General features: G+C 41.0%; 4 protein-coding genes and 1 long non-coding RNA gene across 9 annotated transcripts in view; 2 read left to right on the forward strand and 3 right to left on the reverse strand.

The window, feature by feature from the left end:
• Window positions 1-2,974, reverse strand: part of efna1b (ephrin-A1b) — a 12,414-nt gene extending 9,440 nt beyond the window's left edge. The window contains exon 1 of the mRNA XM_042489772.2: window positions 2,687-2,974. Within this exon, the coding sequence (XP_042345706.2) occupies window positions 2,687-2,784 (98 nt within the window). The 5' untranslated portion in view covers window positions 2,785-2,974. The remainder of the gene's footprint in view (window positions 1-2,686) is intronic.
• A 54,323-nt stretch (window positions 2,975-57,297) lies between these two features.
• efna3b (ephrin-A3b) lies at window positions 57,298-134,820 on the reverse strand. The gene is made up of 6 exons (XM_042490685.2): window positions 134,411-134,820; window positions 133,962-134,181; window positions 75,690-75,982; window positions 72,243-72,308; window positions 71,125-71,202; window positions 57,298-62,156 (listed from the first exon to the last, which is right to left on the reverse strand). Exons 2-6 carry the CDS (start codon window positions 134,069-134,071, stop codon window positions 62,038-62,040), a joined length of 666 nt encoding a protein of 221 aa, XP_042346619.1. The 5' UTR covers window positions 134,072-134,181; window positions 134,411-134,820; the 3' UTR covers window positions 57,298-62,037.
• A 4,368-nt stretch (window positions 134,821-139,188) lies between these two features.
• efna4 (ephrin A4) lies at window positions 139,189-213,475 on the forward strand. Of its 4 annotated transcripts, XM_088084500.1 has the most exons (6): window positions 139,189-139,549; window positions 170,076-170,472; window positions 196,882-197,180; window positions 203,015-203,083; window positions 209,513-209,539; window positions 211,492-213,475. In XM_088084500.1, exons 2-6 carry the CDS (start codon window positions 170,360-170,362, stop codon window positions 211,578-211,580), a joined length of 597 nt encoding a protein of 198 aa, XP_087940626.1. In that variant the 5' UTR covers window positions 139,189-139,549; window positions 170,076-170,359; the 3' UTR covers window positions 211,581-213,475. The 4 variants fall into 4 exon arrangements, with proteins under 4 accessions (XP_087940626.1, XP_087940627.1, XP_042346632.1 ...); XM_042490697.2 differs by lacking the exon at window positions 139,189-139,549 and having other exon boundaries at window positions 169,951-170,472; XM_042490698.2 differs by lacking the exons at window positions 139,189-139,549; window positions 209,513-209,539 and having other exon boundaries at window positions 169,944-170,472.
• A 4,536-nt stretch (window positions 213,476-218,011) lies between these two features.
• On the forward strand, window positions 218,012-223,754 carry LOC148188291 (uncharacterized). The gene is made up of 5 exons (XR_015778061.1): window positions 218,012-218,167; window positions 220,087-220,179; window positions 222,439-222,677; window positions 222,807-222,872; window positions 223,267-223,754. It is a non-coding gene; the product is annotated as an uncharacterized LOC148188291 (long non-coding RNA).
• Window positions 223,755-227,371: 3,617 nt separating this feature from the next.
• flad1 (flavin adenine dinucleotide synthetase 1) lies at window positions 227,372-239,125 on the reverse strand. 2 transcript variants are annotated; one of them, XM_042489676.2, is made up of 11 exons: window positions 238,780-239,125; window positions 236,990-237,083; window positions 236,555-236,723; window positions 235,134-235,511; window positions 232,646-232,759; window positions 232,296-232,563; window positions 231,803-231,950; window positions 231,405-231,503; window positions 229,720-229,909; window positions 227,856-227,929; window positions 227,372-227,769 (listed from the first exon to the last, which is right to left on the reverse strand). In XM_042489676.2, exons 2-11 carry the CDS (start codon window positions 236,995-236,997, stop codon window positions 227,634-227,636), a joined length of 1,584 nt encoding a protein of 527 aa, XP_042345610.1. In that variant the 5' UTR covers window positions 236,998-237,083; window positions 238,780-239,125; the 3' UTR covers window positions 227,372-227,633. The 2 variants fall into 2 exon arrangements, with proteins under 2 accessions (XP_042345610.1, XP_042345611.1); XM_042489677.2 differs by having other exon boundaries at window positions 238,656-238,796.
• Between the last annotated feature and the right edge of the window lie 4,668 nt (window positions 239,126-243,793).

A 243,793-nucleotide genomic window follows, 5' to 3' on the forward strand; every position in this document is an offset into this window, starting at 1 on the left:
CGGTAAGAGCCACTCCTTTTTTCACTCTGACGTTGGGGCAAACACACTCTAACAATCACGTACTTGCACTCCACAACAAAAACAAAATCACTTCCCGTTAAATGCTGGTAAAGGGCAGCAAAAGTTCAAACTCTTATCTCTCGCACAAACACACACTCATATGGTCGACGCAGGCAGAGACTCGTTGCCTAAAAACAAGACCGGACCAGAGTAGGGAAAACTCTCCACCTGTCATGTACACACACAAACACACACACAGTATCAAATCCCTACACTTACACATTTGCACGGACAAGCTGGTGATAATCACTCCTTCAAACATCGTGTTCAGAGAAAAACACACCTAAACTGCTGCCAGTGTGCTCCACTTCCTCTACACTCCTCACCATGAATGGGCAGACTGCTGCCATCTGGTCAGTGTCCTCCACCTATGACAAATCACTGCTGCTCAAAATCAGACCAAGAATCAATTAGCATCGATTATCCACGGCCCCGCTGCCGTCGAAGCTGATGGATCAACGTGATCCTCCGAAACAGGTGACTGATTGATCATTGGGGAATCGGGGGAAGGCGCATGAAAGCAGAAGACAAGAGAGATGATGGAAAAGTGCAGGAGAAGAGAAGAGCGAGAGGGTTTGAAATGAAGGATTATAGAGGAATAATGGAGATTAGGCTGTGAAATGTGGCAAAAAAAAGAATACTGGTGGCGTGTGGGGGTCAGACGATAATGGTGTCATTTTGGCTTTTAGCCACCATTATCCTCCTGACAAATTCCTGTCACTGTGAAAGTATTTCCAAGTACTTCGAGTGAACGAGAATGGTTTTGCTTCAACAGAAGACAGAAATGAGAGCAGAATAGCCGCATGTTTGTGTTGTGTGAAGTTTCTGTCTGTCTGTGTCTATGTTTAGACATCCAGCAAAAGGGATTAGAGTTATATTATGATTTTTCTTCTGGTTACACAACTTCCATTTGACAGCAAAAAATAGTCCGGATTAGAGACAGCAGTCCACCCCCGTTCTTCATTTTTCTGGTCTTATTTAACCCCTTTATATCCAGATTGACATCAGTTTTCTTGTGCTGCATTCAGACGCATTTTCCTAGCATCTAAACGTCCGAAACCTGGGGAAATTGGTTTGATTTCTTTCAAAAACATGGGGAAAAAAACATAATGAATGACTTGGCAATAAATGTCCAGAAATCTGAAAAAAAAGTTAAATGTGACAAGGAATTATCTGGAAATTAGCTGAGGGAGGGGGATATTAGAGTATGATCAATTTTTTGGTCATTTTCTTTTTTCTTTCTTTTTTTCCCCCCTTCTAACTTTTTACTAATTTCTTGCAAATTTTTGGGCCATCTTTTGTTTAGTTGCTCATCACCCTCTTCCCATGTTTTTGAAAGAAATTAAGCCAAATTGCTCAAGTTTTAAAGGGTTAAACTAAAAATTCTCCAGCTTTCACCCCGACCCCCCAAAACCTCTCAAATTCCCTCTCTTACCTTTCCTTTCACCTAAACCACCCCTCCTCTGTGTGTGGTGACTCAGGTGAAACACTCAGGTGGGTCAAACCCAGTCAAGTGAGTCATGCATGGACTAACCCATGACACAAGCACTTGCTCATGACGACAGGACTTTCCATTAGACTCCTTATCCAATTATCAGGACAATTGTTTTCCTTGTTTCGGGGGCTCTTTTTTAGCCTCCCGTCTATTGTCATCCTTAAAGGGCAATTAGAGAGCCAGTAATGTAATCAAGACAAGACTCAGAAGGCCATAATGGCTTTTGCCCTTGTTTAGTCTCGGTGGCGGGGTTTTAATCGACCTCTCTTGGGCGGCAGAGCAGCTGAGGGGACCGTCCTTCTGTTTCAGCTCGGTTATAAGATAATACTGTCTTTCAAGCGTGGAGAGGGATCACTCGCTCCACGCTAAAAGCTCAATAAATCGCGCTGCGATATTGTGCGTCTGTCAAGCTCCATCGATCCCACTGAGTGGTCGGATAGCGTTACAATTCTGACCTCAGAACAAAATAATCAGCAATATATGCCTCACACACACACACACAAACACACACGGCAACACTATCTTCCCAAATGAAAAAAAACACTTATCTATTAACCTGATTGTGCAATTACCCCACTGGATTTCATTTATAGACTTTCCATGACACACACACAGGTGCAGACCCCAACAGACAAGCGTCACTGGCCAAGTTCATACTCGTCAGTCTATTTTCTACTATTAGACTATGTCTGTTGCGGTTAAATATAGTGGTGAATCTGTCCATCTGTCTGGGCATCCGCTCACAATCCTCTGCTTTTACGCCCCGCTGCTGCTGTATAGTCTAATACCCTGATCGCAATCCTGTTAGGCGGGTTAAAAAGGTAGAACACACACCTTAAACCTCACACGAACCTTTAATTGCAACATGAATGAAAACAACAACATGGTTAAGTTGTAGCCGTTAAGGAGCGTGCACAGCCTGGGGGCCCTTTAGTAATGACACAGGGGACAATGAGCAGACTTTATGTATGAAATCATAACAAAGTCCAAAAATGACATTCACTTGTCTCTGGAGACTTCATGCACTCAGACAGAGCAGTGACACCTCACTACTGGTCATGCATTAACTTCAGGCACACAAACTCACACACGCAACATTTTTGCGCACAAAAATGAAACATCAGCACTTACAGTGGGTTCGAGCTGTTCCAGTAGACGCTGTGTCTCTCCGCACACGCGAACCAGGCACCGATGCTCAGCGCTAAACACACCAGATACACCAAATCCATATCTCCTCTTCTCCAAAGGAACCTCACCAACTTCAACAAGTCAGTAATTAAAAGAAATGCTTCTGTTGTTGGAGATTTCGATGCGTAAAAGCGCACGGAACCCAACAGAGGACTTTACGCACCTAGAGCAGTAATCAAAGCAGCTCAAACTAACGTGTCTCGCCAATCACTGTTGCAACTCTTGTCTGGTTCGCAGTAGCGCCACTTGTCTGTTTTGTGGAGCAGTGGCTCCACCTTTCTACGCGGTGCCAGCCAATAGCAGTGAGATGAAATGAAACCCCGCCCACCACAGCCACGAGAAACGCTCCCTCCAGCTGCTCACACTTCACACCACAAAACACAAAAACAACTCTACTAGAGCCACAATAACAGCGTAGGAGCTCAATAAACGAATATAAGTCAGAGTATAACATTGGGCTGATAAGATAAGAAATTGTAAACAACAAAAAATGAAATGTGAGTAAATTAAACATTTGGATCACCTTTCTACAGAACATTATTACTATGTCTTACAGTAACAGTGACTTAATTAAAAATGTGTCAAGTTAGCTGTCAACAGCTTTTAAATAAAATCAATTTAGAGGAAAAAATGAGAATAAAAATAGATTTTTTTTCTTTTTTTAAATGTCAGAGGATCATTTAGGTAACTAATATCACACAATTTAAAAAAAGGAAAAGGAAAATAATAAATACTTTATTATAAGCAAAGGCCCTGCAATAAAAAATAAGAAATAAAAAATCCTATTGACCTGCACTTTAGTATCATTACTACTATTAATCAGAGTCATTATTCAGAATGCCAGTACCATCAAGTGTTATTATCCAATCATAATTACTGATGCATTATCTAGTCAGCAGATCTTCAGTGTTAATGCTAATTTGAACTGCTTTATATACTTCAGGGTAGTTTAATCTTTAATAATGCATCATATCATACACTGATCATGTTTTTTATTGTAAAATCTTAACCTGACAGGTTAAAATACCTTTTAAATAAATGCAATGAAGTAAAGGTGCATTATTACTCCCTGAAATTTAGTGTAGAAGTACATGTTAACATAAAACAGAAATACCAAAATAATGTAGACTACTGAAAATGAGAACTAAAAAAAAACCCAAATTGTTCAAGTTTCTGCAGTCATTGTGTGTATGCTGATTTCTGTTGTTGTTGGAGTGGTGTTTGTTATGTTGTAACACTGTCACATGTTGCACTTCAGCCGTGTTGCAATTATGTTCTGATGTTTTGTATGTTGAAATTGTATCACTTGACTTGTTGGGTTGTTATAACATTGTTATACAAGTTTGTCAACTTGTATTTTTTGTGTGGTGCAAAATTTCCTGGTTTTTCACTGTTTGTTGTTGTGAACTTTGAGCTGTAAGTATGTTGCTGCACTACAGCTGCAGACAGATTACTTTTATACATCATACACTGACAAGATTTTGGCTCTGGTTGTGGTTATTCGAGAACCCTCTGCAGAGAGGTGTTCATGCAGGCTGTTGTTGTCTAGGCACGCTGCTGTACTGATTACGTTTTGTCAGATAGTAAAGAATTATTACCGTCTTATCAGCCAGCCTAATCTTGTGGTCTCCGCTTAGCTTACGTCCCCAGACAGGTAACTTTAGAAAACAACCTCACAGATGGAGTGGATAAAATCCAGACCGTAGGGTGTCAGCGGGATTGTGGCCCCAGCAGGAGAGGGCTTCCCTCGGGCAGGGATGGAGCTCAGCCTGGGTTAGCTGGTTCAGAGCTCCAGAGCTGCAGGGGAAGTGTGTGCGTGCATGTGTGTGTGTGTGTGTGTGAGAGAGAGTGTGTGTGTATTTCTATGTGCAGACAAGCTGAGTGTCTGACTGTCCCAAGGCTTGGCTGGGCAAGCAGGCACACGTCCTGGCACTGAAAGGATCAAACACACACACACAAACACACACACACACACACACACACACACACACACACACACACACATGTGCGCGCGCACACACACACACGCACGTGCACACATCAGATGTCTCACATTTGTATTACAGTCTTTCAGATAATTTCACATTAAAAGTGAACAGTTTTCTCTCAGATTTTTTCAAATCTTTCTTTCTTGAATATTTTCAGCACATGGGGGATGTACATCCCAGATTTGAAAAGTTGAAGAAAATATATTTCATAACGTAACAAAATAATTTCAATTGCAAATCAAACAACAAAATCCTTCAGGGTCTATTAAACAGTTGGAATAAAACAGAAATGTCTCTAATCTCATAGTTTTTGCCAATTTATAATGTTTGTGTTTTAAATTTTTAACAGTGATCAAGTACGTTTTAAAATCAGCATCTTTAAAATTATGAAAGGAGGGTAGATTTTTAAACCAAATCCTTTATATGGAAGCATAGAACTGTCAGAAAAAAAAACAAACTCACAAAAAAGTATGAGATATAAATATGAAAAGTGTATTTTGGGGTTATTTCTTGTTTTGTTGCTCATCGCCCTCCTCCGATGTTTTTGAAATAAACCAAGCTAATTTTGCTCAGGTTTTAAAGAGTTAATAACATACAGGAGGCAGAGTCCAGGCACTGAAAGGATCAAACACACACAGACGCGCACACACACACACTGACTGCAGATCCCATAGGCAGTGGGGGGTTAATCATGGCTGAGGGTGCTTTTCCATTCTACAATGTCTCCCAAAAAATGAGGGGAAAAGGAGGAGGGCTGAGGAAGTGAACTCATATGAAGAAGAATAATGGATGCAAGTCCAGTTCATGATGAATTCTTATGCAAAACCTCTGGATGATTTCATACATGCAAGCAGCTATTCCTGTAATGCCCTTCTCTTGGCTCTACTGACGCTACAAGCTACTATATGTATTGATTTCCTCAAAGGAATGACTGAAATGCAAATACTGTTCCGAAACCAGCCAATGATTCACGGGCCCAGTTCTCACTCTCACACAACACCACTGTAGGAGTGACTCTCATAGTGCTCGGCGCTGCCAGCAAGACTTCCACTGCTCAAACATGGGATCTTCTCATGATACATTCATGTAACACATGAAGAAACCAACTGTGTAGCAAGACAGAAACTTAAATTTAGAAATCCACAACCCACAAACACACCTCCTCTCTGCTGCTGCGGCCAAGAGTCAGAAGTACGGGATACATGTGCACAAAAACACAGAGAGAAACACGCGTGCAAACAAACATTTAAGTCTTCTCTGCAGCCTTTTGTGATATGTGTTGTAGCTAGTGGAAACGACTGATGATTCTCAGAGACAGACTTAATCCTCCCACAGCCCGTACAGGCACACACAGATACACACACACAGGGAGGACCAGGGCTTCTGAGAATGACAGAGAAAACTTGATGCCTCAAAAAAGAAACTCACAAGGAGTAAAAAACGTGTTTGAGATGATGGAAAGCTCGACAGCTCTAAAAGTGGATTAAAGGAAGTCTGGGGGAAGACCTGACAGGCATACAAACCTCTCAGCAAGCGGAAACCGCCTTGTTTATCTCCAAGGGACTTGTCTCCAGGCGTCGCAGTATCTGCTACAAGTTGTTTAACATGCTATGGAAATCCCACAATTACATAACTTACGTAATTAAGTAGGTGAAACACAGAGAGCGTGTGCTGCTACCTGTACCTGCCAATGCCTGATTTCCTCTCTCTCAGCCTTAGATTATCAGAGGGGAACGTGTAGAGGAGTTTTGGGGAGTGAAGAGATACATATAACACAAACATGATGGTGTCAGAGGAAGATTAAAAGTATCAGCCCAGATAGAATAAATGTTTTGATAAGAGGGGTTAAGGATATGTGGGAGACAGCTATTTGGAAAAGAAGACAGAGTCCCCCTCAATCTATTAAATTTTCAGTCTTGCCTCTCTCTTCCACTTCTTCCTCTCCGCTCATCCTGTCGGCCTCAGGCGGGGATCAGAGTTGGTCAGGGATCTCTGTCTCGAGATTTGAAGAGGTTTCCTGAGACACACAGAAATATGAAGCAGGGGTGTTAAATAGGGACGAGAGAATAAATCAAAATGAGGCGGAGTGAAACTTTGAAAAGTTGCACGTTATGGATAAAAGGCAAACAGTGGGCGTCAGCCACACCGAAACATAGAAAGGAGCCAAACAGAGAAACTGTTTGGTAACTCTTCTGGCGTGTGTATGAATACATGCATGTGCTTGCACAGTTTTTATTGGAGTTTAAAGCTGTGTAGGAGTGCTCTCTGATCCCTGCTCTGTCTCTATTGTTCTGTATAGAAGGAGCAAGATGTTATTCTCAAGGCCATAGCTTTCGTTTAAACACTGGTGTGGACACATTAAGCCAGAAAATCTGAGCAGCAAACACTTTCCTGCATTCTGATGAATTTTTAGGCATCAGTTTGTGCCTTTTCTGTATCAATTTATACTGTAAATTGTCAAAGTATAAGTCCTCTGCTATTTTCCTGTTTTTTATTAGAGTGGACAAATACACATTTCCTAAATATTGAGGGGGAAGTGTGCTATTCTACAGCAGGCAACCACAAACTGCTGTCCAAAATTAGCAAATGTACACATAAGTAAATGTAACACATTCTGATTACTATTACTATCGGTTCTAGTATTACACATTGCAAGCATTTCAATGTTGGCAGTGAGGTTTTTGCAAATCGATGAACGCAGGTGGAGCTCTCCATGATTTCTTTTCAAGTTTATGACTTGCATTCTGCTGCTCCATCTGTGCCCAGAGTATACTCTGTGCTCTGAGAGGTGCAAAGCAGAATTGAACGGTATGTACATTTCAACAGTGCTCCTAATGAACGTTTCAGCTCCAAAAATAGATCTATTAGTGGTGGTAGGTGTTTTAATTGTGGCCGGCTGCCACAAAGAAATGAATGTGTGATGAAATGAATCCTGTGATTTGTCCACGCAGTGTTGCCGAACACCAGCAGAACATGACTCACAGGGGTATTCAAGTAATGGTAAATCTTTATAATGTTATATTTGTGAAATAGCACACAAATAGCCTACAGTCACTTGTGGAAGTCTGAGTAAAGTGTAAATCATTGATTTTGGCCTGCATGTGTAAGTTATGTAGAGAGTAGTAGCTTTCATTTATAATGTATAATGTTTTATAAAATAATATGATGTTGTAGGAAATGAGTTTTCAGATTTTGTCTTGACTTCATCAGGTCGTCACTTGGCGTGCCCTCGAGCCTCAGCTGCTGATATTTCTCTCCCACTGAGAATAACCTTCGCTGTTATTGGACAAAAGGGTCATAGGGAACAACAACATTATGATACAATAAAAAGGGTATAAAGGGGCTTAAAGGGGCTAAATCACTGTAATATGCTGCTTATTGACTCTAGTTGATCACAGATTGCATTTCAAATAGTTGCCTTTTGTTCACCCAACCTCTGTCATTACCGCTAGCTTAGGCTTGTTAACACTTGGCATTGTTTCATCTACACATGGACAGCTTGTCACCCTGCTGCCCTCTGTCCCTTTATCCCCGGCCTCCTGTGGGCCCTTGGCCCTCTGGCTCATAGCAGCACACTCCGACAAGCTGCTCCTTCTCCTGCACCACAAAGGCATGTCTCCCGGCCACTATTCACACCCATTCATCTGCATACAGGTGGTCGCCCCCATTCAAACACAGGCAGGCACACTTCTGCTTAATAGCGCTCCATGTGGCTAGATTCAGTCGGCTGGGGGGAGAATAGTGATTCTTGCAATGACAAACACGTAATGAGGTGGTGTTTCTGCTCAGAGCATCTTCTGGAAAGTCGCCACAGAGGCTGGGCTGCGTCCAAACGTGCAACACATAAACTAACAGGGTATCAAAACAAGCCAAGGACGTGCATACAAACAAACTAAAACAATGTTGCATGTGTGTGTCAGTAGGGGGTAAATGAGCCTCCTCCCTCCCTCCTGGACTAACACTGTCTCACTATTCAGACTGCAGGAATCATTAACTCGCCCAGTCAACAGGCACACTCCACTCGTTTGCTCCCTCCCAGCCGCTCTGTCCTCCTTTCTGTCTCCCAGGGACTCTCACTCCCATGCCCATGCACACACATGCACACACACACACACACACACACTGGCACACAAAAGCACAAACAAACCCCGGTGAAATATTTAACCACGCTTCTCATCGTGCATCGCCCCTGCCATCATTTGTCATACTGTATCTCCTTGTCTGTCTCCCTGCCTGTTCTCGCAGCTCATCTGTTGTCTCTGCTGTCTTTCCTTCCTTCCCTTTCTTCTGTTCATCTGTTCAGTTATTTCCACAGAGCTCTCATCAGCCCCTGGCCAGAACGCACTGGGTACATCTCTTACCGATTACTTTACTTTCTCGTTTTCTTTGTCACATTGACTAACGTCTCCCTGTTACCCTCTTTTATGCTATGTTGCTCCCTTTCAGTTCCTTTTTTCCCCTGTCTTGGTGTAGTCCAGTTTTTTTCTTGCTACTCCCCCCCCGCTCCCCTCACTTTCCATCTTTTCTTATCCCTGTTTTTTCTCCCCTACAAGTACCTCAGGCAGTGCATTTGTTAGGAGAGAATCCATTATCCTCCTCCATCCTCCCACCTTCTGTCGTCTTTTATCTCTCTCTCCCTCCATCTCTCTCTGTATCTCTCTCTCTCTCCTCTCCTCACATGCTCCTGGCCCCAGCCCTATATTCATTAACATAGTGTTAATGATCCCAGATGGACTGACATGTACTCTATGGGGGCGAAGTGTGAGTGGCTTCTTCCAAGGGTGTGCGTGGGTGGCTGTGTGTGTGTTTGTGTGTGTGTGTGTGTGTGTGTGTGCACACGCACTGTTTTTGGCTACATGTGTGCATAATTGTGTGTACATACGTGTCTACATGTGTGCACACGTGTGGGTACATGTGTTCATATCAGCATTTGAGTAAGAAAGACATTGCTTGCTTCTCTCGCGGCACTCTGTTGCTCTGCTATGATGATATGCATCTTTTTTGCCCTTTTTTCAGGAAGCCAACAATAGAATTGATCAGACTGCAGCCGAGGAGGGATGTAAGTTCACGAGGAAAATGCTCTGCCTGTGAATATAAAGTGAGTGAGTTGCGAGGCTCCTGTACTTTAATTTAACATGAGTCATTGTGACAAGCTGAACTCAAAATAAGCAGCTCGGAAAGAAACGACTTAATGTTTCATCACTTTAGTAGAGGACAATGGTTTTAGCTTGCATATTGCTTATTGAGATTTCACCACCTTTCATACCAGTGTTTCCTTATTTTTGTTATACGGGGACACCTGAGGAATTCCTAATTTAGGAAGAGCTGCTGCAGGATTTTAGAAACATAAACCAAAACAACACCACTCAGTAAGTTGTATCAAAAACACTAAAGAGCCATGTTGTTTGTTGACAGACGATCCTGTCATAGATTATATTACTGACTTTTGTAACCTCAAAAAAATTCATTGTTTAGTTCTACAAGTCCAATCTAACTTAAGCCCAGTATACACTGCATCATGAAATGTGACAATATTTTAAGTCCAAAACGGTGGTCCTACGTCGCACAGTGAGAGAGGTTCAAGGATGGCCATTGTTAAGGTCCTGTGATCAAAGACAGCCTGGGATAAGATTCTGACAGTGTCAGAAATTTGGGATAATCTCACCGTGTGACTGCTGTTACTTCCTCTAACCAACCAAAAGAAATGCAGCATAAAATGACTCAATGAAAGGCGCAAAACCGCTAAATGCTATTTGATGCTAATACTTACTTCTAGCCCTCACTGCAAAATTGGCGTACCATGTTGGCTCCTTTTCCCTCACCACGACAGCAGAGTGTAGCTCCCACTAAACCGATCAGATTGCAAAAATCTCACAGTCTGCAGGAGGCTTTACATCCCAATATGAGCGACATCACTGGCCAGAAGCAAAGGGAAAGATGTCTTTTCTATTCTGAGGCTGCTTTTATAAGAATACTTTGACATTTTGCAAAATAAAATATGAAGTTTCTGCAGGTTGCCTGACAGCCTCATGCTGAAAACAGGACTCCATGAAGCAAATTGGCAAATCCTAGGATAGCAAAGGAATCACCCACTCTACTTTGCCTATGAGTGGAGAGCACTTGTTGCCTTTGTTGGTTGGCTTGGTTAGGTTTAGGCAAGAGGAGTAGGATAAGTTTAGGGTAAGAATGTTAGGACAAGCCAATTAGAGGCATTGCAAGGCAAAGAAAGGCAGATTACATTCCTTTTCCATCCTAGGATTCACAAATTCACTTCCAAGAACTCACTATGCCAATAATCTCTTTAGACTCACATCTGGATAGGCAATAAAACAACATTTTAGAATCAGAAGTGTTCTGGTTTCTGTTAGTCCAATTACAGTCCCAGAAGTACTGAACAATCATGTTAAAGAGGCAGGCGAACCGTTCGTGTGGAGAGGTGGAGCACATTTACCCAAATGCAATATCGGAACCCATTGGCGAAGCTATCTTTATGTTAGCTTTTACCTGCATTCATATAAAGATATCTTTATAGAGATTAGCCGAAATGAGCTGTGTGTAAAAAAAAGCCTTGGCCCACATATCCACTTGCTACACCAGATCACCCCGAAATGGTGGCCATCGCCCCAGAGGCTTTATTATTGTGAGGCACTAGCCAATGGGTTGTGACACTGCTCCATTCATAATTGCTGTAAAATTTCTGTAAAATCACCAATTATAATTTTTGTACCCTCTTTATTACACATCAAACAAACGAGCAATAACTTGATAATTAGGGAGCTTTAGAGGATAGAAGCCGTATTTTGCTACCCTGTGGGTTGTTTCCCCTTATTTCCAATTTCAAACAATTTGTTTTTATGCTAAACTATGTTAGCAAGATGCTGGCTCCAGCTTCATATTTACAGCACAAACTTAAAGGTGCCCTGTGGCGTTTTCTTATAACAACCAAAAACAATGTTTATAGTACATTTAGCGTTACTCACCAAAGCACACTGTGCGTGTCCTTGAGCTCTAACAAGCCTGTTGAATGCATTTCCTTTCTTGTAAAACATGCAAAGCTGATTTTTAAAGCACACTAAATCGAGAATTGTTTACATCCATGTTTACTAGCTAGCAGGTGGTAGTAACCACCTGCTAGCTAGTAAACATGGATGGAATAGTATGACACCATTTGAGGGACTGAGTATTGTGTCAACCATGGGTACATGCACAAGATAAATTAAGCAGGGACCCTCGCATAGAGCTTCATAATGCTACTAGAGGACAAGAACTCCACAGAGAACCCTTCAGAGTGGATTCACTTTTCCCTTGTATTCTGAAAACGGAGGCTAAAAAAAAATGTGATAAAACGGTAAAACTAAGCAGTGCTGGTCAAATATAAACCAAGATTCTGTAACTGCATTGCCTATTTTCTGCCTAAAAAATTACAGAAACACATTTTAGATTACTGTTTAACTTAAATACAAGATCATTTGTTACCTGCTGGCCAACATATTGTTTTCTGACTAGCTTACATTACCCACGTAGGGAGAGTTTATTCATCCGGTGCATTGCATTGCATTCTGGTAGTTGTACGTTTTCTACTGCTTGAGGAAAAGCAAATGCCACAGCCCCCTTTCTCTGTTTTCTTTTTGGTCATATAGCAATTTTGAAAGTATTCGTGCCTTTTTTTTCTGCATATACAGCTCAGTTATATAAAAAGACCATCTTTCCGGCAGTGAAATACTTGTTTAACTATCCACAAGAAAGCATATTTCTCAAAATGTCGAACTAATCCTTCAATGGTTTGTCCTTGGCCAGTATAGTTCCTATTAAGGGAAATCTAAATGCTACAGCATGCAATGATATTTTAGACAGCAGTGTGTTTCCAACTTTGTGGCAAGATTTTCAACATGACAATGCCTCCATGCAGAAAGCAAAGGCCATACAGCAATGGTGTGTAAGACCTTGACTGGCTTGACCTCAACCTTGCCCAACTGGACTGGAACGTCACATCCACATACTTTTGGCAATATAGCTTGTGTAGCAAATGTTAGAATCAATATCGATATATGAGTGATTTAAAAATATGATCGCCTTTGGCAAATTGACCCTAAGGCTCATGACATGTACGCTATGCTGAATGTGTCTGTGGCCAAGCTCAAAGGATCAACAAGTTAGAGAAGGCAAGAAGTTAATAGCCTGCAGCTAACCAAGTTAAGGTCCGATGGTGCACACTGACACACACATAAACACTCACCGTCTGCTAAGGTTACAATGTTACAGGTGCAAGGGCAAAGTGCATGTATGTGTGTCATGGATACGTTAGCATTCTCTGAATGCATACACACATTGCTTGAACCCCTCCAAATATAGTTTACTGCATACTCACTAGTAGCATAAATCCTAACTTACACTCCATAAAAGTTTCCAACCAACAAAAAAAACGAACTTTATCTCTTAATCCTTTGAAATAAGTCTTTTTTTTTCTCTCAGTGGTAGCTCTTTTCTTTTCTCATGAATCCATCCAACCCAGTCACGTCTTTCTCTCTCTCTGCCTCCTGTTCTGTCTCTCTGTTCTTTCTTTGTCTCTCATTGGCACGGTCACGCTCATTGCATAATCGCACAGTCGCTTAATTATCAAGAACACTCAGTCTGGCACTCGCCATGTCAGGGGGGCTGCCCCTGTTCCCTTCTGCACGTAAACACACTCAACCCAGGAGCTCACACACACACACACACACACGAAATCAATCACTGTCTTTATCTAACCCATCATCTCTGCATCTCCTGTTTTTCTCCTGTTGAGCAGAAGCCTGACACAATGCTAATGTGCCAGTAGAAAAAAAAAAAAAAACACCTGTAGATGTAATTGCAAAAAGCGACTTCCAATATAACACCAGCAGATCCACCCACACTCATCCACTCAGCCGCACATCCAGACTTAATATGCCCTTCTGTGTGCTAGATTTTTGTTTCCAAGCTTTTGTGCTTCACACATTCTGTAAAAGATCCCTGAGATCACATTGTGCAAATACTGCTGATGATAATGAGCACAAAGAGGAGTCACTCAGAACGGGAGCACAGATGTGATCCTTGAAGAGATTGCCTAATGAGAGACTGGAAATGAATTTAGTGAACACAGTCCATTAATAATAGATGCACTCTCTAGTCAAACAGGAGATGTGTGTTTGTTTGTGTGTTTTTGTGTGTGCACCTCTTGCCAAAGATTGGTCACCATGGTGATCTCCTAAACCAGGGTCTCCTAAATGACAGGAGTGGGTGGCAGCAGTGTCTAATCCAGATCACAAACAAAGGCAAACACACATGTACACAAACATCAGCTTTTCTATACATCTGAGAGCTTTGTGTTGAAAATGTATTACAGCAGAATGATTCACTGGAGTTCTTGAAGCCAAATTTAGTGTCTTATCTTTATAATCAGTCCTGTTGTTTATTATATTAGTTTACACACTGTTAGTTGAGTCAATGTGCAGATGTGGCAAAAACACTGCAACAGTCCAACAGGGCAAGAGACATGAGTGATCATACCTGGGCAAAAGTTACTAATGAGGACCGGTAGGTCATTTCTGTGGTAATAATTCTGGAAATTTGGGCTGTTTAATAAGAGAGTTTAAATCCTACTTTAACACAAATAACAGATTTGTTGGGTTTCTGATGCTTTTAAGATGAAATGTGTAATTTTCTGAGAAAAAAGAAAGATTTACATACCCCGTAGAGTAGGCTTTAATCAACATTTTGATAAAATTCAGAAAATAATATAATCTAACAGTTAAATGAATTCGTGAAATGTACTTTTTATTTCTTTTTTTTGGCAAAGCTCTAAAAAATAGAGTTTGATTGGTGGTTAATCAAAAAACAAACAAACAAAAAGAACACTAATTACCATGATATAGTTTTGCTGGGGGAAAATTTGCACTCATGACCTCAGTATTTCTACAATCCTGGCTGCAGCCCTAAGCAGAGGGTCAAGTTTAGCCATGTTACCTACACCAAGTATTTTCTGATGTGAGAGTTAAAAGAACAGATTATCCCCAAATTAAAAATACATATTACACTCTACATTGTTTTGGTGTGAGTTGCCGAATGTTGGAGATGCTGGCCGTAGTCCGCCTTCTCTTTAATATAATGGAAATAGATGGCATTCAGCTTGTGGTGCTCAAAGTGCCAAAAAATATATATAAAAAAACTCAACAGCAATGTGTCCTTTTAGAAATCCTAATCTGGTTACTCAAGATAATCCACAGACCTATTGTGACCAGTTTCATGTAAAAACTATTTTCTATTTACTAAACTACACCCACCAACCGTATCACCACACAGAAGAACGTGTGCATCTACTGCTAGTTCACCTAGCACTACTGAGTTAACTAATGTTACAGCCGAGGAGGATGTTTACATCTCTTTCTGTCACAAGCAAAATTCTCTTGTTCGTGAGAAAATGCACTCTTCTTTTTTTGCAGTGATACAGTTGGTGGGTTCAGTTTGAAAAAAAGAAAATAGTTCCTACATGAAACTGCTCATAAAGAAGGTCTGTGGATTATCTTGAGTAACTAGGTCATGAGACATTGCTGAGTTTTTCAAATGTATTTTTTGGTACTTTGAGCACCACAAGCACAGCAACGTCTAGTTCAATTACATTAGAGAGAAGGCAGACATCTCTACAGCCAATATCTCCAACACTTGATAACTCAAACCAAAACAATCTAGACTGACAAACAGCATAACAGGAAAGAGAAAAAATAAGCAATTTTTTTATTTTGAGTTGAAGTGTCCCTTTAACACTCCCAAAATCTTAGTTACAATGAATTTTTTTTTATGCACAGAAAAACAAATCCAAGCTTAAATTTTGTATAAAAAGGGAAGGTCAAATTTAGTACAAGAGCCCTGCAAAATCTAATCCCTGTTTGTAATGCACAGATGGGTGAAGATTTAAATGTTTGCCTTTGTTTTGTTTCTTTATTTTGTTTTGGTGAATTTTAAGCTTTTGTTTACAACTTGACCTCCCTTGCCCTGTGGACGCCTTCAAGTGATGTTTTTATGTCCTCAGATTTCAGGAATTAATTTGGTCAGTGAAATTTTAGCATAAAGTAAAGAGATTTTTGCCTTTAACCAAAACAGCTACATGCTGAATCCGGACACAGCTTTACTCAAGCCCTTATTTCAGATAATAAACCCAAAAGTCAGTATGGGGACTTACTAAAATGTCCTTATAAACCAAAATGTCCTTACATCAGTGAGCTGTCTAGTCAGTCCTCACAAGTGTGCAGGACAACATCCTATCACATTGCTGCCAAAACTGATCAGCACGAGGGTCTCACACACACACACACACACACACACACACACACACACACACACACACACACACACACACACACACACACACACAGGTAGGAATGTTTCGGTTGACTGATTTATGGACGCACAGGCACTGAAATCATCCAAGTTAGCTAAGTGTAGACAGGTTGTGCGTCCAGTTTTGTGTTGACAGCAGGTGATGGGTTGAAGGAAGGTCGGGTCACATTTTGGAGGTTACTGGGGGAGTTAAAACAGGCAGTGAATGAAAGTTCAGTTGGGGCGGTGGTCTCCTCCCAAGCTCTTAATAGCTAACAGATGGTGTCCTCTACCAGAACGAACTAATGGAATAAAATACCCCGATTCAGTAAGACGCACGCACATTGATCCTGCAAGGAAAGAGGCTCACGGGGACCTGATGGATGTTTTTAAGATCATTCAGTTGTAAGGAAAGGGAGGTTCTTTTGGAGAAGCCTTTTCATCTGGGACTCTGCTCATTCAAATAAAATGTTCTTTTCTGATGTGGGCTTTTATGGGACTGTCAGAGAGGGAATATGCTCACGACCAAGACGTCTTAGTCGCTGTGGCATGATGCACAACCAGTGCAGCCTCAAAAATGAATGTGATGCATCATAATAAATTTTGCAGATTACATGTCCCTTGATCAAACCGGGTTTTGACAAAGACAGTAAGACTGAAAGAGAACTACAAACAAAGTCAAAATTGGATGGGTGCAAGCATGCAAAATGAAAACTTTATGGTCAGATTTGGCTTTGATTACTGCCATCTGCGTAGCCTGGCTGGCCAAACCTGTCAAAACTTTTGCATAGTTTTCACACATGGAATCACAGAATCTGCCAGGTGCCAGATTTGGGTGTAACACTGACCTAAGACTTGAGATATTGAAAGATTATCTGCTGGTAGTAGTCCCATATCCTGTACTTTTTGACAGTAATACTGTGAACACTCCTTGCGTAGTGCATGATTTTTGACAGGGTAGTGTTGTCTCTTATCAAACATGGCTGTTGTGCACTGACAAGATTTTAAAAGCTTTTCTTCTGCTCAGTGAATTGCAACTGGTTGGAGCATTATTACCAACATTTGAAAAACAACTGTCACTCGCTAAAATATATGCTTGCTATATCTGCTAGTTTGCTCACTTGTCTTCTTAAGTATTCATTTATTTCTTGTATTAAAAATGAGTACACTTTGTCGGCACATTAGGAATGTTGGTGACTGATACTTGCTGATTCTATCTCCAGCTGATCTATTAAGTTTGTGATAGCTACCTCATTTTGCAAATATTTACTTTACCTTTTAAGCATCTGACCAAAAATCCGTGAAGACAACAGTTTAGTATGCACATCCCTCAAACTTAACTTGTGCTCCAAGATCGTATTGTTCAACTGTGTGTGTTTTGTGCTGTCGTCCCTTTTCCATCTGTAGATCTGCCTAAGTGTGCGGCATCATCTAACGAGATGCATTGCACCTGGCTGAGGAGGGAGGTGCTTTAAAAGTACAGCAGAAAGTAGAGGCTTCTGGTGCTGGGACTGCTGGTCTTACTGCCTGTCTGCCTGGGATTTTTTAGTCTTATTTGCATGTTTTTGTTTGTTTGTTTTAAAAGTGTTTTATGTGATCATTTTGAGTCAGTGTTGAGTGTTGTTTGCCTCAAAGGGCCCCGCAAAGGTGGGGCATAAAGTGTAAACCTGTGGCTTACGACACAACACTGTAACCAATGCCTGATGATAAAAAAGTGTTGTTGTTAGTTAGCTAGCAAGCTAGCTAGCGTTCATCATTCAAGTTACTCAAGAATCAACCCAAAAAAACAAACTGATGGCTTATATCCGTCAACAGTATAGTGGTAGTGAAAAATACACATGTAGACCTAATGAAATGATAAACATCCCATTTTTCACAGGGTTACGTAAGAAATCTAAGACTTTTCTTATGCACTCAACAGATATATTTCTGTCAAGTTTTGGTTGCAAATTTCTTAAAATCCATCTTGAATTAATATTCATGTCACTACCATAAGCCATCTCCAATACCATTTCTGTTAATCTGGCAGTACATCCAACTGGCCTCACAACCATGTGCCCACACCAGCACAGGACCACCGCGTTTTCCAAAATGGAAAAGGAGAAGTTCTCACTACAGATTTGAACAAATCTTTGACCAAATGTGACCGAAATATATCCATTGAGTACATGAAAAAAAGTCTTAGATCTTTCCCCAAACCTATGAAAAATGGGAGCAAGAAAAAGTGTTGCATTTAAATCTTTTGTTAAGTACATATTTGCACAATGCTTTTGTGTTAAGTGTGACATTTCACATGTATTTTGGGTTCAACCCTCTTGCACTATGTAGACAACGTGGTGACCACTGAGAGTGAAAAGTGTCCAACGTTCCACACTCAATTTTTTGACCATAATGAGTGCACCATCTGCGTAGTGCACTGCATTCTGCCATTGTTCTCGGCGTGAATGCACTCAAAATGGCAAGTATATGTACAGAAGAGTACGATTTGGGACACGGCAGAACATTTTGAACTTTAACTTGCATTTTGAGAAACTTTAAAAGGAAATGAAAGACTTTGTGAAGCCTCCAGTCCAGTTGGAGCCTACACCTACACTCTTCCTCCTGATAAACAACGTCTGCCCAGTGGAAGCATGTTATGTAATACAGCCCTGCAGCCGGAGGTCAGCTGGAATACTATTAGAGGACAGGTCAGGGGGTTACACAATGAACAGCCAAAGAACAGTACCGGACAGGATTACTCACCTCCTCAAAGTCTCAATTGTTACTCTTACACGATTAAAACCAATCGCATTACTGTGTCCACGTCTATGCAGGGAGATAAGGTATGAAGAGGAGGCGCGGTTAGTCTGGTTCTAACAGGCTTAAGGTTAAGGGGCTGTGAGCTTCAAAGCACTATGCATCATCTTTCTGATCTCTCAATATTTGTCATCTAATCTGTGCAGCACCTCACTTCTAAAAAATCTCACATCTGTTGCTGGTTTAACTTGAACTGGCGAGGATATAGAGAAGGAGAGATCGAGTAGTAGAATGAATTCTGTAGCGTTACAGAGGATTGATTTTATGGTCGTCTCAGTGCATGTGGGACCCTACTTTCTTTACTCTTCTCCGTCAATGGAATAAAGGCTCTAATCCCTTTATTGGATATTATACTTAAGTGGGTTAACGTCAGTAGCTATGCCTATGACAGGGATGTGTTCGTGTTTGTGAATATGTGTGTACATTCAGCAAACTCTGCAGTGTGTCGTAGTGTGAAAACACTATGGAGTATGTCGGTGCATTGGCCTGAATCAGTCAAAGACAGATGTCAAATTTGGAAATGATTACTGCAAACAAAAAAACAGCTTATGCCCTTATTAACATCGCATCAGACAGATTGTCTTGACGCTTGAGTATGTTTGCATTTGCATCATGTGTATGCGCATTTTATACACACACTGTTAGTCTTTCTTTTCTTTCTTAGATTTGGGGTCTTTCAGATTGTGTATATCAAGTTATTATGTAATGTTTTTTCTTATTAATGGCTCTCAGATTGTGTGAAGATGTCTCAACACTATTTTATCTTTGTGCCATTCTGCCTCTCTTTGTGTTAAAGAAAATTATGATTCTCCACAGCAAAATATTACTGTTTAATGTTACCCTTTTTGACTTCAGAGGATTTCAAAATCATTGGGAGCCACAGGTGCATTTAGCATTCATGTGATCCACCGAGCAACACTGATATGGATTTCAATAAAATGTCAACTTTTGAAATTGATTTGTACTGCCGGCCTCCACTCGGCGCGCATAAAAATGTAGCAAACTTGAAATTTCATTAAAATAAGCTCGGCGGATGATATGAATGCCAAATTAATCAGTGAACCTTGACGACTCGAAAAAGCTCTCAAGTCAAGCTCTCTCAAGGTTGTCATATTCTGTGAGGTGTGTAGCTCTGCTGATAAGCGAATCAACGGTAAACTGCCTTTGCAATTGCAGATTTCGCAGAGACATTTGAAGTGGCTTTTTTTTATATATCTAGAAAGACAGACTGAGTGTAGCTTGGGCATGTGCTGCACACAATGTGATGTGTGTTTGTTTAAGCTGTATGGTCAGTTTAGAAGTTGGCTGTTTTCTCGGCTGTTTTCTCACTATTCTCGGAAGAAGCTTAATTGTAGTCCTTCACTGCGGTTAGCTCGCTGTGGTTCAAGGCTGCACTCATGTGCTCACACTACTCTCCTCCTCTTACACACACACATGCACACATGGTCATGGGACCGATCCCTGTAGTTTTGCATCACCTCTTTGCTGGCCTCCACTCCATCATGACCACACTGGAAATTATTCCCTGATTACAAATGCATGCCAACAGGGTTGCCGGTTCAATTCCCTCTCCAGCTGTTTGTCTTGAATGTCTCTGTAGAGGCAGGGCAGAGAAATGGGAAAAGATACGCAATAGGTCAGCTCTGACATTTCTAATTACAGAACAGGACGCAGTGCAGAGAGGGCTTTTAAAGCAGCGTTGTCTCTTCAGACTGACTGCCATAATTACAATCAGACTGGATTCGGCCTGGCATAGCCGGGCTCTGTCTATAGGGCCGAGGTGTTAAACCACCCGTGGCTCTCATTAGAGGACATGGGCTAATGAGTGCACTCCACACACATACACTGGGAACACACACAGACACACACACGTGTCCAGAGTTCAGTGCTTTTACTGCGTTCTGGCGAGCTTAATTTCACACTTTTGCCTCCAGTGGCACACACACAGACGCAGGCACCCTGAGAGGGGTGTGATTTTAAATAGAGTTGTTATGAATGGAGCTGGGAAAGAGCCAATTAAGAGTGTGTGATTCTAATTATGCCATTCATTTTACTGCGCTGCAGTCCACAAGGGAACCGGAGAGTGCAGGAAATGAGCGTGAGGGTGAATTTTAAGGCAGAAATAAAACTGGTGAAAACAGGTAAGAGAGGAAATGTTTCCAGAGATACAAGGAAATTGGGAGATTTAAAAAAAGAGGGAGACAGAGAGAAAGAGCGTGGAGGGTAGGGAAAAAAAGGGGTAGGGTGAAGGGGGGGGGTAACCTGATCTCCTTCCTGATAAAGCCAAATTTATTTTTGAGGGTAACAGAAACAGCTCAGTGTCACTACGCAGATCTACAGCACTGGGGAGAAGAGGGGTCTGTTACCGTCTGAGAGAGTAAATGAGGTAGAAATATGTAGATTGGGTTCGGGAGATACAAGAGAAAAGAAATGGTGAGATTAGAAATAAATGACAAGATTAAACTTGGTGCTGAAAAGAGGAAAGAAGAGAGCCGTGAAAGAGGAGGGGACTGAATGAACAGAGGACTAAGATAGCCTGCTGGCTTGACGCTTGAAGAGGTTAGCTGAAGTCAAATACAGCACCAATTACTGCTCTGCCACATGAGCCCGAATGACTGACAGCGAGACAACAGAAAATGTACACGAGCAGCTGTTGTTCGGAAATCAACATGGCAGCTAACAAAAACAGAAATCACACTCACATGAAAAAAAAAAACGAGTGATGTCAATTCAAAAAGCCAAGTCGATGATATCACTTGGTATTTGCCGTGTCCACCCAAAGCAAACACAGTTCTGCGTGGGTCTCTGGGGACTGGGTGGGCTATTTCTGAGTGTTTGGGTGCGGCGCATGTGCTTTGGAGCTTGAGCAATGAGGTGTTTGACTCTTGTTGATCCACTGTTGGCGCTGTCAATGTTTTATTAGGATTGGTGTTGACTTTTCTGCAGAGAATGACTTAATGTGTGGACATACGGCAGTCTAAACAAGACCAGCATCACTCAGATTGTCTGATTGTGACCCTCTTAAGAAAACACAGGATGAAAAAGAAGGGTGTGTGCACATATACGGTATGTCCAACTCATCAGTGTCCATCTAGAGGGACTGCTCTGACCTATATCTTGCAGTCCATATAGTTTCAGACAGCTAACAGTAGGCTAATCCCTACTTATGAACAACATTACAGACACCTATTACAGCTTAAAGGATCCTGGTCCGCTGCCATTAGTACAGTGTTAATACAGCTGTCGGAGAAAATGAAGGCTGCGCATTTGCTAGTGTGAATTAAGCAGAAAAGATGGTCAGAGGACTAACTGTATTTAGGGCAGTTTTCCCAGACATTCAGCCCTGATCCCTGTGTCCTTAATGCATGCTGCAGTCCACTAGAGTCTCTGGACTTTATTACAGTCGAACCTGGATCGGCCTGCTTGGAGTCTGCGGGTCAGGAGGATCAGACGGATTCAGACAGACTGAATTTAAACGAGCAGACAGTAAGCACTCTGTCTCACACATCTATCAAAAAGCCACATTTCTCTTGTTTCTGTCGAGCCGGAGGAGCGCAGAGATGAAAGGATAGGAGAGGTTTGTGCAGGCAGAGTAGGACGGATGTAGTGATGGAAAAAGGGGGAGACAGTGGAGGGTGGCAGATTGTAATTAGGTCCTGCTTCCGAATGGTTGGTCCGGCTAGGTTACCTTGGCAACAACGGACACAGCTGGGTGGTATTATGGGATATATTGGAGGTAGAAGTGGCGATTTACTCACATAGTATAAGCTGCCAACACACACAACACTCATGAGGATACAACCGAAAGATGCCAATGAATATAACATTGCAGGATTAACAGGAGTAAGCACGTACGTGAACAGTCGCTCGCTGCATGATCACGTGAACATGATGTATTGCCATGCTGAGGGCCACGTGTCAGCGTACGTGCGTTAGGTCATGGCCAGCTCCGTGTTTGTGAGAACCATTACCCAGGTGTGTGTGCACCTTGCTCCAGGACAGATAAGAAAGCTATAGAGAAAGAGATATAAAACAAGAGAGGGAGAGCCTGTGTGGCCATGCTTGTTATCATAACTCAATAAAACTTTTATCTTATAAGTGTACGTGCAAAGTTCGCCCGTTTCTCAGGAACGGACTTTGAAAGTTGTGCTGTTTTGGCCAAGCAGACAATATAAACTGTAAACTCGGCTCTGAAAACCTTTCTTTCTGTGTGTCTGGCTGGAATCCACTTAACTCCCACAGAGACAGGCACAGCAATACTCACTAAGGCTCACACAGGCACTATTGTCCCTTCCTCAGACCACCATTGTCTCTGTGTGTGCATGCATGTGCATAGTTATTGCCTTGTGCACCAGTGTGTGGAAGGTATCTGCTAGTGTATATAAGCATGTGGGTTTATGTGTGCATGCATGATGGCATGCCAGAATGTTTTAGGAGAGCAAGCTCTTGGACTTTGGGATTGGTAGACTAAAAAATACGCATGCATTGATGTGAAAATGGAGACGGAGAGTGTGAAGCTAGAAAAAGAGTAACAATGGAAGAAAAAATTAAAGCAAATATTTTCCAATGAATTGCTGTTGATAGGGCCAGCAAAAAATGTTAAAAATCCATGTAAAAACAAGACAATCAGAACTTAAACAGTTCAGTCTGGCTAAATATTATTCCTATAATACCAAAGACGAGAGAACGTCAGAAACAAAGAAAAAAAAGAACGAACTAGGCAAGGATCCTTGTGACTCTTTGTCTTATCACAAATTAAACAAGGTGACATCATGCCTGCTGGTAAGGCGGTTCACTGATACTACACTGTTTACATCATCCAGAAACACTACTCCTGTTTACCTCACTACCTGCTCTGTGTTCCCTCATCTGTCCACTCCTACGTGATGCTATAATGTTGTCAGCATTATTCCAGGCACTGAAACTTAAAACCCTCTGCTGAGCACTTCAGCCTGTGATGATACCTGTTTAGTAATACCACTCGATTAGGGAAGACAGGATATGGTTGCAACAACGGGATGATTGTAACACCACTTTATCCAAGAGGGGATGACCTACGTATCATGTAATATTTTTATTGCATGACAACTTTATTCCCAACATTGCATGTGGAATTTCATAGCTGTGTGACGTGTGCAGATTTTACAACTAAAACACAGACTTTCATAATGTGAAAATGTTTTTTTTGGACCAAGTTTATATTTTGATAAATCCTTAAACTGTTTAAATCAGTACTTTGTAACTTGTTTTAGATTAGAGAGAAGACTCTTGGATAAATCACGAGGCATTTCATCTTTGCTTATTTCAAACAACCATGCTGGGGGTGGGTATTCCAGAAGAGTTTGTAAGAAAAACTAATAGCGGTGTTCTTGCACACATACTAAAGTCTGCTTTAGATTGGCCAAGGTAAGAAAAGAGAGTAAAATCCCCAAACACTATTCTATCTGCCAACTGGCACTGAGCGGATTCTGCAAGAAATTACAAAACCTCAGAGAAAAAGGATCAACACAGCTGCCTTGTGTGGGCTTTCACAGCAGTCAAAAAGTCTTCAATATGCAGCAAGAGGATGTCTTGACTAGTTACTTGACTGAGGCAACAGACTTGTAGTTTGGACTCTCTCCATCTGACAGGTACAGGTTAGCAAGTTAGACCTTAGTAGAAATTGACTGTGGTGTATGTATCAGTTTTTAATGACTGTATTAGAGCAATGGACATCTTGCATCTGACATTAAATGGTTAATTTTGTGATGTAGTTGGAAACATTGCTTTTTGTAGATAAATAGGGATACTCTGTGTCAAATTTGAGAGGTCTAACACACATTTTTAGTAACTTATAGATGCTGAGACAAAAAAGTGTTTTAACCATACCTGGTTTCTACTATACATGCAAATTGTAGCTTGTCTGTTCTTGTTAGCTTAGACTTTGTTAAGGAGGTTTGATTTGGTTTCAGGAGACAAGAAGACTGAGCTGAGTACACAGTGAAATGCAGTAAATCTATGAAGCATTTGGTGCTAGGAATCCTTCAGAGAAGTGAGAGTATCTTTTATCGTACTGTATCTTTTTGCCATAATACCCAAGGCCACAGAAAATGACTTGGTGCTTTTGCAGCACAGAAGAACTCTTCTCGTCCAAACATTTCAATTATGAAACTTTTTTTCTATATTTTGCATTGAAAGCACAGCCAAGGTTTCTCACTTGTAGTCTCATTTTATGACTCTGCCTTTTGTGAAGCACGATCCATTGCCAACCTGATTAAAGAAAAGGTTTGAAAGTTTGAAAATATGTTTACTGATTTTCTTGCCAATAGTTAAATGAGAGGATTGATAAAACTCTTGTGTTTAGTGTCAAAAATGATTAAATTGTAAATCAGTGTAATTGTAATTTGTTACAATTGGTGAAAAAAAGAAAGCAATTACTGTTGCAAATCATTATGTTGGAGATTACAAAGGGGTTACATCCATATATAAATTATATTGTTTTTGGTAAAAACTTGTATGTAGACTAACATTTTTTAAAAAAGCCAGCTAGTCAGCTAAAACACCTGAAAAGTGATACGGAATAAAGAAAGAAAGAAAACTGACTTGTGTAACACAAATTTAAAAAATGCATGAGAGAGACATGGATCAAGAGAGGATGGGGAGGCACAGAGACTACAAATACAAAGGTCTCAGATTTTGGTGCTCCGTCCCTGCTTATTACATTTTTAACGGGGTAACTTGTAATCTGTAACCTCCCAGCATGCTCATGACTGTATTCTAAAAATTCAGTAACCGCCAGCATCCATATTACCCCAGCATAAAGACTTAAAACTAACAACATCTGTCTGCTGGCAGCTTTAAAGTTCACTAATTAGCAGTCAGTCTGTTTCCCCTTGATTCCAGTCTTTAGCTAACCAGCAGCTGGCGGTAGCTTCCTGTTTAGTGTACAGACACGATTAAACAATCTTTAAATCTAACCCTCAGCAAAAAAGTGAACAAGAATATTTCCAAAATGTCAAACTTTTCCTTTGAATATATGATACATATGGTAAAAAACATTAAGTTTAATTTTGGGGTATAAATAAGGAATTGTACTACACCTATGTACTGTAAGTGTGACACCACGGGAACCAGTGTGGCCCAGCTCTTGATTCTAGGTCAGAGGAGATCAAAGGCTCTGCTTGTCTCTTCCCCGTCCTCCCCATCATTTCACGCTCGCATCAATCACACAATCTCTGTTTGGCTTCGCCGCCACTTCCTCGTATCACAGAGCTCTCTGTGTCTGTCAAAACTCTGTTTGTCTCTGCGCAGTGATGGATCTGAGCAGAACTCTGTTTGTGTCCAAAGGGAAACAATTAGTTCAGTGTGTGTGTGTGTGTGTGCGTGTGTGTTTTTCTGTGTGTTTGTGCACTTGGGTTGGCGGGTGTGTGCACCAATGTGAGAAAAGCAGGCGTTCAAGGCCGTCACTGAGCAAACTCATTAACCGACCATTTGTTAGGGCCGAGACAGGACCAAACAAGATATAAAGAAGAGAAGGCAGAATGGAGAAAGATCTGAGACAAATGTGGGAGAAACAAAACGAGGGAGGAATTCAAAACACAAAAAAGGCGAAAGTTTGTTTTGGGTTTAATGACAGATGATCAGCGGTCAGTTTGAAAATTGCTATCTTTTGAGTCAGTAATCACAGTGGCTGCAAGCACACACTCGGACTCACATGTGACAGCATGCCGCCTATTATGACAAATGACATGCATGTGATGTTACACACGATGGGAGTGATAGCACTAATTAAATCCTTTCACACCATGTCATTGTCAAATGAACTGTGACAACAGCAGGGGCGGGGAAGGGCAACCGAGGGAACTTCTTTCATGGGGCCTACGCCAGAGTCAGTGAATAATACAGTCTGGAATATTATTGTTCATAAACACAGTATTGTCATTGCCATAAGTAGGCCTACTGAAACCAGCAGTTCACAGCTTATCATTTTTAGGGGACAATTCACCCAAATCAAAAATACATATTTTTCCTCTCACCTGTAGTGCTATTTATCTGTCGAGATTGTTTTAGTGTGATTTGCAGTGTGTTTTGTTTTTTTTTGCCTTCTCTCTAATATAATGGAATTACGGCTACGGCACTCGGCTTGTGGTGCTAAAAAAGTGCCAAAAAAATAAATTTGAAAAACTCAACAGCAATGTCTCCAGAAATCATGACTACTACATTACTAAAGATAATCTACAGACCTTGTTGTGAGCAGTTTCATGCAGAAACTGTTTAATTTCAGCAAAACTACATCTACCAACCACATCACAGCACAGAAGGAAGCGTGCATACTCACTGATGGACGAGAGGGTCGTGCTCATGACGGCATGAGATGTAAACATTAATGGCGTCTTCCTCAGCTGAGCTAACATTAGCTAGCTCAGTGGTGCTAGGGAAGCTGACAGTAGATGCACGCTTCCCTCTGTACTACAATACGGCAGGTGTAGTTCAGTAGAGAGAAAATAGTTCCTACACAGAGACCAAAGAGACATTGCTGTTGAGGTTTTTTAATGTATTTTTTGGCGCTTTGAGCACCACAAACTGAGTGACATCTGGTTTCACAGTATAAGAGTGAAGGCAGACATCTCTACGGCTGATAACAGCCTGCAATTTACACCCAAACAATCTGAACTAACAAAAAGCACTACAAGTCAAATGAAAAATATGTATTTTTGATTTTGAACTGTCTCTTTACCTCAACAAGAATCTCAGTTACATTCAAATGTTGTTTTTTGTATGTTTGTCTTTTGTTCTGTTATATTGGAAAGAAGGCAGACATCTCTACGGCCGTTATCTCTTATACTCGGCAAATCACAGCAAAACAATTTAGATTGATAAATAGCACTACAGTTAAGTGGAAAAGATTTATTTTTGTTCAGGAGCATATCATAATCTAGAATGTAACTTCTAATACCATTTTAAAATATTCATATAAATAAATAATAGATAAATATCCATATTTGCTCTGTTGCATTTAAACCTCCCTTACTATATGGCATACCCAATATTATCTCAGTATTAATTATTGATTGTCATATAAAGATAGGCCTATACTTTCTTTTATGGCTACTCAACAGTGAGTTTTATGATATTTCCCTCATAAGATATCAGAATAACATGATATGATGGAGACTGTAAGTCTGTGCATCCTGTCCAGAGTCTCTCTAGATAATGGAGGAAGCGATTTGCCTGCCAGTCACAGGTGCTGCTGCAGCAGCCAAAGCTGAACAGAGTAGGCAGAATAATCATGAAACACCCACAACAGGTTAGCTCAGAGTGCAGAATTTGCTATTAGCTAATAGTCCTGGGCTCGGGATTTTACATACACCGGTGCAAAGTACTGGAAGGTGGGCGAGTTTTGCAAAGAGGAAGAAACACTTGTTTTAAGGTGAGACAACTCATAATGTTTATGATGTTATGGCTTTTAGATGAATTGATCGATGTTGTTTGATATTAGTTTGCAGCGGTGGATAAGAATTAAGTACTTTTACTCACATACTGTACATAAGTACAATTTTATGGTACTATAAATGCACCAGTGCCGTTTTGAGCGACACATTTCAGAGGAAAATATTGCACATTTACAGCAGTAGTCAGTAATTATTCAAATGTAAATGCGGAAAATGTGCATAATTTTCTACCCCTGTGCTGTGTACTGTTTGTAGATGGAAAACTCATCTATTGAGCAATGCGGTCTTTTTGTTAATAGTAACAACTGTGCTTTTCCTACTGTGCCAAGTCAAAAATATCACCTATGAAACAGGCCAGTATCTTGTAAAAGGCCTTTCTTACAGCAGATATTTTGACTTGTCATTTTAGGAAAAGCACAGTTACTAATCAAGATTTCCTCAAACAATAGTTGACATCTTATAAAAATGCACATACTATACAGCTGTTCACAAGATATCTAACGAATTAGTGGCAAATAAATAATTGCCCTTTAGTTAGTTAGTTAGTTAGTTAGTTAGGTTAGGTTTAGGAAAAGAATGTTATGTGGTGTGAAGCAGGCGGACCCAAATGCCTGAGCTGCTGGCGACAATAACTCATTTTTATTCCAAGTGTACGCAGGGAAACAGCAACTGAACGTGACATAACCAAATCAAGGATCCAACAAAGACTAAACTCAAAATCAGGTCTTAAATACAAACTGGTCTGACGAGGGGATAAAGTGCAGGAGAGGAAAAAGGGCAGAGAAGCTCTGGTGAGGAATAAACTGATCAGGCAGAAGAACAGGTAAGAAGCTGATTGGCTGTGTAAAACTGAGGAAGGACTAACAACGCTGATGCAGAACAGGTGTCTTGATGTGGAAAAATGAGGGAAAGGGCAGTACGAGAAACCCAAGAAAACACAATCTTCTTAAAATTTAACCGACCGAGTGGAAACAAAGGCAGACTTACTAGTAAAGGCAACTTAAATGAGTATTTTACAGACACTTCGTTCTGTCTTCCCAAAAGTCTGAAGAAGACAGACTCGTTCTGTCTTCCCAAAAGTCTGAAGGTATCGTAACGTTATGTAATTAACATAAAGCATCATATACAATGTAAAGTTACATAGTCTAGGTTTAGGAAAGTAAAGATAGGTGAGAAAAGAATCATGGTTACACACTCAGCGTAACATTGTGATGTGACGATGTACCTTAAATTTACTTATAATTACATTTGTCATGTTATTGCAGCCCTCACGATTACATGGATTGTTCATGAGTTACTGGTTTTACGTTACGTAGTATATATACCAATTCTGATCCATTGCTTTTTGTAGGAACACATGCAAACACTATACAACAGCAGCTCTTACTAACAGTGGCCCGATTATCCTTTCAAAATATGTCCTTTTTCGAATCACCTGTGCTTTTCCTATTGTGAAAAGCCAAAATGTCTCCTATAAAAAAGGTTTATAACCATCAAAAACACCACATGTGGATGGAGATTAATGTGCCAAACAAAGAAGACAAAAAAAAACCCCAGTAAGATCAGTTGTCGGTGTTCCCTTCTCAGAACTAAAGATTCAGATAACTTACCGTTTTGCACTGACTTTCAATGCTGTCAAACAGGAAGAAATCCTCTGTGGAGAAGAAGAAGAAGAAGAAGAAGATGCATAAATATCTACTTCTTTGCCAGCAGTAACCTCAGAAGACCATGATGCAATACAACCAAAACACATGTTGTGTTTTGATTAATGGACACAACAACTTTCATTTCTTCCCACCAGGGAACTCTTGCTGTTACTATCACTAACACCTCTGCTATCACCCATTGGTATACACCTACTTATAAACAATTGCTGGATATGTCTAGGCATGTTAGATGAGGGGTGGTGAAAGTGGTTCTGGGAAATGTAGGAAATCCCTTACTGGGGTTGAAGGACAAAGATTTAACACACAAAACAACAGTTAAGAACAATACCCAGTATAGTACTGCAAGAAGGAGAGCTAAAAACTTCCTTTGGGCTCATGTAGCCTGATAAAAATGATTTATTCTCTGTAGGAAGAAAAGGGATAGTGTGTTGTTGTGCACTGGATGAGTACACGATTGTGAGTGTAAGACACCACCTCTGTGCCGGCTTGTCCAGATGTTCCCAGATTGTTATTTTCCTCTCTCTATATCCCCCCATTCCTCTACCATCCATCATCCTTCGCCCTTCTGTCCCGCCCCACTGACTTACTGCTGTTGATTTGTGTAATCCCCACCTTTTATCTCCTTTCTCTCTCTCCCCCTCGGCCATGTCTTCATCATGCATTTGTCAATCCATCACTCTTACCATTTAATCTCATCTCCGATATGAGTGGTATTTCTGAACTTGTCATGTCATCTGCGGAGGGCGAGAGTGTATTTATAGCCTGTAAACTAGAATGGCATAACCCCCCAATAGACGTGTGTTAATATGCTGTTGATGCCAAAATGAATCAAGGACAGCCTGCAGGATGTGTGTTAATGAGGCGTTTGAATTCATTCTAATGTACTATGTGTGTCAGTGTACACACGAGTGTGTGTGTTGGCTCTGTGTTGTTTTATCTGGGTCTGTCTATGGGAGGCTGTTATACAAACTAATATGTTCGTCCTTAGTGAAGACCTGGGGGAGAACATGGGATCAAATCGCCCTTGGTGCATTAAATCACATCAAGATGTTCTGTATAATTAACCTGTTCTTTATTCACCGCCCAAAATAGATGTTTCCAAATGACTATCATGTGCTCCAGATAAAACTAAGTTTAAAGTTTAGGGACTAATTTCAATAACCAAATGATATGCAACATGAGGAGAAGGCACAATGTCTCTGTGTGAGTTATTTTGCTAATTTAATTACCAAAATTGTGGCAGTGGTTTACTTGACGGGGAGGAAATCATTAGCAAAAGATGCAATAAGGGCAGGCTTCAATAACAGAAAATCAAATCAGCTCCCTTAAAAAGCAGTATATTATCTGTTATGCAGCACAGTTACTGCAGTCCACATTCATTCGCAGTCAGGTGGGAGTATTCAGTTAACAGTTTATTAGATGGACATCTGTGCTCTAATATATTAAATTCTGCAATTGGGTAGCTTACAAAGTTTATTTTAACACTGTTGGAAAGATGTTGATTCTCTAGTAAATTTTGAGACTGCATTTTGTAGCAGTGTTCAGTTGAGAACATTTACATGCACAAAACAGTCCTGTTCTTACCCTTATTCCAAAAAATACTATATTCCTATTAAGCTATTTACATGGTTAATGAAAATGAATGTTCTACTAATATTTCTGTTTACATGCCTTCTCTGATTAATGCACCCTAACATGTTTATTATATCAACATGTGAAAAGTAGCCTAGAACAGCTGCAGCTGCATGTCATTTTTGCTTTTTTGCATTAAAATAGGATTTTTTTTTCTCAGTTTCCTCCCAGTGGTGGGCTTGCTGGCCTCTCTCTTTCCTTCCTTCACCTTCATGAAATGGTCTGTGATGCGATATTTGCACAAATTCAAAAACAAGTCGATATCCAAATCTTTCATAATGTTTAAAAGGAGATGTGCTTCGACTGGAAATGTGAGCTTTTCTGCATGCATTTCTACACCGACCTTACAAACTGTTGGCAGGTCGATTTGTGCTCAACGTATCCATGACGACACACGGAGCCGATCGTATATAGACAAGAGGCCACGTGTCACAAACTATGGTAAAAACCCCAGTTGAGACGCCTATTCCACATTGGCTCTATACATGTCCAAATAATGCTATAAAAACCTGAATAACACTGACACATTACACATCTTAAATGCTATCTGAAAAACAGCCTAATTCTAAAATTGTTAACATAATATGCTGCTTTTATGACCCACATCAGATTTAGAAAATCGTCTTACTTTATAAACACCATGGAAATATTAGTGTGTGAGTAACTGTGGCAGGAGTCAAAGTCTGATGTATACTGTTGCCTTCAGACTTTATTGGAGAGACTGGACTCACTATCTTTAATAGGCTCATTTAAGTTGCCTACATTAGTTAGTCTGCTTTGGTTTCACTCTGTCAGTTTGTTAAAGAGAGGATTGGGTCTTAAGTTTCTCTTTAGTGTGTTCTTTCCCTCCTGTGTTTCTGTGCTGCCTTTCTCTTATTTGCCCGTCTACACACCTGCCCTGCATCAGCCTCATTAGTCCCTGCTGCAGAGTTTTTCTTAGCCAATCAGCTTCCAGCCTGCTTCTCTGCCTAATCACCTTATTCCCCTCACCTGGGCTTCTTTGCCCTTTTCTCCACCTGCACTTCATCCCATCGTCAGACTAGTTTGAATTTCAGTTTTCACTTCAGTCTTTCTGGGATCCTTGAATAAAGAGTGATCTATTTAAGTTCCTGTTCCCTGCAGTTTCCTGCGCTTGGTTCCACCTGCTCCACACCACATGACACACTAAATATATTTGAATGTAATGAGATGGAGCTGCCGTGGCTCTCTCAGCCCTTGAAACTATGTATAAATAAGAATAAATGACAGACAACAATAATAAGAAATCCTACAACATTTTAAAAGAATTGAAGTGCTTGCTGTGTAACATTTAAGACATAAAACAGCTGCTAGGTGTGTGTTCTGTGTGTTCTATATCACTGTGAGAAGAAAGCTAGCAATTTATGCCAAAACTAATATAAGGGCGATAGAGGTTTATAGTCGGCGCCACCTGTTTGCATTGGACAGCATTATATTGTATGCGTTTCCAGCATTCTTACTGTTTCTAATGTACTGTTTTCACCCCCACTCACATGCACATGGACCAATCAATGCAGTCTGTGACGAGCCCTCCAGGAGACTCATTTTGGGTCTGTTACTACTTCTGTTCGCGGCTCAGATGCGAGAATGAAGGGTCGTGAGCTGGATGAGCTTCACCTTGGCCTGTTGTGCTCTGCCCATAATTACCTCCCCTCCTTTTGTAATCATTCTCTCTTCCCTCTTCTGCATAGCCGCTGTTTCTCTTTTCACACATGCATGACTGATGACTGACTTTCATATTTATTTTGTTATTCATGATTTATTTATAAATAAATATGCTTTTTCTCTATGCATACTCGTCTCCAATCTTTGTTACAACCTTTGAGCTGGGTTGTAATTGCAATCCATCTTATAGTTGGTGAGATATTTCAGTCTGGCCCGAAGTGAAGGACCAATATTGTCATCTGAAGAGCCACACCACTTGAGAGACTGGAAACAACAACAGTGAATCAACACCACTCTGACACAGCAACAATAAACCATTATATGCCTCATAATCACATTTTCTAATGCAGAGGCTCTCAAATGTTTACCTACATGGGTGTACCTAATAAAATGGCAGTTCAGTTATCACTTTCATTTAAAAATGAAACTACACATTTAAAAAATGTAAATATACAAAGTCCAAAACATAAATATACATGCTCTCAGACTATATCCTGAGGGAAGATCTCACCCTTCTGATATCAAATTCCTGGCAACGCTAAAATATTTATCATTATGTTTAAAATGATACACATCATTGGGATTTTAGTCAAAAGCAGTGTCAGAAACCAGATGTGTAGTGCCATGTGGCAGCACCACAAAATACAGTTCCATTATTTTGCAATTTATGATTTATGTAATGAACCTGATTAAAATGGCTGCATTTTGATTGATGTCTTTGTTTACATTAATATGCACAATTACATGACTACTGGCAAAACAAAGGTAATAAGCTGATTATGCACTTTAAATGATTGCATAAACTGGCAATTCAACATACAGTAATCCTCCTGCTTGCATGACTGAAGTAATTATTTTTGTTTTGTATAGAGAACAGAGGAAATTCTGGGCTACTGCAGCCTGCTGTTCATAGCAGCCATGGACCTTTGTGCAATGAGTTTGAGGGAGGCTGGTGTTTTGGAGTATGTTTAAAGGAGGAGATGGTTTGTTGAGCAGATGCACTTTCAGTGAGTCAGAATTTTTGCATCAGGAAGGCGTAAGAATGAATGGAAACATGCTGTCCAGTGCCCAGTGCATTGGCATAAATTTCAAGGGAGATTCAGGGGACATATCCCCCTTAATATTTACAACATTTGCATTTTTTCCTTGCAATTATAAAAATAATAGGAGCAAAGGAGTTCTGGTTTGACAAAACCTAAAGCCTCCTACAGACTGTGTAATTTCAGCAATCTTATAAATGTATTGCAAGCTAAACTGTGCAACATGGATCAAATAAGCTTGGGTATGATATAAGGTTTGATGTATGTAGACTGTATGATAACATCAACCACAGAATCGTAGGCTACGACGAACGTCTATCGACATCAGTACGCAATAACAAAACATCGTCAACATGGGTCATCCATCTACGCCACTGTAGAGGTCAGAGAAAAATACAAACAAACATGATCTAGGCCATGCTGTTGTTGCATTTATGTGTGTCGACTAAGTCTGAAGAAGAGGAGGAGGAGGATAATGTGGATGTGGTCGTGGCTGGGGAAAACGTGGCATGCAAAATTTAGAATATTTATTATCATCTACCAGCATTTAGCGGTGTCAAGCTGCATCATTATATGCTGCATTTCTACTGGTTGATTAGTTGACAAAGGTCATAACAGCAGTCACACGATGAGCTCCCCATTCCTAATATCTGACACTGTCAGAATTTTATCCCCGGCTGTCTTTGATCGCAAGACCATGACAACAGCCATCCGTGAACCTCTTCCACTGTGCGACGTAGGATCACTGTTTCAGAGCCATGACTTAAGATATCGCCACATTTCTTTAACGTTGGTCATCTTTCTTCTGAGACAGCCCAAATCACATTGTATGCAATACTTAAGACGTTTAGAAGCAGAAAGGGCATAAATAAGAGCATGAAAATTCACCAGTATGCAGGAAATGAAGTATTTGGTGCTCAAAATTTTCTAGCAAAGGACTCCCAACCTCTCCCCAATTTGTATGTATCCCCTCACACGTGGATACGAAACCTACACCTTTGGTCCAGTGTGACCCATGGATATCACCTTGTCAAAATTAAAAACTGCCAAAAGACCTTTTCTTTAGTGCATCTTTTTTTGTTTTATTTTTGCAAAAGCCTGGTGCTGTTTTTATAAGACAAACATTGGATGAGGCAAACATAACTGTGCATTACAAATCAAAGGTTGCAGATTAGAAGTGAATACCTGTCCTTCAGCTGCTGCCTTCTGGAAAGCTATGAAAGGCGACATCCTTACATGTCCTGTCAGCAGCTGTAGATAAGAAATATTAGTAAGAATTGCCTCATATTCGAACATGGTACATGTATCCGCTGGTGAAAGTATTTTGTGAAGGATTATGTGTTTTTGAAGAGTCTATATGTGTTATGAAAGCACACGCATTATTTATATTTGATTGTGAAATTGCAGTGGTTGAGCAATCATAACAACTCTAATAATACGGCATGTGTACAGGCAGAATAAATATCTGCTTTTGCAGACACAGTCCCCACTTCACTCGTGTATAAAGACTTCTATTTCATATGTGACCAGCATGCCAACAGCACCCTGAAGCCCAGAGCAAAAAGGAAGCATCAGCAGAAGTGCATCTTTTGATCCGCAGCAAACGAGACGACAGAAGAGCACGCTAAATTATAATTCCAGCAGAAAATGTGACAGCCATAATTACAGACAGGGAACTGAACGGATGCTATTGTGAGTGTTTAGTGCTTTTAGAAAACAGCTTGTAGGGAAATATTACACTTGATGTTGCTGTCAATATTTAGATTTACAATGATGTATAAGCACGGCCATACACTGAATTCTGGGACCCTATGTAAAAGCAGGCTCTATGGGTCTGCCAACCATCCTTTCTTGAGCCATGTCTCTAATGCACCTTTGAACTTTTTTTTACGAAGTCAAGTTTGCTTTCTCTCCCATTCCTTTCCTACTTTTTCTTTTCTGGAACCCCGATTTCGCCTTCTTTGGCAAAGCTGCTACTAGGTCCGCTGCCGGCTCAGAGGCGAAACAACTCTGTCGAAAAGATATCAGTGTATCAGTGTAGTCTAGTGTTCATCCATTTAGCTATGTCTATGGCATGTCTATTACTGTCTCGACTTTAGTTTGGAGACAAACCCCAGCCCAGGGGCAGACTAAACTATTTTGTACTATTTTCTATTTAAGGGGTGAGAGGGCTCTTAGAGAGCTATTATTTCAATATGAAGTTCAGTCTTTCTACAAGTGGATTCAGCCATTAATTTAGCAACGGCACTAACCTAACTAACTAAACCTTTTATTCTAGGCTTTTCAACGGACCCCCTCTGATTGTGGTAATCAGTCCACCTTGTCCCCTCACTATGACAGTCCTAGGTATCTGGAGAAACTTTGATTTAATAAGCAACCATTAGACTGAAGTGTGTAACAGGTTTGGCACTGACTGACCTCAGGCTTTGTCCCGATGACACAGATCAAAGCGGGGGTTATAGTTGACAGATTGTGAAGAACATTAGATAACAAATCCATACATTAGGTAATGCAGTTCATTACTAATGCAGTTTTGCAGGAAATAATGTCTCTAATACAGCTGACCTCTGGGTTAGAGGCACTGTATCACACCACATTGTTTTAATGAGACAGTACTGACAAGATAAGAATTTGATCTATATTACGAAATACCCTCTGTGACTATAGAGGTCACATGTACTGCACAGACGTCGATTTACCACAATAATAACGATAATTGTGTTATACAATGGTCATAATACCCCGCTTCTCATTGTCATGATCAAAACAGTTGGTGTATTTCTGGCATCTGGTTGATGTGAAGGTTGAAGGTCGCAGCAGAACGGGGCGAAGCTGAGAAACAAAAGCCCACCGCTTTGGAATATAATGAGCTGTACACTTCATAGAAATCCTTTTATGAAGAAGCAACTTTCATAAACATGTCAGATCATTATTTAGATATCTGTAACTTGTAGAAATAACTCAGTCCTAGAAAATCATTAAATCTCCATTTTGTAAATGTTAGGTTTCTCACATCTGTCGTTTATCCTCACATGCCAAAAAAGTTGACCCTGGTAACTTTATTTCAGAATGTATCTACACGGCGGGCACAGATTGTGTGCAATACAGCTCAAGATAAACCCTAAGGAGATTTGAAATGTCGGACTTGAGGGTTGATTTGAGGTAACTTACCCCCGTAAAATGAAAAGGGCGGTCTGGGACACAAGAAGAACAGCTTTGAGAAACTCAACATGGAGCTCCTGCGCCATTAAGCCACTGCTGATTTGTAATTACATGAGATAAGAAGATGAGTGGGGGTTTAGTGCATGTCTTGACTAAATGAGAGAGGTTATTTGTGTTCCAGGGGGCACGGGATGATACACTCATTTTACAAGCTTAGGCCGCTGCGCTGTCTGTCTGTTCGGAGCAGTGGGGATGAGGGAGGACGTTTCCCTTTGGCCTCTCAATGCTTCTATGTGCGAACAAATACACAGGTAATTTAAGCATACACACATGTACGCGCACAAGTGTAACGAGACATTGACAGAATGTTATTTTTGCTCATCAGTTTCTCTTTGCTGCATGAAAAGCACAATAACCTTCATTGTCACAATGCAGGCTGCAGCCTCGGAGATGTTTAGTAATCAGTGTCTGCGTGTGTGTTTGTGTGTGACACAGTTACTGAGTCAACTACAAGGCTTTGAGTTTAGATCTGATTGTCCAGTACAACTGCAGCTGAGACATTTGGAACAAGAAATGACGCAGTGAAATATAGATTTCAAGAGACGATAAGAGACAGAAAAAGAAAAGTAAAACAGACAAAGAGGAGAGCTGAGGGGAAGATGACAAATGACAGGCAAAATGACAGTACTGTCAGCATTGTCTCCTCAAAATTTAACTGACAAACAAGCATCGCCCTGAATGTTAAACTCACAGGATTGAGATTTAATAAAAAGGTGCGATGGTGAAACCACTTTGAAAGAAGCCGAGCTGAGTGCACTGAAATCACTCCTTGCTGCAGAAACTGATAAGGTTTTTTAATTAACTCATAAGACCTGGGGTTCATTTAAAAGCATATTACAGTTTTGACAGCATAACATTATCTCAGGAAAATTAGAAATGTTAAATGATTGATTTTCAGTTCAGCCTCATATTTAGCATGCATGTATTTTCCAACTAGACATACAGTGTGATGTCACTCCATGACAAGTACGCATCCAACTACAATATGAACTCAAAGGTCAAAGTTTCAGGTGACTTTATCAGTTAAGAATAAGGTCAATGTAAGACACTTGAGCAAAAGTGTAAGGAATAGGGATGGGAATTGATAAGATTTGATTGTTACTAATGCTATAATCAGTTCTACCTATTGTTTGATTCTTTATCGATTCTCTCATTGGTTCCTGGTCAGTTTTCTGTGTGGGGGAATAAAATAGGCCCACAGCTTTTCAGCATCAACGCACCAGTTTTATTATCTCTGAGTATAAACAAAGCGTAAACACGGTGTAGAAAAAAAGGCATTCATATGATGCAGTGTGGGGCTAATGCTATTATACCATACAATATTCTAGCCCGGTCTCATGCCGAAGTCGTCAAATACAACCGCTTGTTCACTGATTCCAGCATGAGACACTGATGCAGAGAGCCACCTTTCTGGCAGTATAACAGTTTCAGTTTATAACACAGCAAGGCCGAATCTTTCGAGGTGATATGATACACTTCTAGTCTGGATGGATGGCACCTGTCATGGTGGTATGATATGCTGAGGGCTGCGTCAGTTTATAACATGATCGGAAGGAACCTGTTGCAGCGGTAAAATACGTCGCTATATGACGTCAGTTTGAAACGCTGCCAGTAACGTTAAATAAGGATCTGTCCCTAAAGGGCTGGCAGGAGGGGCAGAGGATGGGTCCAACAAACCCGACACTTTCGACGGGGAGCGTGCCTCTCGCTTCCTTTTTGTTTGATGAGTCAAACCATGATGTTTTTTTTCCTAACAATGTGCTTGGGTTGCATAAGGATATAAGAGGTGTTTAACAGGCATGTATTTATTTTGAAAAACACTGACTGCCTCTAATGAGCAGAAACTGTAGATCCTGGAATTCAAGCCCATGAGCACAGAGAGATGTTTCAGCATATTGCTTGTGTTTCTGCACTTACATGAAATTATCATTTTACAGACAGTACAGGCAGCACTGTTGTCATTTATGCATATAATGAAGAGAAACTTTTTTTCCCCTGCTCTGTCAATACTCCTTCTTGTTGCAAGTTTCCAACAGTGTAGACGCACAAGTTTTACATCACTGTTTTGCGATGTTTCGAGAAAACATGCCGGCATCAATCAAAGGAATTAATAAGTTTGGAGGCTTAAGATTTCAATGAATCACACAATTTAGACCAGGTTCTCAGTGGAAACCTGTTTTCGATTCCCATCCCTTGCCAAGAACTTGAACAGTTGCAGCAAATCAAAACCAATATTTAATAATAATAAAAAAAAACATCAGATAAAAAGTTTAATGCAGCAGAAAATTCTCTGGAGTCTCAGAGATGTATTATATGTCAGGCAACACAACACACATTGTCACAGTGTCCCACTAGGACAGCCTGTTATTCTTTTCCTCATTAATTCCTCTATTTGGCCAAAGCAGCACTCAGCAAGTTGCAACGTGCTCACAGATTCAGTTGTGCTCATCAAGCTCTTGTGCGTGTGTGTGTGTGTGTGTGTGTTGGCCAGACGGCTCAGCTGTTTGTTTCAAAGTCGCTGGGCATTTGAGGGACTTGTGGATATAAGTAGAAATGGGACTCTTAGAGTAAGTAAAAAAGAAAAAGCAGGACAGAAAAGGAGACAGAGTCAAAATGAGACACATGAGAGATTAAGAGGAAATCTAGGGACAAAACGGCAGACGACACCATATGCCCCATGGCCCATTATCCACCGCTTCAGTGGAGCTTGCACTGATGTGCACCCCCCCGGGTTTTTAAAGCTCAACTTTGCCAAACAACCAGTAAAGCAGAGCATTAGGCCCTTTACTTTGTTCCTAAATTCCAGATAAACTAATGGTACGTCAATGTTTTTATTCTTTCAGATGCACACGTGGACTCACAGATATTCATTGAGAAAAAAAATGTAGGCCTACTACATGGATTTAACTGACACTCCACCCAAATGTGACTTTTAAGCATTAAACACTGACCCCAAGGCTTGAAAGGTCGATGCCTCAAAGAAACAGTTCAACATTTTGAAAAAATTACACTAAAGCTAGAGACAATTGGCTTAGCAATTAAAATAAAGACTGGCAGGAGCAAATACGCCTACCACCACTTTAGAAAAACTCACTAATGAACAGGTTATATCTTGTTTGTTAAATCCACACACACTAGAATGTAATAATGATACGTTGTGGATTAATCAACACACAATGTAGAGGATGCTGCAGGTTGGCACCAAACTTTGGACTGCCCTGCTAGTCTTTGTGCTAAGCTAATGACTCCCAACCATACTGTAAACATTCAGAGAGTCAGGGGATGAATTCCCTCTGGGAGTTTTTTACCAACATTTATGGCAGCTATCTGCACTTTTTAGAGCCATCTGAGATAAAGGAATGTAACACATTCTCACTCCCATCCTGCCAAATACCATTGCTTGGTCAGTGGCCCTTTTTACACTCACATGCACTGTCTTTTTAAAATAAACTTCCATTTTCACAGGAAACGTACAGTTTCTGCTCATTAAATGCATGTACTCTCTTACAAAAAAGAAACAAGGTGTGGCTTAATATTACTGATATAATGTAACATCATGTTACATATGTCAGTAACCTTATATGCTTCACATACTAGCACACTAAGTTGTTATGAAAATAACTGGAAAGACTTCACATGGGACACAAACAGGCAGGCTTGCAGGTGAAAGTCCGGAGTTTGTGTGATCCAGTGTTGACTTTGTTGACGCTGCTGTCTGCTGCATCTCATACCGGCCATAAAGGATGCCTCTGTGCTTCAGTACAAGAAGCTGAGGGCCACTGACCAAGTGTAGGTATTTAACAACTTGGAAGTGAGACTGAGTTGTGCAATGCCTAAAATCTGTACACCATTTGGGAAAAATATAACAGTTGCAAAGGAAAAAAAAGTCACCCTGTAGAGTCTACATCCTTTTTTGTTATGTAATTGCTTTCCAACTGTCTTCATCATTCTGAAACCAACACAACAAATGTTAAAGATGACTAATATTCAATCCTGCCACCTAAAAAGAGGCAAAAATTGTCTGATGTTACTATTTAAGTTACATAACATGGTTAAGGTAGATATTTGACATACACAGCATTACCAATGGTGAAAGCTGTTTTTGTTATACTGAATTGGAGTTGAGTTCACAAGATGAATGTTTAGCTGTAAAATCTGTGACATTTAAAATGAATGCCATAATAATCTGGGCTGCTCTAATTGCAAAACAAGTATGGCAAAAATGCCAAGTAAATGTGGTCTTCAATATTCTGAATTGAATATTAGGCCAACTCATCTGTGCAATTATACTGGATTTCTATAGGGAATAGCATAAATTCAGAGTTTTTAAGAAAAACATTTGGGGCTGGACGCCCTCCACCCCTGGACTCCCAGTGACAGCTCCATTAATGCACAGACATCAAAGTGGTAATGATTTGTCATCTAACTCTTGGTAAGGAAGTGAATAAGCATTTCCCAAAATGTCCTACTATTCATTTTTGTTTGTCCTTCTTACCTTCCTATGGTGGCACATTTTCATAGAGGTATAAAAGGATGTCTGTAGAAACTTCTCACATCCAGTTTTCTGGCTAAATAAACAGCTTCTGTGTTGTTCTGTGCCCTGCCAAGAGTAGCCAAAGAAGCGAAAACCTGCCAATTTTGAGTACAATGTGCTACAGGGGTTTGAAATAGGTATCCATGGAAATTTTGGATACTTTTTTCACCATGATATCTTGCCACAGTGAAATCTGTATTAACTCACTCCAAGCTGACCACAGCTGCTCTTCTCTGCAAATAAGATAATTAAAATTGTATCACAGCCCCCTTTCAAGGCTACGGTGGTGGAGTATTTTACACTTAAAGATTAATTTTGGGTGTGGAATCATCTTATATATTCATTTGTGACTGCAGTGGAACAAAATTTAAATTTGAACAACATGTTAATTTAACGTTATAAAAAAGTCTGCATGAAAATTGCCACTTTTAACCAAACAAGCTAAAATTTGTCATATTACCATACTGATGAGCATCTGCACCTGTCAATGTATCAGAAACATTTCTGTCATCTGGGCCTGACATTTAAGTTAACAAGAAATAACATATTTGTTTTCCATGTGTCATGAATAAATGAATATATGTATGAATTATGGAACTGGGTGCTGCAGGTGGTTGTTCTGTATGTCTGCACGTGTGCTGCATGTGTGGAAAAAATAGTCAGAGAATAAATAACACAATATGTCCAACCTGATGGCATCCCTGTTTGTTTGTGCATGTCCGTGTCACTGTTTGTGTGTGAACTTACAGTATGAGGTTGTGTGAGGGTGTGAATGTACATGTGCACACATGCGTGTCATGTTTTTGACGACAGAGATGATTCAGAGAAGCTTGTCACATGTCTCACTCACCACACATATCATGTCATATGTGCAATATTGGGTTATTATATTACTTTGAAAAGTTCACTGTACGCTACTCAGAAATAATTGTTTTTTCTTTTACAGACCATGTGTATCTTATATTTCTATTATTTAGAGGTCTGATCTGAGTTAATTTTGCATATTTGATTGAAAATTAACACGCAAATAGTTGCTTGACAACCAGTTCATGAGTTATGGAAAGGAATGTGGAAAAAATTATGTGTGTATGACTGTCTATCTGTGTGTCCTTCTAAAATACTTGGTCATGTTACGTGAATCATGGATTTATTATTAGACCCAAGATGGTGCCTATTCAGTCCAATGAGAATGGCTCGTCTGGTGTTTGTGTCAAAGAATTGTCTAACTTCCAGATTTTCTGTCCGGGTATGCAGCCCGCTGAGTATGGGCAGTAGTGTATCTCCCAGAGGACACGTCCGCAAGTTTCTGTTCAACTCATAGACTTTGCATTGTGATGATGTCAGATTTTTTAAATCGCTTTTCTTGGCTCAATGAAAATTTAAATATAATGCCTACATGGAGTAAAAAATCATAATACAAAGACTTATAATAGACTTTGCTTGCAGTTTGAGGTGTGCTCTCAACAGTTTTACAGCAATCTTTTGATAACGGTGGTCTGTTGGGAAACTGCTTTTGGGAAGAGAGGCTGAGGGGCACTAGGGGCCTGACATGCAGGTGCACTGCCAGGGATTTTCAGCCCCCTGAACAGATATCAGCTTGGGCCCCGCCACGACAGGCCAAGCGAATTCTCGTCTGTGTTGGTTTAAAGTTTAGTTTGAACTCCACCCACTGATAAAAGACATACATTATGGCTTAAAGCTAAAAAAAAAAAAAACAGTAAGGGGACCTTGAGTGATGCACCAGAATTTGAATATGATCCATGTAATTGGAAAAGCGAATACATGACCAATACGCTGATAGGAGTAAAAAAGACGTATAAAGGGTGAAAATCAGCTTAATGAGGCAGGTTAGGGTGGTGGATTTTTCAAACAAACACAGGACTTTCCCCCCAGGAGACTTATATTTGTGTCCCATGTGAGACCAAGTGACGTTAAGTCATTTTAAGGTATACTGTCACCATGTTTCTTTTCCTAAATGTGACCTATGTAACTTAACATTGTTTAGTAATGTGAATTAGCCACCCAGCCTGTCTTTTCTTATTACATTTTACTTGTTTTCTGTTTACTTATTATTTTGCTGTTTTTTACTACTTATTATGCACTTATTACACTGATTTGTGTTTTTTTTTACCAATATGTTCTTACTATTACATTGCCATGTGTGTTATTTTACTGATGCTTCCAGTTTGCACTATCCCCTTGCTGCAGTAACGCTGTAAATTTCCCCGCTGTGGGATGAATCAAGAATTATCTTATCTTATGTTTGGGTGAAGTATGTAACGTGAAGACGCCATTTGTGTGGCACTATTTTGTTAGACATCATATGAACCATTGTATATACATTTTTGTGAGATATGGTATGAACTGCTGTGTGAGAATATACTGCAGAATGTGGCTTTAAATAGATGAGTAATGTTTTAAATTCTTTGGAAACAGAACCAACTGTCAGTCTCAGGAAAAGCATGTGAGAAGAGCTTTAAATGTCACAGTATGTCACAGATAAAGCAGTATTGTGTGGGCTAACCTCAACAAGCAGAACAAGTTGTTGTGGATGTTGTTGTTTTTGTTGTTGTTGTCGTCAGAGGTACAAAAATTCCAGAATGAAGATCATCTCCAGAAATCCTGAAGCAGATAATCTGGTGATTATAGGATAAGAAAAGAGGGCACAGCTGATTAGAGGTACAGTTAAACCATAAAACTCAAACGCTCTGATTAATCAATTAGATCTAAATCCATTAAGTCTATCTGATACCTTCTCTGAACTTATCTGAACTCTGAGCAATTCCAAGATATGGTAAACACACACACAAACACTTTTTTAAAAGAGCATGTGAAAACAGTGTCTCGTGTGTTGATGCATTATATATGAACTATTTGTCTAATGTCTTGACCTGACAAACCACAGAGGGATGACGTGAGTGATCAAAATGCATTTTCAATTAACATATTTACCCTCCAGTCTCAGGAGTTTTATTAATGAGCCTTTCATCCCAAGTGTGTATTTAAATGTTTGTGCGACGTTGAAGTATATGTGTATTGTATGGATTTGAGTGTGTGTCAGACAGAGAGACAGAGTAAATATAACCCTCCCATCTGTTGGGGCTGTACAGATGCTGTCTCAGAAATAGAGGATTAGTGCTAAACTTAGAGAAGAGGGGACATGTGATGAGAGGACGAAGGGGAAAGCCAGGCAGTGACTAACACCAAAAGCATAAATCTGGGGGCGAATGACAGCGTCAGAGCAGCCGTTCAGAGGGAGGATGAGAAAATGGAGAGACGGCAAAGCAGGCAGTGCAAAGTTGTGAGGGGCCAGGCACGTTGCATCCATGTGAGGGATGAGGAATTGGGGAAAAGGAAAATGTACTAAAAAGGAAGACGGGGCGAGACAGACAGAAGATGTAAAGAGAGAAATTTGTAGCGTTCAAGACTGTCACAACATCTCATCAAAGCCTTAGATATAGCTGGTTAAAAATATCCACTGTGTAATAAAGTCAAGATGATGTGGTTGTTGGTCTGTTGGGAGCAAATGTACTCTTATCTGCCTGTGTGTATGCAAACAAAATTACTTTTATCATATGTGTTCTTGTCTCCAGAGACAGGATCAGTCATAACTTCATGATTCACGCCAGAACTGTTGGGAATTACGGAGGGAAAAAATTAATATTGCTTCATGAGAGAATGATGGGAATGTTGTCATGTCAGCACAGAAGTGAATCCACAAGGTACGAACTTTATTCATTTATTTAGCGTGATGCTCTTTATGCATTGCTGAATTTCCTCGGGCCTTTAAATCAAAGATGTAGAGAACTGTGTGGCTTTGAGGAGCTGTAATCAAAATCTCATCTGTTTTCCGCTTGTCAGGCGAAGACACGACATCGCATTGGTCGAAATGCAAGGAAGTCTGATTGCCTTTTCATGGCTGATGGCGATGAAAAGTTCAGCTGTGTCCAAAGCCTGACAAACTTGTGGGGCTGCTCACATGATGTCTGAGCTCTCCACTGATGTTCTGCTCGCAGTGTGAATGTGAAAGACGTCTGCAGATTTTAAATGTAGGGCTATGTTAAACAAATATTACAAAATCACAATCAAATCTTAAATCAAGTAACAGCAAAAAGTCAAGTGGCATTTGGAGGTTCAAAAACTCTAATCTCTTTCTTTTTCTTAAATGTTTTTCTGTTGCAGCTTGAGTTGTTTTAAGTGGCCTGCTCATCAGTGTCTGCTCAGCTGTGGTGGCTTTCAACACTCACGATCAAGCTCGTTCTCATTCTAAACTCGTAAAATACAGCCACTTTGACAGTGCTTTTGCCGCAAGACTGCAATGCCAAAAGCAACTTTTCGCGTCTGCATGAAACGCCGGACGACATCAAGTGAGAACATGACCGGATGGAGCCTGTTAAGTCCACATGAAACACGCCAGGATGTCATCAGGTTGAACAGACACACACACACACACACACACACACACACACACACACACACACACACACACACACACACACACACACACACACATATACAAAACCTGACAGAAAGACAGACAGACTCGTGTGGTGAGTTCACTGGCAGTGGGTATGCAGTATTTAGCAGGTTTACCTGTGTTTGAAAAACCCAAGTGCACGCCCTAATTTTGGAGGGAAAGCAGTAAAAAAACCACCACCTTTTTTGACAATAATTAGCTACAGCTGTGGAGGAGTGAGGGGTGGATCTGAGTGAGAAGGCGAGGACACTGTTGGCAGACAGCCTGTCACTCAAAGCTGCCTGCCCTTAAATATGCGTAAATTTAGGGCTTAATAAAATGTAAACGGCTTATTTCTGCTGTAAAGTTGGGCATTTTAACATGGGTGTCTATGGAGATTGACCTGCTTCTGGAGACAGGTCATTTGATGAATTGCAGTTTTTGGCACTTCTGTGTTGGCTTCAGATTTCAGCTCTGGTGGTTGCCGCTTGTTTACGATAAGTCAGTTGCTCTTAGCATGAAGTATTGCTGCAGATGGGTTTACTATTGAGTATGTAAAAAAAGTACGTCTCATAAAGGCGCTAAAAGATGCCATTGGCGTCAATATCACATGCCCAGGGGTGTACTGATAAAGCAGCAGTATTTGATGCCCTGGGAATGATAACAGGCTTAAGTTTTCCTCTATTTACTCCTAAAAACTTGCTGGTGCTATCCATACACGAAAACAAATCACTTCCTGTTCTTGAGAAGATTTTCCCAGGAAAGTTACAAGGTTAAATAAAATGTGAAATGTCCTCCAGAAAGGTTATAAGTTGATTTAATAAGGCACAGAAAAGCAGAAATGTATTTATATGAAAATGACACAGATTATTACTTCAACCTTAAGACTTCTGCGATGAGGTTTGAGAAATGGAATGATCGGCATCAGTGAGTAGTGATGAAATTGCATCGTTCAAACCCGTCGGGATCCCTCTGCAGCACGAGTGAGGGCTGTTTTGGCGTCAGCCAGGCAGAGCTGTAACTGGAATTATAGGCCCCGTGTACGAGTGGAGATTCTTCTAAGACTTAAAAACACGTGTTAGTTTTTTGTTTAGAACAGAAAAAGGTTTTTCGAAGTTTGCCTTTGATTCAAACCCAAATAAAAACATGGAAAAGCTCCAAAATACTTGATAAATGTCAACTTTTCTTTAGAAGGCTGTTGGAAAAGTGTTAGAAGAATCCCTGATGTTCTTCAGGGGAGGCTTTATCTCCATTAAGTGCTTGATGAATCACACCTGAGTTTAATCAGGCTTGAAATTTCAGCAGGTGGGTGAGAGGAATTTCTGAATCTGGCCCCAGGTGCCACAACGTGACATTAGTGACTCACTTTCTCCCTCTGTGGCCCTGGAAAAATGCTGCGTCACTCGACAGACAAACACACCAATACCCACATCACATTCACACATACACGAGCACCAAATGTGTGCATATCCTTGGACCGAACAGCATATGACTCAAGGCTTTTTGAATAACATGTCGACAGAAAGGCGTGTTCGCGTGCCGAGGAGCAGGTTTTTCAAGCAGGAGCCATAAGGCAGAGTAGGAGGGCTTCCCTTGCCTCGTTGCTGCGGCCGTCACTGAGCTCCTCACCACACAGACCTGACTAAGGGCGCAGAGGGAGCAGGGCGTGTGTCAACGGGGGGATCATCTGTTTCATTTGTGGTCTTTCTGTTTATGCGTCATTGGGTGTTATAGATGGATGGGTGTGTGGACGCTGATGTTTTCTAAATCATCGAAACCATATGTTTAATTTTGGTACGCCATTGGTTCTACCAGCCTATCACATCAGGGTACGGTCACATATGAGCTACTGCAGGCAAGTGGCCGTCGCCCACTGAGGCGATGTTCGTGTTCAATGTGGGCAGTGCCCTACGTGACGCACATGGAAACCTAGCTAACTGGCAAATGTTAGCTTGGCTGCTAATAAATACAGTAAAATATATTTTGATACGTTCTCCATTTTTTTTACACTCCATGCCCGTCTACTGCCTCACTGCAGCCACGCAGCGTCTCTCATGTGGGAAACTGTTTATTTTTCATGGTCAATATCATACAATCAATGCTGGACTATAACTAAGTACATTATACACTGTATTTAAGTACAAATTTAAGGGAATTGTACTTTACTTGAGTCCTTTCTTTGTTTCCATCTTTATACATTTACTCCACTACATGTCAGAGGGAAATACTTTACTATTTACTTCATTACATTAATCTACAAGGCTTTAGTTACTAGTTACTTTACAAATTAAGAATACTATTTTCATGAAAATAATAATAATAAGAGTACATAAAATAACATTTTGTTACAAATACAACTACCCAGTGCAAATCTGAAATGATTCGCACTGGGTGTTTTTTTTTATATTTCTGAATTGGATACTTTTTTAAAATTTTTTTAAATGACACTTCAGTCATTTTTCTTATTTATCATTATTATTTGTTTAAATAGTTTTTATTTTCGATTTTTTTCTGAATTGGGTACTTTTACTTCTCGTACTTAAAGTACATTTTCCTATTTATGCTTACTTACTTCACTGACTGCTTACTTCACCAAATTCACAAAATGGCAACGCAACGAAAGACGATGAACAAAAATGTAAACAACACTTATGTTTTTGACCCCATTTTCACAGGCTGAAATTAAAGATCTAAGACTTTATCTAATGCACACAAAAACAAAATGATTGTTTCTCTCAACCTCTGGTCACAAATGTGTTAAAATTGATATTGAGCACTGACCTTTTCCAAGATAATACATCCACCAGACATGTCACCCACTGAGCATGTTTGGGATGCTCTGGATCGACATGTACAACAGCATGTTGCAATTCCTGCCAATATCCTCCAACTTCACAGAGCCACGAGACGAGTGGGCCGACGTTCCACAGGCCACAATCAACAGCCAGATCGACTCTACGTGAAGATGAAGATGGAGATTAAAAGATGGATTTCTGCAGCTACGGTCATGTAAAATCAAAATAAATGCCTCTTTTTCAAGATAAAACTGCACATTTTAGAGTCTCCTGCTTTAGGGACCAGCCTAAGGTACACCTGTGTAGTAATCAAGCTGTTTCATCAGCACCTTAATATGCCACACCTGTCAGGTAGATGAATTTTCTTGGAAAAGGAGAAGTGCTCAGCGCAAAAAATGTGAGCAAAAACAAAATGTTGATTTTAAATTCTTGTTCAGTGTATGTCCAAAAGCGCAATAAGCATGAGCGGTCAGATACAGGTTCTAAAACAAACCTGTGAACGAAGGTGAAGCAAAAAAAGAACGGCGGCTCATGTCCATTTAAATTATTTTAAAAAACTTACAGCCCAACTTAAGGGTTCAGCTTTGACCAGACATACTCGCTGTAACATACACTAACACTGTGTTGTACGCTTAGATATTACGTACAGATTACCTTTTTTGTCGATAGCTGAAAAAATACTTCCTGCCCATGAATATAATACATATGTGTTTCATTTTCAGTTCCCCCTCTTTCATTCCCAACCAAGCTAGAGACCTCCATGCCATTTACCCCTGTGAAATTTCACTAAGTTTGCTCGATGTGTTCACAGCATGTGACAGTGGAGAACCGGGAGACTCCAGTCCTGACCGCAGCTTGAGGGGCGAGATGACAAGAGCAGCGAAAGCGTACATTTCAACTCAATTAACGCTTCTGTACTCTTTTTAAATTACCAAAGTTGATAAAAACATTATTATTTGTCAAATAAATGCCTAAAATGGAAATTTTCAGTGGTGTGCGATGACAACTTGGCAGCACTCTCAGACTGCAACTGCAAGTTTCTTGGCTTTTTTTTTTCAGGGGTGGGGTAATCAACTTTATTGAGACAATTATACAACAAGTTTGCAAACTGCAGCTGCAAGTCTGTCCAAGCAGATGCTGTTAGTGCACGTCATCTTGTGAGCAATCATCATAGGATTTCGCAGATTTTACACAAAATTGATTATGCGTCATTTAAGATAAATAACCAAATAATACTTCACGCATTTTGTGACATTTTCGCCGTTGAAATCATTTTACGTGTGCTCTGTACAGCACACTGTCGAATGTTAGGAAGCAAAGGTGGGGGTGTTACTTTTCCCCACTTTTCTCAAAAACCATTGCTCTTTTTATTTATGCATCTATTGTTTTATCCAATGGATTTCTGTAGATTTGAATATATTATTGATTTTTTTTTCTTGTATTTATTTATAATAGTCATTTAATTGTATCTGAGGCTTTGGCAATATTGTTTTATAAGCACCACCATGAGACTACATTGGTCATTTCTCTACAAACCTATGTGGTAATAAACGACAGTTTCTTTTTAAATCCTTGAATGTGAAGATGTTTGAGGAGACTGTAACCCTTAAACAAACAGCTATAAATTAGGCTTTAAGTGTTCCTCACATCTTTGAGACTAGGTTCAGACATGCAGTGGAGACAGTTAGCTGTAATGTCAGACGTTTTGTGCATGTGAGTGGTTCAGATATTTGTAGAACAATCGTTAAGAGCTTCTTATTTGCAAGTCTTCCCATGCGTAACATTGTTTTCTCTGTTAAACAAACACAATCAGAGAAGACAGAACATTTTCTCCTGAGCCTGACTCATTGTGATAAATGAATGCAGACGGAAACATCGCCTTGACATTCATGAATGGAGGACGAGTTTGAACAGCCGTTTGCCGAAGCCTCCGATTGCATAATTTTTCAATGGTTGCTATGCAAGAGTGCACGTCTATGGCCTTCACAGCCTCATTCTCACCTTTGGCGAGCCACAGCAAACTCTCTCCATGAAGTCATCTACTTTAACATACTGCAAATACACTACTCAGAACCACAAAATTAGGATTCTGTTTTAGGAACGGATCCTACTTCTTGTTTAATGCCAAGAAACAGCTTGTTGCTGCCACTTTATTTCCTCTTGTGGACAATGCTGACGTGAGCTGAGATTCATCACTGGCTGTAAACCCCTCACACACCATCATATTCTTTAGACAACTGATTATCTTTAATTATGCACAGATCCATGGGCAGATCATGAGGGAACGGGCCCCTGGGCACACATATGCAAAAGGCTCCCACCTCTCCTACACAGGAGCAAGACACAGGCTTTGTGGCAGTGGTGCCTCTTTTTTTTGTTGTACTGCGTCTCCTCGTATTGTATCTCTTTGTGGTTTTGTGTCTCTTCGAGATTGTTTTAGCCTGGGTACTTTGTGGTTTTTTTCAGTTCCTTTCCATCTCCTTTTGGTCTTTGTGTGTCTCTCTGTGGTCATTTTAAGTCTATTCACAACCATTATGTGCTAACTTTAGTGATTTGTGGTCATTCTGTATCACTATGAGATGCATCTTGTGTCTCTTTTGGTCATTTTGTGTCTCTGTGAGATTGTTTTACTCCTTTTTTGTAGGTTTTGTGTCTCTTCCCAATTCTTTGGTATCTCCTTTTGGTATTTTTTTTGTCTTTTTGGTCATTTTAAGTCTCTTCATGACCAGTGTGTGCTAACTTCGGTGCTTTTTGGGCATTCTGTATCACTTTGAGGTAATTTTGTGGCTCTATGAGGTTGCTTTGGTCTTTTTGTGGATATTTTGTGTCTCTTTTCAGTTCCTCTGCATCTCCGTTTGGTCTTTTTATGTGTCTTTGTAGTCATTTTAAGTCTCTTGTGGGCATTCTGTATCACTTTGGGGTAATTTTGTGTCTCTTTGAGATTATTTTGCCCTTTATATGGGTATTGTGTGGCCCTTTGCAGTTCCTTTGCATCTCTTTCTGATTATTTGTGGTCATTTCAGGTCTCTTCCTCACCAGTATTTGTTAATTTGAGTGACATATTGCAGGTGAAGTGTGGGGACCTGAGATGGGTACCTGACACTTGGGGCCCCTGGGCCTGTGCCTGTTAGACAAATTAAATAATCCATCCCTGCAGAGAGTTTTGCAGTGGTATAACTTCATCTAAAGCCATGCTGTCCACTTATTCATCCATTTACCAGTCATGAAAACTGTGCTGTCATAGTCTGTGCTCCAAGAGCTTAATTACTCACATCCCCTCAGTCTGTACAGAAATTGGTAAAAAGGCCATCTCTGCCCCCTCAATCTGGAATAAGCTACAGAAGGAAAAAAAGCTGTCCAGTATCATTTTGTGTGTCTGTAACTTTGTGTTGTGTGCTGTTAACCTGGTCTATTTTGAGAATGAGACCATGTGTCTGAATGACATCACCTGTTTAAATAAAGGTTAAATAACAAATAAAATAACCCAGTAAAATAAATCTGCACGTTTAATCCCAATGACACCAGTTACACAACGTCCATTGTGGCTTTAATGGATTTATGTATTCAGATAAAGGATTACAAGGCAGGGGCATTCAAGAGCAGCACCTCTATTCAAAGAAAGCTGTGACTGAACAGCGGCACCAAGTGGTCAGTGCTGGTTACTACAGCACAGGCTGGCAAACAGATCAGTGAGACACAGAGGGGTCGTGGTAGATGAGCAACAGTGCACTGAAATGAAGTAATAGTACTTTGTCATAGTACTTAACGATTAGTGTCTGTACTTTATTTGAGTTTTTATATTTCTGTCAACTTTTACTTTTAATCCACTACATTTCATACATAAAATGTAAAATTCTGCTTCACTACATTTCCCCCCTGCATATTTTAGTCACATACTACAAAATAGGGACTGAGGAAAGGAGGAAGGGAACTAACGGACGAATGAATGAATGGGAGTGTAAGACAAACTGGATTTTGTTCTTTAAAGCCTTTAAAATTATAAGAATTAATGAATATTTAATATTTATAAAATTAAAACCCTGCCAGAGGGTTAAGCCAATTTCCTCAGGTTCAAAGGCTTAAGTTGTAAAAAAAAGTTCTCATTTTTCTTAAAGTGTACGCCCCATTTTTAAGGTGGTGTATGTAAGGGAGAAGTAAATGTTATATTTCTCAAAATTAAGACTGCTAGTTTTCTTACTAACAGAATGTACTTGTACTTTTACTTTCAACACTTAATTACATTCATGTTAATTAAAATTACTGTTGATACTCAAGTATGGTAAATACCATAGATTTTAAGACTTTTACTCAAGAAGTAATATTCGAATAGGCGACTTTAACTTCAACCAGTCATTCATTCACTTACTTTCTGGTAAGACTTTTGGCTTAAAGGTACTTCATCAACTATTGTTGGTGAGACCCACAAAAAAAGCTAAATAAAAAAATTAATAAAAATAAATAAATAAATAAATAAAGCTAAGTTATTCAGTCCGGTTAATTCTGTTAGGTAGTTCCCTGTTGGATTTTAACCCAATGACAACAGTGAGCATGATGCAGAATACTGGCCTCAGATTAATAAGGGAGGGAGTGTTTTGACTTTTTTTTAAAAAAATCAACTAATGTCTAGAAGCCTAATGTCAGCCTGAAGTGAGTCAGGGTGATTCTCAGAAATGCAGACTTAATGTTGGCAGAATATGGTTTGTTAGGTCGTGCCAGTCATCGCATTCATCCATCAGGTTCACGTCTCAAACGCCGCTAATGTCTGATTCACTGCCGGGATGCTCCTCCACTTATGATGTGTCTGTTTCCAAATGGAAATTATGATGGGGGTTTTTTAAGGGTTAGATCAGCAGGATCATCATTGCAGTGTTCATAGCCTAAAGCAAAACTTCATATTGTCATGATCCTGGGTTTCCCCATTATCTTGTGGACCTTGTTTTTGGGGTTTTCAGTTTTTGTTTTTCCTTGTTTTATATACTTTCATGTTTAGCCTGTTTTTTGTTTTATTTTTTTAGGTTCACTCCTCATGTCTGTTTTTACTTTCTGTCTTTGTGTTTTCGCACCTTTTTGATTGTCTGCCCTGCTCTGGTTAGTTTCACCTGTCCTTCATCAGTTCTGCTGTCTGCTCACCTGTTCTCACTTTCTCAATTAGTGTCTTCTACTCTTACCTGCACTTTGTTCTTTACCAGATCATCTACTCACGTTCCCTTCAAGTTTCCCTGCGTCCTGATTGTCCCTGCCTGTTAGCCTGCCCACCTGACATTTACCTCATCGGCCTGTAGCCTGTGCTCGTCAGTTAAAGTATTTTTATCCACCTACCTCTTGTCCTGAATCTGGGTCCTTCTGCTTGAGCTTCTTCACTCAGCCAAAACACATATATCTGTACCTGGTAGAGAGGAAAGTTGGGCTCAAATAGTTGTACTTTTTCTAAATGTAATAAAGAAAAAAAGGAAGCATTTTACAGTACAGCTTTCGCACACGTTAGCAAATGTGTTTTGCACACATAACTAGAGCACTTTTTTCAACATATCAGTTGGAGCCAAAACTAAGACTCTGTTATTGTATCTCATTAAAGTGACACTTCAGCCAAAAATATCTGCAGAGTAGGAAACACTCCCTGCAGACCAACCAATTTATTAAATATAAACCAGTGAAAAATCGCTACTTTATTCACAGTCAGAATTTTCTGACAGCCTTGATTTTCCAAGCCGACAGTCAGCTGTTGGTCAGTGGCCTCCGGTCAGTGTCTGTCACCATAGTTTTTGCAGTGTGTCCCAAACTGTTGGCACTAGTCAGCCCTTTTTTCCTGTTTTTTGGCGGATTCAACAGGTTTGATTGACATCAGAGCCAGTAGAGTCTGTCGGTGAGAGAATTACTCTGACGGGCAGTTCAGCTCAGTGCACAAGAAGAGAAACAAAAGCGAGGAGAGCAAACAAATGGCTGAAGTCAAGAGGGAGTGGGATGTTATATTAGGGGTGTAAATCACCAGTTTTATCACAATGCAATATTATTGATTTCTTTGGACAATGATACACTATTTTCCACTATCACAAATCTGCCACGATATGATTTTGATTTGATTTAGGAGCCTGCGATCGATATGTAACTATATCATGCCCATTTAACACAATCTGTTACAGAAGCTGCAGCCCCTTAATTTTTTTTGTTTGTTTGTTTATGGCCATAAAATAAAAACATCACATAGATAATTGTAAATAATGGTTACCTGAAAAGTGCAGTTAAATTTACTTAAAACTGACACCAGTATCTCACATCAAAAGCTCGTGGGATAAGTTAACTTTTAGGGCTTTCTGCCAGGAAGCAGGAAGAAATGTCTTAATTTGAACCCAAACCATTATGTTTTTAATAAAATTTCAGAACTAAATGACTCAAAGCCCTAAAGGCAAACTTCTCCCAACAACCCAAAAAACAAGACCATTTAACAACAGCGTAAAATTCGGCTAAATAATAACTGTCAAGGCTCACAGACAAAACAACAGTTGTTTATGCTCGTCACACAGTATTAGCTTCAGCTCTTAACGTTGCATAAATTAGCCTAGCCGCTAATGAAGTTTAGCTTAACAATTTACATGTTGTTATTTTATTTTTCTCACTCACCGCTGGTTAAAGTCACCGCATCTCCCGACAGCAGCGTTGAATTTTAATCTGCATGTATGTTGTTTTTAGCCTAAATTTGTTGAAACAGAGCAGCTAATGTTGCTGCGAAAAGCTAACGAGCGAGACGCTTTCAAGGAACGTGCGTCGTAGTAAATCCCATGACGTCATTACGTACCGCACCTGCTTCGCCTGTTGACTCATACTTAGATAGATAGATATACTTTATTGATCTCAAAACTGAGAAATTGAGAAATCTGGCTGAAAAACTGAGAAATTGAGAAATTTAGCTTTCTCCCGAAGCCAAAATATTCCCATGCTGTTTATTTATTCCAGTCCAACTTTATGCATTATCCTCATTGTATTTCTCTTGTGCTCGCCATTATCTGCCTGGTAACACAGAATTTTAAAATCAAGGCGCATCCTAAAAATGATGATATGATTGATCAAATTGCATCGTTGATCATCGAATCAATATATCGATCCAGATCGAGGGATCGTTATCTCTCGATCTGGATCTTACAAAACAAAGTTTTTAATAGATTAACAAAAAAAGTTTCTGGTTAACTTTATGACAATCATAAGTTTGATTCATTAATAGTTTCAGATCTAGGCTGGAACCATTTGTACAGTCATCAGAGAAGTGGCCTATGTTGCAGGAATGGTTCAATGTGAAAATTAAGTTCAGCCTTTTAAAAGCCACCTTTCAAGCCTACACAGGTTGAGTATTACATATTCAAAAACTGGACTGTGTGTCGAGAATCACTTTGTTCCCACACTTCAGATTATTGTGTGTGAACACTCATCTTTCATCAACAAACTTCTGTCTTTCACATCTTCTCACTACCACACCTACCCGGGTGCTGACCTCTATCTGTCCATCTTCTTCCTCGTGATCTCCTGTCACTCAGTCGAGAATATCTCCCATATGACAAAGACCTGTTGCATAAGATCACAGACAGAGAGCCCGGCTGTGCTCTGACATCAGTGGCAGCTTTATCCCTCCATCAGCTGGTCCAGACATACAGGTACACACTGCTGGCCTCTCCCATTGTCATTCAAATGTTGGGCTGCTGATTGAAGCGCTTATCTCTCCTAATCGGAGCGTGTAAAGGTATTACTGCTGAGGGAGAGCGTCGCCACACCAACTTTGATATGGAAAATCACATCTGTGAGCTCCCAAACAACATTATCTACAGAGAAATGAATATACCAGGTAAAACCTTTCCTGCAACCCCCTCCATCTGTTGTCTTGGATTAGCTCCACGCTTGTTCCCTGTTTTTTCAGATCCTCAAAGACAGAGAGAGCAGGGAGGGCGGGGGGGATTAGAAAAGGGAAAATAAAGAGCCGAACACACATCTTGTTAAAAGTAAGATTTGTAAGCTTATTATTTTGTTATCATGATCATTGTTATAACCTCTGTTATGGTTTGTTCAGTTTACAGTTTATTTTCAAGTTCATTTAAAGTCATTCCAGTCGAAGGTAAACATGATTGTAATTGTTGTTTCCAACACTATTAAATGCTTTTTTTTGTTTTGCCAGACAACAATCGGTCACACATTCGCTCGCTCATACGCACATGGGAAGAGCAGAAACAAAGAGACTGTTGCTCACTCGCTCACCCGCACACACACACACACACACACACACACACACACACAGACAGCATCTCACCCTAAAGCTCCTGCACACAGACATGAAGTGATTAACAGAAATGAGCTCTGATTCTTACTTTCCCTGACACACACACACATTCAGACACACACACACGCTTTCTTGCTCTCGTGTCTAAGTTCTTAAGTGCAACTTCTTGAAGAGTGATTTACCCTCTCGCACAGCTCTTCAACCCTCCCGCTCCACACTAGGACCCCAAACCCCTCCTACATCGCCCTCCCACCAAGAGCCATATATACACCTGGGTTGATTCACACACTGGTAAAATGTTTCAACCGACAAGATCCTTGTTTGGGTGACAAGAGCATTTATGAATTCAAAAATGTGCGCTTTCACTGTCAGAAGATTATCTGGCAAACTGACACACTCTGGGGAAAAACACCCACATTATTCCCAAACTACGAGCACAATGATGTATAAAAATAACTGCATTTGAATGAAATCCTATATATATCTGTGGTTCCCAACCTGGTGGACTAGACCCCCCCACCAAGGGGTTGCAACAAAAATCTGGGGATATTTTGTTCACGAGTTCTCCTGACTTTCATGCTACTCTTTGCAGTTGCGGACATGCTGCAGCGGCACAGAGGGGGACAGAAACCGCACTGTAAGGTGAAGAAGTGACCTCACTGCGAGTTAATACGATAGTCTTTGGCTTTTGTTGACATCTAGTGTCAGCAAAAAAAGTTGCACATTCCTGATCTGTAGTTATCGCCATAAGCTGTTTTACTATATGACCTAATTGCCACTGTCACACTGAACGCCCTGCGAGGCCTGTTAAACTTGAAAACTTTGTACGGAGAATAAGATGAATCTGTGAATATTCATATTGAGCAGCCAAATCCGATCCAACTTACATGTTTGACAGTATGTCAGTGTTTACCACTGTCGCCCAGCCACCTACTTTTCCGTTAACATTTTCCTGACAACAGAATTAGTGTCTATTTGAGTTTTGCCGATTGCCGACGATCTGCTGCTGCTGCTGCAGTTTGATTAAGCGCAGAGTGGTTGTCTCTGTTAGCTGCTCTCCTCCAGCTCTCCCTGCCAGGTTAGCACAAGCGTTTGCATCAATTGCTGCAATCGCGACGTCACAAAATACTGGTGGGACTGATAAACTACACCAGGCCTGCACCATGGCTTCTTCTGCTAGTATAAACAAATTTTGAGGATAATCACCCCATGATTGTACTGGTCACTGACCCCAAACCAAACTAACCCTCATGACATCATAAAAAAGCTGCCTCCAAAGCCACAAGAGATATTTTACAATTATCTGAATAATAATTCCTGCTATGAGTAAACTCATCCTACTGTGTAGAATTTGGTGAAGTGTCCTTTAAAAGAGTCACAAGCCAAATGGTACAGGAACCACAGCGACTATATATATATATATTTAATTTGACTATATAGATCTCTATGGATATTGTACTAACTTAACCTTTGAGTAAGAGACCCACAGAGTGCAGCCCAAGTTTACATATGGCTCAACCCACCCAATTCTCCAACTTTTAAACCCCTGTCGTCCCCCTCAAGAAAACCAAAAATACACCAATAATAATTAAAAAAAAAAGTAAAAAAAAAAAACTAAAAAAAAAAACTACCACAAGGAAACTGAGCTTCAAGTTTGTAAAAATGCTTATGTCACATTTCACCTTGGCAAATTTCAAGACATTGTTATTCCATTCTTTTGTCCGTTTTGACATTTACACGAGTACTTGAACGCCTCACGCGCCGGTGGGTGAGCCGCTGCGTGACCCTGGCAGACAGCTGTCGGCTCCATCACCATCATCGTCATTATCATTATAATCATTTTCACCTTCATCATTGTTATCAGCTACTATAAGCCATGCCCTACTAGAGTCCATCGTTGGCAGGGTGGGGGTAACCATGGTGAATAAGGTGCTAGTTGCTATGGAAACGCTATTCTGAAGCAACCGACTGGTACAGTTGTTTGAGTTTTGAATTGCCGTACCTCCCCACCAAAGCACTTGGTTTGTATGTATTACTTGTTGCTTTAGTTTGTATTTTGATTTTTTTTTTATTATTTTGCATTTTCATACTTATAAGATGTACAGTATGTGGATGTATTTTCAGGCTGTTAGTACCATTTAAAGGGACAGTTCAGGTTTTTTGGAGGTGGGGTTGTATGAGATATTTATCCATTGACAGTATATTACATACATGTCGGATGTCGGTCAACACGCAGCCAGTTTGGAAAAGCAGTCTGGAGTCTGACATGGAAGCTAAGAAATGAACTGCTGAACTGCAACAAAACACATTTTAGCCACCTAAAAAAAATAAATCAATACTAGTTTAAGTGTACACTAAATTGAGAGTATTTCCTCTGCTTTTGTTTGTGTCAGGCAGTGATTTCCAATTGGAAAATGAGGTTGTGTAATTGCTCGCTTCAAAGCCAGACTCCACTGAGAAAAACAGCGATTTAAAATTGCTAAACACAAGCTCTGCTGGTCTGACGCTGCCTTGATCAGTTAGTTTGTTTGAGTTATTGTGTGACTTTGGCATTTAAAAGGGTTAATTCGGATTCAGCAAAGTCACAGAAAAACACAGGCTAACTTTTTGAAGCAGTGGTAGACCAGCAGCATCTATGTGCAGTGTGCTAAAATGATGTTTTGTCAGTGGAGTCTGGTGCTTTTGACAGAGCATAGATGAAAACTGAAGCTGTTAACTGCTTTCCTGTAGGAACGGGCTGTCTGACCAAAAGGTAAAGCTTAGAAAATACTCTCTGATTTCTTTTAAAGGTGGCTTAAATATGTTTTGCCGCTGCCCCAGTCCACAGCAGTACATTGTATAGCTTCTGTGTCGGACTCCAGCTTGCTTCTCCAAACTGGGCCATCCCAGACCTTTATCTACAATAAGTCATACACTAACAATGGACAAGTACCCCAAACAACCCCACTTAAAAAAATATGACATATCCCTTTAAAATAGTCTCTTTCACTCTCAAACACACACACACGTGGCACACTCACACATATGTTTTTCTGTCATACAAACACTCGTACATTAACAGAAAAACCGTTTACATGTGGCATCTGACGAATGGGTTTACAGAGATGAGATTGGTGGAGCAGGCTGCTACACCGACACCGATCTTCTTATCTTCTTATTATCCGAGACTGGACCTGGTCGAAGATGCTTGTGTGAGTGACTGTCCTTGGTGCCTCCTCCTCTTCATGCTCTCCTCCAAACGGCCTGCAGTCGGCTGGGAGGAGGGCAGTATTGCTGAGTGTATCCATGGCTGCTCCGTAGCCATCGTGTGCTTCTAAACCTCAGAGATGACGGAGGACTAACTGAGTACCTCAAAGACGGGACAGAAAAGTAACACAGCAACTTAGAACATCAACAAATCCTTGCGGTTTCTGTGGCACATCTACAGTAAATCCCCCTTTTTTTCGTTAAGTGATTCAGTGTTTAAATGCTCTGTATTTCCCCCCCGACCCCGTCCAGCCCTGTTGCCTTCATTAGACGTGCTGATGGTGAACGCAGGATGACACAGCAGACAGAGTGGAGATGACAACTAAAACGTCTTGAGTCCCAGGGTGTGTTTATGAACTATCAGCTACTTTGACTAGTCTCCTACACAGGACCAGTTTGTCAGCTGGATCCCTCCTTGGACTGGGACAAGTTCCCAGAATCAAGATCATCAACAACAATAACAACAACAACCAAAACAAAAAAAAAGGCAATTTCAGTTCAGTTCTGATGAGATCTATCTGATTCAGTTCATTTGAGTTCAGTTTAATTCTTGTTGCAAGAAACTATGGCAACTAGCCCTAAGGAAGTGTTTCAGCCAATCAGATCCAGGGGAAAGTCTCCAAATGGTTTTCAATTGGGTGGATGGATTTGATGCTTTTTCTTCTTTTGTTTTGTTTTTTTTACTTGGATTTCAGCCCCGCCTCTCCTGTTGTATAAATGCTTTGTGTGGTGTGCATGATTCAACAAGCTCAACCTGTGGCCTGTTCAGACAGACACACACACACACACACACACACACACACACACACACACACACACACACACACACACACACACACACACACACACACACACACACACACATACACACACACACACAGTCTACCACACCTGCATCTGTATGCACAGGCTGACTTTAATGGAACATACGGTTCAGTCTGTGTCACCGAGAGCCTGAAGGTCTTTCAACTCCACTAAAACCACACTCAGACAGACAGCTGTACAAACACACACACACACACACACACACACACACACACTGTGATGCTTGAAAACTCTCATTTCTTACTCCTCTTTGCCTTCTGCTCTATTTGTGGTGTTGTAACTCTCCTCTCCTCCTGACTCCCCCTTTCCTCAACTCTCCCACCCGCTGATACTGTACACCCTCCCAAGGCTAGTTGGCATGGTGACGCTGATGGGATGGCCGTTGCTAGGAGATGAAGAGAGCGGCCAGAAGGAGCATCGTCACGGTGAGAAGAAGGCGATCCCTGGATGGGCTGCTTCCGCTGACGCTCTTCTCCAGCTTGGGAACAAAGGGGTTAAATTCATCTGGAAAGAGAGAGAAAGAGCAGAGAATGAGGGAGAGTGATGTCTTTATATCATCTCATTACAACGCCAGCAGAGGCTTTTTCTGCACTTGATAAACTTGAAAGGGAAACAAGGGGAAAAAAGATAAGTTTATCTGTGCTTCTAATTGAGCTATAATCTGCTTACACAGCACAGCTTTGACTGAAACACTTTTTTTATGACTAAAAAAAGGCAGCTTAGAGCAGAGTGGCACTCCCACTAAATGTTAAAAGTCTGCAAAATAGACAACACAGCAGCGCTTGCATGGCAGACTGCTGCAGCTGTTATCAGAGAGCTTTTATTGTTCTAATAAAATGACACATTCCCAGTCACACACTCTCAGACTTGCACACAGACACACTGTATATACTGTAATTCATTCAATACTGCAGCAGTCCATTGTTTAAGCCCCGCGATGCATAGTCACATTTTTGCACTGTGAAGTATTGTTCTAAGTCCTACACTTTAACATCCCTAATGAGCATGAAGGCGAGAATGAAACAAAAGAAAAGGAAGCATTTGCAAGTAGCAGATATAAACCTGAAAAAAACAGTGGTTTAAAGCATCGATGGAGCTGAAGTTGATTGCATGTTGTTGAGAGCATCGAGTGCTGCTGTAAAAAAACGACCTCCGAGTCAGAAAAGTGCAATGAAATGGCCATTCAAGTCAGGATTCCAAATCGGAAACTCCTTCCAAATCGTGTCAATTTTTACTTTTTATAATGTTTGTGCTGTGAAATATGCTATAACTTTGTTATGGCATTTCCATTTCAATTCAGTTTCATTTGTGTTTAATAGAACTCTTAATGAGCATGTAGTAGCCTACTAACCTACTAGCCTACTCCTCCTGTCTCTGTTAGCCACCTATATCAGTGAATCTGCATGTAGTCTACTGATCCTAAAAATGTCTTTTTATGGGAGATGGGGTGTCTGTGATTAGTATTGTCAACGGACTTATAGTGCATGTCTGCCTGCTTTGCCACTTAAACACCTCTTGTAGAATGCACATTGTCACCTCGCACGGCATTCATGATCATACAAACTTGCAATGATGCGTGTTCAGTTGTTTACATGCTTCTGATGTTCAGAGGCTAACAAAACAAACATGAGTTTGCTGCAGGCATCCATGTTTTCCCAAGCAGATGCACTGGAACACATTTAGATTGGAGTCGGAAAAACCCACATGGATTTATTGACTTTTGAATTGCAATAAAACGCAGCATAAATCTCTGACTTAGTGGCACAATTTTTTTGTGCACGGTGATGCAGGTGGCAAGTAGTTTCTACTTAAAACTGCTTACTATTATCTTGAGTAACCGGGTGAAAAATGTATTATTTTGGCACTTTGAGCACGACAAGCAGAGTGCCATCTAGTTCCATTATAATAAGAGAAGGCAGACATCTCTACGGCAGATATCTCCAACACTCTGCAACCCACACCAAAACAATCTAGACTGATAAATAGCACATCAGGTAAGAAAACAAATATGCATGTTTTTGATTTAGAGTGAACTATCCCTTTAAATACCAGTAAATCCACTTGATTATAACTGAGCTGCAGCTGCTTTCAGACAGCTCTTATTGTTCTAATAATTCCCAGTTGCACACTTGCATTCTTTCACACCAGTACGCAGTGTATATACTGTAACCCCCCCTCCAATCCCCCTGCAAGTACACCTGGTGATGTCCAAAAATAGTTTGCAGTCTTTTGTTGCAGGCTACACGCTGAGTGTTGATGTCTCATCAATGTACAAAAACACCAGACAGTTGGCTGCGCGCCTACACTTATGAGACACACGTGCGGCCAGACACACCCTCTGTAGTCATTTGATTAATGAGACTGGAGACCAGACAGAAGCACAATTTTCTGTCTGTACAGGGGACGGCTGATGCTGATTAGGAGCTATTGTGTTAATGCTCCAATGGCATTGAAAGTGAAGTGGGGATATTCTCAGTGTTTCCACGCGGCGCCATATCTAGCTCCAGAATGTTTCCAGCTGCTCTGTGGGTCAGACAGCAGAGTAATGACTAACTGACACCTGGTTTTAGAGATGGCCTCTTCTGGTATGCTCTGCTGGCCGATCTAATGAGGTCTATGCAGCAGTGGAGCTCAGGTTAAATGCTTTGACCGCTCTGTAACCGAGCATGGAGCCGAGGGGTCGGGACGCTGTTACTTCGGGCGCTGACTGACAGAGCAGTGTGGTTTTGAAGACGCAAACAGCAGACTGTGGAGCATCTCGCAAAACTGGTTCTAAAGTGTGGCTCTACTAATCGCCTCATTACACATCTACACACACACAAACACACACGCACTGTCTCTCACTAACTGTCTGTCACAGATAAACACGTAATTATTGGCGCGTGTTTTTGGCGCGATGTTCGTGCAGAGGGCATGTGACGTGCCTTATGACCTTCTGACATGTTGCCGTGCTAAACATCAGCTCGCACAAGGAAGCTGTGTGTTATTACCATGTGTGTGATTACTGTGTGTGTGTGTGTGTGTGTGTGTCATTTGAAGCAGAGAAGTAGGCAACATCCGCCTGATAATTAGGAAGCTCAGACACCTAGAGGCATCTATGAATTTGAGTGTCATGTTGACAAGAACAAGGAGATATCTTAGTCTCTGATTGTGTGTGTGTGTGTGTGAGAGTGTGTGTGTGTGTGTGATTTGTCTGTCATAAAATATTCTAGAATTTTAATTTGGTGTACAAGATAATGATACATTTTATTAAACATTATATGAAATATGCACATTTTGTACTCCAAACACAATATTTCATGTATTTTTTGAAAAGCAGCCCCCCCCCCCCATATATTGGCACATAATTCATGAGTCTTGTAATGTATGCTTTATGAAAATAATTATCTTTAATTGTAGTTGTCAGAGATGTGTTGACTCATCTATGCGGTAATCGTAGAAGTTATAATTTGTGGCGTGCCCGGATCAGAACGTCCTCATTAAAGGGTCTTTGCAGTCGTCTGAAACTCCACAGACACAACTGATAGAAAAGCATCTTTTATTAGATCCTCCCTGACTGGTTAATACCCACTTCATTCAACTCAAAACTTAACAAAGGTTTTGCAGAGCCATAGAAGACAATACACAACTATTTTTAGACACTGAGAAGTACTCTTTGTGACTGATAAATTGACCATAAAATGAGCGGAGTGCCAGTGTAAGAAAAACAGCAAATAACTAAACTTGTTTGGAAGAACAATGATTGCCTGTTTGTAATAGAAAAAAAAGGTTTCAGACCAATCAAATACTTTTTTTTAAAGAAAATGTAACCATTTTCTCACCTCTGGCAGTTCACAGTGCTCATATATGTAATTTAACTGCACCCTCTGGCGTTAGGCTGTGTGTAAATAACAAGACTGAGCACCATTTGAGAAGTGTCTTTGTTGAGTTGATTGTGCAATCCAATAGATTTCAGCCTCATGATGCATATTGTGACATTTTTGCATTGTAAAAATATTTGCCAAGTCATGTCCCACATAAACATAAAGTCGAGGATAGAAGAAGAAGCATTTGCAAGTAGCAGATGTAAATATTCCTTAAACAGTGGTTTAAATGCCTCTAAGGAACTGAAATTGATTGCATGTTGTTGAGAGCATTGAGTGTTGATTTTTAATCCCAGAAGCAATTAAGGGCTGTGACACCATCAGTCTAATTGATGCACCTGAGCAATCAGCAGGCACACCTGGTATCAATTAGCTGCTGATACCTCTACCTGGTGGTTAAAAGCTAAAAAGGAAGCTTGAAACTGCGACTACGGGTGCATTTCATCATACTAATGTATCTCCTCACTCCCCTCACTCGCTTTCCGTCCTTGCATCTCAGTCCCGCCCATGGGAGATGCAAGCAGAGGAGGCGAGGGAGGGAGGGACAGAGGAACCAAAGCTGCCAAATGACAAACCCTCCGTTCCATAGCATCAGCCTAAAGCGACGTCAGTTACTTAAAACTTCTGGTAAACCTGAACATTATTTAAGAAAACTTGGACTTGGTCTGTTCAAGAGGTCACACTAAATACTGACTTCAGTCTGAAGAAGCCGTTTGGTTTGGACTTATAGGGTGTTTGTACATGTTCTCTGTATGCTCTATTTGTATCATGATAAATAAATATACATATATAGGAATACATAAATATTTCCTTATTACAACTTTGCTAAAACAATAAATCAGAGGTGGCCTAAGACTTTTGCACCTTACTGTACATAAATGATTGCCTGACCGTTATAGGGGATATTTTTCATACAAACTCAAGTGCGTAATACAACTGTTTGTACAGATGTTATCGAAACGTCGGCGACATGCAGTTTTTTGCTGTGTTCTACCTGCTGATGCTCAACCTGATGATGCTGGCAGAGTAACCCGAGCACACTGTCGCTTAAAGGAGTGCTAATTGCTACAATAAACCCCATTAAAGAAAGAGCTTCTGATTTTCTCCACTAATGGCCAGAGCTGATCGTCAGATGCAGTAACCTGAGCCAACAGGGTTGGTAAATGAGTATCCTCCCACTGAAAGCCATCAGTAATCACATGGCTGCACGGGGAGCTGCTAGCACCATTCCATCTGTGTTGTAAATGAGATCTAAATGAAATCTAATACTAGAGGCCGTATTCAGGAGGGAACCACTGTTGGGCTGTAGACACTGATTGAAAGGGGCAGCGCCCAGGAAATAAACTGTGAGCAGTGAAGGGGAGAGACGGGTGGTTTACAACTAGAGCTTGCAACATTCAGCTTAGTTAAACATTTTCAGACGCCGTAATCAGGCAGATTTGAGCCGAGCAGTTTTTTTGCGTGTTTGTGCGAATGTGCTGACGTGAACTTTGAATAACAGTAATTAAAACTATGATGTGATGAGTCTAATCGGCAGTCGGGAGGAGCGAGAACGAGGGAGGGGAATAGGAAACTCTACTGCTTCTTTGTTTTCAGTTCATTTCACAGCTCCCTGCTGATTTCCACACTTCCTCTTGCACCACTTGAGTTATCCTATTAATTTAATTGGCAGCACAGCACTACAGGTGAAAATGACCCACAGGAGCCGGGGTAATTTGTGCGCGGCTATTGTGTCAGCCGTTCGCTTAATATTAACACTATTTTCATGTGGCTCACAGCCCTCATCTGTTCAAGTGCATTGTTATGTGGAAATAACCTTTTCTTTTCCGTATTTTCTTTTGTGTAACTTGTAATTAACCCTTTGCAACCTGGATCAACATCAGTTTATTTGCACAGCATTCAAATGCCTTTCACAAGCTATTTAACCCTTTGAAATGGAGGCAAATTTGATTTGATTTCTTTAACGAATATGGGCGGGTTGGGGGGGTGGGGCAATGACCAAGAAATGTCCCATAAATTTTGAGAAATTAGTAAAAGGTGATAAGAAAAAAAATTTTAAAAATCTTTTTACATAGTAAAAAAAAAAATACAAAATACATATAGTCAGGAAAACAAAGACTGTTACAGAACATAAACATAATAGAACATAAATTTTAAGTCTAAATTCTTGCTTGTGTTGCACGTCGCTTTGGATAAAAGCGTCTGCTAAATGAAATTGTAGAATTGTAGAATTGTAGATAAATGTATTCATGTATTTTTTTATTTTCATCAGATTTCAGTTAATTTTCTTGTAATTCTTTACAAATGTCTTGCTGATTTTTTAGCCATGCCTTGTTAGGTTGCATTGTCTTTTCCTCATACTTTTGAGAGGATTTCCATTGACTCAAATGAGCACCTTTTGCATTTGTGTTTACAAATATTCGCAGGAAAGGAAGGAAGGTGCACAAGTCGGAATACGTGATGAGAATGTGTGAATTGTGATGTAATGGTGAACAAAAGTATGGGTGAACTATCTCCAATCTGCAGTTACTAAAAGGTAAGCAAACAATATCATTTTCAAATAAAATCATTGCTCTTTTTTAGTATAGCTTACATCACTGTGATAGCATGAATGCAAACTATAACCCTAAGATTAATATCGCACTGGGAAAAAAAATATGTTAAAAGAGGGAAAACTCAATTTCACACATCAAAAGGTGAATAAACTGAGTTTTGGTGGCTTTCCCCTCCACTGCATTCCTACTTGTGCTCTGGGAGGAAAAATGGAGGATGGGAATTAAAGAGCGGGAGGATGAGGAGGGCCTGGAGGAAGGAGATGGAGTGAGGGAGAAAAAGGAGATGAAAGGATGACAGAGGGAGGAAAAAGAGGTGAGGGAGAGGCATCTCCACAAACTCTGTGACATGCAGCCATTCGACGCAGCCGGTGATGAGCTTCCTTATGACTGTTATGCGAGCAGACTGATTTATGACGCAAAGGCACGCACGCGGGCTCAGATTAACAACACAGCACCATATTTTACAGGCTACCTTGGAGAAGAGTGTGAAAGCGAGACAGGATGTTGATTGATACCCACATGTCTGGTTGTGTAATGTGTGGCAGTAAGCTAGGCCAAGCTAGCTGTACACGTTGTTATTGTGCTGCAACCACATGATCATCTGAGAGATTATCCTAAAGTCTGTCACTTATTGATTTACTGCTCGGCTGCTTTCTTTAGTCGCTGCCAGATTTCATACAGTTCCAGCGCGAACAGATTTAGCATGATTCCCATGATTTCAGCTGTTGTGTAATCCTGTCGAGAGCAACATAAGGGCAACGTGGGAGCACTTAGTTAACTACAGGAAATCTGAATTTTTTTTTTTAAAGAACTAACCATGAAACTCTGTGTTCTTTGCATATCCGGGTGAAGACGACAAGTGTGAAATGAATATGCATGTAGTTGTTTAGCAGGATCAGCAGCTTGCCAAGCCAGCTGGTGCTGTGAAGTTAGCTGCGCTGAAGGTCTCCTCTGAAAACGGCACATTTCACTCTAACTGGCCGCTTCTGATGCTGCACGGTCAGTGAACTTCTGGCCATCAAATATTAACGATTAATATGCTGCCGGATCATAAAGATAGTGATATTTACATTTCTGTTATTGTCAACAAATCACATGAAATGACAAGTGTGTTGACGGATGTTTTTCTATTTTCTTGATCCTTTTTAAAAGCTTAAATGTAGAAGTGATTCACAATCTCACCAATCAGTCTGCTGTTATTGTCCAGCTGTCATCATACAAATCTCTCTACAAATGACAGAAGCTTTGAGTCAATACAAAATGTTTATATGTCGATTCATTTCAACTACTTGATATGTGCTTGCAAAAGGTTTGCTTTGCCCTGGGTTTTGTCTGTCAGACTAGATACACGCTGTCCTGCCTATCTGATTGGTGGAGCTAGTCTTGGCTGAATGCAACCTGACAATGCGGCCCAAGCATTTGGAGAAAAAAAGTTCTGATTTATAGCTGGCAATGTGAAGACACAATATTTTCCTAAAAAGAAGCGCCAAGTGATCATTATTCAAGGATAGGGCAGTGAAGGACAGGTATAGGTGTTGGTGAAGATGCAAATATTTAGTCTTTTTTACGTCTGTATCCAAGAATCTAAACATAATGTTCAAGTTTGAATAAAACAAAAAAAAAAATTCAAATTAATTTTTTAACCTGCCATTATTGACACAAACGAGGGAAAACCAGGCATAGTATTTTTTTTATTCTTTCTTTTTTCAACAATAATTCTGAGTATTGCCTGAACAGACGAGACCTACACAGGCATCTGTGTCACAGACCATCTTTGTTGTTCAAGACTTATTAAACTAGAATGAGATAGATGAGGTCAAACTGACCTTGGTTTTGACTTAGGATTACTAAAATCTTATTTCTTTATTGCTGAGTCCAAGTGGACGTTTGAGCCAAATTTGAAGAAATTCCCTAAAAGCATTCCTGAGATATCACTGAGAATTGGACTTTTGTACAGACAGACAGATGGACAACCTGAACACAGAATGCCTCCAGGACACAGCTATTGCCGGTGAGAGCGCATAAAAACACAAATGAGCCCCAGAAGTTGTGAGTCACATGTTCCTTCATTACAATAAACACAGGAGGTGTTGTTTATTTTAAGTCCCGCATACATCATGTAGCCATATGAAGTCACTGCAGAGACCCAAATGTGTCTTTATCCATTGCTAGTCCTGTCACAATAACTATTTTTGATATATTGTCTCGGAAATAATTGTAAACATTATGATCATTTTTAGAATAATGCATGTACCTTCTCTCAAAGAGCAATGAACTTTTAATTTGTCCAGAAATTACAGTATTACAGCAAAATATTTTTTTCTGTTTATTCAGCTGAGGTGCTGTGACCAACTCTTATAATTGTCAGAAAACCTCTGCTGCCTATTCTGGCACCATAATGACGACAATTTTTGTGGCATTCTTATGTCAACCAACACACATGTACACACAAGTGCGATATCATACGATATATGGACATGACCTTGATCATTTTTGCTGACCTTGATAAGTCGATGACGTAATTATCATGACAGGTCTATCTGGTGCTTAAAGTAGTGGCCAACAAATGCTCCATTCATTCCCATCTAAGTAACTTTTCCTCAAACTACAGCGCCCAGCTGTTTAAAAGTGCTGAGCCTCTTTTTAAAATAAATGAAGAAATCTGTTTTAACAGATTTATGTCTTTAGCAAAATAATAATAATAATAATACTACTACTACTACTACTACTACTACTACTACTACTACTAATAATAATAATAATAATAATAATCATAATAATCATAATAATCATAATAATAAAGAACATATATATAACTTTTAGTGCGTTTGTGTGGGATTTGTTGAAAATAAGAAAAAACAGGGTAATCATCCTTTAATGTCAATATGTCAGCTTGAATCGTGTGAATCACATGATTTCCATGATGTGAGGCTGATGAGATCGGACTGACAAACATGACTCTATGTCTGTTTTTATGAACCCAGACAGACCGAGTGATTGCCCGCCACACTTACTCACTTCATGTGAGTTTAAGTGATTGCTTTCATGACTCACCAATATCGTCAAGTTTTAGGCCTGGTCTAAGCGTGTAGTCTGGTTCTGTAGGCTCTGGCTCATCATCCACGTCAGAGGCTGGAAGAGAGAGAGAGAGAGAGAGAGAGAGAGAGAGGGGTGAGGAAATTGAGTGAGACAGAGACAGAGGGAGGGCGAGGCAGCATGAGTTAAACCACTGCCCCAACCTAGAAGATTTTAATTAGATTCAACTTGACATGTTGAGAGAAACATGCGAGAGAGCAGCAAGGCAAGGGTGTAGGGGTTAAAAAAAAAAATCCCCCGGAGCAGACTGACAAGCCATAACTTCACCAGCAGCCCTGAGAGAGAGAGAGAGAGAGAGAGGGAGAGAGGGAAGAGGGAAGGTGAGGGGAGGCAGATCAAACTGAAGAGAGGCAGTGTGTGAAAAGGGAAGGAAAGCGAAGGAGAGGGGGGGGTGAAAGGGAGGAGAGGTTAACACTACAGGGCTGTGGAAGTTAAAAGGACCGGACAGGCCAGGGATCAAAGTCTGCGTGTGTATGTGTGAGTGTGTGTGTGTGCGACTGAGTGGGAGAGGGTCGAGAGATTGAGGGAAGGCAAGCAAGCGAGCGAGAGAGGTTAACACTACATATACATAGCCACCCACTGACCGCACACAGCAATAAATGGATTCTGACAGGGAGCGAGGGAGGAGGGGTGAAAGAGGAGGAAAGAGGGAGAGGAGAAGGGGAGGGGGGGGGTGAGGGCCTTCAAAGCTTGAGCTGCTCCTCTCTGCTGCTGTGGAGGGAGAGAAAAAAGACAGAGAAAGAGATAGAGAGAGAGGAGGAAAGAAAACGAGGAGCAAGGGGGGTGCTGCAAGTGAAAATGCTGCAGGGGAAACTCAGCAGGAGTATTAATAGCTCTGCCTGTTTTAGACTGTATTTAGATTGTGTATGCAGCATCTGTATGCAGCCGGTATGTGTGTGAGTAATAAGTGTGTGTGTGTGTGTGTGTGTGTGTGTGTGTGTGTGTGCAGGAGAATTCGTGGGGAGCCCTTTGCCTGCCAGATGGGTAGAGTGGCCAGATGGGTGCAGGTACAGTCTGCAAACAGGTCCAAGCGTTGCATTACAGGTCACACACCACACACACAGCGAGAGACTCACCCGTGGAGCAGCAGACGTACACTCGTAGTCTCAGGCAGCTGCGGCCGTGATGATGGGTGGGCGTGGCTGTGGAAATACAAAATGCACCACAGGTTACTTTGTGTATTCGCATGTATTACAAAATAATTAGGAAATAAAAATGCACAAGTTTTCTGCTTCAAAGGTGAATAACATATCAAAAAGTTACGCCCCAAAGCTCTGGAACACACTGCCTACAAATATCAGAGAAGTCACCTAAATACTTTTAAAAGAAAACTAAAAACTTATCTCTTCACTTTAGCCTTTAACTAGCTCTGACTTAACAGCTTCACACTGCTGCACCTCTTTAAAATGTTGTGTTTTCCTGAATTTTAAGCATTTTTCACACTATTTTTAGCTTTATTTTTAGTAATATTATCTCAATGGGTTTTATTTTCCATTTTATGTTATGCATTCTCTGCATTCTATTTTTATTCATATTTTTATCTTACTTTCACTAGTATAATCAAGTGGGTTTTATTCATGTGAAGATGTATTTTATGTATTTTTTTTCTGATCTTATGTTATTTTTACATGCTGGTTTTATTATGTCTTTATGTCTTCTGTGTCTTTTCATGTGAAGCACTTGGTGCATGTCATTTCTTTGTTGTAAAGCATGTTTGGCTGCATTTCTTGTATGAAAAGTGCTATATGAATAAAGTTATTATTATTATTATTATTGCAGGAAAGCAACTGGATCAGTATCAGCTCATACTGACACTGTGAAACAGATTACATGTGAGCCAAACGAGACTGTTCCAGTTTAAGCCCACTTAAAGTACAATCTTACACATAACATAAAACACTATGTGCATCACTGTCAGTTATTTTGGGTATCCCAGGATGCACTAGAGCACACAGGCTGCCATTATACAGTCATGGTTTGAGACTTACAAGTGTATTTTCTAAAAATAGTCAGTCCCGCACTGTATTCTACATATTACTGCAGAATCAAATAAGCACTCTCACTCTATATATATTCAGTTCTAGTGACTCCTACCTAAAACAGTAACTATGGTAGACTGTCAAAGTGTTTCTATTGCATGTTACCAAATTTGGTGCATCACTTTTATCTCCTGCTTTTTGCCTATGAGACCCCCTACAGGAAAAACAGTGCAAAAAAATTGTGTTCAGCGGTGTGGCCAAAAACATGCTGTCTACAGGGGTTGTTGCTCACACAGCATGGATCAGCCAAATTATTAATTATCAAATTTGATAGTGACTGAAATTTAGAGGCAGGGCAAATGTATTAATATTGCACATTTCATATCCAAACGCAATCCAAAGTGCTTTACAGATTAGTCGAGTCAAAGTTCAGTCATAAAGCATGTAGGAATAATCATTTTTATTCAATTTCAATTTGATCTATAAAGTCCATTATCATAAATCACAATTTGCCTCAGAGGGCTTTACGAAATACGAAATCCCCCTGTCCTTGGAGCTTCACAATAAGACCCCCCAAAAAAAAAACATTTAACGGAGGGTGAAAAAAAAATGCTAGAAACCTCAGGAAGAGCAGCTGAGGAGGGATCCCTCTTCCAGGACGGACAGACATTTCAGTAGGCGACTTCTGATATGGAAGACTTTCAGTACATAATGCTGAATTTCCACTGTACAATACGGCACTGCTCTTATCAGCCTGGCTTGCTCTATTTTCGGTTTTCCATTAGCAAAAATTGGGGATAGTGGTATCGCTTTTGGTGCCACCATGGTTGAGGCTTAAAGCGAGCTGACCCGACACTATAAGGTGGAGTTCAAACAGTGATTTGTCAGAAAGAATTGCACTGATGTGACACGGGACTTCCTGCACAAACTTGCCATTTTTAAATAGGCAAGCTGCTAAAGTTGCAGTTTATATCCATGTCTGTCATGTGGAGCCACAACAACAGACAATGTTGCTGCAATGGAGCTACAAACTCTAAAACCTGAATGCTCCCCCCTCCCCCGGAGCACACATGACCTATACAATCAGCACAGTTTCAGATTAGCACCACCAATTCAGTATTACACCAAATGTGTCCCCTTCTGTTCTGGCATTATGGTGTTGAATGACGTCCAGAAAAAATGTTTTGCAGAACATTATGATGTCGAAATGAAGCTGACCTTTGACCTTTTGGATTTAAAATCACTTCAATACTCAATTCAGTTTGACACTGGTGTGAATTCTTTTCATAATTAGCGTATGAATGTGTGTTTTGGGGGGTCAAAATGACCTTTGACCACCAAAATCTAATCAGTTAATTGTGGAGTCCATGTGGAAGTTTGTGCTAATTTGAGGAAATTCCCTCCAGCGTTCTTGACATATAGCATTAGGAACGTCTGGACGACCCAAAAACATAATGCCTTCAGCCAAGGCTGTCACCTGCGCAGAGACATAAAAATTACAGCGCTCACAACTATACATACACAGCACTGCAAGACACACGATAAAGATAAAAAAAAAACACCAGGTGCATGACCTTGTTGCTCAGAGGCAACATCTGGTGGCATATGTGAAAATGTCCCACTGATCCTCATTAATTTAAGTCTAAATTTGACTTAGTTTGGCTAAGTAACGTACAGGTCCTGACATTGTAAATAATGGATTAATGTCAAACTGTCACATCTTACTGGGACACGAGTGGACAGACAGATGAGGACAGCGCTATCATCAATGTCATTAGTCACGCATGTGATCCTCCTACCGTGACGTGTCAAAATGTCTGCTATAAAAAACAAAACATACGTCCAATTTGTTAAAACTTTTCAAGTTCAAATGGCTTCATTTGAGATAATGTAAGCTATTGCACCAATATATGTTTTATATTGATATTATGTCTTCGTTTAATGATTAAAAGACATTTTTGAGGTTTTGTAGACATCAGCTTACAGAAAAAAACAAAAAACAAGGAGGCACGGAGCTGCTTTCTGATTATAGTGTTGCAGAAAAAATTCCTACAGACGTTTCCCATCAACTAATGTAGGTTAAATGAGTGCTGCGCTCATTATATAGCCATTTAATGCATGAGACATTCATCCTTGGCCTGACATATTTGTTTTTAAATAGTTTCATGACAAGCCAAGAGTTCATTATTTATACAGTGTCATATTTGTGCAAGGTGTTGTGAGTTAATTTGATTAGCAATCAACAAAATGGATGAGCCTGCTTGACTGCAGGGTGATTTGATTAGATGGGAAACAGCAATTTGTTATCCCGAAATTACCTGAGGATGGATTTGGACTAATCTGAACTGAGTTAATCATCAAGATCCACATAACATTAAAAGAATAACACGTTAAATCTTACAGGGAGTGTTTGCCACATTACTGTTTTGGTCTTAATGACCTCCTGCAAGAACAGAAAGCTTTTACTATGATTTGTGTTGTCATTTATATTTCAACGACACACACAAGCACTTAGTGATGTGATGTCCGTTTGAATCCACTCACAGATGTAGTAGTACTCCTGTCCGACGTGGAACTCGTAGCCCAGCGAGAAGGCGCTGTAGCGCTGGAACTTCTCTGAGAACTTGATGGGCGCGTGGGGGGCGTGGGGCCGGTTACACTCCCACCTCTTGAAGCCCAGCTGGGGGTCGCAGTTCCTGTAACCGCGGTAACTGACCATGTAGAGGACGTACTGCTCTCCGGTGCCCACCATACGCTGGCTGTCGTTGTAATGAGGGCAGTAGATGTCCAGGTAGTCGTTGACGTTCACCTGCATTGTGTAGCCCTCCCTACGCAGACTGGACACAGAGAGAAAGAGCAAACAGTGAGAATGAGTATAGCACCTATAATTACACATAAACTTATAAGGCTTTACACTGAAGGACAACAGAGGAAAATATAAAAACACAAGTAGCTTAAATATGTAGGAACACAACATAAGTGTGACCAATGGAGTACACACACAAACACACACCAATTAACCATAAGCCTGAGAAAATAAGAGCGTTTTAAATTGCTATTAAATGTGGACAAAGTTGAGCTGGACCTTAAGCTCGCAGGCAGCTTGTTGACCTCATTTACTGAGAGAACCCTCACCAGAACTGGATTTATTCCCGGGTACAGCTTAAAAAAACCCAACAAAGCCTGCTGACCGGAGAGGGCTATAATCGAATATAATCATAAAATTAAAATACACAAATAACATTATTTAAATTTTCACCTTTTAAATTGATTTAAGCTGTTTTATTCTTTAAATAAACAATGCATTTATCATGAATCTGTCATCTTTCACAGGCAAACTAATTAGAGTAAACACACCATAATTGGTTTTATGATTTTTTTTTTTTTGATTGTTTGCAAGCCACTGGAAAAACAAAACATTTGCAGAATTTCAAGGGAGGAAATGTTTTTGCCTGCCAGTCAGTCTTTTATTTTTTGTTACATCTAAACTACCTCTGGAAATAATTAAAAAAAAAAAAAAAATTAATCTTGTGCTTCATGAATGAATAAAAATATATTCTCTTTATCCTTTTGAAACTAACAAATTGGGCTGATTTCCTCAAAAACATGGGAAGAGGGCAAAGATCAACTTTACAAGAAATTACCCAAAAATTAGATCAAACTGATGAAAAGTTACACATACAAGAAAATTACCTGAAAAAATGGCACCAAAAAGATCATTTAAAGAATAAATAACTTGAAAAAGTGCTAAAATAAAGCAATGTAAATAATAATAAACATATTTATGCAATATAACTTCAAAGATAAACTTTTAATAATTAAGAATACAAATAACAAATAGATTATTTGTAAAGACATATTTTAATTTCTTGGAAATTTGTGGAAACCTTTTTTTTTTACTATGTCTTTGACAAAAATCAAGCTCAGGTTTCAAATTGTTAAAATGCCTATAACTAGAAACTAATGTCGATCTTGGTTTCAATGGGTTAAATAATGCAATTCATGCAATGAATGCAGCTCACGGTGCTCAGTAAACACACAACATAAATAGATTATTAAAATGTACCACATAGGATGCTTTTGGGCGTGACATGCCAAAAAAATCATCCTGTGATTATTTTGAGAGATACTGCAATACAAGTCACGATTTTAGTGGGAATGGTAATTTCTGAATTTCATTTTCACGGGCAAAATAATAACGATGATGTGATTTTTGGTGGTGTCTGTACTGTAGCACAAGCATGTTTTCTTACATCTGTAGTATGATTTGTAAGCTGAGGCATCTTTGTGGCACCACAGTGATATAATTACCTTCATCAAAAACTTACAGCTCATGCGATCTGGATATTTCACTTGGCAACGTTGTAAATTTGATGATATTTTAATCAATTGTGCAGCTCTATTACTTTTATGTGCAAAATGTTTCATAATGTATTAAAGGGCTCGTCATTTCAAAAGTTAAATTGGCACTAATATTCAAATATGCACAGAAACGCACATGCACCACAGCTCTTATTCTCAATTATGCGTTTTTATATGCACACAGTTTTCGGGCCTCTGCACAGAATTTCCTGTCTCTGCAAAGACAACATAACTCTTCACATCGTTGTCTGGTAAGTGTGTGTTGTTTCGTACACACGCATTTCAGCCTGAATGTTCAGCCAGGGTCAAACAAATCTTTGTTAGAGAGTTATTGAGTTATTAATAACACAAAGCAGGTGTGTGTGTGTAAGTGTGTGTGTATTTGTAGCTGCAGGGCTGCTGCATGCAGAGAATGCGGAGCTGGCTCTTCAGTATGGACTGAAGGCCCCAGGGCCACAGCTCCTTCTCCTGGTGTCAGCGTAGCGTTGTCCCCTAACCCCAGTGCTCGTACATCAACCTGAGCGCAACGTTGCGCTCACGTCAGCCGTCAACGTCCCGGCTACGTTTCTCCCCCACCCCAAAGCTCATATATCAGCGTCAACCCCAAAAAAGACTCGGCTTGACAGGAAGATAAGGTCTGAATCTGTGTCTGGGAGTGTATGTGTGTGTGTGTGTAGCTTGTGTGACAAAGTGAAATAGATTCTTTCCTGACATCCAAAAGCCCTCTTTTTCTCCCCATCACAGACACGGACCCATATCTGTGTGACAGAGACAGGTTGCAGTTGTAAATCATACACACGCCAATGAGCATGTGTGAGCGCACACACACACACACACACACACACACACACACACACACACACACACACACACACACACACACACACACTCAGATGTTATAGTGGTGACATCATAAAATCACAAGGGGGCAGCAGTGTGTCATCCTCAGCCTGACGCTGCCTCTCTCTTTGCCAGTTCTAGGTCATGTCTCAAGGGGGATTATTATTCAATTATTAAATGAAGATCGAAACACTGTTCCCAATGTCTCCCTCTCTCCATCACTCCTTACCGCTCTCTTCAAATCCTTCCTGAATTTGTCTTTCTCCCCCTGCTCTCCATTCCTCTCATCCCTTTCTCTCAGACTAACATGAGCAGAAGATTAATTGTTCAACATCCATCCTTTGCTCTCCTCCTCCACTCCTCTCCTCTCATCACTTTTTCTCATTACATCATTTACTAGCCTACAGAGGGTATTAGTGGTAGAAAAAAAAGCCTAAAATGCTTCAAGGGAACTATATTTATAGTGAATGCAAAAAAAGAGAGAGAGGGAGAACGAACATGAGTGAGGGATGAGTTTGGTTGCACCAGGGAGGCGTGAATGCAAATTGAGTAAAAGAAGAGAGAGAGGCAGAACAGAGCAGACAGAAAACAACAAAAAAAGGCGGTTGGAGAGTTTTACGCCACCAAAGAAAAGCAAGTTCTCAGAGATGAAGGGATAAATGGTGGAAAAGAAAGAGAGAAAAATGAGGGGGAGGGCAACTCAGAGCATCTTGAGTAATCTGAAAGTAAATCACTTCTCTGAGATAAAAGCTGGCTTTAGGATTCCCACTCTGTGTGTGTGCGTGCGCGCGTGTACGCACACACGCTTTGGTTTGTGTGTGCCAAAAAACATTTCTATGTACAATAACGCAGCAACTCACCTGCCAGCCTTCAATATTTGATGTAGTGGCATCTTAAGGGGTGTGTCTCTGACATACACATATAAAATACACAAAAAGGGACGATTTTCCACAAGTGTGTCTTAACAGCAAATCTAATATCATGTTAAATGAGCATGAAAATGCTTGAATGTTACAATAATCTGTTTGAGAACACTTAATGCTTTAGTTTCAGGCTGTGGATAATCAGAAAATAGACAATTAAAGCGTGAATTTGTGTTTATGAGTGAGCATGTTTCGAAGGATTAACAGTATTGAAAGCTGTTTTTTATACCTCTGTTGTCTCATTTGTATACAGTGCTATCTTGTATGTACATTGAGGATATTAAAAACCCTGTAAAACATAATGCAAGTCCAGGACTTGACTTTCTGAACTTTTCTGACACACTGGATCAGCACGGCTGCTGATACTGACCTTTCAGTAAATCAAGTATCGGCTGGCTGTGATCAATCCAGACTAAATACAGTTGAGGAATGAGGAGTTTAAAATGTTGGCGTTTGAATGCTTTCACTTTAATTATGTGTTTTTAAATTAACATTTCACCCCTAATTAAAAAGTACAATCTTACCTGTAGAGCTTTTTACAAATGAGACTGTTTTGGTGTGAGTTGCCGAGTGTTGGAGTTTACAGCTGTAGAGACGTCTGCCTTCACTCAACGATAATGGAACTAGATAGCACTCGCCTTGTAGTGCTCAAAATGCCAAAAAAAAAAAAAACAAATGAAAAACTCAACAGCAATGTCTCTTTCCGGAAAACATGACCCAGGTACTTAAGATAATCCACAGACCTTGTTGTGAGCAGTTTCATGTAGGAACTGTTTCTTCTCTACCAAACTACACCTGCTAACTGTATCACCATGCAGAAGGAAGTGTGCATCTACGCATGGACTAGAGACCTCTGACAGCCCGAGATGTAAAACATTAATGGCATCCTCCTCGGCTGAGCTGTAACTTTATCTACAAGCAGATGCACGCTTCCTTTTGTTTGGTGATACGGTTGGTGGGTGTGGTGTGGCATGAAGAAAATAGTTCCTACATGAAATTGCTCACAACAAGGTCTGTGGATTATCTTGAGTAAACAGGTCTTGATTCCTGGAGAGACAATTCTGTTGAGTTTTTCAAATGTAATTTTATCTAATTATTTTTTTGACGCTTTGAGCACCAAAAACCGAGTGCCATCTAGTTCCAATATGGTAGAGAGAAGGCAGACACCTCTACAGCCAAAAATCCAACACTCACACCAACTCAAAACAACTTACACTGATAAAAAAGTACTACGAGTAAGAAGAGTAAACTGTCCCTTTAAACATTCATATTAGATAGATTAATAATTCTGTTCAGCTACACACAGTGTGATATACAGACTTTGAACTGACAAATAAAGCCTGGTATTGGTCGATAACCGTAATCCATGTGTTAATGTGGCGGTGTGTTTTTGGGGTCACACGGTTTACATACGTGTTGTTTTCAATCACAATGTTACATGCTCTGATGTGTACAAAGGGGTTTTAATTTTTTGATTCCATTTATAAAATAGGCTTTTTCACAATGATGAAAAAAAAAGTCTGAATCTTTTCAGACAGCAAAATGAAAGCTTCTAAGAGCTAAACACGCTGTTACTTATTAAAGTTGGCTATAAACTGTCTGCTGGGAATGTGCCCTTTGCTTTGTTCAAATTCACCAGCAACGATCATAGTCTTCCTTCAGTCTGCTTCAAGACAAAAGGCAATAAATATTTAAATTTTAAAACCTGGTTTCTCTAAGATTCATGAGAGGAAAATCCACTCAGACTCAGAAAATCATGATTCTCATTTTATCCCGAAATGTGCAGCCCTATTTCAGAGGATTTTTTTTTTAGTCCCCTTTATTATACTGGAGTTTATTGGATATTAATGCTCACTGAAAATTCCAAATCAAGAGAGATGGAGATACACAGCGATACAGAAAGTAAGAGGTGGAGTGTCTTATGAAATGTCATGATGTGTTGCTTTCCTCGGCTCTCTCCCGACGCCTCCCTTTCATTTTGTGTTGGATCTCTACTAATTTCCTCCCTGGTACGTGTCAACTGCTTAGTTGAAGCTGATAGTGGGGAGAGCCGAGAGATGCGGTGGGACGTTTTATCGACAACATAACTCTGACGAGCTGAGGCTTCAGCGAGCAAAAGAACACTTATATCTACAGATCCACTACAGGGATGGAGCGATGGAAGAACGGGGAGCACGATGGGAGGGTTTATAGGATGAGACGAGGGGTAGTTGGGGTTAAAAGCTGCAGAGTCTGGCCACCAGGGAGCGGAGGGTGATAGCGGGAGGGAGCGAGAGAGAGCAACAGCTAAGAGCAAGATCAAAGTGGGCCTGGATCAATGTCACTACTGTAAAATCACATCAGAGAGCGCGAGAGAGAGGGAGAGAGAGAGTATGTTGCCTATATAAATCAGTCGTGGGCAACATAATGCCACAGAGTTACCCCCTGCCTGCCTATTATCTGGCTGGCCTGTTGGAGCACCGTACATCAATAAAACACTTTGACAGTAAGAGCAATCATTCCTTTTTGTAACAACAGCTTGGAGGACCAGCTTATGCTGCTGTTCTCTGTTGTTAAGATGGCAGACTTTGTTGAGAAACAGGGGCGCTGAGGCCGACTGAAGAGCTCAAAAAATTTAAGCCAGTAAGTGTTGTTTTCTCCTTTAACCATGACAGAATCACAGCACGGTATTATGCATACATACTGTGCTTTTGCAAACAATAGCACATTGTTCAATATACCACATCCATGTTTTCCCTGTAGATTATCCACTCTGCTCTTTGCACGTGGTGGTAGTTGACCTCTGATTCCGTGGAAACAATATTTTGAGTGAAGTGTCTGAACCAATCAAATACCAAGGCTGGTGTGAAAACTCAGAAGTGCTTTTGTTAAATACTCTTGTCAGGTGGGAAAGGTTAATCACTTATGCACATTTTGCACATGGTGTCTTGTTAAACCCTAGTGTGATGACAGGTGAGCAAAAATGGGACGTAAGAAAAAAAACTCATGAGTTGCCGCAGAACGCAGAGGAAAATGCATTAACGAAACACAATGCAACAATCAGCCGTGAAAGGAAGTTTGAAATTTTGGTAAACTATATAAACTGTTATGTATCATATTATGTGGATTCACATATTTACAATAATATGGTTGTTTTACAAAGGAAAACAGCACAGCTATAAATACCATGAATGATGGCTGAACTCCGGATCCTGGTATTGAGCATAATGACTCACAGGTGATCTGATCACAAGTGGACAGCGCTAAATACAAGTGTTAAGACCACTAAGACATAGTGAGTCGATCACTCATATCACCTGCCGAGGTAGTCTGGCAGGCTTTTGTCCACATATCTTTTATTGGGCTGAGCCTTCAAAGTCAGAGGCTGGACGTTGGTGACTCTGAGTTGATTGGGGTCGGGCAGTTGTTTTTTCTGTGCAGTCTACTTCTGGGGATGTTTTGGTCCCCAGATTTTGCTGCGAGGTAAGTGCTCTTGACATTCACGCTACTCTTTGCAGCTACAGCATGCAGGCATTGGCACAAAGGGAGAGAAGAGGGGAATTTATAGCTCACAAAAAGTAAACAGGATATAGTCTCTGACTTTTGTTGATATCTGGTGTCGGCAAAAAAAGTTGTTGCGCATTTGCAATCCGTCATTAGCACCGTCAGCTTGATTACTATATACTACATGAATGCCATGGAGCCCCATTCAAACTTTAAAACTCTGTAAGGAAAACAAAACGCATCATCTATCATTCGTATTGAACAACCTAATCAGACCTGACTGGCATAATTCTGAGTCAGACACAGCCCCTAATCTTTTATAGTGTAAATACTGTTGCATCCTGATGCGTCTCTGTCAGGGACTAAGTCATCTATGCAGGACATGGCAGTAATTTTCAGGACAATGCGCTAATTCTGTATTACTTGCCCAAATAACAATGAGTTGGATGAAGTGTTGTATGACCATTCATCGTTTTGCCCTATGGAAGAAGACCTATCTGCTGACAGGGATATTTGGTAACTACCAAGCAGCTAGTGAGAGTGTAGATGTAATTACTGGTCAGGAACTTGTAGAACAAGTGACGTGGGCAGTAACAAAATTTGAACACAGGTGTTCAGCTGGAGAACCATACGGACACAGGCGTAAATGACAATGTATGTCGGCTGTCCACTAGTGTTTGAATCACCAAAACGCAAGTAAATACCAAGTATAAACAAGCTCTCTGTCATGGATGAAACAGAGCATTCATTAATGTAATTAGTAAAACCTATGCTTTTTCCTACTGAGACGAGTTTAAAAAAATAATGAAAAAGATCTATTTATTGATTTTTCATTATGAAGAAACAACTTTTTAGAGCAATTCTAAGTTCCAATTCCTCAAAACAATTACAAAAGACAGAGCAACATCTTCACTGCAGGCAGCTCTCCTAGTTAGGTTTCCTTTGGTGTTTTGTGTTTAGGAGGTTTTTACCAGGAGCCGAATCATCCACAGAATTCTCTTCCTCTCCAAAACAAACACATCAGGTGATTAAAACCAAAAGGCATTGAATAAAGCAGTTTCACGATAAAAATCGATGTTTCTACAATGTTGTTTGGCACAGCAGGAGCTGGAGCCGAACGTTTGTTTCTCCAATAACTTAAGATCCAGACATTCGATGACTGTAGTCCTTCGTGCAGTTAAAAGATATAATTGAAATCGATCAAGATCTACAAAACGTATTAAATAAAATAAGGCTTAAAACTGGCTGCCAAGTCAATTTATGACAGCTTCAGGCAGACAACCACAACCCTGACTGATATGCATCACCGCTAACAGGTGATGGTGACCAAATGACTCGAACCACGTGTGATAAAAATGACAGATTTCTCTGGATTTGAACATTGTTGGAAATGACTGGTATAATGTCAGTACACAAATTAATATATAACACTGGTCTCTTCTTTCCGAAAAGTTGCATATTTAATATTTTAAAAAATACAAAAAAAGAAATGCTCGAGCTTCTAAATTACTTTCTCACAAAAGGTGACGCTAGCTGCCAACAGTCACTTAGCACAGGGTACGCTAACATGTTAGCATGGCACATCTGAGGACTTGACCTACAGGGCACACATGGACACAAGTTTGATTCTCCCCAACTACTAAGAGCTCAACGATGAACCACGGGTGGCTGATTGGGGTTGCGAGGGTGCAACTGCCAAAAAGGAAATGCATGCCAAGGTAAATCAAGGTTAAAGTAAATCAAAGGAGACACTGCTGATGGGTACAAGGTTGGGCTGGATTAAAACTCGTCCGGCAGTGTTACAAATGATTGCCAATCAGGACTTAAAAGCCATTCTGCCTCCCGAGGCCAGAATTCTTAATCCCATCTCGGTTTCGGTACAGAGATGCTAACATTGTTGCGGGAGGACTCCAATCAGCCGGCAGAGCGGTAGGTATAATTGAACGGCTCCCCCGCTGAATGGAGACTCCCAGAGATCTGTAGCATCAATGAGGCCCTCATCAAACACAGGCAGGAGTCCTTCCTACTGTATCCTCTTCCCACTCCCTCTGCTCTCCCTCTCTCTTTTGTCTCCTCACCTCCATTTGTTCTCACTTTTCTGTCTTAGTTTGACTTTTGCCTGAGAGGAAAGCATGCAGACAAGAGTGTTTCCAAAACAAACGCGTGTGTGCGTGTGTGTGTGTGTGTGTGTGTGTGTGTGTGTGTGTGTGTACATGCCCCTCAGTGATGCCATCTAATTCAATATCGGTTGACATTAAAGATATCGACATGTGTGACTGCTGGGGAATAAGATCTGCCTCTTTTTCGTCTTTCCTCTCCATCGTATCACCCTGAACCACTGGAGGAACATGCATGTGTGTTTATGTCTATGCCCGCAGGTGTGTATGTGTGTGTTTGGGCGTCTGAGGGTGTGTGTCTGATAGGGTGTAGTGGTTGAGTAGGTTCTAAATTCTCCCCATTGAAATCAATACCTGTCTAGAGTGTGTCCAACAGACTGGAATATGCTGCCTTCTCTCAAGGCCGCTCCACGCACACACTCACATACACAGTCCTGCCCTGCAGAGCGATGGTTCATCATTGGTAATTGATCAAAGTATTACAGCTAACAGGGTTTCTTGCCAAGCGGCCTCACACGTAGCGCTGACATGATCCCATAACACGGGCAGCATTCTCCGAGCCGCACTCTCTCTATTTCCACCCTTTTCTTACATCTTCTACCTCGTTTGCTCCGTTTTTCTGCTCTTGTCTCGCTTCTCTCGAGCTCTTAAGCACTCTTTCTCTTACCTCCCCTCCTCTCCTTCCTCCATCCATCATCCCTCTGCCTCTCTCTCGTCCCCCCCCTCTCTGCCTGTGGATATTGACTGTGTGGTGTGAGAGAGAGTGCTCCGGCAGCACGAAACCCTAATGGCAGGCGTTATTAGCCCTTTGAACTGAGCTGTCTCGCTTTCACACACAGCCACGTTCAACAGACACACTCCTAACCCATTATATGTAGCATGTTCTCAAACACATGCATGTTTTTTTTTTTTTTGCAATCAATCACGCGCGCTTCATTTTGTGGGTTTTGTCCGAACAGGCATGACACAGATGGATGGATGCGGGGAAATTAAAATGAACAACTGCATGAAACAACAGATGGCAGAAACGAGAGCAGAATACGGAGACAAAGGGGGAAAAAATAGGAGATCAGAGACGTGGGCAGATGAAAGGATGAACGACAAGGACAGGGAAGAGGGAAGACAGTGCACTTTGATAAAAAAAATGTTGTTAAACCTGCGAGTGAGTCTGGGACTTGTGGTCTTTACCTTAATTTGCGTGTTTATTGATTTTGTTTTCAACTTTAATTTATCGTCCATTTCACAACCGTCCCCTCCCAGCCTATTTTACGCTCCAAAGGGTTTCTCCACTTTAAGGCTTCTTCCACCGCTCAAGTGTCATTCACCAAGTGGTTGCCAATACCAACCAATCTCTCCCTCTTATTCTATCACTTTGCTCCAATCAATCCTATCTCTCTGTTTCCCCACATCTCCCGCTGTCTCTGTTCCCAAAACCCTTACATGAGCCATAGTGATCCCATCAGACGGCAGGCCAGCAGAGGCAAAAAGGCACACAGAGAAGAGAAAGAGAGTGTATGTTTCCTAAGCTCTCCCATGATTGATAGTGATCCTGTCTGATGGCTGTGTATAGACTCAGCACTCAGTGAGACATTACCCTCTGACCCAGCTATTGATTCTCTGCCCCAAACACACAACACTTGTCCTGACCCCGCCCGTGCAAAAACCACACAAAAACACACACACACACTGTGCGTACAGTCCTGCAGATTGATAGTTTGGGCCGTGTCCTGTGAAACCTGATCAATCTGCTGCATAACAATCATTCTCCCCGCCCTGCCTCAGCCCACTTCCTGGCCGAGTCACACGGCACCCCGTGTCCCGCTGACTGATGTGTTTGGGTCGGGGTCTGGAGGCTTGAATATCAGGGCTGCGGGGAAAAGAGCTCCAGCGCTGGGATAAACCGTTCTCAACAACAACAACAACATTACTCAGATCCCTCTCCTGAGCCACATTTAATAAGGGATGCGGGGCAAGGAACAGTGCTCGCCAGACAGAGGGACATCGTAGAATGAGAAGTAGCGCCATCCATCAAGCGGACCTGGGTCAGATAGGATTTGCAAATAATTCCTTATCTGCTTGCACTTGTTTTAACCTACTTGATCTGCGAAGTGGGTGGAGTCCATATAAAAGATATCAGCGACTAAGGCAAACTATTTAAAACTCACTTTGCTTTTTTGTCTGTGCCGGAGCCAACTGTGCATGTGTGGCCAACTTGGCTGATGTAAGAGAAAAAAACCCCTCTATCAAGCACTTCAAACGGACTAAAACAAAAGCTCAGAATGATTTGCAACCGTTGTTTGACCCATGTCCGATATCACAGACAAGTTAAAAACGCAGAGGATATTTTCGCCTTTGTGAGTCTGAGGGGGTGAAGCCAGAAAGAAAAGCGAGACAGAGAGGAGTGCCAACTGAGCTCCAGCCTAATGGGCTTCCAAGACAAAACCACAGCTGGCTTTCAACATTAGTCTCCATGGCGACAGAAGAAGCCCTAGCTATGGGACTATTGTAGAAAAAAAAACAGGGGGCTACAGGGGTTCATTGCTTTGTGCGAAAACCCATCTATCCCCTCTTTATCCACCATCTCCCCTCTGTCTCTCTAATGGCTAATTAAGTACCACTTATTACTATTCCACATTATCACAAATCATCGGCTATTACTGTGGCAAATTCACAGTTTTCAGGAGGAAGGTTTTTTGTGTTGCATCTCAGTTTGGCTGCAAAAGGAACAAAGAATTAAGGTTAAAAGCAGAGAGGGGGGAGCGGGGGTGTGTTACTAAGGGCTACAGGCAACATTTGGGTTGGTCATGTACTGTGTGACCAGTTAGCTGTGCAGGGTGATTTCATGTGGATACTAGAAGGGACATCCAAAGGTGAAATAAGGACTGACGTGACTGTGTTATTATAGTTTAGACCCAGTTTTATGACTTTTCGTCACCTCAGAGTGAGCCGTTTATGTCTACAAAGGCTGTGGGTGATCATTTACAGTGATCACAATATTGCACTGCCATGTCTGTACAGTAGCCCATGATGGACAGATCAAACAGGGGTCCCAGATAGGGCCGTTTGTTTTTTTGCTTCTTGGCAACTGTAGCTCGCAGCCCCTCAGCAGCAAGTTTGCTGGAAAAACAGGTTTTTTTTAAAACATGAAAATACTTTATTCAGTGTTTTGTACTGATTTTAATCACCAGGTTTGTTTTGGAGAGGGAAATCTCCTCGGATAACTCAGCTTCCAACCATCTGAACATCTGGATCTTCAGTTATCACAGGAAAAAAGTGAGCGCAGGTGCTGCGCTAGTGGCCGGTCTCTGACGTGCCAAACAGCATCAGAGAAAAACTGATTTGTAACGTGAAACTGCTTCATTCAGGGCTTTTACTAGTTTTAATCACCAGATCTGTTTGTTTTGGAAAGGAGGAGATCTCTCAACTTCGTCTGGATCAGAAATAAGGTGAGCACAGATTAAGTTATCAGAGAAAATTAGTGAGCACACATTAGCAGGTGCTGGGCCAGCGGCGAGTCTGTGATGTGCCGAATAAGGTGGGAGAATCACTGATTTATTATTATGTGAAACTGCTTTTAGGTTCAGCTGGGTGAAATCTGCAATCCTTAGTGATATATGCCACCTAATCTCCCTAAATCTTACACACTGTTCCTCTCTCCAACCATTTAATTTGTTCAAAAAGAGATGAAACACACTGGAACAAGAGCAGAAACAGAGCTCGCACATGAGTTTTAGGGGCAAATGGAAGCTCTGTTGCTCTCAGGGTACAACAGATGGATAACACACACACACACACACACACACACACACACACACACACACACACACACACACACACAAAAAGGCAGCCAGATAAATAGCAGACTTGGTAGGACAAGCAAGCATCAGCATGAAGCCTTTAAGTGTTTAAATGCGTCTGGGTATTCTTGTCAGATAGAAGATGACATTGAGCTTGCGAGCATTATGGATGTTCTATTAATGCACTGTGACGTGGGGAATTAATTAAATGCATTCACATATACTCGGTCACAAAGGCCTGAAATTAAAGCATGCAGATTGAGACACAATGCTAATCTAAGCGATAAGTGCTCAATTACCCATTTAGGAAAATAATTTCTGCTGCGTGGAATCAATGGAGTCAAACAATGAAAGAATAAAAAAAAAGCCTGCACTCCAAAAAAAACAGTGTTCAGCCTCACTTCATCTCGAGAGTTTTCTATTTTTATTCTTTATCAAAGCAGAACATAAAAGACAAGCACAGAAGAGATGTTTCAGTGCTGAGACCTTCCACAGCGCACGGGCCAAAGTGATAACAGAAACAAAAAGATTTTGTTGGGTGATGAATGAGCCAAAAAATCTATCAATGCCAGATTTTTAACTCTGCACACAATAGGCTTACAAGTGACTAGTGGTGATGCACTCACAGTGAAAACAGAAACTTTTGGTTTGTGCGGTGTGTTTCTGAAGTGTGTGTGGAGGGGATGCTTACTGTTTTACAGATGCCACTGCATAAAGCTTTGCCTTGCTATTAGACTTCCAGATTAGATTTCCAGTTTTACTCCTCTGGCTCAGTTTTAGAGCTCGATTTTATGCAGAATTTGTCACTACAACTTGTATTGCATAAGTAATAAGCAATGAGTAATATGACAGTATGATTAACACGATATTATGCTTGTTAAACAGACTAATGGAGCAACTAGTGTCTGACAGGCCATGAGCCGAGCACTGGCAACATGAAAGAGATCAAATTTCAGTAGAGATGGTGTGATTAGCACATGCTGTGTTTGTTTACTAGAAAGTCACGCGTTTTTTTGGGGTGACGAGAGGCAACACAGCAGAGTTTGCCCCTTAAGAAATCTAAAAATGCATCAATATGACAACATCTTGGATTTGAAGCTGACAAAAGAGCAATGCAAGAAGAGCAAGCTGAACTTTTGTCGGTCACCCTGTTTCGATTTATTTCTCGTTTTGAAAGCGTCGCACTAGACAAATGATGAATTGTCTGCATGACACCTTGTTCTTTAACTACAAAAGAAGGCGGCAGCTGGCTGGAGATCCCCAGGGAGCTGAAAGTTTTTGGGAAATGAGCATCGCTAATAACCTACGGGCTATATTGTATGTCATTTCTTGTAAATATCACGATATAGAACGTGTCTTTTCTGTTTAGAAGGTAACATTACGGGGCGCCCAGTAGCTCAGTGGTTAGAGCGGGCGCCCCACGTACAACAGCAATGTCCTTGCCGCAGCGGCTGCGGGTTTCCCTCCAGCTCGTGGCCCTTTGCTGCATGTCGTCATTTCTCTCGTTCCCTTTCATGCTTCCATTCTGTCCTATCAAATAAAGGCAAAAAGCCAAAAAAAACCCAAAACATAACGCTCCAAGCATAGCATAGAAGATAGCAAGTAGGTTACTACCCCATGTTTTAAAGGGTTACGTCTCCAGTCTGATCTCAAGTGCACAGTGTTTTTTTTAAGTGGTTTGTTTACGACGTAATAGAAGTGTGTATTTAGGGTGTCACTTTGGACAGAGAGTTCAGACATTACACAATGCAAACAATGCAATGCAATGCAATAGTTGCTGTTAGTCATGTCACCTGGTAAAATTTGGCATACCGGTCCTATACAATGTTTAGCTTAAAATCAGACCAGTTTGAAAATGTTTACACCGGCAAACCTTCAATTATTCCTCTTAACAAGGCCTGATACCACAGTGTCCGTCCTGCTGTGTGATATCTTCCTCACACTCCAGTAAATTACCTGTCAGGAAACTCTGCAAGGCCTGTGAAAGTCGATACAAACAATAAAACATGAAATTGGAGCAGGACGCTGATGAAAATGGAATAATTTGCAAAGCTTGAGGACAGGCGAGTAGCTGGAGTCTCACACGGCAATTAAAATGTAAGTAAACGGAGGTGCAGTTTAAAGAACCCTGTTAGCGTACGATTACGTGCATTAAGCTTTAAATCCTGTTGATTCTACAAGCTTGTGTGTGTGTGTGTTTGTGGGTGTCAGTATTTCATGATGTGGCTGACTCTCTCCACTGAACATGAGCAGACCCTGTCAGACTCGACAGTCTATCAGTGGAACATCCTCTCCCGTTTCCCCCCTCCCCTCTCTCTCTCTCTTTCTCCCCCACTATCACTCGCTCTGCCCTACTCTCCTCCTCTGTCTCTCCATCCTTATCAGTGTCCTTCCATCCGTCTCTCGTTCAATTTTTCATTTCAGGTTCAATCTTTTTGACGTCCTCTCACTCCTCCTCCGACGACACCTCTCCCTCCTTTTCTGTCTCATTTTACTGGCCTGTCAATCTGTCGTCCCCGTTGTCCCCGCCCTCTCTCTCCCCCTCTCTCCCCCTCTCTCTCTCATGAAGTCAATATGCCTCTCCATGTGGTGGCGACCTGTCAATCATCTTCAAACAGTCAGCAAAATGTGCATTCATGTGCTTGTGTGCTTGTGTGCTGGGCTTTTCCAAGTGCATCTGAGAACACATAAATAAAAACACCATCCTCGTGCTGCATTCAATCATTATTCAAAGGGAAAGGACACGTCCCTATAAGATGCTCAGAGATAATATATCTCATTTCATTATGTTTACAAGCACAAGCCACTCACAAAAACGTAAACTTGACGTCCGCATCCTAAGCACCTCCTTGACTTTGTGCATGTGAAATGAGTCCGTGGGAGGCGACATCTCTAAGAAAGTGTATCATGGACTTGACAAAGCAATACCACCATGCCCAAAAAAAAAGATTTTCTTTTCCATCCTTGTTTGTGTGTGGGTGTACTGCATGTGTCTGCGCTCACGCTGCAGCTTCACTGTGACTTACTGCTTTAATTTAGGTGGTAATCCACAGTGGGCTTCTTTATTTTTTTTTATTATTTCGGCAACATCTTCTGCGCTAACTGATCATTGCTTACCTTAGGTGCTTTTGCCCTGAACTTCCCTCAAAAAAATAAATAAACAAACATTATCTGAAATATTGCAGCATAATGTGAAATGCCTTTTTTTCAATGCACTTTGCTTTGATGAGGTTTGACTTTCTGTAGGTTTCGCGCTTTTATTTCAACTATTGAGCTCTTCATCTGTTTATTCCAAAACAAACTGCTGCTGCTGCTGGAAGCATAAAAGACATCGCTTTTCTGTGCGCCTCGGGGTATTTCTCAAGAAAGAACAGGAAATGAAAAAGGTATCAGCTCAATCACTATTGTGTTTTGTAAAGAGGAATGGCAAGTTGGTGTTTATTCATATAAAGATTATTACTTTAACTGTCCTTTGCACTAGTGACATGCACTGGTGACAACAGCAGTGAATCATGCAGCAGGCGGCCACATGGGTCTATTTAAGATCTGACATCCCATGTCGACATTAAGGTTTATGGATTTTTTTTAGGCGTCTTTTCCGGAAAGTGTTATGAAATGCGTTGTATTTATTTGGGAGTTTATTCAAAGGGGACAAAGCGGTGGGATGTGTATATGAGCTCTCATAAAGTCAGCCCACGTCCCAGTGCAACATCCTGGCCATATAAGCAATGCCTGCTCTGCTCTGCTCTGCTTTTGCTGCTGGAATATGAAATATGCATGGACAATAAAGAGCATATGGACCATCCATCTCAATATCCGCTACACCAGACCATCAAAAAAGATCATTAAACCCAACACACACAGGCGGGCTTGCACACACACGTACACACAAAATGGCACATAAACATGCACTCCCACGTCGTGCATAATGGTTTATCAGTTTCTGTGCCAACTTTCTGCTGACGGAGCACGGGCAATAACGGGCAAAGGCGCACTCAGACGGGCACACGCGCAAATGCACATTTAGGTAGGAGATTTTAACATTTGTGTACATTTGCTGCACATTTCTAGTCTTAATCTAAAGACATTACAAACAGCTGTCACGTAATAACAGCAGAAAAAAAGTCGACACAAAGAGAAACATGAACATATGTTTTGTTCCTCTTTCAATCTCACTCTCACACACACACACACACACACACACACACACAGGCACGTGCTGCACCTCTAAGCCATCACTCTATCTACATTTTCTTTACCATGCCTCTGTCAGGCTCTGTCACTATCGGGCTCTCTGGCCCTCCCCGGCAGGGAATTAAAATTTAATATGGGACTCAAGAGGAGAGAGAGAGACAGAAAGAGAGAGTCAAAGTCACAATGACAGTAAATCAGAAAAAGCTCTACTCATGGCCAGTTCGTTTTGCAGAGAGCGACAACAAATGCACAGATTCAGAGAAAAGTCGAGAAAACTGAAGAGAGCAGCAGAACAAAGGAGGAAGGGACGCTCAAAAAGTGAAGGTGAGAGATGAAGAAGAGGAGGGTGGAGATGAGGAAGAATGAGTCGAGAGTAAATTCTCATTCACTCACATTTTACAGAAATGACAACTTAAAACACAGACTTCCACTGGGCAAGGCATCTGTCCTCTTTTATCTCTTTCTCTCCATCCTTCACCCTTTCGCCGTCTCCCCTCCTTCCTCTCACATCTCTCTAATCTCTTTCTAACTACAGTATGTGTCAGCAAAGAGTCTGACACTAAGTCAGCGTCATATTCTATCATCCATGCAGACAGAGACGGGAGCACACGCAAACAGGACAGCTACAAGACGGGCTTCATCTTTATCTAATCTCTTTCCTCCTTCAGCCCTTCCTTTCCTCATCCCTCCATCACGCTTCCACCAAAAAACTTGTCAGTGCAGATGCGGCCGACATCAGTCTGCTAATGGGCGCTGCTCTCTTCACACTGTGGCCGAAAAAGACCATTCATGTTGGTGAAAAGCTCTCATTTTATTCGAGGAATGAGGGTTGGTAAGAATGTGCGGTATGTTGGTGTGTACTTTTCCCAACTGCTACCTTGTTTTCACCTTCACAGTCGAGGGCAGAAGTTGGAGGAATTCAATCTTTGTTGCCAAACTCTACCTGCAGGAGTAATAATTTACTTCTTTTTGTGGAGAGGTGCAAAGTTGGAGGAACTGCAGGTTGGGGAAGTATTTTTCTCCACTGCCAATTCCAGTTTGAAGAGTCCTGGATAATAATTGTGTATGTTTATGTCATTACAGCCAACAGCAGAGAAATCATGTTTCTTTTTTTTCCATCAATTTGGTAAGACCACGGGGTGAAATTCTGATTTCAAAGGTGCGAGTTACAGGCATAAATCCTCATAGCCCTTTAGCTTTTCATATATCTCTACCCACAGTAGAACAAAGCACGTTTAAAAAAAATAAATTAAAAAAAATAGATAAAATTAAAATTAGATACGTGCCCTTCATGAAATGGATGATTATAACAAAAATATTAAATGTGGGGAAAAAAAGCAATCAAATTGAATTTACCGACTCAACCATAGGTGAAAAGTTGTAGAATAAAACCACCACGAACATTGTGTATTTTTTCACCTATTGCTTGAATTTAGTTCAAAATAGTGTCCAGATATCTGCCCTACATCTTAATGCAATATGAATATCAAAATATGTATATATTATAAAACTAGTCCAAGAGACTAATTACAAAGTTGCCATAAACAGATATTTGACACCTTTTTAAAATAAAGTTACTTTAACTTAAGGTAGGATGGTATGCTGGCACAGGTCAGACTGTCACACTGATTAAGAAACTGCAGAAAAACTATGAAGGTTGTGCAGTAATAGAAAATGTGTGAAGTTTTGTTTTTCATTTATCTCTTTTATATTTTTGGAGAAAAAACGAAATTTGAACTCCATTATGGAGTTCACAATTTCAAAATGTATCTCATCTCCCTCTTACAATGCTTAAACTAGAGCTCCACTATAGCAGATAATGTTACCACTTTAAAGATTTCATACAGATTTTTGAGTTATTTTTACTTCCATTCTCTCCATTCACTCGTTATGCAATTTCCAACAACTTATAAGACACAAACCTCATTCCAACTTCCAAACTGTTAAACATTTTCAGACCGTAAAATGTGAATTATGAATTACAATGTTTCCCTCTCAAAAAGTGATGCCTCCCCCGGATAAATTATGCTCCTGTGTATGACTCTCCAACCAATAACAAGTCAGCTGAAGGCATGTAGTCAGATCATAGACAGAACCACACCTCAGTAGTCAAATTCATCCAAAACTGATCAAGAATCTAAAAGTAAGCTGCTCAGTGTAAAGGTTTGTTAGACACCAAGGAAAGCAAATTCTTGTCTCCTGTAATGGACGTTTTGTGTTAATTTGCCCCAAACAACCGAAGAGCCAATTGTAAAATTTACATTGTGTGGCCTCCGCAGGAGCAACGCTGCCCGCTAAATTTTCACCTCTATTACCGGATAAAGTCATTGTTCACTTTCTCTCCTGATGACTGTTGACACAAAAGCTTGTACATTTAGCTATTTTCTAACTTAGTTAGTCATCCTTTACACTTATGATTCAACCAGGAGAGTTTTAAGCCCACCAAAGCTGCTTGTCACTTAACATTTTCTAGGCAAAAAAATGAACACTTTTACCTCCAGAAAACCTGGATGCCCAAAATACCTCCTCCCACTACACAACTCTATTTCTCAGAGTTTACCACCTTCCTCCTGTGGGACACAATGCACCTCCAGTGCACGCTCTACTGTACTGGATACTGTCTGAAATGTGAATGCAGGAATACTCGGGGACCGTCGTTGGTATATCGCTGCCTTCTGGTGTGAGATTTAAAAATATCTCTTTTGAAACCAGATGTGCCACCTGCTCACCTCAGCTGCTGTGGAGCTCTTTTGACAGGCCGACTCCCTGCCTTATTAACAGCACTTTGATTCAGCCAATTTCAGGAATATGAAAAGATGCTGTCATGTCTTGGGAGGCCATTGTTGTGCCTTTATGAATGGCAGCGTCTGAGTTTGTGTGTGTGTGTGTGTGTGTGTGTGTAGCTGGCATAGAATTGATGCTGTACAAGTTGTTGAGCGCGTGCGTGTGCACAGATGTGTGTAAGTGTGACGAGAACACAAACGGGCACAGCTGACATAAAAAAAAAAACACATGAGAGAAATGAATCAACAGTGTTTGCTGTTTGACGTTTTCGTCCCCTCTGGCAAGGACTTTCTCCCTCGCTCGCTGTCCTCACTCCCCTTCAAACACACTTTCTTTTTCTGTCTTTTCTGCCTCTGTTTGGCATCACCTGTTCCCCCCATCTCCTGAACCTCTCCGTCCTCCCTCGCTCTCCGTCTGGCACTGCCAATCTTTCCACCGTGGTGTAAAGTCGTAATCCCTTTCCCTCTTTCTCTCCTGTCGTTTACTTCCCTCTCTATCTTAGTAATTATCTCTCCGCCCTGTCCCCTCGTCGCACCCCCTGTCATCCATCTATCTGCCTCTATGTAAAATATCTCCATCTGCTTTCACTTTCATTCTCCATTTTCCATTCCCTGCCCTCCCTTATCTCACCAGGCTGACCCCTTCATCTCTCCCCCCTCTTTCCCTCCATCCTTCTATCTCTCCTCCTCTCATCGGCGCCCTCCTTCCGCCTGCCTTCCTCCATCTTTCCATCCCTCCTCCCGCTCATGGGCTGATTGAAATTCAAACCCGAGCTTTATTGTCGGTCGGTGTGGTCGGCGATTTGCTTAGCACACGTTCCTGTCCGGGGCCGTGGAGGTTGGGAGCGATATGGTGTTGGGTGTTCAGAGAGAAGATAAAGCAACATCAGAGGCAGCGGCCGCCGTCTCGACCATCCATTAGTTTGCTGTAATGTTTATCATTGTCACTGAGCTAACAGCGGCCGCAGCTCTGAACTTAGTTTGTCTCTCAGAGGCAGAGTTAACTCACTCTAAATGCTTCCCTCTGCCACCTCCATCTATTCTCCTCTATTTCTCCCTGTCAGCCAGTCTGTCTCACCTTTCCTGCTTCTACGCGCCATCATTTCCTCTTCCTGGTCAGAGGAACAGCAAAGAGGATCAGACACAGTGAGAAGACGAAATGACGATGGTTGTATAGGATTCAATATTACCTGCAAATTGGTTGTCATCAACATTTTTCTGTTCTTTAAGGCTGCATTTATGTAATGAAATGATTTTCTGAGATATTTATTCTAAAATATGATCATTTTGAGTTATCACTGCCAATCACCATCACTTTTTTCAAATCCACATAGAGATTCTTAATTAAATTTACAGAAAATGTGACATATACTGTATATTGGAAACAAGTATTGCTTTTCTGATATAAAATTCATATTCTGGTTTATCATGGGGCACAATGATTGCTTATCTATCAGTAAGATGATCAAACTGTACTGCTGACCCTTCACTAGAAGACATTTTAAAGACTGTCGTCTTCTCACATCTAAAGACATTGTGATTTTTTATTCACAGTACATTTTTCTACTGATTTTGACTACTTTGACTATTGATCTTGCAGGGTCACTTTGTGCATGACTACAACTAGATTCTTTTTTCACTTATTTCTCGTCCTGCTTCTGGCAGAAAAATCTTCATCTAACTCCCCTTAAGAAATATGACATATTAACAAATCCCTACATGTCCAAAAAGTACATTACTCTAGAAGGACAAGACAAAAGGCGTAATATGTAGACAGTATTCATGTTCATTTTTCATCAATATGATCCGTAAAGATAAATTGTATTTATGTACAAACTTTACAGTTTGGATTTTGTCGCCTCAACTCGCGACCAGCCTCCGTTGGTTAGATGCACTATTTTAGTTGGAAAGTAACTTGAGATGAACAGTTTCAAATATTAAAGATTTCTCACTGAAATAAATGCTGGTAGGTGGATCAGATGCACATCGAATTTCGCAGTGATCCTTGTTTGCTCCACAACATGTTCTGGCACTTCTCTGGAGCCCCGTTAAATGTCTGCATGGTTTGCTACTTCCTGTTAAGAGCTGGAGACAGTGATCTGTCGAGACGTCAGGAGAAGAAAAAGACTGATTTCAAAAGATTGGACTGAGTTTTCTGACAACCTTACACCAAACGATCAACATCATGGGAGCCCGCAGCAGCTGAGGTTGAAATCTAATGATTTTATTCCAGCATTTGAAATATGTCTGTGACAAAAAAAGGCCTGTCGACAGAACCAAACAAGACATTTGCTTGTTGCTCTGAAGACCCTCTAAAATTGGAGCAAATGAAGATAAAGCTTTAGTACCCAAAACATTAGCTGTTTACAAAGGGATGATAAGCAGATGGTCTGTGTGTGTGTGTGTGTGTGTGTGTGTGTGTGTGTGTGTGTGTGTGTGTGTGTGTATATGAGTCTGTGTGCACTGGGCAGGTAAAAGAACAGGACGTTAGTTTACTAATATGTGTGAGAAGCAGACTGATTACATACACATTTTGCAGGTGTCACAGCTGCTCCTGCAGGCTGACTCATATGTCCTTGTATGTGTATACCCACAAGCGTGTGTGTGCATGTGTGTGTGTGTCTGTGTGCGTGTGTGAGTGTGTGTGTGTGTGTGTGTGTGTGTGTGTGTGTGTCAGTGTATCCACAAGGATTTGTCTGGCACGTGTGTGCGTGTTGTCTGTGTGCACGAGACTGTCATGCGCAGGACAGCTGCTTCAAAGATGGCAGTGTGAGCTTTTGTTCTGTCTCTTCAATCAAAGTGCTTCCCTACAGCTTGGCCTGCCAGACAAAACCAAAGTCAGCCAACACCGGGCTCTGAGCTCGGCTCAGTCGGACTGAGAGGCACAGAGAGAAAGAGAGAGAGACAGACAGAAAGGGAAAGAGAGGGACCTGTGGGTGAGAGGCCATGAGGTCTGTTTCTGTCTCTGGTGCAATGTGATGAAACCGGCAGGCAGCCAATCAGACATGACGATGAGCCAACCAGGGAATAACCTGCAGGTCAGTACACACACACACACACACACACACACACACACACACACACACACACACACACACACACACACATATGCACGCATGCACACACAATCATCGGCATGTGCTTGTTTGAATCGCAGCATTGTTCGCGAAGGTCTAAGCAGACCTTTTCTTGATATCAAGTGTTGCATGTAGAAGGTAATTGGATTGGTTGTAATTGGTTGTGGTCGGCTGGTTTGAATAGCAAATGCTGGCTTTGCATAAATACACAAATTAAAATCCTTGTTTATGTTGTGTGTGTGTTTGCGTGTGCCCATGCCACTGCATCGCTGCTGTTATTGTTGTATCTGTTTGTGTGCTGATTGCAAAAGCAGACCCTACGCTAAATTTTCCTGCAGGGAGACAAAAGGACAGCAAAGAAGATACTGGTGGAGAAACTGACGACAAAAGAGGAGGAAGACTGAGTGACGGGTGAAATGAAGGAGCGAGAGATGGAGGGAGGAAGTGAGGGTGGTCAGGGGAGGGAGGAAGAAACAGAGCGAGAGGGCAGCAGGGTCAGGGAGAAAATGAAAGGGAGGGGGGAGAAGACTGCTGGTGTTTCCAGCGACATATACCTTCAAGCTTGGCTAATGCGCCCTGTGTGTGTGTGTGTGTGTGTGTGTGTGTGTGTGTGTGTGTGTGTGTGTGTGTGTGTGTGTGTGTGTGTGTGTGTGTGTGTGTGTGTGTGTGTCTGACCCTTTGTCTGATGCAGTGCTCCGTTACAGTGAGTCACACTAGCTGTAACATGGAGCAGATTGCTGTTCATTTATATGTAGCAGGCATTTGTGTGTGAGTGTGTGTGTGTATGTGTGTGTGTTATGCCACCCTGGTGACTCAAAAGGTCTTCTACACGCAGTTAGAGCAGCAGCAGACAGTACCACACACACACACACACACACACACACACACACACACACACACACACACACACACACACACACACACACACACACACACCCATCAGTGTTGTGTTATGAGAGGCAAAATGAGACAAAGAAACTTCAGAGGTGTAAGAAACACACAACACTTTGGACCTCCCACTGAGTACGAATGTGCAGTGTCAGCCTTCATGTCTCTGCCTTCCCTTTATTACCCCCTTGTCTCTCGCCTCTCTCTTTCTCAACTTGTTTATTTTCCTCTTTCGCTACCTCACTCTCTCCCCCACTCGCTCCTCCCTCTCCGTGCGACCATTATGGCGAGAGAGGGAGCCGTGATTTCACGTCATCATGTCTTCCCCTAGCGCAACTGTGCCTGTATGATATCGTTTCTGCATCTCGCTGCTCCTTAAGAGACCTTAATGCACCATTTAACACTGACGTGACAGTGCTACTATATATATATATAGTATTTTACATGTGTGCAAGTGTTAGTGAGAGTCCAATCTTTACATAACCACTCTGCGAGGAGCAAAGTGGGGCAGCTAGAGAGACAGCAAAACATCACAGTGTGTGTGTGTGTTTCTGCTCTTGCATACCCTTATTTTGTGTGTGTGTATGTGTGTGTGTGTGTGTGTGTGTGTGTGTGTGTGTGTGTGTCAAGGGTCAGACCGACGGGGAGATGTTTTAAAGAAGAGGTTCACTGCAGAAATGGAGAGAGACAGGCAGGCAGTCTGGACTGCGAGAGAAGATGGAGCAAAGAGAGATTTGGTTTTTGCCTCCGCCACACTACGGCTTGTGTGCTGAAAATCGATCTAGACCCTCAGTTATCAAGGACATTTCAACAGGTCCTCAGAGGGCGAAGCTTTCCAGACGAGCCCGATGAGAGAGACACACTGCATCCGGTGCCCAAGTCTTTAATTGGAATGTGTGTCATATACGATGATGCATGGCTGATCAAATACATCCTACAAAGAAATATGTGTTGCACTGACTCGTCTGTCCTCGCTTTGTAGCCTTACATCTCTTCCTAGCCTTGAAAGAGGGATGAACTAAGGCAAAGGGATGCAAGTGAAGGACACAAAGATGCATAAACTAAGAATTAAAAAGAACAAATGAAAGAAAATTAAATGATTTTTGGGTAATGGCGGAAAGATGGAAATAATGAGGTAAAAGAGAAAAAGGAGGCGGTGGCGTAGAGTGTAATTGGTTGCTGTTTATGAGAATTGTCCCTTTCTTTGGACCATGTGCAGTTTTACATTTAGCATATCAAACTTTTTGTGAACTAATGATGAGAATAAAAGCATCTATTTGATGTACTGCTTAATCTACTGTGGAGATTTTAATTAAATTTTTTGGAATCTTTAATTCATTAGTGAGAGTCTGCTGTTGGTAACAGAGCAGCTCTGTGGGATTGGCACAAGTTTAAAGGACAATTCCACCTTGTTTGCACATTTCTGCTCATTTTCTGCAGTTTCCTGCAACATTATCTTTCTAATACTTTTGTAACATGGGTGATTGTAGCTTTGTTGATGGTGACAGTTGATATTAAGGTCCAGACGCACGAAACACAAAACTAGTGGAGACAAAGGCCGACTGTTGTGTCGCCTCACGTTGCCAAAAAGTTGCACTTGAACAAATCGCAAAGACTACAGACAACAGCCAACTAGCATGTATGTTCTTTGCCTGCATGAGTACAAATAACTCTAGATAGCTGCAGGCAGCAATAGTCTGTATTCATCATTACAGAAATAACAAACAAACAACAACAGAAGACCGACGGAACGGATTTAAGACAGAAGTTAGTCAGTTCGAACATTAAATACACAACCCAACAAACAACAACTTTGATATGATCACTTTCATTTCTCTTCGCGTGCAATGACCTACACTGCCAATCAGAGAGATTTAATTCACAGACGGGCTGAGCTAGCCTGGTAAGACCATCCTGATGACGTCAGCTCAACCTTCTGTTTCACTGTCTGAATCCACTGCAGTCCAGTCGGGCCAATCAGGGATCCCCACTGCAACTGCAAAGCAGTCAATCAGGGACTGCGATATCGTGGATGACGTAGCATGCAGGCTGCTGCTCACGCAGCAACGTGCTAACTTTAGCATTAGCAGATTAAACATGCAATAAGTGAAGTTAATTCAATAGAGTCAACAACGACAATTAAACAAGGACACAGAATTTCTGGGAGGAAAAGAAGTTTTCGCCATTCTCCTGACTGGATTTGGCAAAAACTTGATTTTTTGACTGGCTCTGTTGGTGATGAAAATGTTATCCGGTGCAAATACAATGTTTATTTTTGTTTCATCACTGATTGCATTAATGGAGGACCAGATACAGAGGCTTCAAAGCTGAGGATCACGGCCATGCAGATCATATTTTCACAATGCTTAGGACATGCAACAAGGAGGTTGCCAGCTGGTATTTGGCGGAGCAGAGGCAGCTGGTTGCTGAATAAGAAATACCAAAATATGCTGGTATCACAAAAACCTTGTGGGGATTGTTGTCGACGAAGTACACGTCACACACAAAGGTAAATACATATATTGTTTTTCTTTTTGCCCTCACTGTCAGCAGACACTAGTGCTAATGTCAGGATTAGTTGAAGACATTTTTCTGTCAAAACAAGTACTCCTACCCACGTAACGTTTCTGGGGCAGCAGCGAGTCCAGACTGATAGAGAAACAGAATGTTGAGCTCCCGTTATCAGGATGGTTGTACCAGGTTAGGGCTCCGCCATCTCTGACTCAACATGCTAAATAAGCTGGGAGAAAAGGGTCGACTGTGCCAACAGAATAGGACAAACCGCCAAAACAAGGAACGCAGATGCTCACATCCGGCCCGACATTGACCAACAGACAACAGGTTGGTGTGTCAGGGCCTTTAGGCTTCTTATGTCTTCATGCAAAAGTTTTTGGGCCACATGTTGACTCCCAAATTGCTTCCCATTTGTGTGTAATGTAAGTTGTAATGCAACTTATCTTCTCTTCCCTTCAGTGGAACTTGGAGCTTTAATACTCTCAAACAAACACTGTATAAATTATACAGCACAGAGATGCCTATTTTAGATTTAATTAACTGCCAGAAGCGTCTTGCTTTGGTTTGTCTATAGATTTGAGCTGTCTGTCTGTTGAGTCATGCTTTTCCAGAATTTTAACACATCTATAGAGACAAAGAATAGATTGCTGTCTTTTCTTAATTCACAATTTATGCATCCCTGCTTTCTCTGTCTTCCTTCCTCCTGCCTGTGACCCAGAAATCAATTGAGGTCCACCGTCTTTTCAAGAGAGGAAGTCAGACTAATAATGAAACACAAACTTCAGGTCTAGTTTTCACAGTGTCGTGTTTATTCCCTCTTCACGTAATGTGTATGTTTTTATGAAGAGCCGACCTAAACCTGTTGTTTGCAAAGCTGCGTTGCCTGGTGCCGCTGTGCTGATGCAACACTTTAAAAAACAATTATTGGCTTCTCATTCACACTGACTGATTACCTTCACTGACTGAATTAGACGTCTCTGGGGATTTCTGTGCTGTTTGTAATTGAATGGGAATTAATGAGCCTGAGAGGTATGGCGAGAAGTACTTAAAAATGTCTTTAACTATGCGTATTAACACAGAATTACAATGAAGGTAGGAAAAACGAAAAAAAAAGTATAAAAAAGCTGTGGTCACATTGGAATCACTGTTTAAGGGCATAAAAACAGTGTTTGCTTCATGACAGAGAAGCATTAGGCTCTGTTTAGAGCCACATAAGCACTGGGGGCAAAAAAAACAAGCCCCTCATTTCAGAATGCAGGGTACGGATGCAGAGGGCTTTGGCAAAATAACACAGTCATCTGCCAAAAAGTTGTGTTTTGTGTGTTTTACCAGGATTATACCCGTTTCATGGTAAGAAAAATAACAGTTATCATGGCATATACATTTGCTTATCTATGATATTTAAGAAAAAATGCAACCAGACAGAGAATGTCACCCCCTCATTTGCATCCCCTTTTATCCCTGAAATTCGTCAACTTGCGCAACAAACACATGCAGCGGCAAAAAAATGCCAAAGAGCGTCGAGACGGATATCACAGATCTCCATCGACAAAATTTAAAAAAAAACATTAAATCAGGAGCATGGCACTACTTGCATTTCCAATAAACTTTCAAGAACATTATCCATCTATGCAGATCAAGGTATGTGTCCAGTTCATCACTTTAATCCCTTATAAAAATTTTAACATTGAAACCTTGCTCATAAAATGCAGCATGCATTGCGCTTATGTTGTCTGTTTTAGCCCTTGCACTGTTTTAGTCCGTCATAAAAAAAGAAAGAAAAAAAGAAAAATAACACATTATGCACAAAAACCCTGCACACTAACTCTGGTGAATTTTATTGCTTAATTTGTTGCAAAAATTCATAATACAAGACAAAACGAAAAGACACATTTCCTCCCTTGCCTCTCTCCCCTGGGGTTACCTCCCTGCCAGTCACCACTCTCTCCCTGGGTCTTTGTTTGGCATCCCGGCTAAACGAAGGGGCTAAACTGTCCTCCCTCTCTGTCGCCACATTTTCGTCTCTCCGTCTGTGTGCAATCCTCATCCTCCTCCTCGCCATCATCCACATAAATATCACTAGCTGCTGAAAGTGATCCGAGTTATGAAAGGATGCTCATCTGCGGAAGTGTTCAGCGGCCACATTTTGTTCACTGCTTCTTGTGCAAACACCTGTCTAAAGGCTTTTGACAGATGCGAAACACGCAAAAATTGAACCTGTTCAAAAAACTTTGATGATACAATATTTTTTGGTATTAATGCCCAACCATGATTGACACGACTTGTAGTCGTATTTATTTCAAAATGTGCAAAAATTTCTGACAAAATAAAAGTGGAATTGGTGTACAAAGGCCACATACTTCTGCGTTGAATCAAAGCTGTACCTACAGGCTCTGCATACGAGTGCACTCTACGCTGTAGCCAAAGCTATTGCCTGGCGTGCACCTCACCAGAAATGTAACCTAACGGCACGTCAACGGCACCTTTAGATTTGAGCGCAAAACCATCTCCCTGGCTGTAGTTTCATATTTAACAAATATGAGTCACTTAAATGTTCTCATATAACTCTGCAAGAAAATCCCTAAATGTCAAAGTTTTCCTTTCACACTGAGCTGTTTTGGGTCAGTTTGGCTCTCTCCCCTCCTACATATTTTTCTGCCAGTCAAACCAGCAACCTTCCAGCCTTTATCCTCAGTCTTCTCACTGGGCCAAAGCTGCAGAAGCGCCTATGTCATTTTGAAAATGATTATCACTCAGCAAGTCACTCTGTTCTCCTCCATATTTAAAGACTTTATCAGGATCATTATTCAGGAAGCAAAAGTTAAAAACTGATGAATAAGGATTATGCTCTCTGCCATTCTGTGACAGGGAGTGGCAGTCATTAGCAGCAGATATTAATAGACAGGCTATTAGCTTAGGTCGGAGCTTTGTGTCAGACTCTGTTACAGTTACACTGACTTTCTGTCTCTCTCCTCTGCTTCTCTATCCCTCCGTTGCCTCACCCAACTCGCCAACACATCTCCTTCGTCCTCCTTCGCCTGGCTCCAGCTTATCCACTCTGATTTCCTACCTTGACTCATTTATGCCTCTCCTCTCTCCCCTCTCACACTCTCTCTCTCTCACGTTCATACACTGGCCATCTCTGTCACTTTACTCGCTCGCACAGTTTTCCTCACTACAGGCCCAAACCACTTCCCCACGGCGTTGTCTATCTAATCCTGTTTTCCATCATTCCGGGCTCGCCCCTCTTTTCTCGTATCATGCTATTTCTCACCATAAATCCTCCACCACCACCCCTACGGTCGCCACGCATCATTTAATAACACACTCTCACCCCCCTCCTACCCATCTTTTCCAATCTCTCTCCCTCTCATTCACTTCAGCCATGACCGCACATATGCAGATATTTTTTCATACACATTTGTGCCAAACAGACTTTCCAGCCACACTTTCTGGTCTCTTTCTAAAACTTTTCTTTTAAAGCCAAAAAGAGAAAAATCCCATCTTCATCTTTCTCTTTCAGTTGGCAAACACAAAATTGTTGTTGCCCTCTATCATTTAGTTTTCAAGGTAATATTGAGCAGTGACTGAAGGTCATAAATGTCACCAGTTGTAGCAAGAAGTAATGCAAGGAAGTTTAAGGGAGGCAGGCCATTAAAGAACAAACAGCTTTCTGAGTAAGTTAATAACTTATTGTACAATAGTCCACCTTTCACCTTTCTCTTAACACTTGTAAACAACCTCTCTACCTATCAGCTGTGTGCTCATGTAAACAAACCGCACAAGTTAAACAGAAAGGAAATCCAGGCACACCAAAAGTGTAAAAAAGGTGAAAAAAACATGGAGGAATTACATTAACGAGGCTTTATTATAGTGGCTTAGTCATTAAAAAGCCAACATGTTTCGACCACTATGGTTCTTTGTCAGGGCTTTAAAAAAATAAACCCTGACAAGACCAGTACTGGTCGAGACATGTTGGCTTTTTTAATGATTTAGCCACTATAATAAAGGCTTTTTAATTGTCTGGATTTCCTTCCTATTTTATCCTGATGGTTCCTATTTTCCACGAGCACCCGATACGTTAAGTTTTTGGACTACATTTGAGTATAGTCTACAAAGCAACCAGTCATCTCTTTCTCTTTCTTAAACCACACAAATTATTGGCTGTGCGCTCAAGATCATACTTAGGTGAAATAAGTGAGTACTTGCGCTTGTACCTTTTAAACAGAAATCACAGATATATTATGGTATTTGCTGGAAATTACATACAATACAGCCAACACCAAGAAAGTCGTTATTAACAATGGTCATTACCAGAAACTTTCAGCTTTGGTTTGCCGGTTGGGTTCAGCTGATTAATTAACAACAACTGGATTGGGTTTCATAACAGGCTGCTTTGGTCTGGGTTTTAAAAACCCCTGACCCACAAATCACTACCACCGAGACATGGCTTAGGGAATGACGATTCCTGTGCAGCCAAATCACATTCTGACAACATGAATATAAATATGTGAATAACACAGTAGTCTAGGCATCCTCATCTACATTTGCTTACAAACTAAACGATCACACGGACTCAGAAGAAACGGACAGTTGGCTGCTTAATGTTGCTGTCTGGCTGATATGGATCAAATTAATATTGCGATGACTACAACACCATTAGCTCAACTTAATTGTGTTGGGAGTCCACGTAGGGTGATTTACTTAAACAACATCTTGGGTTGTGTCTGAAATATCTGTCTTGTTTATCAAGTCATTAGTCTCTGTAATAATCACTCAGTGGTTTACTTTACAGAGTAGTGCGATGTTGGATAATTACGAATCATCATTTTGTGTTAACAATGACAGGTTGTGGCGCATCTTGTTTTAACATCCAAAATATGTAATGCATTGTGTTGTGGAACTGATAACAGAAAGTAACGTAATGTCACAGAGTCTACATTTTTTTTAATTTTAGGAACTTTTTAGGAAGCTATATGGGCCGCATATTTCAAACTCAGACACTCGAACACAAGGGCAGACAGTAAAAATATTGCACTATATATTAAACAGGGAGTTATTACGGACATAACTCAAAAATTTCCAATAAGTATCCCAGACTAACAAATTTAATAAAAAGTTATCATGCTGACATTAGAACTGCAATATCTCACCATGAGAATTTTACTGCATTATCGGCCAGCCCTTGACTGTGTCTGTGTGAGGTGATGTTTTTTAGGACAAATTTACGTTTTTTTAATGTTTCCACTTTTAGAAAAAGCGTCATTTTTAAGTTGTAAAATAATCTGTTTTGTGAGGAGCAACAAATAAAACAAAACGTACGCCTTTATGTGGCTTTGCTCTTCACCCTTCATCAAATGTGGCTTCACCCCAACACTCTGTCTCCTCTTTATTCCTCACTAACAACCTCTCTGTCCATCCCTCTATCTTTAACAAATTCCCTCATTTCTTCCCAATCATCTTATCTCTCCTCTTATCGCTCCTCCATTGTGGAGTTGTGACCCTCGGAGAGAGAGAGGTTGCGGGAGAGACAGTTTGAGAGAGGGGAAAAAGAGCGGGAGAAAGGCAGAAAGCGGCAGAGGGTACGGTTTCGATTTCACTGCAGACAAATAGGCTGACTTAACGTAGGTAACCTCTGTAAATGGGTTTTCGATCTCTAATTCTCAACAGATCTCTACGAACGATTACATAAAGACACACATGTGAGAAAGGACAAAGAAAGAAGAAATAGAAGAAGAGAGGGAGACTCTTAGACGAACGCCTACATAAAAACAGACGAATTGCCTCAGAGTTTCCCAGTGGTGGTTTCACAGTCTGGTCAGTGAGTCAGAAAATTTACAATCACACTAACTCCTACACTTACCAACATATAAACAAATCAGTATCTAAACTCAGATATACACATATGGCGGTCGCCCACACTGAATATGGTTGGAGGTCTGACCTTAATTGCTCTGCTTCTGTTTGTTAGTTTGCCCGATGCCAGCCAGATTTTAACAGCGCTTTGGGAAAAGATCTCGACGCTCATTTATGACTTTTTTTTTTAAGTTAACTTCAGACACCACTGTGTGACCTTGGACATGATGTGTCTCATTAGTGTGTTGTAGCATTTTCAAACTACACAGATATGCAAAAGGCAACTGTTTGCTACAGGCTGGCTGTGAGAGAGTTGCACTGCTAACTGCTCACTCACAAAAAAAAAACTTAATGTCAGTGTAACTTTTTGTTGTGCAACTTTTCACTTAGTTACTTGTCGGAATTTGTAACTAGTTATGTTATTAAGTTACTCCTTTAAAGTACAACACATTACAATACAAGACACAGATATATAAGGTGCATGAGGGAGCAAAACCACCACAAATTACAGTATGTTTTATGAATATATTTGGTTTAACATCTCTACATTTAGTTGACTGTTTTTGCTCTTTATAACTTTCAACGTGAGAATATCACAGACACCAATATAGATACATATCTAAAACACTGCATGCCTCTCGAGACCTCTGGTACTCAGAGGCTTGAGGCCCGGGACGATGACCTCGGCAAGCTTGTCTTTTTAAGATGCCTATGACAGTCAAACACAACAGCAGACAGTAAAAATATTTGTTATATTACAAAATTACCCTCTTACTCTTACTTAAATAAACAAGCTTGCTGAGGTTATAATCCCTGACCCCAAGCCTCTAAATGAGTAGCAGAGGTCTCAAGATCGATATCGACTGATCTTATTGTGTTGCCTCACTCTGCCTTGACTTATTGTTAACGTATTTTCTTATATTGATGAGTTTTATATGCTGTTTACTGACAATAAGTGCACTCCAGTGGTAACTGTTCATTGACAGGGGTTCTGTATTAATGTGGCCATGGCATACTGTGAAGTGCACCTATGGAGAATATTGTTCATTTCCTGAAAAATTGAAGAAAAGATCACAGCAGTGGTGTTTAATTATCCTTTGCTTTATGTAGAATAAGTAAAATAACTTGCAATTCTGAATTAAGATTTGTACAGAAGCCTCGACAATGATCGATAAAAAATTGAATAAAAAATAACTATCCAAGAGCAACTATTTTTACAAACATTTTTACATTTATTCAGTGCAGGGTGGCGGAGGCTGAATATCGCAGTGTGAACTAACCATGTGTTTTTAGTTTACTCAACACGCTTTATTTTGGAGTGCTGGAGGAAACCAGAGCACCCAAGGGAGCCCCATGCAGACACTGGGAGAACTTGTGAGCTCCACACAGAAAGACCCAAACATAAAAACAGGGTTTGTAAACAAGTATACAAAAAAGTGCTTTTAATTTTTTAACTCATGATTTTATGCAACACTGCTGAACAACTGACTATGAATTTTTACCACCCAAAAAAAATTCTTGATACTGCTGTAAGGTTTGGTCAATTGATCAATAATTAAGTGAAAGAAAACTGTCTACAAGATAGATCATAATTCATAATTTTTCGAGCGAAGATGCCACACGTTTGGTGCCTCCAGCTTCTTAATACAAAGATTAGCTTTCTCGACTTCATATCATTACGAATTGAATATCTTCCATCAGAAAAAAAAAAAATCAATTTAAAGACATCACCTTGGGCTATGAGAAATTGTCACGGCCATTTCTCACAATTTTCAGACACTTTATAGACTTAACAATTAATCTAAAAAAAAATAATCGACAGACTGATCAATAATGGAAATAGCCCTCGATCTGAAAACTGTAATGTGCTCTCGAGCAACGCATTACCTGCCATTAAAACACACTCACGTACACGTGCACATAATCACTCAGAAATCACTTTTCTCTAATTCCAATGAGAATTTTTCTTTGGTTCGTCAGCCTGTGAATCAGCAAATATAAAGTCATACTGACAAGAGATTTGGCATCCAATGAAGAGAGCGAGGTAGAGAGAGAAGCAGAGCTTTAATAAGCCTGATCTGTACTTTCTGTTTATTCCGTCTCAGCCCAAATTGCTTCGAGGTGCGGCTTGTTCACAAAGTAATTCTCCCCCACCATATTTAATTGTTTTATTGTGTCATTACTTCATGTTGCCAGAGCATTAACGCGCCGTGCATTCCACTACGCCTATTAAACTGTAATGGCTCTACAAAGCAATATACGTCGTGATCAGACGTACACACACACACACAAACACACACACACACACACAAAACATATGCACGCAGACACCATCAAACGCACACACACTATTAAGCGCCAATGGTGCCAGAGAGTGATATGAGGCAATATTGCGGGCGAGCAATCTGATGAAGTGTGCAGAAACAGTCATTAGCCAAGTCCTCGTCCCTGTTCAGTTTACCACACACTTAACGTCCTAACGAAGGAGCCGCATTGCTTTCACACTGCATCGGCTTATAATCACTCGCAGAACCCCTATCAGATTTTATTATATTATTAGAACATGTGCTCGCTTTGTCACTCATTTATACGCTGTGAAGCGCACAAACAAGTTTTTTTGTCCCGGCCTATGGGACAAACTGTGTAGAGAGTTTGAGAATATGTGCATACATTACGGCACGTGTGAGTGTGAGCAAGCGAGAGAAAGTCTTAAATGTTTCTGAGAGTGTGAGGGGAAGTAATAAGATGAGTGCAGTGTGTTCGTCTGCTGAGAGAGGGATGATGGATCGTCGAGGAGAGGCAGGTGAAGCTGAATATCTCCCTACAGCACCGGTCATAAAGCAAGAGAGCAGCCTCCTCTCCAACAACACAATGAGATCAAATAACCTCCAGTGCCTCTAAGCGCACACACACCTACACACACACACACATATTCGGAGGGTGAAAGCAACATCAGTGGCTGGCACTGATATTCAGGCTTCGCTCTGTTTTGAAACATCCATCATATTTCTGAGCAGAAAGAGAGGCAATGAAAGTATAAAGGCGAGCACTCTTTGACACACTCCTCCCCCCTCCCCTATCGCTCGCAAAAACACATATACGCTCACACGCACGGGAAGGTGGCGCGCACACAGATAAATACACAGTGAAGTATGCGGGTGAGAGGAGGTGAAGTAAGATGAACAAGCAGGAGAGGAGGTTGAAGTAGAAGAACAAATCTGAGCAGGAAGGGGAGGGAGAGAAACAAACCAAAGTGCTCAAGTGGAAGGAGGGTCACTGATGGGAGAGAATCTCCAGGGCTCAGAGGGGGGATTAGGACCCACGGAGTGTGTGTGTGTGTCTGAGTGTGTGTGAAAAACGCAGAAAGAAAGAAGGAATGGCATCAATCTTGCTGAATCTGATCGCTACTTTTTTTTCATGACAATAAACCTGTGAGCAAGGCATTTTACAACCAGCATCTGTCACAAAGCCTTGACACCAACACAGTCCCGCTGCCTTTCTGTCCCCGACAGTCATTAACAGCCCTCTCTGACTTCTCGCTTTGGTGTGTTATTGTGTGTGAGCGCTTGTTTGTGTGTGCCTGTCCACATGTGAGACTCCCCATTGCTATACAATGTGTGTGGAATTTCACGCTGTAATCGGTTGGGGACCGGAACACACGGCAAACAAAGCGATACGCACAACGGCCCGGCCTTCTCTTCGTATGCACACAGTTTGTAGGGCTAACGTGCATCACGCTGCACACACACACACACACACACACACACATGCATTTTTGTGCCCCTATCATTGTGAGGCCCGAGTTGACATAATGTATTCCCTAACCCCTTACCCTAAGTTTAACCGTCACAAGGAAATGCCTAACCCCAACCCTGGCATGAACCTTTTTCTATCCTGAACTTTTAAACAAAGTCTTCACCCTCAAATAGGCCTTAGAAGAAGAGGTGACCAGCGAAAATGTCCTAACTTTCCAAAAATATCCTCCCTTACTTAATTAAAAACATGTTTTGGTAATCACTAGTTGCTTTAACACTGCCTGTTCAAGGTCGCAATGTTATGCCACTTCGCTGCTCTGTATGAAAGGTACGACAGCGGGATGGAAAGACAGAAGTTTCGCCTTTAAGCCCCAAACGGAGGGTTGTAAGAGCACTGACTTTACACTGTTGGTTCAAGGTGGAAAGGTCACGCCATTATGCTGCCTGCATTTGGCCTATAAGGTACGATCGCGGAATAGGGGGGGCAGAGTTGCCTCGCCTCTGAGCCAGGATCGGAGGTAGCAACAGCGCCGATATGAGGTCTGTGTAAAATGTGATGCTGGAAAGATGTGGCCATGGGTGCAGAGTCGTGACATTTTGATTACCTATTAAATTGGTGGCCACATTTTGGGGGATTTAAAGCAGCTGTTAACAATTAGCAGCTAATTAAAAGAAGAACATTGGTCGTAAATGTCCGTGAACTGGGGGAACTGTGAGATTTGGGGGCTCCTTACCCTCCGAGCAGAGGACAGGATCAGCTGCCCTCAACAGAGACAGTAAATGATGGTGACTGACATATTATGCCTTTGTTAGTGTTAAGAAAGCCCTGTCGACGCATATATTATATGTCGCACTAGAGGCTGACGCTGTGTTACATGTCACGTCGTCATGCCTCTTGATTGCGGGTTGCCAGGATGCAGTGTATAATCACAAACTGGAACAAAATGATGCTGCAGTCATTTGGTTCAATGTGAAAAATGCAAAGGAGACATAAAGAAGGGACTTTGTAGTGACTCTATAGTGCTGTGTAAAAAGGGTTTGTGTTTTTCATAAACAGGACAGCCGATAAGCTGGGACCATTTGCAGGACCAACGTGACATTTTGATGTCTGATGTCCTGTCATGTTGGTGGCCCACCGCAGTAGATTTTAAAAGCATCTAACTCAAAGAAGAAGAACAGTGCCCGTAAATGGCCGCAACCTGGGAAAAGAGTGAGGTCCGGGGATTCCTTATACTCTGACCGTAGGACGAGATCGGCCGCCATATGACAGAGAATGCAAATGATTGTAATTGCTGTGTTATGTGATTGTTACTGTTTAGAAAGGGCTGACAATGTGTATGTTTTATGTCACCTGTCAGACCTCTTTTAGTTTGGCAATACCAGACGCAATTTAAAATCGCATACTGTAACGGAGGGAAGCCGCTGCCATTTGGTTCTGCGTACACAGGCAAAGGAGGCACAAAAAAGGGACTTGCTCTTGGACACAAAAATACCTCAGTAAATACCCCACTCGTGAACTTTGAAGCTTTTATGTGTTTTAAGAAAAGTAGTTGCTTACAAGTGTCTAAATGAGACTATAGAACGTCATCAAGCTGAACGCGGCTTTACGCGACTGTAGTGTAGTTCATTTATTGCCTAACATCAGCTTTTTCCTTCTGGCTATTGCATCTAGGCTTCAAAATTCCTGACAGGAGTGTTCATTTGTGAAGATTAACTTGCTGAACAAAATGCGTAAGTATCATAAACCTTTATAAATTTAAATTTATAAGCTTCTGGGTTGGCCTACAGAAAAACTTCAACCCTGGGGCACTCTATAGCGCATTCTCTGTGTAAAAAGGGCTACTATGTAGCAAGTACACACACACACACACACACACACACACACACAGAGACATATCTCCCGAACAGGCTGGTGAAATGTAGTCATCTTTGAGATTCTGCACTCTGCCCTCTTCTGCAGATGGCCAATTACGTGATCAGATGTGGTCCGATGCATCGCGGCCACACACGAGACGCTGCATGCTCGAGCTCCTTCCACACAGAATCATAGGATGCCTGATCATAAAAACATCCAGCAACATAGTCCTAGGGGGTAATTTAGGATTAGGGTGCACTGTGCTCTAAACAGTCTAAAACATTCTCACATTGATATGGAAATGAGACCAATCTACCAGTGGCGCAAATGGCTAAAAAACAGTTACTTAAATGGCAAAAAAAACACCAGTGTGTACATGCACACACACATACACACACACACACACACACAGATATGCATATGAATGGCATGCGAGGGATCTGTCCCAGAGCTCGGTTGTGCCTATCAAAGGCTCGTCTCTCCCAGAGACCAGTCGAGGCCCAGCCTTACACACTTAGCATTAGAATACATCAATGGCACAGGAATGGAGGCACGCAGGCTTTCATACTCGGAAAAACCCACCTTCAGCCTCTATCTTCCCCTTTTCACTCCCTCTTTTGGTCCATCCCGGCCCTCCAACCCCCACTGTTAGCCCTCTCCTATTATCTCCTGCTCCTCTTATTCCCTCCCACCCTCCTCCACATCTCCTTCTCCCGTCTTAAGACTCAACTCCCCCCTCCTCTCCAGAAGGAAGCCTTTTTAACCGTGACCAGAACTCGGAGCCGCATGGACCGTGACCACATAGCCATACAACACCAGATAGGCTGTGTGTGTGTGTGTGTGTGTGTGTGTGTGTGTGTGTGTGTGTGTGTGTGTGTGTATGTGACTGACATAAAATAATCATAGTTAGGCCTGCCACTGCTCAGTCACCCTCGGTGTTGTGAGTGTCTTGAACAGGCTGCTTCAGATCCTGTTTAGCTCCGTGGGATTCGCTGTCTGGCAATCAGCATTCGCCCCAACACTTCACCGACTAACTGACAAACTCCACTTAATGGAATCAAACTTGGCTCATCAAACGTGTGTCAGTGCATGTATTTGTGTGTGTGTGTGTGTGTGTGTGTGTCCCATCACTTGTCTGTCGATACCCAGAGACAGCCTTCAGCCAGAGAATAGGAGAGCGAGGTGAGAAAAAACAAGCCAGCTCTCCGTTACTCTCTAATTACAAATGACAAACCTGCTACCAAGAGTCAGTCTGGCACCTGACGACGCATGATAACCTCTCAGCTCTCTGCCGATACTCAGTGGCAGACTGGAGGCTATCCATCTGTGTGTGTGTGTGTGTGTGTGTGTGTGTGTGTGTGTGTGTGTGTGTGTGTGAGTGTGTGTGTGCTTTGACTGACAGATTAAAACAAGAACAACAAAATCAAACTGCGTCCTGCCCTACGGCTCTGATTTCCAATGACAAAGCAAGAAGTCTACGGCCAATATCTCACCTGTCTTCCTCTCTTCACTGCCCTTTTAGTTTCCCATCCTTTACTTTTAGCCATCGATTTTCTCCCTTCTTCCTTCCTTCCGCTCTCTCACTCATCCTCCGTCCCTTCTGCATCATTTAAAAACCAACCCTTCTTCTCCAGATCATCCATTTCCTCCCCATCGCGTAATAATGAGGTTAACACTGCATTGTGGCTTGTACTCTTACCTGCTAATACCTCTAATTGCACCGTAATGATATCAAAGGCCATCTACTGCGAGTGGCACGTGATATACAGATATCACAGGGAGGCTGTAAGCTCTTCTCACACCATACTCTCTTCTCTTACACACCGTCAGCGCTGCTGTTTTACTAGTTTTGCGAGGGGAGCTGTACCAGGTTGTAGAGAATAGATATAAGAGGAGATACATGGATACTAATACCAAAACATCTCATCACAAGGTCCATGAAGTAGCTGCTTAGTAGCTTTCAAAATCATGTCATCATGATCAGCAGGTTACATCTGCCAGGATTAATTAAATATCTGACACAGCTGGTAAGAGTATAACGCTTTTAGATAAAAGTTATTGGCATATGGTCAATGTGTCTGACAAAACACTTGATTAAAATGTGGTTTTATATTGATAATAGGAAGATTTTAAATAACAGTTCCCCAAAAATACATACTTGATAACTTCCTGTTCATTTCAAACTCTATAAGTGTTACCAACACATATATATCCACATGTATGCATATATTAATAAAGTTACCATTTATAAAGGACTGGCAGCAAAGTTAAATAGTGTATTTTGTAAATAATGTTACAGCTCACGATGTTGCAGTTACCTCCTGTTTTGTGCTACAGAGTTTGGCCATACATTTAAGTTGTCTGCATATGGAGGTGGCTGAGCTAGCAGCTAGCAGCTAACAGTGCTAACTGTGTAAACAGCACTAAACAACAGTGACAGTGCTGACAGAGTCAGCGGTGTTAACCAGGAGGGAACCGGAGGGTTGTTGCTACGCTTGCGTGATGAAACTGTACAAATATTAACGGTAGGTGCCCTATGATTGCAGTGCAAAGAACTCACCAGCGCACCAGTGGGGAGCCGAACTGGCTAACCAAAACCAACCACAGAGAAGCTCAGATTATAACACATACAGAGGTAGCATGACATCATTCTCTGCTCAGGACGCCTTTGATTCACTGTATCTTTTCATAGCAAAATAGCAGTTTGCTGCTTTATTAATGCTCTGAAAGTCACATAAAGAACCTTTAAGTGGGTACAACACTGCTTTACAAATGTAATAAATCACTAGCTTCAAACTAACTAGGCATTAATAAAAACATCTTAAAGACTCAACACAAAAACCCAGTCATGGATTTAGGGGAAGTTGGTACAACCCAGTCCAGGCGGAGTTTGCCCATTTGTCATGGAACTGTAGATCTTCCATTTTTGGAGCACTTTAAGCACTTTTCTTCCCTGTTGGGTTTCAATTCTGGACATTGCAGTTGAGAAAATAATCTTACAACAAGGTCAATTTAACAGCTCCTCTGGAGTTTTCAGGCACGTACCATGATTTCTTATCAGTTACTGTTTGCCCAGTTTTATTGGGCGACTGGGGAATGTTGTTTTTCGATTAAATAAAAAAAAAAGAGAAAAACTGTTTCATGCATTTAATAACAGAGGCCAAGTGCTTAAAAAGAATTCAAATATTACATGTTGTCAAGCAGCTGAAGAGGAATGTAGCCAAAATACAATACTAAAAATTATCATTCGAAAGTTAAGAATAGCAAATCAATGCCAACTTTTGGCAGAAATGTAATACTTTATGCTACGGACACAGTTTTATTAGCATCAACAGCGTACAGAGGTACAGATATACATGAGAACATCTTAAAATGTGAAAAATAAAGTGGGTCACAGAGATAAAGAGTGAAAACGACACAGAGACACTCATAAATACACACAAACACCGCCATGAATGGACCGCCAGACATGGGTTCACGCTAAAGGAGTGAGCTTACACTTCTTCCCATTCACACTTAGCATTGAGTTAGCATTGACTCCCCGCTGAATAGCCCTGTGAAGGCACAGGGCGATGCTAACCGGGAGGCACTATCGCTAGCCGCCCTGCTCCTTGGCGGAATAGCCGGGGCGGCATTGATATGGTAATGTCAGGGACATTTCAGGGCCAAAGCTTGGGACCGTGGGCACTCTGTGATCCTCCAAGCCCAAAAAGGACAGATCTCCAGGGCATTGTGATTTCCCCAGTCAAGGCCCTGAGTGATCAGGATAAGCCCGTCCATGCCGCTTTAGTGCTGTCACTCAGCCGCTATTGTGGTCATGTGAACGGCCATTTTCATCACAATTGACCTCAGTTTTGGCAGTACTGTTCTGCAGGGCCCTCCTTTCTCTATTCTTCGGTGCCCTCCCCTCTTTCCCCTTCACCCTCCATCAATGATTTTCTTTTTCTCTGTCTGGTCTTTCTTGTTGTGTGCTCTCTCTGTCTTTTTTTTCTTCCTCTCCAGCAACAACAGAGGCCCACCGATATGGCTGATGCCGAGTTTTAACTGGTCTGCCCATCGCCTCCTATCTCTGCAGACCTCTCCGCTCTAAGAGGAGAGTGTCATGGAGCCTTTGATTATCTGAACTGATACTGTAGAAAATTGCACCCCGTGATGCAATACATATGCTTGGATTTACTTTTCACCTCAAGGGGGTAAAACACTCAGCATGTGTGGTGTGAGCGACAACACACAAAACAAGTGGGCGGATGGGTGTCATCATTCTGTGTTTTATTCAATCACGGGTTAGCAAACATAGGAGTATACGGTGTGTGTTATCCTATATGTTCGTGCGCGGAGGAGTGTGTGTGTGTTCTCTCTTTGCTCCACTTTATTTGATCAGGGCTGGAAGAAAATAACAATGTACTCCCTTGAGGAAGCTGTGGGAGGTAATGACAGAGATGGTCCCTGTGAAACGAGTTTTCCCTGCACGTGTGTGTGCGTTAGTGAGAGATTGTGTGTGTGCACGTATGGAAGGGGGGTAAAAACAGAAGGGAAAAATGGAAAGAGAAGAAGAGAGCGAAAAGTATGCATATGTATGGGTCTAATACATGTGGGTAATGTGTGTGGGTGGTATGCTTGTAGGCTGTGGGGCATTCACATGCCGTCTTCCGCGCTTTCTTTCGGCACCCCACACACACTCATACACACACACACATATACGCACATACTAGGATGGGAGGAGAGTTTGCCTGGCTGCGAAGAACTCTGCTCCATCAACACAACACATCCTATTTCTCAGCATCTCCTCCCACATCTCCCTCTCCCCCCTCCACCACCTTTATTTCTCTCTCTCCCGGGAAGTGACACAGAATTCTTTTTAACTGCAGAACATTCATTACAACAACCCTGCAACCCCCACATCCTCCACCACCCCCCTGCTATCCTCTACACACATTCGCCCTCCCTACAATACAAGTGAAATAAAGACAGCGTACGTACCCACCTCTAGCAGCCGCCCTGCACTTTCATTAAAAAATGATTGTCCAACTGGAGAGAGAAGTTGGCTGAAAGAGGTAGTAAACACTCATTCATATGTGTGGCCTTACTACAGCAGTGCTAGCACATTGCCGTGCCTCAGAGCGTAGGAAGGGAAAGCAAGAGCCTACAGACAGCGTGGGTGTGAGCACTGAGGCCAGCCAGCATCTCTCGCTCTCAGCCATCCTCTTTCTATCTGCCTTCATTGAGAACCATTGTGTCTGTTCGGCGTGCACACATGTCTGCACAAAGACACAGCTGTCCTTCATGTTAATGCATGTGCACATAAAAAAATAAATAAATTGCACACCAATGGTCAAAAACACATGCACTACACCTCGCAAATAATGTACTGTACTGTGCAGTACAGTATAATAATATATACCTCCAGTCAATAGGAATGTGTCAATTGCCATTGCAGGCAAGGTTGCAAATCAATGACTAGGGCTGCTTTATGGAAGTATTGGATTTTTGCAGAGCACTGATGAACTATCTGGATTTGTCAGGTATTTAATTCAGTGGCTGAGACAAAAACAGACTTTCCCATTTGGCTGTTTCATTTATAAATGATTTCTCAGATGACTTTTCAGTGGGTAACAATTACTGCAAAGTTCTTGCAAGCCAGAAAATTGTATCGACAAATGCATCCCCTGTTGATCCCTTGAACTCGCTTCATTAGCAATGCTCACAGACTTGAATTGTGCCTGATGAGGGTCTGGTGACTGAAACTGAAATGTCTTTATTAAAGCAAGTACAGGATCTTTGATTTTGATTTTTAAATTTTTTAAAAATTATTATTATTTGAGTGTCCTCGTCCACACAGAGCCCAGCCCATATGAGCTGAGAGTAGACAACAACAACCAACATGGTCACATGACCAGTCATGATATATAGTTCCACAAATGTGTCAAAGCATAACATTTTTAAAACAAAATGGTGTTATTATGATGGAAAAATTATGGCTGGGCAATTTATTGGTATTATATCAATATCATGATATTAAACTAAATATCATCTTACATTTTGGATATCGTTTTAAAGGCTGTGTTACGGTGAAGTGATGTCATTTTCTAAACTCACCAGACTGTTCTAACTGCTCTATTATTTGCCTTTACTCACTTAGTCATTATATCAACATTACTGATTATTATTCATCAAAAATCTCACTGTTTAAGTATTTTGTGAATGCCCATTAGTCATACCGACAATATTGTCACAATCGATAAGAGGTATTTGGTCAAAAATATTGCAACATTTGATTTTCTCAAGATAATCCATCTCTAGATAAAATGTTTTCTGTCTTAGTTTTCATACATTTTTGGTCTCAACTTAATTTTTTCAAACCAATGATTCCTCAAGTCAGTGCACATGGAGTAATTAAACACAAAGTGAAATCTATCTTCCACAACACCAAGATCACAAAAAACACATAAAAGCTGCTTCTCGGGAATACCTTTATATCCGCCAATGGTAAGGTACAAGTGATTGACTGTGTGTGGGATTTTTTGGTTCTTTCAGCAGAATTTCATTTAAAATTAGCATTTAAAGGCTGCAAGACAGGATTATTTTTATTGTCAATAAATCTCTCAATAATTCATGTGTGTCCTGTCTGGCCATCAAAAATTCATCCATTTTGATTGAGACATTAACAGATCTCACATTTAAGAACCCTCTGTTTGGCATTTCAGCCCAATAACTGACTTACACAATATATCATGCAATCAAAAAAAGTTGTTGCTGATTTACTAATCCATTAATTAACTCATTGTTTCAACTAGTATACCATGATAGAACATTTTGTCCTTATCACCGACTTGTGCTCACAGTAAAGCTGCAAATGATGAATATCGTCATTATCTACTAATCTCTTTTCAATCAGCTGATTAAGTGTTTGGTGGAAAAAAGCCCATCTCAATTTCCAACAGCCAAAGATGATGTCTTAAAATAGCTCGTTTTGTCCAAAATCCCAACTCATTGGACATTTTTAACAATATCAAACTAAAGAAAGCAACTAATCTTCACATCGGAGAAGCTTGGATCAATGAATATGGCATTTTCCTTGAAAGGGTTTATTGATTCTTGATCAAAATCATTGGAAATTAGGTTTCTATACACTGACTTATACATTTATCGGCTAATTGTTTCAGACACTGCGCTCACACACAGGCTTCACAAAGACGTACAAATAACTAAAAAAATGATTTTAGCTGCAGCATTTTATTGGCATTCAGCACGCCAACACAAACTGGCCAAAATGTGAAGCCAAGAACAGGAATCCCTCATAAAGAAGCTGCAAGAATTTTTCTGAAAATACACACACACACACACACACACACACACACACACACACACACACACAAACTCACACTGAGGGCTCATTGTCTGATCTGAAGAGAGACTCGAGAGTAGTACGGTGATGCAGAGGAGGACAATGACGAGGAGAGGAAGAAGTGATGCCGAGAAGCCGAGCCAACAGGAGAGGCAGCGGGAGAGACGGAGAGGCAGAGGGAGGAAGGGGAGGGCAGAGCAGCAGAGAGAGAAAGAGAGAGAGAGAGAGGAGGAACAGGCTGAAACATCCAGGAGAGGAGTGCAGTGTCTGTAGGACGCCATCGATCCAACGCTGACAGAAATAGACAGCCAGACCAGAACCAACAGAGGCACTCAGAGACACACTGACACACAGCACTGCTGCTGACCATACACACATCTGCACAGCGGGAGCTATTCATACATGAACAAGCGAACACACTCGCCATCTACACATTAGCAGTCATGTGCACCCACACACATGAACATTGATGGCTGAAAAGTGCTACAACAAAATTAAAATGAGCATGTTTTCACAGGCAACACAGCCAGTTTGAGACCAAAATGACATGTTGCACTGACATCGATCACAAGTGTGTGTGCGCTGGGCCAAAGCATTTCAAATTCTGCTTTGCTTCGTGCAACACCACCTGCAAGCGGTCGACAAAATTACACGATGAGCTGCTACTTTCATGTGTCCAGTGGGCTGCTTTTTGTTTTCAACTCACTCATGCTCCTCTTTTCTTTGCACATTTAAGATTGATCAACTGCAAGACAATTTGTTCCCTTACAATGAAGTAAGTGCATGCGCTTGTCTAAATGTACAATTAGCGTACATAATGAAACCCCCAGAAAAGACTATCAAGACAAAAGTACCTTCATATATTTTATACCTGATCTGATGATTTGCAACACATCTTTCGAGCGACCTTGAAGCTTCCTGCAGTAAACAGACCACATGTAGGTAAATGTGTACCAGGCCACAAAGTTTTAAAGTTTTATTTTGTTTTGCACTTTAGGAGTAGGACAAAATCTGCAGACAACTGTCGGCAGATCCAGAAACACTGAATAACTCGTGCTAGAGCTGCAACAATTAGTCGACTAATCTACTAGTAGTGGAAAGGACAACTGCCAACCATTCTGACCATTTGCAATTTTTTAAAAAGATTTTAACCCATATTTAACCAGATAAGCCCCATTAAGATCATCAATCTCTTTTTCAAGGGAGACCTGACCAAGACAGCAGCATGAGAAATTTATAGACACACAATGATCACAATAAAAATATAGGAACATATACATATGACTGCATGATTTTAAATCATTGTACACTGAATATTTAGGGGTTTTGAGTTGTTGGTTAGACAAAGAAATGTGAAGATGTAACCTTGGGCTATGAGAAGTTGGCAACTGTCCATTTTTTCAAATTTTTTCTGAGATTTTATATAACGTATTAATCAATGAATGGAGAAAATAACCTTTAGATTCATTGATGATATAAATAATTGTTGATTGCAGTCTAACAATCTTTTTTCTACAATATAATTACACTGAAAGTCAGTTAACTGTATAATGATTTTGGATTATTGCCAAACCCCACACACACAACCCCACATGTAGGCAGAACACACACTGGAAGACCAAAACAATAACAAGTTTAACTCTGAGACCATTTTAGCCTCCATGAGCATACATGAATTTTCTGCCAATAGTTTTCTGAATATGCCCGTCACCGTATAAATTATTGGTTGACCGTCTGGTTTCCACTGACACGTGAAACTGGTTGACAGCTTTACTGACTGGTTTGCTGTTGCCATCAGGAGCAGGAGTGCTTGTGTAGCGAACATTTCTGCCTCCCTCCCTGGCCTGGCTGGGACTGATTAAAGCCTTCTGCTGAAACAAGGTCATAATTCACTTAGCCATTTCCCAATTTCCGCATAATTACCCTCCTGCTTCACGAACGCCGACACGCGCCGGCGCACGCGCACCCGCACACATCCGTACCGCCGCTCAGACACAAACACATTTCCTCTCTGATTTGTGTCATTACTGAGAGGAGAGTGGTTAAAAGGTTTCAGAGTTGGCCTCTTAGTGACAGCTTAAATGGATAAAACCTCAATTAAAGACACTCTCCCTCTCCGCCGCGCTCTCTCTGTGGATGGAATAAGCATAATTCTGTGTCCTCTGCAGTTTGTTGAAGTGAGGACCCTGCCTTGCCTTTTTCCCCTCTCCTCTGGCTGCTATATCAAACCTCCTCAATCAGGACTTTCTCATATCTCGGCGTAATTGTTTCTTATGAAAACCTGTAACAGAGAAGCTGCCTTCAAAGTAAACCACTGAAGTTGTTTACGACTCGATGAGCCGATAACAACATTCATAATCAAAGCTCAACAATAAGCATCATTTCTGCCCAGCGAACAGCAACAATAGACGCCGCTGCTGTAAATGCAGCGGCTCTCCTCCCTGCTGCTCCTCCGTCCCGTCCTCACCGCCGACAGTTGCTTCCCCAGTGGGTTTGATGAAAACAGCTGCATTTTCACATGCGACCGTATTGTCTTTATGTGGCGGATTCCTAATTGTCATGTCGGTAGAGTTTATTAACGCTAGACCACTCTGCTCTGTTGTGATCAGGCTCAGCATATGGCTTCACACTGCCACTACGCTGCTACCATTAGCCACATCACAAACACACCATATGAGCATCTGGTGTGTGTGCGTGTGTGTGTGTGTGTGTGTGTGTGCAAGAGCTGACAGTCTACATTATTAGTACACCCCCCTCTCCACAAAGCCCCAAGAGCGCTGGCGAGGAATAGAGTAGACATCACATAGAGTATACTCACACACACACACACACACACACACACACACACACAGAGATACATAAAGCGCTTTGAAACAGCTTGTAAACATCACAGCCTTGTTATTAGCACCTGATTACACTGCTGGAGCTTAGGCGTCGGCTCAGAAAATAATGTTAATATCAACAACATCGAGTGTGTGTGTGTGTGTGTGTGTGTGTGTGTGTGTGTGTGTGTGTGTGTGTGTGTGCGTGCGTGTGCATGTGTGTGTGTGTGTCATGTATTGCCTCCAGCCCATTGCTGTGGGATTTTGTTCTCTGTGGACAATTTGTTCAAATTTAACACATGGGTGGGAAAGATAAATTCTTGTTTCGGCTTGCGTTTTGCCTAAAACAGATACAGATAACGAGGGAAGACGGTCATTCAATAATTTGGCTGTCAAGGAAAAGAAAGCAATTCATCCGCCTCAGACGGCAGCGTTGTAACTTAAATCAGCACAAACACTGCGGGACTCTGACACAGCTCCTCTAGTTATTGCTGTGTGATTTTTGAGAATTCAGCATCCTAAAAAGATCCGTTTAGTCACTTTACTGTCACTATTCAGTCTCATTTGTGCGCTCTGCATTTCTTTTCTATACCCTTACACTCCTCATACAGACGGTGTCCCTGGATTACCTCCACGTTATTCAGAGCAGTGAACACAGGCCACCAAACATCCTGAAATCTCCGATGGAGAAGTCAGTATTGATGTGTTTGAGTTTGTGTGAGCTCCTGCGTGCTCAGTGCGATCAAAAGTCACTTAACCGCAATACAAAATGGATCTCTGTTCTTTAACTGTTAAGTCCAAACATTCCAGACAACATTTAAGTTGAAGCAACTTCCCATGTCCTGGTCTGCAATTTTGTAAACACCTGCCAGTTTACACTATAGAGCTTTGATCCTCTGTCTGATCCAGACTGGGCCAGACCCGACCCCCCAATATATAATTTGTCAACATTTCCCTGGGCTTGAATTTGGTTGGGTTCTTGGTGTTAAAGTGTTCTGTATCTCACTGTCACTATGCCTGTCGTTCAGCTGCTCCGAGAGTGTGTTGCTCTGACCCAAACGCAATTTTACAACAGTGACTGAAATTTACAAATGGTCCGGTTTGTGCCAGAGGGCGCTCTGGTGCTCAGAGTGGCTATTCACAAACGCAGCCCTCGTCACAAATGTCATTACTGCACGGAAAAGACTTTAGTTAACTTATGATTGGAATAGATGTTTTAATGTGAAAAAATTACGGTGGAAGTACGGGCTTTTAATTGGGGTCAGGCCTAAAATGCTGCTGTGCTTCGTGCATGGGTTCTACATGGGTTCATGTCAGGTCAGGTCTGATTTTTTTGGGCCCGATCGAAACTCTAGTTTACACCGATGACACTAAACGAGACAGTGTATCGCCTCCACAGCAACGACTGTCTGTACTTCAAATCTAACTTCCAGCTTTTCAGGTGAGCTACAAGTAGACTGTAAGAATACTTTTCGGGTCAGCGGGTCGGCAGTTCGGTGGAGACGTTGGTCTGTTGCCTGAAAATGTTACAGCAAGCAAACACGCCGTCCACTGACTGTTTGTAACTGACTTGACCAGCTGACTTCACTAAAAACTGATTGGCTGTTGAAATATATAATTAGTCTAACGTTCCGAATTCAGCCACGGGCGTCTTGATAAGCTGAGCTGCAGGAAACACCGTCAGGCAGTGTTTTGTAGATTTATGATGCCCTGTTGAAAAACGCGTCCATGTTGTGCAAATCAAAAATCTTGTTGCCCGATTGAAAAATGATTACAAATAGGAGGAAGTGTAATGTAAGAATATGGAAAGCATATTTTGATACTCCATTATAATATCTTTATTTGAGATTTCAGGGGTAGAACAATTCGACTGACCATTTTCCCCCATTTAAAAATATTACCACTACAGAGTAATTTTATATTACACCACTACTCATTTCATGTATACTATTAGAATGAGCAGAATTGCTAAGTCGTACATCTCAATAGGAAGTATACATCAGCAGGGCTGAGCTGAGAGAGGCCAGTTCACACCGCTGCAACCTTTCCCTGCAACCTTCTGAAACGATTTCATCTCCTCGCAAATCTTTGGTTCCAGTCCTCCTGACCTTCCTCCAAAAGCACACAGCCTCTCTGCTGCTGCAAACATGGAATCGATCGCGGCAGAATTTGCACCACATTTGGAGCTCAACCCCATTTTCACACCTGTGCACACCTGGCCGGGACGCAGGTGTAGCAGCCAGCTTGTTGGTTTTGGAAACTTACAATAATTGGGTGACTTGGGTACACATTATCTGAACACCTGAAAGGAGCTTTTCATCATTTTCAGACTGTCCAGACAGCACTTCTGAAACGTATACAGTGGCCTCTACACAACAAACAGCAAGAAGAGCAATCAGTCACAGTACCAGTCACACCTTTGGGTAATTTAGTCTGTCCGGTCTAACTGATGACATGTTGTTGGAAGCAGGTGGAAACCCACGCACACAAGGACCAAAATGAAACCATATCTATCAAGCATCTCTGATTAAGAAACTGGTCCTAACTGGCTCAAGGGAGCGATGCACATTTAGCTATCCTTTTAGGACATAACGATAAAGCCATTTTATCAGCTTTTTAAGTGAGAAAAGTCACCCTGTCTGCTCCGGGATTTAGCTGAGCTGCAGAGCTGCTCAGAGCTATTAGGGGTTCCCAGCAGGTGGCAAATGATATGATAAACATGCATGTTTCAGCAGATGTGGAAAACAGAAAATTTGATTCAAGCAACAAACGTCATTCTCAAAGATATTCAAAGATAGCGACTCTATTCAACATTTTGATTTTGTCTGGGGAAATATTGCTCCATCCAAACATGTCATTCAAACTTTATTGAAAGCAAATAAATATAGCAATTACAAGGGACATAACAACTGTGAATGCACTGTCTGAATCTCAAAGCTCTGATAACATACACTTTCCTCAAAATTGCGTAAATTTGTGGCTTTCTCTGATTTGATAGTGTCATGAATCACATAAATCACTGGTCCCGAGCATTGATAAGGACACATTCCAAGTGAATCCATATCACATTATCAACACATATTGGTTCTGCATGCATTATCCTTGATGTTTTACCCAAATGACACACAGACGTGCTTAGACCACAAAAACAGGCTGACAGCAAAGTCAAACACATTATTTTAACCGATGCACAAATTAAAAAAAAAAAAAAAAGACTTCTTACAAAAAGAAAAAAAAAGGCATGCGGTGTTAAATGGTGCAAGCAATTATAATTTGTGTGTCATGTTTATCAAGCATGTTTTAGCCTTTATTGACTTTAACAGTCAACATTTCCCATGCATAAAATTTACTTGGGTGGCCCACTCACACAGATTTTTTTCATTTTTCTGTATTTATTATTCCTTCCTGTTCAAATCTGTGTGGAAATTTGAACGAATCGAGCACTGACTGAAAAGTCTGCCAGAACACAGCATTCATGTGCAGCTCTTGTGAATTCACTGCAGCCCACCACGCTACACCTCCACCTCCCTCGAGGTTGACTACCAAAAATAAATTCTCAACCTGTGGGAAACTCTAGCAGTAATGCTATTTTCTGTATTTTATTTTTCCTGCATCAACTGTACCAGCATCATCTGGCCACTGTTCTGAATGTGTTAAGCTTGGGGCTGAAGCGCATGCCTTGCGGATTCAACTGTTTTTTTTAACATCCATATCAGCGTCCAAATATATATATATGAACACATTTTATTAGTTCTTTTCAAACAAGGACATTTAAACTTAGAGATAGTTTTGTGACTCCAATTCGCTGTCATCTTCTGTCAGTGAGTCAGATAAAGATCGAAAACTGCCATAGCGCGAATCTAGAACAAGCTTGGCAAATCACCTGTGAACGGTTGGTATCAGTTTTGCCGTCTTGAGCTCCTTTTACACTGCCTGTTCAAGGCAAGAACATTGTGCTGTTGTGCCGCCTCACCATACTAAATAAGAGCTACAAATGTGGAATCGAAATGTAAAAGGGTCAGCCAACAGGGTGGTACTGTGGGCAGGGATTGACGTTATGCCTGCAACACACAACACAGGGCTAGCAGCAGTTACCAGCTAACTCTAAGAAGAATAACAGCCCTCATAAATCTCAGCAAATTGGGAAAACATTGAGTTTTGAAAGCTCCAACAAGCTGATATTTGATGTTGGATAAAATGCAAAGGTAGTGTGAAGAGTGGACTTTCTAGCGGGCGATATAGTGCAATCTCTATGTAAAAAAGGAAATGGAAAGTATTCTTTTCAATAACTATTATGGTTGATGATACTGTCAGACTTACGGTCTCATGTTATACTCTGTCAAAGATTCAATTAATTGCGCATATTTCTTTTTGAATTTTTGACGCCGAAAAGCTGGTGACTGGGACATCACTAGTTAATTATATATTAACTTTATAATTACCATTAATTTACCTTTATGATTATGATGGCTGTTAATCATTACATCTTTTCCTCGCTCTGTTTGTGTTGAAAACTTCACTGACAAAACAACTCTGAGGTAGGTGTGTTTTGAGTTCTGGACACCCATTCAGTGCAATTTCTTTACACAACTGTGAAAGTCTAGATAAATACAGCCTGCAAAGCATCTTTGCTAACTGCTGAGCCACCAGCATGGAATCAACAGTCAGTTAAATCAATACCAATCCTGGACCAAGCATTTACAACTATAAGACCCTTACTTTGTGGCAGGCTGGGTCAGAATTGCTCAGCTTGGTCCGACTCACACATAAGCTTGGTTTTAGCAGAATTACATCCCTAAAATCCCTAAGAACCCACTTCCTTTGAATCCATACCATTACAGTGACCGGTTTGCGTTTGATCCGAGACGGAGCAAGCGCTGACGCCGAACATCAATACTCCATTTTCACAGCAATGCTTCCGATTAGTCGATCATGTAAGCGGGACAGTGTTTGAGGAAATGAAAGAGCCAATCAAGAGATGTAGAAAAACTGGGGTGGGCTGAATATTTCAGGCTTGTCTTTTTCTCAAGATCAATGCGAGCGTTTTATGTGTGTGTGTAAATTTATAGGATCTGCAAGGAGGTGTGTTTGAGGGTGGCTTTGGTCAAAATCTCAAAGTGTGTAAGAAGAGAGGAGACGAGAAGGGGGGAAAATGAAAGTGTGGTTGAGGTGAAGGAAAAGCAGACAACAAAGAAAGGCGACACATTTCCTCGCACTGGAAAGATTTAGTCCAAGTTAATTTGACAGAGCTCTCACAACATTCACATTAAACCACACAGTTCCCAAAATACCACCACCCCAAGAGTGCTTTCCCATCAGGCAACTGGAGGATGAGAGAAGAACAGAGAGGTGGGAGCACACTCCTGAAATCTAGCTCATCCCCAAAGAGGTAAAAAAAGAAAAAACAGATAGAGGACGAGAAAATAATTCATTTCTTTCCCTTCCTTTTGTGTACATGTCCCTTATTGCTTGGCTCACCTACCAGACAATCCCCGTCCAATCAGAAAAATGTATTTACTCCTACGCACACACATAGAGAGCAACAGCACGAGTGAGAGAGAGAAAGGACCACTGGATCTTATTATGCGAACAGTAGTCATCCATCACACAGGTGTTCCCTATTGCTTTTAATTAATGACGTCTCTATGCCGGTGTCTGCACGCCACACACACACTTTAACACCCACACGTCGCCAAACCAGAATCCATTCACCCGTACACAACGTGGCCTTAATATTCCTTCCTAATGAACAGCCTAATCACTGTGTCTATATATTAGATATTATGATGATCACTGAGCCTGTGTGTGCGGTTTTATTTTTGCATGTGCACAAACACACATCACAGTGGTAGCTGACATAGCGGCGCAAATGACGAATGGGCTGTACACACACATGGCACACACACACAGACGGGCCGTGCGCCTTGTGATAGTGAGTGAGTAATGCTCTCCTTTGTGCAGATATTCATAAATGTAAATGTTGTTGTCCTAAGTGGGGCTGGGAGACAGATAGTTTTGTGCTGCTGTCAAGGGGATGGTTGATTGGCCTGCCTAATCCTCTCGTCTGTTTCTCTCTCTCTCACACACACACACACACACACACACACACACACACACACACACACACACACACACACACACACACACAAACTGGGCCTGTGTTATGATGTCTAATGTGTAGATCAGGGCACTGGCCGAGCATTATTACCATTATTATGATGACCCTCCTCCCCCTGCTCTATTACAATTCAACACCAAATCTGTCTGTATTACTCCTGACTTCTCCTCTCCTCTAACCAGTCCTATAGCATCTCTCTCTCTCTCTCTCTCTCTCTCTCTCTCTCTCTCACTGTCTCCCTCTTCTCATATTCTTGCATTATTTCTCTCCTGCCCTGCGTGACGTGTCTCTGCACACTCTGACGAGCTGGATGAATATAAAACAAGTTCCACCTCGGCATCGATTACCACACGTACGCATGTGCATTCATATGAGAGGCAAATTCTGCTTGCGATAGCTGGCTTCATTCCAGTGGCATGCGTTGAGGTGACAATGTCATTGATACACATGTGCAAACACACACACACACACACAGCTACTGTCTAGAAATGCTTATGCGTTTGTTCAACCTAATCGCTTCTGAAATACACAACTGATAAATTAAGAGATATCACCAGATATCTATTATGCAAACCAGTTAACTCCTGTGTTATTAGATTACACACATATATGTGTGCACGCGCACGCACACACACTCACACTCACAGCGGTGGTTAATTGCCAGGTGGTGGAAGATAATGTGTGATTTAACGGACTGATGGATTTGTTTTTGTTTCGGTCACCCATCGACGAACAGAGACATCTGTAACGGGGTAAACACACACATACACGAGTTCTCGCACACACTAAAACGCACACCATCGCACACACACTCATGCCCAGGGATATCAGTGACAAGTGACTGATAGGTGGTGGCAACAGCCATTGTGCAATACACGAATGCAGGAAATGATCCATCTTCTGGAAGTTAAAAAAGTACACAGCAGAGACGTGCGTATATGTTGTTTGTGTGGACTCGCGCAATCATAGTTAAATGTAAAAATGTACAAGCGTGCACATGTGTGTGTGCGAAGCAGTTAATCCTTGGTAACAGTCTCAGCCTGTCTCTCGTGGTTGATGAGTGGCTCGGGGTCAGAAGCTGGTTGAGAAACTGCGGGGTCCTGAGGCTTTACAATGTGTTTACCACTCAAACTGACAGCTATACTACAGCTTATTATTGGCCTTCTAAACCTCCACACTGCACTGTGAGTTAGAGAAACTCCAGAGAGGCCGATTGCCAACGGCTAGAGACACGCCAGCCAACCCTACAAAATGTGGGATGTTGTGGTGTTGAGTGCAGAGATTAGAATAAATGCCGAGGAATGGGATCTGCGCCGTTGAAAAATGGCTAGGAAGTGTATGAAAGGCTGGATTAGACAGGTTATCCTGCAGTTTATCTGTCTTTTGTGTGTCACTGTCCGTGGCCCCCTTTGTCTCCTAATTCAATAAGTAGGCTGAATTGAAAAAAGTTATCCCCACTCGCTGCTTACACATTGTCATTGTGTATGTGTGCACTGAGGAAGAGAGAAGAGAGAGAGGCAGAGATGGGAAGATCAGGGATGAGGCAGGTCCACTGAGATGCAGTGTTCTTTAATTAACCACAGTCTTTTATAAAAGACACACACTCTAAGACTCACACTGCAGGGGCTAAGAATATTCTGCCGCTGGGATGAAAAGCGTATTGGCAGTGAATGTGTGGAGGGAGAGAGAGACTGCAGGGCTCTGCAGTACTCAGGTCCTGGACAGTCAGGTTAAAGGTTAGGCTGCTCCAGACTGCTGTAGTACTCCCACTGCTTTGTCAGAAAAATCAGATACTGCTTTTTTTCCCTTTACAAACAGTCTTGTATATACAAAAGGCAGCTGACAAATTACTTAATTAAATATACATTTCACCAAGGTCAAAGCTGCTCATGTTACGTCGAGCTGATTGCACCGAGGTGCCGGGTTCACTTCTTTCCCTTTCCTTCATGCCTTGAAGCGTTTTTCCCCCTCACATTTTATCTAAATCAACTTCTGTCTCTTACATAGAAACTGAAGGTGGAATTTCATTACCATTTATTATCAAATTGTAAAAAAAAAAAAAAAAAGTATCGAAATTGGAGATGAGCGTCCTCCAGATTGAGAGAAATACATCAGCTAAAATGCATTAGCAGCAACTGTGCACGCAATATTAGTTTCTCCAAAATATGCGGGTAAAATTATTTTCTCGCATTCAGGAAAACTAATATTGTTTACAGCATCAAACCACAGCCAATATCATAATGTTTTCCGCTCCTATTACTTTACGCAGTACTTCATGTATAGTAATTCTGTTGTCGAGGCATAAATTCGCTTGCCCCTCGTACTTTTATTCCACGCTGTAAACTAAAATCATTGGCCTAGAGTTATTGTCGGCCGACAGAATCATTGATCCCCCTCCTGCAAAAACAACAGCGTATTTTCTGAGATTTCATTTTGTTTACACCTTTAATAAGCGCCCTTGTAAAAATGTGAGCCGCTGTATATCTGGCTGCTCATCTTTGGGGTCCACTAAATTCTGCTGAAGATGTAAATACAACAACCTGAGATGTTTTAAGGGCCGCCCGACAGCGGAAACAGTGCTCACACATAGACAGGATTCACTGCAAGATGGAGAGCGAAAAAGGAAGGTGTGTGTTAGTGTGTGACATGCGCTCTTGGGCACCTCTGAGACCTGAAATTGAGGTTGATTGTTGCATCATTTTTGCGACATTATCGAGAAAATCTAAATAAATTAGATCACACAGCTTGCCAAATTAGCTTCCTAAAATGACATCTTGGAAATATTTCATGTTAATTTGGCACTCAGTCGCAAATAAAAAACATTTGATGTGCATATTTTGGACTGAAGAGAAGGAGCATACAGATTAGGACGTGGAAACGCAGCCAATACGACACAAATATACAAGATTTTACTGTGAATCTTGGGAAGAGAGATAAGCCAACAGTGTGTTGCAGCAGACTGACGCTACATTCTTAAGGATCCAGCAGCAGAGCCATGGACTCACGAGGACAGTATTAAAAAGGCAGCTTTCAAGAAAAAAGAGAGTGTAAAAAAAAAAAAAAAGGGTTTCACTTGAATTGAGATAGGGGCGAGGAGCGAGGGATTAGGAGGATAACAAAAAGGCCAACGGTCTGAGTGTAAACAAGAAAGGGGGTTAGAGAGGGATAGAAGGAGAGAGCAAGTTGGAGAGTGAGCGAGAGGGAGAGATTGAATAGTGACACTGCTACAACACAATGGGGTCAGGATGAAGAAGTGCTCCTAATTGAACCAGATAGAGGAGAAGACAGAGAAAGAGCCCTGAAAGACTGAGAGGGGAGAGCCACATGACGGAGACAGAGGAGGGAGAATAACATGTGATTCTCCTTTTTCTTCCTGCAAGGCTGAAGGTAGAGAAGAAGGGGGGGGGGCTGACTCTCCCGCTCTCTCTCTTTCCTATGTAACATTTTGTCATATATTACTGTAATTTTAGTATGTTGATCTTTCCTGTAAACACTACATCTATTGCAATTTTGTCCGTCCTGGAAGAGGGATACCTCCTCAGCTGCTCTTCCTGAGGTTTCTACCATTTTTAACCGTTAAAGAGGTATTTTGGGGCGAGTTTTTCCTTGTCCGCTGTGAGGGTCCAAGGACAGAGGAATGCTGTAATGCCCTCTAATGCAAATTGTGATTTGTAATAATGGACTTTATAAATAAAATTGAATTGGTTAAACAGAAAAATTGACAGGAACTAAATATGTACGACTATTTGTGCAAAAGGTGCTGAAAAGATGGTTTGGAGCCACCTTGACTTCACAGTAGGGGTCTGACAGAGACTCAAAAATAGCTTCACCATACAGAGAAACATGAGAGGCCTGTTTGAGTAGCTTTTGTGGATCTAAATTCTTATAAAGGACAGGGAGACACTGGAGGAACTGCTGCAACCCTGATAAAGCATTAGAAGGACACATTTAAGCTCAAAACAGCACTTAGGTGTCATGGGCAGCCCTAAGAGAGCAAATCAGGAGGTGTTTTTCTTGAACAGGTGGAGAATAGAGAGATCAATAGCATACACACTCACACACTGATAGAGAAATGAAGGCGTCTTACTGTATGTTGGAGCTGTTCCAGTAAACGGAGTGCCTGTTGGCTGACACCGGGACCACGTCCGCCCAGGTGAGACTCGTTAGCACCCAGAGAGACAGCGCTACCAGAGCCATGCTCTCGGCTCCTCTCTCGGCCTCCTCCGTCCCCCTTTTCGGTCTCTCCGGCCACTCTCTCGGTCCCTTCACCCCACCAAACAACGCGACTCAAACATCCCAGCAAATGCCTAACAGACGGGGAGAGGGGGGAAACAAAAGCTTCATGCATGCATACAAACGGATATAAAGACTTGCTGTGGTTAATAACTGTTGTAAAAGTCTATTGTGGTGTGGCTAAAACCTCCCCCCCTCCCCCAGTAAACCAGACTGCGAAACAACCCTCCCACCCTCTCCAACAAATCCTTTTGGAGGTTTGTGGAAGTCCTTATGAGTCCCCTTTTGGTCCTCTCTTCTCACCGGGAAGTGCTGCTTCGGAGCCCGTCAGAGGAGTGAGGGAGGCCGGCGTCGGGTCCAAGCGGGAGGTCGGTCTTCTTCCGGGCATGAAACGGTCCAGTCCGCTGGGAAAGTGTTGCTGCTGACGTGAAAAGGGAGATTAACAGTGGAGAAAAAATGCACCTAGATATTATTAAAGTCCTCCTCTTTTTTTTGTAAACTGTTCTTCCTCCGCTGCAGCTTTTTCTCCCCTCCAAGGATCCGCGAGATGCAAAGCACGCCTGAGCTCTATAATCGCCTGCAAACAATTCAAGCAGTCAGTTTCATGAGGTCTTCCAAGACTCTATCCGACAACCATCGTTTACGGTGAGCAGCCTGCCCACCCGTCTCTCTCCTTTCTCTCTCTCTCCTCCTTCTCCTCCTCTCTCTGTTTGGTAGGCAGCACTCGTTCACTTTCTAACTCCACCCCCTGCGAGCGACAAAAGCGCATTCCTCCAATATTGTGGCCGAGTCGCCGCACATCAGGCATCACTGCTGCTGCGACTTAAAGTTTTTTCTTTTTTTTGTGACAACTATTCGACCTCCAGTGCCGGTGTAAAAGTAGAAAGCTTTGAATCCCCCCCTCTATGCCACAAACGTCTGCAGCCACCATCTGCAGCCCATTTTTCAAACCTCCTAGTGCTCTCCAGCCACACACACACACACACACACACACTTTGTGCATTTTTATTACAGAAGCTTAAAAAACACCCATAAACTCACGCGAGCACATATTCTCCACCACCGACACCCCTCCTTGTTTAGATCCACCGCCAGACACTGTAAATCAGTCTAATACAGTACTATTATCATGCACAATCCTCTTATAGCTGCAGCATGCTCACGCGCACACATATACACGCGCATGTCCTCTCACGTAATCCATCCACCATAAAGAAAATATACGAGCTGTTATACTGAAGGTTCACAGTGATATTATACTGACTTTTAAGGTCCAGTGTGCAGGATTTAGGGAATATATTGGCTGAAATGGAATATAATATCATAAGTGTGTTTTCTTTAGTGTATAATTTCCTGACAATAAGAATTGTTTTGTTTTTGTTATCTTAGAATATGCTGTTTACATCTACCCACTGAGCAACAGACATCAGCATTGTCCAAAACATTAGCCCTGTTATAGATCGCGATCAGCTACATCGCTCCACGGCCTGAATATGGACCATATTTTAAAATAATTATTAAATAGGTTAGATAAAAATACATAAAAACAAATATATTTCACAAAAGTACTGCATACCCTCGCGTTAACATTTATTAAACATATTTTTAACGTTAAATTGCCCAGTGGGACAGGGAGCGGGTCCTTGTTTATGGAGATTGCCATTTTGCACCTCCATGTTTCCACAGTATACAGAACGACCGAACCAAAAACAATTGTGTTTTTAGGATTGCTGCATTTTGCATTAGCCACTGTGGTCAGATCCATCTGCAGTGAGCAGCACCAGAGTTACATTGATTTGTAATGTGAAACTGCTTTATTCAGTGTTTTTACTGGTTTTAATCACTGGGTCCCTTTGTTTTAGGGTGGCCGAGACCTCTACGGATAATTCAGCTTCCAGCAAAAACCTCCTGAACCTATAGATCTTAAGTTAAAAGGCGAGCACGCATTAGCATGTGGTGGACGAGCCACCTGCAGCAACATGCCAAAGAGCATCGGTGAAACACTGATATGTAATATGGAACTGCTTAATTCAGTATTTTTGCCAGTTTACATCAACAGGTCCATTTGTTTTGAATAAGAGGAGTACTCTGCGGATAATTCGTCTTACGGTAAAAATCTCCTGAACATCTGGATCAGAAATAGTGAGAACACAATAGCATGTGGCAGGCAAGCAGCACAAGAGATAAACTGATTTGTAACGTCAAACTGCTTTATTCAGTGTTTCTACCACTTTTAATCACCTGGTCTGTTTGTTTTGGAGAGGAAGAGACCTCTGCAGATAATTCGTTTCACGGTAAAAACCATCAACACACTGAAGGAATTCTTACCAGGAGAAGTTTTAGCTGATTGAAACCTGCAGTTCACCGCTAGACGCCACCAAACCCTCCTAAATCTTTCACACTTCACCTTTAAGTTTTGATAAGGCAGAAATGACTTGCTGTTTTATTTTGCAAATTGCCCCATAAATTAAATTTCCCGTTAAAAATTTACTTAAGCAATTATCGTATCATAGAATTAGAGCTATTTTCCTGCGAGTGTGATGTGGCTGCAATTATATATTATATCAGACCTGTTCTGCAGCGACAGGGTAAAAATGTTCAGTAATTTGCCCCCCTCTGTCACCTGCACTGCCACAAACTGTGCATCTGAGGTGTGTGTGTGTGTCTGTGTGTGTGTGTGTTTGCGTGTGCGTGTAGGAACAGGCCAGACAGGCAAAGAGACAGGAGGAGGGAGTGAGAAAAAGAGAGAGATAGCAGATAGGAGAAAGATTGTTACAGTTTTCTTGCCGCCTGCTGGGAATGAGTTGGTTAAGGAGAAGTCAGAATGATTTATTGGGAGAAAAAAGGAGGGAAATAGGGGAGAAGGAGAGCAAGAAAGAGAGTGAGATGAGATGCCATCGGGGAATCCCTCTGTCTTCTCCAGTCCTTCCACTTCTCTCATGAGCTGTCCATTTAATCCCCTCTCTGTCTCTATCGCTCTCTCTTCTTCCTCTTCTCTTCGCCTTATCCTCCCATTTCCAATGCAAACTTTCTCTGTTCTGCGATCGGTGCTACCTGGCTCTGCTATTTTGCCTCTCTGTCTCTAGTGGGCTACCTGTCTCCTCTGCCTCTGCCTCTCTCTCCATCTCTCTCTGTTACAGCGGGCATGCAACTTTTTTAATGAGCACTCCTCCTTTGCCTCCTGTCCTCCCTGCTATCATTTCTCCTTAGTCTCCCTGTGTTGTATCTCTGTTTATCGCCACACTGAATTGTGTAGTATCACAGCAGCACAGTAAAACACCTGCTACAATCAAATATACATGCCCTGCACATATAAACATAGATACATACATATTTTATGATTAAGCTCTCATGGTATCTCTGCAGACAATTTTAGGGCTCTCTAAAATTTCTGCTGACATCCCTGTACAGTGCTGAAGCTACATTAAGCTACATTTCTCTTAAGGTGGTCACAACATTATAAAGATAAAACATACTGTCGAACATTTTGGGAGTCACTTTTATTGTCTTGCGTGGTAAGAACATTGATTTCTCTCAAAAGTCTGTCCATAAAGTATGAAGCTATAGCAAGAAGGCAGTTAGCTTAGCTTAACATAAAGACCATACACCATATAAAATAGGCTAATGGTCATAGCCACCATAGCATTACCCATTAGTTTGTTGTTTCCCATTTTGAAGCATCAAGTTTGGCATTTTGGATGTTGCCATCTTGGATTTTTGTTGCCAGAAGTGACAATATTTGGACAAGAGTGTGGCGCTAACCCTAATTCTAGCTGCTAGCTTGGTTAGCACAGTGCATTTACAGCTGTGGTTAACTGTAATAATACTAATGCTAGCAAAAAAAAACCAAAAAAAAAAACAAGCTTAAAACCATTAAAACAAAATTTACTTACCGGAAACTGAGCCTCTGACTCCTTGGGATCATTTTTTACAACCACAGACTGTATATAAAGATGTGACAGCTCCCCAAAAATGAGGTTATTCGATCTCGACTGACTGCATTACAGGTCCTAAGACCCGCCCCTTCATGTTACTGAATAGACATAGGACAAACTAAAAACTCAAAGTACACACCAAATAACTTTTTCCCAAAGAAGGTTTCTGGCTCTGAAGGTAGTTCTCATCCCCCTGATGTTTGTTCAAGTGTTTATTTTCATGATTTGTTCGGTTTAAATGAGATATTAAATCTTACAAAAGATTGATTGCCATGATTGACAGCCGTTTGTACAATCAAATGCTGAACAAGACTTTTATTAGGCGACCAATATGTTTATTAACCTTCATTAACTGAAAACACACCAAAACAGCGCAGAGATAACCACAGTTACGCCTATACTCTGTGAATCTGGGGTTACGCCATGGTTTTGTTACCTAACCAGCATTGTTGCCATGATGGCAGCTTGTCCACAGATTGAACCCACCTGTCACTCAAATATTCAAGTATTCAAGCACAAATGAGGTTGGTTTAAACAAGTGAGCTCTAAAAACTCAACCCCTGAACAATTTTCATGAATGGGGAAATTCATTCAAACACAAATATTTCTGCTGTTAAGTCAGGCATTTTAACTCTAAGTTCCAACTTTAATATTACCCTTTTTAAAAAAAAATGTAAATAAAATAAAATGATAGATATGATACATTAACATTATTTTCTACTTTCATTAAGTTAATTTTTCAAACCAACTTCAGTCCTAACCAAAAATATCAAATATTCATTAATTTTCAGAATTATAACCCTTTAAATGCCAGCTTTTATGTCATGATTCCACTATGTTTTTAGATGAAAAAAATAAAATTAACCATTCTAGTGCAATATTTTTAAGATACATGTTAAGTATTACTTTTAAATGATCACAGTCTAGCATATGTCAGTGATTACTAACAACACTGGTTTTTTTACATCGTTATTTTTGTGCATTGTCAAATAATCACACTCATACCAAATATTGGCATATGGAGAAAATACTGATAAGGAGTTACACTGCCCCAAATATGTAAATACTCTACCTACGTAAAGCAGATGCAGTGGTACTGGCCGTACCTCCCCCCACAGCTTCAGGTGGATCGGTCCATCACATAATGTCAAAAGTCAAGCAGGAAAGAAGTGAATAACGCAGAAAGAGTGGCCTAATAATTAAAAGAAAAACACAAATGAAATGGAAAAAGGAACCCAAACCGAAAAGATGGAGCACAAAAAGGCTCGAGAAAAAAGAAAAAAATACACTTATTTAAAAATACCGATAGCGTCGAAACTCTTCGTTAGCAGAAGACCTCCTGGCAGGTCATGGATATTGCTAACGGAGCCGGCAAAGCTAACTTCAAACGGAGACAAGGACAGAGTTTGGACGGTTTGGACAGAATGGACAGGACCAGGATGATACCAGCGGAGTAACGTTACAGGCCAGGGACAAGAGGAGGAGGACGAGCGTCACTTCTTGACAGGTGAGACCGCCATTGCTAAGTAAGCTGAGGTACTGGCAGTTAATGGAGCTAGCTAGTTAGCTGCAGTAAGACCTGATATTTCCGAGCAGTAGACAGTTGCTATGAAGAGCGGGCCGTTGCTATGTCTTCAGTTCTGATTAGACATTTATCGAGAGCTATAAATCATTTCGTTTTTTTCCACAGCTTTAGTTAACCAAAAAAAAAAAAAAGTTCAATATATGTCAGGCAAACAAGAACACCAACATACATGTCAGCATAGAGAAATGACATTGTACTGAGAACGTTATAATAATAATAAATAATCCTAATATCAATACATAAACCAATAAAGAGCTTTTAAAAAATGGACATTGGCAGAAACAAAAGAAAGCAAACAAAAATAATGCATATTCATATCAAATCAGGGGGTTTTGCCATATAAGTTTCTGTAATAGTCTAAGAATCTGTTGTTGTTGTTTTTTTGTTATTTGTAAGAGTAAGGGGAAAGCATAGAGTTTAAATCAATCAAAAAAAAAAAGATAGTGTGATCTTAAACAAAAATATGTTTATGGATATAGAGTTTCCCCATTAACATAAAAAACATAGATCAAATATTTGTTAATTGTATCATCATAATAACAAATTATATCTTTAAGGGTAAGGTCATGAGTGGTGTTACTGTTATTAAAAATATGAGAACTTAAATTAAATTCCCTGTTATTTTACACTGAAAAAATAAGTGGATTAAAGTTCAGTAAGAAATCATTCTTAAATCAATGTGGAATCCCAGGGTGATGCAAGACCTCTCCACAAATCATCCTCTCAGGGTTCATTTTGCAATACATCATCCCTTGGTCATTATGCTGGTAGTTTTGAGTGTTTCTGTAAATCCTGTTGAGATGCAGGTGAATATAATGTCTGTGCTGTGTTGGCATTAATTTAGTGTACATGGGTCCTGTGTTGTAAACCCTGCGTTGATGAGATACAGGTGAGATATAGGTGATTTTTGTCAGCTTATTGTGCTGTTGGCTTGCAGATGAATTCATGTGTTTGTGCTGTATTAGCATTAATTTGGTGTACCTGGGCCCTGTGTTTTAATAATTACATTGATGAGATGCAGGTGAATTAAACTACTGTGCTGTAGGCTTTGAGTCATGTCAATCCAATTTAGTTGGTGGTGAATGTATGACGGGGGGCTGAATTTTGTTCCCAGTCTGACCTTTAGTGAGGAATTGCATTTTGCCAAGTTTTGGAAAATTTTGTCTCATGAGCTAACCTCTTGAACGCTTATGTATATTATGACATAACCTTTTGAACTCTCTTGTTTTAACCAAAGCCCTCTCAGATGCAGGGTTGGAAATTAACATTTTTGTCCACCTGCTACCCCAACTAGTGAATTTAAAAATCTACCAGCCACTTGTGATTTTGGCTGATGAGTAAAGCAAATCTAGCAGAAACTTACATGTTTTACCAGCATTTGGCTGGTGCTAATTTTCATCCCTGGAGATATGTTCTGCGATTAGGAATTTGAAAATGTCAAAATGTAAAGTGGTCATCAGGGTGGAAACTGTCTGATAGACGGGGCACACCCTTTGTTTTACCCTCCCTAACTCTTTGTTTGACATTTCCACAACCACATGTTGTACAAAAAAACTATAAATACTTGGTGCATTTGTTCTCTCTTTGTCTCATGATCAGACCCCAGGCTGTGACGACACCTCCTCCTTTTTTTTCTTTTTTACTTTTAAGAAAAGCTGCTTTAATAATACTCACAAAGACATTTTGTGCTTTCTTACTTTATTGGTCTGTCTTTGATTATGAGATTTCCACGTCATGCCATTTAGGTGAGCTTACCCTTTAAACTGCAGCCTATAACAGGATGATTGACTGTACAGCGGTTGCAGGGGGCTGGTTGTAAATATTCCATGTGGCTACATTTGAAAGGAAACTGTAAATCAGGTGCAGGAAGACAAAGTCAGACACCAACAGAGGCAGAGATTTGGCACTTTTTTGAATAACAAAAATCCCACTTCTCGCTTTTCTGTTCATTTTCTTTGAAACAGACGCTGACATGTTCTGTTTCAGCAAACGCCCCTGTCAATTCTAATCATCCAGGTTGGATTTTCCAGGCGTGGGTTGCAGTGCTATTGGATTACTTTTGTATTGGGGTTATTATGAGAAACGACCTCGGGGCTGACTGCATGTGGTGACACCGAAGCTCTTATGACATTTCCAACTCAGAGCCAGCCAACAACACATCTGTCAAGTGCTCCTTTCTGCAACCTCGAAATCTAATCGGAGCTTTCTCATAGCACTGATGATTGGATATTAGGCCCTTATAGGAGTAACATCCCTCTCTGGGGCCCCGGGAAGTGAACAGTGCACATATGAATTCAGCGGAAGCCTTACACGTACATGAACATCATGTAAATGTACACTAAACACTTTATATTTTTGTACACTTGTATGTGTGCTGCATTTCAATGGAATTCTTGAACTGGGAGTCTCTTTCTCACTCCGCCTCCTGCTCGCTCTGTGTCTTGGCCTGCTTCGCTGTTCACTGTTGTGTTAGTAAATTGTACTGACACTCCCCCCGCCTCCTCTCGCTCCCTCACCACCTCTTCTGCTCCCCCTCCCTCCCTGTCCCTCTCTCACCCGACTGACTGACACGAATTTTCAATCTCTCTGTTTACCTTTCACTGCTGTGCCTAAAACAACACTGGTACAGGCTAAGAGCGAGGAGGAGACCGAGGAGGGGGGAGTGGAGATGGAGCTGAGTAGAGCTTCGGAGGAGGGAAAAAAATGGAGGATGAGGTGCCACTAAGATTGCATGGGAGAAGGAGAACAGTGCGTGGAGGGGGAGGGAGGGGGATGCAAGGAACGAAAGAGGTGCAAAAAGAGAGAACAGGGCTTTCTCTGTGTTTTGGTTGGAGGGGAATCCAAGGGGGAGAGAGGAGAGAGAACGAGTGAGGGGTTAAGGGAAGGAGAAGAGGAGCTGATACTTTTGAACAGTCACGCAAAGTGAGCCAGCAGAGGGGACGGAGGAGAGGGTGGAGGAAAAAGGAAATGAAAGGGTGGAAGAGAATGTAAGTCAGAGTTGGGAGAAAGAGTTAGATGGGGCACAGAACATTAGGAGTGCAATGAGATATAGAGAGTGAGGGGGAGAGAGAGATTTATAGAGGTGCAGAAGGAGGGAGAGGACAGCAAGAGTGATGTGTAGAGAGAGGTTTTTTTTTAAGAAGACGGGAGGGATGGAGGGAGGAGAGGGCGTGTGTAGAGAGAGAGAGAAAGAGAGAGAGCTCAGAATAGATACGCTCTCAACAGCATGAAATATTGAACGAAGGAGGCCGAACACAAGGAGGGGTGAAGAAAATGGAGGGACTGATAAAGACAAATACAATCGTTTTGTGTGTTTGTGTGTGTGTTGTTTTGGAGACAGAGGAAGATGAGAGAGAGGAAGAGTAGGTGACAGGAATATGAAGAATAGTTGCTTCTGGCTGGAGAGACACACACACACACACACACGCGCGCTCAGACACACTGACGTTGCTTTGAGTTTAGATTACTCCCATGTGTGGAGGAGATGGAGCGGAATTTGGTGGTGTTGAAAATATCACACTGCAGAGTACGTTTCATCACTACTTGCACCATCCCAACACACACTCGCGCACACACTCGCACACTCACACACACCCCCTCCTTTGATCTCACTTCTCACTGATCTTCTCTCCTTCCATGTCAAATATTTAGGCTGCATTTGGCAGGTTTGACGAAAATTACCATGGAGAAATGATTTTATTTATTTAACTTCCACATCAGAAGTCGGTGTCAGTAGCTGCGAGAGGATGATCCCCAATTTCAACGAGAGGAGACCGGCGCTGATCCAAAAGAAAAAAAAAAAATCTGCTGAGTTTCCCATTTCAGACATTATTTTTAATGCAGGGAACCTCTGTTGATTGATTTCTTAGGAAGGTGCATGAGCGATTTGTTTGGGGGAAAAAAAAGTGCAGGAAAGTTTAGGTGGTTTAAAAAGACACACACACACACACAAATCTACACTGAAGGTGATGAGTCAACACTCTCTGCTGCCGTCATTTGCTATTAAAGCATCAAGATTATGTTTTATGTTTCTTTTTGGATAAATAAATGCGTTTTTTAATTAATTCAGGCTGTGTGGCCCTGCAGGGAACAGTCTAATCTCTTGCTTAGTATCATCTCAACGTAAAATTGATAGAAATATCTGACTAGCTTCACACACAGAAAGTGATGCACAATTGCAAATCTCTTCTTTTTTTTCTACCCCTCTCTCTTTCTATCGCACTCAGACACAAAGGCCTGTATTCACTTATTTTGCATTTTTTTTAACCAAAGATCTTGACATAAATCAGACAGAGCGCATCAGTGAAAGAAGAGAAGAGTTTACAGTGGCCAAAAAGAAAGAAAATAGGAAGAAGAAGGAGGGCCACAATAATAAGTGGGGATATATTTTGCTTTTAAGTAACTTAACCCTCTTGACATACATTCCTTATGGCAAATATGAGCTTACGCATCCTTTTAAAAATAATACACAATAATACATAATGCATAAATACAAAATATTGGGCAGATGAAAGTGACATGATGGCATTTTCTAAAAGAAATGAATGACAAACATAGCACACTGAGGTGATTATTCACCTTCTAAATAAGGCATGATTTCATAGTTCATAGTTCCTACTTTTCATTTACCACTACAATTGCAGTGAAACCATTTTTTTACAGAAGGAAAGAGTCTTCTCTATCATGTTATTTGTACTCTTGCAAAAGAGAAACTGTGATAGATCACACCATATGCAACACATATATACACATGGGCGACAAGTTAAAGGGAAAAAAACTCAACATTAAGTGTTTTAGGTGTGAGTCTCCAGAGCTGCAAAAATGCTTGAAAAAGAAATGCTGAATTAAGATGACCAAAACGAATGACACACAGGGGGCACTGGTAAAAACAATAACTAAAATAGATACAAATAACTAATTAGACGGACAGTCATATTATTAACAATGAAAACAGCATGCAGTTAGCTCTACAGTTGCACTATCTAGAGCCAGAGTTTGATTTGTCCATTCGGGGCTACTATAGACACAATATGGCAGACTCTGTGGAAGAGAACCCACTCCGCATATAAACAGCTCATTCTAAGGTAACAAAAACACAACAATTCTTATTTAAGGGTCATTATAAACTACCGAAAACACACAAGCATAGATTGTGTGGGGATGTAGGGGACATGTCCCCCTTAATACTTATAATATGTGCATGAACATAGAAACATGAACGTACCAGATGACTTTTATTTTGATCAAATTAGACATATCTCCACCACGAAGCATAAAATACAAAAAAAAAAGAAAGAAAAGAAAAAAGATGCATAAAAATTAATTGGAGCGCATGATATTAAGTGCAAAAAAAACAAACCAGAGTTATATGTATCCCCCTCAATGTTGAAACAAAACCCACAGTCTTGTGAAAACACAATTATAGATATTGCGTACTATTTTTGTCAATAGATTTCCCCAAATCCAACACACTGGACTTTTAAAGACAAACAGGCCTGAGTGTTAAAATTAGCAAATTGTCTAAATGTGTACCTTATTCCTAGAAAATGAAATTCTAATCAACTTAATCTTAAATGTTGTGTACACAGTGACTGTAACATAACAAGAAACACAATCCATGAACGGATTCAGAAACATAAGGCTTCTTTGCACAGACATGCCACACCACCTCTCCTACATAGGTTGCCTCTTTATTGATGCAAAATCAAGGTCAACTGAACTTGCTAATTTTTTACAGCTTGATAGTGTTTTAATTGCTTCATTAACTCATGCAGGACACCTGTTATGATGTTATGTTACATAGTTATGACGGTTTACTTTTACAGACCTGGCAAGTCTGTAAAAAGTTTAGGCCACTTAAGAAGATAGTTAGAGTGTGTGTGTGTTTGTGTGTCTTACAAGCAAGTGTTTGTGTGTGCACTGCTGCAAGTTTATGTATAAGAGTGGTTGGGCTTTGGGGCTCTTTAGACAAATGTTCCTGACGTCTCATATATCACAAGTCTCTGTACTGTATTAGCCCCCGCGAGTGTACTTCTGCAGACAGCACAGAAACACTGAAGACAGCAGGTATGCACACACGCATACACAAGAAGAACACCCCCTCCCCTTCAGATCTGCAGACAGACACACATGCACACACATGGAAAAGGAACAGGTGCAGGTTGAAAAAGCCAGCTGCCACGCGTTCTTTGTAACATCTACATTTCATCAGCCACAGCAGCAGCAGCACAGGTGACGCCGAGCCCAGTGGGCACCGAGATTAGGAGAGTGGGAAAAGGTTTAACTTACACTGTCATCTAAGGTCAGATTTGCATTTTCCTTTTATTGTTAAAGGTTAGGTATTCCAGTGGCTAAGCTGATCTGAGATCAATGCCTAAAGGCACCTTCCACCCTCAAGGATGGCTCCTCGGAGCTTCTGATGGTGACATCATATCTGTGAGGGAAGTTGAAAGAGCGGCCGGGAGATTTTTGCCCATTTTGAGCATGATTGGTAGCCAGTCGGCATCCTCTGCGCCTGTATCTGTGTTGCTCTGTCTTCTTTCTCCATTTCTTTCTCTCTTGCCTGTAGCTTCCTCTTTGTCATTCTATCTCAATCCCCTTATTTCTGTCCCCACTGCTATCTCTGTCGCACTATTGCTCCTGGCTTCCTCCTCCCTCGCTCTATCTCTATTGGCCCGTTGCTCCCAGCATCCCTCTCTTACCTCTGCTTGGCCGCTGCGAGGAAGTGCTGTCAGGTGAAACCCTGGTAGATTAACCTCTGACCCTCAGCAGGAGAGGGGACCGATTGACTTGTAATTGCCATCAATGTAGTGTGTGTGTGTAGGATGAGCATTCATGTGTCTTTTCCCCATATGAGGAATATGATGGCTATCTGGGCTGGTACAGGCATCCCACAAATTTGAAGGGTGAAATGCATTCTGGGTTGTGATGGTGCATTATGGGTGTAAGTGGGTCTTTGGGTGTCCATACCAAAGAGGATGAAAAACCATTTGTGCTGCTCTCAGCAAACTGGAGCTTACTACTGTGTCCAGAGCATCAGCGCGTATACACAAACATGTTAACACACACACACACACACACACACATATATAGAACACATAAATACAAATGTTTTTTTCTCTTGCACCGACTTTGAGTGGCACCTGATTTGTGCGACGGCGAGCACTGAGGGCCCTCCTCCGCAGCTCGTCTGATTGGGTTTGTGTGCATGGGTGCCCATGTGTGCCGAATATTTACGACTGCGCACGCATTTGTGTGTGTGTTCGTGCAGAGATGGGGTGCTGTGAAACACAGGCTCTGACTCCCAGCAGTCCTTTGTCACACTGACTGACTGCTGAAAGCCTGAAAGCAGGAAAGCCATTTCAGACTGTGGGGCTAAATGATGGCAGGTACTCCGATCCATCTGCAGCTTGCTACAATAACACAATACAGACAAGTCATCAACAGCCCTGTCATCTCCATCTGTAAATGCACTTCACACAGCTCCCTCTATCTCTCCTCCTCCTCCGACTGCCATTCAAACACTTGTGTAACTGTCCCCTAAACCCAATTGGCCCTCAAATAGCTGAAGTAGAGCCAGATTTAGCGAAATCATTTGGCTCCTTTTTTCCCCTGTTTCCTTGTTTTGTTTGCCTCGTGTCGTCCTCAATTTGTTTTAGAGTTACTGCTGAATTTATCGGCTTGCTGTTTTGGTAGGAGGGGGGATGTCACTTGGCTTTAATGTATGACTAAGTCGGAGTAGCCGCGTATTTCTAGTGGTGTCGCTGCTACTTCTTGAGCCTATTGATGAAATTAATGACCAGAATGACTAAATGAGCCGTCACAATACACGGCTCTGGAGACTCACAGGGGTGGGCAGGCTTTTACGCCGGCCAAGCACTAACATAGTCAGCTGCAAGAGAGTTTTTTCAAGGTGAAGCAGGAAGAAAAGAGACATCAGATGCATGCAGTGGAGAGAAAAGAGGGGGGGAGAAAAAAGCGAGTGGCAGCAAGGAGAGGGAGCGAAAGAGAGATAGTGAGTAAGTAAAAGCAGGTCTGGTCCAGGTGGGGTTCAGACAGTCAGTATGTTATTTTAGGAGGGCAGAGGGAGGGAGAGAAAGGGATGGATGGAGGGAGGGGAAGATGAATGTAGTTAATTAAGATGAGCAGGCGGAGGAGACAGTGTGGAATTACACAAACACTAATTAGAGTCTTCGTTAGGGGGCACGAAACGAGAGCAGCGCATCCATCATCGCAACCCACCATCCCTCTTTTTGCTCTCTCTCTCCTTCTTTACCTCTGCTGCTCTTGCTTTTTGCAACATTTCCTCTTGCGACTCTTCCACCACCACCACTGCCACTTTCCCCTCACTTTCGTCCCTCCATCTTCCCCTCTCCCTTCTCAATTTCCCCCCATCGATCCCATCAGCAGTTAACTAAATAGGTGCAATTTAACATCTGGGATGGTAATCGAAGCAACCTGTGCTCTCCCCTTTCCTTCACTTTGATTTCTCTCCTTTGTTGTCACATCATTCCTTCTGTTTTTATCACTGCTCCGGGAAGGATTTCAGCCCCACTCTGCCTCTCCCACTTCCCCGTATACGTGCTGACAAACACACACACACATTAACTGTACCATGTCAGCACTATTTTTATTGTTTCGCCAAGCCAGTCAATGCCTCTTCTCCTGCTCCACTCCTCCTCCTACATACAGTATACACAGCACTGTAAACCACTTACCTCTTCTTATCTTGCTCTCTCTTTTTTTGTACACACACAATCAGGCTCTGAGCACTACTCTTGTCCTCTTTATCGTCTCACTGTCCTCCTCTGGCTCACCCCTCATTCCCTGCTCTTACTGAGGAGCGGATCAGCCTGTCACTGTTGTCGTCTGCATCCCTTTTCCCCTCATGAGACCTCAGGGATGGAGGGAATAATGAGGGATGAGTTTGGAAGGAGCCAACGGTGGTCCATGCCAGCTCTTGATTCTGGCATACATACATACACAGCATGAAGCTAAAATAATACCATACGCACTGTGTGGTCACAATGCAAGTGATGGCAATAATGTGCTTAAATGACTCAAGAATTTCCTGGGTTTATCAGTTCAGCCCATTATCTAAACATTTACTCATACTGTGTGCATGTTTACATTGATTTGCTGCCCTCGAGGCAATCATGGGCTTTAGTAGTCACTTCATAATTTCAGGTGGCTATGGTACCAAAAAAAACATGCTTGACAGTCACAGTGAGTGTTCAGTTACCTTGTTTACTTGTGTTACTAAAGACCGGTAAAGCAATTGCAGGTCTTACTTGTTGATGTCTTTAAGTCCTTTTCAAAACTGGAATGAATCATAAATGATAGAGTCAACTGTTTTCAAACCTTTTGGTTTTTTCAGCTAAATGTTTTTATCACCTAAAATTAAGTGAGGTATCAGTTAATTAATGTTTTTTGGTAGATATTTTGGGGGATAGTGTACCTCTCTTAGGGCCCTGACACACCAAGCTGATGTACAGGCAGTCCACCCTAGTTTTTGCAGTGTGTCCCGCACCGTTGGCAAAAGTCAGACCTTGTCGGACCTTGTCGGCCCTTGTCGTCTGTTCTTTGGACGATTCAGCATACCAAGTCGGCTGTTGACCCAGCAGAACCTGTCAGTGAGTAAAATCACTCTGACTGGCTGTTTCCCCAGAAGTGAGAAAGGCAAGAGGGTGTGAGATTAAAAATCTTAGGTAATATTATTTTTTTGGCCATTGAGCTCTTCCATTTTTAATGACGAATACTGTACAGACTACTGCCACCTACTGGTATGGAAAGTTAATTCCTCTCATACAGTAGCAAAACTTATGAGTTGGCCGTTGGATTGTTGAAGCACAACTTTTAGGCCAGGACACAGGCGAGTTGAGGCAATACAACAGTTCATCGCCACTAGTTCTTTTATGTCAGGTTGGTGTGGCCTTTAAAGAAAGAAGACAGAATTTTAGGGGATGAGAGAGACTACATGGGGAACAAAGTATAACAAAATGCTCTGGTCGAGCTCAAACTGAGGCAGTTGCAGTTTATGATTGGCGCCCCAACCAGGGCACAAAATCACAATGTATTTCTTTGTTGAAAATGTGTCTTTTTCCCAGGTTTCCGTGTTTTTGGTAAAAAAATGACACTATTTTTATGGTCAGGCGTACGATCCCCTCCATACATGTTCTAAGACACACAAAAATACTCGAGATTGATATGTTTTTCCCCACACAGAGTTCACGAATCTATTAAAAAAGTCCATCTGCTCCTTATCCCTCATTAAACATTTCACAATCCATCTATGAATATGCAAATATGTGTTAGTTCAAAAGTTAAACTACTGGACACAAGCCATCTCCTACTTCACTGAAAAGTTCACTCAGTGTATGTGCGAAGGAGGCTTCACGTTTCCACATCACACTCATGTTACGCTGACTTTGAAATTATGCCACAAACCCCTTGTATGCACACGTGTTAAAATCAGATTTAAGGTGAGCACAGAGAAGCTTTCAACAGATGAACATGAAAACAGCCTCCTAGTGTCAAACTCGGCACGTTATTGTGCTCAAGGAAAGTAAAAATGAGTAAAACACATTTTTGAGTGAAGGGGAAGTTTCGCAGCACTGTCTCACCTCTGGATTTAAAAATGTCACATGCTGAAAATCTTCTAAGTTTTATTTTTATCTTGAAACTATAGAAAGATGAAAAAAGTTTAATTTCTTTTATGCAGCACAAGACAGAAAAGGGAGTGTCTTGGGCTCTCAATGCGGAAAGCAAAGACCAGAATAACAAGCTCAGCAGTGTCGGACCTAGCACTTTCAGCACCTTGGGCACGCTTCCTCACATTCCCCTCCCTTAAAAAATATAGTTATTATCTATGTCTGACAAATAAGAACAAAAGCTATTGAGAAATCAACACAAATAAACAACCTATCCAACAAACAATGATAATAAATAACAAAAAGTAAATTATGGTATGTGCAGATTTGCAGATGTTGTTATCTTTTCTTTCATAATTTTGTATTGCCGCCTGGATGGCTTTTTCCTTTTCATTTTCTGTTACTCTGATGCTTTCCACAAAGCACACTGATGGACACATTAAGGTGAACATTACCAAGACTAAAGATGGTACCCCTACTACAGACCGATCTTTTGATCATCTTTTTTAAGCCGCCTATGTCGCCTTTCTGAAAAAAGATCCACCAGTGAAGCTGAAAGTGGTGCTTTGCAGTAAATGGCATGCAGAGGCACTAACACACATACGAGCACACGCCATGTTCAGTGTCATGCAGGACCTAATAACAGCTGCCACACTTCATGACTGTGACTCAACAAGAGATCTGTAGTTTAATACGTGAGGTGGGTAGAATTACAGTGGAAGATACAGTTTTGTGTGTGAATAAGGCGCTCCTGTTATCTGCTAGCAGTGCTTTGCTAATGGCAGTCAGCAAAACATGACCAAGCATACATATTGTAAAATGTTAAGCAATCTCATTAATTCTGGCTCCCTGACCTTTGACATTTGAGGCTGGAACTTTGTGTGAGCTGTTTGCTGCAGTCGCAGACAGATGCAGCAGACAGAGCAAAGGACTCCCAACATTTAGCAGTCCAGACTCAGGTCAAAGGTCACAGCGTGCTCACAGCCAAAGCCTACTAACAAGCTACCATCTACCTTCCTGTCATGTCTTGGTGACCCCAGAGCACCTACTGTATGGTTGGCTGCATGGTAATGCACCAACTACACTTTCAATTCTGAAAAAAAGCAAAAAAACAAAACAGGAGCTTCCATCACTTATGCTGGAGAGAGAGTAAGTGATGTCTGATTCGAATGTTACACAGAGGAAAAGCGGAAGAAGTTCAGAAACAGTCATTTGAAAAATTCGTCCTAGATGTTAAAGATTTGCCTTCAGCCATGTTAGCAGCAAGGCTCAAGGGATGCCAATGTCAGTCTGCAGGTCAAGTTCAATAAAAGCAGCCACTGGCAATGAAAAACTTTGGCATTAGGCTCCCTCCAAAAATGCCCATTAAATATTAGTTTTTAAAAAAAGAGAATACACAATGAACGCAAAATCTGAATTTAAGGCATAAAAAATTGCAGGTAAAAAGATAAATAGAATATAAATAACGCATTTTAAATTTGTATAGACAGGATTGCAACTGAATAAAGTGAATGTGAACAGGAATTTAGCAAATCTCTATATACAGTGAGAAGTAATACATATTAAGGTGTGAACAGTTTGTAAAACAATAGGTTAAGTGTGTAAAGGTATGTGACAGTATAAAGTTGAGGAGGAGCACGAGTCTTGGCAGCCGACTTTGGTGTCATACCCAATAATGAGAAGAAATGCTGGCATTGTATGTTTCTGCAAACTACAGACAAGTTAAATTTGTACCTTATTTTGTAGCGGTCACGTTGAAACTTTACATTTAAAGAAGCAGTGATTAACTCATGATAAGGTTTAAGGTTCATAAACCACTTAGTTACAGTTAGGGTAAGAACGAGTTTTAGCTTAAATGACCCAGCAGGCATTATCTCTGCAGGAAATGCAACAATTTCAATAAAAAAACAACCACTTTTTTGGCACTTTGCTGTCTGAAAATGCAAAATGTCTTGACAAAAAACAAATGCTTTTTGTCGTACTGTCTTAGCAGAAAATGGAGCAATATCTTGGTGAAAAAAAACCCAATCACTTTCCAGTGCACCATTCCGGCAAGAAAAGCGGCGATGTCTTTGAAAAAAAAAAGTCATTTTTCGTGGCACAATCCCATCGTGAAAAATAGCCATCTAAATGCAGTGATGTTTTGGAATTTTATTTAATTTTTTTGTGTTACTTTTTATATTCTATTCTTATTTTTATATTTAATTTATTATTGTGTCCTCAGAGTATCACTGTACTATCTTGTTGATACATTTTGTTTAAGCTGATTGAAGCTGCTTGAGCGAAATTTCCCCTTGGGGACAGTAAAGTATATCGTATCTTATCTTATTTAGATAAGATGAGCTCCGCTGTACTTAAGTGCTTACAGAGCTTACCGATGGCTTAAAAACATATTTGGATCAGTGTAAAGTAGATGCGTTTGAGTGGCACATATATGAGGATTTTCCATCTTCAGATCCAGTTGTAAAACCAAAACCACATTGTTGATGCTAAATCTTATTTCATCGGCTAACAAAGCTGGCATTATTGCTCAGTCCTTCCTTGACAGCTTGTAATGCCCTTCACGGGTTGGTTTTTTATTATTTATGCAACCCCTCCTAGGCCATGGAGGTTGAAATTCTGTCAGTTAAACACAGTCAGCTGGGACTCCGTTGCAACAGCAGATCACCCAGTAAGACCAGTAGCATGAGCATTTCCCACCTTCTATCAGTAACCATTGTGGCACATTCCTCCTGGCCAGCACAACAGCAGCATGCTAATTCACTGTGAAACCAACATAGTGTGTCCCATCACCGCACCTCCTGTAATCCCTGCAGGTGAGAAAGAGGCAGAGATGGATACCTGAGTATCTGATTGAGCAGCACACAAGATGAATAATTGATATGTAGGTTCTCCATCCCGATGAATACACAGTATACACACAGATGCACAAACACCAACTGTCTTACAGTGCGTGCAGTCATTGCCGTTCTCTCAGGCTAAACTAATCCTGCAGGAAATGTAGTACGTGATTCAATTAGTAGCAGCATATAGGGTCAGCTACCTTGTGTGTATGACATCGTAGTGTGTGTGTGTGTGTGTCTGTCTGTGTGTCTGTGAGTGTGTGTGCAAGCGCTTAGAGCTGAGCAAAGTCCATTCATTAATGTAAAACCATTTACTGATATACAGCACTCTTTCACGTGTGTCTCCTTGTGCATTAAGTGGCAAAAATGTCAGAGAAAAGCTCAGAAATATATAAGATAAAATGCTACCAAGTAAATTAATATTCTGATGGGAAAAAATACTGAATCAAAATATGTGATTCCTTGCAACAACCCCAGAAATTGATAGAACAGCAAACAATAGCCTAACCGTAGTCTCTCTGTTTGCTTTTCCATTATTCATCATCTTGTTTTCATTGGCTCACAGTTGTTTTTCATGCTCACAGCAGCAGGATGATGCCCCTGTCTTTCAAGTCCGTTTTCTTATTCACTTGGGTCAACTCTTGCCTCAGACCCTGAAGTCTAAACATACAAACAGGAGAGGAGAAAAAGGCTCTCACAATCTAAACGAAAGGGTCCAAACGGTGAAAGTTTTCACTGGTTTTAATTGCTCAGGATTTTAAAAAGAGTGTTGACTACTCAGGGATTTAGTTTAAAGTCCAGGGTATAGTTTGGATTTTTTAAAGTGTCCATATCCATAGTCAGTCAGTATATTAAACATAGTAGATGGTGGTCGGCACGGCCACAGTTTGGAGAAGCAGGCTGGAGTCCGACACAGAAGTTAAGCAATGCTGTGGAAGGAGGTCAGCAACAAAACGTATTTCTGCCACCTAAAATAAACCCCAAAAAACAATATCAGTTCCAGTGTGTGCTATATTGAGAGTATTTTAACAACTTAAATACCTTTCCGGCACACAACCCGTTTCAATGGGATAGACGTTAATGTCTTCAGTTCCCCATCTATGCTCTTGTCAAAGCCACCAGACTCCATCGATAAAAACAGTAATTTTAGCTCGCTGAAACCAGGAGTTGCTGGTCTACTGCTGCTTTGATTCAGTTAGTTACTTTGTGTTATTGTGTGACGCTGGTGAATCTGAAGCGACCCTTTTAAACACCAAAGTCACTCAATAACACCAACAAACTAACTGGTCGAGGCAGTGCAGACCAGCAGCTGCTGTGTTCAGCGATGTTAAATCAATGATTTTTTTTTAATGGAGTTTGGCTTTGAAGAGAGAGCTTCATTTTCCCATTGAAAATCACTCTCTGGCATTAAATAAAGCAGCGAAATACTCTTAATATAGTATACACTTAAACCGATATTGATATTTGTAGGTGGGACTTTTTAAGGTAGCTAAAAGATGTTTTGTTGCTGACCCTTCCACAGCTGTACAATGTTTAGCTTCCCCATTGGACTCCAGCCTGCTTCTCCAAACTGAGGGAGGGCCAGCTGACATCTACTGTTGGTAATATACTGTTTATGGCTGAGTAGCCCATACAACCCTGCTTAAAAAAACTCAAATATCCCTTTAAAAATGAGTAGTAATTTAATATTATTTCATTAAGTCAGTTTCTCAGAGATGGTGTTACACCTTGGATTAGTCATTGAGTAGATAGTATTCCTTGTTTGATGTCTAACATAAGACTTTTTCTTAGAATTAAATCATCCCAATAATCAGAAATCAGACACAAATTGTGGGCAGGAAGATATTTGTTAAGTTATTAAAGGAGACAAGTTGTCAGATCTGTCTTTTGACAGTCTTCAGACATGTTTCCAGCTCTACCAAGGTCTTGATTAACTGGTTTCTCTTCTTTGTTTTATTTTTACAGCAGTACCTTAAATTACTTCTCAGCAGGGAAAAATCCTAAATTCTATTTTCATACATTATATAGTCAAACACTTTCAAAAATACAAAATACTGCCCGTAGAGGAAGCTTGTTAAAAATTACATAATTATGCTCAGACTTGGCAAATAATAATTGCTTTCTTTTTAAAAATGCATGTAGTGAAATACAGCCCATCTCATGGTCCAGTGGGGGAAAGAGATGGAGGAGAGAGAAGAAGAGTGTTACTCTTTATTGCTCCATCTCTCTTTCACGCTCCCTGAATCTCTCTATTACCCTGGAAGTCTCCCGAATCTCCAAAAAAAAAAAAAGAGAAACACACACACATGCAAGAAAGCACAGAGTCCATCTATAAACACTAATGCAGCATGTGGATGTGGATGTGTGTGTGTGTGTGTGTGTGTGTGTGTGTGTGTGTGTGTGTGTGTGTGTGTGTGTGTGTGTGTGTGTGCGCGCACGCTTCTCGGTGTGTCTGAGTTATGATTGATGTCTCTTTTCTCAAATTAGTCATTTAAAGACAAATGGGGTAGAGAGAGGGAGCACAGGACGGAGGTGGGGAGGGGGACAGCAGCCACTTCAGAGGGCCTAAACCATTTAACCACTTAACCTCGGCGCCCTCTCAATGTCATGCTCAAACTGCCCCCTCTGCCCCGTGTCTCCTCTATACGGCCTCTGTCTCTAATTTAAAGCTGCTTTAGTACCACGATCATGTTGCACAAGTCAAGGTTAACTACAGTAAGTAGCCTACAATGATTCAGAATGTAATTAATAAAGACATCTGGTTTATACATACATATTTGTACTCTACGCCAGGGGTCGGCAACCTTTACTGGCCAAACATTACTAATTAGTCTAAAGAAGCATCTATATTTTACCACAAGGTGATTGTTTGGTACTTAAACCCTTTAAAACCTGAAGAGACATCAGTTTTCTTTTGCTGCATTCGGACACCTTTCACAAGCTGAGCAAAATGGTTTGATTTCTTTCGAAAACAGGAAAAAGGCAGTGGCTAGCTTGGCAAGAAATGCTCCATGAATTGCAAGAAATTGGCAGAAGGTGACAAGGAAATTACCTAAAAACTTTTTAAAAAGAGGAGGATAAGAATAGTATCCCAAAAAAAGGAAAATGTCCAAATCCTATGTTTATAATTAAAATAATTTTATTTTAAAAATTATGTTCCATAAAAATATAATAAAATATATAAAGTAAATACAGTTTTTATTTTTCAGCAATTTGTTTTTTCATTTTTTTAACCTTTTTTTTCTTATTTTCAGGTAATTTTCTTGTAACCTTTGCACTATTTTTTGCTTATTTTTTGGGCCATGTCTTGTTAAGTTGCTCATTTTGCTCATATTTTTGAAAGAAATCAAACCAGGTGCTTAGCTCTCAAAAGGTTACCTTTGCAGTGTTGGCAGTGAAAGGTAACAAATCTGTCTATTTTCTATTTTCCTTTGAGAAGTTTTCTTTTTTTGGATTTGGAACCAATAGCTTTACTGCCTTAGAATCAAGACTAACCACTGCCACTGAGGTTCAGCAAAATTTAGAGGAAAAGGTGCTGGGCTGCAAACATGTGAGGTACATTTTTATTGACGAAATGAAATGAATCACTTTTGGCTTACATCAGAGAAAAATAAGATTTAAAACGTAGAAACAAAGACAAAAATCACCTTTAGACATTTCCATATACATTTTTTGTCAATACGACAAGGAGCCACTGGAGAGGGGTTAAAGAGTCATTCAAGAGAGTAAGTATTTGCACATCAAGGAAATCAAAAAATAGTGTACATGACGAAACACCTGCACACTTACTCCATGCCACACAACATTTGAATCCAATTTTGATCCCAGAAGGACTTTTTTTTTTTAAAAAAAGAGACTGTTTCCTATTTCAATTCATTTCATAGTGATATGACACACGGGAGAGCCAAAAGTCTTCACTTTTTAGAAGCTGGAAGTGGAGAATAATTAATTGACTGATTAATTTATCTTTATTTAGCGTAACAAAATCTTTCGATCTCAACTCTTAAGCCAAAATCTTCAAGAAGTTCTTCTTAGCTGCTGTAAATGAGACAAATCTCCCTGGGAGAGCATGCCCTAGGTTTTGGCTGAGCCCTGAATGTTTACATCTGGCTCCGCCCCTGCATACCATTAGTGTATGGATTTTAGCATCTGTCTTTGGGTTGCAAGATCTGTTTGTATCCACCGGCCAGCGTTTTCTTGGTTTAATTTGAGTTTATGGAGTAGATGTCGAGGGGTTCATGTACTTTAACTTTTCTTTGGCTATAATTCTCCTGGTCCAGATGGTGTTCGGGTTATACTGAGGCTTCACATCCAACTCCTCTCATCATCTGTACATCATCATCACAGCTGTAAAGGCCTGACATCCATCCATCAGCTCTTTTGTCTCCATTACTCCATGTTTTTTCTGGTTGAAGTCACATTTGCCACAAACTGCGGAAAACATTTACAGTCGCTCACTGACCGACTGATTTGCAGTGATGGGGAATTAACCCTGATTGGCCGGCCTGTCTGTCTGTAATCAAAGTGGATGAGGCGAGGGGAGGCATCAGACCGGCCGGATGAGACTCTCATTATTTTCCTCGCTACTTTCTTCTCCTCTCATCCTCTACATCAATTTATAATACCGCTCTCTCATTGCGTCTCCTCTCCCACTTTCCCAAGCCTTCTGCTCATCAAATCCCCCTCCTAGACTTATCCATTCCCTATTTTTCATTTCCACGTTCTCTCTCTCTCCTCCTCTGTCTCTCTCCTCTTTCTCTCTCCCCTGGATATTTAGTTTGATTTATTGCCTCTTGTTGGAAAGGTTGGCGTTTTAATAACTCAGCTCCTCCTCACCCCAACGAAGAGAGAGAATGTGCGAGAAGAAGAACTTTAGTAAGCACAAAATAAACGTGCGGACAGACAGCGAGGTTTTTCTAGTGCTTTTCTTTTATCTCCCCAGCACTCTCCCACTCTTTCATGTCTTCCGGTTCCTCTCACCATTCACTCCGGCTGAGGATATAAAAGCTAAACGTGCAGCCGAAATGGATGTCAATTTGAGCTCCTCTCTGATCTGTGGAGAGAGAGAGAGAAAATACACATACGCGCACACACACCCAACAGCTGTAATGGACTGGGGATGTGCAAACTGACAAGCACATAAAAGATGGACCATCTGGTTTGAGGTAGAGGAAAAGGATGGGACCAGAGAGAAAAAAAAAACTTTAAACAGAAGATCAATGATGAAAGAGGGACAGCACTCTGGCCATGAGATAGGGTGAAGTCAGGTAATTTGGGACATCAGGTAAAATGGGACAAATAAGGTTTTACATCTTGGGCTCTTTAAATATTAGAAGCCAGGCACCGAACATGCATTGCAATGTTAATACAAACGTGCTTTACATTCATCTTTTTTTTATTGGTCTGAGATAAGTACAATGGGTTCAACTAAGATTAAAAAGTGCACTGGTCGCCAAACATGCAAGAAAAGCCATGGCATGTTGATTTAGTAATTTTGATAAAAAATAATACTGCAAGTAAAATAATGAGGACATAACAACAAAAGTGGTTGTAAGATGTTGCATTTAATTAAATGTTTGAGTTAGAATTAAGATATTTTCACAGCACTAGGAATGCCTGATTATATCAAAGCCATAACAAGTCAACTTGTTCAGGTTTCATAGGGATAAAGTAGTATTCAGAGTTTAAGTGGTGGTTTCTCAGTAATCTGCCCAAAAGTGTTCCACATTACCTGACTTCACCCTAACACAGTGAAAAAAGTAGAGTTTAGAGGTGTGAAATTGACAGAGGGAGACAAGACTGGAGAAGTATGTTCATCAGCTAATGGGCCAGAGGATGATAGTGAGAGACAGACTGGGAGAGCACCAAACAGAGCCTTTATTTAGATGGCGATTATTCACACTGGTCATTAGAGAACCATATCACTTTCCCTCATTTACTGAAAGACGGCGAAGGAGAGGGGGGCGAGGGGGAGACTGAGAGGGCAATCATTAGAAGATATCACTTTCCCCCATCTTCTGCGGAGGGGAAAAACGCCACAGTCTGAGAGTCCACATCCTCGAGCAATAAGACAATGACTAGCAATTAATAATTCAAATGACAAACCAGCAGCCGCTGCATCGACACGTGGGAGTTGCAAGAACCTGTTAACAGAAACTTTGAGCTCTTGTTCATTTAGTTTTCTCTGTGTCGGCATTGGAGGTAAATCTATCCGATCAGGGTAATTATGTCTTAGCTATATGCCGAGCATATTGTTTGTTCCTTTACAGCACGTCTCCTCCCAGAGCAATTAAATTATAGTGTGTGTAGAGTTAATTACAGAGCATGAAGTGGGATTATTGGAAAACATGCACGCCTTTTCCAGTTTAATTAAATGTTTGCAGGTATTCATTGTAAACCTGTCAAATGCGCACTGTAAGAACAGCAGAGAAGGAGTTTTTATGACACGCAAACACACAGAGAAGTCTCCCTCTCTCGAATACACACACACACACACACACACACACACACACACACACACACACACACACACACACACACACACACACACACACACACACACACACGCACACACACACACACTGCCAGTGTCTGATTCCGCAGTAATAACTCACAGGAAAAATCGTTGATGGGGAAAAAAGTCATTGACAGGGTAAAAAAAAAAAAAAAATCTGCATTTTTATCTTCAGCCCATAATTCTAAGTGGTCCGGCCTGTTTGAACATTTCCTAGGGGAACAATTAACGTGCTTTTAGTTCCTACCACATAAGCATGTCTGCCAAATCCCCATCAGATCGCTGCCCACAAAAACACACACTGACAGTCAGGAGATTACAGACACAAAGACACACACTAGAAAACACTCGTTTGTGTGTGTGTGTGTGTGTGTGTGTGTGTGTGTGTGTGTGTGTGTGTGTGTGTGTGTTTGTACACTTAATGAAGAAAGCAGCAAGGAGTGAATGAATATATAGAGGTCACAAAGACGAGACAAAACTAAATGGAGTTTTGTTTGTACGACACTTGTATCTGCCAGCTTTGATCCACTTAAATATAGGATATTGTGACTTTACATCAAAGGTGTCAACATTTCCTCTTTTCTATATTGGTGTCTAAAGTGAGTGTTTATAGAAACACACAAAATGACAATCGAGTTCTGGTATGTGTTGGCCTCTCGTCACACAGCACACAGCTACTAAAAAAAGACTCATTTATTCTCTTATCTCTTTCAGGGCCACATGACTGAGCAGGTAAGGGATTTGTGTCCTCCTCAAAGGCACTTTGATGGGGTTCAAAGCTTGATGTGTTGTACTGGGACAGTCACTTCAACCACCACACTGCCCCGCTGCCTGCTGTTTGGCTGTATTTAAATTGGAAGTCTCTTTTTTGGCACAGAGCGGAATTGATTCTTTTTAGACAGCAGAGCGTAATTGGAAGAAGTCACAAAAGTGGAGTGTCTTGGCAGTAAATAGATCAAGACATAACCTTCACTGCATTTTGGCAGAGTGTCAAACTGCGTGCGCAAACAGCCATCGCCTCATTCATCTCAAAGTTAATTTTACTACAGAGGGTTCGCTCGGTCTATCTGGGATGGAGAAGGGGAGCGAAGGGAGACACTGTACAGTAGGGGACAGAAGGGGAGGAGAGGATAAATTGTGGGGGTGTTTGGGGGGGAAGAGGATGACTGCTGGCACGCAGGGAGGACGGAGAGAAAAGTGGACAGAGAGCAGAGAGAGTCCGCAGCGAGGGGGCAGAGTGAATAGAAGGAACAGAAGGACAGATGAATATGCAGAGCGGGCCGCGTGTCCTCTTCTTGCTTCCATCTGACTCAACTAATCATCCACAAATGCTGCGAGAGGGGAGGAGGGAGGACAGGGGAGACAGAAAGTAGGTGACAAGAAAGGCAAAGCAACACTGTGGAAAGAGTGAGGATGAGAGCGGGATGTGTCCAGCACTCGGACTGGGGGCTTTTTGAATACTAGTAATGTCAAGATTATACTTTTTTTGATACCACACATGGTGGAATATAAAAAATGTTCTTTTACAAAACTGCTTTTCTATTTATCAAAATCCAGAGTTCATAATCGTCAGTGTCTAGACACATTAACCATGTGAGCACCCTGTGATACTACACATACATTATAATATAAAATAGGTATCTTAGCATAAAAGAATCATTGTGAAACAGCAGGTGCATACAGTAAATGGTGGAATGTAACCAAGTACACCTACTCAAGTACTGCACTGTGAAAATTTGTGGTACTTTCACTTCATTTGAGTCTGTTCTTTTCATGCGACGCTATACTTTTACTCCACTACATAACAGAGAGAAATATTGTTATTTTTACATCTGAAAGCTTTAGTTACTAGCTACTTGACAAATTAAGATTTTTGCATAAAAAGCAAGAAACTTTTTTTTTTATCAAACAACCCAACAGTTAATACAAGTACAGCTGAAACAAAAGTCAATTCATAAATAAGCTGATTGACAAAAAAAAAAAAATTGTCAAATATTTTTGATAAACAGGGTAGCAGTATATAAAGTAGTCTTCTGGTTTATTTTTTTTTCTTTTTTTGTTTTATTTATTTATTTATTCAGTAAATGTTCCTTACTTACTTCTACTTAAATACCATTTTAAATACAGAACTTTAACTTGTAACAGTATTTTTACAGTGTGATATTAATACTTCCACTTAAGTAAAGGATCTGAATACTTTCTACAGTAATATCCTTGTCAACTGTCAACACAGCTTTTTTTTATTTTTTATTAGAAAACATTTTGACATGTCACAGTGTGGAAAGCACCAGTGTGAATAAACATTTTCCACAATTTTAAGTTTAAAGACATTTTTCATGCACTCAGTAGATATATTCCTTTTAACTTTTGGTCACAAATTTATTAAAATCTGTGTTAGCAAGCACTTTTCCTTTGCTAAGATAATCCATCCACCTGACAGGTGTGGCACATCAAGATGCTGATTAAACAGCATCGGTACTACACAGGTGTGTCTTGGGATCGTCACAATAAAAGGCCACTCCAAAATGTGCAGTTTGATCACAAAGCACAATACCACAGGTGTCCCAAGTTTTTAGGAAGTGTGCCATTTGCATGCTGACTGCAGGAATGTCCACCAGAGCTGTTTCCTGTGAACTGAATGTTTGTTTCACCACCATAAACCATCTCATCTCATGTTGTTTGGCAGTACAAACCTATATCTGTGGTTCCTGCAGCATTAATGCTTATCTCCACTTCATCACCAGCTCAGGTTCTAACTCAAAATCCACTTATTAGCCTTTTGTAGTCCTCAGAACCACATCTAATGTTCTCTATCAGTGGACCAAGTTTAAATATTGGTTAGCCGTCATCATGTCACATAATAGCTTTACCAGTTTTTTATTGTTGTTGTTGTTAAACTTAATGTCTTAATGCAGTTGCATGTCTGTTTATGTATTACAATTTATGTAGGCTGCTGTATATAGTGAGCTTCTCACAAAAAGAGTCAAATTATTTTTACGTGTGAACATACTGTAATAGATTATCATTCTGGATGTTGATATTTCATCCAAACTGAAAAAAAATCTTATTTAAAATGAGATTTTCAACATTTAAATGCTAAAATAACACATTCTTTCTTTTAAAAATGAAATACTGAAAGTTCAAGAAATCAATCACACCCTTGCTACAGTTTTTTTCTACAACAGCCTCAATTTGGTCCAGTATGACCAGTAACTTATTCTCTTGCAAAATATCCCAGTGTACCTGATGCAGCTGTCAATCATGTCAATCACTGCTCATGAACTGTGGCCAAAATGTCAAACTTGGCAGCACTTTTCAGAATCAGAATCAGAATCCGGTTTTATTGCCAAGTACATTAACATATACAAGGAGTTGGACCTGGTGTTTTGGTGCAAAACAGTTAACATAAAGGAAGAATAAAAATATTGAATTTAAATAGTGTAAGAGATAAAAAATATAGAAGCAATTTAAAAAATGTACAAAATTGATCAGATATAAATCAAGATTCTGTCACTGCATTGCCTGTTTCTCCCCCCAGATGCTTTCAGTAACATATTTTAGTGTTCACTGTAAGCAGTTGCTGTTAATCTACAGCCAGTCTTCAACGGTAAAATACTGTATGTGTGAAAAACGGTTTGGTAGTGTAGTTAGCAATGCATTGTTGATTGGTCCACTTGAAGCAACAGGATGGGGGCCCTTAACAGTGTGCTGCTATTTTAAATTACAGGGCATAATTCTTACATTAGACCAGTGCTTTTTGTTTCTCAGTCAGTCTTCTTTTAAAAAAAAATAACGTGAAATAATTTGTTATATACTCCTACGGACTCAAGAAACTGTCATTTGGAGAGCAGTTTTTCCCGAATAGGACGCACAGTTCGGGGGACATGTAGTGGACATGAGCAAGTCCTGCTTTATCAGCATCAATAAGTCTTGCTCATTTTGTGAAGAATGTTTGAACAGCTGTCTAAGTAGTTTTAATGTTATTTCTCAGTGAGGAGATCTGAATAGCTCAAACAGTTAGCCTATTTACAGGCGTTTTTTGTCGATTTATTTTGATCTGCCTAATTTGACAGTACACAAGTATGTTCAGCTGTGACTGGTTGTCTTCGTTCACCTGTGCTGGATTCTAGCGAATGGCATTAGGGCAAGTACAAGGAGGAAGAGGAGCATGATTTTCATTCAGAGATATCTATCTCATGGACAGCTGTCTCAGTTTTCATAAACATGACAAAAAGCTGATTTCATAAAAGTAACCAACTACAGCTTTAAGTAGGTATGTATCTGATCAAAGAGGAGGCTCAAGAAAAAAATTGTGCAAGCATGCGAATCCAGCTTTGTGCACATAATGCTAAAGATACATTTCCATCAGTACAAAAAAGAGTTTTGAAGTTTGATTTCCACCTTCATCAAAGATGGGCGACACAAGAAGAAAGGGCTCAGCAGCTTTGAAAGAAGGATGAACAAACAGAGACAGAGAAAAGCCAATAGAGAAAGACAGAAAAGCAGATTCGGCACTGTGTCTGTGATGATGAGAACAAAGAAGAGGCACAATCGGATTGCTCACATCTCAGAGTGTTGTATTCAGGGAGGGCCACTTACACAGTCAATAGTAATGGATAGCACATGCTGCAGAAGAGACCTTGCTTTCTTTATCTGCTTACATGTAGTACACAGAGACAACAATAGCCCCGACTACTGCATTGAAAATCTATCCGACATACTCAATTCTCATCTTTTCTTTACAAATGTCCACTATTAGTCCCCAAAGAAGTTGAGGTGGCTCCTCAGACAACAAAAGAGAGAACTGAAATGAAGAAAAAGACACACAGATGACCGTCAGTATACAGGTGTGTGAGAAAAAGTAAACACAAGACAGGTGGAGCTGCAGGGGGAAAAAAGAGAGGAGAAAAGGCGAAGGGGCTAAGGGGGGAACTAAGAAAGTGCGGCAAAAAGCATTCAATAAACACGTCTCTATAGTAACCAAGATGTAATTTGCTTGGTGAGAAAAAGAGAAAGATGGAGATTGAGGGGGAGTGATGGAGAGAGGGGAATAGAAAAGCATTTACCATCACTGCTTGAGTCCAGAGCTGTAATTACGGAACTGAGACGCAGCGAGGGAAGGGGAGGAAAAGAGCGGAGGTACACGCAAGAAAAGAGCCGCACACAATGTACTTTTACAGAAAGAAAAAGGTGAGAATGAAAAATACACACAAATAAAGTGATGACCCCTTAAAATTGGCACTGTTGCAAATAAGTGAAGTAGGCGTGCAGAGGAAAGGCAGGGGGAAAAAGCAGCTCCAGAAAGAACATAATGACAAAAATAAAAGAAAAAGAGAGAGCCTAGGAAAAAGGCTTCTTTTGTAAGTTAGTGTAGGGTGAGAGTGAGTTAACAAACTTGTAATAATCCTGGCTGATCATTAAGCCAAATAAAAGAAATTAGAGTACTCTCTGATGAAGTGGAGATGAGTATTAATGTTGCAGGCACCACAGAAAGAAATGGAAAGAGAGGAGGACATGGAGTGGTGTAAAAGTGAGGTGGAAAGGGAGGAGTGACAGGCGAAGACAAGATATCTTATGGGAAGCAGTAGTTCTCAAGTGATGAGTGATAGACAAGCCAAGATGTGCATGAAACATGCAGGCATATGGCCGATCAAAATAGTAAGAGACCAAAAATAGCGGGATTACAGAGTAGATGGAGAATGGGGCCAGGCCCGCTTTGAGTGTGTGAGAGACAGAGTGATAAAGAGAGAGGAGTGTGTTCATGCTGTGTGTGTGTGTGTGTGTGTGTGTGTGTGTGTGTGTGTGTGTAGGGTAGTTGATTACAGCTCTGGCTAGTGGCTTGGTGTCAGCCTGTATATGTGGAGATAACAGGATTAAGAGGCTACTGACACTACTGTACAAAAGAGAGAGAGAAGAGCGAGTGATGGTGAGGAGAGCGAAAGAGGAGGAACGGCAGGAAAAGGAAAAAGGAAAAGAGACTTAAAGGAATATTCCCCCTATTCCATATGATAGTAAAAAAAATGAATGCAATGTGTCTAAATATTTAGAAATAATAATAGAATAACAACACGGATGTGTGACAAATCGAAGTAAATACAGTGCAGAATGCCAATTCCATTTAGGGCACTTAAACCGTTTGAAAACTCAGCAAATTAGCTTCAGTTTTTGCAATGAGAAACTTGAGAAATTACCCAAAAATTAGCATAAAGGAAATTTTTTTGATAAATTACAAGAAATTATGGGCAAATTAGAAAAAAAAAGTTGACAAAACAAACAAATAGAAAAACAAAAAACAAATAAGGAAATGGCCCAGGAAAAAATGCTTGAGAACTTAATCCTGTAGGGTAATTTTAAGTATATAAATATGATAATTATAATTATAGAAGTATATAATAAGCTTTTTTTGGCATTTTTGCCTTTATTGGATAGGACGAGGGACAGCATGAAAGGGGGAGAGAGCGGGGACAACATGCAGCAAAAGGCCATGAGCCAGAGTCAAACCCACGGCTGCTGCTGCTGCAAGGACATTGCCTTCATACATGGGGTGTCTGCTCTATCCACTGAGGCACCAGACATGCCTATAATAAGCTTTTTTAAAAATAATTTTCCAAATCAACTAATTTCCTGCAATTTGCGTAACATTTCTTGCCAAGCTGCTCGTTTGCTCAGAGTTCAAAGATTGAAATCGTGAACAAATCTGAACACAGGAAAAGTTATGTCCATGCAGGTTTTAAAGGGTTAAGGGGTCATTGACTGGTTTGCACTGACTGGTTTGATAAATATAAAATGATATGAATCATATGCTATGCCCTTTGCACTCACCAGATCTTAACCCAGTAGAGCACTTATGGGAGATTTGTAAGACAGCGTTCTGTTAGACTCTATCATTGTCAAACATCTTTTGGAGGAATGGTGTTCATTCCTCAAATAGATCCCCAGAGATGCACAGAATCTATAACAAGGACCGCTGAAGCTGTTCTGGAAGTCTGTGGGAGCCCGGCACTTCACCAAGACACTTTCCAATCAATTGTCAGAAAAAAATGTTACAATTGTGCATTTCTGCAAAAACCACTGTATATGTTACATTTGTACGTTATAATGTTGCAGATACTGCAGCAATGTCTTTGTAAAAATAACTGTTTGTTGTAGTACTATTCCCACTCAAAATTCAGCAACAGGTTGTAAAAAAAAAACCCCACCCAACTTTGGATGCAAAAAGCTGCTGGAAACACAGCTATCACTCACTTAAAAACAGATGCTTTAGTTGTTTAAAGGTCTCAAATGATGGTCTGCGACGTCGCACTTAGATGTCACACCATCCTCCATCCCCTCTTTCTTTGCCCGATTACAAATCATCTATATATTTTGTCACTGTAAAATGTTTACATGAAATATACAAATGTATTTGTGGTTTGCAGAAACTTACAATGCCAATAAGTTCTTCTAACGACATGGCTTTTTTTTTGTCTTTTCTTTAGTTTATCATTTTCTATATCTGTGCATGCTTTTTGGTAAAAAAAACAGCTGACCGCTTCTTGAACTTCTTACCCCAGATTTCCACATGTTACAGAAATTGGAGAAAATCAATACAGGCTGGAACTTCATGTTGACATATTCATGAATCATTTTTAGCTTTTTTTCCCCACAAATTTCCTGCAGATTTTTTGGGCCCTGTTTTCATTGCCTTCTCCCCATGTTTTTGGAAAAAAAAACAAACCAATTTAAACTTAAATCGTTGCACATTTAGTTGAAGATAATCACTCCACGTGAGAAATACTTTTTAAGATTTATATGATTCATACATGACGAGTAGAGTAAAGGACAAACTCTGTGGGATAACAGAAAAATGTTTGCCGAGATAAACTGTGCCAGGAGATGTGGGGGGAAAACATATTTGACCAGTAATGAGAAGATCAATGAGAGGGAAGATTAGGACGGATGATGGATAGAGATTGAGGAAAAAAGAGAGAAAAGATTTTGGAAAGAGTGCTGATAATGATGAATAGCAGACACACAGGAGTTGGAGAAAATATTAAAGAGAACAGGAGAAAGAGAAAGAAAAGGTTTGTGAGAGGGGAAGCTGTAAAGTTCGTGCGAAGATTTCCATTTCTGGCTGTTAAGTTAACACGGCCATTAGTACGTGCAAAATCCATCAGCTTTGCAATCAACACGGCTCTTAATTTAGTGCATCATAACTGTAGATTTCAATTGGTGCTCCCATGAGGTAAATGAGACCACTTTTCTCTGCAATCTAATCTGAGTCAAGGAGGGAAAACTGGTCAATTTATAGTCTGAGACAGAAGAATTAGCTGCAGGGCCACTGCGTACTTAAACTGTTATGTTCTGAAGACAATTCCAAATTGAAAGTTAGAAAGTTTTTCAGAGAAAAGGAGAGAGAATTAAATGAATTTTCACAAAGTATTATTAACCTCTGGCACTCTTACCAAATTTGTTAGGCTCTGTCTGTTTCTACAGATCAATCATAACGAGAGAGGGAGAGAGAGAGAGACCCCTGCAGAGTGAGTTACTCCTCTGTGGTCCGCTCCACGTTTGCTGAGGGAGCGCGAGCTCACTAGGGACAAATTAGCCACACAGGAGCACTGAGGCATCATGGGAAATTAATGATCAGGACCTCCAGGAAGTGAGCTAATGAGTCCTAGTGCCACGCGCAAATGTACACGATGAACCACACACACGCAGGATAAAAGATAGAGAGAGCGGGAGAAGGAAGGGGGGAGTCCTGCAGAAAGGAAATAGCCAAACGTGCAGTTTCAGCCCCTAATAACACAAAGCTATCAATGTAACTTTGTCTGGGTGACTGATAGTGCTGAAACAATAGTAATCACACATACACACACACACACACACACACACACACACACACACACACACACACACACACACACACACTTAAGAGAATCAGATAATTAGAGAGGACCACCAGTGGCTTTCGCCCATGGAGGCGTAGTGATTACTGTCACTACACCCTCCCCTGGGGCGGCTGACAACAACCAGTGAATTAATACTTCTCAACACACACACACACACACACACACACACACACACACACACAAACAGCTCATGCAGCCAACTGTAGCTGAACTAAATTGGGATCTTGTAGCCAACAGTCAAAGGGGTGGTGTGGCTCCCCACTGATTGATTACTTTGAGTCTATCCTACCTGGTATGTTGTGTTTCTGTGAGAATTTTATGTTTCTTTGTCATCATTTTGTGTCACTTTTTGTCACTTTGTGTCTGTAGCACATTTTTGGTGCTTTTTTTTGTCTCTTTGTATTTTTTGTTTGTCATTTTTTGCATTCTTTGGTCTATTTGCAGGTCCTCTGTATCTCAATTTGATATGTTGTGTTTCTGGGGGAAAATTTTTTGCATCTTTGTTGTTTTTTGTGAGTTTGTTTGTTTTAGCCCATTTTTAGCACTTTTATGTCTCTTTGTGTTTGCTTTGCCCCTTTTTGTAGTTATTATGAGTCTCTTTACAGTTCCTTTGCATCTCTTTGTGGTATTTTTGTGTCTCTTTGTTGATATTTTACCTCTTCTTTCTGGTTGGCACGTATTGATAATTTGACATTTTGCGGGTGCTGGCCAGGGGGGCCATGTGACACTTTTGGCCCCTGTGCTCAGTAGGCCTGTTCTTTAATTTATCCATGGTCCCAAAGGACTTTTATTTTGACATCATAATAATAATAATAATAATAATAATAATAATAATGATAATAACAATAAGACATTTCCACCATGAATTGAAACAGAAAAGGCACAAATTGGTGCTATAAAAAAATCTGTGCAATGCTTGAAAGTGAGTGTTTGATGCTCATAATTTTCTGAAGGAGGACCCCTGAAACCCCCCCTCCCATCTCATTTTTGTAACCCCCAAATATAGCCTTCTGTTGCCCAACTCAGATACCTGGAGTTACACTGTAACTACACGCTGGGGGGGTTAGGAGGGAATGCAGGAGGAACTTATCTTGTTGAAATCAGTGAACCACCTCCTCAAAGACACTTGAACACCTATGGGTCCTGCAGAGGAGCTGCTCAGTGACTCTAATTTATGTTTTGGAGCCTATTGTAAGACTTAAGTTCAAATAAGTGTAAGTATTCAGCCCCAGATGTCGCGGGGGGTGGGGGGTACAGAGGGTCCCAGGCCTCCCTGAAAAACTGGAACCGTGACAGCCTGCCTCCTCACACCAGTCGGCGCACCTCTCAAGGATTTAACCCTGCACTACAGGATCATACATCACCACACCCTTGTCCACTGATTGGCCCAAAGTTTCCCGGCACCGCCCTCAGCTCAGTGGATCCGCCCTTCCAGCGCTGCGCAGCCTGTTGCTGCCAAACCAGCTGGCACTTACAATTGATATCCTCATGACTGTATGCGTAAAGCTCTGACCTTTAAACTCAGGTTTATTGTGTTTTATTACATCACAGGCAGAAGATCAAGAGTTCAACATCACCATGCGGACAACGAAGAAACTCTCAGGAACTTTTCACCGTGGGGGTTCACACCTTCAGCTCTGCAGCCTGTGATTTCACCTTTTTTTGAGCGACTTTAATCAGCTGACCTGTATGCATGATGCAAAACTGTGACGTCGAAGTTTTGTGAAGCCGCTGGGGAAAGTTTTTCACCGACCTCCTTCCTCTTGTCTGTCGGGGTCTCCTCACCTGGTTTGCAGCCACTCCCAGCCGGCGCAGAGCCTCTCGCGGCTCTGAGGATGGGGACACCTGGAGCTCTGCCTGTTTGGAAAGCCACGATTTTCCTCTTTAACTTCATCTCAGCTGCTGTGGCCAAAAGACACGTCGTGTATTGGAATTCTACAAACACAAGGTGAGAAAACACTCAACGATGCGCCTTTCTCCAAGGACTGAAGTTGTTCTTTTCTCTGCTGTTAGGGACAAAGTTTGGTTAATATCACTTTGCGCAGAGCAAATAGCTGGTCTGAACTTGCACTGCCATGTTATTGCACAACGGCTACAACGATTCCTACTAAATGAGTCACACTTCTGTTTTAAAGAATCTCTGCTATGCACATCACGTCCTTGTTTGCTTAATTGAAGAGGGGTGCAGAGCAGGTACGATCACCTAGGACCTGCACCAGCCCAAAAGCTATCAGACCGGTATTTTTAGTTAAATTAAGAACCCTGAAACATAAAGCCAGTGTGGCCTAATCTCACATTCTCAGCTACACTGTCGAACCTGAAGTTTATTTTAATATTAAAAATCAAGGAAACTGACTGCCTTGAAAAATTTAAGCAAATGTAACTGTTAATTTATGTTAACTTTATATCTAATTGTTAAATTTCTTAAATTTTATTTATATTTGCTCTTACTTTTTTGAAGTAGTTGCAACTTAAAAACTACATATTTAATTGAATCAATCTTCAAGTTTTAGCAACTTCACTAAACCATGTATACTGTGCTATATATCTGTATTCTGCTGGTTGCAAACTACTTAGTTGTATTTCTATATTCTCAAAAATATTAACAAAACAGAACTTGCAGGTCTCATTACTTCATCCTAACAAATCCTCAAGTTAAGTTCAGTTTACTGAACTTGCTAACACTTGAAAACTAATTTCACCTGTCATTTTTAAGTTGCAACAACTTCATAAAAATTAAGCAAATATAGCTAACTTAACAATTAGATAAAAAGTAAACATAAATTAAGATTTGTTCTATGTCTACTATATTTTTGCAAGGTAATCGGTTTCCAAAATTATTGCAAGTAAGATTTTACAGCTAACTTTATCCCAATGACTACACTCTAACCCTGGCTTTCACCTGTCCACTGCCTGCGTGCAGGTAGTTATTATTCTACTTATAGAAAGCCAGAAGTAAGGGGTTCTTCCTAAGTGTTTGCTCTAAATAGTGTCCTAGATAGCATTCTGAGGACACAGGTGTATATTAAAGTCTAAAGTGCTGCTGCGCATAAGCGAATATGCAGTTGGATAATGGGACGGTGTGTGTTTGTGAGTGTGATTGGGGCCATTAGCAGAGCAGAGTGAGGCTCACCTGCTGATCCAGGTGTTCCAGTCTGGCTAATTGAAGGGTTGATGTGGGAGACCTGCAGGGCCAGTAGGACTACTGCCCAAAATTCCACGCTCTCTCGTGCTTATTTACAGTCTCTTGCTCTCTGTAAGACCCAATTCCCCCAAACACTCTTCAGATGAATGACCTTTTTAGTTAATAGCTGTTGGCCACAGAGACCACTTTATCAGTCGCTGTTTGTCTTGTATTTTACATTTGTGGATGCAGAAATGTTCAGAAATATGACTCCCGGGATTAATGATTTCCCCAAGGGCTCCTTTGTCAGGTCTGCAGGACTCATCCTGTACCAGAGTCAGCTGAGGTTGTATGCAGTGTGTCCAGGCGGGTAAAACCCAGTCCTGTAATTGGGATCCAGTAGAAATGTGATGGGGAGGAACACTGTGAGGATTAGGAAGCACCTTCTTGTTCCCTGGAGATTCAGGGATGAATGGTCACAGTCTGTGGCAGGGGCCACACAGTTGGTCGCAACACCACACAATCACAATGCCATCAGCATCACGGCGGAGGGTGACCCACTGTGGCAGAGAATCACTCTCATCAGCAACACCACCCAATCACAAAGCTATCAGCAGAGCCGTGATGTTGCACCCGGTCCAGAGTCCCCGGGGTTTACTGCTCTCCTCTCCTCTCCTCTCCTCTCCTCTCCTCTCCTCTCCTCTCCTCTCCTCACTCTTCATTACCTCCCTTGTTACATCCCCTCTCCTTTTCATTTTTTGTCTCCACTCCCCCTCCTCCTTCTCCTCCTCCTTCGCCCCCTTTATCTCTCACGACTCCCTCCTGCCCAGTGATGGATATTGGCGGTGTGATTAGTTGAGCTTCAGTCATTTTCCCATACCATATTTTCTATTAGCTGCCAGCCAGCCGGCCAGGTTGTCCTGAGGCCTGTAAATGTAGCCTGGCAAGGGAAAAGGAGCACAGGGACAGGAGAGAGATGCTTTTGCTGGCGTGACGCTGCACTGCAGGCTCCAGGATTCCACTCATGCTCATAGTACAGAAGGCAGTCTAGGTCACAAAATAACCACATTTGGCTTTTTGTTTATTTGTCCACAATGTGTAACTGTTCTGAATATGCTAAAAAGCTCCAGGCCCATTTTTAAAGCTGCTCCAATCAGTATTTTTATACTAAAATGGTTCAGATGGCTATGTGAAAGGAGTCACTTGTAGTGATGAACCCACAGAAAATCATTATCAGACTCTACAGTTCCCCTCAGCTCCATGGAGCTTTTAGCATCTTGTAGGTAACTGTTGACTGTTGGTGCTCTTACAAAATATTTACACAATGAGATTTTTCATAAATGATCATTGATATTGTGCTTATAATAACTAAGTGGATAAAGGCAAATAAAAACCAGCTGAAGTCTGGTAAGTTCAGAAAATTACATCATGTTAATGTAATGGGGCCTTTAAAACCAGGAAAAGACAACACTTATGATATTACAATATCCAAAATCTAAGACGCTATCTTGTCTTATATCACAATATTCATAGAAAATCAATATATTAATAAATTAGATATAAAAATTAGTTCCCCACAAGAACATTCACATGAACATCCACTCAAGTTGGAACAACAATTTGTTAAGTCCGCAAAAGTTTTGGTGCATGACTTGCTGAGTGGACGTTACTTAGAACCTTTATTGAATGAAAGTAAATTCATTTATTGCATATTAATTTTGCTCACATATAATATTACAGAAATATTATGTAATATCAGGCTGCAGCTGTTAGTTGTTGGCCACTTGGAGTGACTGAGATTAGTTAGGAAAGTTTTTTTGTAGCATAAATAAAGGTAAAGTAATATTTGAGTGGTTTTAGATAAGGTAGCCTACTGGTGCAGCAACAAGACAGGACAAAATGACTCTGTAATATAGAATATCAAACTGTTTGACCATAATTGGGTAACAACATGAATCCTGCCTTGCAGCGTCCATGTAGTTTCCACATTATGACTAAAAGCTCACAACACCAAAGTTGGAGGACAACTTCCCAACTCAGGAAATGGGACCATAAGAGCCAGCAACTTAATTGTTTTTATTGATTTTTAATTTATTGATTTTTTTTTTCATCACTATTGTTTAAAGCAAAATAGCTCTGATAAATCTACTGTAAACTACCTGTTCAATGCCAAATGGCAGGGAGACGAAGTTACCAAGTTATCGAGTATTTAACAGCTAAAGAGCCAAATATTTCTGTGTAGTTGGGTGGAGAATCAAACTGTACAAATACTGAACTTAGGAAAGGTTGAATTTTAGCTGACTTTTTTCACCAGGATGCTAGAAACATATCTTGAAATGCCAACATTGCTCAATGTCCGCTGGGTCTGTAAGCAACTGTTTGCAAACACCACAACTTTCAAAGTGAATTTGTCGAAGTTGTGCTTCTATACACCTATAAATGTAGGTCGAAATATTGTACCTTGAAGGTTCAGTGCGTAGGATTTAGGGGGATATATTGGCAGAAATGGAATGTAATATTTTGATAAATATGTTTTCTCTAGTGTATAATTACCTGAAAATAAGAATAGTGTTTTTGTTACCTTAGAATGAGCCGTTTGTATCGCTATAGAGTACGGATTCTTGTCTATGGAGATCAAACCAAACCAAACACTGGCTCTAAACAGGACGATTCACGTTTTCACTTCAGCCACAATAATTAACAGCCCCAACACAATGAGATAGTTGAAAAATACTGCTTTTTAATGTAAAACTTATTAATTCCTTTTTTTTCTGGTTTAAATTACCGTATCAGTTTTTGAGAGGAACAGACCTCTGTGGGTAAATTGGCTCCAAGTCAAAACCTCCTGAACTATATACACTGAAGGAATTTTAACCAGGAAAAGTTTCAGCTGGTTGCAATATCCAGTCATCACCACTAGAAGCCACTAAATCTCCTGAGATTTTTCACAGTGCTCCTTTAAGTTTATTGGAACATATTAGCATAACGTTGTCGATTTGACCTTTTGTGCTCATTTACGTTGGTTCAAACCTTCTTTGTAAATGTTGTCGATATAGAAAACTCATTGTTTCTGCCATCTCTGACATTGGACAGACAGCTCAAGAGGAGCTAGCTGCTGTTACAGAGCTCACATTAAAGGCTCAGCTCGTATATAACGTGACTGTAGCTGGTGAGAAAACAGGCCCCTCTTTAATACGGATGACAGAAGACATTCTCTGGCCATCACCTTTCCTTCGACATCTAGATTTATGGTTTTAATGAAGCAGGGGCAGTGAAGTGGAGACTGAAGGGCCCTGTTGCTCTGTTCTTCTCCGGCTAATACGGCTGTAACAAAGGCGCGGCGAAGCACTTTAACTGGCACACATTTAGCACCCTCCAGATTGAAAAATGGAGCTCTGAAATGGAAGTGATAGACTGACTGCAGGGTCAGCGTCGAACATGGCGGAATCAAGGCACCCTGGCCTCTTTCATTGTGAGGCTCAAGTGGTTCGCTTTGCCCTTTTATGATTTTATGAACAGAGTTTACGATCGTTCTTGGTTTTATAACAGTGTTTCTCTCAGAGCGATAGTTAGATTAGAGGAGAAATTATTTTTTTACTTCCTGGAGCAGTTAAAGGTTAGTAAAATATTATAACCGCCGCGCTCTAAGCTTCTGTGCGTGCTGACAGTATACCTCAGCTCTCCCCCGAGTAGACCAGTTTATTGGTATATCCAGCCCCCTCCTCTGTGCCACAGTGTGCTTTTAAAACCTGTTGGGCCAAATAAGTTGACCAGCCTATCTGCTGATACAACAGTGTCTGCTTCTTGTGCTGCATTCATCCTCATAAATTCACTCAGGAGCTGTCAGGAAGTTTACTCAGAGCACCAAAACTTTAAGGATTGAATTACCTTTTTCTCTTGCAAGAGATGACTTGAAAGAGGCTTTTGCCACCCATATATGGGCTGCTCATACATCTCTAACAAGAATAAATGTCACCCAAACCTGAACTTTAAAATCAGTTACTCCATTTCGCTGTCCTCTGACTTACCCTTGGTCTTGGCTTACACCCCTGCTATTGCTTTTCCTCTTATCCGACATGGCAGGAGGCAACCATGTTGCAACAGTTCCTCCAGATCACAGCATAAACTCTTGTTTCCTCTTATCTTTTCTTTGCTGCACTCAGTTAGAGATAAGTGTTTTACTATTAAAATAGAGAGATACGGCACAAAGGGGAATAAGATAACCAATTCCTGTTACCTGTATCCTCTCTTGCTCACTCTGGAACTCACTCTGCAAGTTTGGACACAGACCTCAAAGCTTTTACAACAACACCAGACCCCTCTGAACTCTCTCTCTCTCTCTCTCGTGCGCTTTCTTCCTGTCTCTCTCTCCCCTCTTTCGGCAAAAGCTCAGGGCGAGCTCCAAGCCAGTGAAGCATGTTTAAACGGTGCGTGAGGAGATGAATATTTGTATTGGTTTTCTGTATCTTTATTGAAAGCAGCCCTCATAAGTCTTCCGTGTAATCTCTGCTCTGTTTATGCATCATTTCCCTTTGTGTGCACTCATGAATGATCTCGTTTAAATACCAAAGTAAATCACATTCTGCACACCGTACCTTCACACACACATACTCACTCGTCTGTAGGCAGGCAGACACACACATGTACAGTAAAGTGAAAGCAGACAGTGTTTGTAATTGTGCCTTGTCAGAGGAGATGATTGCACATCCAGACTGATTTCTTTTTTTTATTTATTTTTTTATGATTTCCTCACCCGTCGGTGTGTATTTCTCGTCGGGTGTGTGTCTTTGTGTGCATGCAAATGTATTTCTCGTACTGCCTGCTATCTCCCCTCACTGTGTCTGTCTCCGCACTAATCTCTGTCTTCCCCTGGTAAATGATTAACATGGAGAACCTGGCTGAACTATAATCAACAAACCCACAGTGAGGTAATTACCACTTTATTCCCTGTCCTGCTAACAAAGCAATCTCTCCCTCCTCGTCCCTCTCTGCTCCTCTCTCTCTCCTCATCTGTCATCTAACTGTATCAGTGTCTCCCTCCTTTACTGTGTCTTTCTGTGTCAATGCCTATTGTCCCACTCAGTGCTGTGCTGTAGATCCCGAGATGCTTTTGTGTGAGTGCGATTGTGTGCCTTATCTGTCTCTGTAAATGTGCTTTGTCTGTTTGTTTGTGCTATTGAGTGCATTATCTGGAGGTAAACTGTGGATGAGTTAACTTTGTGTACACTTGAGCTTCTTCATCTCTGTCGGGAAAACAATGCAAGGCAGTGATTTTAGCGATTTGTGCGCCTTTTGAATTGACATTCGGTGCCATTGCTGTTGGTTGAGGTTCACCTCAGTGGAACAATAGCTCTGTTAGAGGTGTGCATGTGTGTGCGCTTTAGGAACTGACCGGCTGGTTTTCGTAAAGGGGAACTGTTTGTTTCCTGGAAAGGAGATGGAGTGTGATAAATTTCACCACAGGAAAAACAAATTCCAGTAATGCACCAGGATGCCCAGCCCCATTAAAACACACTCAAAGTTTTGATTGGTGATCTTGTGCATGATTCATGCCTTTTATAAGTTTTGTGAGATTTCTCTTCGGCTCACAGCAAGAAGTGAAAAGTAGCGACAGGAAAAATCCTCAGTTCCGGCCAGCGGCATGCGGCTGTGGGAACATTTACCAACCGCTGTGCCGGCCTCTCGTCTAAATAGGTCATTGTTTTGTTTCCACTCGTTAGTTGATTTTAGGTGTGACTGAAGTGTTCGAGGGAAAAGGCGTGTTATTGCCTTCGGATACTTTTTTTTTTTTTTTTAAAGGTGGGGAGTGCTGATAGAGTATTGTGCAACCATGTCTTTTGCATTAAAGTGTCACATGGCCTCATTTTGTGAAGTATTTCAAGCAGAAACAGGCAATGGTGCCCCCAGAAAATGTTCATACTGGGGTGGCACATCAACACCAAAAGTCATAACTGAATACATTTATGCTGTTGTACTGAGGCTAAAAAGTATGTCAATATGGAGAGTTAAGGATTGCTTACTGATATACTTTGGATCCTCATTTTACAGCAAATAATGAATCATTTGATTTCATAAACTAGCACCAGTACAGTGAATGATTTGGGCTCCATAACAGTCATGTTTTAATGACAGTTAACTTTTGTTTTTTGTTTGTTTTTGTTTTTTAAAGTTATGTATGTCCCTTTGTATAATTCTGTGTCGCCTCTCAAAATTTGGAGGTTATTCTGAGTCAGTGAACACAACGCAGCCAGAGCTCTCCATGAGTTATTTTTTTCCCCAGCAGCACTTTGTGACTGGTTAATAGATTTGTTGATTCATTCAGAGCTGATTAGATCATGTCAATAGATTAGAGGAGCAGCTGCTGCGAGTGAATGCAAACTTTTAGACGCAGTAGAATAAACGGAAAAGTTTTACTTATGCTCTGCGCTCCGACAGTGAGGTGTAATGAATAACTGCATGGAATTTTTATTTTAGTTTTTAAGATTATTTCTGGTGCTTTTGTATGCCTTTAATTGATAGGATAGACTAGACTAAGTGTGAAAGGGGGAGGGAGAGAGGGGGTGACATGTAGCAAGGTGCTGAATGGTCCGTCTCCAAAAATCAAAAATGTATTTGTGGTGTCAGATGTCTTCATCTTGGTGGGCCGCCACAAATAAAGGAATGTGTGGGAAAACCTGAAATAGATGCCTTAGATACCACTACCAGGGGGCCATGGCCCCTGTGGCCCCCCTTTGGGGCACCACTGGATGTAGGTGATAAAGTTACACTGCCTCCTTTTTGTGTTTAGTTGTGACATCAGTACTCTTCCCTTTTACTTTTTGGTATTATACCCAAGAATGAAACCAACATCGAAGTCGAAACATAATCTTTGCAACTGAATAGAAAGCAGAGATACAAGCGCAGGAACATTCAAGCACACTGTGTTGAAAATGAGGTTGAGGCAGAGGCCTCGCGGTGAGGACGTCTGTATTAAAATGGATCAGATAGTCACAGTGCAGCTTGGAGCCGTCGGAGCAGACATGGTGTACAAGCATGAAAGGGCTGCTGCTCTCTCCTCCTGGTCAGGATATTTAGTCAATCGATACCAATTTAACACCCAGATATTATCGCCGGCTCCTCGCATTATCACCAGGCTGCATATGGACCCATCTCTTTCCCAATTTCTCTCCCCATGCGGCCCCGTTTCTCTGTGTACACACATACATCAATATTAGGTGGCATTAAGCTGTAATAAGTTGCATTGTACAAATGTTTCCAAGTGGCGTGGAACAGCTGTGGAATGAAATGAGGTTCAGCGTTGTCTGCCGCTCGGGTTGGCACAGCCTGGCTTTGGCACAAAATGGCTGCTGTGCCGTATGTGTGTGAAGAGGGTGGTTAAGGGCTGTTGGTGAGCACCAAGCAGGGGCGCATTCATTCATTCATTCGTGGCACACAATGAGCTGGCATTGTTGTAGGTGTCGGGCCAACTGTGTATTTCTTTGACATACAAAACAGCAATTAAATTGTGGCGTGAGAATACGCGAGCTCAGATTGTGGGAAACACTGTCGACTTAAGCTTGACCAAATTAACACAATCTGCTGGTTGTTTAGCCAATACGTGCATTTTAGAAGACGCACACACACGTGCGCGCACAGACAGGCGCACACACACACTCTCAAGTACATATAACCTCGCACAATGCTCTTCCACTCAGCTCTGAAATCCTGCCAAGAGGCAACCTGGGAATTCCCTGAGACAGAAATTGAATTAGTATTGACCCAGGCAGAGCAAAAGGCTGTAGCAGGAACCTGGATTATTGTAGCATACAACGTCCTCGCTGCCAGGAGGACACTGAGACATGTTTACCATCATACCTCCAGTCTTCAAAGGTGCTTAAGGACTGTGTGCTGTCCGTAGATAATGTTTACCGGCACAACAGTTGACGCAGATGTCCTCTATCTCATAGAACAGAGATGTGAATGTCTATTTTGCTCAACATACCCAATGAAGCCAGTGAAGAAACACTTTGTTTGCACTTGTTGTTTACATGAACTTATGGAGAATATTGATACGGGTCTCCCAGAGTGCGCCAATTTACTTTTGTTTTGGTCGCTACATGAGTCCTGTTGTTGTCAGCCAGGGCTGAAAGAACATCAGTTTTCTGCATTCTTAAGCAAACTCTCAAGAATCTTGTCATGAATCTTTAAATCTGATTTGTGTCGTTCAAGCCACAGATCTGTAGACACAAAGTGAAATAAGTTGTCCATATGAGTGGCAAACTTGTGCAATTCTAGATTTGGTTTAATATGTACTAGGAAGTATGTTTTGAGACGTGAGGGGTACACATATTGGTTTGAGTCCTTTCCCAGGAAATTTTGAGCATCAAATACTTAATTTATGCATTATTTTTAGCGTTTTCTGCATCAGTTTATGTTGTAATTGTTATTAACATCAGCAAAATATGAGCTCTCCACTGCTTTTATGTTGTTATTGAGGGAGAGAATTGCATGTTTTACACATTGAAGGGCCTGTTTCTTCTCTATTTGTCAACCTTAAGTGTTTTAGTTGATTGAAAAAGGATGGTTAAAACTGCTACCATGTTCCTTGAACAACTCAAGGAACAACTCAATTGTTCCAATGTATAAACTACAGATAAGTAGTTGTTGGCATTTTGTCATGGAAAAGCATAATAAAGGGTAAAAAGTATTCTGCTTTTACTTGAAATCATCAGATTATCAACTGCTCACCATCTGTTACCTTGATTTTTTTAAGAAAACTGTTTTTCTAGCATGCCTCCAGAATGAGCGAAGAATCTAAAAATGGAGATAATTCTTCCTGAATTGAAGTTAACGAGGGCTGTGTTTCAAAAAAGCAGAACTTTATCAAAATATCTGTTTAAAAAAACTCTCACAAGTCGAGCACAGTAATCCTAGTCTCATTTATCCAGTCATATGCTCAGTACGACTGGATGCATTTTTACTAAAACTTCAGGCAGAAGTGTTTTATATAGTCAGGTACTGAGCACACTATAGGTTAAACAAGACTTGAATTATAGTGCACATTTTGATATAGTTTTGCTGTTGTTAAAAATGGACCCCATTTACCTCAATTCATCAAGAATGTTCCCCTTTTTTTGGATTCCTCATTCCCCGTGGAGGTATGCCAGAAGACAGTGTTTTGATTGAGAATTGGAGGTAACACTTGGTGATTAATTAATGTACAAATGGACAATTTGCTGGTGAAGTATTCCTTTAAATAGTAATAAACAGAGAAAACATTACAATAATTCTCACCCGATGCCTCTCTAAGTTACTCATCAGTCTTTATATATTGATTAATATTTACTTTTGTATGTCCTCTGATTGTCATTTTTAAATTCACTTATCTTGTGAGCTAGCACAGAGTGTGCCACGTCAAATGCTCATGGCGGTACACTGTGTCTTAAGTGAGATGGTGTGCATCCAGAAGCCGTAGCGATAGGAACGGCCGCTTTCACACCAGAACAAACTTTATGGACTCATAAACCTGCTAGAAAGCACAGCTCCGCTCCACTTTATCTAGACACAACAAAGAGACACTTAGATAAAAATACTTGAAGGGGTGTGAACGTGTGTGTGTGTGTGTGTGTATTTAGGGGGTGTATAACTTTTGTGTTATGGCACCTTTTGTAGAAATGATTCTGCTTATCAGAATTACCTTCTCATATGAAAAAAAAGGCTTCAAGTAACACTTTTTGTCAGCTATATTCCCAGTCCCTAAAAAACACCTTTCATCCCGTGCTTTGTGATTTCCAGAGGAGATGGATCACATGACAAATGTGAAGATATTTTGAATCTGCTGTATGATTTTGGGAGACTTTTTCCATGGTGGAACAAAAACTAATATTATTTTGCCATTGCCTCCCAGAAGTATGGCAGCACAGCCTACTTTCCAGCCCCCAGTGATGCGAAACACAAACATTCCTCTTCTCCATTTCTTTTTGGGCTGCCACACACACACACACACACACACACACGCCACATATGAATATACACACTCCCTCTCTGCTTCCTTTTTCTCGTCAGCCCCCAGAGATTGTAAAAACATTAGACCTGCAGTGGAGGGAGCGAGGGATGGAGAATGCGTTAAAGGAGAGGATGGTAGGGAAAGAGTCAACAGATTTCAACTCCCAAAACAGCTCGGGAAGGCCCCCAGGGGTGGAGGGATGAGGTGAGAGAGGAGAGAGAGAGAGAGAGAGGGAAGAAAGGATGTCAGCAGGTATTACTATCACTGTCACAAGCAGGCGTGAGGAGCACCCCCTCTTCTCCCCTCCCTCTGTACCAACACACACACACACACACAGTCAGGGACTCTCACACACACACACACACACACACACACACACACGCACACACTTGGTGACGCAGGCAGGTGTGGTACCAATAGTACCATCGCCCTGCCTGCACACACACGGCTTCTTGGGCTCAGGGGAGAACCCGAGTAGGAATCACACCCCATTTAGAACTGACACTGGTGTGTGTGTGTGTGTGTGTGTGTGTGTGTGTGTGTGTGTGTTGACTAAGCATATTGTGCATGGTATGCATGTTGTAAAATCACAGTAGAACCTCTTTACCTGGAAGAAAAAGACCAAATATGAACGGAATGTGGTATCATAATTCAAACATGCCTGCGCGCAGATTTTTCGAGGCTTACAGTAAGATGAGGAGATATGGTTTTTGTGTGCGTGTGTGCCAGCATATTTGGATGTTTTATTTTTGTAGCAGTAACCAGGACCACATGATCTCCGTGTGTGCAGTAATGCACAGCTTGATCCCTGTCTCCTGGTACTCTGACTGCTATTTTCTTCTCTCTGCTTCCTTGTTCTTTTTTTCCTGCCCTTCCTCTTCTTTTTTTTCTCAACATTTTGTTCCAATCAGATCTTTTATTTATGAGTTCAAGGAATGTGGACTTTTTTTTCCAGAATTAGTTCTTTGATCAACCTGCAGTTGTGCAGCTAGATGAGTGCAGTATGGTGCATATGTTCTTGCTTTTGTGGGATGCTAAAGTACCATCTTGTCTACTGACAGGCTGCTGACATGTTAGTATGCAGAGGAGGGAGTTGCATACTTTGCGTACTGTACGAACAGTAAGTCCTTGAGGCTAAGTTGATTAAATTGTGTTTATTTTTTTTTTTTTAACATATTTTCTAGGCAAAACTGTCATTTTTTGATGAATTGCTCCCTGTCACTGTCCTACATTGTGTTTTGTTATATTCATCAGAAATGATCAGATGGCTGTAATTCACAGTCCGAGAGCATCCAGACGAGTGGTGGTAATGTTGTGCTGAATGGAAGAGGGGGGAAATAGCCTTGTCCCAAATCTCCATAGCTGTGGCCTTGTAGCAGGAGAACTCATGAATCTCATTGCTCTCCCATTCAGCTGGAAATGGAGTTCTTGTACGCAGCGCGCTTCTCAAAACACTGGAGCGGACGCTGCGTGTTTATGATTGTGGAATTAATCTGTGTGTTCTTCCAAAAAATACACCCCGGTGACAAATGCCTAGTCATGAAAGTCAGAAAATCCCTTACTCACTACATTTTTTACATTTAAGGAGGTTCCCTGATGGATTTCCTTTCAGAACGGAAAATTGTTCGCAGCAGTGTTGTTCCTCATCAAAGGTAGATACTGAATGCCTAAACAGGTTGTTTTTTTCTGGTACTGGCGTACTTTGCAGCTGATTTACCATGAACTTTGTGTTACTATGAAGAAAAACAACCCTCACCTTGGCATGGGCGATATATTGATTATACTCGACATATCGTGGCTTTTTCCACGTTAGATGTGTGAAATGACTGAGTATAAATTGTCACCTCATTTTTTAAGCCATTGGTTTGAGACCTGCTTTGATGTTTGGTTCTCTTATTTTCTTAGTCTTTCCTTTGTTGTACTACTAATTTAACTTTATAACAGCGATTAAACTTTATTTTTTAGTACTTTATTATACCAGTACTTTACTTTATTATAATTAGTTTATCTCTAATATAACAATATATTATTGAACTTTGTTATAACAGCACGTCATTTAACTTTATTATTCTAGTACTTTATTTACTTAATGATAACAATTCATTATTGTAACGCTACGTGATTTAACTTTGTTTTAACAGTAGTTTATTTAGTTGTTTGATATTTTAGTCTACAGTAGGAGATTAAAAATAAAACAACAAGATAAATATCTTGTATCGCAGCACAGCCTAAAAAATATTACATTATTATTATTTATAGGGCATATCACCCAGACCTACCCTCACCCACACTGTACCTCAGGCATGTCAATCCTGTAATTTCGGGTCATTGTGGTTCATTACTTAAAGTTGCGACCAGTCATTTTTAATCCCACATTAATCAGTTAATCCCAGTCCAGCGTCAGGCTGCCGTCTGCACCTCTCCTCTTGACCCTCGCCACTTCCTTCCCCTCAGCTCCCTAAATCCAACCCCCCCCCCCTTTCCTTCTTATTGTGTCTAAACCCTTCATCAGCGTTGTGGAACTCAGCTGGCCTTTCTAAGAAATTCAGGGGCATCCGGCCTTGAGGCAGAGAATGGCATCCAGTTATATCAGCCCAAATGTTAAAAGCATGAATTTAATTTCACACACTGCAAAGCAATGGATAAGCTAATGTACTAGAGCTGAATATGCTGTATTAAGTTTATAAATAACACACATTCAGTGGCCTTGAAGCCAAGTGGATGAATTTTGTAGAAATGTCTCAATAATTTGATTTAGTCTGCTTTGAGCTGATTGGTATGAGACATCAGTGTAAGTGACCTCTGGTGTGTTCGTGTGTGTGAGGGCGGGGGGCGAGCGGGCGGGTGTCTGGCTGTGCGTGACTAGAACAGGACAAAGCTGGCTGCCTTGAGGGGGAATAAGGGGGACCTTCCATAGCCGCGACGCACAGAGCGATATGAATCTTAACCGTTGTGACGGAGAAAGATGGAGAGGGAGAGAGAAGCATGGATCGGCTGCGAGGGAGAGAGGGGGGGCCAGTTTAGACTCCTGGGATTCCAAAGCAGTGACCGTGAAAGTGCTTAGATAAACAGAGAAAAAGACGGAGAGGGGAGGGAGGGGAGGGCGAAGTGGGTGAAATGGTGGTGGGAGAGGCAATGGAGGGAGAAGAGGACGAGAAGGTGTAGGCACGCTGGCAGGGGGAGGAAATGAGACCTGCTGAAGATGGGGTGAAAGAAAGCAGATGGGAGTGAAACCAAGTATAGAAGTTTTTAAATAAGTTCACCGGGAGTCAGAGGGATGGGAAACGGCCAGCTATTTACTCCTTAACTCTCTCCAATCTCTTTCTTTCCATCTTCTCCTTTCCCCTCCTTCCCTCTGTTTAAATTATTCAGGCCGGTTGGCTGTATTAGGAGGACAGGTTTCCTTGACATGTCTTAACTCAATGGGTGTGTGTGACTGGCTGAAGGACAGCTCCAGCCCTCCAACCGGCCATTCCTCCTCTATCAGCCAGCAAATAATCAGACACAGAGGAAAGCGAGAGGGAATGCACACCTGGGATGAATAGTTTACATGTTGCCCATCCAGCATTGACCTTCACATCATGGAGAAGGACTAAAAAAACAGGGTGCAAGAATGGGAAAGAAAGAGCGTCTACGGCATCAGAAGTGTGACCCACTTAGTAAATGATGGATTCTCAAAGCCAAGTCTGATTTATTGGCTGAGTGCATTTGCTTTGCGAGCGCCCTTTTCACTATAGTGAAGAGTGCATCAGTGTATAAGTGTGTGTGTGTTTAAAGGGGTGTTGCTTACATGTCCTCCTTAACCCACTTACACAGGTGGGCCTCGCTGAAAGACCTGAGGCACAGATAAGTGTAGTTAAGTATAGTTAATATAATAGATGAGGGTGTGTACTGCTATGGAACTCTGTAAGAAAGGGATAAAAACATAGAATAACTTTTTTAAGAAACCAAGAAAAACTGTAAAGAGTTATAATAACAGCAGTATATTCTGTGGTGTGTTTTGTGTTTCATGGAAAAAGCACTTCACTGATGTATCATAATTACAAACGCTGCTGCAGAGATTGGTTGTATTTAGTTGAATGCCAATTAACAGCATTTAGTGTGCATTAAAGAAGTCTGGCAAGCTGCACTTCAGTAAAAGTTTGTCAGCCGTAAAGTGGTTGAATTGTCTTTGACAAACAATGCTGAATTTAGAAAAGCAAAAAAAGAAAAAGAAAAAAAAAACTTTTTATGTGTTTTTTTGTGATTTGAATATTTAACCCATTTCCAGTATAACATAGTTGATACCACTGAATTTCTGGTCTTCCAGTTTCATACCAGTACCTTTATGCTAGTTTTAAAACTTAGCCCAGTACAGCCTCTTTAAGACCAAAATGTCGGTGGCGGTTAACGCGTTGAGAAAGAAAATGGCGAGTTATGTACAGATCTTAATCACATCGTGATTATCGTGTTAACAGTGACAGCCCCGCTTTCAGGTTTTTGTAATTCCATTTTTGGAACATTTTATCTAATTCCCAAGTCCCAAAGATATTCTGTCTCTATTAGTTTACATTTGAGAAGATATAACTAGAGACTTTTTGGCATTTTTGCTTTTTTTTTTTTAACAAATACAGTATTTTTGACATCCAAAGTACAGCACCACTTGACAAGTATCTTTGTCTATTTTTTGTTACCAACATTTTTAATATGATTTGTTAGAATCAATAGAAAAATGATCTCCCAGTTTCCTCTCAGCCATACACCACCTGTTCCACTGGCATGAGTCCAACATGACCAACCTTGTTATTTACCTCAGTGTTAACATTAATTTGTCAACACCCTTTATTTAGCTAGATGTATCTGCTCTGACAGCTTGTGCAAATCTGAAGGGCCCGAACAGCAAAGTTAGTACATAAACATGAGACAAATGATGTTGACACAGTGGATCAGCCCAGCTGCCACTTTGTAGCAATACACTTTGATAGATTTTATAAACAGTTTGAATCATGGCTTTTTGTGTCCACCCATCATCGCTGTCACTGTCTGCCTACCCCCCTTTTCCGTCCGTCCTGTCAGTGTCTGAGCGGTGAGTTACTGTAGCTATATTCAGGTCCACGTTTCCGAGCCTGGCACCTGTACAGATCAGCCCTGTATTTACACTGCAGCTCCATTTAGACTGCAGAAACATGGAGAGCACTCATTACTCTGAGGTTTAGGCTGTCCGACAGAGGGATGCAGGGGGAAAAAAAAGACGGATGGAGCGAAGGATGGATGGGTGGGGCATTGGCTTGGCACCAATCCCAGCTCCGGATTGGTTGTTGTCCTGGCAACGGCACGTCTGACCTTATTTACCCCCTCGCACGCCCCTCGCCGTACGTGCACCCCGCTCTCGCCCATGCGCATTACTTTTGCCGCACACTTTCCTCTGCGTGCAAGCTGAAACTCTTCTTCTCGTGCCCTTTTCTTCCCTCACACTCCTCTTACAAGTGTGGCCACCTCACACGCAGAGCAGGTGAGAGAGTCGAGTCAGATTACTTAGAGCTACCGCCGCGCTGATGGGCATAGTGAGGCAACATTTTCAATGTTTTCGGTCAAACGTAGAAAAAGGAGAAAAAAAAACGCGACTGCAAGACTGCCCTGTTATCCATTTATATTGTGGACAGTAATTTCATACCTCCAAGAAAAGTCACTGGAAAGCTTATTTTAGGATCAGAGTAGACCACACATGAAGAGCGGTGCCTATGCATGACAGAGCTCTGCCACAAAAAGGGATGATGGTTTCTGCAGACCTGCAGCCGTATCAAAATGGTTCCGATGGATTGGTTTCCATACTGATGGGTCCTGTGGGCCCGAATCATGCAATTTTCCTCAGCTCTTGACGGCTGTGGCTATACATCCTGTTGTGCTGCTGAGTCCCGCAGAATGGACACACATACACACGCACAGAGGAGGACCTATGCCATAACAGGCAGAAAATAGGGTCTGTCTTTAACCTGAGGCTGAGAATCCCTGAGGGCCTGAAGCAGCAGGTGTGTGTGTGTTTGTGGGTCCACGAGGCAGCCTGCTGATCCACACAGTTTGAATGCCCGGTGCCTTCTGGTCATTTAATGGAGGCTGCAGGGCAAGAAAGGTGCAACCAATCACTTCATCAGGCTGTACACACACACACACACCCAGAGTCAGTCGCCAACGCTTATGCACCAAATTCATATTGATATATAATGCTTTGCAATGTGTGTGTGCACTTGTGCTCTTATTCTTCTACCCTTATGAGGACATTAGCTTTGTTTGAAGGCACAGGGCTTCCCCCAGGGGTCATTCGCCACACAGATCTTAATGCATATCATTACAGTAAGCCTCATTCACTAATGTGCGTATAACTGTTCTTACTTTGCACACAAAATAATAGCGCACACGAAGTAAACACTGGATTCATGACACGTGCACTTGCATGTCCTTACCATTTGCATATGTTAGTGAATCAGAATCATCCTTTTTTCTTCTCTAGAGGTGTACACTCAAATTGGTGATGTCTTGGCAGTCAGAAACAGCTGATAAGCCATTTCTCACTCTCTTCAAACATGTTATGTCGGCCTCCGAAGATGCACTCTCTTCTGGAAACACAGGCTGCAAAACCTTGCAGCATGGCGAGATATTTGAACACCTGCTCGGAGGTAAATCAGTATCAGTGTTTCACACAGAATTAGAGTGTTTTGAATTGAGAGAATTTTTTTCTAAATGCGTCCCCTCTCTAAATTCTCGGGTTTGTGTGGGTCTGTAAACGCAGTGCAGGCAGAGCTTTTTAACTCAGCAGCACTTTGTGTCTCGTCGGGTGGAAAATTGATTGGTCATTTGGGTTTAGGTGCTAATAAGGTATACCAGGGTATTTTGAAATCCCGAAGGTATGTTTTTCAATACCATCATAAATACAGGCGCCCCTATTTCTATTGAACGGCTGAGCTGAAAGACACTGTGACACTAGTGGTGGAGGGAGAAGTTACAGGACTGTAAACAGCAGGCGGTCAGCAACAGCAGAGAGAGACTGTGAAGAATAACAGCATGTTTTTTACATTTAACTCGGAACATTAAGGATTTATTTCGACCAAACTGGAGCTGGTGATTGTTGAGCAGTGGACTCACTAACTAGATTACTAGCAAGAGTAACAAAGATGATTTGAGTGAGTTTTATTTTGTTTATGCTGAGTTTGAATGAAGTGTGATTTATGAGTTCACAAGGTCATTAAGCCTCATCAGTCTTTAATCTTGAGGAATTCAAAAGGTGTACAGTTATATTTCTCTGTTTAGTAAGGACGTACGTACGTTCTGCTGCTTCATCTGTGCCCAGAATGTGATGCAGTGATTAATTGAGTGGTATATTTATTTCAACAGTGCCCCTAATGTAGGTCCAGCTCCACAAACCAAAAATCTATTAGTGGCGGCAGATGTTTTGATCCTGGCAGGCTGCCAGACACAAATAACTGTATTGGAAACCCTTGGTATTTTTTATATACTCGTAGCCGTCAATTCAATAAAATCAATAAAAACCAAAACTTTTACATGTTAATATGCACATATATTCATTTTTAAGCTAGGAATGAGCACTTAGTGCTTACAGGGGAATATTTTAATTATAAATAAAAGGCTTCAGAAGAGTGCATGCATTAGTAAATTAACAGTTTTAAACATTGTTGTCTAAAAAAGCCTCTTGAATGAATATGGTTTTAATATGATATGCACTTAGTTAAAGGATGTGTGTTTACCTTTTCATAATAAAGCTGGTCCTTTATTATTTGTGCGTTTGCTTGGTCTGAGGCAGTTCTAAATTTGTTTGCAGAGGACGAACAAATTATACAGATAAGAAATTATTATTAAATCCCCAGTTTGTGTGTAAAACGTTCTTGGTTTAAGCACAGATATGTGCGTACTCACAGTTTTTGAATGAGGCCCATATGTGTGTACTTAGAACATGCTTGTAAAGAAAAACCACACACTTAAGTGGAAGGAGACGGAAAAAGGCAAAAGGAGGAGGGAAGTTCACCACATACCGACCACATTTGGAGATTACAAGTCCTGGAAAAGAAAGCAAAAGGTCTGGTGTGGAGGGGAGATACACTTCCTGCTGACCTTGAAGGAAGCACACACACACACACACACACACACACACACACACACACACACACACACACACACACACACACACACACACACACACACACACACACACACACACACACACACACACACACAAGATACCAAACAGGAAAGAGAAGATAAGAGCAACAGCTTGTTCCCCTTAAGTCCCTCTTTCCTCTCGGTGAGGAGCGGTTGATCACCGTCTCTGGCCACAGTTTGATGACACTGACAATCTTAAGAGGCGGGGTCTGTGGCGCATTGAGGGTGTGAGGTGGGGGGGTTTAGGGATTTTTGACCAGCTGGGCAGGCGGGGTGGTGGGGGGCCCCAGATGGTCAGAGGTGGGGGGTGAAGTCCTTGTTTGTGCGCGTTGAAGGGAGTAAGCACCAGGTTAGACACAACATTGGTGTTTGGGCTCTGGACTCAGCATGGCTTTGTGTGGGCGCAGAGGGGGGGGCACAGCTCATAGAGGGGAGGGGGAGGGGGGATGTCCTGATTCTACATTCACGCAGAGAAAGATCAAGCGGGAGAGAGGAAATGAAAAAAACGTCTGAGCCACGCAAATTCTTGGAAATGGTGCAGATCGAGGTTGATGAAGTCTCTTTTTTCCCTTGGGTTCTCTTGGGTGAAGTACTGCAGGTGTATGATTCCTTTTCTTTCTTCCTCTGAAGATAGGGTAGCCTGTGGAGCAAAAGGTCACTGAAGCTTCGGAGACCTCAAGGAAAGAATGCTCTCTATCTCTTTAGTTCTGCTTTGTTTCCTCCTCCCTCCTGGACTGTCTTTGGGCTCTTTTTGTCATAAACTTCTTGCATAGTTTCCATCAATTATTCCCCAGAGTACAGCACTGTTTTTCCCATGAAAGGCTTCCAAAGTCTGGTCTTGTTCACCTGCCCAACATCAAAACGTTTCGGTCTTAACGTGTGCTCGCCTCTTCCTTTTTTGTCTCAAGTTTTTCTCAGTTCCCCACCAGTCAGACCTGTGTTGAGAAATGTTTGCATGTAATGATTGATTTAGTGATTGATTTTATGATTTAGTTCCTGGACTTAAGCAGGAAGTAGCACAGCAGAAATAATTGGTAGGTCCCCACAAAACAAGGCTGGTAAGTTTGGGACATAGTGAGCGGGGCTTGTTGGCAAGTCAGTCGCCCTGGCTAGTTCGCCAGCTAACTCATTGCTAACTTGCAATAAAGCCAGCTTTATACTTTCCGTGTCTGCAATGGTCCGCTTTGGTCTGCGTGACGTAAATGTTGTCATCCAGCCATGTCCCCAAGAGTCTGCACAGATGCAAAAGGGCGCATGCCCGGCAGTGACCAGCAGCAGGTGTGGGCTCTGTTTGTCAGTCATTTTAAATAGTTGTTATTAGAAGATTTTTGTGATATTTCATGCTCACTAAATACAGTCACTGTGGAGTTATGGTGGACACTTAGGTCCTTGAAGGTGCATGGTACAAGTCACCCTGTGCACAGATTAATGTTAACGGTTATATGTTTCTGTTTCATATTGTTTGTGCTTGATTGTGTTTTTCCTATGTTTTTTTTACACTCGCTGCAAAACAGTTTTCCTCTGGGACAAATAATAAAACTGAATTAAATTGACTCCTAGGGGAACATCCAGGTGCAGCCCAAAATTTGTGATCACATGGACTTTATGTATAATAAGCGTGTCCATGGCGCATGCTCCAACAAATCCAGCAATCGCAGTAATTCCATTGAAATAAACTGACTTCAGCCTGAAATTTAGCTGTTAAAACGCTGCTGTGACTCGTTGGATTTACCAAACGAAACTGTGACACCCAGAACACTCAGACAATCAGTATGTCACAGACAATGTTGTTTTAATCTTTTAGACTGACTCACCTGACATCTGTCACCATGCGGTAAACCCCACCCATCTGGCACGCCAAAACTGAAAAAAAGCAATACCATTTCATAAAGGCATGCTCAGAGAGCACCAAAGATCCTCCCATTTCACCACAAGGGTTGCTACAGCACCCATCATAGAGGCTGAAGCTGTGTCATGCAATGCCTAGCCAAGGCACAGTGACCACGACCTGCTGTGCCCAGTCAGCATAGTGGCCAGAGTTAGCGATCGCCCTGCTGTGATCAACCACGGAACAACTGAGGCTCCACCAAGCTTTTCGGCCTCCTGCCGACACTAAAAGGAGCCAGCACTTTTACTGTGGGCTTGTTATCGTTCCATCACAAGCATGAAAGTGTTTATTAAATCTACAGTATCCACAGTATACATTTAGGATGCATTCAGTGCAAGCATGTAATTAGCATTTTCATTGTAGTACACTATTTGTATCCCCCATGTTTATGTGCAGTACATGGGTTAAGTGCCTGAGTGTATTCAGTATGCAGAGTACGCAGCTGCTGTGCGTGATCGAGTATCTGCTCTGTATTCCTGAAGCCGTGTTGTGGAATTGTTGCTCCTTTAATTATTCTCTCATATTAAAGGATCAAAGGTCTCTGCCACAGTCAAGCCCTTGCATTTCATTATAACTGCACACACACACACACACACACACACACACACACACACGCATAGATGCTTCTGTGTGCACTCACGTTAGCACGGACACACATAGGGAGGACACTGGTTATGTTCAATTTTTGAATTTTGAATGTGATTTCCTGCAATTATAAAAAGGATAAATGTTAGTCTTTTCAAGTTCCCCATTGAAGAGGTCAGCGTGTTACTTTTGATTCGGCTCCTCGGTGAGAGTTTTCTTTATCAACCGAGAGCTTGCACCAGTCTTCAGAAGGGTGTCACCGATCACCCTCTGGCTTGGGGGATGGAGCATGTTTTATTCTCTAGAAGTACTTTCATGTCCGTGTGTGTGTGTGTGTGTGTGTGTGTGTGTGTGTGAGAGAGAGAGTGTGTGTGCGTGCATGGGGTGTGTGAACATGTGGGTGTGCATTCACCCACGTGTTCAAATGCACATGTGTGTGTGTGCTGCGTCTTTGCCCTCTTGCTTCATCATAGGACCAAACCAATCCTCTCCTGCGCTTCCACAGGATTCTCCCCGCTTATAGGCTGCTCTGGCACTCTGTTCTTTTTACACCCACCGTCCCCTTCGGTGCTCCCATGATGCCCCTATGCTGTCACCGCTCTGCTGCATGGTGGCTGGCAGGAGGGGAGGATACTGAGTGTAATTAGGGCGTACCTAGGCCTACTAGGGCCAGAGAGAGGGAGAGGACAGGAAGAGGGCTGACAGTTTGACATCAGTAGAGCACACCGTCTCTGTAATTGCTGGCGTGCATATGGCGTAAGCCCAGGATGGAGGCTTGTGGGAGGAAGAGGGGGGAGTAATATAGGATAGAGAGGAGTCAGAAATAGGTGGGAGAGCAGGGGGGGAGGTGCAGCCTGTGAAGCAATAGATGGGGGATGAGTGCATGTCATCTGAAGTGGGGGAAGTGAGGAGATGGGGGTGAGGAGGAATGCAGATCGGGGAGAGAGCAACAGGACCTGAGCGGTACAGAAGAATCTTGAGGTGAATGACATGTATAGCGGGGGGTGCAGCATGTTGACACAGCACACGTCTATTATTACACAGCACATACGTGCACACACCCGCTCCCACAGCTGGTGCACCTATGTAAACATATCTCTGCCTTGGAGAAGCCTCAGAAGGCACCACAGGTAGTGTGTGTGTGTGTGTGTGTGTGTGTGTGTGTGCGCTTTAACCGGCTTACGCGCTTTTGTGTTCCCTTAACCAGACAATCAAGTTCCTTTGTTCGGCTGTAATTAGCACACACAGGTAATAGAGCCATCGGGACATGGCCACACACACACACGCACAGGGGGTATTGATCAGGAGGAACGCGTGTGTGTCCTGAGCGAGGGATCTCGATCGATGGTGTCCTGTCCTGTTGATAGATCGCCAATTCTGCACACTAGCTATTGAGCAGGAAGCAGCTTTTGGTGAGACCTGTCTCCAGGGTCTCACCTGCATCCTGGCGACACACGCACACTTTTCTGCTCCATTATCTCACTCAGATTTGTGCACCGCTGCGCCCACATTCTGGTTCAAAGTTAACGTGGATTCCTATTTTAGTTTTCTGTTTGTCATTGCCATATACCCCCTCCCTTGTCTCTCCGTCGGTCTCTTGTCATTTCTTCTTTCATTGCTCCATCCATCTTTGACACCCGCTGCAGATTTGCTGGACCATCTCAGTCTCCTGCTTCCTGTCATGTCTATCTGTTTCATTTCAGTTTTTTTCATCATCTCTGTCTCCTCCTCCTTCTCTCCTCTCGGCGCTCATTCTTCCTCTCATTTATTCCTATGGTCTCTTCTCTGTCCGCCTACTTAACTTTAGACTACTACTGCCATCCACCGCCATCCTCCCCTCCCCACTCCACGTTCCTTTTCCCTCCCATGTTCCCCTTCACTGACTCCCAGCACTCCCTTCCCCTCTCCTCCGCTCTGTCACCCCTCTATAAAGACTCCCACTGATGGACCTGAACCTTCAGCCCAAGCCACATTCTGCCCCTCATTCTTTTCTCCTGCGCTTCATGCGAAGAGGAGCCCAATTAAAGTCCGTCTCCTCTCATTCTTCCACTCCGTTGTTCTCTTCTCTGTGTGTCTGCACTCAGACTCTCTGGGGTCGCTAATTAAAACACTTTACTTTCTTTCCTCTTTACTTCACTTTTCTTCTATCACCTGTTCATCCAACTTTCCTCTTCTTTTGGCTTTTTTCTTTTTTTTTGTTCCGTCTCTCACCTTTCTCAACAGCTCTCTTTTCATCAGTCTCCATCTGACTTCCCCTGGGCCTCATCTTGTGTCACTACATCACTCACACTCCTTTCCTCCATTTTTAACACGTTTCTCTCCTCAGTTATTGTCTCCTTTTTTGTCTTTTTATGCCGTTATGATTCATACAGTCTTTGAATTTCCTCTTGTTGAATTTGCCACTTTTACTTTGTCTTACATCGACTTCCCTCAATCTTTCTCACTTTCCCTCCTCCTTCGTTTTAGTTTGTCACACATTTCTCTCCTCATTTATTGTCTCCTGGTTTGTATTTTCACGCTGTCTTATTTTTTCATGTTGAATTTGTCCCTCATACTTTGTCCTACATCCCTCAATCTTTCTCCCATACCCTCTTCCTCCATATTAGTTTGTTGCACATTTCTCTCCTCATTTATTGTCTCCTGCTTTGTCTTTTCATGCTCTTGTCATTATTTCTTCATGTTGAATTTGCCCTTTCAGTTTATCCGATATCGTTGTCCCTCACTCATATTCATTTCCTAAATATTCGTTTGTACAGTAGTTTGTCACATATTTCTCTCCTTAGTTGTTGTTTCCTGCTTTGTATTTTCATGCAGTACATTGACCTCTCTTACATCTTCCTCGCATCCCCTCTTCCTTCATATTAGTTTTGTCCATATTAATTTGTACATTAGTTTATCAAACATTTCGCTTCTCATTTATTGTCTTGTGCTTTAACTTTTCATGCCATTGTGGTTCATGTAAAGTCATAATTTCCTCATGCTAAACTTGCCCCTTGTACTTTGTCCTGCATTGACCTCCCTCAGTCTTTATTGCATCCCCCCCTCCTCCATATTAGTTTGTACATTAGTTGGTCACAAATTTGGCTTCTTTGTCTTTGTATGCTGTTATGATTCATGTGAGTCATATGATTTCGTCATACATCAGCCTCCATCAATTTTTATTGCATCCCCTCCTTCCTCCATATCAGATATTAGTTTGTCAGTAATGTCTCCCCTCATTTATTGTCTCCTGCTTTGTCTTTTTATGCTGTTATGCCATTATTTCTTCCTGTTGAATTTGCCCTTTTTACTTTGTCCTACTTTGACTCCCCTCAATCTTCCTCACAGTCTCTTTTCCTCCATATTAGGTTGTACATTGAATTGTCACACATTTCTCCCCTAATTCATTGTTTCCTGCTTTGTCTTTTCATGCTGTTATGTCATGAAGTCGTCACATCAACTACATCGACTTCCCTCAATCTTTCCCTCCCTCTATATTATTTTGTACATTAGTTTGTCATACATTTTTCTCCTGATTCATTGTCTCCTGCTTTTTCTTTGTATGCTTTTATGATCAATGTAAAGTCTTATGATTTCTTCATGTTGAATTTGCCTCTCTTACTTTGTCCTACATCGACTTCCCTCAGTCTTTATGGCATCCCTTCTTCCTCTATATTAGTTCGTACTTGAGTTTGTCACACATTTCTCTCCGCATTTATTGTCTCCTGCCTTGTCTTTGTCGACTATTGTGATTCATGCAAACTCGTATGATGTCGTCGTGTTGAATTTGCCCTTTTTACGTTGTCCTATATCGACTTCTCTCAATCTTTATCGCATCTCCTCTTCCTTTATATTAGTTTTTACGTCACTTTGTCACTTATTTATCACTTCATTTGTTGTCTTCTGCTTTGTCTTTTCATGCTTTTGTGATTCATGCCAAGTGTTATGATTTCTTCACGTTGAATTTGCCTCTCTTACTTTGTCCTACATCGACTTCCCTCAATCTTTCTCACATCCCCTCCTCCATATTAGTTTGTACACGGATAACTCTTTATACTGTAGCTGACAGGAAGTCAGAATCTGCAGTCTAAAGGAGCATGCATTATGCAGCTCTTCTGTTCTAATGATGCTGTCTTGTCCAGAGTTGTTGTTATGCCTAAAGCCAGTCAACCTTGACTGAAGACGTGGTTGTGCATGCGCATGCACGTCCGCATAAGTTTGTATTTCTGTGCTGTGCAGAGGGAGAATGGAAAGCAGAGGGAGTCGGGTTTATTTTGCACTGAACTCCCCTCAACGGTCTTAATTAGCATATGAGGAATTGTTGCTCTCGCTATCTGTCGCTCAACACCGCTCCCTTGCTGGTCTGAAAGTAAAATGCAGTCGTCTCTTTGCGATATATCAGATTGTAAAACATTCTTTAAGACCTGCACAACTGTGTAATCATTATGTGTAATATTGATGAACTATCCATCTGCTGTAACTATCCACATTCCTCGGGGCGCAAAGGAATTATGGAATATCTGTCATCTGTCTTCTTTCTCTCTCTGTCTGCGCTTAATCACCGCCTCTCTTCCCCCTTCAGTCATGTATTACTCTGTGTAATCGCTATGTGAAATATTCATGTCGTTGTCATTCTCCCTTCCAGGTTAACAGCAGGAGATCTGTCCATCCAGGTGAATCTGAATGACTACCTGGACATTTACTGCCCGCACTACCCCGATAAGGGGAGCCAGGGCCCCGGGCAGCCGGAGACGCTGGCCCTCTACCTGGTGGGAGAGACATCTTTCCAGGGCTGTGTGGAGACCAGAGGGGCCATAAAGAGGTGGGAGTGTAACACCCCCTACGCTCCGTTTGGACCAGTGCGATTTTCTGAGAAGATCCAGAGGTTCACTCCCTTCTCGCTGGGGTTTGAGTTTCTGCCAGGGCGCCACTATTACTACAGCTGTGAGTAGAGGAGGGATGTGTTTTTGTGTGGGGTTGGAGGGTCATTTAGCCAGGGCTTTCAGTCTGTCAGATTCAAGGTTGACTATTATTGCCTCCTCCAAGGAGGTTTTCGGTTTGTCTGTTTGTCAGCAGGATTATGGAAAAACGACTAGCTCAATTGTTGTGAAACTTGGTGGAAGAATGTTACATTGGCCAAGGAAGAACCCAAATATTTTTTGAGCAAATCCAAATCACAGAGCAAATAAAATAGTGGCAAATCATTTTTTGTGTTTGTTAACATTGAGAGATAGCGAATTTGGCATTGCAGAAGGCCTGCACTCTTTAGGTGCCCCTCTCATATGAAATAGGTTTTTTTTGTTCTGTTTTGTTATGGGTTTTTTTTTTTTATTGAATGCAAAAGAGAAGTACAAAAACAATAACAAAAACAGTGCATTGATAGGTAACATATGTATATGGAAACAGAAATTTAAACAAGACTGGACAAACAAAACAACAAAAAACATACAAACATACAAAGACATGGTCAGGCATGATGATATTCTTACTAATTTTGATATGCAAGCTGGTTATTTTACTATGGTATAGCTGGTAATTGAGGTCTTACATGTAAATAGTTCGATATCGGTACCAAAAACGATCCTGAGATTTCATGCCAATTCATTTAACTTCATTTTTACGTGACTGTTTTTGATACTCACCAGTGACAAGATGGGCAACGCATCTTCACTTCCACCCACTGTATAAAGATGAAGCCAAAATATCCCATATGCAACTCCTACATTCTGCGTTGGTAATGGCATTTGAAGCCAGGGTCTGCACAGCCAGCTCGGTTGTATCGAGTTCCTGCTGTCCGACCAATGGGGAGCAGTGCCACTGATTGCAAGCACACTGATTGAGACACACAGCTGTCAATCATGCTGTCAAACCCCCTTTTTGTAGCATTAAATAACTGTTAAAAACCAAAGTTATTGGTTACCAAAAATGAACACTTGAATGCACAGCAGCGAAATAAAAACCTCCTAAAATGACAGAAACCATCTTTGGGAAAAATTTCTTTGAATTGCACTTTGAGTTTTTTGTTTGGCCGATGTTCCATCTGCCAACATGGAGCAGACGGGGCTTTATGACCTGTACTGCAGCCAGCCACCAGGGAGCGATCGAGATGTTTTGGCTTCACTTTGGGGAGCTATCATGTCATCCATCTTTATATTGTCTGCAGTCTATGATACTTACACTTTTGTCCAACACATTTGTGTCACTTCCTGCTGCAAATTAGTTTGATTATCAACTTATCTGTGGACCACTGTCAAAGAACAGTGGAAAAGTACCATCATAATATCCTAAAACAAACAAAAACCTTTCACATTGCTCATGTAGTCCATTTAGTGGTGACATATCACCATACCATCACATAAGGCAAATAAAGTGACATATTCTTTCAGTTGAGTAGCTCAAACTAGGTGATATTTGCAATTTTTCCCTGAAAAATGACTTCAAGCCTTTTAAAATTTGGATTGCAATCTCCGGTATTTCACTGTACATAAAATATTCAAGACTCAATAAGCAAAAATGGATTCGGAAGACAGCTAAAATTGTGTAACATCCTCTCCTTAGGTAACCTTAACTCTAGGACTTAAACACGAAAGACTCAGATCATCTGCTTCACCAGGACTTCTTATTGATAATAGCTTCTAATGGAGGTATAAAATAATTTCCTGTCATTTTTCAAAAAAGTATTGAGGTTCGATACATTGCTAAAAGGTGCGTGTTTTTACATGCAAAGAGCATTACTTTATTGTGAGAAAGTGAATGAAGCAATGAATATTCGCTTCAGGCTTTGCACACTGGAAGCCAAGTAAAGTAGCCCAAAAAGAGAAAAGGTGTAAATATTTGATGTTTGAGTTCATCAGACTATGCATAGACACCTGTGTTGAAGGAAGTGCGGTGGCTGGGCGGCCGGAATAAAAAGGTTGAGAGAAACTTCAGCCAATATGTATTTTATGAGCCTTTGAGTGTCAGCAAACTGCCGCTTACAGCATTAATGTTTTCCATAAATTCACACTGAATGACATTAATTTCATGTTTTCCTAAACCTGTAGGCTGTTACACAATTATAGTGATGGTTTCCTCTTTTCCCATTACACTCTCCTGTGCTTCTCTCCCCTCACTCATTTATTTCAAACCACTGGAGGGAAAAAAGGGAGGCAGAGAAGAAGATGGCTTAGTGGCTGTAAAATCTGTGTTTTTTTCTTATTTTTTACAACTTGTGGTGTCAGTCCAACCAAGAGGGGGAGGACATGAAACAAGGCAGAGAATGAAAGAGTCAAGTGAATGCATGGTATGGAAGGGTTGACAACAAAGAGACAGAGGGACCGCAAAGTGTAGGAGGAAGAAATGGAGATCAATACGGGACGACAGTGAGAAGCGGGGAAAAAAAGGCAGGCAGAGAAGCAGACGGAGGTAGAGAAGCGTGGAGGAGTGACAGAGGGAGAGAAAGAGCAAAAGATGGACACAGTCTGACAGTACAGGAAGGGAGGGGGGGGGGCAGAGAGAGGCCGGATGAGAGGAATCCACACTGGAGAAAGAAAAGGGAGAGCAACAAAAGCGACGGAGCAAAGGGATGGATGAGACGAAGAGAGAGAAAGAATCTTTACATAAATTACTGTTGCGGTCCAAGGGACAATGGAGCATTGTGAGGGCATGAGAGAGTGCTTCCACACACATACACACATGTATATATGTACACACACACACACACACTGGGCTATTGTGGTTGTTCAGGCCAGTTCAGAGAAAAGCAACAATGGGTGTCTCCCCCCTGGTCGGGCCACATCGGGCTCAGAGCGATTGTGTGTGTTTTGTCCACATCAAAGATAAGGCGTAAAGTTGGTCCAAATGTCTGGCTCTGGGGTCTGTTGGCTGAATGGGCCCGCAGCACCAGAGACAGTATAATGGCATTAGCCTGGGAGAACACTACAATAGTATTAGAAACACTAATGGCATTAGTTGGCTCAGTCTGAGCCGGGCTCAGCTCCTCTCCACGGCTCCCACAGACTATGACACTGACAGCCCACTGTCTCTTGGACTCGACCTCCTGACCAACGCCCGCCGCTTCTCCATGCCTGGATCCCCACAAACAGGAAGCACCTTGACATCCTCTAAAAGTCAGCTGCTCCTAACATGGAACCATGTGTGGGAAGAGCAATGTTTCCAAGGGACACCGAAAACTGAAGGATGCACTCGTAATTTGTCAAAACACAATATTATGTGATCACATTGTTATAATTTAAATAGATATTGAGTTCAGAAACAGTAGTTTGACAAAACAAATCCTGAAAGACCTCCTCAACATGTTTCAAAGGAATACTTCACCCACAAAATGACCATTTGTATATCAGTTAGTTGCCACATGTCACATTGAATTCATAAAAGAACTTTTTTACTCATGCCTCCACTGTGACGGGAGAATCCAACAAAAGGCAAACTTTTTTCATAAATCAAAGTCATTTGGGACTGTTTTACAACTGCAAAACTTTATCAAAACATCCTTTGACAAATGCTCGCACAACTCCAGCAGTATAATCCAAGTCTCATTTGTCCAGTCATATCATCAATTTTTGCTAAAACGTTAAAATATAAAACACTTTGGCTTGCAAGTAGTGCACCCTGGGTGTGCCTGGGAACGCTAATTATGCATGCTTTAGGTTGTAAATTTTGCAAAAATGAATGTATAATGTGAACTGGATACAGCATTTGAGGTAGGGCTCAGTGGCAAATGAAACCAAAGAAGATTTACTCCCACCTATAAAATTACTTGGATCTTCCACATTGTTGGGCTCAAAGAGCAGGTGCATTGGAGATATCCGCTGCCAAGCAGCTCACATTCAGTTAAGCCCTCTTCTAACTTGAAGGGATAAATTGATTTAAAACTTATGGCTCTTCTAGACTCAAAAAATATTTTCAGACTGAAAGGATCACATCCAAAAAGTGAAACGAGTCATCTCGTGGGGGTTTTAGTGTAAAAAAAAAAAAATGTGTCCTCTGATTTACAGATGTCTCTTTCCCAACACAAGTCTATGGGCTCAATCAAGCATCCAAGAACAGCGCAGGGCTTTGAAGCCATTTTGACACAGTGGCCAAATGTTGAACAACAACTTCTGGGTCCGTCACGTGATGCCATGGGGCCCAAGAAGACTTTTTCCTGTAAATCACTTAAATAATTTTATTGAGCCTCACAACCCCCATGAAATGACATGTTTAGATACTAGGATTTCTTGCATTTAGTTCAGTAACATTCAGAAGGTCTAGAGGAGCCACATAATGAAATCATTTTATCCCTATTTAAGTTAGCAGAGCACTAAACTGGAATTTAGCATCTCGGCCACTGTAAGTCATGAATGCGTTTATTCTGTGGGCCAAATAATGTGGATTATTTTTTTTGGCTTCATGCCCCACTGAGCAGCTTTCATAGTAATGAACAGGGCCCTACCTCAAAAGCTATATCCAATTCTCTATATACATCGATTATGACATCAAGTGAATGACGAACCCGAAAGTTGCAGTTACACAGTTTGGCCACTATTTCAAATTGGCTTCAAAGTCAGGTGCATTTCTGGGGACCTGATGAACACTGAAAGTTTCCACATCACACTTGTGCAAGTTACATGCCGGACCATGATTGGCTTTGTTTGTACATACACGTCTTAAACTGAAATTTAAGGTGAGTGCAGAGGAATTACTTTTAGCACGCAAACAAAAAAAACCACCTTTTTTGGTCAAACATAACATGTACATCATTCTGCACAGTAGAGCTCAAACATCCAACAGAAATACCCAGAAGCAAAACACATTTATGAATGGAGGGGAACTTTAAGTTAAGGTCCAAAGGTCAAAGCTCCAGAAAAAGTTAGTAAGTAGACCTTGAGTTGAGACTTTTTTTTGTTAAACTGATACAAACATCATTAGCTCATCTTCCAACATCAGTGATGGGTTGTGATCTTTAACAGATCAAATGTTGAGACGTGTTGGCTGGTTTTTAGAGTCCGCTGGAAACAGTGCTGGATCACATTTGTTGTGTTGTCTACAACTTCTAACACGTCTGTATTTGCTCGTTCTTTCTGTATTTTGGTGAAAGTGCTTTTCTCTTTGCCTTATTTGTAGCATTCTGTCTTGATCTGAACATGTGCTGTCAAAATAAAGAGGTTTTCTTCGGTGTGAGTTGAGCTCTCTCAGCCACCGTAGACGGCGACTGCTATCCTGCGACGCATCTTATCAGCTAAAATCACAGATACAAAGTGAGACAGACTGTTAGCGATCATACACTCAGCTTGTGTTGTGGGTCCCTGTTGAGGTAGCAGCTGTTTGTGAATAATTCAAATATAAAGCCCCTTTAACTGCACTTTCCAGACAGATTTGTTTTATAAAAGCAGTGCTAAACCAGCAGGTTATACAGTGGCTGTTTGCCAGTTTTCTCTCATGAGCGACGATCAGTAATGATATCGGAGCAGTTTTCATGGTTGCACTCTCGATCACATATTTTATTGTTTTTGTTTAGTTGTACAGATAAGAGTGAAGTGTGTGACACAGGGAGGTGGCGTTCTGATACTGGTGGAAACAGGAAAACAACCTCGCTGCTCTTTAGCTTGTCTTGTCATAAGAAATCTTCAAAAGTACCAAGAGAGGTCTCAAAAGAGTTGATTTGATGGAAAGATTTCATCCAGCATGTGCAGATTTTCTCTTTTTATTTGACACGTTATTTTGAATACCAACCATTTGTTGGGTTTAACAGATGAGCGGCATATTTAAAGCTCTCTCTCTCTTGTTGTTCTTTCTAGCTCTACCCGCAGATGAAGGCCCTCCTCTGCCATGTATGAAGTTGCGTGTCACCGTGTGCTGCGAGCCCAGTGAGTACACTCCTCTTTTCATCTCTTCCTCCTTTCATGCCTCCCCTTTGTACGCCACGAGATTCCTCTCTCTGCCACTCTCATCTCTACTACCGGGGCATGATGTTTAGACTGCTCCTCATCCCCACTATTCTGTTTCCTCCTCACTTTTTTGAATAAACGTGATGCTCTAATTCCCCACTTTTATCAAGGAAACTAAATTCATCTTTACCCTTCAGAATCTTGTATTATCTTTAACCTTGTAACATGAGATTTACTCCACTCTCCACTCCACATCGGCTTTTAAACCTAATTGGATTGAGAGTTTTTTTTAAGCATTAGTTCCCTCTCTTCTTCCCCTACTCCTCCTTTCATTCTCTCTTTTTTTACATCCTTGTCTCTCTCATTCTCCCACTCTCCATCTCTCTGTCCCAGTGTGAAATTCCCAGAGTTGATCTAATCCAGAGCGCGCCTGGAGTAATGTTAGTCTTCCAGTCCAGTGAGCTGCCCATTCCGGTTGGGAATGTTGCCCAGTCACTGTGGGAATCCCTGTACAGTTGTTCATGTGTGTGTGTTTCTACGTGTATGACCGCTTTTCTGTGTCTGTGCACTTTTGTCCGCTCCTGCATGGGCCTTTGCGTGTGCTCTCTTTCTGTGTGTGTGTGTGCCCCCTCGTATGCGTGTCCGAGACGTCTGTCCCAGTTCCCATCCCAGTGCTGTCTGCAGGGGGGTTGTCGCGCTGTCCCAGGCTGAACTAACTTTTTTTTTTTTTTTAAGTAAAGCTGCTTGCAAGGTTGTTTGTCTAGGGTTTCCAACATATGAATTTATTTGTGGAAGCGTGCCACAATTAAAACTGGAAAACTGGACCCCCCCCTTGAAACTGTACCATTTATTAGGAACACTGTTGGAATTTAAATACCTTTCGGTTGTTCATTGCAGCTAGGGCTGCCTCTTGAAAGTCGGGGAGATTTAATTCATCAGTCGGAAACCATCAGTCAACTGAGATTGCTTAAAGTCAAGCAGTTATTTTTTTCTCCTTTTTTGCTAGTGAGTGTGCTGTGTAGTGTACTACTGAATAATTTTTGGTTCCCAGATTTTGCCTCGTGGTGAGCGTGCTTGACTTTCAAGCTACTCTTTGGTACAAGCAGCTGCAGACATGCAGGTTGCAGCACGCAAAGAGAGGGTAAGAGTTGTAAGATGAAGAAGCGATAAGTGTACAGCTCACAGCAAGTTAATAAGATACAGTCTCTGGCTTTTGTTTGATATCTAGCGTCGGCAAAAAATGTTGCACTTTGTTGTAAGCACCTTTAGCTTGTTTACTAGGCTATATTAGCCTACATGAATGCCGTTGTCACGCTGAATGTCCCGCTGAGCCTGTTCAAACTTCAAAACTTTATATGGAAAAAAACCTGTTGTTAAATATTTGTATTGAACTGTCTAATTTAATTCAACTTATATAATTCCAAGTCGTGGACAGCCGTATGTGCCCAGAGCACGCTCTGCACTCCAAGAGCGTGCTCTGGGCACAGATGGAGCAGCAGAGCAACAGGCACAGTGAAATTTAAACTTAAACCTCGCCTTACTTAACTTTTTGTGTTTTTTTTTTTTTCATTCTGCTGCGTCATAAAGTTTGCAGCAGCTGCTCCTCTCATCCATCAATCTGATCAGCTCTGGATCAACTGATCAGTTATCCATGCCACCACTCAAACTCCACAAAGTGCTGTGTTCACCGACTCAAAAAAAATCTGCATATTTAGAGAGGAGACAAAGAATAATAAAAAAGGGACAGACAGACACCAGATAGCCGTCAGCTGCCGCCACACATAGATTCAAATCCTGTGGGAAAGACTGAATTCCTACATATTGTCTAACGAATACCACCCAGCCGAGGCGCCTTGATTAAAGTCGTGTCACTTTGGTAAAAAAGAAAAGGAAATATTAAAAAAAGGAATTAAAACAGAGCCCCATCCGTCTCGAATGAATTCTTAAATGCCATCACTGTTCCGGCGCGAGACGGAGACTAATTTGCTGCGTTATTACCAGAGTGAAGGCTGATGACTTTTTTTTATATGTTAATTATCCTGCTGTCATTAATTAGAAATACCACAGATAGTTGCTCAGTGAGAAAATGCTAATGTAGTCTTCTGACCTTCTGGCGGTATTCCCCGATCAGCCTGCCTGAGCCCAGGAATAATCAAAATATTTGGAATCACCTGGATTACTACACACATGCACACACACTTGACTGTTAAAGCCCATTATTTTACATGAGAAGGACTTCCAGCCACAAAAGATGCACAAACTTCCATCTACTGTTTCCTCATTTTTTTCCTCTCCTTCTCATCCTGTTCCTTAACCAAAACTAATCCCGACTAAATGTCAGGATCTCCCTCTCCTTGTCTTCCGCTCCCCCCACCTCCTCCTCCTTCTCCTCTCCACTCCGACCTCCCGCTCTTTCTTTCTAGTCTTCTGTCATTCCTGAAGTGGCACTAATCCTCCCCTTCTCTCTGTCTCCTCAGCTCTCTCCTCCCTTCCTCATTTTTTATGATCTTTCGCTACTGGAGCAAAACTAATCTAGGCACCATCCATGGCAGTCTCATACACTTCCTCCTCCCTCCCCCTTGACTCCGCCCCACCCCTCCACCACCAGATTCCTCCTCCACCTTCCCTGTGTCTTCTCTATCTCTTTTGTGCATCTCCATATCTACACCACACTTATTCACTGACTACCCTCTCCCCGCTCCATCTCTGTCGTGCGCATGCTGTGCGGCGAGCGCAACGGGATGAGGATGCATGAGGCCGGAGAGAGGAGAGAGAACGAGATGGAGGAGAGTCGGAGGGTCTCTCTCTCACTCTTTCTCCTCGACTGTCCATTAGTGGCGGTTTACCACAGCTGTTGTTGTGTTGTTCCCTGTGGTAACACCTTACAGTACATACCCTCTGGTTCCTTCCTGCTCAGGTTCCCTTTTATCTGACAGGTAGCATGGCAGCAGGGTGCTCCGTGTGTGTGTGTGTGTGTGTGTGTGTGTGTGTGTGTGTGTGTGTGTGTGTGTGTGTGTGTGTGTGTGTGTGTGTGTGTGTGTGTGTGTGTGTGTGTGTGTGGGGCCCTCGGTGATGGCAGCCTCTTGTCCTTCTTATCTCACATCTCAACTTCAAATCTCCCTCTCCCCAAACTTCTTTTATTTCCTCCAGAAAGCATGTGATTAAACGGTATATTGCCCTGTTGTGGCTGTTTGAATTAATTATCAGCACACACACCTGCCTCACACGGGTCTGAAGGACAGAGTGATGACAGTGAGAGGGTCCGTCAGGTACGCTGTCATTGCTCCAAGGTCAGCTTCCGCTCGCCGGTCCCTCGGTCTCCTCTCCGGTGTGTGAATGTGTGTGTTTTTCGCCTTAATTTAACCCAAGAACACAACAAGCGACACAGGACAGATTCAGTGACGCAGGGAGCTCTTAATGACATCCCATGTGTGTGTTTGTGTGTGTGTGTTTGTGTGTGTGTAATGTTTCCTCATCCTGGTTGTTGCTCGCAGCACTTTAAAGCTTGTTTTGGCTTTTTTAGGTTTTTGGTTATGTTTTTCGGCGCATGCGAGGATGTTTTTTTGTCACGAATCCCGCCAGAGAGAAGTGCTTTGCTGAAAGGTGCTTGAGCCGGCGTTGCGTCAGAAAACAAGGCTCTGAATCGGCATCAGCAAGACTGGTGTCATGTGAAATCTCCAGCGCCCTGCAGCCCTCTATTGCATCTTTCACCGGCTCGCTTCGCCTCTCGCTCCATACTTAGTTTTTTTTTTTTTGGCTGCAACTTCTCCCTAAAACTCCTCCTGTTGTGTTTATCTCTCTTCTCGTCCTTGTCACTCTGCCTCTCCGCCTTTCTCTTTCTCCGCCGTCCCACTGTGAGAAACCATTATAGACCAACTTCCCCTCTCTCTCTAATTGATTCCCGTTCTCCCTCCGTCTCTCTTTTCCTCTTTTCTGTCGTCCTCCCGCTGTGAGCAGTCCATTGCATTCATTTCAGTTTGCAGAGCTTCACCATTTTCCCCACTTTCTTTCTTTCTCTCTCTTTTTTTTTTTAAGAAATTTCTTACATCGCTGCCCTCCTTTACCCCCTCCACTCTCTCCCAAATACCTTTGTACCCCCTGAACTCGATACACACGAGGACAAAACTCGAACACACACACCGTTTGCCCAAGCCGAGCTCTCCCGGATCCCAAACTCGACACTCAAAATTTGACTTTAACCATTTTCTTTGATTCGCGTTTTTGCGTTCGCCGTTATGCACTTTTGTTTCATTTTTCACTTTTACTAAAGTCAGGGTTGGTTAGCATTAGCTCCTGCGTGTGTAAAATGGCGGCACGAGAGGAGAGGTGGGATGGTGGAACAGTGTCTGTCTCTGCAGTGGGGCGTTCTGCCGACTGGAGACACACATACACACACACACATACACGCTTACAGTGGCACGCGCTCACACATTTAGCCACGGTTGTGCATGTACAGTTACACACACGCTGCACATTTCTGACTGCAGTGCAGAGACGACACTGCACTTGCAGTCACGCCACCGCGGACGCCATTTTGCGGCAGAGCTCACCATGACCGAAATGATGATGTTGACGCAAACTAGTGGTCCTCGATGTCGGGCTTTTTGCCGAAATGATGTGATTAAAGTCGGATCAAAACACACATATCACACACAGCCGGGTAAACACAAGGCATTTCACATTTTAGTTTTGAAAAGTGGCGTAGCGTCTCACACACACACACACACACGCACACACACACACACACACACACACACACACACACACACTGAGTGATACTGTTGAGTAAAATGTTTTTCCTACACTAATGAAATTAAACGTATGATTTAGAACGTATTTCTTAATGTCGTAAGTTAATTGTTTTTTATGCTAATTTTCACGATAAAAAAACGTACTTGTATCAAAAAGGCTTTTTTTTAAATAAATAATTTTGCGAGTTTTGTTAATTAATTTAAAAAGCTTTATTGATTAAAATCAAACACATTTTATGCTTCAGTTTTATCAACATCATTTATCTTGAAAGTACATTTAATTGATAAATATTCTTTTCATCGTTAAATTGCATTAAAACGTAACGTTTACGTCCAAACTGCTACCTTTTTCATACGATGAAATGATGATATATATTTGTTTTAATTTGTGCATCGCCGCTATTTAAAGCTTTAATTGTTTGCGTATTATTCTCCTCTGTTTGCTTTGATTTCCTCCCTACAAACACTCAACAATTACAGCCGCATACACACACACACACGCACACACACTGGCTCAGCGAGAGGCCCGGACCCAGCATGTTATTTAATGCTTCGTTAACCCCTAGATGGTCGTTAGTGGTACAGAACCTGGGAGTAATTCAGTGTCTCATGTCTGTCGGAGCGACGTGTTGCTGCAGAGACCTGTAGATGAATATAACAGACAAACACGAGTGTTTTAAGCCCTCATTTAATAAATCCTCTCTCCCTCTGTGCGACTGTACGACAGATGAGCTGCGAGTGTCCCATTTCCTGTCTCATAATCTCAGTGGGATCATGTGTAGGTGGTAGTTTTCCTGGAGACATCAATACACACTCTATCTTCATGTGTTTGCAGTGTCAGAGGTGGGTTCAAGGCCCGCAGATCGATTTAATGGCAGCTGCAATCGTGCAGCCTCATCCCCGTTTCCATCCCGTCTCACGGACGCTCCTTTTTCTGAGGAGTTTTAACCGTTTCCGCTTTTTAGTCTCACCACCTGTATTTTTTTTGTGTCCCTCATTTCTTCAGCAGCTCTTCCACCCCTCCCTATCCCTCCATCCCTCCATCCTTCCCTCCATTATTTCCTTTTAGTCCGCCCCCTGCTGAGAAAGTGACGCCCAGACACAAACACCCCCCCATCCCGTCTCTTTCTCTCCCTCCCTTTTCTCTCTGTCTGACCTTGTTTCAATCTTTCCAACCTTCTCCCCCCACCGCAATACTTTCTCACTCAGGTCTCCCTTTCATCTTCTGTCCACTTCTTGGTTTCGCTCTGTCATTTTGAATTTTCCCGTGTTTTTTACCCCCTTCTCTTTCATTTCCTGTATCCCCTTTCTGTATAATCTCGATCATTCTTACTCCTCCTAATTTACATAACACCATCTTTTCCTGTTGCTGTGCTTCTCAAGCGCTTTTTTTATCCGACCTTTAAGAGAATTTGCATAGGGGACATATTTAGGGTTGCACAGCCAGTCAGGACTCATTTTTCATGGCGTAAGGCTTTGAGTAATGGTAAATACCTTCCCCTGGTCATTTGTCTGTTTCTTGCTCCTTTTGTTCCACAAAAGCAGCAGCTTTATTGAGAAAGTTAAGCATACAAAAATGACTAATCAGCAACTTGTTTCTTCGCCTCAACTTTATCTAAATCTTCTCTCTCTCTCTCTCCTCGCTCTCTTATTACAGCATCAGAGGGTTCAAAACAAATACAAGGTGAGGTGCAACATTTTAAACCTAATTTATTCTTACATTTAGAAGTCTTTATGGTGTCTGAACAGTTACTTACTGTATGTACAACTGCATTTGTCATATTTCTGTATCTTCTTGTCTTTCAAGTTCAAATGTAGTTACCATGAATCGGTTACAGCAGGAGTCTTCGACGGTTTTCAGGCGAAAGACTCCTCAGCTGAAATAGAGACTGAGCAGGGACCCCCTACTACATATATTATATAAAACTCAGTTGCACTTGAGACAGTTCTTTGAACATTTTCGGCTTTTCTCCTGTTCACATTTGCCTGTAGGTGCTAAACAGCAGCAGTAGCAGCATGGCTAGGTGCTTTAGCTTCCCTCTTTGCACTTTTGCTGGTGGTTTCTGAGGCGGATGATATGTCAGAGTTTCTTGCTCAAAAAATTACAAAACAATAAATTGTGGCTCTCAAGAATGTCCGTACACTCGGAGTAATAATACAGCTTATCGTTATGGTAGTACATAAATATTCACCTTGTCATTATGGATAAGTGCCACACAGTGATTTAATGCTCGTTAGCTCTCATGTTTGCACAAGGATTCATGGGTAACAGTTAGCCTGTCACAAATTTTGTGTTATGTAATTTATTTTTTTTTTTTATGAATAGGCCGATTTATTTTCACGTATTATTATTATTAATTATTGTTATTATTCTTATTATTTCGCTTATCACTTTATGATATCGTTTATGTGTTTTCAGACATGTTTTGATTTAAAAACAAAAAACAAAATTTAAATTAAACTTTAAATTATCAAAGTAATTTGGCGGCACCCCTGCAGTAACTCTGAGGACTCCCTAAGGATTGTGGACCCCCTGTTGAACACCCAGGTGTTACAGCAAGAATATGGAACGCCATCTGTATGAAAACATACATAAAAATCTATTCCCATTCATCAGTCATAGAGGAGAAGCAGTCAAATGGAGAATGCTCCACATGGCCAAAAGTATGTGGACACCAAAACGGTCCACTTCTATACGTAATAAATCTACTCAGGCTTTGGCCTGATAAATCTACTTCCAAAACAAATGTGCCTCTATAACAACTTTCTCTCTGGGTTTTTTTTTCCAAAATATCTCAGAACCTTGCTGCTTCCTTTCAGCCATAGGTGTGGATTTTGGGGCTGGGCACAGGGACACGTCCCCTTCAGTCTTTCAAAAATTTGCATTTGTTCCCAGCAATAAAGACATGAAAATAGCAAAGGACTTTTATTTGACAAATTATTGACATTTCTACCATAAATAGATGCAGAACATGCAAAAATTGGTGCATAAAAATCACCATAATGCAGGAAAATTAAGTGTTAGATGCTCAAAACTTGCTTATGGAGGACACCCAAACCCCCCCTGTTACATATGCCCCCCCCCCCATGTTTTAAGAAAATCTAGGCCCTTGCACTCAGACACAAGAGCATTAATAATATCGAGCGATAAGGCCTGGCTCGCAGTCTGCATTCCAGTTCATCCCAAAGGGGCTTTCTTCAGACTTCTTCTGCATCTTCGCCAAACTCCAAAACCAAGGACCTTCCACAAACTGTTGTCACAAAGTTCGTCCGTAATATCATTATAAGCTGTAACATTAAGATGAGCAGAAATTGCGGGGTGCTCACTAACTCACCTCATGTACTGAGGCTTACTGCAGTTGCTGCATTCGATTCCAAACCGGTGCCTTTTGCTGCACGTCATGCCCTCGTTCTCCCCCTTCCCTGTCACTCTTTATTTTTAAAATAAAAGCCAAAAACACGAAAAAGGAAAATAAAATGTAATTATTTTTTTTCTAAAATTGGAATTAAGGTGTTGAGTCCAAGTAGCGTTAAACTGGTCCAGACCAAAAGTCACAAACGTGTCCACATATTTTTGGCCATACCGAGTACTTCATACATCCGATTTCATTCATAAAGTTCCCTTCTCTTTTTCAGAAACTGTACGTGGAAGTAGCGCCTGCTCACTGAGGACAGCTTCACCTCCACTCCTCCTCACACTCATCCTCCTCCTGCTGACTACCTGACCTCCTCCTCGTCCGTCCTCACCGCCGACCTCGCACCCGTTCTCCACCGAGACTGGGAGTTATTTACTCGGACGTTCAAGTACACAATCTACGCTCAGACAGTGAATGACACGATGCAATCTATGCCAAGCTACTGCAAAATGACACGTAATACCTTGTGGCTGGTTTACCTGCGAAATTCCAGAAAGAACCGGCTCGTCTTCTCAAAAACGGGGCCACAGTGACTCAGGGACCGACACGCCGAATCACACTGATTCATATCTTGTTGTTTTCCTTCTCCCACCAGCTGTGTACGTAGCAGCACAGAGTATTGCACAGGCCTCGTCGCAGGACTCATGTCCCACTCTGATGCCAGGAGAACAATGAGTCTGTCAGGAATCGTTCCAAAAAAGTTTCCTCACTTTTTCATCTGTTTCCTCGTCCTGTTTCTCATTTTCTGCTCATTGTGTCGCTTTTATTTCTTTTTGAGAACCTGCCTCCTTTGCAAAAGTGGCCAAATAAACATACTACTGTACTGAGTGGCTCAGGGTGGAGGTCAGTCAGTTAGACGGTGACTGTTTTTTTATTCTTTACATGTTTAGACATAAAGAAATGACACATTTTTTTACTGTCACATTTGCATCTGATTAAGACAAACTTGTGAAACATTTTTAATTAATTAGATTCTGGATATAAAGGTGTTTTTAAGAGGAAATGTTGGAATATTCTGGAATAGTCAAACAGGGTTGCTGCGCCCCCTACTGGGATCAAACTGGTTTAACTGGAGTTGGACTGGGTTGGCCAGAAACTCAGAAACTGGACACTAGATTGTGGTGCTGTGAGGTAATAATGGGACCTGGGACAGAGTTTGTCCTCTCTGATTGGACCCCCTGTTGTTCAGCTCTCTCTGCTTCAAAATACAGCACAGGACAGAGGGGTTTATGGGTAAACGGAGAGCATCAGCGCGCCTCGCTCCACTGAACGGACCACTGAGGAGGCTGTTTGGTTGATGCTTCCAGTGACCAACCAGGTGTGCAGATATGCACATAAGCTTTTTGTTCCTTTTGTTGTTGTTGTTGTTTTTCCTTTTTTCTAGCCATGATTTTCAGTTTTACTGTGTGGTTAATATATTCTGCAAAACGAAACGTATTAATGACACTGTTCAATTTTTAGCTACACAGTTCCGTTTTTAATTTTTAATTACAAATGATCTTTGATATTTGAGTCCAAAAGTCTGATAAAAGACATATTTTTTTGCATACACAAACAGTGATTTATGTTCTGGATATATATGTATGTACTGGTATTTTTTAATATGCTCTGCTACAATGTAGTTTCACAAGTTAAACGATGTGGGTTTTTTTGCCAAACTTTTTCTTTTTCTAAGTAATCACTAATTGACCATCATAAATTAAGAAAAAATGTCATCATAATGAATCAAAAATCCATTTATTCTTAAATTCAAATAACAGATAATGTAGATGTGAATTTTAATTCAATGAAGTTTATATATTTATAAAATTACGTAATGATTTCCCCACAATATTTAAACTCAGAAAATGCTAATTGTTTTATTTATTAAACATTTTTCTCTGAAAAAAAAAGCAAAAACTACATTGTTAGCACTTAATATATTTGTCCTCGTGCTGTAAAACACACCAGTCATGCCAATTTTTTATGTTCATTTTCTAAAGGGGTGATAAATCTGATGTTTGAAGATGTATTAAATAATTTCAGTGATGTAGAATTTTTATCATGTACAAGTAGGAATGTGTTTTTAATATTTCCGTGTGTGTGTAACGTGTTCTGCTTTCACATTTTCGTGAAGAATGAAGCTTCTTCTGTGAAGAGCCAGCTGCAATCTGAGCCTTTTTTTACGTGGCAAGACAACAAAAATAAATATGATTGCATTCAAACGCATCCGGTCGATCGTCATTTAACTTTTTGATGTTTTATCTCTTTGACAACACACACACACGACTTTATTTGCAGAACACACACGTCCAGTGTAATACACGTGGGTGTGGAGATAAGGAGACTTCAGGGACTTGGAATGACCTTGTGGTGTGAGAGGCCGTTGTAATGTGAGTAACTTAGAGGAATATTGAGCTGAGTTTTTATCTATGGGCGGCCAAAGCCTGATAAGACTCCAATAGACTCCCGGTATTAATAGACCCTGAAGCATCGTTCGCCAATACATCAACCTTAAAGCAGTAACTATATTTATTCTCAGTAAACACAGAGCTAAACACAGAGCGAGAGATGTGTTTTTTGTGTTTTTCATATAGAAGTGTACACACAGATAAGCTGTAAATGCATTTCCATACATGTACGCTGTAATGTAAAAGCCTCTTGTGAAGCCAGAGAGGCAATTTCCTGGATAATGGGGCTAATGCTCCTATTTCATGCTTTCTGATCTCTTCTGATGACATGTTTGTCACTGTTGAGGCATGTTATGAGCAGGCTTTGATTTTGACCTTCACGAAGAAATTTCCAAATCACATGTTTTCATTCTTTCCCCCATTGTGAATGATGAAGTAAGCACGCAGATATCAGCGGACAGTGTGTTACTTTTAGACCGGTATTAAAGAAAAAAAAAGGACTCAAAAAGCGAGTGTGTGTCCACTTCCATTTTAGCTGTGTAAAAACTGTATGGATGTTTATTCCAGCAGAAGCACAAACCGAAGCTTTTATGCAATAGTGTGATATAGAGATTTTTTATGTTTTATCTTCAATTCTAAACAAGAAACGCTTCAACAATCATACCAAACATTTCTATTTTCTTTGCCGATGTTGATGTTTTGAACATCTGTGCATCAGTGTGTGCTAAAGCTGGAACTGAACTCACTCTCTAAAATAAACTTCATAATTACGGACAGATGTTGCAGTATTACACAAATTTAGAAGATTGTTAAAATCCCGCGTCAAAGCTTCCTCCGAGGCTTTCCGGGGCCGACTGTGATCATAAACAATTTCTGGCCGACAAATTTAGTTTTAACTATCTGACTAAAAGAAAAAACACAGTCGTCATCACATATCCGTACTGCAGCTCTCCTTTTCCACCAATGCCACTGTAATTACACTGTGTCAAATTTCAACACAGCAGGTTCTTTTTCCACATGTTGGCCTGTGTTTAATTGGACCTCCGCTGAAAATTTAAGGCTCGGACTGCCGGTGTCGATTACATCTTCAGAAATACAAAACTCTGGCTATTAATAGAGGCAAACAATGCTTGTTCCATTGTATTTACTTGAAATAAAAGGCCTTTTTTAAGGGCACACAAATGAGTCAACATCTTTTAAGGCTCATGAAAAAATCCAATTAAATACTTGAATGTATTAAACAGCAAAAATGTGCCTGCTGAAATCAATTCGGTGTATTTTTTTTAATTATTATATTTCAAAATTATTATATTATTATCAAATAAAAAACTTCTCGAACAAACAAGATAATAAAAACGAATAATAAAAGAATACAGTGTACACTTTTGCAATTTTCATTTTCCTCTTTTTTTATTTTATTATTTTCATTTTTGCCTATGCTGTAATGCTGTAATTTGGGAATTTTGGGTACTTTGGGTGGCACCCTAGGCGCCCTCCTATAGAAAGATCCGCCACTGCAGAGTAACATGTGTGTTCTGTCTTTTTATGATTCAGCTTGTAGTAGATATCTTGGACACGTGCTTTACAAGCCTTTCCTTGAAATTTTGGAAGGGCATTTTTTTTTCAGTTTCTCAGCGTGTTATCAACACCCTGATCCGTAGCGATATTCTTGTTGTGAGACACAGTGTATATTTCACATATTTCAAAATCAAGGTGAGCGGAGGTGAGAGGGCGTCCCCACTGCAGGAAGCGTCCTTCTGAAAATTTAAGAAATGTACGCCCGGAGATCATGAGGTCCTTGGGAAAAAAACGTGTTTCTACATTTTGAATTCTTTCACTGGCATTTTAAAAATATGTATTTTATTGGGGTCACGGCATCCATACAAAATAAGCTTTTCATCTCCTCGGGGCAGTTAAGTGATACAAGGCCAGACTCGCTTTCTTTACAATCTTTCATGAGTGATTTTAGCACCGAGCCTGTACTTTATTACGGAATTTTAGACAATCTTGTTAAAATGTTGTATTTATTCTTGACGGACTTATTAAAGGGATTTTTATTACTTTTGCTGCTGTGTTTTGACTGTTTTCACCGAGACTGAGCTGTTATCGACAGGCAGTTGGAGATTTCAGTGCCAAAATTTAAGCTCCACTGATCTTTCCAGCTCACTAATCTAATATTTAGTTGTCATTTCTGCCCATAAACATCAGCCAACTTCCAAAAACTTTTGCATCAGGAAATTGAATCACAGTTTGAAATCTCTTAACGTCCCCATCTCACAGCTCTGGACAGAAAACATCTTGAATGAAGAATCAAAAGAAACAGGAAAGTACAGTTTTTTTCTTCTGTTGGATGCCAGTCGCTCCAACATCTCTGTAAGCAGCACAGAGTGTTTTTTACTCCTCGAGGTGACGCCTCAGCTCTGTGTGCTGCGGTATCGTCCTGCAAAAGAGCTCAAGATCAAGGACTTTGTTAAAGTTTCCACCAATCAGCAGAATGTCACTTGACATCTCTTGCACGTATTGCGTCGACTTTGTCCAATACTTTATAATCAGATACAGTATATATTTCCCAGGGTGAGTATTTGACCCTTCATGCAGTGGAGAGTAAAAGACTGGCTTAAGATGCTAAATCTGTGAAGCAGACCCTCCACATAAACGCCTTTGGAGTCCTCAGAATTCAGTTCAAGAATATCCTCTTTATATATTCTGCGAGGTTTCACTTCACTTGTTTTCTCAGTTTGGAATATTTTCACTGGCTCTCACCAGGGGCTCACCGTCAGGAGGGGCAAGCCAGGCCAATGTTTGGGGACCCCCCAAAAAATTGGGAAATGGACCCCCTGATTGCTATATTCATATTTTGCCATGACAATTCCCATTAACCCCTTGAATCCTGACGCAATATCAAATTTCTCAAGCTGCTTTTTAATGCCTTTGATAAGTATTTAAACCTTCGAGCCCTGACCAAACTGGTGTGAATTCTTTCAAAAACATGGGGAAAAGGAAATGAGCCATTTAGTAATAAATGTTTCACAACTTGCAAGAAATTTTATGTTTAGAAAATTATAAAAAAAAAAAATAAATAAAAAAAAAACAAGGGGGAAAATGTCAAGGGAAAAACTAAAGGAAGAAGTTTATCATAATTACATTTTTAAAATTATGTTACAAAATTATTATTGTTTTTCTAAATACCTTTTTTCAAATTTCCTTTTTTCAAAACAAAAAAAACCCCAAACTTCATTACTTTTTTATTTTTATTTTTTACTGATTTTTTTTTTGTACTTTTTACAACTTTCTTGCTAAGTTTTGGATCACTTCTTCCTTCCTTGCTTTCTTCCCATATTTCAGACAGAAATCAAGCCAATTTGCTCGGGCTTCAAAGGGTTAAACCTCCTTTAAAGGGACTATACACTGCACCACTGTTGCCCCCAAAAAATCTAAATGTGATCCCTTAGCGATCGTTTGAGAGCTGAATACCATTGGTTAGGACAGTCAGCTAGCTAACTGTTATACATACAACATATTATGCAACCATTAGCACCATGAAACTAGAATATACCTCTCTGGTCATCAGAAATAAAAGAAAAAGAGAAGAGGAGGAAAAACAACAACAACAGAAAGTCTAGGATCGACACTGGCTTTCACAGCTGATCACAAGTTACACCAAACATTATCTCACCATGAAGACTCAAAACAGCAGCGGCCATGCAACCAAAACGACAGAAAATATTGCTTTCAGTAACAGAGAATTTAACTGTGACTTGGTCTGTGTACAGATGCAGAGACCCTAAAGCCTAAAAGCTGTAGTCGGGTGATTATTGAATAATTATGTGACTATGCTGCAGTTTAAAAGTTTGACTTTAATGATGACAGCCGAAACTTAAAAAATTAATCATTTATCAATTTGCAGATTCAAAATGTCACCTGAAATTATTTGAAATAAATGAGTCTGTTGAAATAACTCATTTGCATTTACACATTCATTACTGAAGATGCCACATCACAACACAGCTTTGGAGAAATCTGTTTTTCGGGAAGGCTGTTTGATTATATGCAGTGGTGAAAAAGATATTCTAGTTAAGTAAAAGTATCAATATTACTGTCATAACCCCGAGTTTTCTGTTTGTGTTTTTCTTTGTTTTGTGTATTCATTCATGTTTTCTTTCTTTATTTTTTAGGGTCACTTGTTAGGTGTCATGTCTGTTTTTAATTCCCGCCTTTGAGTCTTTTCCCGCCTCAGTGATTGTTTGCCCCGCCTTGATAGGTTTCACCTGTTCTTCATCAACCTGCTGTCACCTGCCCCTCGATATCTTCCTGCTCATTTTGCAGAGTCTTTGTGCTCCTCGTCTTTTGTCAGTCCGTCTGCGTTAGTCCCTTTCATTGGTTTGTTTGTTTTTTGTTCTCCCTCAGTTTTGTCGCTGGCTGGAGTTTTTTTTCCCTTTTGTACAAGCTTTACATCATTAAAGCTCACTTTTTATCCTCCAGTCCTGCCTGCATGGTGTTTTGCAAGTGAGTCCTCTCTTGAACCTTTGTGAAACATGAAAACTACAGTGTGAAACTGCAGTTACAAGTAAATGTCCTGCATTCAACATCTTGCTAAAGAAAAAGTACAAAAGTATTAACATCAACAAATACTTAAAATACCAAAAGTAAGTACTCATTGTGCAGAATGGACCATTTTAGAATAATGTGTATTAGAGATTGGATTATTATTGATGCATTAATGTGTTCATCATTTCTTGTTGCAGCTGGTAAAAGTGGATTTCTATGTTGTGTTATTAATCTAAATCTTTCAAGTAACTGAAGTTATCAGATAAATGCAATGAAGTAAAAAGTACAAAATGCCTCCAAAATATAGTGAAATATAAGTATAAAGCAGCATAAAACAGAAATACTAAAGTACAAGTATTTTAAGTATAGCACTTGAGTAAATGTACTTAATTATGTTCACTGCTGATGTACAATATGTACATGTACAATAAGATTTAAGCTAAAAGCATTAAAGAAACATGTTGCTAAATGTATTCTGTGACTTTGGGTTGTGAAAACCTCTGAGGATTATCATTGAATAATTCTGCAGCTTTGATAAATCGCTGTGCTATTTAATTTTCCAGGTAATGAATAATAGTCCGGGTTTTTATTTCCTCTCTAGGCTTGAGCAGCGTTTGTTTGTTCTAAATAAAAATCCAAACCAACCGCGTCTGCTTGTCGTACTGATACATGTATTCACATCCTTTTAAACGTGTCAGGTAGCCAATAACAGTGTAATTATTTCTGCTGCGCGCTCACAAAGCAGGCACTCCTGTGTGTCACGCGTGATGAATGTGGACGGACCAGATTATAACAAAGGAGGAGAAAACACGTATTAAAGGGTTATGGTGTTAAGATCAAGCAAGAAATAGATAAATCAACAAACGTACAAACTTTTTTGTGAACGTGTTCTCATTCGAATCCATTTATTTTACATTTTTTACATGAGACTGAATCAAGGACACTTTAAAAAACGTGGCAAATAACAAGATGACTGATATTTTCTATTGTTTCAGACATTCAAATGCCCTCAGTAAAGTCGCGGCACAACTAATGTTTAAAAACAGAAATCAGAGGCATCAGTAGCTCACCTGGTAGAGCAGGTGCCCCGAGTACAAAGGCCGTGATTCTAACCCATGAGCCTTTGCTGCATGTCATCCCTTCACCATCAGTGAAGTTATGGAGGAGAAAAGTCAGGACGATTCAAAGGACCCATGACTGACAGGGTCCCTAAAAAGTACTATTTTTTCAATGGCAAATTAAAAACTTATCGTCATAACAGAAGATTTTATCTAGAATGCGGCGACTAATACTAATGGTTTCTTTTCTTGTTTTTGTCAAAAAACAACAACAAAGAAACCATCCTGAGCGTCTCCTGTATCGCCTCTTTCCTCCTTCTATCTCAATGAAAGTGGGGAAAAAGGGGAAGACCAACTCTGGAAGAAATGTCGCACAAATCTCAAGACATGAGACAAAGGAAGAAAATGACCTGAAAGTGTTTTGAATAAGGAAGGAAAATTACTAGAAAAAGAAAACTAGGAGAAATGTCCAGAAAACTGTATATATTATAATAATTGTAATTATATATGTAAAATGATGTTACAGAAAAAAAACCTTTTTTTTCTGCACTTTTTTCAGGTGATTTTTGGTTTTTGACTATTACTTTTCCTTGTTTGTAATTTTCTTCTAAATTTTTACCAATTTCTTGCTATTTTTTCTATTTTTTTGGGCCATGTGTTACGTTGTTCTTTGCTTCTCTGCCAATGATTTTGAAAGAAAAAATGAATTTGCTCAGGTATCAAGGGATTAAACCGTCACTTTTTAATCAGCACACACAAACTTTAAGCAAGCTGTTCATACTAAATCACTTGTCCCCGTCCCTGTCCCTTTTTTTTCAGGACAAACTACGGATGCAGCTTCATCCTCAGCAGCCCTGTCTCCCCAAACATCCTCCACCAACGAACCAGCACCACTCCCAACTGCAGAAGAAGGTGACTAAACCAGTTTTCAGCCGGTAGTAACTGAGATTTCGTTTATGATGTTCTTACCAGTGGTGGAAGACGTACTCCAATCTTTTACTTATGTAAAAGTAGAAATACTACAGTCTAAAAATACTCAATTAAAAGTAAAGTTCTGAATTCAAATTGTTATTTGCAAACAGGTTTAGAGGTATTATTAGCAAACTGTACTTCGAAAGTAAAAAGTACTCATTATCATAACCGTAGAAATGTTATTTCTAAGGCTGGTTGGGCTCTGGAGGTGTGGTTACAGTATTCGGGCAGGATTTGTATCTTTTCATGGGGTCCAAAATCCCTCGTGGGGCTTCTGTTCATGCTATAGCTGCCCTATAAAGGCAAAAAAGCCCAAAGAATAATCTCCAAAAAACAGGAATGAGTTTACATTGCAAAAACCAGATTACATCTGAAAGATCTAAACATACATAAATATTTTCATGTCTGATTTGGGGATATTTTACATTGATAAAGTCATGGAAGAAGTAAACTTTGAAAACAGGAATCAGTTGACATTGGCCTTGAAAACAGTAACTTTTTACTTTTAAAAAGATAAAAAAGATGACATGTAAAGGAGATCAAAACCCACAAATATTATTTCCACGCTTGATTTGGGGTATTTTACATTGATTCATACGTTAAATCGGCCTTAGTACAGTCACTGCAGGTCTAATCTTTAAAAACAGGACTCAGTTGAAATTGGTGGGATAACTTTTTATCCTGAAAAGATGAACAAAGAGACGGTGTTTGAAAGATGTAAAGACACATAAATGTTAGTTTTATGCCTGATTTGGGGATATTTTACATTGCTTCATACATTAAACTGGCCTCAGTAAAGTCACGGGGGAACTAATCTTTAAAAACAGGACTCAGCTGACATCGGCCGAGCCTTTCTAGTGTTAAACAATCTCTCATCTTTCTAACACCCTGCGCCATGTTTAAGTTATGGCTGTTGAGCATAAATGAGCTCCAGTTGAGTCGAGCTGAGCAGATTTCTTCTCATCACTTTCCAGCATGGCGGCTGAAGCTTCACAGACCCCTGGCCCTTTACATTAAAGCGAGCTCGCTGTGTGAGAAGCATTTTCTAAATGCATCCCATGTGTGCGCCGTGCGAGCAGGGGGTCTTGGTTCTGTGTACCGGACTGCGAGCTGTGACAAACTCAGGATTATGAGGCTGGCTTTTATTTGAACACACCAAAACCAGACACAAACGAGCTGAAGTCAGTCACACTTCACGTGGCAGCAAAGCAAAGCAAAGCAGCCTCCTTCCTCATTCTCCCTCCCGCTTTTTCTCCCTTCCTTTCCTTTCTCTCTCTCTCACTTTCATCCACTTTTAATGTGCGACACTTTGATACTGAACATCCTATTTCCCGTGTTCTGGTCGGTTGGCTTTACATGCAGATGGGTTGGTAATTTGCATAGACTCAAAGGTCTCCCTTCTCTCCTGATGCTTTCTGACAACGGAGTGTCTATTCATCCTCTGTGTTAAGCATCCCTCCCAGGACATCGCCTGAATTGCTGTCTCATGCTGCTTCAAGTCTCGTTTTACACCGCAGGAACTGCTGAGGAATTGGATTAGGAACATATTCCTTTAGAGAGAAGCATCACAGCCACCAAGGCAGACTCACATCTGAGCATCTGAAATGGATAGTTCACTCCGATATCAAAGCTTCTTGCATGTTTTTGCACAAAATCACACCAAGTCATGCTGAGTCCATATCACACACCCTGTTAACTGTGTAGATGCTGTTATACGTAGGAGTCCCACCTGGGAGATTTGGAGAAAAACACAGAGGTGTTTCAGCACAGTAGCGAGGAATTATGGTGCTAATGACCAGGAGGTGACTCTGATCTTCTTATCCTCGCATCACCTTTAGTGGCTGCTGTGATCATACTTCCACCAGCTGACCTAAAATCTCTCTTTGGAGAGCCAATTAAGTTCATGCACAGGAGGAAAAAAGATTATTTTCTCGTTTTTTAGCTCCTGCTTGTTCCACTTGGTCTCAGACGACACATAATTTGCTGTATCAGAATTTCAAGAGTGTTTTGTTTGCAGTTTTGTAGATTTCAAACAGACCCGGTTTCAAAAGCACTGCAGTGTGAAATTAAAAAATAAGATATTCATAAATACACAGTTAAGGACCACACACACAAAGTATTGTAGTCCGGATACTTTTAGGCCCCCAGTCAATACCCATATCCTCCCACTATGTCAACCAAGACGTTTCTCTGACTCAGTCTTCCAGGTCAAAATCAAAACATCAGTTTTGAAATTCATAAGGAGGACTGAACAAGGATCCAGAGTTGTGCAGGAAAGGCAGTGAGGACGGAAGCGGTGTGATGACTACAGGAGATAGTGAGTGAATACAGTCGCCGGAGCCAAAACAGAAATGAAGGATGAAACGGACAAGTGAGAGTGATGGAGTGACAACTGGAAGAGGATGAAGATGGAACTGTGGAAAACAATGGAACAAACGGTAATAAACTTTACAGAGATATCATACAAATGTCAAAATAAATTTAACAACTCATTGTGTCCCCATAGTGGTAGCAAATGCAGCGGTGGAGCAAGTATTCAAGTCTTTTTCTGCATTTTACTGTTGCAGCTGGTCAAAGTGGAGCTGATTTTAACTATCCATTGTGTCGAAGAGAGTCCTGACGTGGTTTTTGAGGTAAGTCACGAGAAAATAAAACAAAAAAGTTCTGCAACACAAATTTATGTTCATATTTCTGGATTAACCTCATATGATTGCTTTAAAAAAAGATATATAATATTGAATAATTCAGTTAACAGAACCATATAATAAGTTTAGTGGGGGAAAAGCCCTTCAGCAGAACTTCTAAACGTCTCATTGACGTCTGAAATGTGACAAAGGGCCCAAATCAGACAGAATTAAGGGTCACACCCATCAGAAAAGTCTGGAACAGCTGGTTAAACTTCAGCCGCCCTAGTGTTCCCAAACTGTATTATTTTTGTTACTGATGTTGCTTTCCCTTTTCCTCAATTACCAACAACACAGAACATACTGACTTTTTTTGCACTTTTTTTGTTTTCTCACTCTCCAGCAATCCCCAGACTGTCCACAGGTATAAACAAATCAAATTTAAGACTCCGAAAGACTTTTGCAATACAATTTTTACTGAAATTTATGACCAAACTTGTGCAATGCACTCCAAAACTGAAACTCTATGCAAATACAGACATTGATGTCATTTCAAAACAAACAGTAAAAATGACACTAATGATCCTTTCTGTGCTTACTGTGCATGTGCCCTAATCCCGATTCTCCTGTCTGAAACTGCAGTTTGGTTCTTAAGCATTTCCTGGCACTGGCTTTAACCAGCATGAGTAGTAGTTAATCTTAAGCCATTTGATTTTAAACCTGCATTTTTCCATTTCCATATTGAGCAGGCTGGCTTACAAGGCCTTAACAGTGCAGACTCATTACATAACATAAAGAAGGTAAAAAAACAAACAAAAACAAAATGGGGCACTGCGTTCACACAGGTTTTGGGTCAGATTCTGTTTCCTAGTCAAATGTTATTTAGCTCCAATTAAAACAACTTTTCCAATAGCGCCATCACCTAAATTTCCTGATGTGATATGACTAAAAACATGTAAGATCCATCCAATTTGAATTTCCGACTAATTCATACTTTTAAGGCCTTTAATTAGTAAATGTGTAGCTTATGAAGTACTTTTTAAGGACCTGCAGCCACTTTCACAACTGCAACAAACTAACATGAATACTTTTTGGTAACACAGAATAACTGCCAATAGCTACTTTGGAAAACAAAAGCGCTCTCCTCTTTCTGTTTTGTGTGCATTTCTTTTGTCATAAATCGAGCCTTTAATTTCCCAGGAGTATGGTGTGTACTTGGTGGCAGACAGCTGCGTGGTAAAAGCGAGTCTATAGTGAAGCGGTCTAAATGCCGATGGTGTCATTATTCAACAGCCATTACATTGTTCAATCAATGTTAACTTTACAACGATACGTTAAATAAAAATAAAAAAGCCCAAATCCACTTTAATACTGTATTCAAATGCACCAAAATACCAAAACAACTTTCTTGCAGCTTGTGAAAACCTGCTTGGCAGTAAATTGGATTCAGATAGCATATCGTGTGTTTCTTAGGTAAAATCTTGAAATTGAAAGGTACCTGATGACTTTAGATAGCCATTAATGCAGTGACTAAAATGTACAATATCTCCCTCTGAAATGTGTTTAAGTAAATGTAGTTTAACATCACTCATAAAGCAGCCTAAAAACAAACCACAGGTACCTCAAAACTCTACTTGTAAGCTTTAGTCTACAGTATTTGAGTAAATTTAGTTTATTTACATGAGTGGGCAAGATTTCTGCATCTATCTATCTATCTATCTATCTATCTATCTATCTATCTACAACGATCTATCTATCACATCTTTTCCTTTTGTTGTTTCTGGTATTCTTTGACTTTTTCCCCCTAATTTCTCTCCTTTTTCCCTTTCTTTTTTCTTTCTCAAAAAACAAAAGTCTTTAAACCCCCCCTCCCCAAATTTCTCCACAAAGCAACCTCCCTACAATAATCATTCAAATTAATAATCAAAAAATTAAAAAATAATAAAAAAGTTTCATAACATAAATTAACATAATTTAGCCGAATGTATCAATAACTCTACAGCTCAGCAATACTATATACAGACACTGTAATTATCCATTATAGTAAGTTTGAGTCACATACTGTGGGGCCCATCTCACACACATTGTGTGTAATAATGTAATTTTCTTCCACATAAATATCACTATTCCAGACAATGTCCCGGTGTTGTTGTTTTTTTTTTTTTTATCACTCCACCCCTAACACACACCATTACATTTCTGCTGTGATTATGAAGCCTCTGTTCATTGCCTCTTTTATTACTGTTATTATTAATAAATCAAGCAGGCCGTGAAGCCCCGGACAGATAAGTTAGGGGGTACGGTGGTGGTGGGGGCGGGCTGGAGGTGGTAATTGCTGGTGTAACAGTGTGTGCTACCCCGCGGTGGCCTCGTAAGCGACCCGCTTTATTAGATCGGCCGGTATCGATCCTCGCCGCGCGGCGTTGACTAATCTCCAGGCGCGGAGAGAGAGAGGGCGGATCGATGAGCCTGGATTCAATCATGTCTGGAAACAGAGAAGGTAATTTATTGTAATCACGGTGCTAAATGGGGAAAAAAGTGAGAACAACGCGCCCGTGAGGTGCTCAAAGGGAACTGCAGCATCAGAGGTGGAGAGATGCTCGCTGAAATAAGCTGCAGGCTGCAGATGTGGACACAGATGTGGACACTCAGACACTGAGGAGACAACATGAGGCTGTCGGTTTGACCTTCAGGAGGCTGTCCGTGCTGCTGCGCGCGCACAGCCTCGAAAGCATGATTTTATCACCTGAGAGAAAACTGTCTTACATCATTTATCAATGCATTTTGATACAGCCTGTCTGTCTTATTGTTAGGGACTGTTCTTTATGAATCAGAGGGGGTCTGGGTGTTACTTCGTAAAATGATCCTCCATCGTAAATAAGTTATTAAATTTAAAAAATGTACCCTTTGATGCTTGAAAATTAAAAGTTAAAATTTGAAGACAAAACCCTGGAGTTGAATAAAAGTTTTAAGTTAAAGCTAAAAACATTTTTTGTAATGACTACAAACTTATTTTAAACTTGATTTTAAATCATACTAAATTGTCATTTTATCTTTGCACTTCTTGTTTGCACTTTTGTTATTTTTGATGGATTTTTTTTAATCATTTGGTTATAAATGTTACCTTTAATCCTTTATCTCTCTTTATGCTTATTGCAAACCTGTATCCTTTATTATGTTTTATATTTTATTGCCTTTCACTATTGTCACGCATGCTGGTTAGTTAGTGCAAGTTTTTTTTCTTTGCCAGATTTTAAATGAGATATGTAGAATAAGTGATTTTGATTGGATGTCACAATTTTAAACTCAGATTTTTTTTATTAAAAAAAAGATGGAAGCATTTATAAAACCTTATAAACAAAAAGCAGTATTGATTTTCTCTTCTATCAGTGAGGGACGACGACCCCACGCTCTGGTAAAGCTCACAGTGGTTTGTTTTAAAAATCATCACCAGAAATAAAAAACTGTGGTAAACTGTATCAAGTCATTTCAGTGTGGAACAGGTTGCATCATTTCAGTTTTTTACAGTTTCTGGTTTTGGTAAGTGGTGTAACTTTGGCAATTTTAATAGAAAACATGTCTTCCAAACCTGCATGCTGAAGGCATGTTTCTGTCTTTATTTTACTGCTGATTTTTATTTACTTACTTATGTTAATTTACCACAATTTAAAATAAATAAACATGCATGTTTTCTTCAGCAAGAATTTGACATGCCTCCTGTTATGAGAGCCTTATTTTTTGCGTTTTAGTGTCTTGTGCATGTGGGTGTGGTTTCAAAAGCAGGTTCAGCACTGATGCCACTTGAGGGCGTGGCAGTTAACTCATTAACCATCATCGGTGTCACCTGGAGAGGGGCAGACGCTGGAGGCGAGACTGAAAGCTTTTTACATGCACACCACCACGAACTGTTAATATATCTACACCTTCACACTGATCACAACCAGAACGGCGAGCTGGCAAAAGAGACCGACAGAGCACCATCCATGGCGGTGTTTAGCAGGGTCACCTGGTCCGAGCAACTAAGATGCATGAGCGGCGTCCTGGCGGTGAGTCTGTCCACACTCAACTGTTCCTCAGATTATCACGTCTATTGCACCACTTCAAGAGGGACGGGAGGTTATGAGTTTACTAATCTTAGTCAAACAGTCCCTGATTGGCTTCGGAAATCGGGAAAATGTTGGTCAGCCTTCTTAATGTATGTCTTTTTCGGTATAGATGATTTTTAAAATTATTGTCACTTTATTTATTTTTGCTTTTTTGTGTTTTTTGTATATGTGCTTGTTTTTATTTGAAATGTCTGAGAATGTGGTGAGCTCTGTGTTGTTAAATTAAAAATCGATAAAAATCTACTTTAAAAATGAATGTAAAAACACTGAATAAAGCTGTTTCACATTTAAACAAAAGAACTAGGACAAAGGGATTCATGAATAAGATAAATCAAGAGTAACAGTGAAGGCCCTGCATGCTGCTCTTTATATAAGACTAAAAACACTTACATGACAATGGAAAAAGATGACGGATGAATGTTTTATTTAACAGCACAGAGAGCCGTTACTTTAGGCTGAAACTCACATGTATAAACAAATAGCGCACACACACACACACACACACACACACACACACACACACAGACCTCATTCTGCAGACATGAAGAATTAATGAAAATGTCCGTGTTTTTGTTTTCCACAGTTATGTATGAGTGCAGGGGGAGTGATCTGAGATCTGAAAACATGGCTCCGTCAGCAACAAGTGAGAAAAGAGACTTCTTCATCAGGCACGGGAGTTTCGCTCCTCGTCTTCGTTCTCCAGGAGGTAGGCTGCCTTGTATCGCGTCACCCCCCTCCCGTCCACCATCTGGAGGGAGGGGTTTCGACAGGTGTTGTCCATGCTGCCCAGTGAGGTGTACCTGCAGGTCGACAGGGATGTTTAAGACGGAGAATTCGGAGCTGTGATGTTGTGAATAATTGACGACAGTGGAAAAAAAAATCTCACCCTTTATCATAGAGGATACAGTAGGGCACATATAACGTCCTCAGGAACGACCAGATGTCGTGATACGTCCAGTCCTGTAGAGAGTTAACACATCATATTTAATTGGTTTGTGATGGATTCATGATTAGAAGAACTCTTCGGATCCCTTTGAGATGCACTCATGTGATAAAGGGTTAAATAAATTAGCGTACAAATGAGGTCAGCTGCTGTACTTCTACTGTATCATATGCATCGCTGCGGCTGTCCCAGCGTGATCATCATCATCATCATCGTTCCAGAAGCATTTGCCGTCTCTAAATACATTAACAAATCTAAAATAAAGTAAAACGTCTTTTCTTCGGTGAGCCTGAGCGGATAAAAGAGCTACGACATCAGAAGCTGCTGCCGACAAAAGACGGACTGTCATAAAAACCTGCACAATCTAATTCAACTCAACACCTGCACTTACTTTTAAGTGAAGCTTTTAATGTTAAATATTTGTAGAATGTGCCACCAAGGTGTTGGCTCACATCGACAAGCTGTTTTTGGGTTTATATTGATCAGCTTAATATTTTACAGGTGTACTCTGGTATTTGTGTGTGTGAGGGGGCAAAAGTATTCATATCATTTAAAGCCTCACTAATGCTGTATTACTGCGGGGCTGTTGGATTGCATTAAACTGTGCAGGTGCTGTGATATTTAGTTCACAGCCTGTAGATCTGCGCTCTGAAACTTCAGTCAAGATGACAAATAACATTAAGTGTAACAAGGGGAAATTGCCTGGCTGGAGCGGGCAAAACAGATTTGTATTACCAGTCAAAAAGCAGTTTTTCCTGCAGCACTATAAACACAGCATCTTTTAAAAAATGTGGGGAAACTGAAGGACTGCTTGTTTTTTCTTTTTTTTTATATATAATTTATGTCTGCAGGTGCTCTTAGGATTAATGTTACATGTATTTTTACCACATAGAAGAATTTGTGATTTTGTTTTTACTTAGAGCAGGGATACCCGGGGCCACTTTTGCAAAAGGACTGAAGGCCAGGGGCCAGTTTCGGCAGCCCGCTGGTGAGGTGTCAGAGCTCCTTTAACTAGCAAGTTATTAGCAAGTTATATTCAATACTTTAAGACTTTTTTTATGCCACTTGGCATCAAATTTAAGATCATTTTTGGCGGGGTTTATTTTTTTACTTAGGGAAACATTTATTTTGGTGAAAAATCTGGTCAGAAATGTAAAAAAACCTTTGAAAATTTTCAGTTTTTCACTCTGCATGTGGGAATTCACTGCCTTAATTTCCACGATTTTAACGAGGGATTTGCTAAAAAATAAAAATAAAAATTAAACAGACGTTACGTAAGATTTTACAACGCAATGTCAGAAAAAAAAGATTCATCTGATCATCAATAAGACTTTCGAACGTCCAATTTAAGTCATTTTTAATAAAACAGTTAAGGCCTTTATATGAATGAAATCAATGCTTTATAAGGATTTTTAAGGATCACCGGGAACCCTGGGTAGAGGCAGGGGAGTTTCTAGGATATGAAAATATTCAAGGCTTAACCCGGACCTCTGTCAGGGGGTCCAGTGGATCCTCTTCTAGCACTTTTTATATAACAAGCTCTACTTTTTTTGTTTTTATGCACTTTGGCCCCGTACTGATATTCAAAGAACCAAATGAGTTACTGATTTACTTTCACTATTTTCACTTAGAAACCTGTCACAGGCCGTGAGTATCACCGTCCTAGATCCTCTGACATGATATGACTTTATACAACAATAATACAATAAAAGAGGAACACCAGGACATAATGCAGCTATATAATGGTGTAATTTGTGTGTGTGTGTGTGTGTGTGTGTGTGTGTGTGTCAGTGTGTCAGTGTCTCACTAGTAACGGGTTGACTCTCATGTAGTCAGGCCAGCCAGGGTCAGTGGGACACATGGCTGTGAGTGTGTGCGAGTAGGGGTCACTCCTCCTGGTCCCCATCAGGACGGCTTTTAGCTCCGGTCTCCTCTCCTGCACCTCGCTCAGCGCCTGGCGAATACTGCCCTCCACCGAGAATATATCCAAGTCATATCTACGGGAGACACGTCGTCAAATAATTAGTTTCCGTACTTTAACATGGAGAATTAGTGAGCTTTTTTGACAGGAGGAAACAGAACTATTGGAACCGGTAATAGCTGCTGACTCCTGTTTAAAGCAACAGTCTGTAACTTTTATAAAAATAACCATCATATTTGCTGAAACTGCCACTATTTTCACACAGTGAGACAGATGTTGCTCTGCCTTCTTTTAGTGCATCTTATGCACATCTACTGCGGAATAAGGAAAACAACAAAACCAAGATATTTTAGTATTCTGTTTAGCTGTAAAATGAGACAGTTTGCTCCGATCACTGGGCGGTGCTTTGTTTAAATATTTTCAACACAGCAGCCAGGTAACAAACTTTCTGACTTTACAGTTAAACTGTACACTTAAATATGTCTCTGAAAACTCTGAAGTGAGAAAAAAATCAATGCAGAAACAGAATATTATTCATATTTGATCAGCGCTGCAGAGTTTGACAGTTTGACTTTAGTTCACGAGCAGTGAATTACAGCTCCATCAGAGACCCCTCTGCTCTGATCGGCCATCAGAAGAACTACGAGGAGGAGGAACGTGTTTATTGTTTTTTTTCCCCACATCTGTCTCGTGGACTACTGTGTGAAAATAGAGGCAAATGTATTCCAGCAAATACGACAAACGTAGGGGCCGACCGGTATTAGTTTTTCAGGGCCAATACTGATTATTGTAGTCAAGGGGACCGATAACCGATATTTGGAACAGATATGCTTTTACAATAAAACTGAAAATCTTTCTGTCAGTATTTAGAATTTGGAATATAACAAACTCCGATTCAAAACTTTGCTTAAATGCCTCAGGCTGATGTTTTAATCAAAACTGAGACTTTCAATATCATATACAACAAGTTTCCAGCAATTTTCTTTTTATTAAGTCAAGTGAAAATTTTAATAATAATGAATAAATAAAATAAAAGTTCCTCCCATGCTGACACTTTCTTTGCACTTAATTCATTTTAATGCCGATCACTAAAATAAAACGCTGACACAGATAATCTATAAAATGCCAAATATCGTCCCCGATAATCAGCCAGACTTTTAATCTGTCGACCCCTAGACAAAAGATGTTGTTTATAAAAGTTAACAACTGTAGCTTTAATTTAACACGTATTAAATAAAAATGTGGCACACCAAGGGTTGTAGCGAGGTGCTGATGACTGAAAGCAGACTTTAAAGAAGGAAAAAAGTGCTGCACATTCTGGCTCCATATGCCTCTCTCTTTAATTCAGATGACGTTTCGGCCCTCAGGCCCTCCACATCATTGTTGATCCAGACTGTTGATCTTAAAGAAGGCCTGAGGGTTAAAACGTCATCCGAATAAAAGAGAATTGCACATAGAGCCAGACCGCAAACACTTCTTTTCTCCTACTTATATGTAAAAATACATAAATCTATTAAAAACAATCCGCTGAGATGTGTATTAACATTGCGCAACAGGGTCGGCTGGCTCACCTTTTAATCGTGTCTTGTAGGAATCTCTCCATTTCTGGGAAGGGAGAGACGATACGGATATACAGGGCTTTCACCTTGTCTTTGCCATCTGGATAGCGCCTGAGAGCAGCAGGGAGAGAGAACATTTTTTATAACAGATAAACGAGATGGGTACAGAAAAAAAGATGCTTATCGTTGTCACTATCTGTCCAATACAGGTCGAGAAAAGTCCAGTCTGTCAAGATTTTTCTCAGTCTAGTTGCTGCTGAGCTCATTTTCCTCTTCATTTGCATCCTACAGTGATGTCCCACTGTGCACCAGTAATATCATCTCCCTCATTTGTTTTGTCCTGATTAAATCATCTCTATCCCCCAAATGTTCTCACTGTCTCCCCCCATCCTCTCCCCGCCTCCGGTTACCGTTTCAGTGCTGCATAGTAGAGATGGAGCAGCGCTGTGCAGTCTTTGCCTCCGTTGAAGCCGACGCAGACTTCCTCTGTCGAATACTGATCCAGTGCAGCCTCTATCGTTTTCAGCGCAGACGTAACTTTCTCGCCCAGCGGCGTTCCTGCAGAGAGTAAAATCTGCAGCATAAGGATGTTTTACAGTCAAATTTTCTTGGTTATAATACAAACGATCCCTCATTCTTATGTCAAATTTAGAGTAAAAATACCTACTTGTCTCATTTTATTGATACTGATTCTATTCTCAGTTCAGTCTCATGGCAGTTCTCTTCTGTTTTATAACCCACTATGATTTTACAGCAATTATTACTTTAATCTTTTTGCTTCCTTTATTGGTCCCACTGCCTGTGTAAAGTACAAGAGTTCGCTGCAATATTCTCTTTATATCAAGTTGACTTAGTTTAACTAGCACCTTTCACCACCCCTCGCCCTCTGCCCCCCCCCCTCACCGCTGTTGGCCAGGGTGTACACCTCAGCGGTGGCGATGGACACGGGGTCAGTGACCAAGGGCACCACGCTCCCTTTGGGCAGCTCGTCGAGCAGCTGTGCCCGCGCTTTGTCCACCTCCTCCTGGCTATCTGAGTCCAGAACCAGCCTGACTCTGTGATAGTTGCTCAGCCAGTCAGGGTAGGAGCCGAGAGCCACCTTCCGGCCCCAACCAGCCTGCAGCTTGGTCAGCACAGGGGCGATTTCTGCTTCATCTGCATCCACAAACACCTAAAGCGGAGATATTTGGTTATCGAAACACAGTGTTCAGGTGGATTTGTGCAGTTAATGATATGTGTGATCAGGGTGTTACCTCACGGGTGTGAAAAGTGGTCCCTGAACTGGCAAAAAGGTGCTCCAGACCATTGAAGGCCCTCTCCATCAGAGACGGGATCCCAGGAAAGATATACACGTTACGCACACTGACCTGAGAAAAAAAACAGAAGACACATCATATATGGGTCAGACAATCTGTGTTTTTGTAGACCTGCAGGATTAATGATTTTTTTTTGTACTTTTGTTTCAATACTTCTGATAACATGTATTTTAAGGTAGTTAACATCTCAAAACTAACCTTAGTGTCCTTTTGTTACTACACAGACTTTAAGCATGTTGAACAGTCTTAGGGCCAGTACACACGTCGTGTTTTTCTGCCCTCAAATCCATTTTTGCCAATGCAGACGCACAAAGGGGCGCGATGAAAAATGAGAACAATGCTGTTACTGTGTGTAAATGTTTGGATGGCATCACCCAGAGTTAACAAAATTCAAAACAACTTTTAGAATACAGCAACGCACAAAACATGTCATGTGATGAGCAACAATAAATCACAGCCAGCATGTTTTGTTCTCTTCTACTGTAAATATCCTTTTTTTAAAAATCAAACCTCACAAAGGATGCACCGTGGTCTAAATATACACTTAAAATGATCGAATAACCCGACAACAACAAACACAAACTCTCACAGCAAAACCAAAGTATTCATGTATTTGAATATTCTCACAACAACTCAAAACCTCGCAGTCCCAAAGACAAAAAAAAAAGTTAATTCGACTCAAATAATCCACCACGGGTTTTCTTTTATACTTTTTGACCAAATGAATCCCATTTTCCAAAAGAGGGGGAAAATTAAGTTCAGTTCAGTTCAGAATGAAAACAAAGTTCAAGTCAGGTCACTTTAATCCCAAAAAAGAAGAAACAGAATAAACAGAAGAAAAAAAACCTCAGGCAAAAATGAATCATTTTGTTTTAATCACTTACGGAGTCAGTAAATCAGTCAGTCCTGTAAATCTGGGAGTCCAGTCTGTGATTTTACTGGTTTAGGTTAATGACCGACTGCTGTAGTCAGCTGAGCAGAGAATGAAGCAATAACGGAGCTGTTATGGAGAGATCCGGCAGGAGGACAGCATTTGGGTGGCAGATGAATAAACATTTGCAAGCAATATAACAGTCTTACTGTGTGCTTACCGCACGAATGCGTTGCTAAAACCGAAACTCACTGCTGTTTTCCTGCTCTCCTCCTCTCCACAGAAAAACTGGATGACTCATGAACGGAAGGAAACTGAATTGTTGTGCAAACCGAGAACCAATCAGCAAGCAGAGTGGGTGTTTCCAGAGGTGTGTACAGGTGATCAAACATTTTAAAGGAATTTAGTTTGTCACAGTATAACTATATGAGGTACATGTGCCGAAATATAATTATTTCACACAAGAAATGTTAACTATACAAGAGCACTATAGTTTTGGTTTTTTTTTTGATAAAATATCAACAAATAAACCAAATTTCAGCTAACTGCAACACAATTACTTGTAGTTTTGTATTCCTTACATGGTTGTATTTCTTTTCTTTTTAAAAAAAATTACATTTATTGATGAAATAATGTGACAAAAAGGAGTGATATATATGGAAAAGGCCAATAGGACAAATGCAATAGACGCACATGCATGCACACATACAACACACATAAAGGCAATAACATGCAGCGGTTATGATGTGTGATGTTTATTGGCAGGAGTCCAGGTGTAGAGATGATAGATTAGATTAGATTAGATTAGATTAGGTCCGGCATGTGTGGGTAATGTGTGTGTGTGTGTGTGTGTGTGTGTGTGTGTGTGTGTGTGTGTGTGTGTGTGTGTGTGTGTGCATGCATGTTTTGATGTTTGTATGTGAGTTAGTGGCATGTGTCTGTGGTTACTGACTCTGGAGTGGTGCATGGTATATGTGGCAGAGAGAGAGAGAAAAAGGCAGCGTCACTGTCAAAGTGGCATTAAATATATCTTAAATAATAATGTTTTCACAATAACACAGAGAGGTGGTATAATAATGATATATCAGTTTCATTATAAACAACTCAATATAGTATAATAACAAGGATTATTGTGATTAAATTTGCAACGACGCAGTGATGAGGAGCGAGGCCGGACCGGTGCAGAGGAGAGGCATCACTGCAGTTTTTTTTGTAAATGCTCAACGTAATTCCCACTGCTCGAGGCGCTGCTTCACTCCTGCAGTATCTGCTTCACATTAACGTTACAATCTAAAGTAACCCCAGAACAGGACGGAGCAGACAGAAAATAATGTGACTGTGATTGAACATCTTTCTGAAAGTCGTGTCTGAGAGGGTACAGCAAAGCAGAGAGCAGACAAAAGTGTGCAGCTACTCAGTTAGAGAGTACTGATCCTTTTTATTTTGGGTGTAATTTCATCTGTTTTCTTGTTTTATGACAACATGATCCAGCATTTAACAACTGCACCTTGATGAAAGAGCTCACTAACCCCCCTCTGTCCTGCCGTCACTCACCAGTGGGTATCGGAGCAGCTGTCCGGTCTGAGGGTCCGTTCCGTAGTTGAGATTGGCCGATCGAGGCACCATGGCCAGCTTCATAGCAGCACTGTCCTTATCCACCACTCCGAAGAACTCCTCGACCAGCCGCGCCAGCTCAGGATGGGGATATAACTCTTCTTGGAACGCCATGGCAACGCTCTCAAAGGTGACGTCGTCATGGGTGGGGCCTATGCCCCCCGAGGTGATGAGGTGAGTGTACTGAGGGGAAAGGAGGGCCACCTCTTTGGCGATGATTTCCTGTACGTCGGGTACGACTGTTATGCGCTGCACAGACACTCCAAGTTTCCTCAGTGCTCGTGTCAGAAAGGCGCTGTTCGTGTCCAGTGTGTGACCCTGAGAGACGGAGGTCGAGAAGAGGCACTCTGTTAGTTTTAATCCACTTTTTGACCTAAACATTACATTCAGAGACTTAAAGGAATACGTCACCTGCAAAGACACAATCTGTATATTATTTACACACTGTGTGTGTGAAGAAAACTTTGTTTCCTGCACGCCTCAACGGTTAATGGAGAATCCAAAAAAAAGGCAAAAATTCTTCATGAATGGTTGTAAACGGAGACCACAAAATGATTCAAAACACATCAGTACAGTCTCTTGTATGGCCCAGCAGCGTTCCCAGGCTCACGCGTGTATTTGAACTCAAATGGAGCTCATGCACACCTGCTCAGGGCGCACTGCTTGTGGGTGTGCGTTTTTAGCAAAAACGCATGTGTTTGAGAAGTACTGAGCGTACGGCTGGACAAATGAGACTGAATTATACTGGACGCTTTGTGCAAGAATTTGTAGTTGAATGTTTCGGCACAGTTTTGCTGTGGTTAAATGTGGTACCCAATCACTTCAGTTCAGAAAAAATGTTTTTTTGGATTCTCCTTTCACTGTGGAGGCAAACAGAGTTTCCATCACAAATCCAAGGCAACAGGCCTTAAGTAATTGATATACAAATGTTCATTTTTCGAGTGAAGTACTCTCGCTTGATAAAATCCAGTGACACACAGTGAGCATGTTGTGAGGTTAAGACATGACATTGGACCAAAATCAAAGGCTTCATGTTTAAATCATGATCATGTCAAGTCAAGAAATAGTGCTGAAGCTGATGTTTATGAACGAGCGCTGCTGCCACATCAAATAACCATCACAGGGTTTTTCCTGAGGAGATTTCGTGTGGATCTTGGGCTGCTCTGTGGTTGAGGCGTGCTGATGAACTACATGTTGGAATGTGCATATAAATAAAATCACACTTTCAAGTTTGCAGACTTTTTTAGGGAAAAAAAGTGAGGGTTTATTTAGATATTCCCCAATCCACAAACTCTCAAGGATTCTCTGTGGGACACTGTCAATCACACAGACACAGATAGTGTCTATTTGCACTGAATCACCTTGAGTATCTCATCTCCGATGATGAGGATGGCTGCAGTGGGAGCATCCCCGTTGGCTGCAAAGGACGGACTAGAGCCCTGGTGGTTTGTGGACATGGTTGCTTTGGTGAGCTGAGCCGCCAGTCTCCTCACACGCACCGCTGTTCTGCTCAGCTTGGGAAAAGCAAGGCTAGAAGACAAAGGAAAAAGTGCTTACGACACCACTAAACAAGCAATTTCTGCATGTATGTTCTGCTCTCAAGTGTAAATTGAGGCACCTGTAAACATCTTTTCAGGTATAACAGTGAACAACAGCAACCTCGTCTTACAAACAGCAAAATGCTGCATGTTTCAAATTGTTTATATCTATTTGTGTGTGTGTGTTCTTCATTATTTATTGTTGCTTTTGTGATTAGTATGCATAAAAGGATCTGTAAAGTTTATCTTGAATCTTACCTCAACATTAAGAACCCATATGGAGTGTCCCAAAATGTTTCACTACAGTTCAGGCCCTCTTCTCTTCCATAATTTGTCTCCTACCAGGGAGTGTCTTAAAAAAAGACACATGAAGGAGCAGATTAGCAAACAAAGAAATCAAAAACAGGAGGAAAAAAGAACTGTGAGGAACCTGTACATCTACAAATGCATCCGCTAAAAATGACTTCTCATCAGTTGATATTTTGAAGAAATGGTGAGTTGCATTTATGATATTGTGCCTGGATTATTACTAGTAATTTTTCTGTATGAAAAAGGAACTCCAATTCTGTTTTATGAGTCTGTTAAAGGTCTAGTGTGAAGAATTTAGTGGCATCCAGTCATTTAAGAGCTGATTTCAAACAGGCCTGTAGGAGAACTACTGCAGTCAACGCAAAGATGCGAATGGCCCCATCTGTAGATAAATACAGCTAATTTAAAGGAAACAAAAACTCAAAAACTCTTTAGTTTGAGGTGGTAACATGCAAATGAAAACATAGTTATGACAATTATGTTCCATTTCTGCCATCATCTGCTGGTTTGGAAATGCTACTGAGTAGAGGTCAACCGATATTGATTTTTCTGGGCCAATATTTCAGGGCGAATACCGACACCAATTATTAGTAGTTAATGAAAATTGACATACATTTAAAATTAAAATAAAAATCTTTATCACAATAATTGGAATTTGTAATACAACAAACTCTGAAAAAAACTTTGTTTAATTGCCTTTAGTAAATGTTTAATCAATACTGAAACGGTCAACATCACAAACTGCAAATTCCCAGCAAGTTTTTTTTTTTAATGAAGTCAAGTGCAAATATATTAAAAATGAATAAAGAAAACAGCTCCCTGAGGTTTTTAAAGTAAAAGTTTCTCCCATGCTGGCTTTTTAATTACTTAATTTTATCTGCAACCATTAAAATAAAATGCCAACACAGATAATCAGCAAAATGCCAAATCTGTCAACTCCTAGTATCTCTCTATATATATACCCTTAGATCCTACACACTGGAGCTTTAAATATACCTTAAACAGTATATTAGTTAACCACAGTGGCCACATGTGCATCAGTGACACAGACATGCCTTCATACTGAAGCTATAACTGCTGACACTGCCTTTCTACAAAAATAGTCTGAAGCAGATGTGAATAACTGACAGAAAATGAGTTAATTTGATTTTCCAGCATGTAAATGCACAGTAATGCATTGAAGACCTCACATTATACAGCAGTAAAGGTGCAGAGAGGAGGTTGGTGGAGGACAAAGGTTTAATGAACAGCTGACCGCTGAATCCAGCGATCAAATGAGGTAAAGTGCAGACAGTGTCGGTGCAGGAGGATCACTCTGCATTTTACATTTTATAACCATCTACGTGCATGTTAACGTTTAGCCTTCATGCAGTTTGTCAAAGCGCAGGACTGACAGGAGACACACATGACTGCACTTTCTATTGCGCAACACTCGTGAGAAGATAGTGAAATTAATCCCATGCACATTCATAAAAAAGCTATAAATATTAGCAATCAAAGCGTCAAGTGCAACTAAGACAAATCCTAGCTAACTGTGGTTGTGGGAAGTCTCCTTGCTCGGTTACTTAACCCATTGTTGGGGGCACTACTAGCAACAAGCAAGCACTATACTCACTCCCATAGTAGCTTATGCTCCTTTTATACTGCCGATTTTTCTCCACTACCACAAATATCCAATAAACAAAATATCCCGTTTCTATAATTTGGTCACCAAACTGATTATAACAGAGGAAACTTACTCCTGAGCCGCATATGACCTCGTTACGTATCCGACACTTTGTGGCTACATGTCACTCAAAACACATGCCGCTCGCTGACCAATCACAATTAAGAACGGGATTCCGACAGCCAATCAGAATCACGGAGGTCTGATTTTTTTTTTAAGGGTCAGCCTTTTTTGTGTACACGGAAGTAACCGAGTGATGGTTCGGCTGTTCTCGGATCAGTAAAGACGATGCGGAGCGGAAGTAAATACGCTGAATATTATCTAAATAAAAGAGTCTCCTCTATCTGCGAGTTGTCAGCCTGCAGCATCTCAACTTTGATAGCATGATGCTAACAAATGCAAAGCTTAAGACTTCTTCTTCTGCGTCTTCTGCTTCCTCTTCTTCTTCTACCTTTTAAATTAAAAGAGACTCGTCTGCCTCTGCTGGCTGGAGGAGCCAATAAATGTATGATTGACACCAAATTAATATTCTCCAGTGGGTTTCTTGTCTATAGATGGCGCATGTTGACATGTCAAGAGCCGCGGTGAATTACTCATATTTCCTCAGCACTTTATTGGCTTGAGAGAACCATGTTGGTTTAAGATCACATTACATACATACATTAAATGCTTATCTTGTAACTTTAACTTTATGTTATGTTACTATTTTGCACCTTGTTTTCTTATTTACCAAGCACCATGCTTTTTATTATTATTATTTTCTTTTTTTAAATATTTGTAATTATTTTACTTTTTTTTTAGTATTATAATGTTCTTTTTATCCTGTAACCCATAGCGGCTGTAACACTGCAAATTTCCCCACTGTGGGACTAATAAAGGATTATCTTATCTTATCTAGAATAAAAAAGGATTACATTCAAGAAAGTCCTTGTACATATTTTCCCACTTACTACCCATGTGTGTGTGTATATATATGTATAATTTATTGTCATTGTAGTGTTGTATTATCGTATTTGTATAGATTGCTGTAGCAATATGGCACACTGTTGATGAAACTAATTCAGTATTACTTATTTGACTTTTTATTGATCTCTGCCCATTTAAATATTATTCTCACTGATGGCACATTTCTGTTTTTCTATTTTGTTTTTACCTACCGTGGTTTTTATTAACAGTTTTTTTTATATTCTTATCTTTTAATCTTTTTATTATTGAGCAATATTGTCACTTTATCATGTTAATTCCTGTCCTGTGCTGTCGTTTAGTGTTGTATGTGTAAATGAGGGCACTGACTCATTTACTGTAAACCTAATCTACCTACGGTTATAAATGAAGTTACCTTACTTTACCTTATTGCCAAGGTTGGTATAGCTAATTTTGCACATTGTATAACTGCACCTCCATTTTATCTTTCTTTCATATTTGGAGGCAGTTGTATGGATGCTTAGAGTTTTAATATTGATGTTTTGGTGGATTATTCTGCTCCTTCAGTAACTATGCCAGCCGGGTGCTATATTTATTACTGTATGTTGTATGCTTGTTGTATGTTGACCATGGTGGCTATATATATATATATATATATATATATATATATATATATATATATATATATATATATACACAGACCCAGCACCAGACTCCCTTAAAAAAAATTTGTGAGTTTTTTTTGAGTTGTTGAGGGGTCAGGGAAAGGGTTAAGGGCCCGCATCATGGATCCTGACGGGATTAAAATTCATATAACACCATAACCATAACTTCCTGGCAAAAGACTTCCATAATGCAGAGATAAATCTGTTTGACTGTGACGATGGCACCGTTTTATTCAGGGGTCCCACTAAGCTCTTATAGTGTGACAGTGAGCCGACATGTACAATGGCAGGACACAGAAACTGAGGCAGCTAAAAGGAATTCAGACAGAATTATTTCTTTTAATTTACACTTTTATTTTATTATTTACTCCTGTGCTTTTCTTAGTGTGACGTGTCTGTTACGAAAGGCCTGTTACCCAAATGTGAAGATCTACTTTGGGTGCATGTGAGCAGCAGATCCACAGGAGTTATTGGGGTTTGATGCCTTGCTCAAGGACATGTTTACCTGTTGTTGGTATTTTGTTGTTTACTTTATGGCTTGAACCTTCATTTGAAAATGTATGGTGTGTATATGAAAATAAGTGTCTGTAGACAGCGATATCAATCAAAACTGTGCTGATGGCAGTTTGGAGACTAGACTGTTACAAACCAGCTTTAGGCTGTGGTGAGAAACATAGAAGGCCAAAGTCACTCTGTTAATAATCTTGCGCACATCATTTCTATCACTAAGGTTTGACTAAGCAACAGAAACCTCTGTCTGTTCAGTCGAATAGAGTTAAACAGCACCACAGACCACTTCCTCCAAACTGATAAGGTTAAATCAACACCACGCTAAAATGCTATCAACTGAAACTGAACAATTTAACCTTCATGAAGGTCAAATTTATTTCACACCTGTTTGTTATAAACAATATCTTTATTGGGTTTTAAATTATAGCAGATATTACATATAAACAAAATAGTCTTGGCAGCAAAAAAAAAGTACAATGAAAATGCAAAACAGCAACAAAAAACATTAAATCTGAGGTAAAAAAAAAACAGATGTTACAGCAGTTAGAAAGTACAGAAATCTTGAAGATCACATGGACCAAAACACTAAATCTTATTTCTGATTGCCCTGACTACACTCCTGTCTTTGGTTTTATTGGTTTTTATCAACATTTTGTTTCAAAAAGTTCATATGTTTTCAGAAACAGCCAGCTTTTCCTCTGTATTATTATATGTTTTCCTTTTATAAAGCAACACTATTAGACTGCATTAGTTTAGTTTTTAGAGTTGTACCCAATAAACTGGCAACTGGCTGTATATATATATATATATATATATATATATATATATATATATATATTATCATATATACTATCGTACATTTCTATGGTAGCCTAATAAAATCATAATAAATCAATATGCACCACATAACAAAAAACAGCTTTCTACTGCTATTATTATCTTTATTTAATTGACAATGGTTAATATTGAGATGATTATAATAATTCTGTGATTTTTTAAAATAATAAAATCATAACAGATCAATATGCACCACATAAAAAGAAGTGACCAGCCAACCACTGCTATTAGTATCTTTTTTTACCTAACAAAGGAGGTGATTATAATAGCTTATGCTCTGATTTTTGAAAAATCATACTAAATAAATATGCATCACATAAAAAGAAAAGAACAGCCTACCGCTGTCATTACCTTCTTTCTTATTTTACTTAAAACGTTAATATTGAGGTGATGATTATAGCTTGTACTGTGATTTTTCACCGTCCAGTGTAGTCTTGTGGTAACCAAAGAAAACGAAACTTTTCTTCACATGTGGTTGTTATTAAAGTGACTTACGTATTAATGCTTTTGGCTCGCGCTCTGGGCTTTCTACTTTTGCGCAACGTGCGCTGAATGGGCCAGGTGCAAAACAGGGGGCCAAACACACACACACACACACACACACACACACACACACACACACACACACACACACACACACGGCCAGATGACGTTGCCATTTGTTCGCGGAAGTGGCTTCTGTCGTGACCGTGGAGGGGGGAGGCAGGGGGAGGAGGAAGGGAAGGAAAGGGAGAGGAAAGAAGAAGTTTTTAGACTAATCTCTCATGAAGTTTTGTAAAGCGTGAGGCGCCCGGCGGACTAATTCACCAAACCTTTGCCCCGTTTGATGAAATTAAGCCCGAGTTTGTGCAGCAGCAGTTTGGCGGGCAGGAGGGGCAACTCGAGGCAAAGGGAGGAAGAGAGCTGGTAAGTTCTCGTTAAAGTTGACCACTTTTTTTGGGGGGGGGGAGTCACGGTTTGTGCTCTGCTGCGTGCTGTGCGTCAGTTCTTGTATCAAAAGTTTGAGAAAATTGTTCACTTAGCATACTGCCTTTGTGGAGGAGCGTTGTTCTGCGTTGTGGTTTTATTAAGACGACGCAGTGAAGTGTAGCACGTCGGGTTTACTGTAAAAAATGTGATCACACTGGGCTGTGCACACATTAGCATGAATGTTTAACTTTGTGCTCGTCCTCGCGCTGTCAGACGAGTTTTCAGCTTTTGTGACTTGAGATTTACGTCTCAGGAGCCGCCAGCTGAGCAGCATTGCAGAAATACAGTCACTGTGAAAGTATTGCAGTGAAGTTATAATAAGCGCTGATGTGAAGTCAACTGAGTGGCCTCGAGCTTGTGATTCGTTCAGGACATGATTTCAGAAAAGCTCACTGTAATGCCTTCAGTTATCTGCAAAACACAGCAAAATCCTTAAATTGAGTCGGAACTACAATGTAAGGATCGACAGATTACTGATCTGGCCGATTATTGGCTTTTTATTTTAAGTATCGCTGATAAAATGAATTATTAAGTGTCAGCGTGGGAGGAACTTTTACCTTGTAAAACCTCAAGAGGCTATTTTTATTAATCTATTTTTATCTGAATTTTCACTTGACTTTATCAAAAAAGAAGTTGCTGGGAACTTGCTGTATATGATGTTTGATGAAACATCAGCTAAAGGCATGTAAACAAAGTTGGTTATATTCCAAATTCTAAATATTGACAGAAATGTATTCATTTTCACTGTAAATGGATACGATATCGGACTCATTAGCTGCTAATAACCTGTATCAGAATCGGCCCTGAGAAGCCAATATCGGTCAGCCCCTACCACAATGATTAATCAATGAATCAATTATAGAAATTACAGTATTGGGCAACTATTAAATGGTGAATTATCTGTTTCTGATTTTCTTTGTCTGAGTCAACTGAATGTATTTGCATCTTGGACTGTTGGTCACACAAAACAGGTCATTTGAATAAGTCACCTTTGAAAAATGATGATTTTTCACTCTCATCTGACGTTTTTATTGATAAAACAACTAAGAAGTAATTGGCAGATTAATTGACAATTAAAATAATAATTATTAGTTTTATTAGTGCAGCCCTTAAAGGGACAGTTTACCCCAAAAACATATTTTTCCTTGTACCTGTAGTGCTGTTTGTGAGTCTAGATTATTT

The sequence above is a fragment of the Plectropomus leopardus genome, chromosome 11, assembly GCF_026936395.1.
Source record: "Plectropomus leopardus strain MGB_pleo_1.0 chromosome 11, ASM2693639v1, whole genome shotgun sequence".
In the NCBI taxonomy this organism is placed as follows: domain Eukaryota; kingdom Metazoa; phylum Chordata; class Actinopteri; order Perciformes; family Serranidae; genus Plectropomus; species Plectropomus leopardus.

Excerpts from the sequence above, each read along its gene's own strand:
- flad1 (XM_042489676.2), bottom strand. Across the intron at positions 232,760-235,133 it reads AGCTGCTCCGATACCCACTG|GTCAGTGTGCGTAACGTGTA; the intron begins GTGAGTGACGGC and ends TTTTTTTCTCAG. Across the intron at positions 231,504-231,802 it reads TACTATGCAGCACTGAAACG|GCGCTATCCAGATGGCAAAG; the intron begins GTAACCGGAGGC and ends TGCTGCTCTCAG.
- efna4 (XM_088084500.1), top strand. The coding sequence starts at position 170,360 with ATGGGGACACCTGGAGCTCTGCCTGTTTGGAAAGCCACGATTTTCCTC. Across the intron at positions 197,181-203,014 it reads GCGCCACTATTACTACAGCT|CTCTACCCGCAGATGAAGGC; the intron begins GTGAGTAGAGGA and ends TGTTCTTTCTAG. Across the intron at positions 203,084-209,512 it reads CACCGTGTGCTGCGAGCCCA|CATCAGAGGGTTCAAAACAA; the intron begins GTGAGTACACTC and ends CTCTTATTACAG.
- efna3b (XM_042490685.2), bottom strand. The coding sequence starts at position 134,071 with ATGGCTCTGGTAGCGCTGTCTCTCTGGGTGCTAACGAGTCTCACCTGG. Across the intron at positions 71,203-72,242 it reads GTACGTCTGCTGCTCCACGG|CCTCTGACGTGGATGATGAG; the intron begins GTGAGTCTCTCG and ends TCTCTCTTCCAG. Across the intron at positions 62,157-71,124 it reads CCTAAAACTTGACGATATTG|ATGAATTTAACCCCTTTGTT; the intron begins GTGAGTCATGAA and ends CTCTCTTTCCAG.